General features: G+C 38.3%; 4 protein-coding genes across 7 annotated transcripts; 3 read left to right on the top strand and 1 right to left on the bottom strand.

Annotated features, from left to right (window-relative positions):
* Window positions 1-59,113: 59,113 nt before the first annotated feature.
* Window positions 59,114-86,764, top strand: TXNRD3 (thioredoxin reductase 3). 2 transcript variants are annotated; one of them, XM_026678163.2, is made up of 16 exons: window positions 59,114-59,350; window positions 68,290-68,350; window positions 71,966-72,075; window positions 72,758-72,877; window positions 75,461-75,533; window positions 76,562-76,681; window positions 77,590-77,732; window positions 80,772-80,887; window positions 80,980-81,205; window positions 81,366-81,458; window positions 81,753-81,829; window positions 82,320-82,476; window positions 83,347-83,454; window positions 83,672-83,767; window positions 84,389-84,523; window positions 85,539-86,764. In XM_026678163.2, the coding sequence occupies exons 1-16, from the start codon at window positions 59,228-59,230 to the stop codon at window positions 85,605-85,607; spliced, it is 1,827 nt and encodes a 608-aa protein (XP_026533948.2). In that variant the 5' UTR covers window positions 59,114-59,227; the 3' UTR covers window positions 85,608-86,764. The 2 variants fall into 2 exon arrangements, with proteins under 2 accessions (XP_026533948.2, XP_087810803.1); XM_087954677.1 differs by lacking the exon at window positions 59,114-59,350 and adding an exon at window positions 59,381-59,474.
* Window positions 86,765-94,386: 7,622 nt separating this feature from the next.
* Window positions 94,387-171,199, top strand: LOC113417914 (uncharacterized). The gene is made up of 34 exons (XM_087954168.1): window positions 94,387-94,526; window positions 95,001-95,063; window positions 95,444-95,529; window positions 96,622-96,708; window positions 97,433-97,542; window positions 98,873-98,995; window positions 100,647-100,723; window positions 101,472-101,689; window positions 102,681-102,846; window positions 104,676-104,882; window positions 105,413-105,574; window positions 109,153-109,233; window positions 112,154-112,316; window positions 114,663-114,737; window positions 115,791-115,943; window positions 116,744-116,834; window positions 130,766-130,862; window positions 134,601-134,806; window positions 137,068-137,150; window positions 137,721-137,795; window positions 138,654-138,786; window positions 139,769-139,987; window positions 141,428-141,565; window positions 144,291-144,358; window positions 146,027-146,095; window positions 147,133-147,240; window positions 150,698-150,767; window positions 157,053-157,084; window positions 158,255-158,277; window positions 162,724-162,792; window positions 163,593-163,717; window positions 166,737-166,872; window positions 168,322-168,462; window positions 170,053-171,199. The coding sequence occupies exons 1-34, from the start codon at window positions 94,453-94,455 to the stop codon at window positions 170,177-170,179; spliced, it is 3,855 nt and encodes a 1,284-aa protein (XP_087810294.1). The 5' UTR covers window positions 94,387-94,452; the 3' UTR covers window positions 170,180-171,199.
* A 6,891-nt stretch (window positions 171,200-178,090) lies between these two features.
* On the top strand, window positions 178,091-235,717 carry CHST13 (carbohydrate sulfotransferase 13). The gene is made up of 3 exons (XM_026678177.2): window positions 178,091-178,362; window positions 224,816-224,898; window positions 228,895-235,717. Exons 1-3 carry the CDS (start codon window positions 178,269-178,271, stop codon window positions 229,738-229,740), a joined length of 1,023 nt encoding a protein of 340 aa, XP_026533962.2. The 5' UTR covers window positions 178,091-178,268; the 3' UTR covers window positions 229,741-235,717.
* A 9,852-nt stretch (window positions 235,718-245,569) lies between these two features.
* Window positions 245,570-283,525, bottom strand: SLC41A3 (solute carrier family 41 member 3). 3 transcript variants are annotated; one of them, XM_026678197.2, is made up of 11 exons: window positions 283,374-283,525; window positions 276,676-276,990; window positions 265,008-265,115; window positions 263,290-263,361; window positions 261,699-261,843; window positions 258,301-258,447; window positions 254,426-254,570; window positions 253,309-253,388; window positions 250,415-250,549; window positions 247,835-247,983; window positions 245,570-247,046 (listed from the first exon to the last, which is right to left on the bottom strand). In XM_026678197.2, the coding sequence occupies exons 2-11, from the start codon at window positions 276,964-276,966 to the stop codon at window positions 246,861-246,863; spliced, it is 1,458 nt and encodes a 485-aa protein (XP_026533982.1). In that variant the 5' UTR covers window positions 276,967-276,990; window positions 283,374-283,525; the 3' UTR covers window positions 245,570-246,860. The 3 variants fall into 3 exon arrangements, with proteins under 3 accessions (XP_026533982.1, XP_026533975.1, XP_026533997.1); XM_026678190.2 differs by lacking the exon at window positions 283,374-283,525 and adding an exon at window positions 279,175-279,822; XM_026678212.2 differs by lacking the exons at window positions 276,676-276,990; window positions 283,374-283,525 and adding an exon at window positions 270,569-271,197.
* Window positions 283,526-288,358: the final 4,833 nt, after the last annotated feature.

The raw sequence follows: 288,358 nt of genomic DNA, 5'->3' as shown, positions 1-288,358 counted from the left end.
TCCACTCCCTTAGCTACAAATTTTCTCTCTCTGATCTTCCACACCAGACAAATTATCCTCCAACACACCCTTACACTGAGATGCTATCAGCATTTTCCTTTTATAATTGGAAACTAGATGTGGTCCAGTGCTCCTCTAGCTACTTAAAGTCCCAGGAGGGAAAACAAAAAGTAGGAAGAACTTGGGATGGCTACTTCAAGGCTTTCTTTCCAAAAAAAGAAAGAAGTGGGGAAACAAGCAGAAAGTCAGGATTTTTTCCCCCAAGCCCTTAAAAGCAGCGAGTTCTGGGTCTTACGATCACAAGGATCTGAAGAATTGAGTAATTAGCATTTCCCATAGTGGTGCACTAGGGAATTGGATTTCCAGCCAAATCCTGCTCATTTTTTAGCTCAATCATTATTTTGCTAGTGTCTTCTACATATCAGATTTGGTTCCATCCTGTTCAGTTTTCAGAGAATTATCCTGCTTAGCAGACAGTGTCCTGAGTTTCTTTGGAAATTTTTCTTTCCAATAATCAGTTGAGCTGAAAAAAAAATCACCAGAAGACATACCCACCATTGACTTTTGTCTTCAGAAAACAGGGGCCTTGACCACAAAGAAACTATTCATACCCTATTCCTTCCCAGATATTCAGGTATATATAAATTTATTCATATGCAATCACAACCTTCCCAGCTTGGTGTCTTCAATATGTGTTAGTTTTCAACTCCCCACATTTCTTGGCAGCATGTCTAACAGATTCAGTAAGCTTGAGGCTTGGGAAATCTGCATGAATTTAATCCTTTGCTGCAAACAGTTTGCCTCAGAGTGAGATTTTACGAGTTACCAGATAAGACTCTTCTTGATACCCCAAAGCATCCTATTCTGTCCCCAAGAAACTCAGCTGTAAGAGTCAGGCAGCTGAGATCAAAAGCTTGTAAGTTAGTCCCACAGTCATGAGCTCCAGATAATTATTCAGGTCTAATGAGCAAGTATAAAGCCCATAAACCCAATCCCGTGTCTAGAGAGAACTGAACTAAAAACTGATCAAAGGACAGGTAAGGTTCAAGGAACTCAGGTAAGAGGTTAACAGCTATAGTATCAGGTTCTAACAACCCACTTTGCTTATTGAATTCCATGTAGCAATCAGCCCCTCCCAAACTCAACTGCTTTCATAAATATATTTCATATTTACATGTTCTACTTCATATAAAGCATGGTTTGAGTCCAATGTCCAAGATACATCAATGGTGGTGCGTGACACTAAAGCCAAGATGGCAGAACTGATTGTAAAATTGAAGTCCCGCCCCTAAAAGGGGGCAGGAATTTGATCAAGCAACTGTTGTCTTGACTTTTTGGGTCCTTCTTATGGTCACCCCTAGTATTATCCATTTTCAGCTTTCACCGGCGAGACATGGGGCACTGAGAGAAGAGTGGTCTGTAGAAACAGCTTCTAAGCCACCAGAGTGTTTGTGAAAGTGGCAACATCTTTTTTTAAGTTCTGCATCAAAAATTGTATAAAACAACGCAAAACCTCTAGGCTAGTATGGGATTATACAGTTGTGAAATAATTTATCCTGCCTTAAACGCTGTCTTCGATTTCTGCCTTGGGCAGTTTTTCAAAACAGGTCTTTGCTCCCACCTGCATAGCACCAAAAGTTGAGCTGATGCATGTGGAGAAGGCAAGCAGAGGCCCCAAATACAATCCAACTCCGAGAATGAGGTGGCTAGGGAATTGGCCAGAAAATGTCCCTCTTTGTCTGATTGTTCTTTCTTAATGCAGTCTGCGGCTGCCACTAGCAAACATTTACTGCTTTGTGACTAGAGAAGAAATCCAATCCAGAGCATTTGCGGTGATGTACCTATCATACTGAAAGCCTTCAGATTCTTTTATTAATTGTCAGAGGAGAGGAGAGTGTTATTCCTTCAATAAAGTGATAAGTCTGGAGAAAAAAGTGAATACTATCACTATAACATGGATTCATGTAGCATTTCCCAAACAGCTCAATTTTCCCCATTAACCCTGATGAAATGGAGATGATAGAATATATAGATAGATAGATAGATAGATAGATAGATAGATAGATAGATAGATAGATAGATAGATAGATAGATGTACGTACGTACGTACGTATGTATGTATGTATGTATGTGTATATGTGTATATGTGTATATATGTGTGTGTATATGTGTATATGTGTATGTGTATATATGTGTGTGTATATGTGTATATGTATATGTGTATATATATATATTCATATATATCCAAATGTTATTGATTACAATATTTAAAAACATTGAACATGATGGACTTCTTTGTCCTTACATCTTATACAAAATCTTATATACATTTATATACATTAGGTCTTTATAGAGTTCAAACCCTTTCAGTTTCTTATCAGTTGAATCATTTATTTTGGGTTAGGGTTAGGGCTAGTTCAGTTCCTTTCAATAATAAAATTTATTCCATATCATATAATAATCAGATTCATCCTTGTCTTTCATTTCCAAGGTCAACCTATCCATTTCGGTGCAGTGAATCTAAATACTGTATATTTGGAGGATGCCAGGTTAAGGAAGTGAGCTGTAACATGGTCTTCTCCATCTCCAGTGACTGTTACGATAAGGATCAAGGCTCACACCCATGTATGAATTCTCCGGTATCTGGTGTGTGTCATCCCTCTTTATGTGATAAGACACCTTTGCTGTAATAGATATAGCTCTAAATTATAACCTAACCAACCTTTCTTAATTTGTATTTTCTCCGGCTCTCTGAAGGCTGGACTCAACACCCAGAATTCTCAGCATTAAGCAAGCTGCATGGTTTGTCTATTACATCTAAAGTAGTATGGGTCACTGCTAGAAAACAGCTGCTAGTATAAAGTTGTTGAAAACTCTTTGCTGCCACTAAGAGGTTGTGCAAACTTTTGCAGCCCAGTTTTGGCAGCCCTGCTGAATGGGAAATTTGGAGGATTAAAATCTCTATATTGGGAGGGCAACAAATACATTGGGCATTCAGACTTATTTCCACAACATATTATAGAATAAATTTAATTATAATGCTACTATTTTATCTGTTGTGTTTTGTTTTTTTTTGAAACAAATTTTATTGATTTTAAAGACAAACAAACCATCGTTAACCTTTAAATACATAAAACCTCCATTATTAACTTTACAAGTCAAATAAAATATTATTTTATACAACATCATTCTGTTTTTCACCATTTCAATATCATCTTCATTCCTCTCTGTCTTGTTTAACATTATTCTCATCCAACATTCCTCCGAGGTTTTATTAATTCTCAAAGAAAACATAGACACACAAAACACAAAAACATAAAAACTTCTTTTAAGAAAGTAGTTTGGCCCCAGATTACCTCTCTTTGTATGGACTTCAATTAAATTCGTGCTCATCTTATATACCATTACCTATCTTATTTACCATTCTATATCTTCTATATAACTTCTCCCCACTTTTCACTCTTCTTATTTCTATTTTATTTAATTCATTTTAATTTAAATCATTATATTTATATTTTTTGTCCATTCTCCAAATTATCCATTTGTCTCATTCCCTAGAGCAAATAAAAAAAAAAGAATTTCTTCTGAAATCACTGATCAAGGTATGATGCCTTTCTATCCTCCCCCTAAAAATATTTAAAATTCCCAATCTGATTCTGCTTAGTACATTCAACCTACTAACCTCTAAAGAGAGAAAATAATAAATCCATAATAATTAATATAATTAAATAATAAATCTAAATTTTAAATCTTATAACATTCCAATTGTCTATTTCAAGAAACAAGTGCTACAATAATGAGTTTATAATAAGATCAAAACAACAGTAAATTAAACTTTTTAATTAAACTCAATATTTTAAACATTCCTTTTAATCTTTTATTAAATTTTAAAATCTATCATTATTAAACATTTCAATATTTTAATCTTTTATTAATTCTTATAACATTCTAGTTTTCTATTTCTAATATGAATACTACAATACCATCTTATGTACCTTGCAGAATCTTTTTTTTTAAAGAAATTATACATTACCCTTTATCCCTAAACAAAATTCCTTTTTTCCCATCTTGTTTTATACCTTTGTGGCTTTTCCCTCCCTTTTCCCTTCCTTTCTTATCCCACCTAACCTTTTTTCCTCCCCCTTTAGCTTCCCCTCTCTGTTGTATTCCTTTCTCCTTTTGCTCAATAACATTAACATTGAGTTGGTTTTGCATCTTATTTTTTCCTTTCTTAAGTATTTTTTTAAGTCTTAAGTCCTTCATTTTCCTTCCTTTCTTTCTCCTTTCTCTCTTAACTAAATTTTTAGATTCATTGAAGATGGCGTCTTCTTCTTCTTCTTCTCCTTCCATTTCCTTCATCTGTTGTTGTATTTGATAATTAACAAGCGCCATTTCTAAAAAGAGAAAGGCTTCTTTCACAGCGTCCTTTCTTTCTTCATATTCTCTAAGTTCATCAACAGATAAAGCCATTCTTTATTCTTCTTCTTAAAGCAACCAAAATGTTTCAAAAATTAGAGCAATTCCCCAAAGTTCCAGAGAGAGTCAATCAGTCCAAACAATACACAAAGTTCTCACTTTCTCTTCCTGGGGAGGTATCAAAGGGAAAGGAAAAAACCTCCAATCTATACTTTAAAGCCTTATTGCAATTAATTTCTGGTCTCAAAATCTTCAAGGCATCCCCTCCAACAAAATCTTAATTATATATATATACATTTTTGTCCTCTTCCTTCCCACTTAAAACAAGAAGCCAAGTTTTTACCTTTTATAAAAAAACAACAGGTTTCTCAATGGCCATTTGTTGATTCCATAAGGAAGGAGAGTGAACTTTCCCTTTCAGCACTCAATTTTGTCACTTGTAATCCTCCTCTGGAAACGAAGTGTTGTTCAAAAAACCATAGTTCTCAGGATTAAACGCCTCTTAAAATCCTGGGTCAGCCAAAAAAACTTTCTCTTGACAACTTTCTCCTCTCTTTCTTCTGCTCAATCTTGCCCAGCTGCCGGCTTCTTTGAGGCAGCCATTACAGACCGCCGCTCGACCGTCTTGGGAAAAGGGGGTTTTGTCGGCTGGGAAGGGGGTCTGCAACACCCCCAAACCCCTCACCAGCTCCCCCTTATCTTCGGCTGCCTCTTCGTGGCAGCCTTAGCCTCCAGATCCGCGGGTCGGAGGCACCAAAGCGGCTAGCGTGGCAGGGATCGCGCAGGATCGCAAATCCCTGCCGCTAGCGAAGCCGACAAACCGGAAGTTCTTATCTGTTCTGTTTTATCTCTTATGTTTTAAACTGGTGTTAATATATGTTTTTAGCATCCCTTGTAAGTTGCCCAGAGCAGTATACAATTTCATTTGACCTGCGCCGGTGTTAGGCAAAGCATGCCCACCAAGCCATGCCCACTAAACCAGTGGTAAAACTATTTGAATCCCACTACTGGTTATAGGTCAAGTAGGACAACTAAAGGTGGGACACAGATATGCATGTACTGTAGAAAGTTGGTCTGGGAAAAAAAGTTAATGGGACAAAAATAAGGACCCTGAAAATGTTGATTAGAAACCTAAATGCTTAAAACCAAAAAAATGACATTGTAAACCAAAATAAGTAAATATAACATCCCTCAAAAACTAGATCAACTGACTTGAGAGAGTAAGGATCATATCTCCAGATATACAGCCTGTGATGATTCTATTTTCCCATTAACTGAATCAATAGGATCAATTGGAGCAACTAAGTCTAAACATCCAGATTTTGGTGAAGTATTTGATGAGGAGACAATTGACAAGCTGAAAAGACCTAAAGACCTTATCACCAGCAATCAACACTCAGATGAGTAGATTAACTTTAGACCAATAATCAAGAAGTAAACAATACCCCAACCAAGGGCCTGCCAAATAAGCTAATAATACTGTAAACAGCCCAACCAAAGAACCAAAAAGACCAGCCCCAGTAATACTGACAGAGCAAGTCACTGGAATATAAATTGAGAGCAAACCCTGCTCCTTACTAGCGCTAGTGTTACCTAGTTTTCTAATGAAATATCTGCACCAAGCTCAGGGAGCAACAAGGGCCTCACAGTTCAACCCTGAGCTATAAATATTCTCTTCTATTGGTACTTGTCCATCCTTGAATGCATGATTTCTAGCCCTGTATAGTGGCATTAAGGATTCTACACCAATGTGTTAGTATAAATGAGACTTGCATAGGACTTCTGGTGGCAAAGTCTGGTGGAGCGGAGCAGAGGGAACGATGTCTGTACCCCGAAATCTGATTTTTTATGTTTTGGGAGCCTTTCGGGGCATTGTGGACCCTGAAGAGGCACATGAAATAGAGGGGAAACTTTGGAAGCATTGAGAAGGGAAACAGCCTTCTCATGTGACATGAGGAAACCCCTTGAAACCGGAGCATAATAAACCCAGCATTCATGATGGGTCCAAAGCCATGATAATCAGCTGCGATTGGGAAGCAGAAGAGTGAAGATCAACACAAGATATTGGAGAAGAAACAACAGATTTAAATAATTTAAAGAGGTGAGATGAGACAGGAGAGAGTCCTGTAAAAGGTGATTGACAGAGGGAGTCTCCAGGGAAAGTGAATTTGATAGCAAATTGATGGTGAATATGAAGCAGAAAGGAGCGGAAGACATAATTAATGGCGAGCAAACTGACAGTTGAACAGAGGGAGACTCAGAAGAATTTTGAATTTTGAAGGAAGAAAGTGGCAGTGTTAATTGAGAGAAACATTGACAAATCAGACTAATTAGAAGAAAAAAGAAAGAAAGAATAAGAAAAGAAGAAAGGAGTTTGATTAACATTTAAGTACTGAAGGGCTTAAATAATATAGATAAATACTTGTAAGAACAATTAATTTATGTACCTTAATTTCTAGATTTTCATAATCTATCTGGATTAATTATTTAACAAATTGATTTATAAGATATAACACCTCATCTTCTAAACTTTTATAATTTTATTGAGTCAACTATCTAACCAATTTGACAGTTGAACAGAGGGAGATTCAGAAGAATTTTGAATTTTGAAGGAAGACAGTAACTGTGCTAATTAAGAGAGACAGTGACTCAGCAAATAAAGACAGTTGATGAAATAGAGAAGTGTAAAAAGCAACTTGATGCTGAACAGGAGAGAAGAAGAAAAAAGAAAGAAAAAATAAGAAAAGAAGAAAGAAGGAGTTTGATTAACAACTGAAGGATTTAAATAATATAGATAAATACTTGTAAGAATAATGAATTTATGTACCTTAATTTCTAGATTTTCATACTCTGACTGGATTAATTAGTTAACCAATTGATTTATAAGATATATCACCTCATATTCTAGATTTTTATAATTTTATTAAATCAATTAATTAACCAATTAAAATATAAGACATATAATATATAAGAAAATAATCAAATATATTTAAACTGATATATATATATATATATATATGAAAGATATCAGCATGTCTAACAGATTCAATAAGCTTGAGGCTTGGGAAATCTGTATGAATTTAATCCTTTGTGTTCTTGTGTTCTGCGACATACATTGGACAAACCAACAGGAGAATAAATGCACGCATCGCAGAACACAAGAACACAGTCAGAAAAGAAGAAAATACTTCCTCTCTTTTCCAGCACCTTAAAGCCACAGGACATGAAATTAATTTTGGGGGAACCAAATTAATCTCCAGTACTGAACACTTCAACAAGAGAATAATCAGGGAAGCCATCGAAATAGAGAAACACCCCCATAACATGAATAAATGGGACAATACCTCCTGCCTACCAGACATCTGGAAACTAGCCCTTATCAACAAACGAATCCCATCCATGAAAACCAACACCGGACCCAAAACAACGCATGACACCACCACCAATCTCCCTCACCAGACTCAAACCCAAACCCATTCCATAGATGAAAGGCAACCACCGTCAGAAACCAGACCACAGCTGCATCATCAGCTGCCACACTCCCTGACTCACCAACTAAGCAAACTGACACACACCATGAACACATAGCCAGACCTCAAACTCAGAGCCAAACCAAAACCTGGAATGTTACATCACAGCCATCCGCTCAGGATATCACATCACGGAACTCAGGAGGTTACACCACAAAACCTCAGGATGTTGCAACACAGCCAACAACCCAGGAGATTACAGCACAAGACCCAGGATGTCACAACAATAGAACTCAGAAGGTCATCACACATCCCATTATCCAGGGTAAGCAGCCCGCTTACAACAGAGCCAGCACACCACACCACACCACCAGTATTTATAGAGAGACAGCAGCTCCAATCACGCTTTACTCACACAAGCACAAAGCCGAAAGCACCAGCCTGAAGATGGTGAGTGGGATCTTGTTGAAATGTCATCAAGGTACCCTCAATCTTTCACGGGAAAAGACCCAAACATGCCAAAACCTGCATACCTGTACCCGAAAACATACTCCCCCCGGAACCCAAAGACTTTGGTTTCCCAGAAGCTGCATACATATACATATACATATACATATACATATACATATACATATACATATACATATACATAAACATACATACATGTGTGTGTGTGTGTGTGTGCTTTTGTAGATTTTCACATAGACATATATATGCAGGTCTTGGTGTGTTCTGGTTTTTTCCCGTGTAAGATTGAGAGTATCTTGGCAACATTTCGATGAGGTCACACTCGCCATCTTCAGGCTGGTGCTTTCGGCTTCGTGCTTGTGCGAGCAAAGCATGATTTGAGCTGCTGTCTCTCTATAAATACTGGTGGGAAGGTTGACTGTGTTGTCATTTCTTGATTGGTTGATGGAGTTGATGTTTGCAGATTGGCTGGCTTTTTCGTAAGAACATGTGTGGCTGAGGTATTGGCTGTGTGTCTATCAGCCTCCTGTGTTGTAACGACCTGGGTAATGGGCTGTGTGATGACCTTCTGAGTTCTAATTGTTTTGACATCCTGGGTCTTGTGCTGTAATCTCCTGGGTTGTAATGGCCTCTGTAATAACCTTCTGAGTTCTATTGTTGTTATATTAAATTAAATTTATAAATTATAATTTATAAATAATAGTCATAATAATTCTTATTTTGTTGCTATATTGTTGTTATTCTTATATTTTTGTATATATTGTTGCATAAATTATATTAAATTAAATTATAAATTATATTATATTACATTAAATAAATTAAATTGTATTATTGCATAAATATATATATTTATAATTTTCATATATAAAATAGATATAAGTATATTAGATTTTGTAGAAATAAGTTTGAGTGACTAATTTAAGAGAAAAGAGAGAGAGAGAGGCAAAGTTAGGAAAAAATATTGACATTTATCAGAGATGATTTGATAAAATTGATGGTAATATTGAAAGAATTCTTTAAGAAATCAGATAAATTTTGAATTTTTATGATGTCTACCACTACAACTGTCACCAAAATTGGGAAGAAAATAACATCCACGCCAGCATCAACAATAACATTTCCAGCAGGATGTTTGATTGAGGATACGCTGAGTCTTGAGAAGACGAGTCAAACACCAAACATGCAATCAATTCAAGCGACATTAGTAACAACACAAGAAACGATGATGACAACTCAAGAAACAATAACAAGAAATCATGAAGATTTTAAAAATAAATGAGACTTGTATAGTCCTTTACTGAAAGCTAATTGAGCTCAACTTTGCTGTGCTTTTGCAAAGGTTTTTTTAAAGCTACAGGCTGAATGCTTTCCCTGCCATGCATGTGGTTTTCAAGATATACCACTTTGCTTTTGATGTTAGGGGCCAGAGTGTTTCCCATATGCTATTTCACTAGTGCTTATAGATGTTAAGGTTAGAGTTAGTATTATTTGTATTGCAAAAAGGTCTGAGATACTTAAGTCTGAGTTCATATATTACGCTAAACCATGTTTTGATACAGTTTGCTATTTAACAGTTTGCTGATTTCACATAGTCTAATAAGCTATAAGCTAAACTTTTCAAGCCATACTGCCCAAGACTGCATTTGTATTAAGCTGAAACAGATGTAATACATTTCAGCTTATGTGCAAACAGAGTCAGAAAAAGACATTATTCACAGCCCATCTTAAAAGTGCAAGACCAAATTTAAGCCAGAGCTCACAGAATACATGATAGTAGTTTCATTAATACTGTATGCAATAAAGAGAGAGGAGGAGGAGGATGGGTTGGTTTTGATAGTAGTTCAGAAGTAGGATCAATGTTCTCCCAAAATTTGTTGCCTGCACACAATGATACCCATGGCTGTTGTAATTATAGCTCTACATATCTCTGTCAATATTGGTTATTCTATCCTAGAATTTGACTAGAAGAACTAAATAATTTGAGGATCTAAATGTTTTTGCTATGTTTATTTTATTTATTTATTTATTGATTGATTGATTGATTTGATTTGATTTGATTTGTCAATCGCTTATAAGATACAGGTATAAGAATAAACATACTTTTGAATACATGAGATGGATACATATAAGAAAAATAAAAAGAAACAATAGGACAGGGATGGTAGGCACGATTGGTTTGCTTATGCACGCCCCCTATAAGCCTCTTAGGAAGGGGGTGAAGTCAACAGTCTAAGGTTAAAGTTTTTGGAGTTTGGGAAAGAAACCACAGAGTCAGAGAGAGTATTCCAAACATTGACCACCCTGTTGCTAAAGTCATATTTTCTGCAATCAAGATTGGTGCAATTAACCTTGAGTTTGTATCTATTGTGTGCTCTTATAGTGTTATGATTGAAGCTGAAGTATTCATTGACAGGTAGGACATTCAATATATAATTTTATGTACTATATTTAGATCGGACCGAAGGCAGCGTAGTTTTAGGTTTTCTAGGTCTAGAATTTCAACTCTGGTGGCATAAGGGATTCTGCAATGAGTAGAGGAGTGGGGAACTCTTCTTGTGAAATATTTCAGGACTTTCTCAATTGTATTAATATCAGATACATGATATGGGTTCCAGACTGAGCTGTATTCAAGCATAGGTATAGTAAATGTTTTCTATGCTCTAGTTAGTAGTGTGATATTACCAGAGAAGAAGGTACGTACGAGTAGGTTAACAACTCTTAATGCCTTTTTGGCTATGTAGTTACAGAGGGCTCTAGCACTTAGATCATTAGAGATGAGTATTCCAAGGTCCTTGACAGAGTTTGGATCATCAACAAGGTCTTGACTATTCAGCTTGTATTTTATTTTCTGGGTTTTTTTTTGCCAATATGTAAGACAGAGCATTTATTTGTTGAAATTTGAAGTTGCCATTTGATTGACCATTCTGATACATAGTTGAGGTCTTTTTGGAGGGTAACAGTATTGTCTGTGGTGTTGAATAGCTTTACATCATCAGCAAAGAGAACGGAGTTGCTCTTGATATGATCACAGAGGTCATTTATGTAGAATATGAAGAGAGTTGGTTCTAAAACACTGCCTTGGGGGATACCACTGTTGACAAGTACAGAATTAGATAGGATGCTCCCAATTTTGACCATTTGTTATCTGTTTGACAGGAATGCTTCTATCCAGTTATGCAGGTGTCCAGAGATACCATAAGATTTTAGTTTTAGGAGTAGTTTGTCATGTACTACTAAATCAAAAGTTTTACAGAAGTCTATGTAGATTGCGCCAATTGCTTTGCGCTGATGGAGTTGTGTAGTCCATATGTTTTTGCAGTGTAAGAGTTGCAGATTACAGGATAGTTTTTTTTTTTAAACCAAATTGCTTATTAGAGAGTAGGTTGTTTGTCTCTAAGTGGAGGATAATGGATTGGTTAATAATTGATTCCATGACTTTACAGGTGATTCAGCATAAGGAAATTGGTCTGTCATTTTTAACTAGGCTGGGGTCTCCCTTTTTGAAGATGGGGATGACTGTGGCTTGTGACCATAGGTTTGGCAAGGAGCTGGTCCTGAAAGATTTTTTAAAGATTATGCTTAGAGATTCGGCTATGGCAGTGGATAGCTTTTTTAAGAAGTGGGCACATATTCCGTCCGGTCCAATAGATAGATATTCTTTTGGATTGCGCAGTGTTTTTTCAACATTGTCTGCTGTAAAATCAATATGTATTAGATCATGTAGTTGTCTGTGGTTCAACTAGAAAGTACTAGGCTTGATCCATTGCTGTTTACAAATACTGAGCCAAAAAATGTGTTAAAGTGTTTTGCTTTGATGGTGTCGTTGTTGCAGTCTTTGCCATTAGGTCCTTTCAGGGGTGGGATGGCCCTTGAGTCTTTTAGTTTGTTGTTTACAAAATTGTAGAAAGCACGGGTGGAATTCGTGCATAGAAGGTTTTCCTCTTGTTTGATGTGATAATTAGTGCATTCAGTTTTTATCTGGTGGCATAGATTTTTGTATCAGCTTTTGAAGTTGGCAACATGACCAGATTTGTTTTTTCACTAAAGTGATCTCTTTTTGGATTGAAGCTTCCTTGTTGTTATGGGTAATCTGTTTTTCCTGGTTTTGGGAGTTGTTATTGGTACATATAGTTTGATGGCTCTTTTGATTTCTAGTAAGAATATGTTGTAATGGTCTTCAATAGTATTGCATCCTGTGAATAGAAATTGCCAATCAAGGGAAGAGAGATCTCTGATTATAAGGTCATTGTTGCCTTTTTTGAAATTATACTTGGTCTCAGGAAGAGCAAGCTCTTGGGTAACTTAGATGTTTTTTAAATGTAAGGACTTTTTATAGAAGATAGCAATACCACCTCCTCTACGGATTTCATGATCAGATCGGTAAACATGATAGTCTCTTACTGAGGTAATGGAGTCAGGGAGAGATGCATTGAGCCATATTTTACAGACAAATATGATGTTGAATTTAGTAATTTAGTAATGTAGAATTTAGTAAGAGGAGAAATTCAGGTATTTTATTAACAAGGCTTGTTGCATTGAGTAGCTGGCATTTAAGGCCAGTTGTTAGTTTGAATTGAGGTAGTTGGGGGCGTGCGTGCCTCGTCTTGGGTGATGGTGGATTGGTTGAAGTAGGGTTGGATTCTGAGTTGTGGGTTGCGTGACTTTCTTTTGATACAGTCTACATGGTAATCAATGTACAGGTCCTTCTCTCCATTGTCTAGACGATTTTTGAGTTCTGTGCATTGGGAGCAGGCACATGGCTGTAAGGTAAGGTCAGGATGAGATCAGAGGTTTTTATGGTTGGTGTTGTTTTTGGCGAATGAATTTATAGTATGAATGAATTTACATTTGCTTAATTCATTTTTGCAAATGACCCTGTAGAAGCATGGGGCCACAGAGCCGTCTCTGTTTTTGAGCTCTGGGCCAATGTGGGAAATGTCAAGTATTTCATCAGGGGAGATGGTTGATGCTTGATAGTCACTGATGATGTTGCGGACAATTGTGACATCATCATTGTTATTGATGTCCTCTAGACCAAATAAGATGGCGTTAGGACACTTTCGTTCCTGCTTGACAGCTTCTCTGATGAGGATTGGAATATCATTATTTGTTGGATTTATGTTTTTTGTGGATTAGGTGGCACTTGGTTTGTAGCTATTGGATGTTCAGGTTTTTGTGTTGTGTCTTTTTTTTCAAGATTAGTTAATCTTTCATTTAAAATGTCCAGGGATGCTACTATGATGTCAAGGGATGATGTTTGCATTTCTATGGAGTCAACTCTTTCAAACAGGGCTATATGTTTGTCCAGTTTGGGTTTGCATGATGGGCAGAAAAATGGAAATGCATAATTGGATGTTTCTAGAAATTGAGTCATTTGCTTGGGTAATAACAGGCAGTCATGATGAGCGTATTTTTCACATAGAGAACATTTGATGGAATTTTCATTAACCTTTAGAGTTACAAAGCATGTTTGTAGAACCTGGACAGATAGGCTGTCTCTGTGTGACTGGGTAACTAGAAATATTAGATATCTAAAATATCCTCGAAACAAGCCCTATATTATAGATGTATTTATTCAAAGATTGCATTAAAAATCCTTATACCTACCATAGATTTCATCTAAATCCAGTATAAAAGAGAGTCTGCTGAAGATAGTTATTCTCTGTTTTTTTATGGAAGATAACTGTAGGAGAATGGATAAAGAGACTCACCATGTATCTACTTGATCACATAGCTCATTAGGCTGGTTACTCTTCATTCGACCAACCTATTTCATAATGTGTTGATGTAAGGACAAAATTAAAGGAGGCCCCCATGTAAGAGAAAAGGAGAGAGGATGAAGTGAATCAATCAATAAGTCCTTGATTGGATATAATTAAGTAAGAATAGAAGACAGTGCTCTAATTTAGAGCAAAATAGGTAAATAAGAAAGCATTATTACCCCCTTTCTCTTAAAGGAGGGAGTGGAAAATAGATACATGCTTCCCTTCCAGCAATTAGTGACATAAATACTCTACAAATTTCAAGAGGAATATAAAAGGTTCAAGAGAGGGGTAGATTCAAAGAATATTAATTATTCAAAAGACTCTTGGGGGGCAAATTCATTAGCTTCTTGTCTCCAGCTCTAACTATTAACATTTTCTTACTACCATTATTAAAAGTTCAAATAAATTCCCTCCTAAATTGTATAACATTGGACATTGTTCCAGACTGTAATGAGGTTCATCTGTATTGTCTTCTTAGGTCATAACTCTATACCTATTAGCATAGAAATCAAAGCCACTATAGCATAGTTGGGATTACTTGGGTTAGGCATTCTTAAGTTTGCAGTGTTTATTTGGAGAGGAAAAAAAAATAGCATTTAGATTTTCCCTTGCAAAGCTGGGAATGGGAAAGGGATAAGAAAAGAGGGAATGTAACTTTGAAAGCCTAGACTTGCTCACTGTGGAATCTGCACTTTTGCCTATAGATACCTTTAATTAGATTAATAATTTTATGTTAACATAAGCAGCAGGAGCAGAGTGTCAGTCATTACAATGTCAAGAGTCTGAATATCAAACCAGAGAGAACTGGAGAAAGTGAAATCCATTAATTACTTTTCTGTAACTGGCACATACCTTTTCTGCTTTTTTTTTAATGACATTTTCTCTGCCACTTGGATAATGTGAGCATCTTCAGTGCTACCCACCCTCCCCTGCAGCCATCTCTCTCAAGAACAAAATTAAATTTAAGCTGCTAAAGTCAGACTTTCCCAAAGTAAAGAGAATCTTTAGAATGGATTTTTTAAAAGGTCGTTTTGAACTTTATCTGAGCACACAGAAATGGATTGGAAAACCAAACCATTTAGCTAAATAATATCTTCCAACAAGCTCTGTCATCATTACTGGGACAAATCCATCACTTCCTTGAAGTTGTCTTCTCTCTCTCCCTTCAAATATATATTTGCAATCAAAAACAAGAGGCAGATACCAGCGTGGGATTTAAATCAGGCTACAATTTTGTTAAATGACAAGATATTGAACATATTGAGTCTATACTCACAATTTTCCAGAATTGAAAATGACAAGATATTGAACATATTGAGTCTATACTCACAATTTTCCAGAATTGAAAGAAGCCATCTAGACCATTGGTGGAATTCAATTTTTTTTTAATACCGGTTCTGTGGGCGTGGCTTGGTGGGCGTGGCAGGGGAAGGATACTGTAAAATCTCCAGTCAGAGGTGGTATTTGCTGGTTCTCCGAACTACTCAAAATTTCCGCTACCGGTTCTCCAGAACTGGTCAGAATCTGCTGAATACCTCCTCTGGTCTAGAGCACAGGTGTCAAACTCGCGGCATCACATTGCCATCACGTGACATTTCATAATGTTTTTCCCATTCCTGGAATGGGCATAACCTGCGTGTGACGCATCCGGCCCATGGGCCACCAGTTTGATGCCCCTGTTCTAGACAGTTGTTCCAGTCACTCCAAGCTTTTAAAGGATTGGTCCTTTAAAAGCATTTAGCTCTTCAGTATTTTCCCCAAGCATCACCCCCCCACACACACACACACATTTTACTATTGCTGTAAGTGGTGGAAGGATGTGCAGTTCCTAGTTTTCCCAGATCTGGGTAATTACCACATATTCTCTGCACACCTGATTAACTGCATCACTGGCATCTCTTATTCTGAGAATCCCTGTCTTCTTTCATCTCTTTGCTGCAATGATTCTGTGGGGTCCTTCGTGCTCTCTGAGCTTGGTTGTTTCCTTGCAGATGTTTCATTACCCAACTAGGTAACATCATCAGTGCTAGAAGGGAGTAGAATTTGTGATGATTCCATCTAGCTCAGACTAGCGAAGAATTTTTTGGGGATGAAAGAATTAAAAAACATTTCTTTCTGTATCATGTTAAAGTATACTCTCTGCAAATGGGGAAGAGGGTTAAAAAAAAAGGCCACCCCAAATGAGCAACTTGCTGTCAGATGTTGGCAATGGAACTGCTCAATTATTTATTTATTTTTATTTATTTTTATTTTGATTTGTCAATTGCTTACAAGATAATAGGTATAAGTATATACATAGTTATGAATACATGAAATGGATACATATAAGAAAAATAAAAAGAAACAACAGGACAGGAACAGTAGGCACATTGGTGCACTTATACACGCCCCCTACAGACCTCTTAGGAAACGGGTGAGGTCAATAGTAGACAGTCTAAAGTTAAAGTTTTTGGGGTTTGGGGAAGAAACCACAGAGTCAGGTAGAGTATTCCAGACATTGACCACTCTGTTGCTGAGGTCGTATTTCCTGCAATCAAATTTGGTGTGGTTAACCTTGAGTTTGTATCTATTGTGTGCACTTGTGTTGTTATGGTTGAAGCTGAAGTATTCATTGACAGGTGAGTCATTGCAATGTATGATTTTATATACCATACTTGGATCAGACCGAAGATGGTGTAATTCAAGGTTTTCTAGGTCTAGAATTTCAATTCTGGTGGTATAAGGTATTCTACAATGAGTAGAGGAGTGGAGAACTCTTCTTGTGAAATATTTCTGGACTTTCTCAACTGTGCTAATATAAGATACGTAATGTGGGTTCCAGACTGATGAGCTGTATTCGAGTATTGGTCTAGCAAATGTTTTGTATGCTCTAGTTAGTAGTGTAATATTACCAGAGAAAAAGCTACATAAGATTAGGTTAACAACTCTTAATGCCTTTTTGGCTATGTAGTTACAGTGGTTTCTAGCACTTAGATCATTAGAGTTGAGTATTCCAAGGTCCTTTACAGAGCTTGGATCATCAACAAGGTCTTGACTATTCAGCTTGTATTTTATTTTCTGATTATTTTTTTTGCCAATATGTAAGACAGAGCATTTATTTGTTGAGATTTGAAGTTGCCATTTGTTTGACCATTCTGATACATAGTCGAGGTATTTTTGGAGGGTAGCAGTATTGTCTGTGATGTTGAATAGCTTTACATCATCAGTAAAGAGAACACAGTTGCTCTTGATATGATCACAGAGGTCATTTATTTATTTATTTATTTATTTATTTATTTGATTTGCCAATTGTTTACAAGATAATAAGTATAAGTGTATACATAGTTGTGAATACATGAAATGGGTACATATAAGAAAAATAAAAGAATAAGAGAAACAATAGGACAGGGACGGTAGGCACGATGGTGCGCTTATGCACGCCCCCTACAGACCTCTTAGGAAAGGGGTGAGGTCGATAGTAGACAGTCTAAGGTTAAAGTTTTTGGGGTTTGGGGAAGAGACTATAGAGTCGGGTAGAGTATTCCAGACATTGACCACTCTATTGCTGAAGTCGTATTTCCTGCAATCAAGTTTGGTGCGGTTTACTTTGAGTTTGTATCTATTGTGTGCTCTTGTGTTGTTATGGTTGAAGCTGAAGTATTCATTGACAGGTAGGACATTGCAATGTATGATTTTATATACCATGCTTAGGTCAGACCGAAGACGGCGTAATTCAAGGTTTTCTAGTTTTAGAATTTCAAGTCTGGTGGCATAAGGTATTCTACAACGAGTAGAAGAGTGGAGAACTCTTCTTGTGAAATATTTCTGGACTTTCTCAACTGTGCTAATATCAGATACGTAATGAGGGTTCCAGACTGATGAACTGTATTCGAGTATTGGTCTAGCAAATGTTTTGTATGCTCTGGTTAGTAGTGTGATATTACCAGAGAAAAAAACTACGTAGGATTAGGTTAACAACTCTTAATGCCTTTTTGGCTATGTAGTTGCAGTGGGCTCTAGCACTTAGATCATTAGAGGTGAGTATTCCAAGGTCCTTTACAGAGCTTGGGTCATCAACAAGATCTTGACTATTCAGCTTGTATTTTATTTTCTGATTTTTTTTGCCAATATGTAAGACAGAGCATTTATTTGTTGAGATTTGGAGTTGCCATTTGTTTGACCATTCAGATACATAGTCAAGGTCTTTTTGTAAGGTAGCAGTATTGTCTGTGGTATTGAACAGCTTTACATCATCAGCGAAGAGAACGCAATTGCTCTTAATATGATCACAGAGGTCGTTTATGTAGAGTATGAAGAGAGTTGGTCCTAGAACACTGCCCTGGGGGACACCACTATTGACAGGTACTGGATTTGATAGAACGCTCCTGATTTTGACCATTTGTTGTCTGTTTGACAGGAATGCTTCTATCCAGTTATGCAATTGTCTTTTTATTTTTATTGCTTTTTATTTTTTTATTAATTTGCTATTTATGAGGAGTATGAAGAGAGTTGGTTCTAAAACACTGCCTTGGGTGACACCACTGTTGACAAGTACAGAATTTGATAGGATACTCCCAGTTTTGACCATTTGTTGTCTGTTTGACAGGAATGCTTCTATCCAGTTATGCAATTGTCCAGAGATACCACAAGATTTTAGTTTTAGGAGTAATTTGTTGTGTACTACTGAATCAAAGGCTTTACAGAAGTCTATGTAGATTGCATCTATTGTTTTGCCCTGGTCGACTTGTGTAGTCCATATGTTTTTGCAGTGTAAGAGTTTCAGATTACAGGATAGTTTTTTTCTGAAACCAAATTCTTTATTAGAGAGTAGGTTGCTTGTTTCTAAGTGGAGGATGATGGATTGGTTAATAATTGATTCCATGACTTTACAGGTGATGCAGCATAAGGAGATTTGTCTGTCATTTTCAACTACGCTGGGGTCTCCCTTTTTGAAGATGGGGATGACCGTGGCTTGTGACCATAGGTTAGGCAAAGAGCTGGTCCTGAAAGATTTTTCAAAGTTTATGCTTAGAGGTTCAGCTGTGGCAGTGGATAGCATTTTTAAGAAGTATGCACATATTCCATCTGGTCCAATAGATAGAGATTGTTTTAGATTGCGTAGTGCTTTTTCAACATTGTCTACTGCAAAATCAATATGTATTAGATCATTGTAGTTTTCTGTGGTTCGGCTAGGAAATACTGGGCATGATCCATTGCTGTTTACAAATACTGAGCCAAAGAATGTGTTAAAGAGGTTGGCTTTAATGGAGTCATCGTTGCAGTCTTTACCATTAGGTCCTATCAGGGGTGGGATGGACCTTGAGTTTTTTAGTTTTTTGTTTACAAAATTGTAGAAAGCGCGGGTGGAATTGGTGCATAGAAAGTTTTCCTCTTGTTTAATGTGATAATTGGTGCATTCAGTCTTTATCTGATGGCATAAATTTTTGTATCAGCTTTTTCTTTTTTTTTGAAGTTTTGAAATTTAGAACAATGGGGATGGGCCATTGCCTTGAAGACACAGGCAACACATTACCTGCTCTTAATGGAGTTTGGTCAATGCATATATCCCGAAATTGCTACTTCAGAAAACCAGGAAACACGCCCACTCTCATAGAATCATGGGGTTGGAAGGGGCCTTGAATCATCAACCTCCAATGATGGATTACCCAGAACCAGAAGTGGTATTCAGTAGGTTCTGACCAGTTCTGGAGAACTGGTAGCGGAAATTTTGAGTAATTTGATGAACCGGCAAATACCACCTCTGACTGGTCCCACCCTCATCTGTTCTCTGCCTCCCAAGTCCCAGCTGATTGGCTGGGACTTCTTTTGTTGCCCTCCACAGGAGAATGGAGCTGGAAAGCAGGTTAGTGGGGTGGGGAGGGAATGGAGATTTTACAGTATCCTTTCCCTGTCACACCCACCAAGACATGTCCATCAAGCCATGGCCACCAAGCCATGGCCACCAAGCCACGCTACAGCCACCACAGCCCACAGAACCAGTAGTAAAAAAAATTTGAATCCCACCACAGAACACTGGGAAAACAAGCTGTTTCTGAAATCATCCAAGGTCAGCTAAATATTCCTATCTGAACTGGGAAACTCAAACTTGTGAAAATGAAAAAGTCCTGTGAATGAGAATTATTTTAAAGTAGGCATGATCAGGGGTGTCAAACTCATGGTGTCATGGAGGTGTCACGTGACTTATTGCAATTTTTCCTCCCTTTGCTAAAACAGGCGTGGGCAGTGTGTGACGCATTTGGCCCATGGGCCATAAGCTTGACAGCCCTGTGATAGATTATCATCTAAAAATATCAGAATGACTGAAAAACTCAAAGGATAGGACCCACCTGGAAGGAAGGGCTTAGGAGAAATTCAAAAGTTCCCAAAGCATTGATACAAAGCTTGAGAGCCAGACAAAGGCAGGAGCTTCCTACTGATTGACTCACTTTTTTGCAGTCTGTTTCCACACACAAATTCTGTTACTGTGTCTGATAATATAATTAACCCACTGGGGTTGCCCCTACCCCTGCAGTGTTCACACTTCTTCAGTAGCAATTACATCCCAGTTGAAATATAGCTAATGATGGAACTCTCAGCACCAATTATATTTGCTCCTAAGGAAAACAACCTATCTTGCAGTGTAGAAGGCAGTGAGATGATATTTCCTACTTTCAATCTAGAGCAGCTGTCTATGATCAGTGCCCTCTACCTAACAGACTACAAGTCACATTAATTGTGTGGTGAAAATTGCTATGGTGATTGGGCACAACAGACAATCATTGTAACATGTCAACCGGCAGAAGAATTTCAATTGTTAACACAGTGCTATCTGTCTTTTATTTCCAAGCCTATCTCCAGGCAGATCTACTTCTGTTTTTCTTTTTCTTAAGTAGGACTATTTAAAGGCAAATATATACACTCATCCAGATATTTTGGAGTATAGCTCCTACTTCCACCATTGGCTGTGTTGGCTGTGTTGGATGGTTGTAATCCAACACATAGCAATAGCACTTAACTTATATACCACTTCACAGTGCTTTACAGCTCTCTCTAAGCAGTTACAGAGTCAGTTTATTGCCCCCCAACAATCTGGGTCCTCATTTTACCGACCTTGGAAAGATGGAAGGCTGAGTTAACTTTGAGCTTCTCAGAACTGAGCTCCTGGAGTGAGCAGTGAGCACTGTGTAGGGAGGGGTGTAAGAAAAGGAAAAAAAATGTGCTATGGGATTTGATAGCATTTTAGGCACTGAGTGCCATTATGTGGATCATATTGTGCAAAGGTTCTAGCATCCCCTCTTTTTTTAATACATGGGAATACCATGAAATTATAAAATCTCACCTAAAACTTCACATAAAAACATCTAGAATAGAATAGAATGAGCTGGAAGAGACCTCAAACAGGAAAACCGAAACCATTTCAGATAATGACTGTCTAGATTCTTCTTAAAGACATCCAGTGATGGAGCACCCACAATTCCTGGAGACAAGCTGTGAGATCTAAATCTCACAAAATCTTGCCCAGGAAAGCTGAATTCTTTAAAATTTCAAGAATTTAAAATTTTAAATTCTTTAATTTAATTCTGAGAATGCTACTACTTTGGCATTTCAAGCCTACCCCACCCAAAAGATTCCCCATAAAACAACAGTACCATTAAAAGTACTAACTAGTACAGTAATATTTGTATTGAAAACAAGACCACCATGACACACACAATAGCCCACCACACACAGTGAAATACTGTACGCACATTTGAACTTATTTATGAAAAGCCAGAATGTGAGCTGTCTCCAGAGGGAGACAGAGAGGTTGGATCTCTTACTGAAAAACAGAGAAGAGGGGGAAGATACTCTCAGCAGTCCCTCTCATAATGACCAAACCAGGTGGTCAAATTCTACCTAGAACATTACATTACACTACACACAATGTAACCTTTTGCTTCTTTAAAAATAATGACCAGGACAAGTTTTTAGAAGAGGACCATTTTTCTGAAATGGTCTAGGGTCACCTGCCTAAGCATGGGGTTGGACTTGAAAACCTCCAAAGTCCCTTCCAACTCTGTTATTCTGTTCTGTTCTGTTCTTTCACTTTGAATTAGGCTTGGAAGCCTGCTGGCAACCAATGCAGTGACTTCAAATCAGATGTCACTATGCACAAGCAAGATCGACCTGAAAGCACTGTAGCCATACCAGTGGCCGTATCCTGGTTGGTGCCAAAAGCTTCCTCATTTAGAGTACATTACAGTTGTCCTGCAATTAAGGTTACCGTCATCAAGTTAATTAGGTGTGACTAGCATACCTGTCAAAGCTGGGAGAAGCTGCACCCCCTGTTGCCACCATGTCTTTCACCACCTATTTAGGCAGGAACCAGATGTCCAACCCAGGCACATTCAATGTAATTACGGGGATTGGACAGCATCTCTTGATGATCAGCAGTCCCATCTCTTATGGCTGCAACCTAAGCTTGTTTTGCCCCATCCCGATCTTCACGGTCTACAAGCACTAGTTCAGGACTTCAGCAGCATCTCCAGCTCAGCGCAGAGTAGTAGTGATGCACGATTAAGTCTCCTTATCAGATTGGTGATACTTTACTCAAAGTTGATAGATGGGATTTTTGGATCTCGAGAGATTTTGGATATTTTTAAATTTAGATTTTCATTTCATGTGGGAGATCCACAGATGCTGCCTAGAAATATCATTATACTCTTGACTGGATTATTCATGAGAATTAGTTTTTTGAAAGTGTAAACAGAGACACCACTTGAAGCTATGATGTTTGGGCTTCCCAAGGAGATGATACAGTTCTCAAGAATTTTAAGGGTGACTGAAGTCTGGTCTCAACATCTGCCTTTTCGCTCATCTTGCGAAAGATGCCTGCTATCATGTAATTCCAGTTGCTGCCTTGCTTGCTTCCTTGCTCTCATACCCCAGAAAACATTTGTCACTGGGTCTGTTTGCTTAGGAAAGGCTTCAGCTTGAAAACCCCACATTCACTCAATGATAAAATGTTACATTATGACAGGAAGCCAACCTGCATCATTGCCATCTGTACTTCATGATTCCTTCTTTAATGAGGCTGCTGTTAGGAACCATACATAATGGGGAAAAATACTGATGCTAGCAGTTTCCTATTACTATAAAATGAAAGCTGTCAAATCATTACTGCATAAAAAGACTGCTCTAAAAAAAAGAAAATCCTTTGAAACCCTCATGTTTGTTGGAAGTCCTTTAATTTTCTGTCATTTACTTCTTGAGGCACTAACATGGCCCAGCTCCCATCCGTGTGCAAGATCATTCTTTGCATGTTTCACTAAACTTGATGATATGCTGCCCTCTGCTGCATCCTTCTTGTCTCTGAAAAATAACAAGAAAGCACCATTTCTTTTCTTCATACTCATTTTTAAGTGGACACAAGCAGTTAGATTGTTTGCATTTATAAATGGGTCACTAGCCTTCAAGTTTCCGGCAGAAAAAGTTATCGATTACAGGATCTATTCCTGCATGAAAAACAGGAAAGTGTAGCAAGCGAGGATTGTAGGTTGAGGTTCACAGGTTTTGGGCTAAAACAGCCACAGCAATTAAAAGGGAGAAAGACGACATGATTTTCTGTCTTTTTTTTTTTTTTCCTTTTCACACCCTGTTATCAAAGTTCCGAAGGCACACAGCTGATACTAAGTAAAACAGTAGAAACCCTTGGAGCTTTTGCTTTTTCTCCTCTTTTTTTGGGGGAAAAAAAACCCTTCTGTTAAAATGGAAGAATTGGTCTTTTGAACCACAACTCTAAGAACTGGTTTTCAAGATGCACCCAAAAAAACAGTCTATGGAGATTCTCCATCACCCTAAAATAACAGGTTGCGGGTGTTGTGGTCCGCTGGTGGCCTGCAGAGCTGGCAGCAGAGTCGGACAGTGGGGAGGAACATGGGCCAGTCCTGGAGTCTGGGGAGGGCTCGGACAAGGGATCTGTGTCCGACACAGAGATGGGGCCAGGGCCATCTGAAAGTTATGTGCTGACTCCAGAACCTCCAGAATCTGACATCAGGGAGGCAGAGGAACAGGGGGAGCCTGTTCCCAGTGCGCGCTTGCGCAGAGCTGCCAGAAGGCAGGAACAGTTAAGAGAAAAGGGGCAACTCAGGAGTAAGGCTTGGAGATGATTGGCCCTTCCCATAAGTCATAAAAGGGAAGAAAAGGGACATGAGTTTTTGCAGGAAGCAACTTTGTTCGTTTTGGTCAGTTTAAAATCTGAAGCTCTGTGCTGACTTTGTGCTCCATTTGACTTGTACAGCTAATCGGCAATTTAGTTGTTGGCAGCATTTCAGGGGAGATATAGGTGGGTGTTTATCAACCTTATCCCGAAAGACTGTGGCAGACTTCTATTGGATTATTCATAAACTGCTGGGGACTCATTACGGACAATATGTGAATGATATAATTCACAGCCATTGAAATAAAAAGAGGGTTTTTGGGACTAAGTGTGTGATTGTTACTCTCTTAGGAAGCCTTGGTCAGAACACTGGGTTTTACTCAATCCAAGAAACTGAAAATCATTGAAAAATTGCATAAAACTGAAACGATCACATAGGCTGTGGCTGATTGCACAACATGCTTATCCTTAATTTATTCAACACACCAACTTTTTCACACACTGAGAAGCTAACCATATGGACCCGGTTTGCATACTACACTCTTCTGTGTGTGGTTGGGTTGTTTGGGCTTCATTGTGTAGCATGACCCAGCCACATAGTAGTGTGGAGCAGGGGTCGCCAACCTTTTGGACCTCAAGGGACCACCAACCTCATAATTTTAAATCCCGCGAACCAGAGACCCTGGGAAAATCTCCCCAAAAGTCTGCAGGAAAATTCCCCTCCCTGTTTTCCTACCGATCAATAATTCTTTATTTGGGATCGCAGGATACCATCTCCAGCTCTGTTCTCAGGGGGAGAGAGAGAGAGACTTTTGGCTTCATGCAAGGAAAGCAGCAGAAGCAGCAGAAGTCTTTCTTTCTCTCCCCCAAACTCCACCAGAAATGAGTCTTTGTGAGACTTGTCATGCCGGTGCAGCTTCATGGAGCAGGATGCCTTGCAGGGTCCCAAAGACTCATTTCTGGCTGAGTTTGGGGAGAGAAAGAAAGACTTTTGCTGCTTTCCTTGTGTGCAGCCAAAAGCAGAAGAAGAAAAAAGTGGAAAGAAGCAGCCCAGTGGCCAGGCCAGGCGTGTGAAGCGAGCGGGCAAGTTCACCCTTCCCCCCTTCTCCCCCTCCCCTCACTACCTCGTGTTGTTTGCAATGCAAGCAATGCAAGCCTTGTGTTCCCACGCAGCCTGGATTAATTGTTTGGGGGGTGCTTTGGGGGTGACATTTCTCTGTGGACCACCAACATTTTCTCACAGACCACCAGTGGTCCCTGGCCCACTGGTTGGCAACTACTGGTGTGGAGAAAGGCCTTGGGGCAATTAAGAGCTTATTCATGCAATTAATCAACAGAGGCAGCAGTTGACTTCTAGCTATAGAGAAAGAGTTACAGCCTATCATTCATGAACTAGAGCAGGGAGGAGTTCTTATAGTACAGCCTTTGCTACACTGGTATCTCTCATGTATATTGAACTGCAATTCTTGGAGGTTTTAAATAGATTTTGGTAAAAACCGTAAGACTAGAATAAAACTCCTATTAAGAGTCTTATTGCCATAAGATGTCTCAGATGTCATAAGGCCTATTCTGACCACTGACAATGTTTTTATTTCATTTTATTTAAATCAATCCATAATTCTCTTAGCTTTGATTTGGGCAGTTGACCTTTGTCATACAGCACTTATGTTCCTTTCACTAGATTATAATTCAGTGCATTAACATAAAACAGAGATGCTATAAATGCAATATTCTCCACCACCAGAAGCACCACTTCGTTGGATGCAAAGCACAATAGTTGACCTGATTACTGTGCTCAAGAAGACGTTGCAACACTTTTAATTTGTGCTTCTGTTTAAGAATGGTTTTGAATTTTAGCATGTAATTTTTCCCCTTGCCCTTCAGTGTTCTGCAGTGGAGAAAGAAGGTTAAATCACCCTTCCCCAACTACTGTCTTCTAGATATGTTCAAAATGTCCATAGTACTAAAAGAGAACTGACATTTCAATCCTGAAATGGTAAGTTTGTTTTTGAATCAATGCCATTAAATCTCACTGAGTTCAGTTGAGAAGATCTACACATCCATTAAGCAGTAATTCAGGAAGCCAACTTCCAAATATATGTAAATAATAGAAGGCTGAAGTTAATATCTCTGAATGCGGCCTTCAATATTTTTTTTTCTATCATGCAACTGATGACGGCAGCCATGAAGTTATATTTTGAATTTTCACTGAAAATGTGAAGGTCAACTTAAAAAGTAAATTGGGTTGATGAGTTGTCTGCTCATTCCTCTCTGAAAAACAAAATTGTTTCTGAGCCAGTGCACTGAATGGAAGATCATTTACCTACCAAAGAGAAAAAGTCCAGTAAATATAATTTAAGAGACCCACTACGAATACATCTGTGATGAAAGGCAATGTAAAAATCTCTGCTTCTGAATTATTATCTGACCTCCCTGCTGTGCATACTTAAGCTACCAGAGGAGAAAAAATAAATTGGCTGTGCAAAACAAAGAAGCAAGCAGAAAATATCTGACTATTCTTTTGTCCAGATAGCTTAACCTTTTATTGGTGTTGGCCTGGCTATCCAATCCAAGGCCCTGATTTGGGTACGGAAAGTGTTTAGAACTAGAAACAAACCAACCCACCTGGAGATAGGAATTCAGATTTTATTATGACAGGTTATTTGTTGAGTAATCATTACCGTCATCACCCAGTCATGAAGGACTTAAGCAAGCTATTTCAGTAACTCCGAAAGCAAGGGAATGGGCATGTTTTCTTTTGCAAGTCGCTATCAGTCATAGGGTTATTGAGAGCAAATCATCACTTGCCCTTCCTAGTTAATGGAGGACGACGTGACCTGAGCTGACCTTGAAAAAAATCCAAGTTGCTTCTTGGATGGGAAGCCATTAGACAATCACAGGATTCTAACCAAGGCTATAAAACTGGAAGAAAAATATGCCAATAAACCATGATCAGCCATTTCTATATTGTTGCCAGGACTATGCACATGTCCAAATAGCCACCAAGAATGAAGCTTGACTAAAGGAAATCTTTACCCTTATCTATCCCTCCTCCCTTATTTTATTTAAAGCAGGGTTCAAAACTTGAAAATAAAATAAAAATGAACATTGCCAACATTTCACAAAAGTCTACGTTCTCAAGATTCCAACATTTCTGCTTCCTTGCATGCTGTACTGCCAAAACTAAAACATTGCAGGAACTTCTTCATGAACTTCTTCAGAAGAAGATGGGATTATCTGCTAAGTCCGTATTGTACAGGACATAAGATTGAATAGGGAGTCTTTCCCACCTGCAGCTTTCTGGTAGTTTTGAGATATAACCTCAAGAAATCATAGATGAAAGCTAGAATTCCACATATCTGGAGGTGCAAGTTTGTGGAAACTAATGTGAAGATTTGGAAAAATCATATACTTGGCTACAGGTGTCAAACTCGCAGCATCATGTTGCCATCACATGAAATTTCATGATGTTTTTTCTCTTCACAGAGCTGAGGTGGGGATGGCCTACCTGTAACGCATCCAGCCCACGGTCCGCCAGTTTGACACCCCTGTACTAGGTGAAAGGAAGGGGTATAAGGAACTGTTGCTCTAAACAATGTGGCTAGCTATGATTGGAGTCATCTTCTGTGCTCAAGAGAAATGGCATGGTGGGGTTTTTTATGTGCATATATCACTTTATGAGAAGTGAATTTCTCTGATAGAACATAAGGACAATAAAACGAGTAGAACAAAGTAAACAACTTTGAATGTTACAAAGTACAGCACTATATAATGGTTAATACATTAATGACAAAGGAAGGCATAACTGCTGTGGTGCATGGCAATGCTGTTACAGCAGCATTCTGTATGCAGTTAAGATGATCAGACATCTGGAATAAAACCAGACAATACAGATTATATAAAGCTTGCCCTCCTTCCATGTCTACTACCTCAGGCAGATTTGTTTTCGTATATTTTTTAAGTATGGTCTACTTTTTGTCTTTCCTTCAATGAGGTTCCATATCTGGGCTACAAATCCTGATGTTTTTATTTATTTTTATTTATTTATTTTTGTCAATTGTTTACAAGATAATAGATATAAGTAAAAACATAATTATGAATACATGGATACATATAAAAAAATAAAAAAATAAAAGAACAATAGGATAGGGACAGTAGGCAGGTTGGTGCGCATATGCACGCCCCTTACAGACTTCTTAGGAAAGGGGTGAGGTCAATAGTAGACAGTCTAAGGTTAAAGTTTTGGGGGTTTGGGGAAGAAACCACAGAGTCAGGTAGACATTGACCACTCTGTTACTGAAGTCGTATTTCCTGCAATCAAGTCTGGTGCGATTAACCTTGAGTTTGTATCTATTGTTTGCTCTTGTGTTGTTATAGTTGAAGCTGAATGTCTGGTATATGGCTGCAGATATTTTTGTATGCCTTTTAATTATTATTAGAAGTATCACTAGGGGAAGATGCTTATGCTGCATGTTGTTTAAATGACATGTGATGTGAATTTTTCCATGTTTAGTCTTGAAATCAAAGTTCAGATAAAGCCACCTTTATCTTATTTTTTTACAAATTAAACTTTCAATATGATTCAAAAGCTGGCAAGCAGTTCTCCTCAAAACTATGAAGAGACATTGCCTTCATCCTCAAAACTTCCCAGCTATTGAACTAGACCAGGGGTCCCCAAACTTGGCAACTTTAAGACTTGTGAACTTCAACTCCCAGAATTCTCCAGCCAGCATAGCTCCAGCATAGCATAGCTGGCTGGAGAATTCTGGGAGTTAAAGTCCACAAGTCTTAAAGTTGCCAAGTTTGGAGACCTCTGAACTAGACCCTCCTTATGCTTTCCATTGGTGGTCATTGCTGCAAAAGAATGAAGAAATACAAGAAGAAATACAAAAAGGGAAGAGTCCCAAAGGTGCTTTTTCAAGAGGCAACTGGACTTTCTGATTTTTCTTTGAAGACGTTTCGCTTCTCATCCAAAAAGCTCCTTGGATGAGAAGCAAAACAACTTCAAAGAAAAACCAGAAAGTCCAGTTGCCTCTTGAAAAAGCACCTTTGGGACAACTGTGACCTGGATGACTGAGAATCTCCACAGACAGAAAAGGAAGAGATTTCCCCTTTCCTACCATTCTTCTGCAATTTTGACTAATGGGTGTTTAAAAGTGGATGGTTGTATTGGAGATACAGTTCTTCCCAAAATTTGAGGGGTTCAGTTGCAAAGTTTTCCATGTGCTGTCATTTTGTTATCCTAGGTGATGGAAAGAAAAGATGAAGGGTGAAAAAGAAACCTTTTGTCCTTCATCCCTTCCATATTAGTGCCACTTATAAAAAGGATTTTGTGGGTCACAGGAGTGGGTAGACGCAGGGCAATCCTTTTCTAAACCAAAGAGCTTGTCTGAAGAAAGCTTCAAAGTTTCAACTGAAGTCAATTCTTCCCTTTCTGATGACCTAATTCTTGACATTCAAAGCTTAAATATTTCTACTATTATAGTTGTAGCACAAGGTCATTTGACTGCTTTCAGTTGTTTTAATTTTAATTTTTAATTGAATTGTTTGTTTCTTATAAATACCCATGTTCCAACAATCAGAATAAAATCTTCCCAAAGTGGCTTTGGAGAAGGATGCCTTTGTGTTTAATATTGACTCCTGTCAACTGCCTAGACAAGTTCCTGCAGTGTTCTTAGCAAGATTTCAGAAGTGTTTTGCCCTTGATTGCTTCCCAGGGCTGAGAGAGAATGATTAGTCCAAGGTTATGCAGCTGGCCTCATGCCTAAGGCAAGGTTAGAACTCACTGTCTTCTGGTTTCTAGCTTTACTATCTTAATCATTAAACTGGCTCTCTAATGTGGCTTATGATGAAGTATCAGTCAAGTATCAGTAATTGTCAATCATCCCCCTTGACTGCAGCAAAGCATTTGACAAGGTTCTATAGAATATTCTTACAGGCAAGTTATTAAAGCAGTGCTTGGATGGCACTAGAATAAAGTGGTTCCATAACTGGGTAGTTAATTACACTCAAGAGAATTGGCATAAATGGCTTTACACTGTATTGGAGAGCTGAAAACAATCTTGGGACTATAGTATTCAATCCTGGCTGTTAGGATTGATAGAATGATTTATGAAATTGGCAAGTGTGAAAATTGAAGGACAGAATGCTGGTGTGAAAGGAACATGGCCTTTTCAAGAGGCAAGTATTACATTTAAGACCCCATTCCTAAGAAAGGGAGGTTACAGTCCCCTAGAACCATAAATCTGGGGGACTCCACTGCCAACGCAGAAATGGAGTCAAGGAGCTCAGGCAGAAAGGTTGTTATGCAGCAGGGAGGTTGGTACAACAGCAACAATCCCAGCTATTCCCTTAAGCCCAACTTAATGAACAGGGTCTCACAATTGGGGAGCTGTGGGGCAGTGCTCCTAAAAGCCATGAGATTCTGATGACAATTGCCACACCTCACTCTTGACCTGGAGTCTCAGTTGATGCCATACTCGTAACCCAGCTGGGCAAATTTCAGAAAAGGCAATCCTGTTTCAGGACCCAGACAGGTCTTAGTAGTACATGTCAGGTTGACCCTTTCATTCACAATCAAATTGTGGATTAGGGAGACCTTATTACAGTGTGACCTTGCATTCAATAAGAGCGACAAAAGACCAGGACTACTGAAGGTCTACTGAGGAGGCTTGAGGTTGAGATGAAAGAGCTGGACAATGGAAATATGCATAATGTAGCATTCTTATGTCTCATTCACCCTATTATCCTTTCTAATACACGGAGCTTTTCATTGTTTTACATTAGGCATTTAAATTGTCATATGAATAAATGTACCCTGCAGCATAGGAAGCATGATTTATTGTCCTTCAGTCCTGAAAGAGAATTTGGAAACAACTAGGCCAGTTCTTCTCAAGGTCTTATGGTACATTGAATTCACGGCTCCCTAACCTTTCTCCAAATTCCAAACAGCACAGAATCTTTTTCTTTAATCAACCAAGGATGTGGGGGAAAAAACTTGCTATTCCTGTTAGTCCACCTGATCATGTGCATTTCTCTTGGTTCTTTGTTTTTAATTTTTGTTTTCTTAGAGTGATAGAACTGGGTGTTTTTGGAGCAAGCCACATGTCTGCTGCTCACACTGAAATTTTTTTTTCTGTTCTTATTGGAGTGGGCTCAAAGTAAGAACAGCCTAGCTCACTGTAGGGAGAAGAGGAAATGTATGAGGAGATGGAACATAATTGCATCTGCAGGTACTGATCTCAATAATTTATTTTTGGAACACTGTGTCCCCACACCCCAAACCCCCATTCCCTCAGTTTTTACCAGTTCTTTCCCCTTGGAGTCTACAAGTTAAAGAACTTGCCATAGCAGTAGACTTTCAACAGGGACATTGTTTGAGTGACTGAACCAAACATTGCTGTTGCGCTATCACCATTACCAAGAGAAGACAACAGATTCAAATGGAAGTGTGTTGATGATGGATTGGCTTCTTTGAGGATGTTTTTTGCTGGACCAGCATGTAACCATTTTTTTTAATTCCATAAGCACTTTATCCCAGTAGAGTTGGGCTGAAGGAGATAGGGTAGGGAGTATCGTGCAATTGGAGGTCATGGTGGTTTGAATGAGACAAAAAAGAACCCAAATAAGTCAGAGCCATTATTTGTACATTAGGTTCTCTGTTGTCATCAGTGTTATCTCCGTTGTTTCTCTTATGCAGGAAAGAGTAGGTTCATGATTAGGGGGTCATTGAAGACTCGTGGCTCCTGCTAGAAGATTATGTAGAGGCTGTAGCTAGAAGGCCTTTGCCTAGCTACCGTTATGTACCACTTGCAAATTCTATCTGGTGCAGAAGCATCCGAATATTGTAACTCATCTTTTCATCACCTCCTTGATGGTCCACTGAAATGTGTTTTATATTTAAAAACTATGCCTCCAACTCTGCTCCCATCATGAAATTAGAATACAGAAGCATATGGAACAATTTGTATATATATTGTTATGCCTTGGCAATAACTAAATGCAGGATAAAAAAACCCAAATAAATAAATAAAGCAATCCTATGCATGTTTACCAAAGACAGCTACATCTGTGGGTAAAATGGGTTCTTTGGCACCCGGCTCTCTAGGTTGAATGGGAGCATCTAGTAATTATCCAAGACAACTCTTGGATGAACATGGACACTCCTGGGAAAAGGAATCCTGGAGGTTGCAATTCTCAACAGAGGCAGTCAGAATTCTGGTCTCCATCTTTCCTCTCAGCTGTTCATTTTTTAAAGCACGCTTGGCTTTTAACTGCATATTTCAAAGTTTTTTTTCTTTTAATCTGATACTTATTTTAAAAAGCTAATGATTGGTTGAAAGATGATTTACTCTAATTGCCTGCTGTATTTTAATGTTAATTTTATTTTGTTGCTTTATCTGGGTTTTTTTGTTGTTGTTGTTGTTAATTGGGGGTGTTTTGGGGGGGGGTGGCTCTAAATTACTTTTGCTTTCTATATGGAAGCTAAGGGCAGCTGTCTGAGTGGTGAAACTGACCAGACTGGATTCACAACTATACTAGATTTCAGTATAGTTAGTAATCCTACTATAATCCTTCAGTATAGTATAGTAATCCTACTACAGGATTTAACTCCTAAATAGTTCTGGTCTGGATTTTTTCTTTTTTAATTTTGGATGGAACGCTTTCTTTTACACTTCATGCCTTCACCACGAGAAATATCATTTTAATGTTCTCTGTGGCCATTTTGTTACAGTATGGTTATCCTTTTTGTCTTTGAAAGGAATTGTTTTCTTTGGTTGTGCAAGTTCAGACACAAAGGGAGTCTACTTTTATTAAAAATGCAAATAATGTACCAAGTTAAAGATAAAGCCTGATGGGCTATCTTCTCAGCAAAAACCAAAAAACAAAAAACAATACAGTCAAACAAAATGGGAAAAGATGGTATTTGATTCTCTCAAATCAGCAAATGGCAGAGCATAATAGGGATTGAACTCCAACGTGTTTAGAAAATAATAGACTGGAGAAAGGTTGGTGGAGATGTTTTGTGTTACAATTTATCATTAGGAACAGTGGATCTGGAGGAGGCAGTGGAGGGCATCTAAGCTGGGTTAGACTAAGCTAATAGAAAGGTAGTCTGATTCACTGAGGTCACTTTGAGAAGATCCAGCAGCCCAGGAAGGATCAGCGATAGAAGAGACTATGAGAATCAGTAGAAGAAAGATATCCTGATTAGGTTGTATGCAGCTAGAGACACTCTTTTTGTTCTCTAGCTTTTTTTCAATAACTGTAGTTTTAATTTATGTGAAGGAAATAATAATTTCTGGCCCAGAAAATATATTTATGGATAACTATGCATTTTAGGCCTGTACATGTAACGATCTTCATAGCTTCTTGGTCTTGTTGTCTGTGAGCATATATGCGTACCAAGTCTCTCATATCTCAAATGATCCTAATTGCACAATGGCTCTCTTCCCCTCCCACTCCATTTTCATCTTTTATCTAAAGATCAGGGGTCAAATCCTGAGGAAAGTAAGGTGTGTTTATTAAACTGATTGATATCACATTGTGTTTATGCAACCTAATCCAGCGTTGGGTTACAGTTAGTTCTCTATATAATTAAATTTGCCATCTGAATGAAAGATTATAGTATCAGATAAATAATATATCTTTCATATAATTGACAGAAAGATTTTACTTTGCATTTTCTTGACCTTCTTTCTATCTTTTGGGAGCAGTTTTTAAAAATAATATTAATTTCCCCAGGACAGAAATTTAGAAATTATAGTGAAAATGCAATGGCAGAGCCAATCCTCCAGATGGCAGGTTTTTCTAGTTTCTCACTGCATACTTCTACTCCATATACTGTACTACACATCTAAATCACTTTATAAAAGTGCATTTTTAAATTCACAGAGTTCTCTGATCTCTGCAAGTCCTTACTTCCCTTCTTTCAGGGAAGCCATTCTTCCCTTCCCAATCAGAGCCAACACCTGATCTGTACATTTACCTTTTCTCTTCGAACTTCTCTCAGCTACTCAGTTCACTCCAATTATTTTTTTTTCTTTCTTTCTTTCTTTCTTTCTTCTTTCTTCTTTCTTTCTTTCTTTCTTTCTTTCTTTCTTTCTTTCTTTCTTTCTTTCTTTCTTTCTTTCTTCCTTCCTTCCTTCCTTCCTTCCTTCCTTCCTTCCTTCCTTCCTTCCTTCCTTCCTTCCTTCCTTTCTTTCTTTCTTTCTTTCTTTCTTTCTTTCTTCTCTACTTCTTTTCTCTTTCAATTTTGGGTTAAACTGTGGAATCAGAGATTCTAGTAGCATTGAGTCTTGTGGGCTACAGTCCCTTCATCAGATGTAAGCAGTGTGTAAAATGTGGTCCTCATTCACATAACATGCCAAGAACATGAGTAACTTAATGGGGTTTGTTGAATGAATGACAATTGAGGAGGTTTATAGATCAGGCTAAGCTAAAATCTATGCTTTATAAACTACAGAACATGAAACCAAATATGATTACATATATGGATATTGTTATGAACAAATAAAAACTATTTAATAAAGCTTGACCACCTTGCTAGAAAAGCAGGCTCGTAATCCTGCACTTTTGATTGGCCCATGAATAGCGAGCTGTGATTGGTCCTTAACGGAGCAACCTGATTGGCTATTAGCTGAACGTCGCTCATTGGGTGTTAGGTATAACATTGATACCAAATATGGTTTGGGTGAATAAATATATAAAACTTAGATATCATGGTTTAAGTGCTTATCACTTTAAGCACAATGCAGCAGGCAATTAGCCGATTAAGGGTGCGGTTAGAAGTTACAATATAAGGAAGCATTAGAAGCTGGAAAGCTTGCTGTGAACTCTCTGTCTGTAACTGTGAGCTGACTAACTGACTGTAACTGTTACTGTGTGCTGCTGTTACTAACTGTGATTACTGACTGTGAGTGCCTGTGACTGAACTGTTCTTGTTTGCTACTGTTTGCTGAATATCCAGCGTTTGTTTCTCTGGAGAGTGAAACCGGAGGAGGAGAAGATATCTTTATCGGCTGATAAAGATATTGCAAGGACTCTTAACTTGGACTATACTAGTGGGTCTTACTGGATGGAAATACTGTGAATGACTTAATGGACTGAATGACAATGCTTAAACTCTAACTGGATTAAAAACTATTTAAACTACAAACAGTGTTTGTGTTCAGTGTGTGTATACTCTGGGGCCCTTCCTGGTTTGACTACTGCTGCAATACTCTTCTAGGGGTTAATCCCCAAACCCTAACATTGGTTATGGGCCCAGCAGCATAGTCTAACTAACCAGGATATAGCAGAGAGAGTTGGTGTGAGTTGCACATTACTGTAAAAACAAACTGTTTTAATTAGTTTAAAATAGTCAAAATATCTGAAGAGTAATGGCACAAGTAAATTTGTCACAACTGTCCATGATATCCAGGCTGGATGGAACAAACTATGTTTCATGGTCAATGAAATGTAGTTTACATCTACGCAGAGAAGGATTGTGGGACATTATAGCAAACCCACCAGATGTGAGTAGCTGGGATCCTGCTAATGATGATGATAAAGAAAAGTTACAAGACTTTAAACTGAAGAATGAGCAGGCTTTATGCATCATAGGACTGACTCTCTGTGATCAGCAGCTTGTCCATATTCGTGGAGAAGAAAATGCTGCAAACTGCTGGGAGAACCTCAGGAAGATTTATGTTCGGGACAGTGTAGGAGCACATATAAATCTTACACGGAAGCTTTTTCGAACGCATCTTCAGAGGAATGGAGATATGTTAGTTCATTTAAACTGTATGAAGAGCATTTTTCAAGATTTGCAAGAAAAAGAGCTTATATTTAATGAACTGCAACAAGTCTACATAATATTATCTTCATTAGATCAAAGCTATGATGACTATGTGTCTTCGTTAGAGGTATTGCCAAAAGAAAGCCTCTCATTAACCGAGATTACAGGCAGGCTACTAGAAGAAGCCAGAAGAAGGCGTGAGCGTGACGAGCTGAGAGAAGATAAGAAAGAAGAGAAATTATCTTCAAAGCCTGAAAGAAACCAGCAAAGCAAAGTAAAGCACCCGGAAGAAGAGAATTTATCTTCAACAGCATACACAATTAAAAAGTGTTTTAATTGTGGAGGCAGAGGACATTTGGCAAGATTCTGCAAAAAGAGAAAAAGCCAGAATGTAAAAAAGCCAAAGAAAGCATTTGAACTAGCCACGTTTGGCAACTCTGATGTGAAGAATAATTTATGGGTGGTTGACAGTGGCGCATCCCACTGCATCACAAGAGATAAGACAAAATTTATAAAAATGTCTACAAGTTCTCAACATATATCTCTTGCCAATGGCTGGAACCTGAAAGCGAAAGGTCAAGGTTTTGCACGTTGTCCGTACATAAACCAGGATATAAAAATGTTGTATGTACCGCAACTAAAGTTTAATTTGCTTTCAGTAAGGGTATTAGATAAATTAGGTTATGTAATTACTTTTAAGGATAATAATTGCATAATTGAAAAAGATAACAAAAGGGTAACTGCAGCTTTAAATGGAACATTATATGTCTTAGATAATAGTAAGAAAGGGAGGCTCATACTGTATTTAATAATATAAAGCCTCATGATGAATGTATCCATTTATTGCATAGGCGTTTGGGGCATGTAAATTTTAAAATGCTAAAACGTACAGTTGAGTTATCTGAAGGAATAAGGTTAAAACCTTGTGATAAATATTTGCGTTGTAATGTTTGCTGTGAAGATAAGAGCAAGGTATTGCCTGCAAATAGGCTAAATGGTTTCAAAACAAAAGAACCTTTAGAAGTAGTATTTGCAGACATAATAGGTCCAAAGAAACCCAGTATGGGAGGTGCTAGATATATACTGAGCATTATGGACCATTATTCTAGATATGGGTTTTGCTATTTAATGAAAAGCAAAACTGAAACATATCAACATTTTTTCAATTGGCTTAGGTTTGCTGAAAGAAAGTCTAAACGACAACTGATAACCCTGGTGACAGATAATGGCACGGAATTTATTAATAACAAATTCCAGAACAGACTTAAGATAGCTGGAATAGAGCATAAGAAGTCTGCTCCATACAGGCCAGAACATAACGCTTTTATTGAAAGAAGAGGCCAAACACTACAGGCAATGGTTAGAACAATGTTAAATGATTCTGGGTTACCTGATTCTTTGTGGGGGAGGCTACAATGTGTGCTAATAACATATTGAACAACGTTGTTAATACAACAACAGGTGAAATACCATTTACCAGATGGCATGGCAGGAAACCTGATCTAAGTTACCTGCACACATTTGGTGCACCAGCATGGGTGCATATTCCTGCACAACTCAGAAAAAAAGGGCAACATAGAGCTAAAAGATTTTTCTTCGTTGGTTATCAGGCAAACCATAGGGCATATAGATTTTGGGAGAAAGGCACATCTAAAGTGTTATGTAGTGCAAGTGCCCAATTTCTAGAACATGAAGGATGGGAGAAATTAGAACAGGATGCCAATAAAGATGTAATTATTGAATCCTATAGAAATCCCATTAGTTATCCCTGTAACTTTAAAAATAAAGTAAAGAGACAAATACAGGATGAAATAGTGCCCATAAAGGAAGAAACAGATTCAATAGCTGAACAGGATGAGGAAGATGAACAGGTAGTAGTTCAACAAAGTCCTCCTGTAAGCCCTGTAATTCCCAGAAGAACTACACGTGTATCTAGACCGCCTGATAGGTACCAGGCTAACACAGTGTGCCAGATTAATCAAGTTCCTAATTCTGTTGAAGAAATTAAAAAGTATCCTACTAATGAAAAAGAAAGATGGTATGCAGCAATGAATAAGGAACTGAATTCATTAAGAGATATGAAGGTGTATGAAAATGCCAAATTACCTGTAGGAAAGAAATCCATTGGCTGCAAATGGATTTTTAAGGTAAAAATAGATAAAGATGGTAATTTAATCCATAAGGCAAGGTTAGTAGCCCAAGGTTTTAGGCAGAATGCTAATGACTATGATGAGGTGTTTGCACCTAGTCTTAAGGCAGCAACCTTGAGGGCAGCTTTAGTGTGGGCAGCTAGTAAAAACTATATAGTTAACCATCTAGATGTGGAAACTGCTTACTTGCACGCCCATTAAAACATATTATTTATATGAATAAACCTGTTGGTATTAAAAGTGAAAATAAGGATAATAATGATTGTTGGTTGTTAAAGAAAAGCCTCTATGGTCTTAAACAATCAGGCTATGAATGGAACCAGTATATTGTAAAGGAACTAGACAATATAGGATTTAAAGCTGGTTTAGCCGATCCATGTCTGTTTAAGAGGGAGACAAATGGGAAAGTATCATTATTATTACTGTTCACAGATGACATTGCATTGATAACTGAAACTAATGATGAAGCAAATAAAATAATAACATCATTAGGAAAGAGAATAAAGATCAAGCAATTAGGGGAGATAAAGAAGTATCTCGGTTTGAATATAAAGAAAACAAGGAAAGGTTTTAAGATATCACAGGAAGATAAGATAAGCAAATTGCTAAAAGATTACAAGATGGAGCTTTGTAAGCCAGCTAAGACTCCAATGAGTCAGGAGTTTAGCAACACTGATGAACAAAGTCCTGAGTTTGATAAGGTGATTTATCAATCTTTAATTGGTAGTTTGAGTTATATTAGTAATTGGTCTAGACCAGATATATCGTACTGTGTGAATCAGTTGGCTAGATTCAATTCTGCACCATGTGAAAGACACTGGAATGCAGCTAAGAGGATATTAAGATATCTTAAAAAGACAATGAATTATTCATTGTATTTAGAACCAAAGGGTGATTTAATTCTAAGTGCATATGCAGATGCTAGCTTTGCATCAGAAAGAGACACTAGAAAGTCGACTTCAGGAACAGCCATAATGCTGGGTAATACATTAATAGGCTGGAAGTCAATAAGACAACAGCATATAAGTTTGTCTACTATGGAGGCAGAATTCTCCTGTTTATCATTGTTATGTACAGAGTTAATAATGTATAAACAAATGTTAATTGATATAGGTATAACTGTAGATTATCCTATAATTATACATGAAGATAATCAGGCAGCAATTCAAATGGCCACAAATATTGGAGTAAAAACAAGGAGCAAGCATACAGATCTAAGATACCTAAACGTGAGACAATCTGTAAGAAGTAAGATGATTCAGCTAGAGTACTGTATGTCGGAGGACAATTTAGCTGATAATTTTACTAAAGCCCAAGGTGCCAGTAAGCACCAGGAGAGTTGTGAAAAATATGGGATAAGATTGTAAAGGTATTATATATTTATTTCACCCAAAAGGGAGTATGTTAGGTATAACATTGATACCAAATATGGTTTGGGTGAATAAATATATAAAACTTAGATATCATGGTTTAAGTGCTTATCACTTTAAGCACAATGCAGCAGGCAATTAGCCGATTAAGGGTGCGGTTAGAAGTTACAATATAAGGAAGCATTAGAAGCTGGAAAGCTTGCTGTGAACTCTCTGTCTGTAACTGTGAGCTGACTAACTGACTGTAACTGTTACTGTGTGCTGCTGTTACTAACTGTGATTACTGACTGTGAGTGCCTGTGACTGAACTGTTCTTGTTTGCTACTGTTTGCTGAATATCCAGCGTTTGTTTCTCTGGAGAGTGAAACCGGAGGAGGAGAAGATATCTTTATCGGCTGATAAAGATATTGCAAGGACTCTTAACTTGGACTATACTAGTGGGTCTTACTGGATGGAAATACTGTGAATGACTTAATGGACTGAATGACAATGCTTAAACTCTAACTGGATTAAAAACTATTTAAACTACAAACAGTGTTTGTGTTCAGTGTGTGTATACTCTGGGGCCCTTCCTGGTTTGACTACTGCTGCAATACTCTTCTAGGGGTTAATCCCCAAACCCTAACATTGGGTGTAATTCAAACGTCTTACGCAAGTCATTGGTTAACGGGTCAGCAGCCAACTCTATAAAAGAGCTGCTGCTGCCCAGGGTTTTTGCTCTGTTCCTGATCGTTAATAAAGAGTTGAAGTTCACTGTTCACTGCCTCGTCTCAGTTCCTTGCGCCCATGCTCAGAACATAACAGATATGCTAAACCATAGCTGGTCCAGTTAAACAAATCCGGCTCTGGTACCAGTAATAGCCTGCTGGTATCCATTTTTCTTTCTTGCTCAGCTTTGGCTGTTGCTCCAATTATTTCCTTTCCTGGAATGGGAGGCACTGAATTCAGTCAAATTCTCAACTGGATTACTGTCACTCATTCTACATTCTACTGCAGGCATTTTCAACCTGTGACTCACAGGACACACATAGCCCTGGACAGCTAGTAATGTGGCTTTACAAGAATACTGTAAATGAATACTTTAAAATTAAGGAAGTTTGTTATTTATATACATAAACTATATGATATATTTTACATGCAGCTGAAGACAATTCCTGTTCACTCAATGTGGCCCAGGCAAGTTAGAAGGTAGGACAACCATGTTCTACTACCTTTAAAGCCCACATGGAAACTTATGTTGGCAAAGAAGGCAAACAAAGTTACCCATTATACAATATCAGATCCATTATTCTTACATGACACCATTACTGTGGGACTACACAGGCTACCACTATTTATTCAAGTATGTTTGGTGGAAAACAATTGTACTGGCCAGGAAATGTAGGCAGGGTATTCCATTTTTCTCTGTACTGTTCTGTGTATAACACAGCTTCCCTTTAGATGTTTAAAAACGAGCCTCTGCATTTCCCTGCTTCTTCTTCTTCTTCTTTAATGTTTTCTTATGCAGTCTGGCTCAACAATCACAGCCTTTTAACCCAAGGTCAACCACCTATGAAAAAACAGGCTGAGGGATGAGCTGCTACTTTCTCACATAAAATTTTGCTAGTGCTTACTCATACCTCTTATTATGTGCATACATGTTTAAATAATGTGTGCACTTAAGAAGAACAAGTAAGTACAATAGCATGCTCTTTAAGATGGGAAAGCCATACTAGAATGAATTTCAGCAAAGATTTGATACCTACTAATAGCAATAGCCTTTAGACTTACATATCACTTTATAGTATTTTACAGCCCTAAGTAGTTTTACAGAGTCAGCAATATTGCCCCCAACAATCTGGGTCCTCATTTTACCCACCTCAGAAGGATGCAAGGCTGAGTCAACCTTGAGCCTGGTGGGATTTGATCTGCCAAATTGCAGGCAGCCGACAGTCAGCAGAAGTAGTCTGCAGTACTGCACTCTAACCACTGCGCCACTGAAGCTCTAAATGGTGCTATATATTAACCAGAATGATCAGAGGTGTCTTGCCAGGCAAAAGAACATTCTTGAACATTGAACATTGCCATGTCTTATTTTATTATCTTGCCTGTAAATATTTCCAATCTATGTTCTATTCTGAACTTAAAGTTGTTTTGCTTTGCTCAATAAAATTTCCTACAATTCAAGATACAGGTTTTACCCAGTACAGCTTGGAGCCTGAGATCTTTGCACTCACCTGTTTCCAAGCAGAATTGGTCTGCCAAGTGCTACTGTGAATGTCTTCCGAGGTCCCCTTTGTTGGCCCATGGGAGGGAAAAGGTGTGGTAGTGACTCCCCTCTGAGGGAAGAAGTGAGGGTGCCTCCTTCCTCATGATTTTCTGGAAACTTGGCCAAACTTCGTTGTTCTGGAAGAACTTCAGCAAGTAGTACTCTATTGTCATTAAGGAGATGCTATTGCAATTTATTGTTTTATGGGCATTTATACGATGCTGATGTATTATGCACTCTATATTATATGTGTCCTGCTTAGTTTATTGTACTGTAAGTCAGGGGTCCCCAACCACCGGGCCGTGGACCGGTACCAGTCCGTGGATCACTTTGCACCGGGCCGCAAAGAAAATAAAAATAAAATAAAAATGGTGGCTTTCTTCGCCTTCGGTGAATGCTGCTGGGATCAGGGATCAAGGACACAAATGAAAGAAGGGGAGGGAGGAAGCAACCAAAGCCTGTCCTACTCTCCGGCTCAGTGGCTTCGGTTTCCTCCCGCCTCGTTCCTCTCTCAGTCGCTCTCTCGCTCCTCCACCAGCCCAGGAAGAAACTGCTTCAAAGAAGCCGGCAGGGTGGCTTTTCCTATCGGTGCAGCTCCCCCGAAGCGCCCGTTCACCCCCACCCCGCAGCCAATCAATCCAGGTTCAATCCAGTGCTCCGTTCTGCCTGCCTGCCTGCCTTCGTTTGTTTCGGAGCAGCTTCGGCTGAGAATAATAACTATTCGCCTCTTTTACTCAGCCGAAGCTGCTCCGAAACAAACGAAGGCAGGCAGGCAGGCAGAACGGAGCACTGGATTGAACCGCGGGCGGCGGGGTGGGGGTGAACGGGCGCTGGAGGAGCTGCGCTCCGAAACCACCAGAAACGAAGGCAGGCAGGCAGAACGGAGCACTGGATTGAACCGTGGGCGGCGGGGTGGGGGTGAACGGGCGCTTCGGAAGAGCTGCGCCGACAGGAAAAGCCACCCTGCAGGCTTCTTTGAAGCAGTTTCTTCCTGGACTGGTGGAGGAGCGAGAGAGAGACTGAGAGAGGAACGAGGCAGACACCTGAGGGATGAGGCTGAGGGAGGGAGGGAGACACCTGAGGGATGGGGCTGATGAAGGCAGGGCCGAGAGGCGGGGGTTCTCAGCCGTCCTGCAGGGACTATCTGTCGCTCAGGGTTGCAATGAGGAGGCATTGGCGCTCCCTGAACTTGGTGGTTTGCTGGCAGACGTTTTATTACCCGACTAGGTAACAACATCAGATGTTACCTAGTCAGATAATGAAACGTCTGCAAGCAAACCACCAAACTCGGACTCCCGGTCCTTGAAAAAGTGTTTCTGCGTGAAACTGGTCCCTGGCACAAAAAAGGTTGGGGACCACTGCTGTAAGTGATGTAGAAGTTTCATAAATGATGAATACATGAATGATTTACTGTGAAATTGGGAGGTAACTGTGCAATATCTGTGCCATACATATTGAATAAATTAAATCCATTTACATAACAGATTTCTCTGGCTTGGGCATCACTGGTTCACATCTCACCAGTTTCACCATTTACATCTTCTGGAATGTGTCCTCCCCCTCCCCCCAGTCTAGCCAATTTCTCTGGCATACCACGTGACCTTCATCTAGTTCTGCTTATCTTTCAGGATCACCTAAGATTGCTGCTTCCATTTGCTATATCAGCAAAATATAGTTTCATAATTTGCATATGAAACTGCACATAACACTCCTATATTAAAGAAGCATAAATCCAAAGATTTATGCTGCAGAAATTTTGCTGCAGAACTGCAGAAATTTTGACTTTAAAACAAGGGCTTATTTAAAAATTTATAAAAAGAAAATACAAATTAAGAGTCTTGGTAGCCCTTTCATTAATCGTCATTAGGGTCAAATCCAGAGGTGGGTATTCAGCAGGTTCTGACCAGTTCTGAAGAACCGGTAGCAGAAATTTTGAGTAGTTCGGAGAACCTCTGACTGGCCCCACTCCCATCTATTCTCTGCCTCCCGAGTCCCAGTTGATCAGCTGGGTCTTCTTTTGTTGCCCTGCACAGGAAAATGGAGCTGGAAAGCAGGTTAGTGATGTGGGGAGGAAATGGGGATTTTGCAGTAACCTTCCCCCAGGAGTGGGGAGGGAATGGAGATTTTGCAGTATCCTTCCCCTGGAGTGGGGTGGGAATGGAGATTTTATAGTATCCTTCCCCAGCCACACCCACCAAGACATGCCAACTAAGCCACGCCACTCCCACAGAACCGGGAGTAAAAAAAATTGAATCCCAAGACTACTCAAATCACAATAAGATGTAAGAAGAATGGCTTGTATCAGTGATGAGCAAAAACTTAGAGGTGTGAAATGTCTATAGTATTCACGAAAGGAACACTTGATATTACGAAACATTCAATTTTTCTATGTTAATTAAGATCTGCAAGAAAACCCACAGCCCTTATCTTGATTCAATTTAACATAATTACTTCATGGTAAATTCTAACTTTGTGCTCGAATCTCTCTTCAAAATGCTTTTTGTAATTACATGCTTAAGCAGGAACATTATTTCTGACGGCTACCTCATGGGAAAGAAAGAAATGTGTTTTGGAAATTTAAATTTATGTAATATTTTTAAGATGTGCTTTGGATGGAATCTTAACCAGTCACTTTATATATATTTTCCTCTATGAGTATAATCATACAATGAAATACTGTGGACAATATACTGTATGTAGATTAAATTTAGTATTTTAAGGCAAATGACATATTGGCAAGGACTATCCATCACTGGATGATGAGTGTTATAATCTGACAGACCTCCATTAGATACTAACCATTTCCTCTTTCATATAATAATTAGTTCTATATATGGTCATATAAATATTTCATTTCCAGTTTCCAACATACAGTTAGATGTGACACTCTTACTACTGGTAGTGTTGAAGTAGTACTGTCTTGAGAAAAATTATATAGAAAGTATGTTTTTATTAAGAAAATTCATTCACCGAACTCAACACAGAAAATCTAATTATTCTGAAATAAATCTGGCTGAAACTTTTGCCTCTTTGCTATGTATTTAAAGTGAACTTTTGTATTTTCAAATCTGAACTTTGGTTGCTGCTCTTGAATGCCAGGTCAATCTGTAATAGATTTGCTCCATGCACAATGCAAGTCCTCTTTTGAAAATGTGCCCACCTGAGAGCCCGGTGGAGGGACATGAGTGGCTTTTGTAATCTGCAAAACATTAAGGACTTTCAGAGAATCTGCTCTGCAAATAACAAGACAGGAGCTTCTGGAAACAGTCCCCCCACCCCAACCCTTCCATCCAGGTGAAGCACAGCATCATCTCTGCCAGACCTGCTGGATTCAAGCTATGGTAGTGGCCTATGGAGCCCCCAAGAGTGTTAGTCCTCAGGGATTTTCGATTTGCTGCCAAGTAACATTGAGTCCAGAGCAGCACAGGAGTTCGTGGCCTCCATAGCAACCATGGACTTATTCTGAAGAAGGCTCAGTGCATACCAGTCATTGCACTTTGTGTTTTTGTCTTGAAGTAGCTGCAACATGATCTGGCACTGAAGGACATTTCAGTGACATTGAAGGCAGATCGCTCTTCGATTGCCTTTGTCTTGCTGGGGTCATCACACCCCCATGGAGATAAGGTCCCAAAAAGAGCTTGAGTTTTTCCCAAATGTCTGGTAGTGGTAGTCCTACTTGATAGACTTTACTAGGACCATCTGCAGAACATTATAACCGATTTTATTGAGATGAGCTACAATAACTGAATCTTGTATGCCTGATTGTACTCCTCCTTCTGTTACCAGTGAGGCAGGGACGCGTTTGCCTGAGGTGCAGGGGGAAACTGGCCCAAGGAACCTTTGCACAGATTCACCTAATGTGCCAGATGTTTGTTTACTCCTAGATCAGGAAAGCCTTTAGAGAGTCACTCATGTCTTAGTCACCTCACAAATGGATTGCTGTAATGGGGCTGCCCATAGAAACCATTCAGAAACTACAGCTGGTTCAGAGTCTACAATAGCAACCTAGGCGCTGATAAGCATGCTGCATTATGTGCATGTGATTGGTGTGGTGGTTAAAGCACAAGGTTAGAAAGGACACTGTGGGTTCTAGTTCTACCTTGGATAAAAAGCCAGCTGGATGACCATAGGCCAGTCACCCTCGCTCAGCCCTAGCAAGGAGACAATGGCAAGAATGGCAGGTTTTTTAAAAAAGAAACTGCCAAGAAAACTGCAGGGACTTGTCCAGTCTCTGAGAATCATGTGTGATAAAAGAACAAAAAACTAGGGTTGTATATAGCAATAGCACTTAGACTTATGTACCACTTCACAGTGCTTTACAGCTCTAAGTGGTTTATAATTTATATATTTTATATTTCTTCATTTGCTTCATATAATTTTTACTCTAGACATACATGAGCTATTTTTTTTTCCTATCTCATTATTTGTTTCATTTTTTGAAAGTATTGTATAAACCAGGGACCCGCAACACCCTGGCTACAACCCATTACCAGGCCGTGGCCTATTCGGAATCAGGCCATGCAAGCGGTGGGCTGGCAGGAACGTGCATGTGCACGCAGGTCAACTTGCAGTCGAAGTGTGTGTGCATGAGCACCAGTCCATCACTTAAGTGAGTTGAGCTGCATGCGTACCGACCCACCACTTACGTGGCCTGGTTCTTCTCCCTCCGTTGGGCCACCAAGCCACAAATGTTGGAGACCACTGATATAAGCCACCCTGGACTTAGGCTTATCATTATTATCAGGTGATAAATTTGTTCATTCTCCTGAGAGCCGTTCGGATCATCCAGAGAGTGGGGAGGTGCTTCAGTCTGCGTTGTTGTAGGCTGAGCTTAATTACTGAGGATCGCTCCGCCCTTCATCACGTGGCTGCCTTGCGATCCCCAGTTTACGCTCAGCCTTCGTGAGGTTAGGCTGTGTATCTCCCACTCTTTGGCCGATTCAAGCATACTCCTTATTATTTCAGGTTTGCCTTTTATTCCTGGTTCTCCCTTAGCCTCTGCGCAATTGGGGTGGCTGTAACAGGGGAACGCGTTTCTTCGCCCCCAGGGGGTATAGAGAGCAGGCGGCTTTCGCGCTCCGGCGCCAATCCTCCCCCTTTCAATTCGGCTCCTTGCCTGCCGCCTGTTTTCGCGCCGCTCTTATAGCGGCTCTACTCGATCGCGCTGATAAGCGCAGCTGGTGTTCCCCCCACCAAAACGCCGATCGCCCCAGCAAGGGGCGAAAATTACTTGGCTGCCTCGCTCGGCTCCTAGGTGTGCCGGAGAGGCTTATGTAGTGCTCTGAGCGGCCCGAGATTAAAGACTAGGTGGCGGCCGCCATTTTTGGCGCCGCCGCCGCGGCGTCATTCTAATAGGCCTCGCTGGGCTGCGAAGGGCTAGCTCCTGTTGTAGGCCTGCCAGCCTATGAGAGCTACAGCAGATGCAATATAATTGGCTATCTTGTTGGCTTTCCGCAGCATGCTCAGGGCAGAAAATCGCAGCCTATCCCTCCCGGTTTGTGCCTGGGAGCTCCAGCTGCCAGAGGCCTCACTCCAGCCTCAGGCATTTATTTGGCCAATTGGAGATTTTTAACATTATATCTGAGGTCACTCCCTCCTGGGAGCACTGAACAGATCCCTGTTCATTTCTTGTATATGAAAAATAAATAAATAAATAAATAAATAAATAAATAATAATAATAATAATAATAATAATGAAATATTATATAGAGATATACATATATATCTATTGGTACATGGCAATAACGCATTACCAACACTGATTGGATTACATATACAGTGCTTATACGCAGGTATATATATTTATATTAATAATTATAACAATAATAATATTGTAGAACTTACATATCTAAATTCCAAAAGGGGCGGGCCAGCTGAAAGGACACCCGGCCTTTGTTGTAGGCCGAACCCTTGGCGAGCCAACCGCCTTAAATTGGAGCTATAGTCCTTTCTTCTATAATGGCAGATGACAATTCCACTAGAGGCCCTTCGTTGAAGGCCAGATCTAAGTCCTACCACCTGCGCAGACAGGCTAAGGAAGCCTCTAAGGAAACTTCCAAGGCTTCTCAGAGAGACGCCCTAAGGAGCCATAGGGCACTAGAGAAAGAATTTGACAGGTGATCTAGAGAGGCACAACCAGTGCCCCCAGCCCTCCCACCCTCCCTTCCTTCTATCTCCAGACACACACACCCCTCCTCCAGATTCCTCTTCCCTCTCCAGGCTCAGCTTACAGGGACACCAGGTGCCCGAACCAATGACCAGACGAACGCTCGAAGCCACTTTCACGCCCACGGCCGCTGGCCTGCGCCAGGAGGAGGCCGCTCTGTCGAGATTCCTGCGCACATGCAGGCATGGATGGAACAGGCTATCCACCAGGGGATAGCAGAGGGCCTTTAACAGATGTCCAGGTCCGGTCCCCCTCGATGGCGCCCGAACACGACTCGCCATCAGTCAGGTCCTTGCCTAGATTGGACCCTACTCATGGTCAGGTACCTTTATAGGGGACAGCCCCTCCCAGAAAGGGAAATGGAGAAGGCTATAGAGGACCTGGATCGGTTCGAGGAGGAGGAAGATCTTGAATGGGGGTCCATACACCAAGGGGAACCCCTATCGGAGATAGACCCGATGGAAGGGGACATGTCCGAGGACGAGGCCTCACTCCCGATCAACCCACCTTGTGGGTTTGTTCAAGCTACACATGTTTAAATCCCTGATATTTAAGGCCAAGAGCATTTCTGGCCTATCTGTTCAGTCCTCTCGCTCTCCCCTCCGGCAGGGGGACAAGAGGACACCATTTTTAGGCAACCCGTGGTGGAGGCGGAAGTTATTCCGGCCCCACCCATATTTCATGACCTAGTTTCAGACCAGTTGGACTCTATAAGAGCTCCCCCTGCCCCATCCAGCCAGGACAAGAGGTTCTTAACCTCGATTCGAGCTTCTGCAACTTGCTTAACACCCCGAGGTAGACGAACCCATCGTTGGCTTAGTATCCTTGTCCTCCCCAGTGACCCCTTGGAGGCTCTAAAACCCGAGGACAAGAGGTCCGAACTGCCGTTGAGTAGGGCTCATCAGGCTGACACCTGGGCTATCAGATCGGCCACGGCCGCTTCCTTTTCACCAGCCCTCGATCCGGTGGCTCTGCCAACTGAAACAGCATGTTCCCCCTCTAACACTAGGGCACATCAGGACATCGCAGTTAACGGCCGCAGCAGAATTCTCGGCCGACGCCACCTACCATGCGGTTAAGTTCCCGCCCGAGCAATAACCTCTCACGTTACAGCTCGCCGCCTGCTCTGGCTCAAGCACGGGCAGGCGGACATAAAAACAAGGTTAAGTTGGCCACTGCCCCATTAAGGGGACAGACTATTTGGCACCGCCTTGAACCATTGCTATCCAAAACCCGAAGCAAGAAAAAATTCCCCCTTTTTCGGAGGTCAGAGTCAAGAACCCCTCAAGCCTTTGGAGAGGTTCCTCCCGACCCTCCTACCAGTCCCCTTTCCAGCCCAGGTATCTGAGACCCCCTCCTTCCGGCCACTCCAGCCCCAGGATCAAGTCGATCCAGATGACAGGAACAGGAGGGCGGCAGCTACAGACGGCCCTTCAGGGGTCCCGGAGGGAGGCCTTCCGGCGCACCAGATAGACCCTGTTCCTCCTTCCCATCGGCGGACGCCTCAAGCATTTCGCTGACCAATGGGACCCCTCCACTTCTGATACCTGGGTCCGTGACACCATCAGACTTGGTCTCGCGCTTGAATTCCAGCGCCCCAACTTCTTTATGGCATCCCCTTCTTCGAGGGATCCCACCAAACGCAACTTAATGGATTCAGCCATTCAGCATCTCCTCAACGTACAGGCCATTCACCCGTCCCAACATCCCAGCGGGGAAGTGGTTTTACTCCCACCTCTTCGTGATCCCCTAATCCTCAGGGGGATGGAGGGCTATTCTAGACCTGAAACGCCTGAACCGTTACCTGATCTACCACAGGTTCAAGATGCACCCTACAGTCCATGCTATGGGGCATCAGGCAGGGGGACTGGCTAGCCTCTATAGATCTTTCAGGGGCGTATCTTCACATCCCAACCGGCCCTCCCATTCCAAATTCCTCAGATTCTGCTACAACCACCGCCACTTACAATATGTGGCTCTCCCCTTGGTTGGCCTCTGCCTCGAGGACCTTCACTAGGGTCCTCGCGGCTCTGGCGGTCCACCTCAGGAACCTCCCGGTTCGTCTCCATTGTTACCTGGATGACATTCTCATCCTGTTCCACTCCAGACTCAAGCAGAGAAGGATGTCAGAGCTACCCTCTCTGCCCTCCAAGACCATGGGTTCCTGGTAAACTGGCAAAAGAGCCGACTGTTACCATCTACACGGATCACCCACTTGGGGTCCGTCATTGACTCGGTTCGAGGAAAGGTTTCCCTTCCTCGGAAACATTCCTTAACATTCAGGAAACCGTCAAACACATCAGACGTTCAGGGAGGGTGACACTTTTGGAATTGTCTAAGCTACTAGGTAAATGGTCTCATGTATTTCCTTTGTTCCCTGGGCCTGGTTACACACTAGGTCCCTACAGTGGTTCCTGCTCCCGCTCCAACGGTCCGGCAAGAGCAATTCAAAGGCCACGGTCAAGGTGCCTCCAAAGGTCCTCAAGTCTCTCCTCTGGTGGACCAGTCCCGCCATCTACAAGGGACATGGCTTCAAGGAGCCCCAGCGCCTCACCCTCACCACAGACGCCAGCCTGTCCGGAGGGGGCGCTCACATCCACTCGCTCGCAACAGGGCAGATGGTCTCAGGTAGAACGGGCATGCAGTATAAACTGGTTGGAACTCCACGCCATCCACCTGGCCCTGCGCAACTTCCTCCCTCAGGTACGCGGGCGGCATGTCCTCATACTCACGGCCATCATCACCGCCACATGTCAACTGACAAGGGGGCACCCAGTCCATCCGTTTGATGAGAGAGACCGAGCGCCTCTTCCGTTGGGCGGAGCGCAATCTCCTCTCTCTCAAAGTCGAGCACATCTCAGGGGTCTTAAACACCCTAGCTGACTGGTCGAGCAGGACCATGGTGGACCAGGCCAAATGGCGCTCCACCCATCACTGGTCAGGGAAGCGACCAAGCTTTTCGGTCTCCGTCAGTGGACCTCTTCGCATCCCCCCTCAACACACAACTCCCCAGGTTCTTTCTCGAGGTACCCTCCCACGGGGCTGAGAACTACAACGCCTCCATTGCCCCTGGCCCTCAGGGTTTCTATATGCATTCCTCCCTTAGCCCTGGTCCCCAGAGTTATCCAGAAGCTCATCTCCGAGAGAGCAGAACAGATTCTGGTGGCACCCTACTGGCCCAGGCGCCCATGGTTCACGGACCTCCGCAACCCATCGGTGGCCCCTCCCTAGAAAATCTCCCTCCGATCAGGATATCCCTTCTCAGGGTCCCTTCCAGCACCCTACAGTCCATGCTATGGGGCATCAGGCAGGGGACTGGCTAGCCTCTATAGATCTTTCAGGGGCGTATCTTCACATCCCAATCCGGCCCTCCCATTCCAAATTCCTCAGATTCTGCTACAACCACCGCCACTTACAATATGTGGCTCTCCCCTTGGGTTGGCCTCTGCCTCGAGGACCTTCACTAGGGTCCTCGCGGCTCTGGCGGTCCACCTCAGGAACCTCCCGGTTCGTCTCCATTGTTACCTGGATGACATTCTCATCCTGTTCCACTCCAGACTCCAAGCAGAGAAGGATGTCAGAGCTACCCTCTCTGCCCTCCAAGACCATGGGTTCCTGGTAAACTGGCAAAAGAGCCGACTGTTACCATCTACACGGATCACCCACTTGGGGTCCGTCATTGACTCGGTTCGAGGAAAGGTTTCCCTTCCTCGGAAACATTCCTTAACATTCAGGAAACCGTCAAACACATCAGACGTTCAGGGAGGGTGACACTTTTGGAATTGTCTAAGCTACTAGGTAAATGGTCTCATGTATTTCCTTTGTTCCCTGGGCCTGGTTACACACTAGGTCCCTACAGTGGTTCCTGCTCCCGTGCTCCAACGGTCCGGCAAGAGCAATTCAAAGGCCACGGTCAAGGTGCCTCCAAAGGTCCTCAAGTCTCTCCTCTGGTGGACCAGTCCCGCCATCTACAAGGGACATGGCTTCAAGGAGCCCCAGCGCCTCACCCTCACCACAGACGCCAGCCTGTCCGGAGGGGCGCTCACATCCACTCGCTCTCGCAACAGGGCAGATGGTCTCAGGTAGAACGGGCATGCAGTATAAACTGGTTGGAACTCCACGCCATCCACCTGGCCCTGCGCAACTTCCTCCCTCAGGTACGCGGGCGGCATGTCTTCATACTCACGGCCATCATCACCGCCACATGTCAACTGACAAGGGGGCACCCAGTCCATCCGTTTGATGAGAGACCGAGCGCCTCTTCCGTTGGGCGGAGCGCAATCTCCTCTCTCTCAAAGTCGAGCACATCTCAGGGGTCTTAAACACCCTAGCTGACTGGTCGAGCAGGACCATGGTGGACCAGGCCAAATGGCGCTCCACCCATCACTGGTCAGGGAAGCGACCAAGCTTTTCGGTCTCCCGTCAGTGGACCTCTTCGCATCCCCCTCAACACACAACTCCCCAGGTTCTTTCTCGAGGTACCCTCCCACGGGGCTGAGAACTACAACGCCCTCCATTGCCCCTGGCCCTCAGGGTTTCTATATGCATTCCCTCCCTTAGCCCTGGTCCCCAGAGTTATCCAGAAGCTCATCTCCGAGAGAGCAGAACAGATTCTGGTGGCACCCTACTGGCCCAGGCGCCCATGGTTCACGGACCTCCGCAACCTCATCGGTGGCCCTCCCTAGAAAATCCCTCCGATCAGGATATCCCTTCTCAGGGTCCTTCCAGCACCAGATCCTCAGTGGCTCCAGTTAGCCGTTTGGAGGTTGAGCGGGAGCGCTTAAGAAAGGAGCAGTTCTCTGACCAGGTTATCGATACTATTCTAGCCGCCAGGCGCCCTCCACAACCTGGATATACAATGCCACTTGGAATAGTTTCTGCAAGTGGTGCTCGGTTTCCAGGTCAACCCGCTTTCACCCTCCATCACTCAAATGTTGGAATTCCTCCAAGAGGGTCTGAGGAAAGGTCCTTCTCCGAACACCCTGAGGCGCCAGGTCGCAGCCCTTTCAACCGTCATTGTCTTGACAATCTGGGGTCCCTTTCCCTCCACCCTCGCATTAGGGCATTCCTCAGGGGAGCCACTAACTTGTGTCCCCTGATGGTTCACAGATACCCTACCTGGGACCTCAATAAGGTCCTGGTGGCCCTTACTAAACACCCCTTGAGCCTCTCAGGGAATCCACTCTCCAGTTCCTAACATTCAAAGTAGTGTTCCGGGTGGCTATTACCTCGGCTCGCCGAATATCAGTGATAGCGCCTTGTCGGGAGGAAGGACCTTGCATCTTCCATGCCGACCGGGTAGTTCTCCGGCCGGATCCTACCTTCTTGCCCAAGGTCAACTCAGCCTTCCACAGGGCACAGGAACTCACACTTCCGAACTTCTGCCCCAATCCCTCGCGGGAAAGGGAGAAGCTCTGGCACAACCTGGACATAAGACGGGCCCTTCTCATTTACATTAATGTACCCAATCCTTCAGGAGATCCGAATCCCTATTCCTCTCCTTTCAGCCCAAATCATTAGGCCACAAAGTGTCCCCGTCAAGCATCGGCCGCTGGATTAGAGCTACTATTTCCAAAGCGTACTTGTCCCAGGCCCTGCCGGTTCCCAGCGGAATAACGGCACACTCCACTAGAAGTGCTGCTACCTCTGCAGCTTGGGCCTCCCAGGCTCCAATTGCTGAAATTTGTCGGGCGGCCACTTGGGCCTCCCCATCTCCCTTCATCAGACATTATAAGATCAACATATTTGCTTCGGCGGAGGCTTCGCTTGGTAGACTGGTTCTACAGCGAGTCCTCAAGGAGCCGCAGAGATTGCAGGACCAGACGGACTCCCTCCCGTAGGACAGCCAAGCTTTGGTATGTCCCACTCTCTGGATGATCTGAACGGCTCTCAGGAGAATGGGCGTTGGTTCTTACCTGACACGCCATTTCTCTGGAGCCGTGAGGATCATCCAGCCCCACCCTGATTAGTTTCTCCGTCTGGTGGGGTCTTGTTTCGCCAATGAATCCCTTAGCATAGTAAGATGAGAGCAAGGTATTCTCTTCACTCTCGATTCCTGGCGTAAACTGGGGATCGCAAGGCAGCCACGTGATGAAGGGCGGAGCGATCCTCAGTAATTAAGCTCAGCCTACAACGACGCAGACTGAAGCACCTCCCACTCTCTGGATGATCCTCACGGCTCCAGAGAAATGGCGGTCAGGTAAGAACCAACGCCCAATCAATTTGGGGGTCTCTGAAATAAGAATGCCAAAATGAATGTCACTTTATTCTCTGTCAACATCCTTCATAAGTAATGGTTTTCCAGAATTTGGTCCTTGGTCTTTACTCAGAAATGATATTGATGGAACTGATGTGTGATGATACCATCTGGCATTCACAAAATTGACAGATGTTCTCCCGACAGGGAATGTTCATCTTCTTTGGTTGAGCAGAAGGGCAAGAATTTTACCACCTGTACGACAAGCAGATCTCTTAATTCCTTTCATATTTTACTAGAGAAAAACTCTTTCCCTTTTTAAAAACAAAGCTGTGAACCGAGGAATGAGAAGAAGAAGAAACAAGGCATCTTTCATCTCCCTAGAATTAACTGAGTGGAATGCTCGAGATTGTAAAACCAACCGAGGCAGAGAGAAATCTTGCTTCAAGAAAAATGGCTACCTTTGAAAAGACTAGTAAATGTTTAGTTGAAAACATTGCCTAAAGTTAGTTTTCACTGTGGGCACTTAAATCTCATAAATTGGCTGATATTTATGTTCTCTAGATACATCAAGTAACTTGCTTGCTTTTGAGAAATGTGGAACTTCATTACATCATAGCAGTTTCTAAATTAGGAAAAAGACCAGCATTATTCTGTGATCTGTCAGAACCTTATCTTTTCTTGCATATTTTTCCACTGAAGACTCTGTAACGTCAGTATATTTTATCTCCTCTACCACTAAATGTTTTACATATGATTACTGAGTTTAAAAAAACTTTACTCATTATCTTTTCTTGTTTAAAACAAAATTATAAATAGAACTTGAGAGATTGATCTATCTCCCAAAATAGTAGAGCTAGCCTCCTGCCCGTGTTAAAAAAGCCAGGAACTCTGTAATTACATTTTCATTATTATTTTTTTCTGTAAGGTAGGTTGGCTATAATGGCCTAATCTCATCAAGCAATGGCCTCCCCCTAGAAGACAGGTGGAAGTAGGAATAACTACCATTGTTAATCCAAGGCAGGAGACCAAGCTACTCTACAGATCTCTAGGAGTTTTGAGACCTCTAGCCTTCTTCCTTGGACTCAGCCCTAACGATGCAATATATTTAGTAAAACATTCCGTTGAATTATATCATATTTTATATTCTTTTATCAAAGTCTAAAAAAGGTTTTCAGTTAACTGGATTTATCAAATTATCATGCATCTTTATACCAAAAGTTCTTGATTCCTTGCTCTATCCAAGATTTAAATATTCTTCTACTATCTTGTCAATTTTATTAGACAATAATTTCCAGAATATCCAGCCCCATAATGAAAAAGAAATAACATAATTGCTAATAGATGTCTATGGTGATTCTCAATCATCCAGGTCATGGTTGTTCTGAAAGTGGTTTTCGAAAGACAACTGGGCTTTCTTGCTTGTTTGTTTTCCTTTGAAAATGTTTCACTTCTCATCCTAGAACCTTATTCAGTTTTGGAAATGAAGTTCTGAAGCTCTGAAGTTCTGGAACTAATGCTTCTTGGATGAGAGAGAAGCGAAACATTTTCAAGGGGATAAAAACAAGAAAGTCCAGTTGCCTTTTGAAAAGCACCTTTGGGTTGCTAATAGATGTTGTTCAACACTATTTGCTTGTCACAAGGGCTATATTCACATAATACACTGAATTAACAAATAACCAAAAACAAATTAGTCTATCCTGTTTTAATCTGTGTTGTTAGTTTGTCTCAATATGTTCTGCAAATCCAAAAAATTAGGTTAATTCCATAAATCATGGTTAAATTATATGACCAGGTCGTAAGTAGGCACAAAGGCATATAAACAAAATTTCTGTGTCTTATCTGGTTTTTTTTCTGCATAAATCTTGCATTATTGACTTTTGCTATTTGGTAGTACCAGACATTTGTTTATTTACTTGTTTCTTTCTCTCATTGTCTATTTACTTATTTACTTACTTAGCTTTTATGTCATTCCATTGACTCTAAGCAAATTTGGTATATTAAATTAATATAGCAGTAGTACATTTTTTTTATCTGAGTATAAACTTTATATTGGGGCAATATTTTTACTAGACCAATTTTTTACTCAAGCAGGCTTTTCAAGACATCTTTGTCAGGCAAGATGGTAAAAGTAAAAAAAATAGCTTGGGAGGGGAAATACATGCTAATATACTGTACATCTATATACCAGGTTAATTTTAGATATACTAAAATTTAGAATTATAGCATTAGAAATTCCCTTGAAGCTATTTTATCTGACCTCCTGCTCTGTGCAGACATTCTTGTATAATTAGACCCTTGCAAATAATTTTCTTTCACAATTCTACATCAGATATCGTCAAAACTTTCAGAGGGGAACAGCACACTACCAATTATTTGGTGTTGAATGTTTCTCATCGTCAAGTTTTTTTCCACTCATAAATTGTAATCTACTCTGTTCCTATTCAGATTAGATCTAGTACACTGATAGTCCCCCATAGTGTCTTCTTGTCTCCAGTTAGTCCCTTCTTCAGTAACCTATTCGGAGAATGTTTTTCCTGTGCCAACCTTGTTATCATTCTCAGAAACTGCTTCAATTTGTCTTTATTAAAGGTGGACAGCCTTTTGCACATATACTGCCAGGAAGTGGCTCTGACATTGCACAGATACCAGTTTGGTCTAGTGATTAAGGCACCAGGCAAGAAAGCAGAAGACTGTGAGTTTAAGGCATGTCTTAGCCAATGAAAGCCAGCTGGGTATCTTTCGATTAGTCATTCTCTCACAGCCCAACCTACCTCACAGGATTGTGATTGTTATGGGGAAAAGAAGAGAAAGAAGATATGTTGGATATGTTCACTGCCTTGAGTTAACTGTAAAAATAATAAAGGCAGGATACAAGAAAATAAATTAAATAAAAATAATGCTTTCCATATAGAAATCATCATAAATCTTTGAAAAGAACACATTCCTCATGTGGCCACTCCTCCAGCGCACATCAGGCTCTTGATAGGCTGTGAAACTTCCATACGGGATTTGCAGCCATGTTAGGAACTAGGCTTGTGAGAAGGGAATCCCTGATGCGATGGCATCAGAAGCAAAATATAGAGATGGGGATACAGACGAATTGGTGATAACTGGACACCTGCAGTGGGCCACACAGGAGGTCTCTAAATTATATCAAGCCTGTGTTTAGTTTCTGATGCTTTGCAAATCAGATATTCTTGTCATATTTACTAGTGGTCACTATTCAATATCCACTTCCTATTTTAGTAAATTTTAGTAAATTAATTTTATTAAAATTATAATTGTATGAAAAATAGACAATTAATTGAAGGAACACAGTGCTTTAAATTCTTTTACTTCTTTTTACTTGCTTTTCAGTGGGAGAAGCATGAACTAAAATATCTGACCTTCCTTTTTCCAAATAAACATATCATAAACTCACACAGTATTACATTCAATTTATTTAAATAAAACAAATGATTCAATATTTAAATTTGCTTTTTGTTTTGTTTTTACAGAAAAGAGCTATTTAGAAGCATTCAAAGCATTAAACATGACACATTAAATCTGCTATTAAAGGGACCACACTAATGGTAATTAAAATGTCTTCTACATCCCTTCCAACTCTGTCATTCTGTGAAAAGGAATAAAAACAGAAATTCAGTGCCATTTATTTCGTAGCAATTTGCACATCCTATATTGTGTAGAGATCCTTTTTTATCTTGACTTTTAGAGGTATCTTGTACTCCCAGTAGCCTATGAAGACCATTTAAGGTTTTATTTGTAGTGCTACCACTACCACTACCAGTTAGTATTCTTTTCTCAAAGCTGGTCTTACTGCAGCTCAGCTCTCCCATAATAGGAGATAATGTTTCCAGTACATGAGGAGTTTTTTGTGCATGTTGTTTAGTCTGAAATTTCTATTTAGGCTGTCTTTCCCCTCATATTCCAGCCCCTCTCCTGTCCCGTGTTTCAGTTTTAATATTTAGAATATAAATTTAACTTCTGAGTTTTCTACATCTTTAGAATCATTCTGGAATCTTTTTTTAATGGATAAATGATATGCAGAAATTTGTATGTAGCATGAAGCTTGGATTTATAAACTTGCTCAGTAGAACAACCTTCTTTATCCAGACTTTCCTTCAACTCCCTCCACATTTATGACAGCAGTATTTTGTATTGTAGACACTGTTGTTGAAAACTGCTCAGTCATTATTAAAGGTACAATAGCAATTATTGTGGATATAGAATAAGCTGGAAAAATCCTGCAACCAGGCAAGGATCATCTTATCCAACGCAGATACGGAGAGATTAAAAGAAGACGTCTCTAAATACTTCATATTGAAAGCTTGAATTGAGAACACCTTTCTATATTTTAGAGACAGCACCAAAGGCGTTAGATCCCAAAGAGGATCTCTTTTCTCTTTCATAATCAAATAAAAAGTCTCCTATGCTCCTTATACCGCATTGCTTATTATTACTATTTGCAATACAAAACAAAGTTTGTACTATACACGGACATATAGGCGTTCTTCGGTATACTTGTAAATAGGCATATATGTCAAATAAATTTCCATTTCATACCCAAGTATTTTGAGGGGGGGAAAATCCCTCCAAAGTCAAACGGAGTTATTCCGGGGGGAAGCCAGAACCCGATTGTTCTCCCATTATTTATTCTCGACCGTATGCCTCGTTTCATTGAGCTTCCGAGGCGGAAAGGGCAGCGCAAACGACCAACTCCACCGTCACCCGTCTCGCTTTCCATCTGGCTGCCATCGTGCGGCGAGCCGCCCGTCCGGTTTCGCCTTCCGCGAGTTCGCCCTCCCAGCCCGCCTTCTCGAGAACCGCCGAGTAAAACCTCGTCTTTCCACCGCCGCCCCGCCTCCTTTCCGTTTTTCTCATTGGACACGAAGGAGGAAGGGTTAGAGGCGGAGTTAGGGGGCGGGGCTTCCCACCGACCGGGCCGCGCATGCACGAAAGGAAAACGGAGCGCCTAGAGACTGTGGTGACCGCACAGTTGAGATCCTGCCGGCAGCCCGCGCTGCTTCTTCGGCCTCCGTGGTGGTGGTGGTAGTGGGGTGTTAAGCGAGGACCCCCGCCATGCCGCCTCCGGGTCAAGTCCGCCTCCCAGATCTGGATGCGGTGAGGCTCCGCGTCCGCAGCCTGATCAGCACCCACTGGGTCATGATCTTCAGCAAGAGCTACTGCCCCTTCTGCAGGAAGGTGAGCGGGGGGGGGGGGGGACAGAGAGGAAGAGAGAGAGAGGAAGCAGGGGTTGCCGTGGCAACGATCCTGCCGGGCCCGTCTTGCCGCCTGAGGCCGCCGTTTCGGTTTCTGCTGGTGTCAGGTCGGTCGGGGCTTCCTCGCATTGAACCCCCACACACATGCTCGCTTCCGTTGCTGTTTCCCGTTTCTTCCTGCTCTTGAACTATCGTACTTCTCCCCTCCCGGAGGCGTTGTGCTACCTCTTCCGCTATCTCTGGAGGAATGGGGTATATACATGGCGCAGGCTAGGCCCTCCTCGCTGTGGTTTCCAATGCTTTCGCGCCAGCAGGCTTAGGCGGGCCGGCGGGCAGACGGGAGAAGTGACATAAATAGGGCGTCCGAGTTAACCTCTCAGTCAAGGCTCCGAAGTAATAATTTGGCAATGTAAACTTTTGTGTAGGGATTGCAGGCACCAGGCAAGAGAGCAGGAGAACATGAATTCTGGTTCCCTCTTGGGCAATAAGCCAGCTGGGTGACCTTCTGCCAATCACTCTTTTGAGAGCCACACAGCATGGGCTTTGTAATATTTGAAACATCGTGGCCAAGGCTGTCAGCCCTCAGAAAAAAGGCAGTGCCAAACCACTTTTGAAGTTTTGCCAACAGAAAACCCCAAAACTATAGGAACTTGTGCAGGCAGTGCCAGGAGTCAACACTGATGATTTTTGAAGACAAAATAGGAAAAACCCGGATCTCCTTAGCTTTACCAAGTTTTGTCCTAAGAGCTAATTCATCATCCACCTCAATTGGAAATCCCAGGTGGAGTGGTAGTGAGTCTTTTATTAAGGAATGTTGTGCTTCACGTTCTTTGGAAATAAATATTTCATTGAAAGGGCATAAAATGTGTCCTTTGACAATTGGGCAAATGTGTGCTCACACATGAAATTCCACTTGTATTTAGCCTATTTGTACATAGCCTATTTGTCATGCTTATGCCTTATGTTAAGATGTTCAGAAACATTTAAAATATTCAGAGGAGAGAAGGTGCAATACTTGTATCATAGAAATTAAAATAATGGTAATTAAGCATGGATTAAAATATGATACTATCCAATCTGGGTCGGTTACCAGAGGTTTAGTCTTTCAGTCATTCTGGTAAGAGAGAAGCTACCTGAGGATGGGCTCCAGCACAAGTCCGAAAGCTTGGAAAACTAAACCGTTGATCTTGGTGACCGACCCAGATTAGATCCTGGGACACGTATATTTGCCTTTCTTTGTAAAATATATATTTTTAATTTTTTCCCTTTAGTGTATCATTTCTGAACTCTCACATTCAAGTTGTTGGGATAGAGATTTTCTTAATGGAAATAAGATTGATTGTGGCAGTAATTAATGTAAATGTTAATTTAGACAAATAAGTATATGATTAAACAGATTCCAGAGAAACAGATTGGTGGAATGAAATGTTGAATCCCTTCTCCGATATTCTTCTGATCTATTGCTGGAAGTGGAGTTTTAATTACTAACAAGCATACATGATTCCATTAATTTAGTAATTGTTGCAGGTTCTAATTATGGCTAATTTGTAAAATAATACTCTATATAAAAGAAAATCTGGGAGTTATGAAGAAACAGCTTATTATTGAGTAACACTGCTTGTACAACAGTTTGTTCTTGTTACAACTCTTGCTAATATGATGCTGCACTCTGTTGGGTGTAGCTGTGGGCCTAGGAAGACATTAATATAATGAGTCATGATGGAAATTCAACTATGTGGCAATTAAATACCATCATGATATACTTGACAGGACCTAATGTGAATAAGCATTGACTAGAATATACTAATCTTGCATTATCTCTAAAGAAGTAGAAAATGTGAGCTGGATAAAGAGAATGAAATTATACAAGGAAAAATACTATAGATTATAGAAATGTAAACTCAAAAGGCAATATAAGGAAGAAATTATACTGAATAAGAAAAATATTAGGCTTAAGAAAGTATAACTACATCAAAAAGGCACAGAGTTTTTCATGCTTCACTTCTGAATGGCTACATTTAAACTATAGGTGGAACCAGATCAAAATCTAAATATAAATAAGTACAAATTAAAACAACTAAACACAGTTAATCTCATTGTGAAATAATTTTGGGAGGAGCTTTAAAGGCTATACTAAAAGATTTCAGGATATGCAGATGTTTCCCGGGTCAAAATAGTAAGATGCAGACTTTTTGCTAATATTGACAGTATGAATTCCTTCTTAGATAGGATTCCACTGAATCTTATTTGCATGCAGTTAAAAAGATTCTCTGCTAGATCTTTATTTATTTAATAATGACATTTTAAAAAAATCTTATAAGTGAGGTTTCTTTCTGATGGCTTAATTGGATTAAGAATCAATTAAAAATGTTTATTTGGCCTAGTACTAAAAAATATGGGGTTGTTTTATTATCTTACAAATGTCCCTGAAGGTTTAAAATAAAATCAGTTAAATGTCCTGAATAGATAGGTATGTGTTGAATTCAGAAATACTTATTTCCAAATCTACTTAAGAAAGTTTAATTGTTTTTATAGTTCTACTTTTGTTATGTTCATATTTTTCATAATACAGAAGGGTTTTTTTTTAACAAATCTTCAAAAATAGGTATGGTCATGAATGAATATGGTACAATTCTGTATATGCAGCACTGGATAATAATAGAAAAATAGCTGTACTTATGTTGAATTGTTTCTCTCTCCCTCCCCCCCTCTCTCTGTGTCAACAAGTAAGTATTGATGTGAATTATCATCAATATGTAAGTCTCATGGATCTTCCCAATTGTTACATATATAAAAATTCTGACCGAAAATACAGAAATGGAAAGTGCCCTCAAGATATGAATAGAACTCATCAAATCATGTATAGCCAGAGTGATCTCAACAACAGAAGTCTTCAGTCATAGTCTTCAGTTACTTCCATTTCCTTCATCCAGCAATAGTATTTTGACCGGAGGGAAAAATATGCATTTGAACTTTTCCTGTCTGTTTTTTAGTTAACTGCCTTTCTATTTTTGATAGTAGATTTTCAAATGTTCTTGTTTTCCACAATTAAAACATTTCATTTTTTTTCTTGCTATCAATGCTTTTACCCTATCTCCTTTAGCTGTTTATCAACATGCTTGGTTTGCAATTTTCCTTGACTAGTACCATCTCCAATAAAATACTAAGTGTCTTTTAGGTATGGACAGGGATGGGATCCTACTGGTATAACTACCGGTTCTGTCTATTAGCGTCACACGTGCATGCGCGAGTCGCGCAAGTGCAATTTACGACCTGCTGGGCAGCGCTGCGTGCAAGTGCGCAGTGGTTGGAAAAGCCCTTGTTTCCTGCTTTTTGAGCTGCAGCTGTGTCGCACAAAGCAGCTGTAGTTGAAAAAGCAGGAAATAAAGGTCAGATAAGAGCCTGGGTGGGGGAGGGGTAGGCCAAAACAGTAGCAGAACCGGTTCTATGTCTGCTGCTCTTTGGAGCAACCGGTTCTACAGAGGTGGACAGAACTGGTAGAAACTCACCCCTGGGTATGGAGATGAAACCATAGACTCTCCCTCCAAGTTCTCTTCAATTTGCAGTTTTAATGGCTGCATTACTTGTACTACTGTTGTTTGTAATACACAGTGTGCTGGCACAAAATGGTAAAGCTTTTCTAATCCAAGTAGTAAATATCTTCCCATACTTTATTTCTGGAACCTTTTAAATACTGGTTTAGCAAACAGTTTAGATACTAATATTTAGTATTAGGCTAGTTAAAAACCCTACATTTTCACTCTGCTAAGGAATTAAATTATTTTCTTACTTGTGCTTGATATAAATTATAGTAACTGGCTTCTAGCCATATTTTAGTTTATATAACTTAAACCACAAATTGGAAGCAATATTGTTGCTTTGCTGAGTTTCCTCAATTGTTTGTATGCTCTGGTGCATACACAGCCCATTAGCTTTACAGAAATTTTATCTGCATGCAATAAAAAACTGGGATCCAAAGGCTGGGTGGGGAGACCCATTTTCATTTTTTTTAATTATCCACATTATTCTGGCAGGATCCACAATCCTGCAGAGAAAATTTTCAGAATGCAGAGGGAATAACAATCTTTATATTTGATGTATAGTATTTATGAAACTTCCTTTTTCATAGATGGAACATGTAAAATTATAAATATATTTTTGCTTGCCATGTTAAAAAATGAATGTGTGGTTAATAATAAGAAACCCATTGTTTATTTGAAACACTACACATTGGAAAGGAAAAGAAGACATATCTTAAATTTTAAGATTAAATTTTAAATGTGAAAACCATCTGTTGCTCGGACTAAACCGATATGTATATATATTTAAATAAAATAACCCGTCAAGTCAACTTAACGTTTCAAAATCCTAATTTTATCTTCAAAACTTTAGGCATGAGAGCAAACATTTAGATCGCTATAGATTTTAAGGTACTTGAATTGGTTTAGAGAACTTCCAAGGCAGTTTTTGAATTAGCATCCTGCTACTTCTAAGAAAATACTGTTTTGGGTTCCTTAACATATTTTAAGTGAAATAATTTAGGAATTAATTTGTTAATTGATAATAGATCTTTATTGCTATTACTACTGAATGTCAACTTGTTGGCTAGGTTGTACTATAGTTTGGGGGTAAGCTTCATATATTTGCCATCATTTTAAGTCTTCTGAAGAAACAAGAATCAATTGCAATATATAACTGACTTTTAGGGCTATACATATTTCAGAAATGATTCCGAAGAAGTGCTTTGGAATTTGTGCATACTGCTGGTATATGAGCTTAGTCCAGTGATCAAAGCAGTTGAATTTTTTTCCCCAGGCTTTTGTGGAAGTGAAATATAATAGAGATAGTTGCACAATTTATGACCTGTGCCAATTCCCAGTGCTTCCCCATTTTGGGCAAAACCACTTGGAACCACATATTAAATAAAATGTTTAAAAAGTTAAATTATTTTAAATTATTCTTTAAAGTACACGAAAACCAATTGTATTCTACCCCCCCCCCAAAAAAAAACAAAAAACCAGTTAAAACTCCTGGTCATATTAATAGAAGAAACTGCTATTACCCATAGACCTTGAAGATTATCCAGAGAGTACCTGTATAAGACAGAAAAAAGTGATATTGGTAATTAAATCAAAAGAACTGCTGTTATAAGTATGTAAGTTTAAGAACTGTTTTAAATAAGTTAAGTAAACACGTATATAGTAGATGGCACTCTGAAAATGGAGGTGGCAAATAAGGTTCACTACATAAATACCAAGCATCAATTAATTTATTCTCATTCCATACATTCAGAGTACATTATAACACATTTAGTTCTATTTTAAAGACGTATTTTTAATAAGGAGTTATGCTCTCATTTTCTGTATGTTAAATTACTGGATGGTTGTGCTTGTATTCAATATAAGTTAAGTCTCGTAGTTTAAATTGCAGCTTTAATTTTCTGCATCTAACATCTCTATTTCATAATTTATTTATTTATTTATTTATTTGATTTGCCAATTGTTTACAAGATAATAAGTATAAGTGTATACATAGTTGTGAATACATGAAATGGGTATATATAAGAAAAATAAAAGAAGAATAAGAGAAACAATAGGACAGGGACGGTAGGCACGTTGGTGCGCTTATGCACGCCCCCTACAGACCTCTTAGGAAAGGGGTGAGGTCAATAGTAGACAGTCTAAGGTTAAAGTTTTTGGGGTTTGGGGAAGAAACTACAGGGTCAGGTAGAGTATTCCAGACATTGACCATTCTGTTGCTGAAGTCGTATTTCCTGCAATCAAGTTTGGTGCGGTTAACCTTGAGTTTGTATCTATTTTGTGCTCTTGTGTTGTTATGGTTGAAGCTGAAGTATTCATTGACAGGTAGGACATTGCAATGTATGATTTTATATACCATGCTTAAATCAGACCGAAGACGGCGTAATTCAAGGTTTTCTAGTTCTAGAATTTCAAGTCTGGTGGCATAAGGTATTCTACAACAGTAGAGGAGTGGAGAACTCTTCTTGTGAAATATTTCTGGACTTTCTCAATTGTGCTAATATCAGATACGTAATGTGGGTTCCAGACTGATGAACTGTATTTGAGTATTGGTCTAGCAAATGTTTTGTATGCTCTGGTTAGTAGTGTGATATTACCAGAGAAAAAGCTACGTAGGATTAGGTTAACAACTCTTAATGCCTTTTTGGCTATGTAGTTGCAGTGGGCTCTAGCACTTAGATCATTAGAGGTGAGTATTCCAAGGTCCTTTACAGAGCTTGGGTCATCAACAAGATCTTGACTATTCAGCTTGTATTTTTTTTGCCAATATGTAAGACAGAGCATTTATTTGTTGAGATTTGAAGTTGCCATTTGTTTGACCATTCTGATACATAGTCAAGATCTTTTTGTAGGGTAGCAGTATTGTCTGTGGTATTGAACAGCTTTACATCATCAGCGAAAAGAACGCAATTGCTCTTAATATGATCACAGAGGTCATTTATGTAGAGTATGAAGAGAGTTGGTCCTAGAACACTGCCTTGGGGGACACCACTATTGACAGGTACAGAATTTGATAGGACGCTCCCAATTTTGACCATTTGTTGTCTGTTTGCCAGGAATGCTTCTATCCAGTTATTCAGTTGTCCAGAGATACCATAGGATTTTATTTTTAGGAGTAGTTTGTCGTGTACCACTGAATCAAAGGCTAATCAATAAAAAGAGTATCTCTCAAAGCTTTCAGTATTTTTCAAGTGTCAAATTGCTGCCTACAGTTAGCCCTTGATTGGGAGCGGAACTGCATGATGTCACATGACTGCATCACTTAGTGATGGCAGTCCCAGTTGCTATTGTAACCTCAGGACCATACAGGTAGTTAAGTGAGAACCGCATATGACTGTGATGTGGGAAGAGGTGTCTCAGACAAGCAGGCTGGTGAATGAGACTTATGTGCAGGCAGGCACTGTGGAACATGGGCAGTAGGTGGAAAAGTAGTGGGAATAACTTGTGATCTCCTGCCAGCTTCCCCATTGACTTTATTTGTGGAAAGCCAGCAGGGACGGTCACGAATGCTGTTCATGCAACTGAGGGACACCGCAACTGTTGTAATTGTGAACTGGTTTCCAAGTGCCTGAATTGTGATCACATGATTGTGGTGATGCTGCAATGGCCACAGCATTACAGAACAGTCATAAGTCCCTCTTATTCAGTGCCATCGTAACTTTTAAACATTGCTGATTGTATCCCGAAGACTTCCTGTATTGCTTATTTCTAAAGAGGTCACAGATGTAAAAGCAATTCTGTACTTCATTAACATCATAGGTTTTTAAATATAGTTTACAATTAAGGTATTTTTTACAAATTGAAACAATGAAAGCCTTTTTTTTTTTTTACTTAAAACCATTATTTCTTTAAATTAGAAACATTTGCAGAACTTTATTGAACTTTGGATTGATCAGACAAAAAAGGCAACATGCAAAAATATTCTTGTAAACCAGTCAGTTCCTTTATATGAGACATATAATATCATATCCAAGATAAAGTTGATTTCTTTGAGAGCTTGATCGTTCAGATAACAAAACAAGTGACATTCATTTATATCATAAAAGAACTTCAGTTTCACCTCCCTTCTGACTCCAGAGGAGCATGGAATGTAGTAAATTGTTTTATGGCCAAATTGCTCTATCATTCTGAGATTAACTATCATTTTATCTGGAATAGTTTTGTTTTTGATAATATTAGAGTGTGTAAATGTCTTTAATAAACTGTTGCTATGTATAAAGTAATTACTAATTTCATTTTAGAATTAACCAAGAGCTTTAATTAGAACTTAGTGGCAACCTTCCACAGCTGGAACATCCACAACATTCTTTTTCCTTCAAATTCTCTCCTCTAGAACTTGATACACACGCCATTCTCCTTCCTGCATAGGAGTTTCTATCCTTAGTCCTCTTCCCCATTGATTTTGCTTATGGGAAACTAGCATGGAGTGCTGGAAATCACAATCATATGACCACAGCTGTGATGATATATAGAGAGAGTGGCCGCAACTTTGCAAATGCATCTGTTATGAAGATCCTTGTAATTTCAATTATAAGGGAGTAATGGGCTCATGATTTTGTATATAATCTTTAAGTAAGCAGATTTTAAGTACATTCATTTAAAAATGGTTGTGCTATGATGCACAATTTGAACTAATTGAAGATCACAAACAGACGAGAGTTTTAGTAGCATATAGATGACTGGAACATGATGCAGCAGAATATTGTTGGAATGTGACCTTAGATTAAACTGCTATGGGGAACAACAGTATTTTATGGGTACAAAAAGAGACATTGTTTATCTTAGAAAGGTGCTTGTATCAGTAAAAAGGGTGGATTTAGTGTTTCTTAGAAGAACAGAATATATGCCCAGAAGAACTGAGTTATCTCATAGTAAGATCGTCCCATATTGATATCAGATCCCTCATTCCTGTTATAAAGGTTTTGTTATAAGGCTGACATTACTCTGCTTTTGTAAGTCTTATGTATCATTTCTAAAAGGTTTATAACCTGTAACTTAGTGACCCTCAGGCCTCTTTTGCATTCTTCTAGCAAGGATCCCAGTGATCACTGTAGTTGTACCTGCAGATAAAAGATGCTTTATTGCATCTGTTTCTAAATGCTTTGGCTCCTTATTTAAGTGAGCATTTTCCCCACATTTTTTAATGATTATGTGTATTTAAAAAACAAGCTAATGATTTTGTGTAAAAAAAATAAATAGACAATGATCAAAACTGGCATCCCTATGTACAGTATATTTTAAGCAAAACTGTAGGCTGCAATTACTAAGCAATTATTTATTTATTTTAAATGCTTGCTTAATCTAAAGAGCAGCGTTGTTCCAAGAGGAGCATAAATTTAGTTTTATGTCTTCCTATTTCCTTATCAGAATTTATTTTTTACAGGTGAAAGATCTCTTTCGTACTCTGGGAGTAGAATATAGTGCTCTGGAGCTTGACAAGATTGGTAAGGATAATATCAATCTCTATATACAATTCAAACTTCCTTCAACTAGAATGTGTAATAAAATGCTACAACTTTTCAAGACTTTGTTTTGAACAGATAGTTCGTAAAATTCATACTGAAACTTTCTGTGAATTTCTTTCACCTCTGGAATTATACAGTTTCTTCTTCCTAGCATATTTCCGCAAGTGCAGGATCCACTTTTCAGATCATTGAATGCCACTTTGCATGGTCAGCTGCATCTCCAGGGCACAGGCCTGCAGCTTGAATATCTTTGTTGAAGGTGTCTTGCCATCTCTGTTTTGGACGCCCTCGAGGTCACCACCCATTGACTTCTAGTGGTAGGCAGTCTTGGCAACGGAAGGTGCCGCTCTCCAGACATGTCCATACCAACGGAGCCGGCCTTCTCTCATCTTCTCTATAATTGGTGGCACACCAAAATGTTGTTGAATAGTGTCATTTGTGATGTAGTCAAGAAAGGAGATGCCTGAGCATTCGCATTTCCATGGCATGGAGATAGCAGTTGTACAGTCCCTCCCCCACCCCACCCCAAATGTAGTGGTTATTTGATAACTTGTTAAAAATAACTTCAACCAGAGTCCCCCCAAATGGTCCCTGTGCACAGGTTTTTGTGTGCCTATCAGGTCCCCTGCTTGTTCCTTTAAGCAACTGAGACTGGAATACTGCAAATCTGTGCCGACTGTTCAGCCTCATTTTAACTTTCTAAAATGTCTCTGGGGGGAAAAGGGTGTGTTGCAAGTGGTTGTTTTCTTTGAGAATGTGGAAAGATTTATAACAAAGCTAAAGACCAGCAAGGATGATAGGGAGCATTCTGTGGGGGAACAAACATTCTAGTAAGCCAGTCACCATTTGTGCCTATTGTGAATGGACAGGTCTCTTCCTCAAAAGTACCAATGGTTTATAGAAGCATCCATGTTATGTTCTCAAAATTTGAAGTGTATCCATCAAGGTAAAAATTTGGAAAACTGTAACTTTCAAAGAGTTCAATTATTAGCAAGACTATTTAATTGTAGTAAGGAATTAGATTCCATATTAAGTTTGTCAGAATGAGGTGCGCTCCATAGGGACATGTCTTGCATGCAATAACATGCTTTAAATCATATTGATTCTTAATCTATTCAGTTATATTAATTGGGCTTATTCTGATGGGAATTATGATTTTAGCAGATATCTGGCACATTTTGCTGTATTGAATAGGTTAATCAAAATGGTTAGACTTCTTTTAAGAGCTGTCAGAATAAACATTTTCAGATAACATGTAAATTATCTTTATTATTTTATCATATATTCAGACTAAACTGAAGATTTTGCTTTGTTTCTTTTATATGTTATAGAGTACACAATATAACAAATTATTTTTATCACATTTTTCTCCACAAAAGAAAATAATAAATTATCTAAAAATGTTTTTCAAATATACTGTGCTGCAGTTTGACTTACAGTTCTCCCGAAATATATTTTCAGTGTAAAAATAAAATAATGCACTTGCCATAAAAACTTGACTGAAAAATACCAATGCTTTGAGGAAATGCTTTCTTCGTAAGCTAAAATTTCTGTCCTATGTTGAAATATATTTATGGTATTTCTCTTTAGTGCTTCATCTTTTGTTTGGTGTTATCTGTTTAAGTCTCGGGTGTTACTGTATATATTAACTGAGAAACCAGCCAGATGAGACAAGCAAGTTCTTATCTTCTGTATAAATGCCGGATGTGGTAACTAAGTTGGAGGCTTACAGAAACCATTTGAACTGCATCTCCACATTCCTAGATTTTGAATTCCGCAAAACAGATTTTTATCTGTTAGCTTATTTGTGTTTTAGCGGCCCAAAAGTGGTTGATTCTAATTGTATTGACCCAAACTGGTATATTGCAGAACAACTCACTCCTAAACACTACTGTATAAATCCGGTGATGGAATATTAAATAGGAATTATTAATTCCTAATAAATTTGTAGCGCAAGAAAATACTTTTTAAGAAAGTGATTCTGCTCAGAATCTTATATAGAGAGCAGACTAAATGTAATGCTAGATTCAGAAGAAAAGTAGAATGGTCTGAATCTTTCTTTTCCACCTGTCTTCCTTGTTTAGTTGAAGATTTGGTAAAGATTTTGAGGTATTTTGTTTCAATTATATTTTATGTGAATTGTGTTTTGCCTTATCTGAACCTTAATAAATCTGATTAATTATACCTGTTTTCATTTTATCAAATCAGTTTGAAACTGGGGCTTAAAGGTTTTTAATATTTTGGGTTACTAGACATAACTGGGTTTATTGAAAGCAAGTTCAGAAAGTTAGTTATATTTTAAAAGTATACTTCATATAAGTAGTTATAACTCCTTGCTGTTTGTATCTTCTAGGAATTGTTATGAGCCCAGAAACATTCTTAAAAGTAAAAATGAGTGATGATTTTATTCTCGTTTTCCCTTTCCCCACCCCACTCCTTTTTTTTTTTAATTACAAAGATCCAAAACTATGTTTTAAAAAATCTGGAGAGTTTGGCAGTTACAATATCAAGGGTGGAATTCAGAGATGAAATGCTACCGGTTCGGCCCGGTTCACTCGAACTGGTAGGAAAAATTGCTACCCAGTGGGCCAAACAAGTAGTTAAAAAAAAAAGCTCCGATGATCAGCTGAGAGGAGAAAGAAGAGAAAAGCACAGGATCAGCCCTCCCACCTGCCCCTGAGCTTTTCTGTTCTTTATCCTTTCAACTGATTGGTGCAGCAGAGCCTCGGTTGATGTTTGGAAAAGTGCGTGCCTGCATTAGGTGCAAAGTGCGCGATCACTCAACTAGTAGGGAAACTGGTAGGATCCCACCGCTGGTGGAGTTGGTATACTAAGCCTTTAACATTGTTTTGGGAATCAGTGATAATGAAGCTGTCCTGTTTTTACAAGCTATTGTTGAGAATAACTACAATATATGAAGCAAAATTAGTCAAGATGGAATTGTCTGTCCTTTTTATGACTAAACTGTATGAGAACAAGAACAGTGATGCCTTTTTTTTTTCTAGATTTGCAGCATTTAAATGCTACGAGTCTGAAGTCTCAAAGCTGTTTTTTCAAAATGCAACGAGACTTTTTCCCTGAGGAAGACATTTTACATCTTGTCCAAGAAGCTTCATCAGTTCTGTCAGGATGGTGGGGGCGATGAAAGGATTAGTTCTGACAGGACTAGCTTGAATTAATCTTCCAATGCTCCCAACATCCTGCCATAGCCAATGAAGCCTGTTTGATGAGAAGTGAAACATCTAAAAGGGTGGGTGGGGGGAGTCCAGTTGCCTTTTTAAAAGGCACATTTGAGACAGCTGTGACCTGGATGACTGAGCATCTCCACAGAAATTTACAAGTCTGAAAGACTCTTTTATTGGTAGACTTTTAAAACATATTTCAACTTTAGATTAACCAATTTTTAATGTGTTTTCAGTGAGTCAAGAAATATTTTTATTAATTTTTTCAAGTCTTGTTTTGTAATAGACATGGATATTTTAATTTGAGACTACTTGAATGGATCTTAACAGGCTGTGTAGTGCTCTTTATGCTGCATAGCAAATCAATGAACTTTACTATTATAAATAATCTTTTCCCTTTTATTAATTCTAGATGATGGACCTAGTATCCAGGAAGTATTACTAGAATTGACGAGCCAAAGGACTGTCCCCAATGTGTTTATAAATGGAAACCATATTGGTGGATGTGATCAAACTTTTCAAGTAATCTTCAACTTCCTTCTCTTATATATGAATATAACTGTGACTCACATTTTTAAGCAGTTCCTCAGATTACTTTTACAAATTCTGGTTATTACTGAAATGAATTATTGTAAGGAATAGCCTGCTCACTTATATAAGTTGTGTGCATACAACATATTTTTTTCTTTGTAGATTGAGAATGTAGTATTTGCTTTCCCTAATATTATCTTTTTGTGTTTTTATTCTCTAAAGCTATAGATTACATTAGTTGCTTAAAAATGAATTTTCCAGTTGTAGTTTTTATTATACAGTATTTTAAAGCTCAAGAAAGCACTGATATTCAGTATGGTTGCTGGCTTGGTTAATTGCACTCTGTTAGCTAAACAAACCTTGAGGATCAGCATCAAGATTTGTCTAGTGTCCTTCTGCTCATAGAAGTAAAGTTTATATGAATATAAAGGGAATGAAAGCACTTTTCAGGTTTCTTTGTCTACTAAGACAAGCCTTCACTTTTCCAGAGGATCATCTGACTTTTGAAGGGGAAATTGTAAAAGTCCCTTTCATTTCCAGAAATCTGGGATCAACAAGCCAGCTCCAAAAGGAAGAAACCCATTAGATATAATCTTCAACAGTTATGCATTTGAAGTTTAAGAAAACTAATAAAAGATTAGTTCTTTTTCAATAAGCCATGGTTTTATTGCAGATTTACCACAATGGTACCTTGCAGAAGCTCTTAGGGAATGGAAAGTGTGAAGAGATGGAATCATATGATTATGACCTAATTATTATTGGTGGTGGTTCTGGTGGACTTGCTTGTTCCAAGGTATGTACTCAATGATACTTCTATGTTTTAGGATTTTTTTAAAATTCAGATTCATCCTATTGGTAATGATAGACAGACAGACAGACAGATAGATGGATAGATATTCATCAGTATTCCATATTGATGTTGAACTGATAGGCAAATCAATTTGCTTACATCATAGTGTTCAAAAAGCCCTTGGGCAGATCAAGTGAAGCTAGAGTCCTACATAGAGTCCTGTATGTAAATTTCACTAAATAATATGAAACATGTACCTTAGTTACTACACAGCTGCAAGTGGATACAGATATTCATGTATTGGCCTTTTTTGCCTTGGTCATTTCCATATTGAACTATAATTTTCTTCATGAAAATTTTAACAATTTAGAGTTATAGACCTGTATGTTGCAAACTCCCTCCCAACCCCAAGTAGTGTGATGCTACTTCGTTGTGGTGATAGTGAGTATTCTTGGGAAGGATGAGTGAAGAAGAGTGCCAGAAATGTATTCCAAGAACAATCATGTTCAGGTAAAGGAAATTGTGAAGGATATTCCATCTGCTCAGGTAAAGCAAGTAGTCACCTATATTGGGCATCAGGGATATCAAAAGATGCTGGAGGTAGAATAGCACTTTACTGGTCATGGCAAAGGAATCATTTCATACTGCTCAGGAGAGGGCAGTAACAAATCACTCCTATATTTTATTAAGGACACCTTATTTAATATTGATAAGGACTCTTGAGAATTCCATGAATAGCTAAGAAAACAAACAAAGGTAATAGAGCAAATTAAACCCAGTGCTCTCACTCAACACAAAAATGACCAGGTTCAAATTATTATAATGTAAACATCTCTTGAGAAATATGTAACACTGGGAAAGGTTAAATGAGAAGAAGAGAATGAACAGCAGCAAGGTGGATGGACTCAATTACAGCAGTGATGGGTGCACTGTTGGAAGACAGGAAGGCAGATACAGAAAAAAATCTATATCAAGGGTGTCAAACTCAATTTCACTGAGGGCCCCATCACAATTGTATATGACCTCAGGGGGCTGCGGTGGCCCAAGTGCACTTCCAGCGATAATGGCTTCCCGAGCTCCGTTTTCAGCTGTGATGGCCTCCTGCAACTCACTGCCAGTGAAAACAGCTCTGCTTTCGCTGACAGAGGCACCTCAGGCCGGTCCATCACTATTTCCAGGATGGCCCATATCTAAGCACCTTGTAGGCTAGACCAGCCCCCAAGCCTTGAGTTTGACACTCTATATGGTCACTATGAATCAACACAGACTTAATAGCACATAATCTTGCAAAAATTGGCTTATGCTTTCTAAGCTCCAGTATGTATTGTTTATCTTTTTTTTTTCTTTTAAAAAATTGGCCCTTTGTACTTTTCTGTATTTCTTGGAGGCCGTGAGGGAAAATAAAAATGTATACCGGTCAGGATGAAAATGAATAGAAAAAAATGCAAAAAGCATCATAGTTGCCTAGGATACCTTAGAAAATTAGCCTCAGCAGCCATTTGAGAGCGATAGGCCTTTTCCCAATTCCTAGTTATTTTAATCCTTTTGTAACGCTAATTAAGGTTCTCTTTTTTTCTTCTTCATCATCTTAATTTTTCATTTTTGCTTGAAGCAGGGTGAAAAATGTCTACACATTTTCTTACGTATTGTATGTGAGAGAAAGTTTTATATATACACTTGAGGATAAATTAATTTCATAAATGGATTAATTATTTGCAACAGTGGCTTGCAAAGTCATAAAAAGTTAATATAAAACCATTAAAATTAAGAGGGATTAAAGATTAAAAATCTTTAAAATTAAGAGGTATGTGTTCAAAATCTTATTATTCTGAGGATACTGTTCCAGCCATTCTAGAGATGATCCAGCAGTCTTCCAGAAATTAACCCTCAAACCTGAAAGCTGTTTACAATATTCTAGATACCCAAACCACTTTCAGAGGATTAACTCCCCCATAACAAAACCCTCAAGACCACTCCAGAATGTTCGGGAGTTCCCCAGAATGTTCTGTTCCTAACAAGAAAGATATCGGCCTGAAAGTACACTGCAAAAAAGGAGATAATCATGACAAACATTGCTATATTTACCTAATTGAATTAATGATTTTTAAATCTGTATTTAATCCCTCTTAATTTTAATCATTTTATATTAACTTTTTATTACTTTGTAAACCACTTAGAGTCAATTCAGCAGTGAGATGCAAGCATATAAATTTATTAATACATATATATGCTTAACATATACATACCTATACACAAGTGTGTAACTTGCATATGTTTATCAGAGAAGGGAAAATCTCCAGGATTGGTTTTTACTAGATTTAATAATTCAAGGTTAGTAATGTAAGGAAGCTGAGAGTTCACAGAACTTCTTTCTGTATTTATATATTCTACTTCTGTTTTTGTGGAACCATGTTTAATTCTATTTATCACTCTTTTGAATAAATCTGATACATGCTAAATTGACTCGTGAACGCCTACAGTTGGCATTTTATTTTAGTTAGTGACTATTGTTACGTGTTGTAACTCTTAAATTCTATGGTTTAAAGTCATAAACTATTCTGCTTATCTATTTTTTGTTCTTTTCAGGAATCTGCCACCTTAGGGAAAAAGGTCATGGTTTTAGATTTCGTTGTGCCAACACCATTGGGTACTACATGGGGTATGTTTCATGCTTGCATTAATTTTATTAATGCCACATTGCTTAATTTGCTGACATCCCTGATTCTGTTTATGCTAAATGATTCAGTAAAATTACTGTGTCTAATGAGTTCACAGATGTGTACTTCTTTGAGAAAACCATTGGTCAACATATTTCGATTCTCATTCAAGCTTATTTCTATTATTATAATTACAGAAAAAAGCAATTACTCATATAGCTATTTTTTTGTTATTTAAAAACATTTTCTGCAAATATGGAAAGTGGTTTTTTTTCTGATGTATTAAATCTGCTTGGATAGGTGCTTTACATGTGGATATATTTGGTATGCTTTGACTTTCTTCTGCAATGTTGCTTCCTGATTATGCATCATGTCACATATTTTTTTGCTAAATGGGTTTAACATTTTTACAGTATTATTACTCTTGCTGTTATTATATAAGCTTTATGAATGTGCAACCTATACGCCTCTTTCCTAGTGACTACATAGACAAGGCAATGTTTGGGGGGAATGTGTTTTGCTGTTACATTACCAATGAGCTTTGTCCCTAATAAAGCAGTACTAGAATCCAGTCTCTTTGGGTCCAACTCAGTGTTTTTAACTGCTAGAGCAAATAAGTTCTCCATATAAGTGGTATTATAGTTTGATATAAAGTATTGTAAAGAAGTATTGTTTGCTTACAATAGAAAAACATGATCAGAAATGAGTATAGGTGATTTTTTTATTATTATTCTATCATGTTTAAGCCATGTTTTCACTCATACTTAAGTGCTAGAATTAATTATACCATTCTGCTATTACTTGTTTTCATGGTTCCTGGAATAACATTCCCCCAAAAGATTGTAGTGCCTAGGCCCTCCTCGGATCTAAGATAACCACTATTTTTCATTTCCGTATAAGTACATTAAAAGTTGTTTTTAAATATTGAAAGGCAGCTAGGATGGATAAAGATGGCTATGCATCAATGATAACATTACTTAAATACTTATAACATTAAACAAAACAATTAAAATAGCATCTTCCGTTTCAGGGCTTGGTGGTACTTGCGTAAATGTTGGCTGCATTCCTAAAAAGTTGATGCATCAAGCAGCTTTATTAGGTCAGGCACTGCAAGATTCAAGAAGGTTTGGCTGGGAGTATGATCAGCAAGGTTTGTGAATATATTTTTTCTGGCAAGATAAGAACTCATGATGCTAGAATGTAAAATTTTGCAACTAATGTAAAAATTAAGTTTGTCTCTTCATTGAATATTCTCAAACTTGGCAATTTTGTCTGAATAGACTTATTCAGTACTTTGCCTCTTAAAAAACAATGAATATTCTTTTATCATTCATATGTATGTATGTGTATTTTTCCCCATTCAATAGTATCTTTATAAAAGACTGCCTGGACTAGTCCCTGTTTTTCAGAAGGTATACTAGAAGGTATACTACCTGTATGCATGAATACAGGTAATCCTCGATTTATGACCATAATTCAGCCTAGAACTGCAACGTAAGTTACGCTGGTTGTTAAGAGGATCGCCAAATGACTCTGTCCAATTTTACATCCTTCTCAGAAGTGATCATTAAGCCACCATAATGGTCATAAAGTGATCACTGCAGTCATGAAGGAAACACTGCCATTGTTAAGCAAATACCTGCAATGGGACACTTTTTACTAAAAATCAGAAGTAAATGCTGGTTTCTGGCAAAAAATAATAATCATAAATTGTGGTCATATCATGTAGGACGCTGCAAATGGCTGTAAATATAGACCAGTTGCTAGGAGCCCAGAATGCTATCAAATGAGCACAGGAGGTGCTCATTACTTCAAATCTGGATTATAAGGTTCCAATAAGTGACTGGTCATATATAGAGGACTAGTGTGTGAGAGACAGACAGACAGATAAATAGTTGTTTGTATTCAATATGATACGATTGAGTTCTTTCTAAAGCATTTGGATTTTAAATATTTTCCAATTAAATATTGCACTGTACTTGTACAAGCTTGCTATAAATTATATGAATTAATCTGTTTGCATACTGTTTTACCTATGATTCTTGTATCTTTTTTCAGTTAAACACAATTGGGAAACCATGGTTGAAGGAATTCAAAATTACATAGGGTCTTTAAATTGGGGCTATCGGGTGGCTTTACGTGAGAAGACTGTGACATACCTTAATGCGTATGGAGAATTTATTGGACCACATAAAGTCAAGGTACTTGCAGAAATTTACATAAGTTTTAATCTTCCAAAATTGGCTGTATCTAAAGGGTGTATCAGAAGTCAGGCCCCATAAATAATTTATTACATAAATTTCATTAAATATTTGGACTGGTTGCCAATCTGCTTCTAAACATATTCATTTGATGCATGATATTTGAATATTCCTAGGTACAGTAATATTTTCTTTGAAAATCAAAAAATCATGAAACATTGTAATTGGCCTATGGAGTCTGGCTTTTGGTATAACCTTATGTCTAATACTAGAGTAAAAAGTCAGTAAAAAAGTGAATATGGGTTAGAAAAACTTGAAATTTGTTAACCTTGCTTGCAGACTACATTATCTTAAATCTGAAACAACTCAAAAGACATTGAATCTATAAGTAACCAATCTTATATATATAAAAGCGAAATACCACTCACGCATCATCACAAAATCTCCAGAACCGTAAAGCTTACAAACTTGAAATTTGGCATGTATGTTCCTCTTGCTTCTAGGTGCTCACTAAGGAAGGATTTTTTGAAATGACCATCGGAGCATTAGTTTATTATTATTAACATGCTCTGATGCTAAGGAGTTCTACTCCTCCTCCCCACCTGAAAAGAAATTTGCTCCAAATGCAAAACAGAAGCAGAGGAGTTTCAGTTTTAGTTTCACAGCAGCAACCAGCTTTAGTACAGAACAGTTGAGCTAAGCCACGGCCATGCTCCTTGCTCACACAGCAAATACAGTTTCAGTTTCCATGTTTTAGTTTCCAAACAGCTCTCAACTGTCTCACACACTGACAGGATGCTAGCCAGATGAATACCGATGGATGCTGGTAGACAGAGGAACAATTTTTTCCCCCTTATTTTCCTTCCCCAAAACTAAGCCCGATCACATAGTTTCATAGCAAAGCACAGGTATAGAGCTGGTAGATACATTAACATATTATAATCAGTTTTGGAGGAACTTGTAGAGAATAAGTACAAAATTTTAACTGGAGCTTTGCTAAAAGGAAAATAGTTTTAAGATTATTATATCTACCGCTTAAATTAATTTATTTGCAAATTGATATTACATTATACAACTTTCATTGCTGATTTTATTATATGCATTTGAATGAGATGTGTTTCCGACTGCTGTATTAAATTGAAACTGCATTTGGTTATGAATATTATTGAAGCAAAGATCAGTTTTTAAAAATGCAAGTATCTGATTATGTTGCTGTTGCTGTGCTTTGCATGTTAATGTACATTCTGTTTTTATTACTTGAAAGAAGTTAGAGTGGTGAAGCTCCATATACGAATAATGTAAAGTAGTAAGAATTCAAGAGGCTTTCTATACACTTGAAAGTAAGAAAATGAAAAAAGACATTTAAATTTGAAACAAAAGTTGTGAGCTATTCCATTAAAACTGTTATTGGACTAAGTCCATTTTAGGCATTGTTTCAATAAAGAATGAGTACTTACGGTAAGAAATCCAACTAAGTACGGTAGTTCTAAAACTAATTAGAACAAGCTTGAAACCCACTTGTTCCCATTATGATAGCATGCAATTAGATAAACATGTTTTGAATGCATATGAAGAGAGAGATTAATACTACCTTCCTACATTAGTTACACAACTTTGATTTTTTATATGCATGTTTTTAAATTTAGAATAATCAAATTAATAATTTCTGTATTGATTCTTTTATTTGTTTACAATTTTTTATTTCTCTTTGTCCTCTATAAACAGGAGGGCTCTATGCATAATGAAGAAAAAATATTCCAAGTTTAAAATTAAACAGCACCATTCAAAATATTCTATCATAACATAATTCACATTGGAATTAAACTCTAAACTTCTCAAATGTCCCATACTGAAGAAGTTAAAACAAGTATCTTATTTTTTGTTCAAGAGTAACAAAAATAAGTACGGTGCCTGTCTCCTGCTTACAGAAAACTTGGTTAAGAAAGTGACTTTTTATTATAAAATTTAAATATTTTTCAATCCCTGTCAGAAAGAGTTGAAGCAATATTTAATTTTCAATGAAGGATTTATATCCATATATGGACAACATAGCAACATCAACAATATACTTATTTAGTTATTGGCTAGAGGCGTATAGAGAATTTGTGTGTATAGTGTATGTGTCAGATTCACCATCTTTGGTTTGGCGCCATATTTGCATTCTGCTGTCAAAGGACTAGTGGGGAGGAATGGAGGGAACAAATGGGCAATAAACACGTATGCATTTTTGTGTGGGAATTTGGGAGGGGGGATGAAAGCTGAAGAAAAGCAGATCAATGTGGAACCGCTTGGTACCAAGGCATCTTCAAGGCCATTTGCCCTGAGTGTGGAAAGTAACCAGCCCAAATACCTCAGCATTCGCAAAACATCCTGGCATTGGCTGGGTTTGGACTTTTCATGGGCGGAGAGAAGGACTGAAGGAAATGGTTTTGTATTGTGGCATGGGAAACTCTGATTCCACCTGACTTTACTGCAACCAGCATCTCTAGTAAAAGTACCTTTCACTTCCACCAAATGGAGTCAAGGGTTTTTTTCCCTAAGGGATCAGACTGTCAGGTCTGACGCTATCAGTACCTACTTGCAAATCACATCAAAAATAAAGTAGCAACAGTTTTTTTCTATGTCATCAACATAAGATTGATTGATTGATTGTGTGCCATCAAGTCATTGTAGAGTCCTAGCTGATCTTAATCTACTCTTTCAGGTTTTCCAACTGTGCATTCATTGCCACAGGAACTGAGATCCGCCATCTTGCTACTGTTTGTCCCTTCTCTTTCCTTTACCTTTCCCAGCGTTAATGCTTTTTCTGAGAGCTAGGTCTTCGCATTATGATCCAAAGTAGGATAGTTTGTATGTAAGTCAGAACAAAAGAAAATGATCAACTTAAGCACAACATGTAGTAACCTTTGAATGTTTTATGCCCTATATAAAATGTTTTAAGAGCAGGACATAATAAGTATATGCTGCTGGAAATAGATTTTTGAAAATATTTCCTGTTTAAAAGGATAGTAGATGTGATGCTGTGATTCCTTTTACAAGGCAATCAACAGAAAAGGACAAGAAACTTTCTATACAGCAGAGACATTTGTTATTGCTACCGGAGAAAGACCGCGATATTTGGGTATCCCAGGAGATAAAGAATATTGTATCACGAGGTCAGTTGAAATGAAATCATTACTTTTTTTTTTGTTTGTTTGACAGAATGTTTAATTTTTTAATAATTTACACTAATATTTATTCTTTTCAGCGATGACCTCTTTTCCCTCCCCTATTGCCCTGGAAGGACTCTAGTTGTGGGAGCCTCCTATGTAGCTTTAGAATGTGCAGGATTTCTTGCGAGCCTTGGTTTGGATGTCACTGTTATGGTACGCTCAATCCTTCTTCGTGGCTTTGATCAAGAAATGGCAGAGAAAGCAGGTGCCTACATGGAAACACATGGAGTAAAATTCATCCGAAAATTTGTTCCTATTGAGGCAAGTATTCTTCAGTGTAAGGGTTTTTTTTCCTTTCCAGTATTGGGTAAATATAAGCATAAACAATGATTTAATTTGGAATGGCTAATATACAAATCAGAATAAAGACTGTAGCAATACAGTATGCTGTAGGTTTTTTGTTTGTTCTTCTTCCATGCAGATTATAAAGCTGGAGGATGGCATGCCCGGAAAACTCAAAGTAATTGCAAAATCCACTGAAGGATCACAAGTAATTGAAGGAGAATATAACACTGTAAGACACTTTTGCATTTTGGTAAATCTTAGAATAGAGTTTAGCAATAGCTTGCCATTGCAGTTTTTGCAAAAATCATTGTACTTTTGTTGTTATTGGATTGCTCCCTTTAATTGCTAACATCTTACCATTAATAATGTTAAAGAAATGAATTATGAAAGCTTGCCAACACTTTTTGAATTTGTTTTATAGCAAAATCTATTGTGCTTTTAAACAAAACTGCTTCTGAGTATGCAAAAGAGTTCTTATATAGGACTGCCACACTATATTTCAAACATGATTCATTTTATTTAGGTTTTGATAGCTGTTGGCCGCGATGCTTGCACCAGGACTATTGGCTTGGATAAAATCGGTGTGAAAATGAATGAAAAGTAAGTATTTGAACTGTTTTGCTTCCTAAAAACCTACTCATAATATGTTTCAAATTCTATTAAAAAACAAAAAGAATACCTTCCACATGCTTACTTAGTTGTAATTATAAGATTATAAGATTAACTACTGAATCTTAAACATTGTGATCGTAATTAGTTTTAGATTAGTTCAGATTATGACTGAACACTTGCAGTTTTTATTGCCAGTAATGAAAATGCACAACTGTTTTCAATTTTGAAATTTGTCATATTTTTTATTTTGTTGATTTTAGATGAGTATTATGATTGAAGTGAATTAATTTCACTTCCTTGAATTAATTTTCAATTTGTTATAGACAAACTCTGAAATTATTTACATTGGTAACATTTTATTATTTGCTTGAGGAACATATTAAGCGTAAATCTTAGATAAAGTATGTGTGTGTGTGTGGGGTGCAGTTATGTAATAGAGCTGTGATTTTCAGTTGTTATCTTTTCCTTTCATAACAAGTAATGGGAAAATACCTGTGAATGATGAAGAACAAACCAATGTACCTTATGTCTATGCGATTGGGGATATTTTGGAAGGAAAGCTGGAACTTACACCAGTTGCCATACAGGCAGGCAAGCTATTAGCTCGCAGGCTTTTTGGAGGAAGTTCTGTAAAGGTAAATGTATATTCTTAGTCATAATAGAGAAAGACCTTTAAGTTTAGACAAAAGGCTGGCAATCTTATATTCAGGAGCTTGAACTTTCTATTGCACTGGATTTTAGTATAACACCTAATAATTTTGGTGGAAAGTACAACTAATCCGTTTACTGATTCTAAATTTAGTTGAAATGCAGTACATCAGTAGCCACTGTTTTTCAAAATGTAACTAACAAAATTTTATTTATTTATTTGAATAAAATCTAACACAGGACCTACATAGTACTGTATAAATTCTTATGGGAGTAGAACTGAGAGGAAGTCTATGTTTAAAGTTACTTCAATAATAACATTCAGAATTCAAATTAAATTATATTATACTGTCAGGCCACCATGCTTAGAAACAAATAGTCAAAAAGCAAAACATTGAAGTCTCTCAACTTAAGATTTGCAATGATTAAAATACTAGCAATGATTGTAATATTTTGCTTTAGAAATCATATTTTTAAAGTAAAATAGTAAAATCTGACAACATTATATGTAACATTGTATTTATTATTAATTTTTTAAAAAAAATACATAAGGAACTTCTGTCTGATCTACCATCACTGCTAAACAAGATAAAAATAAGCTTGGTCCACAATGTCTCAACTTTTTCTCTTCCATAAAGTTTAAATATGTATGCATATCCTTCCTAATGTCCCTAAAGGAGTTGGGGGGGGGATTTCTACAAAGTTGACCACTATCTGTATGTTTGGTCTTGAAATATTTAGGTATTTAGTATTTAGATATTAAGTACTGATAGCATTTAGTATGTAAAATACAATTGTTGGCTTCTTTCCTATTGTTCTTACATGTTTTGAGTCTTATTTTATGCTTCCACTTTTAGTGTGATTATATTAATGTGCCAACTACAGTGTTTACACCTTTGGAATATGGTTGTTGTGGCTTCCCAGAAGAAAAAGCTATTGAACTATTTGGACAAGAAAATATAGAGGTACACTTGACAATTTTTATTTGAACATAAAACATGTATAACACATTGCCAGTCATGTAATCCATCATACTTTTTAATTAGCTGGTGTAAAACTGTATGATCTGTTGTAATCTATGATGTTGCAATGTAATGTGATATAAGTTATACCATTGATGTCAAACACATAGATTTAAAAAAAAAAAAACCTATATAACTGCTGAAATTGGTTTTTCTTCAGGTATATCACACTTACTTCTGGCCACTTGAATGGACAATACCAAATAGAGACAACAATACCTGTTATGCAAAAATAATCTGCAATAAGCTTAACGACGTATGTATTTTGCTCTAAAATAATGTTTTATGTTCATATCTTCAGAAATGAATGTTACGTGCATTTCTCTATTGTTATTTACAATTACCCTGAAATATTTGCTATAGGTTGGATACAGAATTCTCCCTTAAACAGAAGGGTTCTTTCAAAGGCCTGAGATCTAGTAGAAGTGATTGTTAAATTAATTTTTGCTGCCTCCCATTATGCTGAAGCAGTTTTTCCATTGGGGAAAAGGATCATCAAGTAGAACATGATATTGGTCAATTTCAATGTTTATTTTATTAGTAATATCATATGGAGAATTTCATTCTTTTTCTAATACCTGATCCAAATCTAATTGTTTTGAAATACCATTATATATAAAGCTGTTAATATACATATTTATGTAGACTTTAATATACACATCTATGTAGACTTTTATTTAGAATTGATCTTACGTGTTCCAATTTTTTTAGGAAGCAGATTAAAAGTTAAAAGTTTCTGTTATTTTCAGTAAGATTTAAGGGCTAGTTTATGGAATTTCATCATTCTTTAGTGGGATAGTAGTAGAAAGGAGGGGGGAAATGAAATAACTGATCTCTATTCTTGTCTCTTCCTCTACCTCACACCTCCTAATTATAGAACCGTGTAATTGGATTACATGTACTTGGACCTAATGCTGGGGAAATAACCCAGGGTTTTGGGGCAGCAATGAAATGTGGTATCACAAAAGAATTACTTGATGAAACAATTGGCATACATCCAACTAGTGCAGAGGTAATAATTATAGTGTTTTTAAATACTGCTTAAAAGATGTTGCAATATACGCCCTGTTTTCTAGAACAATAGTAATCATTTCAGGTTGAATTACTTGCTGTTTAGGTGTCAGCAATGCCAGGTAAACCAGATAGAAATCACAATCAGATGAATTAATCCCACTTCATTGTGAAGGTGTATTGACAATATCTTGCGAATCTTGAAAGTTCAACCCTTCTCCCACAGTCTCTTTACAGCTCCTTTACAACTAGAGACTGTCTTTTGCCCTGCCCACTATCCATCTGTGGACTATACTCTCTCTTACCTGACTGTTTCTTTGGCAGCTATCTTTGCCCATTCTTCCAATGTCTTTCCACATGCTATTATATTAGGAGACAAGATACTATAGTGCATTCATCTTAAACAAGAGTGGTTTTTTTTTTAAGGAAAGGAAACTCGGCTTAATACCGGTAATCCTCGACTTACAACCACAACTGAGTCCAAAATTTCTGTTGCTATGTGAGGCATCTGTTAAGTGACTTTTGCCCCATTTTACAACCTTTCTTGCCACAGTTAAGTGAATTGCTGCAGTTGTTCGATTACTGACACAGTTGTTAAGTGAATCTGGCTTCTTCATTGAGTTTGCTTGTCAAAAGCTTGCAAAAGTAGCCAGACGACCCTGGGACACTGCAACCATCATAAATATGAGTCAGTTGCCAAGTGAGTTGTTGTAAGTCAAGGACTACCTGTATTGATAGCAAGAGAATATTCATTCCACGCATAGGCATTCTGCCACATATACTGTAGGTACATATCCACCCATTTTCTGTTACCTATAATTCTTCTCTGTAAAGCCTGGCCTTGAATATTTAATTCAACATTTTTAGAGCTTCTAGTTACATTGAATCAGTGGAGGCATTGAGAAGTAAGATATGGATATCCATGTTGCTGTTCATATATATTTATATATAATTGAAAACTTCTTAAATGCTTTGTTGTTAGGATTTTAATCTAGTTCTATTTCATTCTCTTACAGGTATTCACTACAATGGAAATTACCAAATCTTCAGGAAGAGATATCAGTCAGAGTGGTTGCTGAGGTTAAGCCCTGCTGTTTAAACTATTTTCTGATAGGCCACTTACCTATTGGAAGTTTCATAATGCATATCAAATACACGGGTAAATATGTAATATTTGATTGTAGTATTTTAATACTACAGGTGGATGCATTTCTGAAACTTCTATAAAAGATAGTGGTCTTTGTCAGAAATAGTCAAACAGCAGGGTGAACATTAATCCCGACATGATTAGAATGGCACGCAAGTGTATTTTTGAAGTTATGGCTCTGAACCTCATCTGGAGGCGAGTCATGGCTGATGATTTCTATACCAGTTGGGAAAACCTATTCGTCCAGTCAAACAAGTAGAAAAATTTCTTTCAGAGAAACTTCTGTACTGCACAGGTGAAATTTTTTAGTAGTAGTGGTTTTGTATGAACACTCAGGCACAGTTGAATGTATGGTTGATATAAATTTTGCTAGCATCCCATTAACTTCGTTCAGACATTAGTGCATTTTGTTACTTGTTAATATGAATGCTGAGGTTTGTTTGCATTTTTTAAAATAAATATTCCAGTTCATTTATTAGAAATCTGTTAATGCATTGTATTCCCCTGGGCATTAAAGTTCCAACAACATAAAATGTAGCATGTGTTCTTTTAAAATAAAATTCCTATAGTTCTAGTCATCAGAAAAAGCATTGTTAACACATGAAATTATATTTACTAATTTTGGGGAACAATTACTATTTTGGCATTTCTCTTAAAAAAAAATCTTCCACCCCCACGTTTATCTATTCTAAAATATTCCCAAATAAAATTGAAACCATCCATTTATGATATTTTCTGTGTATGCAGTAAGTAAACAAAGAGAATGTATTTGATTAGGTTGCTACTTTATAAGAACATTGCCTCAACTTTTCCATAGCAGTAACAATTAGGTTTTGTGCTTTGTGAAATCCCTATTACAGTAAATAGTAAATAGTTTTAATCTGCGGAGATCTCCTTGGCAATCCTCTACTTGGGATAGCTTGAGGAGGTTAGGTTTAGATGTCCAAATATGTATGTTCTAAATGCTTCAGTTCAAAAATTGTATTACATAAGTGAGTTTTAAACTATTATGCATCATGGAAAGAAGTCCAATAAATAAGCAATGTTATGTATGTAAATTGTTACATTCATTAAAGAATGCAGCTTTTACTAAAATAAGTATGCATTTGTATTCTTCAAATCAAAAACTTTTGATGCCAGGAGGGATGTAGATGACTTTTTTTTACCATGGGATATAAAATAGTGCTTTGTGTTCTGCCTGAGGGGCACAGGGATCTGGGCGGTGATATTCAGATATAATTAGAATGGATGAGACTGAAATAATTTCATGTTGAGGAAGAGAAGTTTTCAATTATTTGCATTTGAAATTGCAATTATTAATTTTGCAGTGATTTAAGACACCAGTTTTGTCTCTTAAACCCCAGATGGAAAAACAAGCCCAGCATTGAGGGTGGGTCTACATTACTATATTTACAATAAGTGTCTTATATCAATTCAAGGCACCAATGTTGTTACTTAACAATCCCAGTATAGAAAAGACCAAAACCTTCAACCCTTCTCCAGCTTAAAATGGGTGTTAGGCGTTTCTAGTGGCCTTCTCCACTCTCATCCCCATTGAATCATAACTATTGTACATTCTCAAGAAATTCCCAGGAATATGCTAATATTTCAGGTATGCATCCACTTCTTTCTTGAGATAGTCCATTCAGATTTTCTTTATTAATCATTACCATGCTTAATGGGCAGGTATAACATTTTACCTGACTTCCATGTGCCACATTCACTAAGGAATGAAGGCTCTGTGCCTCACCCGAATTCCCCATGCCTTCTTCTGCCTGTTTTTCTCAGATTTGTCTTACTTTCTCATATCTAGTTCAAGCTCTCCAACCACTGGATAAAAACAAACTTTCATCAATAGCTAATTAGAACAACGTCAAATTGTAGAACAAATTGTTGAATGTTCTTCATTTGACTATTTTGAAATTAGTTAACCAAAGAACAAATTGAATACAAACCAGAGTCCTTCCTATCAGGGATTTTTGACAAACAATTATCAAAAAAGACGAAGTATATAACAATTCATATTCTAACTGCGGCCAGGTTAGCGTTCACTCAGTGCTGAAAATTACCTTACACTCCCACAGAACAGATGGTTATTCAGAAAATATTAAGAGTGCGCAGAAATGGATAAATTAACTCTAGCCTTAAAAAACAAAGAGTCCTCAATATATTACAATAACTGGAATTCCTGGTATGACTGGTTAATTCAAAGATAGACCGTTTATAAGAGAAACCTAGTTGAGGGTAATTTAAGTATAGATACCAATAAGATGTGCGTATATGATACAACTTAAGAAGAATAGATCTTACAGACTGTCAAAAAGGATATTGTTTTTTTTTTCATGTTTCTTTTTCATTTCTTTTTCTGTTTTCTTCCCTTTTTCTTTCTTTTTACACCTCTCTCTTTCTTTCTCTTCTTGGCCTTTGTCAAAGCCTTGTTTTTTGTGTATGTGTTGTAGATTTGTTTTTAATTGTAAAATCAATTAAAAAAATTTTTTTTTTTTTAAAAAAGAAATTAGTTTTAGAGCTGGGTATTTTTGAAAGGGGTTACGCCTTTTTCTAACGTAACACTACTTAAAAACTAATTCCCCTACACATTCTACAGATGTATTCTTTTTTTATCCAATTCATACTTTAAAGTGCATCTTGTGAGAAATTGTGAGAAGCTTGGGAAAGTAATGGGAAGAATGTTACTTTACCAGAAGAAGGAAGGAGTTTGTTAGTAGCTGGCATCTTAGCCAGACTGTAAAACCTCCATCAAGATTACTGTAGATACAAAATATCTGAAAATATTCTATGTTAATGAATGCACTAATAATGAAGGCTGGGAAGTCTTTGTGGCAATGTCCAAGAGTTTGTACTTGCATTAAAAAGTGTAAGTTCTGTAATTTTGAGTCTGTTGATCATGTTTAAGATATAAGGTTTGAAGATAGCCTGTTAAGTATTTAAATTAATATATTGGACCTAAAGAATGTCCAGTGATAAGGGTAATTAAAAATGTAAACATTTCTGAGCCATACAAAACTTTAAAATTCTGATACACACGTCATGACAGAGGGAACTGCACATCCAGAAGCAAGGGATTTTAGGTCCTTCAGAACAAGTTCAAACAATTTAAATGATACATTTTAAAATAGGGGAGGCAATTATTTCTTTAATGCTAATTAGTGGATTAGTAATTCATTAAAAGTAGAATGTCATGCTACTTGCTTCGGTTCTACAATCAAAGCTGAGATACACAAGTGCATGTTAATATATACACTGCTCAAAAAAATAAAGGGAACACAAAAATAAGACATCCTAGATCTGAATGAATGAAATATTCTTATTAAATACTTTGTTCATTACATAGTTGAATGTGCTGACAACAAAATCACACAAAAATTATCAATGGAAATCAAATTTAGCAACCCATGGAGGTCTGGATTTGGAGTTACACTCAAAATTAAAGTGGAAAAAAACACTACAGGCTGATCCAACTTTGATGTAATGTCCTTAAAAGAAGTCAAAATGAGGCTCAGTACTGTGTGTGGCCTCCACGTGCCTGTATGACCTCCCTACAACGCCTGAGCATGTTCCTGATGAGGTGGCAGATGGTCTCCTGAGGGATCTCCCACACCTGAACTAAAGCATCCCCCAACTCCTGGACAGTCTGGTGCAATGTGGCATTGGTGGATGGAGCGAGACATGATGTCCCAGATGTGCTCAATTGGATTCAGGTCTGGGGAACGGGCGGGCCAGTCCATAGCATCAATGCCTTCGTCTTGCAGGAACTGCTGACACACTCCAGCCACATGAGGTCTAGCATTGTTGTGCATTAGGAGGAACCCAGGGCCAACCGCACCAGCATATGGTCTCACAAGGGGTCTGAGGATCTCATCTCGGTACCTAATGGCAGTCAGGCTACCTCTGGCGAGCACATGGAGGGCTGTGCGGCCCCCTAAAGAAATGCCATCCCACACCATTACTGACCCACTGCCAAACCAGTCATGCTGAAGGATGTTGCAGACAGCAGAACGTTCTCCATGGCGTCTCCAGACCCTGTCACGTCTGTCACATGTGCTCAGTGTGAACCTGCTTTCATCTGTGAAGAGCACAGGGCGCCAGTGGCGAATTTGCCAATCTTGGTATTCTCTGGCAAATGCCAAACATCCTGCACGGTGTTGGGCTTTAAGCACAACCCCCACCTGTGGATGTCGGGCCCTCAAACCACCCTCATGGAGTTTGTTTCTGACCGTTTGAGCAGCCACAAGCACATTTGTGGCCCGCTGGAGGTCATTTTACAGGGCTCTGGCAGTGCTCCTCCTGTCCCTCCTTGCACAAAGGTGGAGGTAGCGGTCTTGATGCTGGGTTGTTGCCCTCCTACGGCCTCCTCCACGTCTCCTGATGTACTGGCCTGTCTCCTGGTAGCACCTCCATGCTCTGGACACTACACTGACAGACACAGCAAACCTTCTTGCCACAGCTCATACTGATGTGCCATCCTGGATAAGCTGCACTACCTGAGCCACTTGTGTGGGTTGTAGACTCCGTCTCATGCTACCACTAGAATGAAAGCACCGCCAGCATTCAAAAGTGACCAAACCATCAGCCAGAAAGCATAGGAACTGAGAAGTGGTCTGTGGTCACCACCTGCAGAACCACTCCTTTATTGGGGATGTCTTGCTAACTGCCTATGCTTTCCACCTCTTGTCTATTCCATTTGCACAACAGCATGTGAAATTGATTGTCAGTCAGTGTTGCTACCTAAGTGGACAGTTTGATTTCACAGACGTGTGAATGACTTGGAGTTACATTGTGTTGTTTAAGTGTTCCCTTTATTTTTTTGAGCAGTGTACTTAAGCCAAACTGCAAGAACAAGCTTATATAGGACAGATGTTTAGTTAGGGGTATAGTGTGGAAGGACAGAAAGGATAGACTATTCCTCCACTCGCTTCTTGGCTCTCCCCCATCAGAATGACCCAGCTGTCAATCAAATAATAGCATTGGACAAACGATAAGAAGGGGCAGAAATAATGGCTGCCTAGGAGCTCTGCATCCATGGCCCTCAACAAATGGGCTAAATAAACAGAACTAAAGCCTAGGAGTCAAAGCATAAAACTAAACCTTCATGAGAAAAGACAATAGGACAAGGCAACAACAAATGAAACAACTGGAGAGGGGGGTCTTTACTTCCCCTCACAATGGTGTGAGGTAAAAAAAAAAATCAAGCCTTGTAAGGAACAAACAGAAAACAAAAGACCTATTTCTTTGACAGAAATAGAAAATAGAGACTTAAAAGATAGACTGAACTCTCTAGAAAAAGTTGTACAACTATATGTAGTGACAATAGAAACATAAAGGAATTTTTCATTCCGTTATGTACAATTCTCGAAGACCACCTGGACAATTTTCTTGGCAAGGCTTTTCAGAAGTAGTTTTCACTGTCTCCTTTCTAGAACTGGGAGAAAGTCACCGGCCCAAAGCCACCCAAATGACTTTCATGCCTTAGAAAAAACTAGGTTTATAACCTGATGCCTTAATCATAGTGATTAAGAAAACAGAAGTATAAGCTTTCAATAAATATATTGAGATGTAAAATAGATATGGAAATACAGTGACATTGGACTTTAAAAGAGTGTACATCAGTCCCCAACCTTTGTGGCTGGGCAGTCCGGCTGGGAGAAAGGGGAACTGGGCTGCACAAAACAGATCCATGGGTCATCACACCGCTGGTACCATCCAAAACCTTAAATAACCTCACACAGAAGGTTCATCCAGCAAGAGAACATCTGGAACCTGCAGGACTCAGTTCAAATTGGCACAAAATGAGCCTAACAGCTGTACTGGCATACTTTCCCCATGCTATTGTCTGAAACAAAAACAGCTAAGAATTGAGGCGCCATATCTACTCACTGTATTATTATCATAAGAATATTATATAAATTGTAGAATATAAAATGGGATGCAAAGAGGCTGTGTGCAACACATAGGCTTTTCTCCCTCCTCAGCCCTTTAAGGAATAAAAATTTTACTATGGAATCTGTGGAGAGCGGTGGGTAAAATCTAACAAAGAAGAATATATGCGTTTCCCCAGAAAGACGCCAAAACGTGCATCACATTGAAACAATAGTCCTGTAGCGAAGTGCTCAATGCTTGCAAGGGAAGATGTTTTATTCCAGCTGAGGACGATGTAAAATTGTTTTAATTCAGACGATAGGGCGACGATCATGCAATCAAGGGGAAGAGTGACTTGTTACTATGGTGGTGTCTCGAGCAAGTGCAACAGGGACAGGGCTGTAATCCACCAGCACCTGATCTATCCTAACGTCCACACGCAAACCTCAGCAATGAAGGCAAGGGGACCGCTGATGTTAAGGTTAAAAACAGGTTTTACTCTCTTCAGTCCGAACGTCTCGCTCCTTCGCGGATCGGCCACATTTTCACAGCTAGGGCAGCCTGAGGAAGACGGTACTCCGTCCGCTTCAACTCGTCCTTCATTAAGGCTACTTGCTGCAGAAGTATTTAAAGTAACCAGAAGCTTCGGAATGTTGTCTTTCTGATAAAACTTCCATTTCGATGGGGACATTCCCTTAATCAGCAATCGCAGACTTCCATTTTCCAAATAAACCATTCGTCTGTAGCGGCAAAGCCAAGGAGATATCAATCACGGGCGGCTTCTTTGACAGCAATGTCTGTCTGTCTGTCTGTCTGTCTGTCTCTCTCTCCCCCTCCCCCTCATCTATCTTTGTATCTATGTATCTATGTATCTATGTATCTATGTATCTATGTATCTATGTGTCTGTCTATCTGTCTATCTATCTATCTATCTATCTATCTATCTATCTATCTATCTATCTATCTATCTATCTATCTATCTATCTATCTATCTATCTATCTATATCTCGCCCGTCTCCCCTACAAGACGGTTCTGTTTTGGGACTGAAGTTCTGAAGGGGATGTCCCCATCCCGCCACCTCCGCTTCTTGCGTGGAACCGCTCCAGTAAAAGCGTGGCTTAAAGCGGGCAAGCGCAAACTCTCTTCCCGCTGGAACGCCGGATGCTCTTGGCCCCGCCCCTCCACTTGCTAGGAACTTTTTAAATAGAAGGCGGCGCGCTTGCGAATTACGGCCGCGTTCGAACTTGGAAGGGTGGGCGGTGGCTCATTCTCTCGCCACCTCCTGATGCGGTTCTATGGCAGCCTGTCTTAGTCGCCCCTGAAGCGACTTCCTGGACTTGCTGCGTGGATCTCTTCCCCGACCCACAGGGAATACGAGGTTTCTCCCGGCGCCAATTCTAGCACCCTTTTCCTCCTCACCATTGGCCATCTTACCCCGTTGCTTTGAGGATCGTAAACAGAGCTTTCTCATTTCCCATCTTTCTCTTATTTCTTGGAAATCTCGTTGTTTTAAGCTGAACCAAGCACTTCTGGTAACTGGAAGAAAGCGAGTTGATGGGTGGGGGGAAGTGAACCTAAGATCCCGTATTCTTTTTGATGCGGGGTAAATCCTCTTGGTGCAGCTAATGGGAAACTATTCACAGTGCAGTGTACGTGTCAGGACTAAGTTTCTGGATAAAACGAATTATTGATCGTTGTAATTGAATATAGCTATATGTTATAGCAATACAGATATCTGTATAGACGTATCTATAGACTTCTCCATTGGCTCTTGTGAACCAAATATTTCAGTTTGATTGATAGAACCTAATTTTACACCTCAATAATAACCTTGTGTTAGTCTGAAGGAGGGTAAACAACCCTAAGTCACCCAGTGAAATCTGTAGCTGAAGGTGGAATAGAATCTGGATCTCTCTATTAGTAAACTTTAATCACTGTGTTACACTTTTACTTTCTTCCAAGTTTTATTCATTTTGCTTGTATAGAGCGGACACCAGCTTGATAGCACATAATCAATGCAGTACAGTTTCAGTGGTCTGCAATAATAATAATGTTTTATGATTATTATTTCATGGTTACAGTCTATCTCTGTGAATTTGGAACCTCGGAAGGTAAACTTACTACCATACATTCTTCTCTACCTAGTTATGTTGGGTTGGCATTGCCTCTGTCATAATCATATTTCTTCTTTCACTACAGCTGTATTTTCTGTATTAAGAATTAAAATTGATGCATTTGTGCTACTTCCCATGATTGTTTGATGGGGTTTTAATAGTGTAGTATTTTTAATATAATCTGACAAATTATTTTGATTTATTTGGTTTGTACTCAGTGCCCTGTTGATCAATTCCTCTGACTCATCTTGGGTATCTAATAACATCTTTTGGCATTTTCTAAGTTAAATGTTTTAAATATTGTAACATTCTTTTTTTTTCCAATCAGAAAACCGTTTTCAAGATCTAAGTTACCTGTTTTGAGATTAGTTGATGAAAAAAATAGGATACTGAATATTGTGCATTTGATCAGATTCTTATAAGGTTGATTCAGCCTTCCATCCTTCTGAGGTTGGTAAAATGAGGACCCAGATTGTTGAAGGCAATATGCTGACTCTGTAAACTGCTTAGAGATGCTGTAAAGCACTGTGAAGTGGTATATAAGTCTAAGTGCTATTGCTATAATACTCTTTCTCATTAGCTGAACAGTATTATCCTGAGATGAACTCTGTTTAAGAGCTCGTCAAACTCTTATTAAAATAAATATGTGGCACTTCCACTTTACTAGGGAAATTTATGTTTTGTTTTAAATTTCAAATGAATGCTTTACTAATTAATGACTGCATTCTTGCGTACCAGAAATCTGCTTAAGCCAAGACTCCTTCTGTTTTGGCTGATCATCAGGCTTGAGAATGGATGCTAATCAAACAATTACCAGCGCTATTAAAAAGCCGAAAAAAAGGGGTGTCAAAAATAAAAAGAAAAGGTGAATTTGAAGTTATAATTCTTACATGAAAACATGTTTGCATTTTGTTTTTGTTTTTTCCTCTTGGGTTTATCTTCATTTTATGTTTGAATAGTTCATAGATATGAATGCTTAGTTATTGGCTTTTCCTTTTTCTAAAAATTTTCAGTAGATCCTGTTTTTCTTGCAATATCCAATCAGAGGTGAGGCAGCTCTCTGCTGTTTTTGCTTTTAATTTAAAAAAGAAGTGAAAGCTGATTCTCAATATTCATCAAAAATTTATTTTTAGGACACACTCAGAAATACTTCATTTCTCATTATTTTGTATTCCAGAATGTTGTTTTGTTTAGAAAAAAATGCCATTGTGGTACATTTTGTGTGCTATCATAGTATTAGGAGGTGTTGTAATTTCATTTTTAAAATATTCTACTTAGCTGGCTAAAAATGAGGATAATAACAATTCCTTATTTAATTCAAATCTTTATTTTTGTGAAGATTAACTTTTCAAGATGAAGCCCAACCTGAAGAGGAGTTACTTTTAAAAGAGTCAAAACATTTGTAAGTATCTCAACTATGGAATCTACCCAAAATACCATCTAATTTTATTGATGATGATGATGTTATCCATTCAGTCATGTCCAACACTTGGCAATTCTATGGACCAGGTCTCTCCACATCTTCTTGTGCAAGCCATCTTTGTACTCTGTACTTTGGTTTTAGGATAACAAAAGCATGTAGCTTTCCTTTTGAGCTTTAATATTAAGCATATTCTAAGTTGATGAGTTTTCCCCTTTTAAGATTTTTTAAAGATGAGGATAGATACCTTTCAGATATATTTTTCTTCATATAAAATTTTATTTTATGTATATATTTTGATATATTTCTAAAACTGTTTCAGTGTGCTCCAACATTTGATTTGTTTTCCCCCTCTGTTTCAGAGTCGCAGCAAAGACTACTACCTATCTTACCTTTGGCTTTGTTTTTATTAAAAGCTTACCTTATCATAATCTAGATATAGTAGGAGGTAAGAGAATAATGTTACTTATTTAAATAAAAAGTCTGGAGAAATCGTTGAAATTTAAAGGGTTGTATATTTGAGCATTAGCAAAAGCAGGACCTAATGTTAAGCAAGATTTAGTGAAACAAACTTTACACCCATAGACATACATAGATTGATCTCAACCCTTAGTGTACTATATCCTACCACGAGAATACCACGAGAAGTCAAAAACCATGTGCACCATATGTAAGTGCCTAGGAAGAAAGAGAAAAGGAAATGATTTCAGTTAAGTAATCTCCTAGTCAAAAAGCGTCTGAAGTGATCAGCAAAGAGTGGACACAGAGTAAATCCTTAATCCTTTATCTTTATCTCACTGTCCACTTATTGTTTGGAAGACACGAGTATTGAGTCAGTGGCCTTGATTGGAATCTGTAACCGAAACACTGTTGCCTTCACTTAATCTTTTCTTTTGAAAAAATAAAGGAATTCCACAGAAGTTTTGAATTAACGAAGAAGCCATATTAATTTATTTCTATTTGTCCATGCAGATCACTACTCCCAATTTGCTTTTCAGAATAGGAGGATCCATCAAACAGCATCAAGAAGTTACACTAAAGACTGAAACATGTCTGTGGAGATTCATCCAGGTCATGGTTGTCCCAAAGGTGTTTTTTCCAAAAGCAACTGGACTTTCTTTGATTTTCCTTGCTCAGAGAGTTAATGATCGTCCTTCAGAGTGCTAATGACCAGATAACTGCAAGGAATATAAATCCTTCCAGTCCCCACCATTCAATCAGAACTGAAGAAACTTCTTGGATGAGAAGTGAAACGTCTTCAAGGAAAAAAACCAAAGAAAGTCCAGTTGCCTTTTGAAAAAGCATCTTTGGGGCCAAGACTGAAGCAGGAATAGTAGTAATTTGACAACATTTGCTTGTTATCTTTTTTTCTGCAGAGGAGCATCTCTTGAGAAGAGCTTATGCATAAAACTCCATAGAGTTCATATTTATTGTCCTCCCTGTTTTTTGAATCTCACTTTGCTTTTTACTATAAAACAAAGCAAGATTATTTTGTTGATAGTTGTGATCTAAAAACACTCCTTTTCACAATCCTGTGTAGCAACGTATAACAACAGGAGTAAAAAACTGGTGCTGATAGACGGAAGAGGATTTTTCAGTCTGGATTTGTTACCTTCCAATTGTACTGGTGAGGTGAATCAAAAGATGGTCTTCCATTTCATTGTATATAGTCTATTTGTAGAGCTGTACCTACTATAAGAATCTAGAACTTCTGTGTAAGATTTATTCAAGCATTATATTTCACACTTTGATATTAACTCTTTTTTGCTTCATTTCTCTGTTGAGTTCTTGATGTTTACCAATATATTTATAATAGTATGATTGTGTTTTACTGAATATTTGAATCCTTTTAGAAAATAATTTTCTTTCCATTATTCCAGAATTATTGGAAATGCATGAATTTAAATTTTTAAATTTGAATTTTAAATTTTCATTAAAATGTTGAGTCAAAATAAGGTAGCATTTATGCAACACATAAATTATATTTATGCATTAAATGGGCATGTGTGCTTGTATGGATTTGTGTTATACTAGGAAGATTGGACCGTGGGCACTAGGATATATACTACAACACAAGTAAGCAAGTATACATATTGATGGCGTATACATTACTCCTTTTTTTCTCTGCTTGTCTTCTTGGTTAAATGGAGTAATTTATTTAACAGCCTGTTAAAAATATAGTTGCATTTCTATGCTTTCTATCCAATAGTTTTCTCTTTTGCTATAGCCAATTTAGAAACACAATTAGTAGTGTCTTCATAGATAGTTAATTATTTTTAAGAAAAGAGTATTATATATTCATTTAAGAATCAGTTTGGTTATCCAGTTTAATCATTATTTTAACATTTTAGCTAAAAGAGAGATGTATTTTCCAAAGTATCAATTTAATTTGGCAAGAATCATCACTTACTCTGAAAAATACAATGTTTACTTTGTTCTGCAAAAAGACTTTGCAATAAAGGTAAGCTAATATATTTCCTTATAATATATCCCTATCAAAAGCTCAATAATATTTTTAAGGTGGATATTTCTGGAATATTTGAAATATGAATAGAAAAAGCTATGAATAGAAAAAACTATTTTCTAAAGCGCCTGTAGGCCAGACAAGGAATAATGGATGGAAACTGAACAAGGAGAGATTTAACCTGGAAATAAAGAGAGACTTTCTGACAGTGAGAACAATCAACCAATGGAACACTTTGCCCTCAGAAGTTGTGGGAGCGCCATCACTTGAGACTTTCAAGAAGAGATTGGACTGCCATCTGTCAGAAATGGTGTAGGGTCTCCCGTTTGGGGGGGGGGGGTTGGACTAGATGACCTACAAGGTCCCTTCCAACTCTGATTATCTGTTATCTGTTATGAAGAAAGAATTGACACTTCTAACATAGCTACAGCAATGACTTCAGGTCTTTAAATTTATTAAACTGGTATCTACAGATTTGAGATTAGAATTGATTCATTCAAAATGTATTTAGGATGTGATAGTCATCCTAACTCCAACCTCAGATGATAATGTTGTTACTACAATAAACATTAAGATACTATAAAAACGTTATTGAAAACTAGAGAGTTTCTGAGAACAAATAATGGTTGCTATGCATGAATATGCTAAAACAAATTGAGAGATATATTGTTACAATTTACTATGGTAGATTTACAATTTACTATTAGAATTTACCTACTTGTTGCATCAAGAAAGGCTAGAATGGCATTTTAGTGGGAATATTTTATACTTCGCAGATTTGCTTTTTAGCATTCCATAGAATGCATTGAAAATGTGTGAAATATTAAGGATTTCATACTTTGATATCCCATTTTTGGCATTCTATAAATTTTCTAGGTATTCTATAAAATGTGTAATTTCACATATTGACGGTAACATATGTATCTTTGGTAGATGGCATTTTGTTTGCAGTGTTGGCTCTGTTTTAAACAACAAGTTTTCTCTCTTACTTGTTTTCTTGCTTAAATGCTGATTTGGTATTTAAAAAAAATTATATCCATGTCCTTTACAGAATTCTAAAATTCCAGCAAATACATTCGAACATTATTGCTATAAAGTACAAATAAAAAGTAGAAAACAGAAGATAAAACCAATAGTTCTTAAAAAGCAGAAATTGATAAAAATAAATAAACAGCATAAAGTATATGTGCTAAAACCATCCTTAAAAGGAAAGTCTTCAGCTCCTAAAAGTTTATTGGGTATATAATTAAATTCTTGGTTTGTTGCTTGTTTTGTATTCCACTAAATTTTTGATACATACATTTGATATCAGTAATTGTTTCTTAAGGTTTACAACAAGAACTATGCTGAAATTTGCTCTATAGATAATCCAGGTTTAGGACGAATGACATTCATATCATTTAACCCAGTGAAAGAGGAACTTATCAGCGGAGGAATCACTGGAGTGAAGGTGATGGTTTATTTCCTCCTTATTGAAAGGTTGGCTTGTTGCTGAAATGATCAGTAATATGAGAAACTGGATGTTTGGGAAGGGATCTGTATAAAACCAGGAGAAACTATATCTTGCTATTTAAAGCCCTACATATTTATCTGTTATTCCTGATAACTCTGTATGACAGAATAGAATAGAATTCTTTATTGGCCAAGTGTGATTGGACACACAAGAAATTTGTCTTCGGCATATAAGCTCTCAGTGTACATAAAAGATGTAAGTGATGAATCATGATCATAATCATCATAAATACATTCATCATGAATCATAAGATACAACACTTAGTGATAATCATAGGATACTAAATAAGCAATCAAAATCATACCAGGAAACTAAATAAAACAATATAAACCGCAAGATACAAGCAATAAGGTTATAGTCATAAGTGGGAAAAGGAGATAGATAATAGGAAGGATGAGAAGAAGAATTCTGTCTTAGTAAATAGTTTGACAGTGTTGTGTGAATTAGTTGTTTAGCAAAGTGAGCCTGTGGGGAAAAACTGTCCTTGGATCTATGTCAACTAAAAACACTTCTTTGGTCGTTTTAGTTGCAATCAGAAAGGGAGTTTAAATGCTTCAGATAATCACTTTGGCAGCTGAAGCTTCTGGTGCACACAATTATTACTGGAGATCATGTTTGATGACTCTTGGCTATGGTTGTGTCTCATTGGAGAATATACATCCAGAGGGTGGGGGAAGATCAGGGTCAAGGGTGAAATGAATGATGTGTCAGAGTCAGCTGCAACCGGGAAACGCCAACATGTCAACTCCTAATAAATCAATCTTTTTTACTTTGAGAGATGAGGCTAGAGACTTAGGATTTGAATGGGGGTGCATGTTGGAGTCCTGACAGTCTAGTTGTTTTTGTGTGCAATGCTCTATAATGTTATTTTGAGGGTAGAAGTTGAAACAATTAATGTCCAGGATGTGAGGGGTCTGTAGATCAGAAACCTCTTATGATCAGAATGATCTTAGGAAGTTGGGGGCTTCTTTCAGGTACTGTTGAATGCAGGAATTTTATTCAAAAAGGAACAATCTGGTCCATAAAAATATAATTTCTCTGTCTTTCTTCTCGACTTATTGGATTTATTGGCTTCGAGAAAGAAGTAAGGCTCATGTTATCCTCCCATCAAAATGTATGTAATTCTATGAATATATTATCCAAGCACTTATTTTGAGAATAGACTAGTTTAGTGTATCGTGCTCACCAGAGAAAAACAGGTATGGTTGAAATGTAATGAAGGCAGCCATTGCTATGAATTGGATCTTTTCCCACAGATCTCAGGGTTCCTGGGTGCTCTCTAAGTTTGGTTATTTTCTTGCAGATATTTCATTACCCAGACTGGGTAACATCGAGAATGAGAACGGCGAGGACCCTTCATTTCAACCCTGATCTACAATATTCTCTTTCATTGATATTACAGAACTCAATAATCAGTTCTTTTAAAAAACCATAACTTCTCTATAATCCCATTATGTCTCAGCACTGTGTTACACTATTTTTCCTTAAATTTCTGGATATCCACTTCAAATATCAAATCATAGTTGGTTTATTTTATGTATATTTATGTAAGCTTATACATATATTTATATTTCTTTCTGTCTTTTAGACTTGGAAGTTTAAAGAAAAGAAGCTCCCACTTGATTTGAATCCTATTCCAATGTACAATTACAGTCTTTTCCTTAGGTACATTATTCCTCTGAACTTTGAACAACATACTCCGTAGCTATGAGATAAATCTCTGTATATGTTTTGATTTTATTGATTTTGTTCTGAATCAAGTCAGCTCAGTTCTCACCAAATATTAGTGAAAAATATTGATATTTTATTATATTTTGTCACAAATTATGTAACTTAAATATATGGGAATGCAGTATAATGCTAAGAAAACTATGTCTAACCATAAGAATAGGAGACAAAATTAAATTCCTCTGTTCGTGTTATATTTGCTAAGTGCACAAAACATTTTGAACTTAGAACAACCATTTTGAGTATTCTGACTTTCAAAACAAATCCCATATTTTTCTTGCAGTTTGCAGTTGAGTACTATAAAGTCACAATGAATTCCACGCCATTCCTAGGCTTGAAATTAGCTATTTCATGTATTCTGTTCTCTATGCAACATGTATACATTTCAGAAATTTTGTTTCATGCTTAAAATACAAAAAGCACTCAAACCGTTTCAGATTTTGTTCTGCCAGAACACAATCACCTCAGTTTTCACCAAATATTAGTGAGAAATTATTGATATTATTTTCTCATAGCACTGTTATGGGTTTGTAGAAAAAAATACGCTTTTACTTGTTAAAATGCTGGGAATCTCTTTCCTATCTGATTGAAAGAGTTCTCTCTTTTTTTTGTTAAGAAAAACAGATCTAAAAATTTTTTATGGCATTTTAATAATTCAATATTTTGCTATTATTTTGAATTGTAGTACAGAATATCCACACATGGGGAAGAAATGGTGTACAAATATGGATTTTGATATCACTTTGCAAAGATATTACTGCTTTTCTGGAGGCCACTTTTTCTGCTATGATATCAATGGGAAACTGCTACTTGAGATACTCAATGCACATGAAAGATCTATTATCTCTTGTGTCTACTCATCTAATCTTAACATTTTGCTTACTGCTTCAAAAGGCAATGAAAGTAAGTTGGCAACGAAAAACGTGTGTGTGTGTACTGTTTCTTGTTATTGATTCAATTATTTTAATCAACTTCTAATGGTATTAACAAAAAGATGTTCATTAATATTATGAAATTTGCACTGCTGATGTAGAACTGATATTTTAATGTACTGTATTTAGTTACCTGTACATTTTTCAGAAAATTGAACAGGAACAATGGGTGACACCTCAAAAGATACTACCTTTTTATGCAGTGAAGACAGGCAGATATATAAAAATATATGTAAGATAACCTTTAAAAGGATTTATATGCTTGGCATGGATAAGATTAGCTGGAGCTAGTACCCAGATGTTTGAGCTTGCTTTCTACAAAGTGAAATTTGTTTATTTACTATTTATGTATGTATTTTTTTATACTTTTAACTGCCTACTTCCCTCCCAAATTTCTTCTTAATTCTCCTAACTATTCTATTAAACCCACGAAAGAAATTTGCAATTTTAAAAATCTGTTTTATTCTATGAATTCTAATGTGCAATTCATCCTTAAAAGGAATATATGTTACAGTTAACTTCTAAGAAGATGAGATTTCTCCCCATATATATTTTCCTGTAATTTGGAGATGAGGATGGGGCGGGAGAGGGTAATCTTACGTTACTGAAAATAAAGAGCAAATTACATACTTTTACTTGGAAGATTGTGGATATTTTTTTCAATATTAGTTTAAAGATTAACTACTGCTTGGAAGAGTAATATCTAATTATTTCTAATAATTTCTAATTATTATTAACACTTTATTTAATATTTAAATGGGGCTCCTGTTTTTTCTATCCAGTGATCTCTTCCTCTCAACTCAGCCCTAACCAGTTTGTCCAGCCCCCCCACCTGCTCCTTTCTCCCTTCCCTGGAAAGTTTGTTTCTTTGTCCAACGCATATAGCTGCCCATCTTGCATATGTGGATTCCAACTTTATGCATGTAACTGGATCTCTGTTTTTCTTGTCTTTTTTAATCCAGTAAAATCTTGGAATGACCAAGGCTGCTTGCTCCATGTATTTCAAGGTCATTCCAAAACGGTTACAAAGCTTCTACTGCACCCAAACACTACTTCTTTATTTATCTCTGGATCTCTCGATGGATCAGTCAAACTCTGGTCATTTGATAATATGGATTCTTTTTACAGGTAGCTGGTTTTTTTTAAAAAAATCTGCATATCTCCTGGATTGATTCCAAAGACACTGTTACAAAGAAAGTTTCCTGAGCATCAGTCCGCCTGTTTCCCATTATTAAAATATGTATTTCTTTAAAAAAAAAATCAGGGCATTTCGAAATTTAAAAAAACATTCACAGTGCTATAATTGTGAGTATACTTTGCAGCTCTGGAACATGCAGAGAATGTCAGATTGTTTTGTCTTGTTATCTTGGAAGTAACCAGTAATTAAACTTTCCTTGTGAAATTCAAATTTTTTTCCTACCAGCTCTGTGGATGTAGCTGTGGGTGTGGCTTGGTATAATAGTAATAGCAACCAGGAGCAACCAGGGGTGATTTTTTACCAATTCAAATCATCCCTACCACCTCTCCTGAGGTGGGCCAAGGTGGTTGAATTTCACCCCTGCTTTAAATCCACTATAGGTACATCAGATTATGAGTTAATTAAAATTCTTCGTTCCTTTTAAACAATTAAATAGCCTTTAAACTATGTCTTAATTTTTAAAAGAAATATTGGTTAGGTTGCAAAAAAAACATACATAAAACAAAAAAAGCTGAAAAGTAATAGCAAGGGAATTATAAAAATATAAATAAATGCTTTTAAATATGGTGATATAGTGGTAAATTTGCATTGAGAAGCCTTTTGATAGGAAAACAAAGAACAGCTATAAAAATGCATATAAAAATATCAGGGTATAGAAATTCCATTACAAAATATTGAATTTAATGGAGCCATGGGGAGAGGATTGATTGCAGATAGAATTACCTGCTCTGGTTTCAGATGAAACTAAAATGATGAAACTGAAGATAAGAATCAGACTTATGGTTAAAAAAAATCTTCCTGGGAAAAGCAGGCAATTTTCATGAGCTAGGCAAATGTTATGGAAGATTTCAGTGATAGAGTAATGTCAGCAACACTGTACATATTAAAAGGGAAAAGATTTCTAGCAAGAAATACAGAAATAATACGCTATACAAACATCAGGTTAGAAATTAGATAGTTTTGATGTCCTTAAAGCAATTGAGACATTCTATTAACAGTTTTTAAATGTGCAGAAGGACTTACGGTGACAGGATATCTTTGGATCAATTTCGTATCAGTTACATACAATAAGTAGGCTAGTATTAAGCTTTTAGAATATAAAATATAAATAGAATATAAATATTAAATTTGTAGTGCAAAATAGGCTTCAAAGTAAGCTGGAGTTAACATAGATAGGAGTACATATAAAGTTGTTTTGAATTAGTATCCATAAAGAATTTTTTTTATCAAATGTTGGACTGCACGAATCATTATAAATACCTCAATGATGCATAACTATAGTAGCTTTCAGGTGGAGTTAAATAAAAATTGTGCAGAATGTGTTTTGCACTTTTCTGTGTAATCTTCTGTGATTATACAGAAATTATTACATCCGTCATCAGACTTGGCAATCATAGGATCGCCAACATGATTCCCAACGTCCAATGACGGATGTGGCACAAGAAGAAGAAGAGGAATGTAATAATTTAATAAATTATGTAATTTGTTCATTTATTGATGAAAGTACAGCCTTCAAACAAATTACCTCAGGTATTTAGAGTATAATTCTTATTCCCTTCAGCCTCCCTACTGGGAATGATGGGAGTTGTATTCTAAAACATCTATTGAAGTCTCTGGTACAATTGTACAAATTATTATTTTATGCATATTTTGTTCTGTCGCACATTTGAAACTGGTTGCTTCAGCAGTACATAACTGCCAGGTGACTTCCTTTTTTTCTTCTTACATTTGGTCTATACTGCTTTTCTTCTTTATCCAGCTTATCCCTCTTCCAAGAAGGAATACTTTCAATTGGCACGATGGAAGATAAATTTCTTTACTGCTGCTCTGCCCATAATGTTCATATTTATGATCTGAATTCATTTACCAACTTTTGGAGTCATGTCAACAGCCCAATAAACCACTTCCACATCTGTAGTGCTGTTGGGAAATCCAACAGGGTGGCTGCAATGGCTGTTGATAACAGGTATGTAAAATAGTAATAAAAGTGGCAATCTTCCTTTAAACCATTTTAGGATTTTTGCTAGATATTGATGTTTTTAATATGAACTAAATTCTGATAAGAACTGAAATAGTCCCCAAATAAGTACACTTGTGGATAACAATATCTGTTAAAATAGCAATAGTAATAGCACTTAGACTTAATACCACTTTACAGCCCTCTCTAAGCAGTTTACAGAGTCAGCCTATTCCTCATTTTACCCACCTCAGAAGGATGGAAGGCTGAGTCAACCTTGAGCCTGATGAGATTTGAACTGCCAAATTGCAGGCAACCTGCAGTCAACAGAAGTAGTACTGCAGTACTGCACTCAAACCACTGTGCCACCATGGCTTATGTTACCATATACTGTATAACTAAAACTACCCTAATTTATGATGATTGACTATATGGAAGCATGGTATGACAACAAAATATTTAAGTTTTATTTTATGTAATAACTCTGAAATGGTTTTTTTAAATAATGTTTACTAAATTTGCTCTGTTTATTTTCAAAGTTTAAGAATATTTTCTGTTCAAACTGGGAAGAAATTATGCACCGTTTTGCCACCTCCTTATCCTCCTATGCTACAGCCAGTTCTCAGCTTTACCTACAACCGAACTTGTGGAACTGTTTATTTTCTATTGACACCCTATGATATATGGATTTATACAGCAAAGTAAGAGAAAGTATGATACCTCTATTTTAATAACAATTGAAAATAGATATTATTTTAGGAGAGGTTAATGAGTTACATATGAAAAATGAGAAAAGTTGAACATAGAAAAGGACATAGAATAGTAGAGTTGAAAGCGACCTTGGAGATGTTCTAATCCAATCCCCCACTCAAGTAGGAGACTCTATACCATTTCAGATAAATGGTTGTCTAGTTTCTTTTTAAACACCTCTAGTGATGGAGCATTCACAACTTTTGGAGGCAAGCTATTCTATTGGTTTATTGCTCTCACCATTACGAAATTTATCCTTAGTTCTAGGTTGCTTCTCTTCTTGGTTAGTTTCCATCCATTGTTTCTTGTCTTGCCTTTTGGTGCTTTGGAAATTAGTTTGACTCTCATCTTTGTGGCAGCCCCTGAGATATCGGAACACTACTGTCTTGTCTCTCCTAGTACTAAGTTCTGAAAACCTAAGAGAGAAAAATTGCAAATATATTGTCTATATTTAAAATGTAATATATGGATGGAATTGATGGCATTAATTTATAGAAATGGGCCAAGGGTTATAATATCAGCTAATTTCAATGAAAAAGAAATATTCGTTGTTTTGCTGATGGATTTCAGAACTAAAACGAAACACGCATACATTAGTTTTCAGCTTCAGTTATCTTAGGAAATGAAAACATTTTAACAAATGTAAACAAAGCAGTTGAAAAACACTTATTTGTTTTTACATCTTTATTGTATAATTGTGTTGTGCAGGGGTGGGATTCAGTTTTTTTAACAACTGGTTCTGTGGGCGTGGCTTTGTTGGTGGGTGTAGCTTGGTGGTCATGTGACTGGGTGGGCGTGGCCAACTCAACATCACTCATGTCAAGGGGCGCTTCACCTTGCCTGGCCTCTCATGACAGTGGGGATGCTGCAACAGTCATAAGTGTGAAAAATGGTCATGTCACTTTTTTCAGTGCCACTATAACTTTGAATGGTCACTAAATGAACTGTTGTAAGTCAAGGGTTACCTGTACAAAAATACAAAAAGGTTCTTTGCTTGCAAAAAGCTGCCCTAAATATCAATCATTAGATTAAAAATACCTGCAAGCCGGAGTTACAAAATCAGGCAGGGTGCCAGAGCACCTTGAGGAATGAAAATAGTTAAAATGCAGTGATAATTATCAAGCAGCCATCTCTTGCTCATAAAGTGAAACCTTTAACAGAGAGGTCATTTAAGCTCTCCAGAAAAAGCATTACCCAGGAGAAGCAATCCTTAGATCCATTTGCACCACTTAAAGACACTAGCTAGTCTCACTCACCTCACAAGATATCCTAAGGAAATCATCCAGATTTAAGGAAAGGTCACATGCCCCCCAGAAAGGCAGGAAAAAAAATCAGTGCCAAGCTTGCATCCTGCCTCTTGGAAGTATACCCCAAAAGGACAGTGCCAGATAGTACTAAAGCAGTGAAGGAAGACCCCCTCCCCAGATAGAAAAAGAAACCATGATGCAAGAAAAAATTCAAACACAATACAAATAATTAGATCACAACAGTAGCTGTTGCTTGTTGAAGGTGAATAGGGAAAATTATCCCATCAATAAACATAGGATTAAACGTCACCAAGCACAGAATTAACCTTCACCAAAAACCAGTTTTAGACCAAAACTCAGAAAGGGTATATAAACTCATGTTTGAAAGTCAATCTTTCTAGCTAGCCAAGAAGGTTTGGTGAATGTCACTCATTTTGGTTCCCTGTCACTAAAAGCTTTGCTTCATTATTCAAATATTTCTTCAAAGTGCTGATTGTCCAGGGAAGTATTTCCTCCCAACAGCAGTGTAAAAATCTTAAAGCAACCCTTCCCCTTTAAGAAAGCCAAGCCTCATAAGCTCAGGAGACAGGAAGTCTAGGCTGTCTGCCAAGAATGTAATATAGGTGGAAAAAAACAAAAGAAGATTGCTTCTAACTACAGGTTCTCCGAACTGCTTAGAAAGTTAACAAGGGGTTCTATAGTCAGTCAGAACCAGTAGAATCCCACCCCTGGTGTTGTGCCAATTGTGTTGTGTTGTGTTTTTAATTAATAAAAATAATTGAACTGTTAATTTGGTAAAAGAAAATTCATATACAAGAATATGAATTTGCTTCCAACTCCATAGTAATAGGCCATCTTGAAATCTATGATACTTTTATAATTTTTTTCCAAGTGTTCACAGTTCCAACTTTTGATTTTCAATTTACATTTGAATATGGGCAAAAAATAAGAGAAATAGCAAGCTATCGTCTGAATAATAAGGCTGACTAGAAACTAATTATCAGTCTCCAGTATTTTCCGATATCTTTGCTGTCCAATATATGTGCTTGCTTAGCTGAATAGTTAGGGTGACCTTTTTTCTTGGGCAATCCTACCAGGTATATATATTCTTGATGTACAGTCCCTGTATTCTTTAGTGATCCCCTCTAGGAATAACAGTCTTTCATAATGAGATAGAATACCAGGACTTGAAGGAAAATCAACAGTAGCTCTATGCTTTTTGGTTATAAAAGAGTTCTTGGCCAAAATTTCTGGCTAAGATAAGAAAATCATAATATTAATTTAAAATTAATTATAATTTAAATTTCCATTTGGTTTTTAATCAGCCCTTCAGACTGGCCCCACTTCCCTATTCTTTTTAAATCAGAGCCTTTGGTTGTTATATAGAAATTGTTGACAAAAATGCATTGCCTCTGACAATGTGCTTAATGAATATTGGTTTAAATGTCAGTTCTGATTATTTACAGATGCTGTGCATCCTTAATTCCTAAAAAATAGTTTGTATTAATTTTCAAAAGATCTTATCTTTGCCTGTGAGGGGGGAAATTCAAAAATTTTCCCTACCGGCTCTGTGGGCGTGGCTGTGGGCATGGCTTGGTATACTTGCCGTAATAGTAATAGCAACCAGGGGGGATTTTTTTACCTATTCAAATCGTCCCTACCTCCTCTCCCCAGGTGGGCTGAGGTGGTTGAATTTCATCCCTGGGTAAGATAATGACCAACTTTCTGGTTTTTGAAGCACTTGAAAAATAATATTTAAAGGGATTGCTGACACAAAATTTAAAAAAAACAAAACACCTGCAATTTCTTATATTGTGTTGCAATCTGAAAAACAGTTGATTGTATATTCATGTCAACATATGCAGCTACAGTTAGTGAGAACATGGAATATAAAGGACTATTTTTCGCCACATTGTTCATTCTAACGTGAAAAGACAATGAAACCAACATCAAAAGACAGCCTGAAAGATTTTCAAAAATAAGTTTGCCCAAGGGAAAGCTATTTTCCTTAACTGGTAAAATTACCACTTCAGCTGACACAAAAAAAAAGTAAAAAAAACGATTTTTCCTGCTTTCAACAGCCTAGTGTCAAACGCAGCTTCCTATCTTTCATTTTTATTGTTACAATAAAAACTTTAAAAAAATGAAAACAGCGTTTTGTATGCAATGTATGTTTTTGGTGTTAATTACTTCTAATACAATACTTAATTTCAATTTAATCTTAGTTAAACCCATTATTATTGCTACTGGTATTATACACCTGACGTTGGTTTTGTTTTTAGGACTGATCCTGCATGTAGAGCAGCAGTATGGACCACAAGGGAACTACAAGAACATTTACATCGAAAACACCCTTTAGCTTCGCAAGTATCTTTAATTTTTGTTGTAATTAAACCAAATTGTTAGACAGCTTTTTCATATGTTATAGAGAAGTTCATTAAAAAATTGGTTTGTTCAAGGCAAGACATTTTGGTGGTATTAGCGCACTACATTTAAAATATTGGGTTTATATAATTCATTCTTCAAAACACACCATAATTTTGCCTTACAAATTTCTAATGCAGTGATCATTTAGAAAATTATTTATTTATTGCATTTATAATTATCCTTTCTATTCAGAAAATGCAGAAGATAGCTAAGGATAAAAACACCTTTAAAATTAAAAATCATAGATCTAGATAAAGTCTTTAATTTAAACAGTAGTAGCAATTAGTGGTATCTTTCAAGAAACTTCATGCCATAGAACTGGAGCAACAAACAAAAATGAAAGCATTTTTAGGAGGTTTCCCCAGATATCAGTACCCAGTCATGGCCCCTTAGTCAAGTCCTAAGATATTTAGGTCAAAAGCAACATTATATATTGTGGCCAGAATGAAGCTGAAAGCAGTATAGGATTTTCAACATAGAGATAACATGTGCAAACTACCATGATAATTAACAGCACACTGCATCATTAGCGTGTATCAGCATTAGAACATTAAGTTGGTGGTGGGATGTCAAATACTCTATATTGACTTGCAGAATACTCTTTACGTCTGAAGGAAAATGATCTAATGAAGTGGAAGAGAGTTGAATGAATGTAGGGATGTGAAGGTGTAGGTTTGATTACAAATGAAAAGGCAAAAGTTTATCTCACAGTATATGAACTGTGTTTTTAGGTTGTTTAAGGCTGTGCATGAAAACTTAGAACTGTTATTTCTTATGCTGCGGTAATTGGTAATAATGGAAAAACTAGGTAGCTTCTGGATCAGAAGGAAGATGGTCTGATCTTGTGATAGTCCCCCCCAAATGGCTTTCCAGAGAATAGAGACTGGGCTTTTTCAGAAAGCCTTTCATAATCACACAAAAAGATGGGGAAAGTTCCGAAGAATCAGAAAGAATGAAAAAAATGCCTCTGCACAGTGTTGCTGGATAAAATTGTTAAGACTACCTTATTTAGCTCTTTGGAGCAGCCAGAACAATGTTTAAGGTCCCATAATCATTCAACATCTTCTGCACATGGCCTGAAAGTGAAGAATGAAAATTGCTAATGCTTGGTGCAAACCCAGCTGACATCCTACAAAGAGATCAAAGAGAACTAATAGGACTGCGTTTCCCTTTCATAGCACAATGACCAAAGCAATCTCAATCTTACATCCAAGCAGAAGCCTGTTTTGTTTCATTTAAAAAAACCCACAGGAAATAAGAGCTTCCCAATTACCTTTTTGGAGTAGCTGTAAGACTGCTCTCCATCAGACCTGATCAACTGATTGGGTTGTCTGCAGAGGGATAAATACTTACCTAAGAGAGCTATCTGGCTGATTGAGTCAGCCATGTCATGCAAATAAAGTCATTATCTGAGAACTTAAGTAAATTATTGAAACATCTGATCAGAGCAGAAATGGAAATTAGAACTCTAGCTTAAAGTTTGTATCTGTTATCTTTGCAAGCAGTAAAGAAATCAGAATACACAATAAGCTAAAGTAATAGGGATGCAAAGTAATAGGGATGGTTACATTTTTGTGTAGGGGAAAGATTTTCTTTTTGGATTTGTGCAAAGATAAACTAATCAGAACAAAGGATTTTAGAACAGACTTTTAAATTTCATACATGATATTCTTCCGATTAAAATCGGAATTCCGATTTTTCATCGCGCCCCCCTCCCCCCCTTCTTCTCCTCCTTCCTCTCCCCTTGGAGGTCCCCTGAGTCAGGAGCAGGGAAGCAGCTGCCCAGCTCCGGAGCTGATCCACACCACCGGCTGGAAAGGAAGGGTGTTGGTGTGTGTGTGTGCGATTTCTTGGCGTGCGGCGCTGGGTCTCTTTTGGCCGGCCCCGAAAGAGCGCACGCAGGGCGGGCGGTGGAGATGCGGGAGCGAATGCGAGAAGGAAGCGAACCTCGTTGCAAAGTGGGTTTGAAACTTGCACTCCAGAGGCTTGGAATTAGTCCGGGTTTGGGGAGGGGGAGAACGGAGAAAGGCGAGGCTGGGCTGCTCCAGGAGGAGAAGGTGGAAGTTGCCCTGGGGTCTGAGCCGCTCGCAGCGGAAACCACCCTTAGCCCGACGCGGGGAGAACGAGTGGCGGGTGGGCGGGGCGAGCGGCGGGCGGGCAGGCGATTTCTTGGCGCGCGGTGGGGGGTCTCTTTTGGCCGGCCCCGATTTTTTTTTCAGAGGGGAATATCATGCCTGAAGTTTAATTTTGTTGATGTAACCAAAGCAGAGAAACTCCACAATATTTTTTTTTGGGGTGGGTGGGTGGAGATAAACAATAGGGTAAATATGCTTCCAAGGAATAATATCTCAAAAGAAGAAAAGAACCCACAAAAATGAAACAAGATTGACGCAGAGATTTTAACTAAAATATAAAGATGTTTCTCCTTGTCTACAAATGGTTGGAGAAGTTTTTCACTTAAATAGAAATGATCCCTGACCAGGGGCTACTACATTTCCCCATGTAATCTCTTAAAATAATAATAACAAATGATTAAATTTATATGCTGCTAGACTCTTAGCAACTCAGGGAAACAGCTTCTTTGGGAAGGGAAAAAGCTACTGCCTACCATGTTGAAATAGTAATTTGCAGGTGTCTGCTCACTTTTGCTGTTGGGATGGAATAACTTTATTAGGAAAATGATACGTTCACGTTGTATATTATGACTAACAATTGATAATGAATAGTTGTGTCTGATAAATGCGAAACAGCATTGATCAAAATTGCTTTATGAAACTATTCTCTTTTATACAAGTAAATTGACTTACAACTGATAGATACTTATTGATTTAAAGGTATCTCAATATATCTTCCTAGATGTATTGAGAAAAATGGATATTTTCAACATACACAAAAAAGGAACTTTAGAACTTCAGCAAAATGTGAATGCCTCTGCAGCTTGTCCTCCTCATTATGTTACTTGGTGGATGAAGGAATGATATATGCAGATAATCAGGAATTTCTGGTTCTCGGTATGCAGGTAAAAATACAGCTGGATATAGATTTGTGTATATTTGCTATTAGAATTTATTTGCAAATGGTAACAACTTTGGCATGTTTCACAAATATTAAAAATAAAAATATTCCTTCCTAAATTATTGATCATTAAAAAAGTCAATACATAATACACAATCAATTTCTAAGATTCTGTTATTGTAGTCTTAATAAAAGTAATTTTAGTCTTCCTGTTGAAATGATTTTACAGTTAGATTTATCTAGTAGAGCTCATATGTATTGGCATGCTCTAAAGTACCGTCACGCATCGAATTATATTTTTCAGGAAAGTAATATGAGTCACGATATCTAATAAAGGTAAAGTAGTATCAGATTTTTAAAAATCTGCTTGCTTGGATCAGTATGAGAGAAAAAATGCTAGACTAAAAAGCTTGGTTGATATGAAAGGAGAAAAGTTGAGTATGAAAGGAAATGGGCATTGAGATTGAGGAAAGTGAGCAAACTCACCCAAGGAGATAAAAAGAAAAAAGGGGTTAACCACTGCATGGAGATTATAAAATAGTATCAGGTGAGCCCGATAGCATTGACAAAATATGTCCATAGGACTAAAACCAAAATGATAAGGATCTGGAATTCAAAAAGCTATAAGGAATGATTTGAAGTGGCTGTGTTTAGCCTGGCGAAGAATATGTGAAAGCTATCTTCAAACATGTAAAGAATTGTGATATAGAAATGTTCAGGTTTGTTCTAGAAGATAGGAGAAGAAAGCATGTTCAAACTGCAAAGAAGTAGATTTTAGCTTAATATCAGGGGGGAAAATTCCTAATAATAAGAGTTGTTAGGCAATGGAGCAGATTGCCATGAGAAGTGGTGGGCTGTTTAGTGAAGGAAGCATTATTAAAAAGAGGCTGAATGCCATATGCCAGAGAGGCAATATTAAGGGTTGCCTAACTGGACAGGGTATTACCAGATTATTCTAAACCTAACATTCTGTGATTCTAGGGAATACTGAAATTTCATTTTTCTAGGAAATATTTAAAATTCATTCAATCATTTAAATAGAATTCTTTATTGGCCAAGTGTGATTTGGACACACAAGGAATTTGTCTTGGTGCAAATGCTCTCAGTGTACATAAAAGTAAAGATACATTCATCAAGAGTCAAGAATCATAAGGTACAACACTTAATCATAGTCATAGAGTACAATAAGCAATCAAATCATACTAGGAAACAGTCAATATAAATCGTAAAGATACAAGCAACAAAGTTACAGCCATACAGTCACAAGTGGGAAGGGATGGGTGATAAGGAGTGATGAGAAGATTAAATTATATTTTGAGTCAATAAATCAAAGTTTGATTAGGTAAAATTAAAATTAAATAAAATAAAACTTAGATTTGTTGTTTTAGGATGAGTTTAATTATTGGGCATAAACTTTCATTAGTTTTATATTCCTTGTCTTTCGTGTTAGGTGGCAACCATTAATTATATTTGAGGTGTTTAGTGTATTTTCAGCAAGTATAGCAATTAATTAAAGTTAGGTATAAATACATATTTTAGTTTGATTAGATGTTCAGGCATTATGTAAAATGCAGTATTCAGTATACTTGTTCAATACCTTAAAAGAAACTTTTTAACAGTGTAATCAGCACACAAAATAAATTTAGCTACTGTATATCATTTTAGGATTACTGAAAACAAGGATAAGCAATTTTGTATCTCATCCCTTCATTAATGTACATATGAGATGTGAAGTTATATTATTTCAATTTGCCACAGAGTTTTGTATGTCATTAGATGTATCTCTCGGTTATTGTAGAGTAGTTCGCTTATATTTTGATAGTTGTGACCCGAAGATTATTAAAAAAATCTGAGGTTGAATTTAAGATTTAGTCAATAGATTTTTATTTGGTGATTTTTTATTAAAGTGCAAATATCTATAACAAGGTCTTTGAACTTTTTCAGGCAGCAGTACTTGTATGTTTAAAACTTCCCAGAATCCTTGATCAAGGGGCAAAACTCTAGAGATAAAAAGTTGGCTGCATTTGAATGACTTTTTTTTGCCCTTAGTCTTTCTAGAAACCCCATCAAGTTCTTATGAAATGCTAGAGCTCCATGAAACGCCTTTGAAAAACCCTGAGCTATAAAACGTTTATTTTCAAGGATTTAAATATTCTAAGCAGCTTATTCATATAAAATGAATAACATAAAATCATTGCCTCCTGAACACAGTGGTATGATGAGAAAGCATCCCGTAATGCTCCCACAGAAAATTTCAGTTTGTGGATTTCCGTATATATGTGTGTTTTTGAGTGTGTTCATGTGGTACATCTGATTTTCATCATATCGGGTATAATATTTCTTTTAAAAGGATGGAAGAATTCTATTTCTCCATACATCTGTTCAAAACTTGGTATATTATGAGATGGCTACTTATGAAGATCCTGTAAGTACATCTTTCCTAATATTTCTTTTAATTTAGTGCCAAATATATGCACAAGGATATATTCAGTTTCTTGTTTCAAAATTAGTCAGTAATCAGTTTCTTGTTTCAAAATTCAGTATATTGCCACTTAGAATTATAAATTTACAAGGTCATGATTTTCAAGTAAGGTTTGGTTGTGTGAAATGGATATCACCAGGATTTACTACACTGGACAGATCTTCATCCATTTTAGAATGTTAAAAGCTGTCAGGAAAATTTCAGTACAGTTACACAAAAATTACCATTTCAGTTATCAAAAGCTGCTGCAAGAATAATCCTACATGTTTATAGTATCTTGATTTGCTGTGTCCTTGTGTAATAAAGGTTGAGACACAGTTGTTTGATCTATGCACAGAAGGTTGCATATACTGTATATACACAGAGATCTGTATTGCACCCAAAGGATTCCTTCAGTTACTTCAGAGGGGATTTTTTTAAACTGAAAAATTTCAATATCCATTAACACTTGGTTTACCAACTCCTAAAATGTTATGAATTAAACATCAAATTTGGCATGGTTTTTCCCATGACTGGTACTTCTGGAATTCAGGGGGGAAAATGGGTTGAGGTCACTGAAATTCCTAGAAATGGAAGTAAAAGTGTGTCTGATTCACTGAATTTAAATGTCAAGAAAAGCATAAAATCAATAACATACCCCAGACCCTATCTGACATTTATTTGTTTATATAAAAGGAATATTTATTTACAGGGCTTATATAGCCACTATCTCTTACAGTAAAATTTTGTGAATTTGGGAAGTCTACCAAGCAACCATTCTGAGTCAGCCCATGTGGTTTTAATAACAACAATTTATAAAAATTCACAATCACATTTGTGAGTTTTAAACTTGTTTTGTAAGAATTTGATATTATTAAGTTTGTATTACAAAACACATTCCTTAAAGATTAGTGTTTTGCTCCCAAAAACTATATAGAAATATTAACCTTTTTAATCCAATAACTTGCTTTTATTTTTAATTTATATAGTCACTTTGAATTTGTTTTTATTCAATAGGTCATCCATTTGCAACATGATATAATCCATCACCAGCTGGTAATCATGTGCCAGAAACCAAAATACAAATTGATTCACTACAGGAGTCTACCTGCTCTGGAACTGGTCTTTCAAGTTTATTTGCCAAACGATGCGACTGTTTTCACAAGACTTGTGAGTAATAGGAATAGTTATATAATATTGTGAGTGTAGAATTGAATGGCATATCATTGAAAGAACTATACTTACTTATTCATTATAACTGCTTGTTTCTTTATGATTCCTCTAATCACATTGTATGGATTCTATATGTTGTTGTTTGATATATCTGGCTATATCTCTGCAGCTAGTCATATAAAAGAAAAAGACTCCAATTGTGGAGGCATATATGAAGATTTTTTTAAAATATTTGTACTGAATTTATTATTCCAAGACCCTTGAATGACGAGCACTTTTATTACACACAAAGTAAAAAAATTGTGAAAAAATAGTATGAAGTAGATGTAACCAGCTGTCTTTCACTTTCACTATAGATGGAGATTTTTCCTAAAGTAATATAATTCTTGCCAAATTGTCTTTCAGAAATTCCCATATGACATATTTTTTTATCATGATTTTGGACTACTGTTACTGAACTGCCTTTACCTTTAATAAAATAATGCTGTTAATAGTAAAGTGTGGAACAATACCAGTAAATATATGGGAAATTGTCTGAAAAACACTTTTACTAATTTTATATGCTTAATGCTTCAGTTTCATGTACATAGTTGTTTTGATTCCTCGGTGTCAGGAAAAGGAAAACGAGGAATAGAGGCTGTTTATCTGAAAACAGACCTGTTTTTATTAGGTGAAAAAGACATGATTTGAGACCTATGATAATTCTGAAACACCCCCCCCCCCTTTTTTTATACTAAAGTAAAAACAAAGTAGGCAACATTTATATTCAGCAAACTAAAATAATTTGCATATTTCAGGACAGATCACTTTTTATTGGCCTGAAATCTGGCATCGTGGATATTTTAAGTATTCTAGAGGAAAGCAGTGAAGTGGCATTTCCTGAAAAAGGTATGAAATTCATTGTTAATTATTTAATGGACAAATAAATTAGAAGAATTAAAACATAGTCCTCTGTATTAGACATTTTTCTAGCATGCACCAGAAACACAGGTTTCCCACTCCCCTGGATATCTGATTCTATGGCTGGGCTCAAAACAAAGAAAGTAAGAAAAGAAGGGATAGTTTATGACAACAGTTAGAGTTCACATATGTTCAGTTAAGAACAGAGGATACCACATTATGGTTGTCATGCTGTGTAAATCCATCTGATTGCAAATAGGTGGAGCTGATTGCTCTACTTATTTGCAGCAGATGCACATTTTAATTCACTTATGTTGTCATAGTTACAATCTAGTTTCTGTTCCTAGAGTTCTATCTGTAAATCAGATACTTATCATTTAGTTGGGCATCATTTCCAGAAAAGGCTTATTAAATCACAAGGCTCTTCAAATAGATAAAATGACTATTAAGTACGTACATGGATGTAATTTCTATAGTCAAATCCTCTGGGCCTACTAATTATTCTAGTTTTCTTTCATTTTTAGATCTAGTTTTGTCTAGTTGTCATATCATTGTTATAACAGAAATATTCATTTGACCCTTAGTTGATAACTGCTGTTATAAATCATAAGTATGTTAGATGTATTTATAGTTAGAATGCAGTACTGCAGGCTACTTCTACTGCCTGCAAGCTGCCTGCAGTTCAGCAGTTTGAATCTCACTAGGCTCAAGATTGACTCAGCCTTCCATCCTTTTGAGATTGGTAAATGAGGAACCAGGTTGTTGGGGGCAATATGCTGACTCTATAAATTGCTAGAGAGGGTTGTAAAACACTGTGAAGTGGTATGTAAGTCTAAATGCTATTGCTGTTGCTATATGATCCAAAAAATTAGTCTCTTTTTTAAAATATTACTAGGAAGGGATAGGCTAAGCTAATGGTGAGGGTGAGGCCGCTGAGTAATTTGTTCATAACTGACAAGAATTCTTCCCTGAATTCCCTTATTGTGTAATGTTGCCTATTTAATTCCACCCAGAAGTATTCTTGTTAGGAATTCTGTAACACTTTTCAAAAATTTTGCACAGTTTAAGTTTTGCCGTTCAGATGCTTTCAAATCTTCATGACTTGTTCGACATCAATGTTGCCAGACTATCAGTAACAGCAATTACAATTCCATTTAATTAATGTTTATTTTTCTTTTTTATTTATTAAACCATTTTGAATAAACAAAAACAAAGAGGGAGATCCCAGTAGTTTATAAAGACATTATGTATCTCAATTATTTCATTTGTAGCAATACATATTAAATATTTATTTTAAAATATGAAAGAACTTCTCTCCTAAGCAGTGTTTAAGTATGTATTTGGGCCCAAACCAAACATGATAGAGACAAACTTTCCAATGCCTTGGTCTAACAGCTCTTTAAAAAGGAGTCTAGGTTTAAGTAAAATAAACACCCTAAGTGAAGACTTGCAATTTCTGCCTGGAAATTTTCTTCTTTTCTTCAGTATTTCTGTTATATTATTATTCTGCAGCCAATTTCTGAACTCAGAAATGAAGAGAGAGGGAGGGAGAGAGAGAGAGAGAAAACCCACCAGGATGCAATTAGCTAATGTTCTTTAGCTTTTAAAATGGGCACCTAAAATACCTTACAAGCTCTTATTATTGTGAATCAGTTCTCATGAGAAACAGACCACTTAGAAATAATTTTGAAGATCAATATTTAATTGGAACAAAAACTTCTCTTGCTGAGACTGATATATAGACAATTAGGAAAGGGCACTGGAACAGTTCTGAAATATCTGTAATGGAGGAATGGTTGGTCAAGATGAGAGAATAAAACAGAAATGGCAAAATTGATTTGTCTGATTAGGGAAACAACAATAACCTCATTTATTAGTGATTGGAAACCCCTTATGGACTCATGCTGAAGAAAGAAAAAAAGTGAATGTATGGGTTTGACAACTAAGAAAAGCTAGATTATGGAAAGAAGGAAATTATATGTAATCTTCAAGCAACAGTTACCTTGAGATGGGTGGCATACATATTTGATAAATAAATAAGGAGCAAAATGTAAATACATTGTTTTTTTTTTTTTTTTAAAACAAGTTTTATTAAAAGTTTCAACAACAAACAAATCATTACATATTAAATCTTTCCCTGTCTTTCTACAATAATTTCCCCAATATTCTCATAAAACACAAACAAACACAAACAAACATAAAAAAAAATCTTTTAGTAAAGTACCTTGGCCCCAGTTACCTCTCTTTGCATGGGCTAAAATAATAGCACATATCACTCTTCACATTTCTATCTTATTTAATCCATCTTAATTAAATCATTAAATTTGTATCTTTTGCCCATTCATTTATCCCTCTATCTCTTCTTATAATAAAAAAAAATTTCTCCTGAAATCACTAATCAGAGTATGATGCCTTTCTATCCTCCCCCCTAAGTTAGTAAAATTAACATTCAGCATAACAAATACCCAATTTGGTTCTGCTTGGTACATTCTATCCACCAAAAATGTTTAAATACATTGTATCCTCCTTTCCTTCGATATTTTATTACATTTTAAAAATCAATCATTATTAAAAACTTCAACATTTTAATTTCTTATTAAATCTTAAACCATTCTAATTTACTATTTCAAATATAAATGTTACAATACCATCTTCTGTACCTTAGCAGAATCTTTCTTACAGAAAATTATATTTCATCCTTTGTCTCTAAAAAAAATCCCTCTTCTCCCATCCAATTTTAAAGCTTTGAGGCTTTTCTCCGCCTTTCCCCTTTCTTTCTTCCCCCACCAAATCTTCCTAGCCCCCTTCTTCTTCTAACCTCTGCCTTGCTGGGATCCCTTCTCTGTTGTGTTCCCTTTTTCTCTTGTTTGTTATCATTATATTTACTTTGCATCATATTTTTCTCTTTCTCAAATGTTTTTTTAGATCTTAAGTCCTTCATTTTCCTTGTTCTCTTCCTTCCTTCTTCCTTAGATAAGTTTTGGGATTCAATGAAGATGGCGTCTTCGTCTCTTCCTTGTTGTTCTTCTTCCGTTTCCATCTGTTCCATTGTCTGTTGGTAATTGACCAGCGCCATTTCTAGAAATAGAAAAGCTTTTTCCATGCCATCTTTGCAGGCTGCTTTTGTTTGCTCATATTCATCCCTCAGGTCTTCAAAAAGGAAAGCCATTATAAATAAATCTTTTCTTTTCTTTATTCCTCTTTCTTCTTACACCAACCAAATATTCCGAGAGAAAGGCAAAACAATCCCAAAATCCACAATCCTCAATAAATCCAAGCAAGCCAAAATTCCCCCTTCCTCTTCCAGGGGTGGTATCAAACAAATAAAAAAAAGAATCCAAGTCTATATTTTAAAGCCTTATTAAGATTGTATTTCTGTCCTCAAGTCTTCAAGGCATCTCCTCCAACAAGATCCAAATTTATATATTTTCTTTATCCTCTCCCTTCCGGCTTAATTCCGTCGGGAGGAGAGTAAACTTTCCTTCAGCACCTCAAAATAGCCGCTTTTTTTTCTCTTGTGGAAGAAATCATCAGAAAACCATCTTTTCCAGGAATTAAATTAGATAAATCTCAAAGCCCTGGGTCGACCAAGAAGAACTTTCACTTTCAATAACTTTCTCTTCTTCCTCCTGCGCATACTTGCCCGGCTGTCAACTTCTTTGTGGCGGCCATTGCGGACCGCCGCTGCACAATCCTGGTAACAGGGGTTCTGCCGCCAGGGAGTGGGTCTGCAACACCCCCAAACCCTTCCTCCGGATCCCCCTTACCTTCAGCTACCCCTGCAGGGCAGCCTTGCTCCGCACCCGTCCGGGTCGGAGCCCCAAAACGGCTAGCGGCAGGGATCGCGCAGCTTCGCGAATCCCTACCGCTCGCGAAGCCGACAAACCGGAAACCCCCGTAAATACATTGTTAAAAAGGTAGGAAGCTATGTCTTTATTGTCTTTTTTTTCTTATCCATTCATTATTTTTCTTTATTTCTTCTCTAACGTTTATAATGTTTTTACCTTATTAAATTTTTATTTAATAAAAATTATAAAAGAAATGGTAAGACCACCAACAAAGAGATCACTTGCTTTCCTATGTTTCCAGGAAGGCCTTTACTATATAAAAGTTTAACAAACTTATTTCCTAACCTCTGCCATAATACGTTTCACTAATCCTATGGCATATTACAGTATGTGTGTGTGATATATTTCTGAACAGCCCTATGAACAATTCTATTCTGCTTTGTTGCTTGAGCTTAGAACAAAATTGTTAGCTGTTGCTGCCAGTTGCTCTTATGAACTGCAAAACTGGCTTTATTTATTTATTTATTTATTTGTTTGTTTGTTTGATTTGCCAATTGTTTACAAGATAATAAGTATAAGTGTATACATAGTTGTGAATACATGAAATGGGTACATATAAGAAAAATAAAATAAGAGAAACAATAGGACAGGGACGGTAGGCACGATGGTGCGCTTATGCACGCCCCCTACAGACCTCTTAGGAAAGGGGTGAGGTCAATAGTAGACAGTCTAAGGTTAAAGTTTTTGGGGTTTGGGGAAGAGACTATAGAGTCGGGTAGAGTATTCCAGACATTGACCACTCTATTGCTGAAGTCGTATTTCCTGCAATCAAGTTTGGTGCGGTTTACTTTGAGTTTGTATCTATTGTGTGCTCTTGTGTTGTTATGGTTGAAGCTGAAGTATTCATTGACAGGTAGGACATTGCAATGTATGATTTTATATACCATGCTTAGGTCAGACCGAAGACGGCGTAATTCAAGGTTTTCTAGTTTTAGAATTTCAAGTCTGGTGGCATAAGGTATTCTACAACGAGTAGAAGAGTGGAGAACTCTTCTTGTGAAATATTTCTGGACTTTCTCAATTGTGCTAATATCAGATACGTAATGAGGGTTCCAGACTGATGAACTGTATTCGAGTATTGGTCTAGCAAATGTTTTGTATGCTCTGGTTAGTAGTGTGATATTACCAGAGAAAAACTACGTAGGATTAGGTTAACAACTCTTAATGCCTTTTTGGCTATGTAGTTGCAGTGGGCTCTAGCACTTAGATCATTAGAGGTGAGTATTCCAAGGTCCTTTACAGAGCTTGGGTCATCAACAAGATCTTGACTATTCAGCTTGTATTTTATTTTCTGATTTTTTTGCCAATATGTAAGACAGAGCATTTATTTGTTGAGATTTGGAGTTGCCATTTGTTTGACCATTCAGATACATAGTCAAGGTCTTTTTGTAAGGTAGCAGTATTGTCTGTGGTATTGAACAGCTTTACATCATCAGCGAAGAGAACGCAATTGCTCTTAATATGATCACAGAGGTCGTTTATGTAGAGTATGAAGAGAGTTGGTCCTAGAACACTGCCCTGGGGACACCACTATTGACAGGTACTGGATTTGATAGAACGCTCCCGATTTTGACCATTTGTTGTCTGTTTGACAGGAATGCTTCTATCCAGTTATTCAGTTGTCCAGAGATACCATAGGATTTTATTTTTAGGAGTAGTTTGTCGTGTACCACTGAATCAAAGGCTTTACAGAAGTCTATGTAGATTGCGTCAATTGCTTTGCCCTGGTCGAGTTGTGTCGTCCATATGTTTTTGCAGTGTAAGAGTTGCAGATTACAGGATAGTTTTTTCTGAAACCAAATTGTTTATTGGAGAGTAGGTTGTTTGACTCTAAGTGGAGGATGATGGATTGGTTAATAATTGATTCCATGACTTTACAGGTGACGCAGCATAAGGAGATTGGCCTGTAATTTTCAACTAGGCTTGGGTCTCCCTTTTTGAAGATGGGGATGACTGTGGCTTGTGACCATAGGTTAGGCAAGGAGCTGGTCCTGAAAGATTTTTCAAAGATTATGCTTAGAGGTTTGGCTATGGCAGTGGATAGCTTTCTTAAGAAGTAGGCACATATTCCATCCGGTCCAATAGATAGAGATGGCTTTAGATTGCGTAGTGATTTTTCGACATTGTCTTCTGTGAAATCGATATGTATTAGATCATTGTTGTTATCTGTGGTACGGCTAGGAAATACTGGGCATGATCCATTGCTGTTTACAAATACTGAGCCGAAGAATGTGTTAAAGATGTTGGCTTTAATGGTGTCGTCGTTGCAGTCTTTACCATCAGGTCCTATCAAGGGAGGGATGGACCTTGAGTCTTTTAGTTTGTTGTTTACAAAATTGTAAAAAGCTCGGGTGGAATTGGTGCTTAGAAGGTTTTCCTCTTGTTTAATGTGATAATTGGTGCATTCAGTCTTTATCTGGTGGCATAAATTTTTTGTATCGGTTTTTGAAATTGGCAACGTGACCAGATTTGTTTTTCCGCCAGAGTGATCTCTTTTTGGATTGAAGTTTCCTTATTGATATGGGTAATCTGCTTTTTTGTTTTGTTTTGGGAGTTGTTGTTGGAACATAGAGTTTGATGACTCTTTTGACTTCAAGTAAAAATATGTTATAATGGTCTTCAACGGTATTGCATCCAGTGAATAGAGATTGCCAATCAAGGGATGAGAGATCGTTGTCTATAAGATCATAGTTGCCTTTTTTGAAGTTACAATAGGGGATTACATCATTGTGGTGATTTTTGTGTGGATGTATGTTGAGACAAAAGTCGATCATATTGTGGTCACTACTGGAAAAGGGTTCTTTAGTTTGTATTCCGTAAATTAGGTTCAAACTGTTGCAGAAGATGAGATCGAGGCAGTTGTTTAGTCTAGTGTTGTTGATTACTAGTTGTTCCAGTCCCAGATTTGTAATAGCATTGTAGAAGGTTGTGTGTATGATTTCAGTTGTACAATCATTTAGGGTCCAGTTAATATGAGGTAGATTGAAATCACCAAGAAGGATAAAAGGGTATGGGCAGGATGCAGCCCATGTTAGTAATGTATTTAGCTTGTTTACATGTTCGATGTCATAATCAGGTGCTCTGTAACATAGTAAGAATCGAATTGTGATATTTGCATGATCTCTCAGTCTATGCTGAGGGAGGAACTCTGGCTTGCTGTAGGCGTTCAATATCTCAGCTAGGCTGGTGAAGCTGCTGAGCATTGCTGCCCTTTCAGCTTGTCTGCTTTGTTGAAATTCAAGCCTGCTCCTTATTTACTATCAATCATCTGCTAAGTTGGTTTGTGCAAATTCTAATTCTCTGCCATCTAACAAAACATAAATATGAGAGAGAGAGAGAGAAAGAGAGAGAGAGAGAGAGAGAGAGAGAGAGAGAGAGAGAGAGAGAGAGAGAGAGAGAGAGAGAGAGAGAGAAAAGAATGTTTCTTTAATAATTAGAAATCAGGTGTGTTGCCTTAAAGTCAGTAGAGAAAACAAAATGAAGGAAGAGCCCCTGCTGGCCCTTTTATATATATATATAGATTTTGGAATATATTTCTGGTTACTTATTCTGTTAAAGATAAGAGTAATTGCACTGCATATGGAAATGAGGTACAATAAAGGGTTGATGGATAGTTCAGTGTTACTTTCTGTTAATTGACTCATCTCTCTCTATTTAGTCATCCCTATGCACTGTCAATGCTTTCAAGGAAGTCATAGGCAGCTGTAATTTATTGTCTCATTTAACTTTCCAATAAATTGTAATTGAAACAAGTGATATGCTTAAGAAGGCAGTTAAGTCCATTTCCAATTTAATTTAATGCATGATTATCATATGTACTATTTATGAGTAATGTACTACTACTAACGTTATGACTGTTAAATTCATATCTTATTGCATGTTAAAAGGCTTTCCTGACAGGGTGAAATATTAGCCAACTGTACCTGCCAGGTACACCTTTTAAAAGCTACCACCACCAGCAGGTCTATGGCTTTTATTCTATGCAGAACATAATTGGTATATGGACAGTACCTGAAAAGAAAAGGTGTTTGATACCTTGCATGCAATGGATGCTGTGTTAAGATCAGTCTTTGCACAAGAATATGTTGTCTTTGGCCAGCATACTGTGTAGCAAATTAAAAATCTAATGATAACAAATGTTATAATTATTAAATATTGCCATTGGGTTTTATCATTCATATATTCATCTCTTAACGCAAAATATCTTTTTAAAAAAACCAATCTTCCTCAGCTATCACTTGGTCCAAAGTCAATATCTCTGCTGCCATCCAGTATTGCCACATGAGCATTTTCCTCTCATATTTAAAATTGGGCTTCTCCAGAAAATTAATTTGGTATGAGAAAAAAACTTTCTTTATTAGATGGTACATAACTTTCTAACTTACGTAATTGTTTCCAGAGACACTAGAGTTTTAATATACTTAGATCCTCTCCATCCAACCAAAGGCGATCTATATGTACATTTCAAAGTTGCCCCAACTTAGAAAATTAGCACCAATTGTTATTGGTTTTCAGCATTTAATGCTTCACAATCTGTAAGCATGATGATATAGCTCCAGATTTGAAAAACTGGGACCTCCTCATCAATTGGTAATTGCATTTTCTGTAAAGATATTCTCAAAATAGAATAAAGCCACATAAATCATTTTTTGAAAATATTTTCTGGATATTTAAACTGGATTGCCCTTCAGAATATACATTAATTTGGGAATAATATTCATTTTGAGAATGTTCTCTTTTCCTCAAAGGGTTAAGTTTTAATGACAATAGAAATCACTCCATGTATTTTCTTTCTATGTTATTAACTGAACTATATCCTTTAGTATACACTTATAGTACCTAAATATTTCATGGATTTGGAACAAAATTCATATTCCTTAATAGAAGGTAATTGATTTTTCACCTATTGAACCAATTTTGGTTTGCATCGGTTAATACAATATTTAATATTTAAATTGTATAGATTTTATCTTTTTCACCTGTAATAATTGGAATCATTATGCTTTCTTTCTTTTGTTTTAAGTGATTAGCAAAGATCTTGCCAGGTCTTTCTTCATTTTCGCATGATCTCCGTCATAAACATGTTAACATAAATTCTGTCTGTCTGCTGTAATAGCATTTAGACTTATATACCACTTTACAGTGCTTTACAGCCTTCTCTAAGCAGTTTACAGAGAGCCTATTGCCCTCAACAATCTGGGTCCTCATTTTACCCACCTTGGAAGGATGGAAGTCTCAGCCAACCTTGAGCCTGGTGAGATTTGAACTGCCAAATTACGGGCAGCTGGCAGTCAACAGAAGTAGCCTGCAGTACTGCGCCATAGAGGCTCATAGTAGTTAATTCATATATCTTTTTCTATATTTCTCTGCAAGCAATTGTAGATGGGCATCTACCATTTGTGCCCATAATGTTTTGATTCATCTTTCAAATTATTTTTATTTTTAATCTTATTTTTGATGCACAAAGAATAATTCTACCTTGAAAATATGCTTTATATGATTCTTATTTTAAAAAATTGAATTCAAATCAAAAACTTTATTATTCAAGTGGGAAACATTAAAACAATAATTTCTCTTTTTTGTCAAGTTTTTTTTATTGTAATCTTCATATGCACATCAATAGATAAACAGTGTGGCACCAACGCATCATACAGACAAAGATAATAATCATTTCTCTTAATACACATATTTGCATTAAATTATAATCCTTCATTGTTTAATTATTCAATATTTCTTCTAGTGCCAATTACCGTATTATTTAGACATATCTAGTTCATTATTCATTTCTTCTTTTATTTTTTATTTTTTAAATAAAAATTCTCTTTTGGCAAGCAGTGTGGTTCCAGGTTTCACATCTCAACACAAACATGACCATAGTTTCATATCACAATACGTACTAATATTAAATTCATTAGCCTTATTTTATCCAATCTCAGTTCATATCTTAACTTATTTCATTTTTTTAGGATATTCTCATATCTTGTTTTACCATATTATCTAAAATTCTTATCTTATTTCTATATTCATATTGCCCTTATCTGTCACATTTGTAATTTTATCAATCCTTATTCTATTAATTCTAAGAATTGTCCACTTTAGTTGTTTGTTCGAGCTTACCACCTTCATTCTACTATAATAACAATATTTCCCTATCTACTACAGATATATATATACATCTTTTAAATCAGATTCTGCATAGTATTTTCTCAATCACCTTATAAATCATCTCTACATTGAAAAATATTAATCGTCAATTAATTATAGAAAGTGATATTAATCTTTCCATAATGATTCTCATTTTATACATCACTGATCATCAATTGAAATTCTTATTATAAATTCTCATTTCCATATTTATTTCATTAAATTCCATATCTAATATAGCGATAATCCTTTAATAAAAAAGACAAAAGTGAGAAAGAAAAAACAATATCAGTTCCAGTCTTAACTATTTTCAATACTTATTCTTACATATCACAACCTATTACCTTGTGGAATCTCTTTTCCTCTCCTTTTTTACCCATTATCTCTCACTCTCCTAACAATGTAATTTCTTTTCATTCTTGTTTGCTTCCTGTTTCTCTTTATTTTCTGGTCCTGTCTCTTAATTCCCTTTTTTCCCATTATTATATCTCTCCATTTCTCATTCCAGTTATTTATTTTATCCCCCTCTTGCTCTCAATCTTTCTTTTGTATTTCCCTCCTCTGCTTTTTTCCTTTCCTTTGTTTCATTTTCCAAACCATTCCCCCTTTTATTGTCACTTCAAGCCACAAATTTTTAATTTTAATTCTTTTTTCCCCTTGCTTAAATGATTGTTACTCGGCTTGATCTTCAAAGCTGGTTTCCCCTTTATTTAACTCCTCCCCCTCTGGTTCCCTTTGTTCTTCTTCAAGTTGAATCACCATTTCTAATTTCTGTAATATATTGCTACACATTTCCAGACTCATTTTCATCATTTCCTTCATATCTTATAAATCCAATCTTATCTCAATAAGTAATTCCCCCATTGTGTCTGCTCCTTTTTTTCCCTTCTCTTTCTTCCTTAGTAAATATATCCGCTCCAAAACTCCAGTATATTGTTTCAACCAGTATCTTTTATATTTATTTTCAACAATCAATGTTCATAAGTCTTTGTTTCCAGGTCTTCTGTAAGGTCCTTTTCCAACTGTTTCCCAAAATCACCGGGTGGTTCCAAGGTAATATTTTCAAGTATCTTTCCCCTTGTAGTATTCTGGTATCGCTTTTCAGGGTTTTTATTTTATTATGATGAAGTTTCTCTTATTATTTTTTAAATTCCAAAGTCCAATTAATTAGAAAGACCAAACACTTTTCAAAGATTCATTGAAATTTTTCCTGTACTATCAGATGGCACTCTTGAATTTTTTTCCACAATCGACTCTTTAACTTTTTGCTTTCTTTTTTTATTATAAAACTTTTAAGTTCACTAATTTCAATTATTAGCTATTATTTCTTTTCAACACATTCAATTCCAGCATTTACATGCCTATTTAGTGCCAAAAGTCCAATAGTTATCCAATTTAATTTCCAAGCCTTTTGTGTTCAAATATTTTCCTCTGAATTTTCTCCTTTAAGTTACTTCGTTGCAATATTCAAGCCAATTTTATAAGTTCCAATTTCCTTCTCACTCTCTCTGGTGGTCACCTATACACACTTTCCTCCAAAATAGTTCTTTATTTCTTAATCCCAAGGTATCTTAAAGTCTATGTGTTTCACCTGGTTCACACTCCGCTCACTACTTCACCATTCCAGCACAGTCTTAGTTTCCTGGATTGCTTCCCATCTTCATGGTGGCCATTTTAGACCACCGCACAAACTTTTCTTTGGAAGGGGTTTTTCTTGTCAGGGAGGGGAGTTGTGGCTCCCCTCTACCCTCCAAACAGTTCCCCCTTTCTTCACCACCCCTCCAGGGTGGTTCTGATCTCAATCAGGACCCTCCAACAAGTGAGCTCAGAGCAATATTACGCACGATCGCGGATTCCACTCTGATGACAAGCAACCAGATGTCCCCAAAACAATAATTTCTTGATACCTTAGTGGGTTTCTGAAATGCTCATTTCATAGCAATTGTACTATTTGGTGTGATAAGGTCAATGTTATTAAAAAATAAAGGTAAAGGTTCCCCTCGCACATGCGTACTAGTTGTTTCCTGCTCAAACCTAATAAAATTGTGGTGGACACTTAAATAAAATAAAATACAGTTGAATGCCAGGAGTCTATTAAATTCAGTTCTTTCATATACATCTTAATCTTCATATAAATCTTTATAAATCTTACTAATGTTTTTTGGGTAGTAGTATGTTTTCTCAAGTTAGTGTCCAATATTTCGTTGGAATTTAGATTTGGTCCATAAACATTAACTATAACTACTGCAATCTCTGTTATTTTAGTCCATAAAATTAAATAATGTCCATTTATGTCAGTAATAACTTCTGTATCAATAGAGAATCAAGTCCATTAAATATTATCAGAGATAATATGTTTATCTTAATCTTGATCAAATAAACTAATTTTATATTCTTTCCTTTTATTTTTAACATTTTTTAAAATTCCTTCCAATATTGTCCTAAAACTGGATTGCTTTTCAGTTCTTCTTTATCTCATAAAATTCTTCAAAACTTTAACAAGTTTCTTTTGTAAATGCAGTATAGGAAAGTTACCTAGGTCATTTTTTGTTATTTGTAAATCTCTTTTAATTATTAAGACATCAGCAGTGTAGCATCTTTTTCCATATCATTCTTGCAATCTGTCATTTTTAAATGCACTTTCAAATAAGTCTCAGTCTTGTTTGGAAAATGTTTTTCTGCTTCCATAATATACGTGATATCTTTTAAAGACAGTCTATCTATAATGGCAATTACGGTATAATTTTAAAATTAATTTGTGTAATTTATTCACAAATATCCTTCAATATGTCCATTGTTTAATTATTTTGCTGTGTACTGGTAAGTCAAATGTTAGTGTTATTCTTCTTTAATTGTAATTTTAAGTTCCTTCTGATCCCTCTAATGTCCAACTTTGATAATCCCATCCTGTCATTTTTTTAAAGAATTCAAAAGTGCATCAAGGATGGAAGGATTTTTAATTTCAAAAACTTATTTCAAATCCATCTGGACCCTTAGTCCATTTGTAACTTTCCAAAATTCCATGCTGTAATCACCCTTTTGCTATTTATTTCCAAAAATAATTTTTAAAAATCCTTAAACTTGTATTTAAAACTCTTTTTGCTAAGGTTTGAAGAAAACTATTAACTGAAAAATAGTTAAGAAGCAATTTCTGAAAGTGATTAAGATGAGACTGGGCAAATCTTAACCACTGAATTACATTTGGGAATCTTATGATTTCTCCTTTTCCTGGTAGACTTCACTGACTAGAATTCATCATCATGTGGATGCCGATCTTCACTACAATGCCTTCCCTGTTCCTTCAGGGACACCTAATTTGCTATGAATTTTTAGATATTTTTATCTATAATATTTACACCATGTCTTGAAATAAAGTTTATTGGACAATTACACTCAGATAACAAACCACATGCATCTTTAGAGTTTGGGGAACAAATGACAACTGAGTCTAAGACTGTTGGGAGCATATGCTGATTATAATAAGCAGAAACAGGGCTACATCAACAATTTTCCTGACCTAATTTAGGACAAACCCTAATTTTAAAATATTAAATTTTAAAATATTATCTTATATACTGGGAATAATGCTTACACATTGAAATACTCATTGGGAACTATTTTGACACTGAAAGAGGCCTTACTAGGACTTATATATGGCAAATTGAAATGCTTGAAAGAAAAAAACATTTGTCTTACAGTATGTTAAAGAGTAAGTGTGAATTTATTCCCTCTGTAAATTTTAGTCATACTATGGTTTGTGGTATTACTGTCCAAAAGTAGCCATACAGCAATTAACAAATCTATAGAAGCAGAGAAAAAAATCCTGTAGAATAGATAGTAATAAAATAGTTTAAAAATAAAAGGTGTATTCAAACTGTGGAATTATGTAGCATAATTCAGAACTGATGTTTATGTTCTGTCTTCAAGAGAAAATAGAAGAAAAAAATCTTCCAGCAACCTACCACGAGGGTCCTGTGATATCAGTGGATTCCTGCAAGAATCTTTCTGTCTTTCTCAGTTGTGGGTAGGTAAATAAATCACTGTTGCCCTTTTATAAAACAAGGTCAAAAAGTGATGAAATAGTGCAATGATGATTGCAGACAAACCAGTGCCCCTTTAAAAAGAAAAGAAAAGAAAGATTGGTACTCTGAAAAATAATGCTTGGCAGGGTATTTGGCGGCTATTCCTTGATTTTCCATTTGGGTTTTTTATTAGGAGGGCTGCCACAACTATTTCTAAAACATTCTTACTGCTATCCAGCAGGGTGGAATTGTCTCCTCCTTTACAACCTAACACACTCAACTTTATAGGAAGCTTTCATTGCTTTAGGATGCAATACATCCAGTCAAGGAAGTTTCAGGTCATGCAGAATAAAGAGGGATTACCTGATCAGATATAATCAACCTGTCTTCATAATTTCCTGTTGGAGGTTTGAACTAAAAAAAATTGAATAGCTCTGATTTTTTTATTAGTATTTATTAGTATTTTTATTAGTATTTTATATTCTTCACTGAGCAGCTAGTATGCTGATTTTTTCCCCATTTTTCCTTTTTTAAAATTTTTTTGAATATAAATGAAAGAAACCCTGTTTATTATTCTTGGGATTCTCTGCTAACCACATTTCATTCTGAGCTTTTGATAGAAAAGGGTTTTTCTATTAGAAAGATTTCTATTAGCTACATTGATAGAAGGAAGGATGGAAGGCTGAGTCAACCTTGAGGAGGTTAGCATCAAACTCTTGGCAGTGAATAGAGTTGGCCTGCAAAACTGCATTCTAACCACTGTGCTACCACATCTTTTCCAATGAAATAAACTAGAATTATCTCGTGTTACACTGAGGAATTTAGGCAGAGTCTTCGATTCCTCAGTGAAAGACCATCTCCTTTCTCCCTTCCCTCTGTTTCTCCATCTACACTGCTTCTCTGTGGCCTGATCCTCTTTCCAGTTTTTGTTTTACTTTTAGACCTTTTCTAAGTTTTGTGTGTAAAGTAATGCTTTACCTGAAACTTCATTTTTTCCCCTCCTCCTAGGAATTAGATGCAGTTGTATTTTTATTATTCTCTCCTTTAGGAATTCCCATCCAGCTGAGAATCTTTTCTGATGAGTTACTGTTGCTAAGGATTTTACCACTGACATAAGTACTACTGGTTTAAAATATATTGTTTTGAAGTCTGGGATACATATTTGACGAAGTTGTCAATAGACAATTAAGGAATTTCCTAAAAGGACTATGCTTGGATTTTTTTCTCAGCAAGTGTTAAAATAATTAAAGTACCATTTCATTATAATTCTGTTAAAATAAAAAATGCAACTGATGTGTATTTTGAAGAGGAAACATTTTTCTTTATTCATCTAAGGCAGGGGTTCCCAACCTGGGGTGCTTGCAGGGGGTGCGAGAAAAGTCCAGGTAAATAATAGGATATTGGCTATATGTTGGCATTTTTATTTATTATTTATTTCAAGGGGTGCGAGGTTCGAGTGAAATTTCTTTAGGGGTGCGGGGCGAAAAAAAGGTTGGGAACCACTGATCTAAGGTATTGATGAATGAACTATTAGACACAGTTTTGAGTCGAAATTTGATTACAAGCTAAATTGAAACAAAAATGTCTATACCAGGGGTGGGCAAACTTTTTGCCTCGGGGGCCGCATTGACTTTTAAAATTTGACAGACGGGCCGGGTCAGCACAAGATTTTTAGGGAATCACCCCCACCCTTCCCCCCTCTTCTCCTCCTTCCCCTCCCCTCGGAGGCCCCCTGAGTCAGGAGTTGCTACCGCCGGTGCGGCTCCGCGTGGCTCCAGTCCCGCGTTGCCTCGGGAAGGGAAAGGCAAAAGGAAGAGCCGCGGCGGTGCTTTGCAACGGGAGCAGCGGCACCGGAGGCTCAGGCTCAGCAGCTCCTGGTTTTGCCTTTTCCTTCCCAAGGCAACGCGGGACTGGAGCCGCACGAGCTGCGCCCGGCGGTAGCAACTCCTGACAGCCCCAGCTGGACACCTGAGCGGAGCCCGGGTGAAACTGCCTGTTGCTGCTGCCGGAGCACCGCCGGGTCGCCTCCTCCAAGCAGCCTGCCCGCCCACCGGGCTTCCCCTCTGCCGCGCAGCTCAGGGCCAGGCGCGAGCGCCCGCGAGTTAAAAGGAAGCTGAAAGTTGCTGGGAAGTTGCTCGGGTGCTGGGAGCAGGCTTTTAAAGTGCCGCCCAAGCAAAGTTTAAGCAGCCCGCCCACCCGCCGGGCGGAACTCTTCCTGCTCCTCGGCGAGAAGACGCTCCAGCCTGCAAACTTTGCCTTTGCAAAGTTTAAGCCTGAAGCCCCGAAACCAAGCAACTTCCCAGCAACTTTCGGCTTCCTTTTAACTCGCAGGCACTCGTGCCTGGCGGAGGGGAAGCCCGGAGCCTCCTCCAAGCAGTCCGCCCGCCCGCCCGCCAGGCTTCCCTCCACTGCGCAGCTTGGGCCAGGCGCGGCGCCCGCAGAGTTAAAAGGAAGCCGAAAGTTGCTGGGAAGTTGCTCGGGTGCTGGGAGCAGGCTTTTAAAGTGCCGCCCGAGCAAAGTTTAAGCCTGGAAGCCCGAAATCCGAGCAACTTCCCAGCAACTTTCGCTTCGTTTTAACTTGCGGGCTCGCGCCGCCCGAGCCGCACGGCAGCCCGCTCAAGCAGCCCGCCCCTGCCCGGGCGGAACCCTTCCGCTCCTCGGCGGGAAGACGCTCCAGTCTACAAACTTTGCCTTTGCAAAGTTTAAGCCTGAAGCCCGTAAATCCGAGCAACTTCCCAGCAACTTTCGGCTTCGTTTTAACTCGCGGGCGCCGCCCGAGCCGCACAGCAGCCTACTCCAAGCAGCCCGCCCGCCCGCTGAGCGGAACCCTTCCCGCTCTTTGGCGGGAAGACGCTCCAGCCTGCAAACTTTGCCTTTGCAAAGCCCTGGAAGCCCCGGAAAACCAAGCAACTTCCCAGCAACTTCGGCTTCGTTTTAACTCGCGGGCGCTCGCGCCTGGCCCCGAGCCGCACGGCAGAGGGGAAGCCCGGAGCGCCGCCGGGTCGCCTCCTCCAAGCAGCCCGCCTGCCCGCCCGCCCGCCGGGCTTCCCTCTGCCGGGCAGCTCGGGGCCAGGCGCGGCGCCCGCGAGTTAAAACTAAGCCGAAAGTTGCTGGGAAGTTGTTCGGGTGCTGGGAGCAGGCTTTTAAAGTGCCGCTCGAGCAGGACCGCCGAGCCGGAAACGGGCACCAAGGCAGGGCAAGGCTCCACCAGCAGCGCCTAGCTTTAGGTGGCTCCAAGCAGCCCGCCCTGCCCGCCGGGTGGAACCCTTCCGCTCCTCGGCGGGAAGACGCTCCAGCCTGCAAGCTTTGCCTTTGCAAAGTTTAAGCCTGGAAGCCCGGGAAAAAAAAGGGGATCGGCGGGGACTCACCTTGGAGAGGTCGCACTCAAAGGTGATTTCGAACTCCCAGCCGAGGCCTTTGCAAATTTCTTTTCTTTCCTACCCCTAGATCGCTCCACACTGTTTTGCAGCTTTGGGGCCACGCGGCACAGGGCAATACGCCACGCCCAGCGATTTTTTTCAGGGGCGGGCCGGATTGGACAGACCAATGGCAGCGATTTTTTTTCAGGGCGGGCCGCATTGGACAGACCAACGGGCCGGATGTGGCCAGCGCGGGCCGTAGTTTGCCCACCCTGGTCTATACAATTTGCTTCCTATGTATTTTAGTGGTATGTGAATTTTGAACTTAAGCATTTGCCTAAAAGTAAATTCTGTATTATGAGTATTTCTTTTATTTTCTAGTTCAGATGCTGCAATAAAACTATGGAATATTTACAAAGACCTAATAGCTGAGATCAGACTTGATAATACTTTAAGCACAGCCTGCTTCCTCAATAATTCTGGTGATATTTTACTGGCTTTCAAAAATGATATTTATATCTTATATCACAGTAAAATGTTGCACATTTTGAGAACTAGTATTCAAACTGCGAAAGTTATAGAAGCAGGTAATCTTAATTATGATATTAACTGAGTAGTGTGTTTTTTATATGTCTACCCCAAACCTTTTAATTGAGATGCGTACAATGCTACATTTAATGGAAATTAAGACCTTCAATAATGCAGCTGCTTTGTGTCCAGTAAGTTGTTCTATGTGTTAACAGGGAATTCATTGTGTGCATGTGGATTCTTAGATAGCCAAAGCATTTGCACAAAAAAATGGAGGTATCAACAAATTTTGGGAAATTTACAGAAATATGAACTAAAAATAATTACATGGACGAGAAATAAAAAACAGATGAATAATATTTGTGCATACCTACTGAACATAGAAATTATTATATATAGCCTATTTCCAAAGACACCTCCTCACTCCACTGGGACACATAGCCATAAGATTGCAAGCATTGAAACTGTACATACCTTGAGGGGAACTGGAGGAGCTATTTCAGAGGGCAAAACCTCAACAGGGAAGTCACACTTCCTGGGTCTGCAAGATGACATTTAATTGAAGGGACCTGGACATACCTATTCTCCCTGATTGTACTGGATGGGAAGAAACAAGTGAAGATAGGTAACCAGGTCCCAGACCATGAAGGGCTTTACAGGTTTTGACCTGCATCTTGAAGCCAACTGGTAACCAATGCAGTTTGCAAAGCAATGTTGAGACATGGGCATAATGAAAAACACCCATTACTGTCCACACTGGTGCATTTTGAACCAGCTGTTGCTTTGAGATGGTCCTCAAGGATAGCCCCATGTAGAATGGGTTGCAATTGTGAAGGGGCAAGGACATGAATGATCTTTTTGAAGTCTCTTCAAAGTCTCTTCAAGCAGTACCTGCAAGTCTAGAGGACCCTAAATTACTTGCCTGCATTATTAATACCATTTGTTGAATGCATGCTAGTTCGCCAAAGCAAGTTATTTGCTGTGTAAATCCCAGTTGGCAAAATTCGGGATTACCCAAACTCACAAACTAGTTCATTCTTTATAAGAAGGGTTTCCAAGTGCTTCATGCTTAATGCCACTCATCAAAAATATAATTTTGCCATTCCACCTTTTTTGCTTAGGAAGGGATGCAATAACTATTATTATGAGAAATAATAGTTACTTTCATAAGTAAGGTTCATGAGACATTTGCATATCTTTATAATATGAGCTGTGAATAGTGAAATTATTTGAAAAAGTAACTCCTGATCAGGAGCATCTGCAGCAAACCAAGTGTGCATCAAAATAATGGCATGCACATGGTAATGTCATGAGGCAAACCCCATTTTTAGACTGTTGTATCCCTGTATCACTGCAAGTCCTAAGTTGTGGTGTTTGTATCATGACGTCTATTTTGTTACCTGCTGATACCCATGCTTCTGATCAAATGCAACAAAGGAAGGAGAAAGTGGTTCGTATTACTGAATTTGAGAAACTGAACTTATTTAAGGCTGGTCCAAATTTTATTACATGTAACCTATGTCTCCAAGGTCTCAAAATGACATCAGGTTTGGCAGGATAAGGATTCAAGAAAAGCAAATTGTGTTCGCTATCCATTTATATCAGTATAAATAGAATATCCGTAATGAGTAGAAGAAAAACATGATATTCTGAAGGGAGAAAAGTTCCCTGATGATGGGCTTCAGCATGAACCCGAAATGTTGGAAGAATAAACCTTTGGTCCTGGTGACCAAGTCAGATTGGATCCTGCAACATTACCCTGGGACATGTTTATTCACAAGAAAAGCAAATTAGGTTTCCTTATTGTTTAATTCTAAATTAAAACGAATGAATGAATGAATGAATGAATGAATGAATGAATTCTTTATTAACCAAGTGTGATTAGACACACAAGGAATTTGTCTTGGTGCATATACTCTCAGTGTACATAAAAAGAAAAGATACATTCATCAAGAATCATAAGGTACAACACTTAATGATAGTCATAAGGATACAATAAGCAATCAATCATACTAGGAAACAGTCAATATAAATCATAAGGATACAAGCAACAAAGTTACAGTCATAGTCACAAGTGGGAGGAGATGGGTGATAGGAACAATGAGAATATTAATAGTAATAGTAATGCAGACTTAGTAAATAGTTGGATAGTGTTGATGGAATTATTTGTTTAGCAGAGCGATGGCATTCAGGAAAAACTGTTCTTGTGTCTAGTTCTGGTGTGCAGTGCTCTAAAAAATGTTGTTTTTTTAAAATCAAAAGAATTTAACTATCATGTAGTGTTACAATATTAGTATCTCCATTGTGATCTCTTTTCTAGAATCCTATATTTTTGAAAGCCAGCTTTTAGATTATCATTACAAAATGGATGCCCCTAAATCAATTGAGATGGCTTCATATCTGGTATGTACTCTATTGATATTACTTTAATCAGCTGAAGACCTGAAACCACACTGAGTATTAAAGACATAGACCACTAAACTAAACAGCATTTAATATTAGATGCAGAGTCTCCCACCCTCTGTTAGATGTACTCTAGCATAATAACACCAAGGGGAAATTCTAGTTGTGGGGTTTTTTTAGAATGTAAGTTTAGAATATGGTATGAACAAATATATTTTTCTGTATCGTGTATGAGCATGTTATTACATGATATTTTCTGTTTTTTTTTAAATATTAAGAATTCAGTAGATGCTTAGCTTTGATTTCTCATTGGCATCATATTTCGCTTTACATACAGTGCAAACCACTTAATTCACCAAGATGCCAGTTCTTTACTCACCTTAGGATAAGTCTCATTTCATTAAATAAGAGGTAAAATATAAAAGACAGAATTATAAATTTTAAATATAAAACTTTCTAACACAGATATCAAGTGGCTAAAATGTCATGTATTATAATATTAAAAGTTATAGTGCCATAATATAATATAGTGCCAACATTTACTGTTTTTATTTGCCTTTTTTTGGTTAGGTGCCTTATAAGGGATATTCCTTTGCTGAAGATTTTACATCAGAATTGCAGGTTTTGCCAGAGAAGAAAGGAAAGGTAAGAATACAAAAGGCCTGCAATATAAAGAAAATTGTACTTTTTTTCAGTCTCTACCTAGGTCTACAATATAAATAAAAATATACTATCCTATCTCTATAAGATTTGGCTAGTGTGATTTAATGGATAAAACTGTGGATGAATTAATTAATGATGGTGTCAAAGCAATAAAGTTTGATACCAGCAGAATAAACTTCTTAAGAGTATAATGTAGGAAACAAAATTCTTTCCTATTTTACTAGCTAGTTCTTATTTTATTAAAGATAGAACGGAGTTTCAGGGAGGGGGTCTTCTAAGTAATATTTGTTTTCTTATTTGACTTATTGGGTGGCTTTTGTTTAGTCTACTTCAGTGAAGTTGTTCTGAAAATAAATATATCTATAAATGGAGTTCAGAAGGTTTACTTGAAGGAAGGGTGGAATACAAAGTAATATCAGTGCTGTTAAATGTTGAATTGTTAATCAGTGTAGTGCAATTTTAATAAAGTTGAGAATTAAAGGTCATGCTTCTTTGCTTTTGAAGCTGTCATGATTTGGTTGTGATGAATATAGTTAGGAAAAGGAAAAAGAAAATACTTAAGATAGCCTACCTTTCTAATAACAATTGCTAATGTATCATTTAATGCCAGCTGGCTGAAGAATTCTGGAAGTTGAAGTCCACAAGTCTTAAAGTGGGCCTAGTTTGGGGACCCTGATTTAGTGAATGAAATCATAGTTTCTGTAGTATTTAAAGGGTCCTACAAATAGTGTAAGATATATCCAAATTTGTTTGTATATAATTAATAAGCAATTAATAAAAGAAGTTTTATTTTTTATAGCAAGTTACAATCCCAATTACATCTTTTTTCCCATCCCTTAGGCATTCTGGAAGATACCGGTAGCTCCCTCTATGATATACTTGTCTCCTTGTACCTCAGAGGTGTCTTTAAAAATGTTTGATTTCCTTCTCCAAGCTGGAACTCATGACTTAGAAGAACAAGATAAAGCTAAAAGTAATGTTTTTGAGAATTAATACATTTCTGACATGAGTATAGTACCCATTATTTGAAAGCCATACATTTTCTGTCTTATTCTATCGCAGACCAATGAGCATACTTTTTCTAGCTTAACAATATCTTCATTTAGTTTGACTGGTGTGCATTAAAAGCTGAATAATGGAGGAAAACTAGGAATTATTATTATAATCATAATTATATTATGATTAAATGATTGCCCATGTAATGCCCTGATGAAACAAAAAAGGAAAAATCAATTGTACATTTCATCTTGATTATATATGCTTTGTTTTCTTAATCTCATTTATTTGTCCTTTCTATTCCTCCTTTTTCTGCAGTTTGTTTCCACTTTATAATCTCTTCTCAGTACTATATAGGTGGAAAGATGTGCCCAGCAGTTTATCTACTTATCACTGAACTGTGGTTCCCAATTCATCGATTCTGGGTTGTAACAAAGTATTGTGGTAGATCTAACAAAAAATATTATTCCTAATTGTAAGAGGATATCTTGCTCACTTTGGAAATTAAACAGGACTAGCAAAAGCCAAAGATTTCTGAATATTAAGCAGAACCTCCAAATTTTGTCAAATAAATGGTTGAAACTGTAAAATTAGTACACCAAATTAGAAACTGAACAATATTTATATGTGTCATATATTTCATCTAGTGCAGAGGGAAAACAAACATCTAAGCTGGACATTGAAGCAGCTGCCATTTTAAGAAATAGAGGGCAGAAATACTATATATTACCTGCCTTTACATGAAACACTAGACTAGAGGAAGATAATTCAACGCTATTTCAAATAAAGAAAGAGAGAATGGAATCCAACAAATGTTAACAATTTACTTTAGTTAAGGAACACTCAGTTTCAGTTTAAGCTAGTAAAGCTTGCTTTTTTCAGCTACAGATTTCTGATTTAAATGATAGAGAATAAATGTGTAGTCTCAACAGATACGATAATTTGCTTTATTTCCTCAGTGTATGAAAGAATGATTGTGACCAAAGATATGAAATATATGCCTGAGCGCAAACCTGCAACACCAGCAAGGTTGGAAATTCCATTCTTTGGTGTTTCTCCATCTCCATCTTTAATTCAAGAGCCACTTGAGGCAACTAAACAGAAAGAAGAGCAGGTTTTTGTGATATTTTGTATAATTAATGTTAAAGTATTACAGGAACAATTTTTTAAACAAGAAAGTTGCAGCTGAATATTTGTGTACATTCTCTATTCCAGTTGCCATGTATGTTTTTTGTCTCTTTGTTCTAATATCCACTCATGTTAAGTGCAATCAGAATCTCTTCTATTCTTCTGGATGGTTCACATTACCTGTGCGGAAAATACGTTTTTCCCATCAAAAGACAGTGAAGCTTCACACCCATTATTCAAGCAGTGATTTTGCCAGGATCCTAGGACTATTATCACAACTTTTATTAGAAAAAGCAAATAGTATGCCCAAATAGCATATGATAACAATGATATCAGTGCCTTTTCCCTACCATCTTGCTTTGCCCAAACTGGTATCCATTTGCTGCAGCATTATACCCCTCAGCAAAGAAGGGGACAGAATCCTAAGCAAGAAATTCTTTGCAAATTAGTATCACGAATTACAGCTATTTTCAGTTCTGAGTTTTCTTCCAGTGGGATTCTTTTCTTTTCCTTCTCTCACTCTCTCTTCAGTTTTCAGCCTATTTATCTCTTTGCTCCCTGAGTTTTTGTTCCTACATTTTCCTTTTCCATTGTTTCTTCTTTTTATCTTTTTTCCTAGTTCACTGTCCTGCTTTTTCTTCTAGTCCCCTTTCCATTTTCTTTTTACCATTTTCTTGTTCTAATTTTTGAGTTTATTTTATTGATTTGTTTCATTAAATTTTTATGTGTCACATCTCCCATACAAGGTGACTTATTTTCCACCATTTCAAAGCTTTGGAGTTCCATTTCCACTAAGGAGACAAATTGGGTTAATGCCTTTATTAGTCTGGCAATTTTCTGGAGAGCAAAACATCTCCTTCTGGCTTTCCTTTTCTTTCTTATATACAGGTAGTCCTCGACTTACAACCACAATTGAGCCTAAAAGTTCTGTTGTTAAGTGAGACATTTGTTAAGTGAGTTTTGCCCCATTTTATGATTTTTCTTGCCTCAGTTGTTAAAGGGATTGCTGCAGTTGATAAGTTAGTAACCTGGTTGTTAAGTGAATCTGGCTTCCCCATTGACTTTGCTTGTCCGAAGGTCGCATGACCTTGGAACACAGAAATGCTCCTAAGTAGGAACCAGTTGCCAAGTATCTGAATTTTGATGACATGATCATGGGGATGCTGCAAAGGTCGTAAGCGTGAAAAATGGTCATAAGTCACTTTTTTCAATGCCATTGTAACTTTGAATGGTCGTTAAATGAATTGTTGTAAATCAAGGACTACCTGTATTTGGGAAACTAAAAAATGGAATTGTTACATAAGCATCATTAGCTGAATATTATAATATTGAGTTTATTTACAGCCCTGGGATTGCCAGTATTTAGGTTATGAGCAAAAAGGTAGACTTTTGGATCTTTCATTTTCAGTGGATATTGTACTTCATTTGTGACATCTAATACTGCTTTATTGTTTTAAAGACAGTTGATAATGTGATTGCATTATCCATAGAGGAGCCATTAAAAGAAACTTTAAACAATACACAGCAGCAAGCTTATGAAGAAGCATCTCCTGAAGCACCAGAAATCATTCCAAAGCAGTCTTATTGTTTACATAAAAAGACAAAATCAGACTCAGATATTTGTAGATGTGAGTTTCTATTATCTACATGAAATATCTAAACATAGTAAATATTATTCTGAGAGCAAGTGTTGAATTTTACGCCCACATAACTGTGCTAACAGATGCATGTCAATATATCGATTCTTTCATGAAAAAAGATGAGTTAAAAAAAGATGAGTTTTGGATTGGATTCCCAACGTTATTTAATACGTTTCCTTCTGAAATTGGAGCTTTGTATTTGCTTTATAAAGATAAAGAATGCAAGAATGTATTCTCATGCTGTAAGATATTGTTGGAATAAATATCCTCCTTCGTTCAGTTCCAAATGGGGAAGAAAGACACTGGAAACATGGTGACTGCTTGGAAAGATGGTTTAATGGTGGGCAGGACCACATGGCTTGGAGATTGTGGGTGAAAAAAGGGAAGTAATGCTGAAGGTCCCTGGGTTTTATGCCCTCTCTTGGGCTTTGAATTAGAGCTTGTGTTCTGATTGGTTGTCAGACTCCCATGGGGCCATGCAGAGGCAACTCTGTAGACTGTTCTGAGTCCCAGGCTTGATTGAGCCTTGCTGGATGATGATGTAATGAAAGGGCTTTGGGATTCCTATTATGGCTCTGCCTGAAGGAGGTAGACCTTTGTTATGTAGAATAGACTGGCTCAGGCCTTAATGGCCCATTGACAAAGGTGGGAGGCTGAGTTTCTGCCTCTCTGAGTTTCTACTTCTCTTTTAGGGAAAATATTCTGCCTTTTTAGTATATCCTAAAATATTTCATTTTTCTAGGAGAGGGGTGGGTTTTAACTTCCAACAATATAAATCTGATTGAATTCATTAGGATGTCCATCTAAGTAAAACATACCAAAGTAATGCCGTATATCAGGGGTCCTCAACCACCGGGCCGCGGACCGGTACCGGTCCGTGGAGCACTCTGTACCGGGCCGCAAAGAAAATAAAAAAAAATGGCGGCTTTCTTCCCCTTCGGTGAATGCTGCTGGGATCGGGGATCAAGGACACAAATGAAAGAAGGGGAGGGAGGAAGCAACCGAAGCCTGTCCTGCTCTCTGGCTCAGCAGCTTCGGTTTCCTCCCGCCTCGTTCCTCTCTCAGTCGCTCTCTCGCTGCTCCACCAGCCCAGGAAGAAACTGCTTCAAAGAAGCCGGGGTGTGTGTGGCTTTTTCTGTCGCCGCAGCTCCTCCGAAGTGCCCGTTTACCCCCACCCCGCCGCGCGCGCTTCAATCCACAGTGCTCCGTTGCCTGCCTGCCTGCCTTCTTCATTTCGGAGCAGCTTCGGCTGAGAATAATAACTATTCGCCTCTTTTTATCAGCGAAGCTGCTCCGAAACGAAGAAGGCAGGCAGGCAGGCAGAACGAGCACTGTGGATTGAACTGCGCGTGGGCGGTGGGTGGGGGTAAACGGCGCTCGGAGGAGCTGCGGCAACAGGAAGCCACCCACCCCCGGCTTCTTTGAATCAGTTTCTTCCTGGGCTGGTGGAGCAGCGAGAGAGCGACTGAGAGAGGAACGAGGCAGACACCTGAGGGAGGGAGGGAGACACCTGAGGGATGGGGCTGAGGGAGGCAGGGCCGAGGCGCTCCCTGAACTTGGTGGTTTGCTGGCAGAGCGTTTATTACCCAACTAGGTAACAACATCAGATGTTACCTAGTCAGGTAATGAAACGTCTGCAAGCAAACCACCAAACTCGGATTCTCCCCACACACACCCCCGGTCCTTGAAAAAGTGTTTGTGCTTGAAACTGGTCCCTGGTACAAAAAAGGTTGGGGACCACTGCCGTATATCATTATAGTAAGTGTTATATATAACATATGTAACATATATAACAAGTGGAACCTGCAGCAAAATACTGCAGCATTTCCCTCCCACTAAAGCAGTCAGCACTCCAAAAGTAGTCTTGAGAAAAGAAGGGGAAGATTTGAATGCTGCTTAGTCTGAAAAAGAAATTTAAAAATATTCCAACTCACTAGAATTGAAGCCCCTGTGTATGAAGGCACATTGTAGGCTATTCTGCAAGGCTTAAGTAGGGATTCATGCTTCATAATTAAAAGCCCATAGCTAGAGCTTGCATGGACAGAAATAATCTGCACAATTAGTCTGCGTTATCAGAACTGCCAGTTGTAGAAATTTCCAGAATCCCTGGACTGGCTCCTTGTTTTTCTGAACTCCATTTAATCACTGACTTTGATATTGTTGCCTCCACATTAATGATTGTCCGATTCCTGCTCTTGTTCAATTCTGTTACTGGATTTCAGTTTTACTCTCATTAGTTTGAAAAACTAACCATACATAAACAAAAAGCTTCTACTGATACCATTTTAAGACTCAAAATAGGCTTTGCCTTTTTATTATGCATTACATATTTAAACATTTTTTAAACATTTCTCCTTCCAGTATAAAAGATTATTTAGCTTATTGTGGCATTTTCTACATTTGTCCTATTTACTTTTTTCTTTTTGGAAGGTAAACCTTGTAAAGTGTTAACCTTGCTATTAGGAAGCTGAGTCATTGTCACATCCCCTGCCTCAGGCTATGAAGTACAAACAAGAAATTACAATGATCAGTTGGATTTACAGACAAATTTGGCCTATGATAGCATAGTGGGTTGCAGTTTGAAAAGCAACAGAAAAATAACTGACAATAATTTACTCTATGGACATTTTTAAAGATGTAGCTATTTCGATAGACTTGATACCTGCAAATAAAATTATTGCATTAGTTCTCACTTTTTTTTCTTTTTGGTTAGATTCTTACATATATGAAAGAAAGGTAGAAAAGTATTCTGGAAAAGACCAACTGTACAGGAGAGAAACGGTATCATTTTACTTAATACAAAATTACTTTAAAACCTACTTCCTTTAATAGGAGAATAAAACATTTCTTTAACCATCACTGTAAAAATAAGCATGCTTAATTTGAGTTACGTTATTTGTCAGCATTCCAACAAAACTCTCCACCCCAAATTCAGCACTCAAGAGTCAAAGTCCATCCAAGTAAGAATTTATTAGAGAAGTCATATTGGCACATCTGGGGAAAACCTGAATCTGAATTCCCACGTTTTCCCCTGCTATATATTAAACTCACATCCAACCCCCTTAATGATGACCCCCAAGTCACACTCTCCAATCCACCTCCATTCTGAACTCCCGCCAAGTCCAGTCACTCCCCTTCAAACTCCAGCGACTCGATCTTGAGCTCTGGTGAAAGAATGTTGTTGTGGCTACCCTCCCTTCTCCCTACTCATTGGGTTAAAACTCCCAAAGTTAATCATGGCATATATCATGGCCTATTTTAATATAACTGGAGAATTCCTGTGTATCATGTTTTTGTGTTCAGAAGCATTACTGTCATATTTTGTGTAAATCTTAACAGAATGTTTATGTCATCATAAATTAACTCATCTTCAAAGGCCGTGGTTAACATTACCTGGATAACTGAAGAGTCAAGCAAAATAGTTTTTGTTCTGATTGGATTACATTGTATTATTCTATCCTTGCTACACAGGAAAGTCTGCTTATATTTATTGCTTATATATTGCTTTGTGATTTCACAGATAGAGACAAGGGAATTAAATTTAGTTAAAAAGTTATAATTTTGTTAACTGACCATGAAGTGAATTCTTGGAAGATAGATTGAGCTCCTCATGCCCCACTCCCTAAAAGTCTTTGGAGAAAATCTTCTAAACTAGTATCTTGATTTTTTTTAATATAACGTGTGTGTGTGTGTGTGTGTGTGTGTGTTATATTATACACATAATGGATCAAAAGCTTGTTTCTAGGATCCATCATGCATGCAAGACTACTTCGTGCTATACTTATGCTGTATCATATGCATGCTTCTGTAGTACAGGATTTGGAGGCTACTGAATTTCAGAAAGCCCTTATGAGCAGGTTAAATTTACATGATTAGGAAAATTAGTTCAAATTAGGCTGCAGAGTGCGGTTAGTATTCTGTGGCCCTTAGCTAAGGCTTACCAGATGGCATATATTCCATTTCTTTATTAGTATAATCCATGGAATTTAACATTCAGGATTCTTTTTTCTTTTTTTGCTGTATTAAGTCGATTAATCATATTCTTTTAATGACCCCTAATCCCTTGCGGAGTGGAGTCTGGGCAACTAAATGGAGCTGAGTGTTTACTGGCCAGATGCCTTTCCTGTTGCCAATGCGGAGTTTTGTTCAGCAGATATATTCTCACTGTGCCCAGAGAGAGAAATATCTGCCTCTACCTAGGATCGAACTCACAAGAGCTCCATCTCTAGGCCACCACGCTACTTATCATTATAAGTCGATTAATATCACCATGGAATTGGGTACACTTGCGTGTATATATAATAAAATAATTTCTATGTTCAGTTATGTAAATAGATTATTGGCCACAGCACAATACAAATAAGGCATCTATGACTCATTTCATTTTGTAATAATTAGATTTTTGACCCCCAGTTTATTGTTAATTAATTAAATGTATTTGCTTCATAGTATCCTAAGGAGAAGATGTGTTTTGAAGAAAAAGTCTCAGGTTTGACCGAAATACAGAAAGAAGTGAAGGTCTTTGAGCTTTATTTTTTCTAATGCTTACATTTTGACTTTTGGAGGATTTTGCTTTTGGAACATAGCCCAGTTCAAGCCTGCACAAAAGTGATTGCTCCTGCGAATCCAGACCTGATGATTGAGTGCTTGCATCATTCTCTAGCATTAGCATCTCTTTAGAACAGATTGTGCTGCTCAGCGCACTTACATCATGTAACCCAAATCTGGCAGCAGAAATGCAAATTTCTAATATAATAATGGAATGGCTTTTTCTCTTTTTTTCCTTAAAACCACTCTGGTTCTTGTCATTATGTCATGATTGACATCTTTTGGGGCCAACTTTCTGAAAGGAAATTTTACAAAAATGTTGCCCCTGCTTATAGCATTTTAAAGGTTTTGACCCACAAAGGCCGCCCTCTGCTGGTGGCGTGTGTGTTTTCTAACTATAACAATGGTTTTGTTACTTGGCTTATTAGAGCTAGCCTAGACGTTTGCCTTGTCATAAAGCTTCTACCTTGTACTTTTAATATCATTTATTTCTTTTTCTTTTTGTAATTTATATAGCAACCACTTCCCCAGTATAATTGTACATTCAATTTTTTTAGGTTATTTTACTTTAATTTGTCTTGTTAAAATAAAGAACTGCTGATGTGAATATTTAATTTGTTGTGTAATAGTTTGCTTTTCTGGGAATTTCTTTTAACTTCTTTTTATCATGTTTCTTTTTGCAACAAAATTTCATTCAACCTCCATCTAAAGAAACTAATGTTCCTTTTGTGCTCTTTTCTGATGTAACTATGTTAATTGATGTTTTTATAGTCTTCTGTAAATAGTAGCGCTATCTGATGACAAAATTCTGAATCTTATCAAGCTGGAATTAACAGAAAAAATTATATCTCTAATTTTCCTTATCCAAAATAAGTATTATATGCCTACATGGAGCACTGTCTCCTTTCTCTTGGTCATAAATGTACTTGTTTATAAGGGCAGGTGTTTGAAAATTATACCAGTAATTATTCTATTGTTTCTGTAATTATATTATATGAAATGTTTAGAAAAAAGAGCTCAAGAAACATAAGCCAAGGAAGCTAAGCCAAAGAAGAAAAGGTGGTCTTGTGAAGAAGAGGTTGCCGAAACATAGAAAACCTTTTTCTGCACAAATGGTAATTATCTCTCTATCTATCTATATCTATCTATCCATCCATCCATCCATCCATCTATCTATCTATAGATGTGTGTGTATGTGTGTGTGTGTGTGTGTTCCAGCATAACTCTTAGAATGCCTTGAGCAATTTCAACCAAACTTGGTACACAGATGTCTTACCCTCTGGAAACAAATACTGTGGGGGTAACACCCCTCGGAGTGTGTGTGTGCCTTAAAATGGCTTCTACTGTACAGCACAGTAGACTTGCCATGGCAACAGCTTCACCGTACTCCACAAGGGGGCTCCCCCTCAGCCCTCCAAGGAAACGTCAGGCAATTGGGCAAGTGCAATCAAACGCTACAAAAATGAAACACCAACGTAGACAAGAAACTCCTGCAGAGAGGAATAGAACTTAAGATGCTGCGAAAGAGACAGTACAATGGTGTGAGTCCCGACTACAGGATTTTCCTGTCTAATATAGGATTGGGATAAATAAGTATCTGGGCAACGCCGGGTTATTGGCTAGTTCTTCTATAAATAAAAACAGTATCTGGATTTTTATAAGGGAAATGCTTTTTGCTCTTCGAACTGACCAATTACTGATCACTCTTGTTTACTATCTTCTCATCTTCCCTTATTCCCCTTTTCCATCTCCTTCATTGTTTGCCTACAATAAATTCTCTACAAGGTCTTTAAAAAGCTAACCAAGTGATTAATTACATGCTGGAATGTATGCATTGCATTTGGAGGCCTAAAAGAACATTTCAGTAGTGTATGGAATTTTGTTCACAGAAAAAAATACCGAACAAATCAACTTTAAGATATTTTTAAATAGGACTCAGCTGAACTGTGGATGGGATGCATCCCACGCTACTTATTTATTTATAATTCACATTTTTAAATTTGCCAACTTTTTTTTTTTTACAACTCTGAACTTCCCATTCTCAACTTAGATGTCTAGGACAGGGTCTGCTATTACGGTGAAAGCAAAAAACAATATCTCCTCTATTTTAAAATTAAACTACCTGTTCTGCTTCTCAATTCTTCCCACAATCACCATTAGATATTTGCAGGGGTGGCCTGCAAAATTTTTAGCAAGGGGGTTCTCTGCCCGGTTGCTGGGTGGGTGTGGCCATGGTGGGCATGGTCTAGTCAGCCTCCTGCACCATGGGGGGGGATGCGTTTTTGCCTTCCCTGGGCTTCGGAGGCTTTCCTCGAGCCTCTAGAAGGGCAAAAATGCCCTTCCCGGGCTCCGGAGGCTCTTTGAAAGCCAGAAACAAGTCCGTTTCCAGCCCTCCTGAACTTCTGGGAGGCCTGTTTTTTTGCCCTCCCTGGGCCTCCGCGCACACCCTGCACTTACTTGCATCCAAAATGGGCCACATGGGGACTCCTGGGAGAGGCAGGGTGGGCTGGTCCAGCCAGGAGTTGGATTTGGGGGTTCTCCAAACTGTGCAGAATCTTAGCTAGGAGTTCTCTCGAACTCCTGTGAACCCCCAGCAGCCCACCCCTGGATATTCGGGAAAATACATGAGGAAATAAACAGAACTTCAACTTCCCTCCCTCCCTCCTTCCTTCCGTCTTTCCTTCCTTCCTTCCTTTCTTACCACCCACTCAATAAATAACTGAGAAACTTAAAAAGAAGTATGAACATCAAAACAGAAAACTCACACATCAGTAAAAACATGGCACCGTGGTCAAAGAAATGCCAAATAGACACCATATTTTTTATATATGGGAAACCCTCTAATTTAAAAGGGAAGATTGTTCGGCATAATGGACATTACAAAAGAGAATGCTGTCTGGTTGAAGCCCAGATAAATAAATATCAATAGATCACAGCATTGCAAGTAAAGCATTCTTAATAGAACACAATAGCCTGATATGCCTAGATGAGAAGCAGTTTCTGAACTACTTAAAGCTTCATACAGATGGTCCTCAACTTACAACCACAATTGGGACCAAGATTTCCATTGCTAAGTAAAGTGGTTATTAAATGAGTTGTGCCCAATTTTCCAATCTTCTTTGCTGTGGTTGTTAAACAAATAATTGCAGTTGTTAAGCAAATCTGGCTTCTCCCATTAACTTTGTCAGAACAGCAATAGCACTTAGACTTATATAGCACTTCACGGTGCTTTACAGCCTGTAAAATGGTTTACAGAGTCAGCCTATTGCCCTCAACAATCTGGGTCCTCATTTTACTGACCTTGGAAGGATGAAAGGTTGAGTCAACCTAGAGCCGATGAAAATTGAACTGCCAAACTGCTGGCAGTCGAATTAGCCTGCTCTACTGTATTCTAAACACTACGCCACTATGAATCTTGTTTGAAAGTTTGCAAATGGCAATCACATGACCCTGGGATTCTGCCACCATTGTAACTATATGCTGGTTGCCAAATGCCCACATTTTGATCACATGACCATGTAGATGTTTGACAGTTGAAAGTGCAAAGTTTGGTTGTAAGTCATTTTTTTCAATGCCATAGTAGTAACAAACAATGAATGGTTGTAAGTCAAATCTGCAGTAACATCTTAAATGAGGCTGAACCAGTTACACATTTATCCTGGCTTTAAAGGCATCCCCAATAAAACAAAATCCAGCCTTGAAGTTACCAAACAAGGTTACATCTTCCATACCAGGCAGAGCTGATAACAGTTGTTGTTGTTGTTGTTGTTGTTGTTGTTGTTGTTATTATTATTATTATTATTATTATTATTATTATTATTATTATTATTATTACCTCAGTGATGCAGTGGTTAGAGTGCAGTACTGCAAGCTACTCCTACTGCAATTTGGCAGATTGAATCCCACCAGGCTCAATGTTGACTCAGCCTTCCATCCTTCCGAGGTGGATAAAATGAGGACCCAAATTGTTAGGGGCAATATGCTGACTCTGTAAACTGCTTTGAGAGGGCTAGAAAGCACTATAAAGTGATATATAAGTCTAAGTGCTATTGCTATTAACAATAGCTATTAATTATTGCTAACGGGTATCTGCTAGTAGAATTGAATGATAAGAAATTACTTCTGCACAAAATCTATAAAAGTTGCCTATCCCATGATGCCAGCTGAATCTAGATACTGAGTTTTGACCCCAGATAAACCGAGTCCAGATATTTCTGTCTTGGGGTTGGGTTACTACTAGGTATGATCTCACTTCTCCTGTTCCTATGGGAGAGAATGGATGAGGGATTTACAACCAAGCAATAATTTTCAAACTCCAGAGACCCCTTTTTCTAGAAATTACTGCATAATTGTTTCTTTGGGGTTAATTGACACCACATGACCACAACAATAAAGCATTAAACTATTTTGTAAAAACCATTACTAATTCTTCTCTTTCATATTCCTACCCACACAGTGGCTTAATGCAACAGCATTCAGGAGATAATGGGGAAGAAATAACTATTTCATCTGTAGTGTCCATTTTGCTACATTTGTTAAAGAAAAATAAACAGCAATTTCTTTTACTTCCAGGGTTCTGGAAGATCAAGAGACGTGACTTATAGCATACGGCCTCGGTCAGCACACTCTGCAACTTACTTTGGTAAGATCAGGTATTCTGAAATTAAATTGAATTTGCTTCTGTCAGGCCCAAGTCCAAAGATGACACAGTAAGATCCAATCGAGTCAAATCCTTTATTTTCTTACACCAACAGTAATAGATAGAACCTTGCTCAGGACTGTGCAGTCCCTTAATGTAGGCTGTTTTGTGTTGCCAGTACCCCCTCATGCCCTCCAGATATCCCATCACAGTTTTGTACAGAAAAGGGGGGGGGACTTTATATAACAAATATTTTTCAAAATCAGTCATGTTAATTTTAACAGCTACTGAATTAAGAATATATTTGAGGGATATTAATGTTTTCATTCTACACATTTTGAATTACACTATAATTTTTATGCATAATATCACTGTTTCTTGTTGATTTGCTAAATGGTATAGAATTGTTTCCTTCATCCCATTATCTGACAGAGATAAATTTGTACAGTTAAGCACTGGAACCAAAAGAGCACCAAAAATAAGCAATATTTAGTAGCAACAAGCTCAGGTATTTCATGATCCAAGATAAACTTCTTAATCCAATTGGGGAATCACAGTAGCTGGCATTTAATTTAATTTCAGTAAAGAAGTTCAGCTGATGGATCAAGAAGGCTGGCTGCTCATACATTCAATATATGCTTACCCACACTTTACATTATCCCTTGTGGAGCAACCAGAACACTGATTGACTAGGATTTAGGAAATTGATTTCTGGCAGCAGCAAAAATGATTAAACTTAAAAAGCTGTGCTCCTTAAAGATTCCCTGGAACAGCTTTGCCCTGATGCCTATCCCTCATTGAGAGAAAGTTAGTAAAAAATCTGTGAGTGCCACTGTTTGGCATAATACTAAATATCACTTCAAATGTCAAATGATACATACTACTCCAGAAAAGCAAGCAGCAATCTTCTTATGGAAGGTGGCAGAGAGCAACTCAAGCATGTTGCATCAGGATACTGCTCTGAGAAAATAATTGATCTAATGGAAACTTTTTTTCAGTGAAAGATGCTTTAAGTCTGTTAATTCCTCTGTACTGAAATACTATAAAATATTTTTGACAGGAAAGAGGAGTAATAGTGAATTAATATTCAGTGGGATGGGAATAGTTATGGAGGGAATGGAAAGGGTTAAGCCACACAAGGTAGCAATCCCCAGGTAAAAACTGGCCTCTCAGAGAAAAAAAAAACCCTTCCATTGCAGTTACCTTAAATAGCCAGAATGTGGAGCACAAACTACACAAACTGTTTTGGAAATGTGAAGTTAGTTCTTACACATTAGCTACTGTTATGTGAAACGCCCCTTCTCCTCTCAAACAGAAACATGACTGTCTGGAAAATTTAGCTATATTTTCTTGAGCGAGCCTTTAGGTGAAACAATTCTACAAACATCCTCAGAGTGAATGCCATTACTTGAGACCTTCAAGAAGAGATTGGACTGCCATTTGTCAGAAATGGTGTAGGGTCTCCCACTTGGGCAGAAGGTTGGACTAGATGACCTATAAGGTCCCTTCCAACTCTGATTATCTGTTAACTGGTATATTACATCCACCAACCTGAAGAAAATCTCAGCTAGTACTAGAGAAACTTAGAATCTGGACACAACACCTTTAGGGTGTCCATTTTATGAAAGATCTTTTAAACAAAGTTGAAGACTGTCTTTATAGCAAGTGATTCAACAAGTAATTTTTAGCATGCTACTATAATCAGTCAAGAATATGCTTTATTCTTTTTGTAATTTCCTACTGATTAGTTTTGTATTTTTATTTTTAATTATCCTTTTAATTGTAAGGACTTTTTAGAAAAATTACTATTTCTGTTCTTAGCTGCCTTTAACTCCCAGCAGGAAAGGGATGCTTTAAATAAAACAAAATCAGTGTTGCATTGTTCTTTCTTCCTGCTTTTATCAGAATCATACTTCCATGTTTCTCATTTCTTTTAATATATAACCTTTCCATACTTAGGATGTGAATCTCTACAACAGTGATAAAGGAATGCTGACTGTGGAATCTCAATGGGCAAATGTGACAGAAAAATCCTATGGCTAATTTTGGTTTAGTAGCCAATTATGAGGTTGATTAGGCAATTGTGTTATATAAACTGCTTGGTGATGGTGATTTTAAAGCAACTACCACTTAGTACTACAACTGGTAATAATCTAATTTTAGATGTGGCCTACATCATGAGAATTAGGACTTCCAAAGAAGAATTGCTTCCAAAGAAGAATCTATTATACTAGATCATAGAGACCTTAATGGTTTAGAATCAGGCCTGTCAAACTGGCAGCCTTTGGGCTGGATGTGTCACACACACGCCACCCCCACCCGAGCTCCACAAAGGAAAAAAAAAGTCACGTTACATCACAATACATTATGTGACGCAATCAAGTTTGACATGGGTGGTTTAAATGGTATATTGCCATAAGAAAGGCAAATTAGAAAACTCCCACAACTTCTGAGGGCAAGCTGTTCCATTGGTTGATTGTTCTCATTGTCAGAAAGTTTTTCCTTATTTCCAGGTTAAATCTCTACCAAAAACTTCAGCATTCACTCTTAACAAGTAGGCACCCAGTAGGCAATTATGATTAACTATCACACTGATACACATTCATTGTTTGTCAATGTCAATGTTCAGTGACATTGTACTATTATGATGTAATATAATGTGTCTCATATTTATGAAATATTAAAATCTTTTAAACCTCTAGTTTGTCAGAAACATCCACAGAAGTGCACTAAAATTGAAGTAAGGAATTTTTTTTTAAAAAAAATGAGGCTACATTTTTATTAATTACAATTTTCTGAAGGTTGGTGATTCATTTAGCATTTTGTATACCTGCTCTTTCAGAACATTCTAGATATTTTAGAATATTTAATGTTCTAATTCATTGGAGCTGACCACACCTCTCTGAAACTGATGGCATTCTCTGTGATTAATATAAAGTAGAATAGTTTAAACTGTGCTGTGGGCAGCCCATTTACTTGCCATCCTAATAATTATGGTAAATATAACAGTCAATATGGTTGTATTGGTTGTAAAAATGGTTATATTTGGTTGTAAATATATACAACCAAATCAAAATTAGTTATACTATTGGCTTGTGTCCTCTATACTGTAAGTAAAAGGCCTCATATCTCATATTGCTATCCTTTATTCTAAATAATTCTAAATAGTAAAGTTACTTTAATAAGGTAAACTTTTATTACAAAAGTTGTAAAGATATATAGTGAACTCAGTGGGAAATACAGGATTTCATTCTACTATGGGGCCTCTTTATTATCTTCTAAAAAACACTGTACCAAATAAATATTGCTTAAGTTACCTCATTGTTTTGTTATCAACTCAAACTAGTCAGAAAATACAGCCTGATATGTTAAAGCCTCTGACTATGTGCATATTGTGCACACTACAAATTCAGTTCTTCAAGAGATGTGCTAATATGTCTGAATAATATAGAAATGTCAACAACAATGTTCAACTAGCTTTTAAAAGCCTTTATTATGTGTTATATTTATTTTGCCAACAGGACTGGACTAGCCTTCCTGTACTTTATAAAGATGTCAAATTGAACTTCTTTTTGAGATATTTTTATTATTATTTTGCTTCGGGTTGTTGTAGAAATATAACTTTGCAGATGCCTACATTCCATTATATATTCTGCTCTACAAATATTTCTATAATACAAGAGCTCCAAATGTGAAGATAAATTAGTAGAAGAGGAATGTGAGTCTATACCAGTATTTCTCATTTTTGTAACAAGTATTGTCCTGCTAAAAAAATAGAAGAAGGCTTATGACAACAGAAAGAAGGATGTAGTGGTATTGATTTGTAATCATGCTTCTGTTATAGTTTAAAAGTATTGACTTGCCTAGGATTAACCTTAATTATTAGTGTCAAGACCAAACTACAGCCATAGTTTTTTATTTTAGCCAATTTTAGACTTGAGGTAAGGCAGATTCCCTAAAATTAGTGGCTTCAGCTAGACTCTGAATGCAGATGGCAAATGCCTTGCTCTTTTGATCTATTTTGATCAGAAGACCAGTGTGATGACCCAGGGTGGGATACAAAAGCAACAGTCACAAAAACAGGTGAAGTCCCTTTAATTCCTTCAACTTGGCTTTAAAGGTCCAATTATCATTGACTGGAGAAAAATCTCCCCCACAAACAATTGCAAAAAGGAAGAACATCTGTTCATACTCAAAATACATATAAATTATAAATAGAAAAAAACAATAGCACAAACCACACTGAAGAATTAATGAGACAAGGCAGGATAAGGGCTTGAAGACGTCCACAGATATCGAAATACACACACTGGGAAGGATGCCAGAACTCAGATAAGAACTGACAGACTAGAAATATTTTCACGCTTTGCTTCCAGTACTAGCCCATGCAGTTTGTTCTTTTAAACAATCCTCACAACTGCAGCCCATGAAAGGGATCAAGGCCCTTTCCTCCCCCGTAGACCACGCCATTCACATTTCTCCCTTATCCGCTCCTCCCTGCCTGCCCTAGGATGAAGAAGGGATGGGCCTGGGTCTTCCTCTGAATGCCCAGCCGGTCTGTGCCCTTCCCCAGTTTCCTCCACAACCTCTGGAGCCACACTCCCATTCCCTGCCGGCTGTTCCTCCTCTTCCTCGGAGTCAGAGTCTAACAGGGGCATGACAACCAGGCTTCTACTACTTTGAAGACTACTCATTGATTCAGAAGGTTCCCCTGCCGTTAATTTCAGGAATGGTGTTAAGCCTCCTATTTTGACTTGCATCTAAAGAAAACTCTAGAGCATAGTCAAGAAGCACGCATAGTTCATATTAGCTCACTGGGCTGACTGGAGCTATAATCTGAATTTTCTGGTTCAAGTCTTGCACATCACAAGAGAGTATTCTTTTCATGTTGAGTGTCTAGTTTTTCAATATTCATGGAATGGAATATTATATAGTATCTTCTAGGTTTATTATGAAAGCACAGAAAATGAAGAATTTTACCATGCTGGAAGCATTTGGATTCTCACTAGATGTACCTACCCATCTCTATACAATAAAAAGACAGAGAGTGGTTGAGCAAGAGAAGAGAGTACTCTAACTTAATCTCCACAGGTTTCTGAACACATTGCTGCATAACTAAAGACAAGTCTGATAAGAGTATTTAGGTATAGTGATGTGACTAAAGCTACCAAGATCAGAATGGTGCAAATAATGGTATTCCAAGTGACAAAGTATGGGAACAAAATTGAAATTCAAAAAAGCAGCATCAGAAGACTACTGGCACATGAACTTTGGTGTTGGAGAAGTTGCCTGACAATACCATGAACAGGCAAGAATAGCAAACAAATGAATAATCAAACAAAACAACCTAAATTGATCCCTAAAAGTTGACATAACTTGGCATATAATCAAGGATAGATCAATTTCAGAACTGTTTATCTAAGACCCAGTGAAATAAATATACTTTAAGCATGAGGACTGGTTGTAAGTCACTTTTTTCAGTGCCATTGCAGTGCCATTGTAATTTTCAATGGTCACTAAATGAATGGTTGTAAATTGAGGACTACCTGTACAAGAATATTTAGAAAGTTCAGAGTACATATAACCGCCTCCCCAAAAATACTATACTACTATATATAGAGAAATATACAGTATTTTTTGGAGTGTAAGACGCACCGGACTATAAGACGCACCTTGGTTTAGAAGGAGGAAAATAAGAAAAAAAATATTTTGCTACCATGCATCCCAGTTTTGCCCTCCCTGGTGTCCAGAGGCACTCTGCAGGCCTTCGTGCTTCCCATTTTTGCCCCCACACAAACACACACCAGTATTTCTTTCTTTTGGGGGAAATTCCAACAAATATATACTTCCCCTTTAAATATATTCAACATTAACAACTTCTTATTGTCTCTTAAACTAAAAAGAGTACTTCTTCATTCCATATCTCACCTCATTTTCTATACACCCATCTCTAAATCTGTGCCACGCAAAGCAGCTGTGCTTCAAAAACAGAGGATAAAGGTGAGTATGGGAGCCTGGGTGGATGGGTGAGCCCAACAGCAGAGCAGCAGAGTGAACTGGTTTGATCTCCACTGCTCATTGCTGCTACCGGCTCAGCAGAACCGGGCCGAACTGGTAGAATACCACCACTGCACTGCAGGTATACTCCGAGTTTGCATTCAACCTAAGGAAACTTCAGGTGCATAATAAATAAATTCCTAAGCAGAACGTTCAGATAGCATGAAATTTCAATTTAGGACTAACAAAATTACATAATATTACATTCTACTTGTTTGTTTTTTGTATTAGGACAAAAAATATTCCCTGCCCTTGGACCTCAGGTATGACATATTTAGCATGAATGTAACATTTAAAAGAAATTGATGTCATATTCAAAAGTATATTTGTGTTTTGGATGTTATACGTTGAAACATTGAGCCATTTGGGAGAAGGTTAACAGTGTTTGGATACTGGGGTCCTTTGAGCAAATTTTCTTCTTACAATTATTAGGGTAAAATTGTCAATACTTCAACAGAAGAGAAATTGGCTTTTATGTTTGACAGTTTGTCCTGCTTGCCCTGATCAAAAGTATAGTTTGTATAGTCTGCTTCTCTTTGCCCTACCAGCTTGGTCCATTGTTTTGTTTCATCTCAGATTGTTCCCCATTAAGCATTAATGTTCCACTGGTAGTAAATTATTCCAGTAGTGATTGCTAAAATAGAGAAAACATTCTTTAAAATTGTTGGAAATGTAATAATCAGGTCAGCTCATTTTTCCTTAATGAATGGCAATATTTTAAAGCCCAATGGTTTAAAAAATTTTTTTATAAAAGAACGAAACACATTTTAAATGTTGAATGCTACATATTTTATAAAGCATACCAAGCTGGCTTTGTATAAGTTGACAGCTGCTAAGGTACTTCATGCTTTTCACTAGTAATTAAATATAACCAGTTCTGTAAAATATGGTAAATTACATGGTGGGAATGCTCAATGTCAAAAATAACCTTGTGTTTTAAAAATAAATTGGATAAAGAATTCATTGTGACTTGGAAAGTAGTTCTGAATTATAATTCCACATGTGGATTTGTATTGCATCCCAAATTCTGTCTTATTTTTTCCTATGCTTTTAACAGTATATTTCTTTCTGATTTGTGAAGTATAGATTTTTGATTAGGAAAAAATGATTACAATCTTTCATTTTGCTTATAGTTTAGACAATATGATTATTGCATATTATTTTGATTACTCAAGTTTTAAATCGACATTATATATATTTCAGTATATAGAATAAAACCAGTGTTGCTTGGACATTTTATTTAATCTTTCTAGATCTCTTTCTTAAATATTTTTTTTGCTTTTCCTGTTTTTCTGTTCTTGATTATGTTTTAAAATATTTAATAAAATTTTAAAAAGAAATAATAAAATCTCTTCAGAAACTAGCTGACGTATCTATATTTTTATATTCTAAACCTTAACTCAGTTTTCATTTAGTATTTTTCTCTGCTTTAGGCATTATCACCTACTGAAAAAAGGTTTGTATAATGGAAAGAAAATATTGGGGTATTGCAAATAATGTAAATAGATGAAATAGTAGGTGATCAAATATCTACTTCCTCAAACTTCCCTGTTTCTGGAAAAGACTTGGGGAGATATTCACTGGAAGCCTTATATTTATGTTTACTCCTATTGAAAAATGAATTAAAAGAATTGGCATGACAAGAATTGGGGAAAGCACTATTCATTCATTCATTCATTCATTCATTCAACATGTATTTATTTAGCTATTTTTATGGCCACTCATCTTAACCAATATAATTCAGAGTTGCAAGCAAAGACATAAACACATAATGAAAAATCAGAAGTCAGATTTAAAAGTTAGTTGAGGTATCCTAAAAAAAATATGTAGCACATAAAAGCACATACATACCAGCTCCACTACCATTCTATTTCCACAAATGGGAGGAGCTAGATTTTCATGGCCTTCCAGAAGATCAGCAGGTTAGGGCCATCTTATTTTCAAGGGGGGAATTTGTTTCACAAGGCAAGTGCCATAACAGAGAAGGGGTCCTGGATCCTGCCAGATAACATTGCTTCACAGAAAGGAATCTGAGCATTCTGACCCTGTCAGATCCTAGTATAAAAGACAAATATACAGACACAGGCAGTCTTGCAAGTAACCTGGTTCCATGCCACGTAGGGCTTTAAGTGACAACCAGCATCAGAATTGCACCCAGAAGCCTACTGAGAATCAATGCAGATCTCATAGGGGTGATATTACCTGGGTACACTATGGTATGCCAAAACTTCCTGTTCTGTCACATTGCGGATTAGCTGAAGCTTCTGAAAGCTCTTCCGTGGTAGCCCCAGGTAGTTGACATTGCAGTAGTCTTGCACGTACAGGACTAATGCATGAGTAACTGAGCAGTCCATTCTAGTCTAGGAACAGACACAAGTAATGCACATTGATTTATACAAAAAAAAAAACACGTCCTGGCCATGGCTGTTCCCTACTGTCCAAGAGCCATGGGTCTCAGAAGACCTTCAGATTACTACAGCCACAGTTAATGATGGAAGGTCTCCAGATATCAGATGAGTGGCGGGGTGGGGGAAATTAAAATTCATAACCTCTCAGGCTTGTTAGGTTTCAGTCAAGCCTATAAAGGATCACACAATCTTAAGGCATGGGGAAAGGCCTTCCAAGGTATCACTTGGATTGTCCAGGTGCAGATGTTTATTTATTTATTTATTTGATTTGCCAATTGTTTACAAGATAATAAGTATAAGTGTATACATAGTTGTGAATACATGAAATGGGTACATATAAGAAAAATAAAAGAATAAGAGAAACAATAGGACAGGGACGGTAGGCACGTTGGTGCGCTTATGCACCCCCTACAGACCTCTTAGGAAAGGGGTGAGGTCAATAGTAGACAGTCTAAGGTTAAAGTTTTTGGGGTTTGGGGAAGAGACTACAGAGTCGGGTAGAGTATTCCAGACATTGACCACTCTATTGCTGAAGTCGTATTTCCTGCAATCAAGTTTGGTGCGGTTTACTTTGAGTTTGTATCTATTGTGTGCTCTTGTGTTGTTATGGTTGAAGCTGAAGTATTCATTGACAGGTAGGACATTGCAATGTATGATTTTATATACCATGCTTAAGTCAGACCGAAGACGGCGTAATTCAAGGTTTTCTAGTTCTAGAATTTCAAGTCTGGTGGCATAAGGTATTCTACAACGAGTAGAAGAGTGGAGAACTCTTCTTGTGAAATATTTCTGGACTTTCTCAATTGTGTTAATATCAGATACGTAATGAGGGTTCCAGACTGATGAACTGTATTCGAGTATTGGTCTAGCAAATGTTTTGTATGCTCTGGTTAGTAGTGTGATATTACCAGAGAAAAAGCTACGTAGGATTAGGTTAACAACTCTTAATGCCTTTTTGGCTATGTAGTTGCAGTGGGCTCTAGCACTTAGATCATTAGAGGTGAGTATTCCAAGGTCCTTTACAGAGCTTGGGTCATCAACAAGATCTTGGCTATTCAGCTTGTATTTTATTTTCTGATTTTTTTGCCAATATGTAGGACAGAGCATTTATTTGTTGAGATTTGAAGTTGCCATTTGTTTGACCATTCAGATACATAGTCAAGATCTTTTTGTAGGGTAGCAGTATTGTCTGTGGTATTGAACAGCTTTACATCATCAGCGAAGAGAACGCAATTGCTCTTAATATGATCACAGAGGTCGTTTATGTAGAATATGAAGAGAGTTGGTCCTAGAACACTGCCCTGGGGGACACCACTATTGACAGGTACTGGATTTGATAGGACGCTCCCGATTTTGACCATTTGTTGTCTGTTTGACAGGAATGCTTCTATCCAGTTATTCAGTTGTCCAGAGATACCATAGGATTTTATTTTTAGGAGTAGTTTGTCGTGTACCACTGAATCAAAGGCTTTACAGAAGTCTATGTAGATTTGCGTCTATTGCTTTGCCCTGGTCGAGTTGTGTCGTCCATATGTTTTTGCAGTGTAAGAGTTGCAGATTACAGGATAGTTTTTTTCTGAAACCAAATTGTTTTTTGGAGAGTAGGTTGTTTGTCTCTAAGTGGAGGATGATGGATTGGTTAATAATTGATTCCATGACTTTACAGGTGACGCAGCATAAGGAGATTGGCCTGTAATTTTCAACTAGGCTTGGGTCTCCCTTTTTGAAGATGGGGATGACTGTGGCTTGTGACCATAGGTTAGGCAAGGAGCTGGTCCTGAAAGATTTTTCAAAGATTACGCTTAGAGGTTTGGCTATGGCAGTGGATAGCTTTCTTAAGAAGTAGGCACATATTCCATCCGGTCCAATAGATAGAGATGGTTTTAGATTGCATAGTGATTTTTTAACATTGTCTTCTGTGAAATCGATATGTATTAGATCATTGTTGTTATCTGTGGTACGGCTAGGAAATACTGGGCATGATCCATTGCTGTTTACAAATACTGAGCCGAAGAATGTGTTAAAGATGTTGGCTTTAATGGTGTCGTCGTTGCAGTCTTTACCATCAGGTCCTATCAAGGGAGGGATGGACCTTGAGTCTTTTAGTTTGTTGTTTACAAAATTGTAAAAAGCACGGGTGGAATTGGTGCTTAGAAGGTTTGTAACTTGCTATAATCAACCTATTGATGATGCTTAGCCTGGTGCTTCCAGATTACATTTACCAGTGATTGCTTTAAAGTAGAGAGTAGAGAGAAGGTTGAATCCTGCCACATCACACAGAGAAAAAGGCAAGGGCTAGGCCTGCCTCTCCCCACACACACAGACCAAGTTGTATATCATCAATCTTATTGGATTTCCAGTGATTATCATGTCAAGTTAATAAAGTTATTACAGGTTTGATTTTAGTGTCTCAGTGTGGTGGTTCGGGGTCTGCTCCCTCCCCCCAGTGGTTTCTGTTTGAAATGATTTTGTCACTTATGTTGCATTTTGAGTATAGTTATTCTACTATAAATGCAATTTTCTTGGTATTTTATACCATATTAAAGTTATTGGCCTGGAAATGTATTAATGGCAGTCATTTCTTGGCATTTTTGACATACTCTTTGTGAAGCTTTGAAAACTTTGAAGCTTTGATGTTAAATAAAACACATATTTTATGGTAGATATTATCAATATTATGATAATCCAGAATTACTTGCAGACTGATGAAATCACACTGTTGAGTACAGGTAATCCCTGAATTATGAACGTTCCCTCAGCAAACATTTGAAGTTACATGATCAACACCCCCTAGTGTTTCCGAACAAGGCCCGAAATTATGAATCTTGCAGCACCATGACAGTTGTTCGCCCTAACAAACAACTGCAGATGCTCTGTAACGTTCGTCCTGCACATTGCTGGCTGAAATGAAGCTTCTGAGGGGCTGGATCCTTCTCTCAGAAGCCCCATTTGGCCATCAAGGGGCCTTGCTTGGCAACTTGCCAGGCAAAATGGAGCTTCTATGGGGAAGATCCACCCCCTCAGAAGCCCCATTCGGCCTGCAATGGGCCAGGTGAGACCTCTGGACAGTTGAATGAGGCTTCTAAGGGGAGGCTCCAGACCCCAGAAGCTCCATTTCAGCCTGCAACAGGCCAGGGGAGGCCTGTGGTGGGGCTGAGCGGAACCTCAGAGGGCTGAATCCAGCCCCTGGAGGCTCCATTTTGGCCTGCAATGGGCCAGGCAAGACATCTGGATGACTGAACAGGGCTTCTGAGTGGAGGATCCAGCCCCCAGAGGCTCCATTTTGGCCTGCAATGGGCTGGGGGAGGCTCGTAGAGGGCCGAACAGAGGCTGCTTTCTAGATCTTCACAAGGTAAGTGACCTGGTGTGGCTGGTTGGGTGGGGGGAGCAATTTGGGCCAGCATGAGGTATTTCAGTGGGTTGGGAAGGCCTTGGGTGATCTTAGGCAGGTGGCTTATTTCATCCAACTGTTCAAAATTATTTTTTCTTTGTAGGCCATTTTCAAGAAAGAAAACAGAACAATGCAGTGAAGGCTATAAATCCACTAATGAAAAAGATATAAGGTAACTTTGTTATAAAACATATAAAGTACCAATAATAACAATCACTGTTATTAATAATTGAATTTTCTTTTCTAGGGTATGTTCAGTATGATTTACACTAAATCATATAATATATTAAAGAATGAACTCACAACCTAATAGAAACTAATCAAGCTAATAATAACTATAATAACTGTAAATATAAGCTGCCAATGTCATATCCAATATTTCCTCTAATTTTTGACATGCTGCGTGTGGTCAAATAATTGTACAAGTATAAAAGGAAACTATCCCAAGAGCACCTATTAAACTAGAGCTTAAGTTAAGCCAAAGCTTTCCAAAATAGCAAGCTTGTCCAGGATTTGTTGTGAGCCTGGAGTTTTATAACAGGAAAAACTGTTGTTTTGGGAGAACTTTACTGTGTATCCTCAATTTTTTACTGAGTTTTTGTGGGTTAGATGAGGAATATGTGTATGCACACTTTCAGGACCTCATATGTCCTTTACCGCAGTGTAGCAATAATGAGTTGTGTACAATTTTCTGGGAAGAAAAAAGCTATTGATAGTCATGACCTCCAAAATGTATACTCATTACAGGACATTTATTATTGAAGGTATAGTTTAAGACCTTTTTGTAAAATGACAGTGAAAGTAAATTTTTAAAAAAGGTCTAATTCCTAGTATTGATTACTAAAAGGTTTGCTTTTAGTAGCAAAGCTCATAATAAATCTTGATAGCCCATTTGCAGGATCAGAAATCTTGAATGATAGCCTAGAAACACAGATAAAATTCTGAGCTATTTATATCATGCCTTTTGTTTAGAGTGGTGTTCTTGAGGAAAGAAAATGAAGCAATTCAGCAAAAGGAAGAACAAAGTTTGACACCAGAATTTGAAAAAAGATCATTTTCTCACAGATATTGTTTCACACCCAACAACTCTCAGCAATGTAAGGTTGATTATTTAATTAGCATAACAGGGTTAAAGGGTTAGTCTGGGAATCCAAAAAACATTCTGGAAAAAGATGAGAAGGCAGGTCTTTTCCACTTCATTGCCAAGTGAATTGCATGATGTGTTTAGGTCATCAGCATTGAGTTCAAGTAAAAAGATATTTTACGTTTAAATGTAAAATTGCACTAAAAGGAATGACTCCTCCCTTTTTCCTAATGTTGACTTAGTAGCATTATTTTCTTAGTAAAACTATTTATAATGATTAGTATGAGTTTAAGGTATAATCAACAGAAATTGGAAAGTGAAATTATGAATTAAGTTGAGATTATGCTAAATGATGAACACCACCAACAAAATTTTAATTGAATGGACTGATATATTGTTTTCTTAATTTGTCGTGTTGCTCAGTGCTAGGCCACACAAAAACAATCAAAATTAGAAGTTATGACTCATTAAGTGTCAGCATGCCCTTAACCTTAATTTATTTGCAGATGGCTTCTGCTCTAAATGACAAGTTTGACCAGATGGTTTACATGAGGCATGCAATTCAAAGCATTTCTTCCATTCTACGTAATTACTGGCCACTTAAAGCCCAGTATACACCCTTTCCATACCAGCACAACAGATGACATCAATAGAATATATTTTCCAACTAAAATAAACACTTCTTCCCTGGTATAATTTTAGTTATGCCACAATATACCACAAAAGAGCTGTCCATGTTATTTCATTGATATCATTTAGATTTTTAAATATATGTATGACTTAAACCTCTGAAGTAGATTCCTTATGTTAACTGAGTAACAAATTTATAAGTTTAGGCTATAAATTAATATATCCCATTTTCAGCCTCCGCATGCCCCATTTTCAGCCCGTTCCAGGCGGCAGGGTTCAAAAGGGGCCAAAAATGGAAGGCATGGAGGCTGAAAATGGTGCACATGCAGGCCGAAAACAGGATCCAGAGGGCGAAAATGGGGCGTGTGGAGGCGGCAATAGGTGATGGTGATCCCTGCAACCTGAAATAGCTGATTGTCAGGAGGCTGATCCAACTGACAGTCAGCTGCTTGTGCTAATCAGGCTGTGCTGAAGCTGACCAGGCTCTTTGCTGTTTGCTACAAGCAGGCAAATTTCTGGAAGGCAGAGGCCGAAGGGTGGGGGCAGGTGGGTGGGTGGGGCTTCAGCAACATACTCTGTATAAGATGCACAGACATTTCCACCCACTTTGGCGGGCGGGGGGGGGGAGTGTGTCTTATATACTGAAAAATATGGTAGTTTGTACTTGTTAGAAATCATTTATAAAATTAGTTATGTGCTTTTTATTTTAAAAAAAAATGTTTCTAGAAATTGGAAAACATAATGAAACAAAAACCATGGAACTATATAAAATTCCTTAAATAAATATTTTTAAAATATCACAAAGGGCTTTGCATGCATTTCCTGAGGCATTTGCTGGCATTTACTTGGAAGAACATCACTTTTCTATAAAGATAGATATCCATGACATAGATATTAAGACTTATAACCCTCTGGATAACTTTCACTTGGGATATGGAATCAATCCCACAGTGATCATAATTGACTTCTAGCAAGACCAAGACAAGGGAAGTGCAACCCTCTTGGTCTTGTCTGATCTTTCACAGCCTTCCATAACATTAATCATAGTTATGTTCTAGATTCACTGCAAGTATTGAGAGTGGAAGGCGTTTTTCAGTGCTTTCCCACCTTCTTGAATGTGTCATTCCAGTCAGTAGTGATGGGGGGAAAGAAGTTCAAGGATCATGGTCCTTTATTCTGGGGTTCTACAATGTTGGACAGTCTCTCTCTTCCTATTTAACATGAACATGAAGCCATAGAATGAAGTCATCAATTGCTACACAATCAGATATATCATAAGTATACAGTGTATGAGTGTAAACAGTTCTGTGTCTCAATTGCTGGCCAAACAGGAGATGTGGTTTGGATGCTTTCTTGATATCTGGGACAGCTGGGTCTAGATAGGGATGACTAGGTTCAGTGCTATTGAGATAAAATGACTCTGAGTGCAAAAGGAGTTTGGTCTAGTGGTTATGGCAGTTGGCATGAAGAGCCAGCTGAATGACTTTTGGTCATTCACTCTCTCTCAGCCCAGTTTACTTTACAACATTGTTGTTGAGAGGAAAATAGGAGGAGAAAGGAGTATTGAGTATGTTTGCCACATTGAGATATTTATAAAAAATAATAAAGATGGGATAAAAATATCTCTTTAAAAAGCCTTATGATCCCACAGAAATTCCATCTTTAATTCTGGATGGATCAAACTACTATATTTTATAGGAGCAGCCTATCAGATCATTAAATAATTATACAATTTTAAAAATTCCTGCCTCAAAGCTGTATGACACATTCTAAATATGCTATGCTAGGGTGACTTTCCAGTCTTGAATACAACAGAGAATAAATAATAAATGCATTTATTCATTTTCATCCACATATTGCACAAATCAATGAAACTTTTTTCCAATATCAAATGTACAAAAATCAGCAATTTAATACATCAATTATTCAATAATAATAGTTAATAAAAGCAGTATACTATTAAGAATCACTTATGCAAAGAAAAAATGCTGAATATGTTTGAGCCTGATAGCAAAAAGACAGTTCTTCTCACAAGACAATATGCCATAACAAAGTTGTTATGATCAAAGTAACTAAATATAAGCACTGTCTTAACTTAAATTGCAATCTTATTCTTCCTTATCTTTCAGTGGGAACAATTCCCATTGAATTCAGGCTTAGTTGTGAGTAGGTAAGCATAAGACTGCTCTGTTATATCAATGTATTTAGCTTGATCTCAGAAATTATGCTTTAGAATGTCTGTGAATACATAGTAAAACAACCTTATAACTGAGGGAAACCATCACTGAGAAAGTTTATTGACCATAAGGTCAATTTAAAAACAAGAATGTAAATTTAACAAATTATATATTACAACATTCCTAAACATTTATACCACTTTCTCTTTATTCCTGGTTGCCTAGATCAAACTTTAGAATATCCCAACATTGTATCTGAATCATTTTTTGCTATGATGAAGCCTTTCAAACAATATCAAAGACACCCATATACTGTGATGGAAGAAACTACCATTAATCTTCCTAGGGACTTCCCTTACAGGTAAATCAATAAATTATTTTTAAAATGTCAATTTGTTTATTAAATGAATTCCTTTTAGTATAGTTTAAAATATCTTGCTTTTATTCATATTAAGATTTAATCCATCTGAAAGTAAGTGCAGCTATTCCATGCCTAGTCCAGCACTCAATTTTTAAATGTTATTCTGCCTTTTCATCCTTTCCTTTTTGGGGGTAAATTTGTCTTTGAGTAAATTTCCAGTGTTGAGGGGATTTCTATCCTACTTTAACATCTGTAGGGTATACTGTATCATTTCCTGTCCAGCTAGATAACATAGAAATCCTCTAGAATTCCCCAAGAAAAATACTTAAAGAGAAAAGGGGTTCTGTTTGAAAAGGAATTATTTTAATAAACTTCTCTTACAGTGAAACTCAAGGGGTTTTTGGGGAGGGGGTGTGATCTTTATAAATAATTTTGCTCTGTATTATTTTATTAATATCTTTTTATATCCTTGGCTCTGATAAATATGAGCACACGTCAATCATATTTTTATTATCAATTCCTATTTATGCTATTTTCTGTAGCACTACACTGTTGAAATGCTTATTTAATTTTTTAAATGTTTTTCTTTGGGAAGCTAGAAAAGAATCTAAGAACCATGCTCACTGTGTGAAGTTTTAAAATCCTTAAACAGTTCTGAAGCCTGTCAAATTGGTAATTCTATGTTTGTATATATACTTACCCAGCTTTAAAGAAACTGATGGCAACAGAGATACTTCCCACCACAAACAAGCACGTTCTCTCTGGTAATATGAGTGTTCCTGAGAGCAGGAAATCTCTCCTGAGACTTAGCAAAGTAGGCTTTACAATTCTAGCTCAAAAAACATTTTTAACAAGGAAAAACATTATAAAGATAGACAAAGCCCAGCACTTATTTAATTGCATCTTAGCATGTAGAGAATCCCAAGGTACATGCTGTGTGTGTGTGTGTGTGTGTGTGCCTGAGAAGGAAAATAAAAGGAAATGATCTGAAATTAGCAAAAAGCAAGCAGAGAAACAAAGGACACAGAATAAATCTCTATTGATATCCCTCTTTGTACCCAGTAACTTACAAGATGCCAAAGGATCAATGCCATGGTATTCACACTTCCAACACTTTCATTTTAACCAAGTTTTGGGTTTTTTGAAAAATGTGGAAAAAGTTTGTAAATACATGATAATTGTAAAGGGAAGGTGATGGTATCTGGTTCTCTAATAAATTAGAAACAAAGTATGGCAACTAGTAAGCCTTCTTTGGAATGTCTGAGAATATCCTACAGAAGACAAAATGCATGTTGGAAGCCTCAACCTAATGTCTCTTTGAAAGAATGTCCCTATGGAAGAGGACACAGGAATGCAAAATATTCAGACACTAGGACTGTATTAAATTGATATGCATTTTTGTCCTTAAATAATATATGTTTAATTCAATGTAATCTGTTATATGTATAGGCTGGCCTGGGGGACACCAACTTCTCAAGATCTGAAGATAAAACTTTATCATCCTAAACTGAAATTGAGAAAAGAACAAGGAACAAGCAAAGTGGTTCAAGAAAAAACACTGCAACCAACCAGATCAATTCCAGACAAAGGGTATATTTGACAGATAACAGTCACTATGATGCCAACACTCCTTTGTTAGCAACAGTGTTAACTGTCTCAGCATTACATTTTCATGTAAAGACAAAGAGAGCAAAATTTTCAGTGTGGTTTTTCAATGTACTTTCAAGGTTTCATAGATTTTTAAGTAAAAGGGGAAATATTTATGAAACTGCCCAGTTTTAGAATGCTGTTTTAAGACTGCTACTAAAATCTGAACATTTTAAAGCAAAACTGAGCAGATATCTGTCCGTGTTTATTACATTTTTCCCACACTAATCAGTTTTTTGTTTTGTTTTGATACAGCCAAAAGGGCAGAGTTGGCTCTTTATAATGGTAGACTTATTGCCTTGATAAAAATGCCAGACCTGGTGCTAGTTTCACAGAGCCAGCAAATAACAGGATGTAGAGATCTCTGGGCAATCTTTTGATTTCACAGATGTATCAATGGCTCCAGAGTAAAAAAAAAGAATCATAATAAATTTTATCCTTACTTCTGTATAATATGCAAGCTTTACCACTAGTATAATGTGGCATATTTCCATGGATGTGCAGTATTTTCATAGCTGCTATCACTAATGTAATAAAAAGATAAACATTTTTTTAAAAAAATCTCCATATTCACTAGTTTAGCAAATTTACTGTTTCTTCTATTGGAAAATTGAACATGGCAACAATAAAAATATGAAAACGAACAGAAGGAAAAACAAACATTGAAATGGAATTGAATTGGCAAGTGTATCCTTGTACAATAAATATATCATAAATCCCAAACTTCTATCCTTTTAAAAAGTTATTTCTGAGAGGATGCCAAAATAGTGATTCTTAAACGAAAATAAAGACCATGCTTTATGGTCCATGGGCAGTCTGAAATCAAAATGCAAAGACCTGTTGTAGGTTTTGTTCCTGAAGAACAGACTGTCAGCAGTAAAACAAAGAGGCATTTCATTGCTGCCTGGTTTTTACTTCTACTTCTTCTGTAATGCTAAGTGAGCATAAATCAACATGAAATTACACGAGAATGAAAAGCAACATTTTTCTCAGGAGCGAAAGAAGCACAAGTTTTGTTGTCTTACATTTTAAAAAAGACCCAGCTCAAAACTTCCAATTGGTGAAGAAGTAACCCAACAATTTTGATATATATATTTTTACATCCAGCTACTGTAATCATTCCATTTCATTGAATGTAGCAAAAAATTGTTAAACTGTCTATAAATGTGAAACACTTGATCATCCTTTTGATGTTTGTAATTTTACTTGAAAGAGAAATTGTTTACTTTGTTTATGGAGATCCAGGTCTTGGTTGCCCCAAAGGTGCCTTTTTTCAAGAGGCAATTGGACTTTCTGGTTTTTATTTGAAGACATTTCACTTCTCATCCAAGAAACTTCTTTAGCTCTGTTTACTTCGTTAACTTTTGAAGTTCTAGTCAGTTTACTATCGTTAAGAACTATTTTTTCCTTAATTAAGGCCACATTTGGCCACAAATCCATGGTGGGGACTTTATTGTAAAAAAATATTGAATGTTTAATTCATATTTCAATATAGTTAATGTGGCTAATAATGTTCTTTCTTCCATTCTTCAGGAGATACATCTTAGTGAATGATCCAAATTCAGCACCTTCAGTTCCCCCTATGAGTTTACTGGAAAGCAGATTGCTCAGTGCCCGTTTTCCTGTACAGAAAGAAAAGATTCTTCGTTCTCTCTTCTGAGATGCGGGAAGCCAAGTAGTCTTATCCATTTCTTTCACCAGCTTTGTTGTAGAGAATAAGCCATTTTCAACATCTTTACTACTTGCATACCTTCACTAGATAGTAATAGATAGGTAAAAGCACATTCTTCCTCTCTTTCCTCCCCAAACCAATGTAATAGCTCATTCTCCCTTTATAGTATTTGAACAAATTAACCTGGTTTGATTAGCCATGCAATAACACCAACATCTGAGCCTCCACATTTCATTGTGTAGTATGAATTATTTTTATGATGTACTTTTTGCAACTTTTAATCTATTCTTACATGAATATTGTCAATGAAGTAGTTTTTGAGAGAGTAACAGCAGAGCAAAATATTCAGAGGTGGTTTTTTTGTTCTTTTTCCAATATGGTATGTATTTCACTTCCTTGTACCTGCAAAGACAGGGCTAACTCTCTATGCTGTTTCTGTAGCCACATCAACCTGGTTTTGGTAAACTGGTGATCTGTTCATTCATGGTCCAATCCATCTTGAGGATTAATTAGTAGCTAAATTAATTAGTTCTAGTTACTACTAAATGAGATGTAGGGTTAGGATTAGGTTTAGTCAATCCTGAAAGGGGAGTCACTTTGAAATGAAGACAGCTCACAAACTGCTGAAGCTTGCACATACAGATTTCTTGCCCTATTATCAATGCATTGGAACCCATGTCCTTAAAATGTCTAATTGTACTAGTTTAATTCAAGAGATGTGAGCTGGTAGCAAACCTTAAGATCTTTAATTAAAATATTTGGTATAAAGGCAAAGATAATGTAATTTTGCTAAACCAATAAATGATTAATTTAAAACTGCTCTGGCCAACATTTCCCTTTTCCTTGTGTAAGATTTTGTCTTTTAGTTGCTTTCTAAACTCCAATTTGAGAATGAGATCACTACCATAAAGGTGGTTGGCTTCCTTTGCCTAAAAAGATTCAACTTTCATACCTGCTGTGAAAGTTTTGATTGGGATCCTTGCAATAAGCAAAAGATTGAACTGAGTTGTCCAACCATGCCTCTCAACTCCACAATTCTACATTTTAAGAGTTCTTTGGGAATGATTTGAAACTCATTCTCCCCCCCCCAAAAAAAATATTTGATGGTATACCCAGGTAATCCTCAACTTGCAACCTTTTGTTTAGTGACTGTTCAAAGTTACAACTTTGAATCTTGACCATTTTTCACACTTACAACCATTGCAGCACCTCCATGATCACATGATCAAAACTCACACACTTGGCAACTGGCATGTATTTATGACGTTTGCAGTGTCCCAGGATCACATGACCATCTTTTGCCACCTTCTGATAAGCAAAATCAATGGGGAAACCGGATTCACTTCACAACCATTATTACTAACTTAACAATGACAGTGATTCACTTAAGAACTTGTGAGAAAGACTGTAAAATGGGGCAAAACAGACTTAAAAACTGTCTCGCTTAGCAAAGGAAATTTGGGGCTCAATTGTGATTGTAAGTCGAGGTCTACCTGTAGTAATTACTTTTCCCAGTTTATATTATTAATACTGTTTTGCATTTTTTTAAATACACAAATAATTTGACAAATGGATGTTTCTGTTTAAAATGAGGATTAATTCCCTCAAATCGTTTAACCAGAGTCACATATAAAGGGAAATGGTTAGTGCAATCAAATATATTTATACTCAGAAGCAATGAAGAATGATCAGATAGATACAAGGGTGTCAAACTGGCAGCCCACGGGTCAGATGCATCACGCACAGGCCACATCCACCCCAGCTCCATGAAGGGAAAAAATGATACAACACATGACAATATGACATGGCAAGTTTGATACCCCTGAGATAGAACAAGCACTAATATTAAAAACCTTATATTTATGGTATATTAATACATCATTTATCTTACAATTTATTTTGCACAAAACGTCAGAGACAGGGAGAAGCATGCCTGACTTTGAGAAAATAATTTAAGCTTCTCTTTCCATCTGTTGAATGGACATGGTATATTAAGCACCCAGAGAGAGTAAAAGAGGAGAAAGAGGAAATTGCATTTACCACACATGGAAGACAATGGCAGAAGGAAACAAGGTGATTAAGCTGCTTGTAAAAACGGTGAAAGTTAGAGAGGAAATCAACAAAATCAGGTTAGAATTCAGAGAAAGGAGAAGTCACTTCTTTGTTCACTGATAATTGAATCAATGTGTTGCATCAAGTCTTCTACAGCAGGGATTGGCAAATTCCCAGCAATGTGATTAATAGAAGCAGCATGTGTATCTCCTTTAACGCAGTAAGCAATGGAATAAGAAGAAACAGCATTTACAGAGCCTTTGAACCCAGCTCATCATCTCCTTTTCCTAGCTATTTTTCTGTTATTTCTTTCAGTTGTTTTTTTTTTTGGTTTTTATTACTGCCGGATTGCATTTATTAAAATATTTGCTTTTTTGTTTTGCTTCTTTATTTTGTTTTAATCTTTGATTTAATGGGTATATATTTTTAGTTATCCTTGTAACCAACAATGAAATGGGTATTAGGTCCAAGATTTAAATACACCAAAATACACAAATATTATGGGTTTTCAAGGGCTTTGAGGTTTCAACAATAACCGTTCGCATCTTTGAATGAAAATAAAGAGAGAATTTGCTTGATAGCACAGGAAGAAGAATGTAAATGGGATTACCATGAGTGCATTTACTTCAGAGAGATGCTTTGAGAGCTGAATGTCATGAAAAGAAAATAATGCTAAAGTAAAGCCATTGAAATAAAAGGGTCAAGGTCTTTTTTCTTTTCTTTTCAAATATCTTAAATAAAGGTTTTGAAGGCTACTGAAGCCATAGCTTTTCATTCAAACCAGGGAATTTTGTTTCTCAGGTTTATGTAGTCTGCTTTTGTAGTCGGATTTTCTCAACTGAGGAGTCAAAACTAAAAATATACTGCATATGTCTGTGCATGCACAAAAACATCTTAGAATGTTATTCATGGTCTACAACATGCATCTGTAAAACCTCACCATTTCACACAGAAATAAACTTTCATTGGTATTCCAGTCCTTTTGCAAAATTAAAAGTTTAGTGTAGAAGTCTAGGATGGGCAACTGTAGACTTCAACTCCCAACACTCAACTTCATGCTGGGTGGGGAATTCTGGGAGTCTACAAGTCTTAAAGTGACCAAGGTTGAAACCTCCCCCCACCCTGGTTTAGCATATTGTTTCAACTCCTTCCTAGCAGTAACAGTAGCCTTCTCAGTACTGTGGTCCCATCAGATGGAAAAGTATCCTAGAGACTTTCAACTCTGTTCATATCCACTCTGTTTCCAATTTAAACTGAGATGTGATTGGGGAAATGGAGAGAATTATAAAAACAAGTTTAAGCAGATACTTTACCTGAAGTTTATTGCAAATTCAGTCTCCAACAATGAATATAAAGCAAGATACCTAAAGCTTGGAGAGAAAATATAGCAATATTTTTTTGTATGCAGCAGAGATTTACATTGTTCAAATAGGAATAGCACTTAGACATATACCATTCCACAGTGCTTTACATCAGGGATCCCCAACCTTTTTGACGCCGCGGCCCGGTACCGGCATCAGCTGGGCGCCGCGGCCCGGTACGCATCAGCTGGCGCGCGCCGGACCGGCATCAACTGGGCGCCGCCATCTTTTTTGACGAAAAGATGGTGACCTCACCGAAGCACTTTTTCGAAAAGATGGCCCGTGAGCTTTTTCGGGTAGAAATGGCTTTCTACCCGGAAAAGCTCACCAGACTAGCGCCGCCATCTTTTTGATGAAAAAGTGCTTCCGGTGAGCTTTCTACCCAGAAAAGCTCACCGGAAGCACTTTTTCATCAAAAAAAGATGGCGGCGCCCAGCAACCAGCGGCCCAGTAAGAGTTGTTCCGCGGACCGGTATCGGTCCACGGACCGGCGGTTGGGGACCCCTGCTTTACATCACTCATCGCAGTTTACAGAGTTAGCATATTTCCCCCAACAATCTGGGTCCTCATTTTACCCACCTTGGAAGGATGGAAGGCTGAGCCAACTTTGAGCTAGTCAACTTTATAAGAAAGTTCTTAGCAAATTCAAATAGTCTTTTTGACACAATTAGCTTCCTATTTCTCTTTTCCCCTACCAATAAAAGTAACTATCATGATGAATGGCTTGTTAGCAAACTCTTAGCACCTACTAGTGATTACTACACTGCAGGTGCCTCTGAGTTAGCAGGACACACAGAGAAGCATGTTGGCTTGAAATTAGTTTCTACAGTAAAGATCCTAGGATTTGTCTTGGGATAAAATGGCATTTGTGGTATTGTCCTTACCTTCAGTAGGTTTGTTCCTTTTGTTCCTCATGAATGTATGTTGGCCACTTATTTGGGTATCTTGGATGAATTCTACATGATATATCTGTGCAATATTCATTTAACAGAGTTGTTAATAAAGAACCTGCCTCTGCAAATATGGTATATCCAGGGGTGGGATTCAAGCAGATTGAGTTGCTCACAGAATCACAGATTCACTTAGAAATCTATCTATCTGCAATCGGCTACCTAAGTCTGCATGAAAAGCTTCAGTCCTAAGGAAGGTTCAGCTCTGCTTTTAGATTAGCTAGAAAGCAAGAAATCCAAGGATTTCCTGCTTTCTAGCTAATCTAAATCTGGCAGAGCAGAACAGCTGATGGTCTGGGGCGAAAAAAGGAAAAGTGGCAACTTACCAAACCAGGCAAGTTGGATGACTCGCATGCCAGGTAAGGAGTGAGTGGGCGGGGAGGGGAGGGGCCAGCCAGTGGAGTGATTTGCCAGTTCTCTGAACTGGGGACAATCATGTGTGCAGCGTTTGCAAGAAATCATCAGTTGTGGTGCCTGGACAGGTGACAAGTGCTGAGCTCAGGTGTGCAACGTTTGAAAATCCTCGTTTCCTGCTTTTTCAACCTCAGCTGTGCTGCGCAAAGCAGGTGAGGAGGGAAAAGCAGGGAATAAAGAGCAGCCTAGAGCCCGGGCAGACGGGTGGGCCAAACACCGAACCAGTTCGATGTCAGCTGCTCTTTGTAGCTACAGGTTCTATAGAACTGGGCCGAACTGGTTGCATCCCACTCCTGGGTATATCTGCTGTCAGGCAAAAACCTTTTGGACTGGGATTTTATCACTAGTGACAGATAAAAAGCTGCAGGAACTGTCGTGAGTAGGGTGGAAATTAAACCTGTATTTCAGAGTATGTTTCTGCCTGCTTTATTAACAGGAAGTAAGAGGTGTATGTTTGAAGAATTATAAAAGCAAGGTGACTGCACTGAGAATGGGTTACATATATTTAAAAATTAAGGATAATTCTTAAACTGAAGTTGATTCTTAATCTGCAATCGACATTCCTCAGAGAACTTTATAGTCAAAGTGTAACAAAGGCCCAACCAAATTTTGCTTCCAAACCCAGCTAAGGTCGGCCAATCTGAGCTGTTCTCTTATTAACTACACAAACACATCCATCTTGGGTTTTTTCTTCTTCTTCTTCTTTACAATACTTCAAGTTGCTCTGTCTCTGCCTGTCCCAGAATTTTTATTGGCCCCAGTTTTTCCTCTAGCCCTAGGATTTCCCAGTGGTTTCCCACCCAAATACTACAGTAACTTTTTTCCAAGATTAGCCAAGGCTTGACCCCGCTCAAATAGTTCTAAGCCTTAGAATTATTTAAAAGGGAAAGAAAAAAAAAATTAAAACACCTTCCAGGAAGGGTCTACACCAGGGGTCTCCAATGGCAACTTTAAGACTTGTGGACTTCAACTCCCAGAATTCCTCAGCCAGCAAAGCTGACTGAGGAATTCTGAGAGTTGAAGTCCACAAGTTTTAAAGTTGCTAAGGTTGGAGACCCCTGATCTACACAATTTATGGCATTTAAATCATCTCGCATTCAACCCTAAGGATTTTTACATAGGATTTGGGAAGACTGATATTTTCTAAAAATCTGGGAAGCAACACCCAACCAGATTTAGAATAAGGAGTCTCAAGGTCCATCAGGCTTAACTCCACAGGTAGCACAGCCTTACACCGTGTTACTTTGTAACAGAAAAGGCACTTCGGGGACAGACAGGGCAGTCCATGGACTGAGTTGCCAAGGGCTAAGAGAAATGGCATCTCTCAAATGCTGGGCCAGGAAACTCCAAGCATTGTGAAGCCAGAGGCAATTCTTTCCAATAGAGATAATAAGATTATTTCTCCAAACTAATTACCAGATGCAACTCATAGAATAACAGAGTTGGAAGGTACCTAGGAAGTTTCAGAAAAAAACTATCCTGCAATCTGCAACTCTTACACTGCAAAAACATATGGACTACACAACTCGATCAGGGCAAAGCAATGGACGCAATCTACATAGACTTCTGTAAAGCCTTTGATTCAGTGGTACACGATAAACTACTACTAAAACTAAAATCTTATGGTATCTCTGGACACCTGCATAACTGTATAGAAGCATTCCTGTCAAATAGACAACAAATGGTCAAAATTGGGAGCGTCCTATCAAATTCTGCATCTATCAACAGTGGTGTCCCCCAAGGCAGTGTTCTAGGACCAACTCTCTTCATACTCTACATAAATGATCTCTGTGATCATATTAAGAGCAACTGTGTTCTCTTCCCTGATGATGTAAAGTTATTCAACACCACAGACAATACTGGTATCCTTCAAAATGACCTCGACTACGTATCAGAATGGTCAAACAAATGGCAACTTCAAATCTCAACCAACAAATGCTCTGTCTTATATATTGGCAAAAAAAATCAGAAAATAAAATACAAGCTGAATAGTCAAGACCTTGTTGATGATCCAAATTCTGTCAAGGACCTTGGAGTACTCATTTCTAATGATCTAAGTGCTAGAGCCCACTGTAACCACATAGCCAAAAAGGCGTTAAGAGTTGTAAACCTAATCCTGCATAGCTTTTTCTCCAGTAATATCACTCTAGTAACTAGAGCATACAAAACATTTGCTAGACCAATACTTGAATACAGCTCATCAGTCTGCAACCCGCATTACATATCTGATATCAATACAATTGAGAAAGTCCAGAAATTTTTCACAAGAAGAGTTCTCCACTCCTCTACTCGTAGCAGAATACTTTATGCCACCAGACTTGAAATTTTAGATCTAGACAACCTAGAACTACGCCGCCTTCGGTTCAATCTAAGTATAGTACATAAAATTATATATTGCAATGTCCTACCTGTCAGTGAATACTTCAGCTTCAACCACAACAACACAAGAGCAAACAATAGATACAAACTCAAGGTTAATCACAACAAACTTGATTGCAGGAAATACGACTTCAGCAACAGAGTGGTCAATGTCTGGAATATTCTACCTGACTCTGTGTTTTCTTCCCCAAACCCCAAAAACTTTAACCTTAGACTTTCTACTATTGACTTTCTACTCACCCCTTTCCTAAGAGGTCTGTAGGGGGCGTGCATAAGCGCACCAACGTGCCTACCGTCCCTGTCCTATTGTTTTGTTTTTTTTTCTTATATGTATCCATTTCATGCATTCATAACTATGTTTATAGTTTTACCTGTTATCTTATAATCGCTTGACAAAATAAAATAAATAAATAAAACCTGAAAAGGAAACGGTGTATATACAAGCCCACTGTGACTTCGCCTGCGAATTGTGATTCCCCTCTTCAGTCGGACTGATCCACGGGACAGGAAGACAGAGGGGGGCACCTTTCCGCTTTCCCCGCCGGTCGCGTGTCCTAAACTTTTTCTTCGCTTCCCCCCTCAAAGATATCGGGCAAACCAAAAAATAAAATAAAATACACCGAAGGTGCAACCGAAAGGAAGAGCCTTACTAAGGAAAGCATCTTCTTCTCTCTTCCTGTTCTTCGATTCTCACACCCCGCTTTACTTAGTACGGTCCTATCCGGTGAAGAGGTTTCCCCACTTGGCCAGAGGAGCTTTTGGGCTTGCGAGCCAAGAGGAGGTGGAAGCAGCTCAGCTCGGCTGCCAGCCGCTCGGAGCGGAGCCGGACAAGCCTGGCCATGAGGAGCTGGCGTCGCTCCTCGCGATTTCCCCCAACTCCTTCCAAGCTCTGATCCCGGGGGATGCGGCGCAGGGACGAAGATGAGAAAAAGCAGGGTGTACCGCATGGTCTTGGCCACTTGCTTGGGCTCTTTGCTCCTGGTCATCTTCTACTTCCAGAGCAGCCTGAACTCGGGTGAGTTAAACATTTACCCCGCAGTCCTGTCACCTTTTTTCGCCTCGGCGCCGTAAGCAAGGAATGTTCTTTCAGGATGGTGGTCGCTCTCTTTTTTCAGCCCCTCAATTGAAACAACGAAGAGACTCGGGGCACTTCAAGCCTCTTCTCGCGTTTTACTTCTGGCGTAAGTTCTCCACCAGAGACCAACACCTAGGTTTAAGGAGACCCGCTTCGTGGCTTTCAGACCATGCCTCCCCCCCGCCCCGGCGAAGCTGTCCCGGACCGGAATGGGACAACTGGCCACGGTCAACTTTCGCCACAGGACAAACTCGCCACAGCCAACTTGCTGCTTGGACAACTCGCCAGCAGGACAAATATGTAACAATTCAATTTAGTTATTTAAAATAAACAAAAAAAAGTTTTGATTTTTTTTGTCATTCACATTTCATTTTGTCCCTCCTTTTGCATCCTTTCTTTAATGGTTCTATTCCATCATTTCTTTGATATTGGTGTAAACTCTTGTTCCCACAGCAAGTTGGCTGTGGCGACTTGGCCATGGTGAGTTGGCTGTGGCACATTGTCACAGATGTGTCCCAGAGGGGTTTCTCTTACCTCCTTCTGGTTAACGGAGACAAGCAGGCTTCCCATTCGTAAGGCAGCAGCAAACACTCCGTACTGTGGTTAATTAAGACTTTATTTGGGACTTTACTTTGAAAATATCATTGACAAATAGAAAAAAAATAACATAATATTGATACAGGCTACCATCCCTAGCTTTTACAGGTAATCATTGACTTACAACAGTTCATTTAGTGCCCTTTCAAAGTTACAACAGCACTGTAAAAAGTGACTTATGTTTTTCACACTTGGCGACCGTTGCGGCATTCCTATGGTCACATCATCAAAATTTGGATGCTTAGCAACTGGTTCATATTTATGACTGTGTCCCAAGGTCATGTGACCACCTTTTGTGACCTTCTGACCAGCAAAAGCAATGGGGAAGCCAGATTCACTTAACAACTGTAGCAAGAAAAGTCATAAAATGAGGCAAAAGTCACTTAATAAATGTCACATTTAGCACCATAAATTTTGAGCTCCTTTGTGGTTGTAAGTCGAGGACTACCTGTACTTGAATGTTAAATGGGTGCGATTTCTGAGAATAGCTAGGAAGGAGTGGGCTTCAGGGCAGAGGGAAAAAAGATATTGAGAGATGTCAATTGGTGAAATACTTTTCAGTCTGCTGGCTTCCGTGAAAAGATTTTAGTGGTTTTATTTTCATGCCGAGACATGAACCAGCAGGATTAATTGATTTTCATCAGGTAACTGAGTCAACATCTGGAGAAGAACTTCTGATACAAAATTGTCTTACGAAGTTTCCAGGTGTCCGGGGTACAAGAAGTCAACAATATAGATAATATATAGCGTATTATCTTAAAAATCCCAATTAACTTTGTGACTTATTTTGAAGTGGTTTCAAGTTTAGGTTTCTTCATTGTATAGCCATAAAGGACATTGAAAACAATTTGCATAAAATACATTGGATGCTGATGAGCTTGAAAGGTGTACAGATGAGTCAAGGCTTCAGTTTAACTGACTTCAGCTAAAGGGATAAGTGGTGAAATCAGCTGGCTTTCCCTTTAGATTCGTATGCTAACTTTTCTGAATTGAAATCAGTTTGTCTTAATATTGTGCAAATCATTTGTGAGCAACATCGATAAGCAAGTACAAATTTACTATGATTGGTAAGTAAGTAGAGTCGTAGAAGTGACTCCAGGAGAACTCCTAAAATTGCAAATTTTAGCTAAGTTTACTCCACTGGTGGTTGCACATTTTGACACTGGAGTGTGACATATAGAATGCGCTTGCTGCAAACTGAGATGTGTTTAGTGTTCAAAAAACTTACTTTGGCATAAATAGCACCCATAATATCTGTAATGGAGATAGAATTGGAATAGAAATCCAGCTATTCCTATATAGGCCTTAATTTCTTGGATTCTAACAATTTTTAATACCTGTCCTGAGAGTATGGTACTGATCTAACTGAGGAGGTGGTCCCGTCTGAAGAAAATCAGGAAAATTGAACTTAGGAACGCTAAGACAAAAAGTAAAAGTGGAAGCTTCCGAATGTGTGGAGATACCGTGTAATTACAGTCACTACTCAGCATTTCTTACCTCCCCATTTCCGGTGCATTTGGAGTGTAAGCTCTTAAACTTAGAGACAGAAAGCTAAAAACTTACTTTAAAATTCCTTTGTCCCCTTCTTTACTCCCTTTTTTCTGTATACATTTGCTCATTTTTTCTTTATTCCCCCACCATCCGGTGCTATGATGAACTATCTCTCTTTATAATGATTATAAATATGTATACTGGGGAAAGGAAAATTGATTGTTGTAATTGATTGTTAAATAATTGAGTTAACTGATTTAATAGATTTATTAATAATAGTGATAGTTATACTTTGATTAGATATATAGGGAAAATAGTAAGAACATTAAGTATTATTTAATTAATAACTATAGGATTTTATATATTAATATTATAATTCATTGTGCGATCACAATTAATCCACTTGGGGACGAATATAATACTGTTTGTGTTTAAAAGTAATACTTTTTATGGGATACGAATAAAATAAAATCTTGGAGGCAAAGCAGTACAGATGGGAAGGAACTGAAATGCATATAAGTGTCGCACTCCGTATATACCCTTCTTGATCATATATGCCATGCTGTATTCAGCTGCTCTGGACTCATAGGTAATAATACCCATGGTTTGCTGAGGCAGTAGGAATACTAAAGAGAAGATTCCCTGGAAAGAAAGCCCAGTGAGAAGCTCTCAAATAGTAAAGCAGTTCCAGTTCTCTTCCTCTCTTCCCTTGATTCCTTTAGCTCTTCCCCAAAACTCATCGACATTCCGTGGGTCACCTAAGTGAGACTGGCTGTGCACAAACTCAACTGAAAAAGTTTTCCAGATTCAAGAATGTGCAGTTACCTAATGGAGCTCAGAATATGCTGACAGAAGCTTCTTTCACAGATGCTTGGCTTTAACTGGATGGGGCTTGTGACACAAATAGAAGAAGTTGGAACTCACTCATATATTTATTTTCTGGACTCTATCCCTCCCTTCCTACCTTATATAGCGAGAGAGACCCACTGCATAGAGAAATGCATTTTTCAATAGGACTTAATCATACTTACCGTATTTGCCGGCGTATAAGACGACTTTTTTGCCCTAAAAAACATGCCTCCAAGTGGGGGGTCATTTATACGCCGGTAAATACATTGTCACTCGGTGCAAGAGCGACGGGGCGGAGCTCCGCAACTTGCGAAGCCCCTTCAAGCCCAGCCGAGTCTCTCTTCCTCCTCCTCCCACCCACCCACCCACCCTCCGCCTGGCTCGGGCGCTGCGGAGGCCAATCTGGAGGTGGGGTGGGGGTGGAGCGGGAGGGTCTCTGGCGGGGCCGCTCGCCCAGCCAGCCCGAGCCGCGTAATGGCCCAGGGAGTGGGGGGAGAAGGTGGTGGGGTGGACTGTGGCGCCCCTCCTTCTGGGCAGCGGGGCGGGGCGGCAATTTGCTCCTCCGCTTCTCCCTCCCTCTTTGAAAGACCGGGAGGGCTGTGCTTGGGGCGGGGGGATGTCCTCAGGAAGTTCCTGATGGGACCCCGCTGGGCAGGGCCACCCAGCTCCCGAGCTGCTTTCCAGGGTCCCCTTGGGAAGAAAAGGGTCCGGTGGGCGGTGGAAGAAGGCGCGCCCTCCTCCCGCCCCCTGTCCTGTCCCGTCCCTCCTCTTGTCCCCTCCTCCCCTCCCCGCTTAAGAGAGAAAGATCTGCCTCCCCTGCACCGAGCTTCCACCCGGCGCCGCGTCTCCCGGCCAGCGCGCGCTGACGACTGGGAACCGGCCAAGCGACTTTAAAACCGGCGGAGGCCAGAGATAGCCGGAATTACCCTCCACACCACACACACACACACACACACAGAGAGAGAGAGAGAGAGTGAGTGAGTGAGTTGGCAGCTGTCCATCCCCCACCCTTGGAGTCCCGATGGCACGCACGCGGGGCTGTCACAAAGAAAGGGAGAGGAATTGAGTGCCAGCCTGAGAAAGGCGAAGCTGCCTCTCTAAAGCATTTTGGTGGCTTTGTAAGTTTGGGGAAAGGGGTTGGGGGTGTCAATCAAGAATTATATCCAGAATACCCCAAGTGTTACAACTTACCGTATTTGCCGGCGTATGAGACGACTTTTTGCCTTGAAAAGCATGCCTCCAAGTGGGGGGTCGTCTTATACGGCGAGTATATAACAAAAACTATATTTTGAGTGGAAATGTTGGGGGCTCGTCTTATACGCCCAGTCGTCTTATACGCCGGCAAATACGGTAACTTTGTATTTGTTCCATTAATTTAACTGGAACTTAAGCACAGGTGTCACATTCCCTATACATGCCTATTTGGAAGTTCCATTCAATTTGATGGGGATTATTTTTTTATTGTGTTTAGGATAATAGGAAGCATGAATTTCCTCTGAAGACTAAAGCCCGTGTAACTAAAAGGAAGAGATTCAATGAATGAGAGAGCAACTCTTCTTTATATAGCAATTCAAAAGAAAGTCAGTGTAGTTTATTTGCAGCTTAAAAATGCATGAAACTATATAGCTTTGGTATCAATGTTCGTGATTCCTATGGTATTTTTCACCATTATTTTACTGCATCTAAGACTTTGAGTTGACAATTTTATTTGCCTTCGGAAAGGTTGTGTATTTAAGGAATACTCATGACAAATCCTTTGGATGAAGACATTAATGTATTTCAATTGATTTAATTGATTATTTTCTAAGGCAGAAATAACTTGGATTTCATATAATGGCTGGTTCAGGAGTTCCAAGTATTGGCAAGAGGTTATGAATTGAAAAAATATTTCTGTACAGCTGTAACAAATTGATCTACATATCGGTTCAATTCATCATTTGGCTACTTATTCAAGAGGTGCCAGGCCTAGAGAAGCCATCCTTCCCTCTGACCCCGCCTTCCTTTTGGTTCTTGGAAGTATATTGTTTCTTCATTTTAGAAATGTCCATGTGACTCTTGTGAATCAAGAAAATGCCAGTATTTCTCAAGAATATCTTACCAGTTACCAGGATTAAACTGATGTTAAGTGTTGACCTTCTTTAGCACTGTAAATTGGAAGTAACATGTTTAGTATAGTGTGTTAATGAGAAGAATATAATTATTTGGTTGGATATTATACAATATGAGCAATGTGTTGTGGGATTGGTATATGTTTAAAATATATTATTGGTCATTCTTCAGAAGTTCTGCAATTTGGAGAGGATTGTATTTTGGAATAATAAAATAATAGATTTGGAAGGAATTGTAAGGTTCATGTAGTGTAACTTCAGCTTGTTGTCTTTTTTAATGTGTCCTTTGCTTTGACACTTCTGAGAACTGAATCCCTTTAAAAAAATACCTGACTCAGTCTCAGATATAGAGCCTTGCTATGTTAGTGCCATCTTGCTTGTTCAAGGTTGAGACTATCATTGATAAATATATGAAAAACTTCTGAGAGGTGTCTGGTTAGAAATAATCATTTTCTCAGGTAGGAATACAATCTTGTTTTATCCCAGTTTTATTTTATACCCCAGATTTCTAGGTTTGGTCTTGCCTAGTTTTTCTTACAAGTTCCTGTAAAGTCATCCCATGATGCTGGGAAGCTTATTTGATCTCTGGAATGTTCCTCATTGTTAGTGATAGAAAGACAAAACTTTATTTTGGTCATTGACCAATAAAAATACAATGAATAAAACAACAAAAAATTATCCCCTAACCACAGGGACTATTAGTAGAGATATGTGGGTGAATCTTACATATAATGTAGCAAAATTTTGCTACTTTTAGAGAAATAGATATGTTATTTAACAGACAGTGCAGGTAAAAGCTGTCAGAGTGGCCCAAAAATGTAAATAAAAGAGGTATAATCAACTCATGGCAAATGTCCCTATAGAACTGGCAATACAGAAGAACATGGATTGTGGTTTCTATGGCATCCATATCACAAGAACAGTACAGATAGTCCTCAACTTACAATTGTTCATTTAGTGACCTTTTGAAGTTAGAACAGCACTGAAAAAGGTGACATGGTCATTTTTCACACTTATGGCCACTACAGCATCCCCGTGGTCATGTGATCAAAATTCAGATACTTGGCAACTGGCATGTATTTATGACAGTTGCAATGTCCCGGGGTCATGTGACAAGCATGCATTGGACCATGTGATCACCTTTTGCAACCTTCTGATAAGCAAAGTCAATGGGGAAGCCACTTAACTAGTTTACTAACAAAAACTGCAGTGATTCACTTCACAACTATGGCAAGAAAGGTTGTAAGATGGGACAAAAGTTAATTAACAACTTTTTTGCTTACCAAACAGAAATTTTGGGCTCAATTGTGGTTGTAAGTCGAGGACTACTTGGTCTTGTTTCTGTCTGTGCTTTTCCAAAGCCTGCTAGATTTTCACACTTAACCTGAAACAATCTTTTTGAAAAGCCAGCTTTGGAGTCTCAAAGTAAACTTTTATGGCATATCTGCTCTATTGTCCCACATCTGAATGGTAACAGTAAAAATGAATCGCCCAGGATAAGCCAATAGGCTATAAAATGTTAATGGAAAAACTACAAACTGATTCCTTGTGGTTAATTCTATCAATTATTTATAGCCATCATGATCTCTTGTAGTCTTTTCTATGAATACATCCAACTGTTCCTAGTGCCTTCCAAATTGAGGCCATCTTGGAGTTCTGAGTTCTAATTGTGCTTTACAGTGTTCTTTTATAGCAACTCTCAGTTTCCGTTGAAAGAATCCTTGACAATCCTAATCCTATCTGAAGTATCCAGGGAAAACGTCTCAATTTTAAATCCCTTTCAAATGAACTTTGAATGAATGAAATGACATGGTTCAAGAAAAACACTCTTGAAAGAGTTCTCATTGGATGAATCTGATTTTAAGAATGCTTATATGTCATATTCTTGTATTTGACAGGTGATCCATCCCCAGTGCACATTTAAGATGTTACCCACATTAGTTTCACTAGCAAATCTGATGGATCTCAATGCTTAAAACAATAATATAGTGATTATTAGGGATTGACAAAGGTTTGGAACAGGCTAAACTGGTATAAAAGATGAAGCTTCATTTGCACAAGAATATAATTGCATTTATTTAATAAGGCTTTATTTACATGGATTTACTCAATTAATCCTATCTTGTTTGCAGGAGTTTATACTCCCCCCTCAAAGTAATAAGTGACTGCAAGTTTCTGTGCCCTTAGGCCAGTTGAACATTTGTGTACCTAATCCTATTCCAACTGGAGAGCTCTAGTCTTTCTCGTTGCAAGTAGTGTTAAGATGTGTAGATTTCAAGTCTCAGAATTGTCAGAAATGATACTTCCAAGTGAAGAATTCTATAAGTGAAGATTCGCCCTCCCAAAGGCAAACTTGGCCATAGTCCCACCCATAAAAGCTTTCTAGAAGAAATACAATGTTGGTGGAGGTGTCTTTTGCTGTACCTAGAGGGCAAGGGAGAAGGAAAAAGCCAAAAACACACAATAGAAGATAAGAGTGAAGAGTTAAAGTCTTCCTTCCTCTCCAGGCCCCTTTCTCCTGAGTCAGAGAGGTGGTGTAAAACTAAGGCAGAGGCATTATTTTAAATCTTATCCAAGTCCCCAGCTTTTAAGAGTTGACTGTGCTGTGGTTTTATAGATGTGGCTTCTGTTTAGCTAACCCACAGCATATGAAGCAAAAAATTGAATTATGGCTCTACTTTGATGGTTGATAGGTTTAGGGCTCAAAAAAAATTGAGTTCTGTCCCTTTAAATGTAAGCTAAGAATCAAGCTCTTTTTTTATCAGTTATGTCCTTACTAGTTTTTCACAGCACTTATGTTGTTTTTTATTCTAATGGTTTTTAGCAAGGACATTGTTTTCCCCACAATATTATTTCAGAGTCGGATAGCGTGATCAAGGCAAAACGAAGTTATCTGAGATGATTTATGCTGTGCAACTTTAATTTGTTTGCAAACTTGGTACATAATCTCCCCCAATCAGACTGAAAAAAATCTAAATATGGCAAATGGACAGAAAGATATCCTATCCATATTATACACTTGCTGTAGTGACAATATGCCTAGAAATATTACAATATTACAAAACTGTAATTTGCCTACAGTTCCAGGTGTGTCTAATAGATAATGCACAATTTTCTCAATATTATATTATTGAGGATCAAAAGCTATTGTTTTCATCTGTTCTTTCACAAAATAAAGTTACACTGTTGGTTGTTGATTTACTGCTGATTTTGTAGCAGTGCAACAACTTATTCTAATCTAGTTTTTCATTCATCTTTTGATGATTCAAAATTACCCAAGGACATTTATGTTGGTGTGTTTCAACAGTCAAAGAGAAGAAGGGATGATTCCATATTAACCACTTTGGATGCCCAGAGGAAAGGGAAGCACAAATGGGAATATCTAATTTTGCAGCACTTCTGTTTTTTATAACTAAAGTGTTACTAACCCTTTGATTGCAAATATCTCACATATCTCTTTAGATGGAGGAATTTGGGAGAAAATCAGCAGGAGTCTAAAATTGTTTGCTTTGAAACTAAATGTGGCAATTCAGTCAGCAGTTGGCTGGCTTTGCAAAATTTAGTGTTTACACATTTTGCATGCTTCAGAATATTAGATACTTCTATTTCCTGTGAGAGTTATTTTTAAAAATATCACCTTCTCCAAAACCCTTCCTCTCTTTCTGTCATGAAGAAGTTCCTCACTTCTGGGAGAATATAACAACTATTGTCTCTTGCCTTTTTGCAACTTTCTGCATCTGTATTGTGTAAGTTACACATTTATTTATTTTAATTTCAGCTCTGGGACTAGAAACGCTAGCTTCAGATTTTTAAAAAATGCATCAACAGGGAAGGCTGATGCCACTTTTACAACACAGTTTGATGTTTTTCAGAAGATGAAATGAGAATAGAGTCTTTTCAGAAATGGTTGGTGTTCTGTTACTAATTTCATCTTTTATGAATACTGTAATCACTCCGAGGCCTTTGGAATAAAATTGTCCTAAAGCGAAGGAAAATGGTGAGAGGAACACCCATGCTGTTCACATGGCGGAATGTTAGGTTTGAACAAAGAGAATTTCGGAATGTAGATGATCCAGGAGATGGGAATGTTCATTTGCCCACGAGTTATACAGTCCTTGACCTATGACCACAACTGGGACCTGGAAAAGTCATAATTAAGTGGTCATTAATCAAGATATAATGTGATTGCATTCACAACCTTTTTTGCTTTGGTCATTAAGTGATTGACACATATACAAATTCAAGTTAGAATTAGGAACAGAATTTGTTCTTAACCAAGAACCCTCTATAACAAAAGCAGTTTGATTCCTTCCTCATGGACTGTCTCCTTTTGCAGTCCTCAACTTACAATCACAATGAAGCCCCAAATTTCTATTGCTAAGCAAGGCAGTTATTAATAGCAATAACACTTGGGCTTATATACCGCTTCACAGTGCTTTACAGCCCTCTCTAAGCAGTTTACAAAGTCAGCATCTTGTCCTCAACAAATCATTATTTTACTGACCTCAGAAGGATGGAAGGTTGAGTCAACCTTGAGCCAGTCAGGATCGAACTGCTGGCAGTGGACAGAGTTTGCCTGCAATACCACATTTAACTACTGTGCCACCACGGCTCTTAAGTGAGTTACATCCGATAATATAACTTTTGTTTGCCACAGTTGTTAAGCAAATCATTGCAGTTAAGTGAATCATGTGGTCATTAAGCAAATCTGTGTTCTCCCATTGATTTTACTTGTTGGAAGACAGATGAGAAGGTTACAAATGATAATCACCTAACCCCAAGACAATGTAACCGTGATAAATATGTGCCAGTTGCCAAGCTCCCAAATTTTGCTTGCATGTCCGTGGGGATGCTGTAACAGTGGTTAAGTATGAAAACCAGTCATAAGGCACTCTTTTTAGTGCAGTTGTAACTTCCAATGGTCACTAAATGAATGACTATAAATTGAGGACTGCCAGCATTTGAATTTGTCTTAACTGCTGTAAGAAAAAGGAGAGAAAGATCACTTGCTTACAATGAGAAGAAAAGTCTTAAATAATGTTTAGTATCCTCAGTTACAGAGGGAACTGAGGAAAGCTACAGATTTGTAGCTAGTGATCAAGTGGTGGGAGAGGAAATTTTTTATTTGGTAGGATTCGGGGGATGACTGGGAAAAAATGCTGGACATAAACTTTAGTTTTCTCTGAGAGTTCTGATTTAGCTTTCTCTGAGAGTTCTGCTTTAGCAATAGTAAGGATAGGAAAGAGATCCATTTTTATTTGTGCATTTTTCTCTCTGTACATTTTGCTTGCAGCAGCTGTTTGTAGCGTGCTGTTTAGTTGCTGTGTTTGAACTGGATTAAATCTTCTCCCAAGGTGAAATTCCTCCCTTCTGCAATATTTTTTTAACACTTCCCCAGGCTTGGAAACGGTTTGGTTGGCTCCAAATAGAAATCTATTTTGTGTGTCTCTTGGGACCTTCCTTTGATTTTTATGACTGTTGGTCAGGTACTCATCCAGTTCAACCTCACTTTATATCCTTCAAGCTAATGTTAAAAAAAACCTAAAGAATGTAGAAAGGCAGTTTGATTTAGCACACGGGTGTCAAACTCGCTGCGTGATGTTGTCGTCACGTGATGTATCATGACGTTTTCCCCTTCATGGAGCTGAGGTGGGCGTGACCTGTGCATGATGCATCCAGCTGCCAGTTTGACACCCCTGATCTAGTGGTTAAGGCACCAGGCTAGAAACTGGGAGACTGTGACTTCAAGTCCCATCTTAGGCATGAGAGTCCACCTGGAAACTTTGGGCCAATCGCAATTTTGATCACGTGGTCATGGGGATGCTGGAAATGTTATAATTGTGAAAAACAGTCATAAGTCACATTTTTCCGTGCAGTTGTAATTTTGCATGGTCACTAAACAGTTGTATGTCAAGGACTACCTGTATTAGGTATGTTCACCATCTTGAATTATAAAAATAATAGAAATAGCATTACTGTGGCAAAAAAAAGTAAAGGCAGTACCAATAGTAATGGACGCCTTGGGTGCGATCCCAAAACAATAGGAACACCACCTGAACACCATCGGCACTGACAAATTCACCATCAGTCCATTGCAAAAGGACAGCTTATCTCCTTTGACGATTCCTGTAACACCCTCAAACGTCCACACCTGCCTTTTTCAGGCCCTTAGGAAGGACAATAGGGGGACAAAAATGCCGAATCCAGTCTGAACACCTGGCTGACTGTTCAACAAATCATAATAAGGGCAAGATTTAAAAAATTCTAAATTAAAAAAAAAGGATACAAAAAAGTAAGATAATAAAAGCAAAGTAGGAAAAAAAAGACATAAAACATTGTAAGTAGGAATGGTTGATAGCAGTTTTCCTCCTTTTCCATTGTTCCCAACCACTAACTGCTACTAAAACATTTGCACTTTTATTTGAACATTGAATATTATTGGATATAAGGTTGACTCAGCCTTCCAACCTTCCGAGGTGGGTAAAATGAGGACCAAATTGTTGGAGGCAATAGGTTGACTCTGTAAACCACTTAGAGAGGACTGAAAAAGCACCGTGAAGCGGTATATAAATCTAGTGCTATTGCTATTATTGCTTGCGTCTATTTAAACTATTCGCTAATTGTTTTTGATGCAATTACAATTGAATCTTAATATTTTCCCCTTAGAAATTGCATTCCAAGTGTTGCTACTTGCCTTGCTCTATAAAATCTTGCTTGCAGGGAGACCATGCCTGCCTGAATTAAGTTCAGCTTCTGTTATGAAGATACAGAGTCAGTTTTACTACCACTGCATATTCTTTAGTTATTCAACAGGGTTATTCATCTTTGCCAGACTTGGGCCAAATTAGTTCTTTCTACTATCAGTATGTATCTTAGCAGATTGTGATACTGTTTTTTATCCACTCTGGAATTATTCCTAACAAAAATGTTTGTGGTTTCAATTATTTTTAAGATATCTTGGTGTATTTCCTTCCAATGCTTCTGGATTTTTTTTTACATGGCTACCACATGTAATCATATGCATTTTTTAAAATCTGCTCTGCTTCCATTTCTATTTCAATAGCAACATATGCAGTAAATGTGTCCCAATATGATGATCTTGATTCTGTAGATGATCTTGATTCTCTCATTTTACTGACCTCGGAAGGATGGATGGCTGAGTCAGCCTTAAGACCCATCAGGATCAAACTCCAGGCTGTGGGCAGAGTTGATCAAATATAATGTGATAATGGTAGTTGATCAAATATATTGCAGAAATGGGCATGGAATACAATTTTTTTTAAAAGGACCATGTTAAACTTTTGTAGATTTGCCAAGGAATCCTGGCAGAATGCTGAGTACAATGCTTAAATCTTTAGTTCCCTCAAAAGCTGTCGTTTTGGACTATGTGTTATATTACTTTATTTTTATAAGCCTTTCCATTTCTTCAACAATGATGAAATCCTAGCTTAAATAGAAGGGAGTAAGATAAGTTGGAAAGATTTAAAAAATTGTGCTGTATTCTCTATTCTTCGGGAACTGTACCATGAACTGGAATTCATCAGTTCCAGATGTGGAATTGGCAGACAAACTAGAAACAAACCGTGCAGGCACGTGTTGCCCTCTGAGAATGTCAAGTTTGAGCAATACATCATAAGGAAAATCTATTTCTCTCATTTGTTGATGTGTATGACGTTCCTGGAGCTAATTTACAATGCACGAAAGCAGTCATGTGAAATATTAGCACAGAATGGACAAATGTGGTCATATTTACTCCAGAAAAAGCTCAGGATTCATTAGGTCAGTTTGAACATGATTTACATGTTGTCTTGTGAAGCAGTAGGTGAAATAACCCTGTATAGCGTGGCTTCGTGAAACAAAGCATACATTGTGCCATTACTTCCCACATTTTACAGTGGATAGTATCCTCCATTTATAATTCAATCATATTTTTCCATTGCTATTTCTCTTTTTTTCTGTCTCTTGCATTGCACAAAGTCTGATTATTTTGAGAAGGGCAGAAGAAGGATGTATTGTCCATAAATGTAGAGCTTCTTTGTGTTACTATTCTGTCATTCTGCTTGTTTGGTTTAACTATGCGGTCCTTGATGCTCGCTGAGCTTGGTTGTTTCATTACCCAACTTGCTAACATCATCAGTACTAAAAGGGAGTGGGCTTTGCTCTCTCTTTAAATACAAGTGACTTGCCCTACCAGTGTTGGTGGGAGTGTTCTTGGTGGTTCCTTGGTTAGATTGTTACTGTTTGTTCATTTGTCTGATTTGGTAGGTTTTTAATTGGAGTATTGTTTACTGCTTGATAATTGATCTGGCATTAATCCTGTTTGTTTTAAATAAGCATGGTTTTTATGCAGGAATATGCAGGTGAATTTATCTGAGCTCATTACCCTTTTTTGATGGGTTTGTATTAAGATTTGTTGCACATCTTATATAATATGAAAGATTTAATATGAGATTCTTTTTCTTTCTTGCTCCTTCCTTTGGAAAGGAAGCAGTTTAAAGCACTTTTGTATTCTGAGTCAATTTGTTTAAGAGGCTTTTGTAAAACAATCTTCCAGTTCTTTCTCAGGGATCCTAAGGGATTAAAAGCAAAATAAAAACAAAAATCCTCTCTATATGTAACTGTTGGTTAATCACCTATGTGCTCTCAAAACAATGCTGGACTTTGTCAAGCTTTAGTTAATACGAGGGCTATCCACAAAATAGATTATGTTTTCGTCTGTAGCAAGAAGGGGCGGAGCTAGCGTGGCCATCTTTGGTCTGTGCGTCTGCCGCTCAGTTTGCATCTAGTTGTGCTAGTGGGAGGTTCGTATCGTTGCCCGTTATTTCACAGCAAACGTTTGAAATGTGTGCTGCAATCGAAAATCCCTCGAGTTGTGAGGTGCGATCAGTGATAAGGTTTTTTTTTGCAAAAAAACATAAACCGATTGAAATTTTTCGGCAGCTGTGTGAAGTGTTCGGGACAACATCATCACTGAAGGTGGAGTGCGCCAATGGTGCATTAAGTTTAAAAAGAACTACGGCACTCGAGAAGTCCTGAATGCTTTCAAGTGGGAGATTTTCCTCATCCGCCTACAGCCCGATCTTGCACCAGCGACTACCACTTGTTTCCGAGGATGAAGACCTGGCTTGGAACACAGCACTTTGACGACGACGTGGAACTGCGGGCGGGCGTGACGACTGGCTCAAGTCTCAGGCATCAAGTGCTGTGTTCCAAGCCAGGTCTTCATCCTCGGAAACAAGTGGTAGTTGCTTGGTGCAAGATCGGGGCTGTAGGGCAGATGAGGAAAAATCTCCCACTTGAAAGCATTCAGGACTTCTCGAGTGCCGTAGTTCGGCCATTTTTAAACCCAATGCAACATTGGCGCACTCCACCTTCAGTGATGATGTTGTCCCTGTACACTTCACACAGTTGCCGAAAAATTTCAATCAGTTTATGGTTTTTTGCCAACAAAAACCTTATCACTGATCGCACCTCACAACTCGAGGGATTTTCAATTGCAGCACACATTTCAAACGTTTGCTGTGAAATAACAGGCAACGATACGAACCTCCCACTAGCACGACTAGATGCAGACTAAGCGGTGGACGCACAGACCAAAGATGGCCACGCTAGCTCCACCCCTTCTTGCTACAGACAAAAACGTAATCTATTTTGTGGATAGCCCTCGTAGAATTAAGTTCAGTCTAGTCTTACATATTCTGTATTGGAACTTGGCAGGCTCTTAGTATGCGTGTCTGGATTTTTCACTGCATGCATTATAAACTCTTGCTCTGCTCCGCATTTTGTCTTTTTTAGACATTTGGCCATCGTGAGTATAAATGAAAATACCATTAAACATGGACTTATCTTTGCTTGGGTTTTTTAGTGGATTGGTGAGGGAAGTCATGCCAACCTCCAAATACCTGGTGCTGATGATTTGCAGAAAAGTTAATAAGGTAGGCAGCTTGTCTTTCAGAATATACTAATTCAGTATGTGGGTGGTGGATGAGAGGGCTTGTACGAATGACAACTTTTTCAGGCAAAAGAATGACAATTGCACACAGAAAATTAGAGATAATGGTACAGCATCCGAGACATCTGCACTCTAAAGGAGGAATGTCCATTTGAGCATCTCAGGACTTGGTTACTTCGTTGCTTGTCTTGTTGTGGTTGAATATTACTATTTGCTGTAAATGGTTTGTTTGACAGCACTGTAGGAAAACAGCAATTGTTAAATAGGCATAGACATTTCATTAACTGAAATTAGTTATTTCAAATGCTCTGGCTTGATTGACAGTTATAGAAGAGTGAATCAATTAAAATATGCATCTGAAGGTTGTTTGTTTCCCTTATTTTGTTTGCTTCTATTTTTCACAGTCAAACTGACTTCTTACTCCTAGGTTTTTTAGGAGGAAACTACTTCCATGCTGTGTGTGCACTGTGGTAAATACAGTACAACCTGTTACAACAAGCTATGATTATCCCTTCCCCAAAAGAACAGAAACAATAAAAATGCAGCTTGGAATCCTTTGCCTTCTCCACCCTTCTTATTCATTACTAATTATGCTAATTAGTCTATTGTTGTGGAATTTCCAGGCCATTTAAGAATATATTTTCAATATATTCAATTGAGGCTTCTAATCCCAGATAATCTTCATATAGCTTGATTATATTTTAATTCCTTCACAATTCCTTTTAAATAGAACAAAATAAGAAATTAATTAGAATTTCATAAGAGGCCAAGTTCAGAACAAACAAATGAAGCCCAGGTAGCCTCAGGTCAATCCTGGGGTAATCCTGGATAATGTCAATACTTAATCATAGGATTCTGAGCCTTGTGAGATTGATAGAATAATTGTTAAGGAGAAAACTGGCATGGCTATTGGACAGTTTCTGAATAGAGTGAGACATTAATAAAGAACTTTTCTTTTGTTTGTAGCAAGTTGGCTTTAAAATTAATGGAAAGTCAAAAAGTTTTTATTCTGAGAGTCTTGCAAAACCAGCAAGGGGATTAAGGATAATCTGAAAAGTGGGGAGCGGGGGGAATCTATGGCTTCTCTAATTGTTAAGCTCTCTTGCTTGCAAATATTTAAAAAACTAAAAGTAGTGAGAAAAACGTGTAGAAAAAGATCATTTAAAATATGCTCTATTTATCCTTTGACAAAAGGCAAATCCAGTCAGCTACTAAAATTCTGTTCTCTCTCATCTAATATGAAGAAAGAACAGAAATAGCCCTGAGCCACAATAATAACACTTATCTGAAGAATTAAAATCAGTCTAAATAAAATCAGAATGGGATTACGCTTGCATCCTCCTTACATAGCTGCGGGAGCAGCATTACTGTTTAAGTCACTGTGAAGCATGCTAGAATTTTTCAGATGTTCACTAATACTAGTACAGCATTAATAGGAAATCAATCTTTCTTCTCCATGATAAAGCCAAGGAAGCTGAAAAGTATGAAAAGGCTAGCACATATTAGTGCTTATATGTCTAAAAACAAACACAGAGCTCTCATTGTATATCATTATTATAATGTATTGAGCTGGTTCACAGATTTTACATCTTTATTGCTTTGTATTTGTGCTTTGAGAATTTGAAGACAGCTGTCAAGTTCACAGTCAAGATGAATTTGCTTAAGTAAGTTAGTTCCAGGAACGGAGTATTCTCCACTTGGAAGAAACACAAATAGTTATTTTGGAAAGCGTGGTCATCGGACTTCCAGGGAAGCAATTATAGATTGGACACAGTTCCGAAAAGTAGAGCTGATGGCCACAGTGGAATGCAAAGCTGGTAATTAGACTGGTGATTCCTCTTCAGGCAAAGAGATTTGAGATTGCCCACAAGTGCTCCAGACAACTGTTCCTTATGAGGCAGTAGTCTCTGGTGAGTTTAGAGATCTGGAGACAAGGGAATAACCATCTTGTTCACTCTGGGGTCCAGGGGTGGGATTCAAATATCCCAGCAACTGGTTCACTGCCTGGTTGCTGGGTGGGCATGGCCTATCAGAACTTCCTGTTTCCAGCTTCCGGTGGGCCTCCAGAGCCCTGGGGAGGCTGTTTTTGCCCTCCCAAGGGTCCAGAGGCCTCCCTCGGACCTCAGGAAGGGCAAAAATGGCCTCCCCTGGGCTTTGGCGGCCCTCCAGAAGCCAGAAACCAGGCCCATTTCTGGACTTCCAGAAGGCCCATTTCCCCCCCTCCCAGAGCCTCTGCACGGACCCTGCACTTACTTGCATCATGTGGAGACTCCTTTGAGGGGAGGGGAAGGGTGGGCGGGGCCAGCTGGTCAGTTGAAATACCGGTTCGGTGAACCAGATGTAACTTTAACATTGGGTTTGCCTGAACCGGTCCGAACCGGTAGAAACCCACCCCAGCTGTGGTCAGTGCCATGATCCCGATTCAGGACTGAGATTCCAAATCTGAAGAAGCTGCTCCAGCTGAAACTGTGGAATGTTAGCCTCAGGAGACACCAAGTCAAGAGTCCACAGGCACCCTCTGTACAGATGAGACAATCAGATGAGGATGACATGAGCCTCCTGGTCTCTGCACCCAGCAAGTAGCAATAGCAATAGCACTTAGACTTTTAAACCACTTCACAGTGCTTTCCAGCCCACTCTAAGTAGAGAGGAGTGCAGAGCAAAGATGTTCCATGAGGTCATTTGCTAAGCAACAGAATAAATTTCTTGATGAATCAAAGCTGGCTGCAGCTGATTTAAGTGGCAACCCCAACCCATGTTCTCTTTGCTGGCAATAAATCTGATCTCCAATTCTTGCACAACATTCCTATGAATCTTGTTCATCTAAGAAACCTTTAAACTTCTGACCTCTGGACTAGCTGGCAACCTGACTTGGCTCTTAGGACCCTGTATTGGATTTGGATTATTCTTCTGTATGCTCCCATTAAAAGCAAACTGTATGTATGTGTGTATGTATGGATTATGTATATATAGTATCAACGGTTGGGGGAGGTTACTCTTTTTTTATTGGAAGTTTGCCCATCCCAATGCCACCAAATGTGCTGAACTGCAGATCCCTTCCTTTCAACTAACACAGCTATTCTTGGATGGCAAACCTGTAAGAATAGTAGAACATATGGCCTCCACGTATCAGAGGGCCAGTTTGGTATGTGCTTAAGGAGATGGCCTAAAAATCAGGAGACACTGAGTTCTAGTTTCATCTTAGGCAGGAATACTGGCTACCACTCTCTCTCAGCCCAACCTCCTCATAGGGTGGGTGATGTGGGAAAAATAGGAGTAAGAAAAATTATTAGGTATGTTAGCTTTGAGTTATGTACGAAGAAATAAAGTTGGGGAAAAAAAATCTAATAAATAACATCTGGATGGCATCCATTTGAGGGAAATTGACCTAACCTATTCTTCATCTGGAAACACTTCTTTCCAGATCGCTAACCGCCTTGACTTCTAAGTCCCCGTTGCCCATCCTTACCTGTGGACTTAACAGTTTGCCCTTACAGTAATACTTCTATCCAGTTGCATCCAAAACCACATTTCTGTACCACATCCACTACTATATTTGATTTCAAAAAGAAAAACTCTTTAGAGGCCACCCAATAGCAAAATAGCCCTCCAATGCATCTTCAGATAATTGACATAAATTGTAATTGATAGTACACTTCAAACTACTTGGTTGTTGCTAAAACCCAATTAAAATCAGTAAGATCCAGCAAATATATTCTGCTGAAAATATCAGTTGGCCAATAACAATTACTTCAACAATCCAAAAGTATTTATAGCAATGTTATAGAAAACATCTGCTAAGGCCTCTGTTGTAATGCTACAGATCAGGGGTGTCAAACTCGATTTCATTGAGGGACACATCAGGGTTTTTGACCTCAGGGGGGGGTTTGAGGAATGGGTGTGGCCAGGGTGGGCGTGGACAGCTCAACATCCATTTTCACCTACGATGGCCTCCCTAGCCCTCTGCCAGCAAAAACAGAGCTCAGGGGACGTAAGTGTCCCCCCGAGCTCTGTTTTTGCTGGCAGAGACACCATGGGCTGATTCTTTGCTGTTTCCAGGGTGGCCATGTGGGCCAGATCTAAGCACCCTGTGGGCCGGATTTTGCCCGCTGGCCTTGAGTTTGACACCCCTGCTAGGATTTGCCACTTGTTTTTTTCCATTAAAATCATTTAAAAATAATACTTAATAAATTCTTAATAATAAGTAAATTATGAACAAATACTCTTTCCCACAAATGGATTTTCACTTCCCTTTCCTGGGTAGTAGAATATAAACCAATGAGTCATCAAATCTATAGAAGTGTGCTTGATCAGAATCATGATTTCCTAGTCAACCAGGAAGTAATTCTGCCAAATTTCTTTCCATCTGCAGAATCTCCAGGAATTCAGAAGAAGCCAAACTCTTTCTAGACAGGGGAGAGTTGGCAAAGGGAAGGATGAGCTTCGAGGAGTTGCTTTAATAGAGTGTACGTAACTGTTTGCCTTTAATAAAATTAACAAGGAAATAGTTTGTGAGGGAAGGAACATTTTGTGGTCCATAAGCTTCTAATTCCAAAAGCTGTCTTATTATTCATATATGCATGTGCTGGAAAGAGAGCAAAGCAAAAACTGGACTAATTGATAGATTTATGAGAAATGGGGTGTGTGTGTGTGTGTGTGTGTACACACTGCTGCTTAGTGCAGGTCAAAGTTTAATTTATTTCAGGGGTGTCCAACCTTTCACCTTCCCTGGGCCACATTAGAAGATGAAAATTTGGTTTGGGCTGCACATAATTAAATTAAATAATTAAATTAAATTAAATTAAATTAAATTAAATTAAATTAAATTAAATTAAATTAAATTAAATTATTAAATTAAATTAAATTAAATTAAATTAAATTAAATTAAATTAATTAAATTAAATTAAATTAAATTAAATTAAATTAAATTAAATTAAATTAATTAAATTAAATTAATTAAATTAAATTATTAAATTAAATTAAATTAAATTATTAAATTAAATTAAATTAAATTAAATTAATTAAATTAAATTAAATTAAATTAAATTAATAAAATAATAAAATAAAATAAAATTATTATTTATTATTTATTATTAATTATTTATTAAAAATTATTTATTTTTTATTTTATAATTTTCCGCCAAATTTTGCGGGGGAGGGGAGGGAAGAAAGCTCGCCCGCTCGCGCCTACCTCTCCTCCTGCAAATGCGGCAGCGGTGGCGGGGGCAGAAGCAGCAGCGGCGGCAGGGGCAGAAGCAGCAGCGGCGGCGGTGGCGGGGCAGAAGCAGCAGCGGCGGCAGGGGCAGAGGCAGCGGCGGGGGCAGAAGCGGCGGCGGGCGGGGGCAGAAGCAGCGGTGGCGGGGGGCAGCGGAGCGGCGGCGGCGGGGGGGCAGAAGCAGCAGCGGCGGGGCAGAAGCAGCAGCGGCGGCGGGGGCAGAAGCAGCAGCGGCGGCGGGGGCAGAAGTAGCAGTGGCGGTGGCAGGGGCAGAAGCAGCAGCGGTGGCGGGGGCAGAAGCAGCAGCGGCGGTGGGGGCGGCGGGGCAGAAGTAGCAGGGGCAGAAGCAGCAGCGGTGGCGGGGGCGGCGGGGGCAGAAGCAGCAGCGGTGGTGGCGGCGGCAACAGCAGGAGGTGGCGGGGCGGGACTTTTGGGCTGCGGCTGCCCGCCTTTTCTGTTGCTCACCTCGCCCCGCCTCGCGCCTGCCTCTCCTCCTCCTCGCTGGATCTTTCATGAAGGTTGGGGTGGGTGTTGGGCCGCATTACGAGGCGACCTGGGCCGCATGCAGCCCATGGGCCGCGGGTTGGACAAGCCTGATTTATTTGATTCAAACTTGCACAATTGCCTACGCCCTCAGTGACTTGTGAATTGGAAGTGAATTTGTGTTTATTCAATACTGGTTTATTTCATGCCAGAACAGCTGTCTCTAAATTCAGAGGCTTCATTATTTATTGCCTTTGTATAATCCATCTAATATTGAAATTGCTTGCATTCTCTTTTGTCTTGCAAATAAGTCAATTTTTTCCCCTTACTGAACTGAATCTTTTTAATTGCTAAAATTTATAGGTGATAAACACTGTGGACAGTTTGAGATTCGTTTGTGATTATTTTATGCACCACACACATGAATCTCTTAAATTGTAAAATGTTGGTTCATGTAATGTATGTTATGTATTTATTCACAAGCGTAGGATTACGTTTATTGATCTTTAGTAAAGTAGAAAACTGCAACACAGCCAATTTAGTGTTTCTTGGGAAAATGAAGAGGAAAGTGTTCATTATTCAGCCATATGGAACTATATGAATAATCACCGTGTTCATCTAAGTGACAGAGCTTGTGTCAAATCAGCTTGTGTTAAACTCAAGTATACAAGAAGTACAATATAATCCATATGGTTGATATAATAATATCCTATTACAATTTTGATGTGAAATGCAACTTTGGAAATAATTTAGTATGTCTTCTTTGTTTATTTGGCTCTGCCCATGGCTGATAGTTGGACTCATCAGAAAGAAAGAATAACAGAATAAGAATAACAGAATAACAGGAGTTGGAAGGTACCTTGGAAGTCCACTGATTCAACCACCTGCTCAGGCAGGAAATCCTGTATCATTTCAGACAATTTTTTCTCCAATCTCTTCTTAAAAACCTTCAGTTTTGGAGCACCCACAACTTCTGGAGACAACTCATTCCACTGATCAATTGTTCTAACTGTCAGGAAATTTCACCTTAATTCTAGGATGGATTGTTCCTTGAATTAGTTTCCATTAAGAAAGAGAAGGTTGTGAAATGCCATCTCCACTATATGAGAGTGGCATCTTATCTGCTGGATTAAATCTATACAATTTTCTTTATTGGACTAAGTAGAAGTTGAAAAATGACATTTTACCAACCTGAGCCGCTAAGGCATGTGTTTCCAGCATATGAGAATTCCCAGATATTTTCATTAAAGCCAATAAAGAACTCACTGGCTATGGAGGGCTCAGACTAAGAAAGAAGATGCTTTTTGGTCTAAACTGATCACATAGGACAGTAGTTTTTTGTTCCAAATGGCCTTTGTCTCAAACTCCACAGTTGACTGCTGTTTCTGAAAGGGCAGGTGTGCAAATGTAGAAAGAGCTTCCTGAGATGAAATGTACTAAACTAATTTTGAAGCAGGTTTCTCTCCCCAATGAATGGATCAAGACAGTAAGGCTTCTGGCATGAACTCAGCAGCAAGATTCCTTTGGTATATTGGGATGTAGAGAGTAAGGAACATGATTTTATCAATTAATTAATTTTATATGCTGCTAATCTCTTACAATACAGTAAAAACAACAACATACACCATTAAAATATTAAAATCATAAGTGTTAACATTAAAACTAATGAAGATGGCAAGGAAGGGGTAACTTAAGAGAGCTATGTAAGAATCATTACCTAAGCAATAGAGTCTGAAATTTTTAAGATTAGAATAGTAAGATAAAAAATGGCTGAGGCAGATGCCTCTCTAATTCAGTGGAATATAAGAAGGAGGAGGACTTACAACACAGTCCCAAATAATTCTTCAGTCAACAGTATCAAAGTAAACAGATGTTTGATCTATAATTCTAATATAGATGTTGCAATATCTATATCAGAATTATAGATGTTATGATAAATACATATGTGTATATGGGTATCTGTCTCTGTTCAAGGAAATAGAAAAATATTAAATTAATGAAAAGAAAGACTAGGGGTGGCATGATAGCAGTGTTCTAAAATCTCAGAGGTTGGCAAAGAAGAGGGAGTTAAGCTATTCTCTAGAGCATCTGAGGGCAGGACAAGAAGCAATGGATGGAAACTAAACAAGGAGAGAAGCAACTTAGAACTAAGGAGAAATTTCCTGACAGTTTGAACAATTAATCAGTGGAACAACTTGCCTCCAGAAGTCTATAGAATTCTTACTCATCCAGGTCATGGATGTTCCAAAGGTGCTTTCTCAAGAGACAACTGGGCTTTCTGGTTTTTCTTTGAAGACATTTTGCTTCTCATCCAAGAAGCTTCTTGGATCAGAAACAAATCATCTTCAAAGAAAAACCAGAAAGTCTAATTGCCTCTTGAAAAAGCACCTTTACCTCCAGAAGTTGTGAATGCTCCAACACTGGACGTTTTGAAGATGATGTTGGACAACTATTTTTCTGATGGTATAGGGTTTCCTGCCTGAGCAGCGGGTTGGACTAGAAGACCTCCAAGGTTCCTTCCAACTCTGTTATTCTATTCCTATTCTATTCTATTCTATTCTATTCTATTCTATTCTATTCTATTCTATTCTATTCTATTCTATTCTATTCTATTCCATTCCACTCCATTCCACTCCACTCCACTCCACTCCACTCCACTCCACTCTACTCTACTCCACTCCATCCCCATCCCCATCCCATTCCCCATTCCATTCTATTCTTTGACTTAACCAAGTCAACTGAAGCTTTCAGGTTTTTTTTTTTAATCCAGCAAACAGCAGTGTCCACGGAGAGCAGTAAAAAAATCAAGTTGGAGACCATGAACATTCCATCAAAGATCTCCCTCTTTTCACATTTACAAGAGTATAAGTTTTACCTTTTTCTGTGGAGTTATGTTCTCCGTCCGGTCTGCCAGCGTGGTTCTGATTGGAGAGCTTTCATTACAGAAAACTTGAGGCTCTGAACTGGGCAGTGTCAGTTAAATGCCTTATTAGATGAAAGAATGTTGAGGCCAGGGGTGTTCAACTTTGGCAACTTTAAAACCTGCGGCCTTCTATTTCCAGAATTCCCCAGCCAGTCTTGCTAGTTGGGAAATTCTGAGAGTTGAAGTCCGCAAGTCTTAAAATTGGCAAGGTTGGACACCCCTGATTTAGGCATTTATATGATGATGTGTTCACTTGTGAGAGCAGACAGAACTGAATTTCACACTGACATATATGACTTGATTTCTCTAGGCTGGGCCCAAGAATAGCAAGTGTAAAATGCCTGCAAGGTTGTGAGGCTGATGTTCATAGCACGTTGTGGTTTTTTTTTGGAAAAAAAATCAAACAGTTTCTCTGATATTAGACAAGAATAAAATTAGACAAGAATAAAAGAGAACAGAGCCATCATATAATAGTTTCCCAAAGAGAAAAAAAAGCAAAAGATCTTAAGGGGGAAAATCTTTACTCTTAAGAAGCAGCTGGCTTACCCACAGTTTCTAGTTAACCACATTTTCCACTAATGTTTCTAAAATAAGAGTACCATTTGCAACTCTTAAGTCCAGTCAGTTAAAGCCAGTTAAATCTAGAAGTTTAAGTCCCATCTTAACTATGAAAGCCAGCTGGATGGCTTTGGGCCAGTCACTCTCTCTCAACCTAACCCACCTTACAAGGTTATTGTTGTGGTGAAAATAGGAGGAGGAAGAGCAAAAAGTGTGTGTTGGGCCAGTATTGGTGTTCTGACCAAAGCTTCCTGAGACAGTAACAATCACACGCTGTTCCTAAAAACCTTTTTTATTTCAACGGCTGTGAATTATATGCATTCACAGCCTATAATGAGTCCCCAACAGTTTATGAATAGTCCAACAGAAGTCTGCCGCAGTTTTTCAGGATAAGGCTGATAAGCACCCACCTTTATCTCCCTTGAAATGCTGCCAATGACTAAATTGCCAATTAGCTGTACAAGGCCAAACGGAGCACAAAGTCAACACGGAGCTTCAGATTTTAAACTGACCAGAACGAACAAAGTTGCTTCCTGCAAAGGCTTATGTCCCTTTGCTCCTCTTTTATGTCTTATGGGAAGGGCCAATCATCTCCAAGCCTTACTCCTGAGTTGCCCCTTTTGTCTTAACTGTTCTTGCCTTCTGGCAGCTCTGCGCAAGCGCGCACTGGGAACAGGCTCCCCCTGTTCCTCTGCCTCCCTGATGTCAGATTCTGGAGAATCTGGAGTCAGCACATAACTCTCAGATGGCCCTGGCCCCATCTCAGTGTTGGACGCAGATCCCTTGTCTGAGCCCTCTCCAGACTCCAGGACTGGCCCATGTTCCTCCCCACTGTCCGACTCTGCTGCCAGCTCTGCAGCCGGCGGCGGACCACAACAATTGATTTTGCAAGCATCCCATTACAGCTAGGATGTTTGCTAGATAAATTGTTCCAGCCCTTTCAGACTTCAGCTAGCTGTCAGGCCCTAGTCATGCCAGTCTTTCTTGGAAAAAGGAAAACATCTGCAATCTGGAGACAGATGAACTTGTAGGAAGAGAAGACCAATAGTTAAAAATAAAGATTCTCTTCAAGGGCAATGTAGGTTGGTGACTGACTGCCAAAATGTAGCAGAATTTCTTCCATTCAGAACTATGTAGTATGATCCTTGCATGTTTTCAGGTAGCAGCACTGAGAGACAGCAATGGTAAGATGGTAAGAAAGCCAGCTGGCACCTCTCCCTTGGATTTCCATTTTTTTTTTAATCCATCAAAATGTTTTAATTACCTGCCATGGTCATAAAGCCCTTTTCCTACTTTCAACTAATTCATTGGCTTCATGGCTAATTGGCTAATTCAAACTACTCCATGCAGAAGATTGCATTGTTTCAGTGTGCAAAATTCTGAGGGACCACATCATATTTCAGTCCCATAACAACTCCCTATGAATTGCCCATTTGGGAACTGAAGATGAAGTTGTCTTGTCATACACAGCCTGTACAGGGGAAGAGGAGGAGGTACCAGCCAGCTGTTTCTTTCTTGTTTCTATGGATTGTGCAGAAGGACCTCCTAAGGATGCCTCTGAACTTGAGCAATGGTGCAATTAGGGCTGGTCTAGATCCAAAAATGACGAGAGAGAGAGAGAGAGAGAGAGAGAATCATAGTCCAAGAATGTTGTGCTGTTCCAGTTCCTTATTTTTAGTTTTAAGCTTTTACTTTGTTCTATCATAGAATGCTGCTTATCCCCCACATAAATGTGCTAGGCCTATAGAAATTGGTTTGTTTTACTCCTATGGGCATATGGTGTTATGATTTCAGTGACATAAAACATGAAAATTCACATAATCAATACATAATCAGGATTGCTCTTTCCTGTGTTTTTATAATACAGGGATTATAAATCACGGAGTAGGATAAGAAAATGATAACGCTTGTGTGCAGCATAGTTACACATGGCCATCTACAGTTCTCTGCTAAGTTATTTAAGTATCTAAACTTACTGCATACTTTTATTTGAATAATCCTTTCTGTATTTCTCCCTGAAATGCAACTATTAAAATCCTACATTGGCTGCACGATCTATTGAATTAATTTTCTGCCTATATATTGACAATGTACAGAATTGTCCCCTTCAACTGGGGAGAAAAATAATCCTGAGAAGTTAATCAAGTAGTAAATTGAACTTTTCTCTACTATGCTATTTTGGTTGAGAATATTTTGATTCCTCAACTAGTGTTAATTAAGAACTTTGCCTGTGGGATTCTTCATAGAATAATGGTACAAAGAAGTGTGTCTGTGAAAGAGAATTTAGAAAGCTACAAACCTGTTCATTGTGCCCCCTTCTCAGCTGCAGCTCTCTAGGCCAATATTACTCTATTGTAATATCAGTAAATTTAAGCTGTGTGAATTCTAAGAGTTGAAGTCCATGCACTTCATCCCTGCATTGTGAGGTTGGGAAATGAACCTGGAATTATCTGCATACAAAACAGACATCTTACCTTTACATTTAATGATAGGCTGGTTTAAAATATAATGGCTGTACCTTCCTCGAAGGCTCAGGCAAAATGCAACAACTTATTAAAGATTTTTTTAATGTCTTAATTCCAACAGAGAAGGCACTTTTCTCTCTTTTGTTGATTGTTGCATTCTAAAAGGCCAACTCGAGCTAAGGCATAAAAGTAAATGTCCAATAAATGCTATATTCCTCTTCAAAGTAGCACTCTTTCTCAAAACAACAAAAGAATAAGAAAGGGAAAAATATTTCAATCTTTTCAAGATCTCCATTTCTGAGTAATTATTTACCAGAGCTATAATTTCTGCTTTTAAAGCAACGGTATAATTTTCAACATCTTTTTATATGTTGTGTAGATGCAATCAAAAGGGGAGATGTCTGAATCCAGGAGTGGAGAGATTAACATTTCGTACATGCTACAGATGGAACACTTTCATTCTATACCTCCTTTGGACTTCCCTGAGATTATGATGGTCCTGACAAAGTCAATGGTTTTAAATAACATAGCGGATTTTGATGGCAGAATGAGGCAGTTGAAATTAAAATTTAGAGCTTCAGTTTGTTAATGTGCCCCACATGCTTAAATGTTTTCACAGACCGTGGCATATCTCATTCCCTGAAGTTCCCTGTGCATGAAGTGAAGATGAATCTAATCAGCTGTTAATTCCATGGGGAAAAAAAGATTCTGACATGATTGACCCATATTGTGCAATTCCCTTGGCCTACTTCCATGCCTTTCTCATGCTTAGTTAGAAAGGAGAGAGAGGAAGTTGGAAACCTGGGTTAATAGGGAGAAAGCTGGAGTACAGCTCTGACTGATTCTCAAATCAGAAGCAAGGGAGGGAACTATATTAAAACTTGGATATTGATCTCTTGATTGGATATTACCCATGCCATATAATCTTGGGATCTTGTAGACAAGTTAAGGGGTGACTAGCTCTGCATAGGTGTATTCAGAGTGCTGTGTCAGAAAATGATAATAAGGGGAAAGATTAGAGAGGGATTAATTCCAGGTTTGGAAGGTGCTAAAGCTATCCCAAAATATCTGGTTTCAGATAATTAGTAGCAGCAAAGCTCTTTTCTAAATTCAGGTTCTCAAAGGCTATCAGAGAACATTCAATTTCATTCATTTTACAAAATTTGTTATAGAGGTTAATGAACAATGTGTTTTAAATGTACAAATATAATGAATGAATGTAGCATACAGGTGCAAAATTCCTATGGGTCAGTGCAGTGGTGGGATTCAAATTGTTTTACCACCAGTTTGGTCGGTGTGGCTTGGTGGGCGTGCTTTGCCTAACACTGGTGTGCAGCTTTCCCCACACCAGCTGAGACGTGCAGCGCCAATCAGGTGAGAGGATAAAGAAGAGAAAAGTGCAGGGGCGGGTGGGAAGGCCAATCCTGCACTTTTCTTTTCTTTTTCCTCTCAGCTGATTGTCCATTTTTTTTCCTCCTCTCAGATGATCGTTGGTTTATTTTACTACCGGTTCGGCTAAACCGGTCCGAACTGGTAGCATACCACCACTGGGTCAATGTCTATTTTAGCTTAAATGGAAAACTCTAATTGTTTTGGTTCTCCAAAATATTTAAAGGAAATGTGTTACATAGAACAAGTTGTTTAGGCAGAGGATAAAAAGAAATCGGGGGACCCAGGTTTTTAGTAAAACAATAGAAGTATGTTTTATTATTTAGTTATTATATGTTTTAAATCCCATATTATTTTATTCAAGGCAGTGAACATACCTAACATCCTTCCTCCTCTTGTTTTTCCCCACAACAATGACAACTCTGTGAGATGGGTTAGGATGAGAGAGAGTGACTGGTCCAAGGCCACCCAGCTGACTTTCCTAACTATAGTGGGACTAGAATTCACAGTCTCCTAGTTTCTAGGCCGGCATCTTCACTACATGCAGAATATCTGACTTAAAAATATTTAGTTCTCCCTTCATCCCCTTCAACATTTGCTAAATCATGCCAAGTGAAAAGGTCTAGAAATGTTAAAAGTATTTGACATTTTAACAACATTTTGGTTAGGTTTGTTATATAGACATACGGATTTTTATTGTTGTGCTTTTAGCCACAGTGAGCCTGTTTGCTTTTTAAGCATTGTTGATTGCTTTCATTTCTCTTCTTGTATATATGTAAAATGGATCTGAGCTATGAAGGCATCTCTGTGATTTGTGTCATCATTTTGGTTTATGCCTGCAAAGATGGTAAAACTCATTTGAAGAGCCCTAGTTAGTGTGGCCAATGGTGAATAATTTTAGGAATTCTGGATCAGTAACAGTTGGAGGATCACAAGTTCTTATCCATAGGTTAGGGAGAGAGAATCTGTCAGTGGAACAGCATGTTCCTGGATACAAAACATCATGATTCTCAGGGCAGTAGTTTTCAAAGTTGACAACTTTTGAGTTGTGTGGACTTCAACTCCCAGATTTCTGTCTGGGGAATTCTGGGAGCTGAGGTCCACATATTTTAAAGTTGCTGAGTTTGAAAACCACTGCTCTAGATGTAGGCCTGTTAAAATGATTGAAAGACAATGCCTGTCTCTGTTGGTGATTGATCCAGATCAAACATCCTTCTATATTTTGTACTGAACAAATATTGATTATACATGGCATGTATACATGGAGTATGAGAAAAGAGGAATGTGAAATGGGTACAAGTGTTTGTTCTGGTTAGATCTCAATACTGAAATGTGCTTTTTTGCCTCCAATCTGTGGTCAGTGATGGGTGTGGTGCTTCAATCAGTCTGAAGGGCACCAGATGGCTGGAAATGATAGGTATTATGGTTGGAAATAAATGCTTTCATCCCGTCATGGGCTGGAGAAAGAGGACTTGCCTGGAAAGCTAGAATTTCAATGGAAAACACACAAGTTGTTCTGTTAAACTCGTTTCATTGCAAAATTGGGTTTGATGTTTGAAATGAGATGGTATGAGCAAAACAGAGGTAAGGATTCTCCTAGGAGCAGTCCTGCTTCTTCAATAGCATTCTTTCTCTTGGAACTTAGCAGCTGTGACTTTGCTAAACCCCTTCAACTATGGCTGATAACACTCATAAAGTTGGATAGTTTTCAGCCAGGATATTTAAATCTTGGGAAACTTGTAGTGATAGAGAATCCTGCTGTACTGATATTGTAGCCTCGATGTTTATGGCCAGAATATCTATATTTCTGCATATGGGAAGAAGAAAATGTGCACTGCATGTTGTCTCCAAAAACGTTTTAGTGTCCTCCTCCACAATGCCCTTTTCCAATATGATATGAAATGTTGTAAGGTTTAGAGCAGCAGTCCCCAACCTTTTTAGCAACTTTTTCCATGGAGGGAGGGGGAGAAGCAGCTAGGCCCTCGCACTTGCAGTTTATGGTAGAGTTTGTGCTCCTATGAGAATCTATTTCCTGGTGTTCTGAGGTGGAGCTGAGGCGGTGATGCTAGCGCTGGAGTGCGGCTGCAAATACAGATGAAGCTTCGCTCGCTTGCCTGCCACTCACCTCCACTGTGCTGCCCCATACCTAAAAGGTCATGGACCAGGCCTGAGAGTTGGGGAACCCTGGTTTAGAGGGCAGTCTAACTCCCATATTGAGTTTAAGTCATATCAAGACTTATCAAAATTCAGTACTTGCTTTTGCTAACGTTGCTAACATTTAGAATATACTGAGGAATAAAAACTGTATGCAAAAATGATGTTGTTTTCCCCTACTAAGCATACTGATTGAGACTTTGGCTGCCACACATAATTCCTGATTCTTGTTCAGTGTGCTTTTTGAGACTACAAGTAGTCCTCATTTAACAACTGCCTTGCATAAAGACCATTTGCAGTTACAACGGTGATGAAGTAACTTTACAGCCAATCCTCACATTTATGACCTTTGCAAGAAGGTGTTCTCTGTAAAGCAAAGGACAGTTTTGTAAGATGATGGGCCTGGAGGTTAAGTCCTTTGAACAATGGCTAAAGGAATTTGATATGTTTTGCTTAGAAGAGAAGTCTGAGGGAAGACAGAAGAGCAGTCGTCCAGTCCTTGAAGATTGCTCCAGGAAAGAGAGTGTTGATTTATTCTCCATAAAGAGTAGGCAAGAAGCAATGGTTGAGAGCTCATGCAGAGGGACATGCAACCTGGAAATAAGTAGGCATTTCCTGTTGATGAGAACTATTAAGCAGTGGAACAGCTTGCCTCTCAGGCTTGTGTGTGCTCCATTGCTGGATGTTTTCAAGAAAATATTGGATGACCGTTTGTCCATGATGACTCTTGCCTTGGATAGAAATTGGACCAAAAGACCCCCAAGGCTCCTTCCAGCTCTATGATTTTAAGATCATAAGCACAGTTGCAATTTCATTTAGCAATCACTTTCCTTAATGATCAAGCCGCTGTTGGTCTCTAAATAAGAACTATCTATATTCTGCAAATATTTTCATAGGTACAATTTTCAAGATGGGCTGCTGCCATCCTGAACCTATTAAACTGATTTCTTGTTTAAGTGAAGAATCTTGCATATGTCTGTTAAATTTTGTTGTGTTAGTTTCAACTCATTTTTCTAAAGAATGATGGTTATTTTTGCTGCACAAGCTCTATATTTCAGCTTACAAATTGGATAGGTATTCTTCACCTCTTCATCTGTCATTAAAAATTGATGCAATGGCTATACCAGTCATGATGTTGATAATGGCTAGAAAAGGCAGAGCTTTGCGGAGAGCTAGTGAGATAAAGATCAAGTTCTTCATCTGCAACCAGAAATTCCCCAGTCTTAATTCCTTAAATCCTACTCTGAAATGATTAAATTCCCTAGGTGAAAACTGAGAAATAAAATACATCCATTTTTTTAAAAAAAGAAATATCCATGGTCATCTATGTCCATTAGAACTTTACCAAAATTGCTTTTACTTGCATCTTGGTAACAGTAACTTTGTGGGCAAGAATAGCAGTTGCTTGCAATACCCCACTTCCCTCTTCACTATGGTAGAGCTAGATAGGGAAGAGGCTTGTTCATACCACTTAAACCCTAGCTCTCAAAATTGATTTCCTGTCAGTTCATTGCATCAGCTCCCCTTTCCTCTTCCTTTAGCAGTAGCGTGCCTTGTGAGCAGATTCGTTGCTTGCCCCAATTAACAGTTCCTGTTGAAGGAGCTTGCTTCATCAGCTCTTCGGTGACACACGAGGAGGAGATTAAGCTAACTTTTTTGGATTATGTGGTTGAGCTAAGTTCCTTTTCTGCTGATCTCTGAGGCTGATGGAAGCCCTTGTGACCAATCTTTGTTTCCTCTTTCCTTAACAGCTATACAGTAGTAAGAAAGTTGCAGTTTCCAGGTGTTCATCAACAGTCTCTATGGATAGGGTTTCCCAAATCTTGAGGTCTACTTTCCTTGAGTATAATATTTCCACAAAAAATGGTGCTAACAGAGGCAGTTATGAAGAGATATGTCAAAGCCAGGTCTATTCTAATATTATTATTAGGGCCATCATCCCTGAGTTGCAAAAAATGGATGAGTAGCAAATTAGATCTTTGCTTTCATTTAATGGTCATCTAGATCTTTTGCAGCCTAGATCTAGTTGGTTCTATTATTATCATGGTACTCCTGAGGAAAGGGAGCACAGAACTGGATAAATGCCACAGATTGTATAATGGATAACAGGTATCAATACGTTTGGGGTAAAAGACTAAAACCGGCACATTACATTTTTGGTGAAAAACCCTATCCTCATAGTATTTATAGGAGCAATTCTTAAAATCTTTTTGGCGGAGCTGCCTTAACAGATGTCTCTTTTCCAATGCAAGTCATTGACACAGCAGGTCCAAAGCTTCAAAGTGGGACACAAAGGAGTCAGATGGTTTCTTGTGGTTTGAACAGACTCTTAGCAAGACATTGCACAACAACATCACTTTGTTGGAAGAACAAATGCAATGGGTTGGGCAATTATTCCTGGAAGCTGCCTCTTATTGAATTGTAACCATGAAAAGTTTCAGCATACAGGAGATATCCCTGCCTTAAAAGAGAATAGCAAGAGTAAAGAAAAGAGAGCAGAGGAACCTTCTGAATTGTTCAGCATGGATCCTACAGAGAAGTTGTGCCGAATTAATTCAGAAAGTGTTATACTTCAGTTGAAAAAGAAATAACAATGTTAAGAAAAAGGTTTCAAAAAAGAAACTCTTAGTAAATAGCACCATCCTCTGATCTGCTTGGCTTTTGAGGCTGTTAGGGATAACATTGTTTTACCCTAACTGTTTTGGGTAAAGATAATAAAATGATGAATCATGGTTTGTCAGATAAAGTGTATGTGACTTTAAGCTAAAGGAATGTAATTAAGGGTGCAGCTGTAAAAGTACTATATAAGCAGCAAGGCACTCTCTGGCTCTTACTGGCTGGCTTATTTTTTTTTTTTTTTTTTTTTTTTAAACAAGTTTTATTAATTTTTAAAACACACAAATTATCATTATTCATTACATGTTTAAACCTTTTTCCCTTGTAAATTTAACAAGTCAGATAAATTATGATTCTGTTTTAAACCATTTCCATATAATATACCAAAACCTCTTATTCAATTTCTCTTTACTTCTCTTTACTCTTATTCAATATCATTATTATTATTTCATCTGTTTCTTTCTGACTTAGTTACCATTATTCTCATTCTATATTTCTACAAGTTTTTACCAATTCTCTCCCCAAAAAAGACATATACACACAACACACAAAACATAAAAATATCTTTTTGGAAAGTAACTTGGACCCAGGTATCTCTCTCTTCATGGACTTCAATTATATTCATGCTCATCTTACATATCATTACTTATTTTATTTACCATTCTAAGCCTTCTATATTAACTTCTCCACATATTTCACACTTCTTAATTCTACCTTAATTAATCATCTTAGTTTAAATCATTATATTTGTATCTTTTGTCCATTTTTTATCATCCCTTTGTCTCATCCCTTATGAAAAAAAAAGAAAATCAGTTTCTCCTGAAATCATTAATCAGAGTATGATGCCTTTCTATCTCCCCCTAAGTTAATCAAATTAATCTTTAAAATAATATCTAATACCCAATCAGATTTTGCTTGGTACATTCTATCTAACTAATACATCCAACACAATTAAGTGCATAATTAGAGAATAAATCCAAATATTAAAAAGAAATACTATAATAAAAATTTTATAATAACATCAATACCATAATTTTATTAAACTCTTTAATTAAAACAATATTCTAAACCTCTCCTATTATTAAGTTTTAAAACCAATCATTTTTAAACATTTTAACATTTTAATCTCTTATCAACTCTTAAACCATTGCAATACTACCATCTCATCTTATGTACCTTGCAAAATCTTTTTTTTAAAAAAAAAAAATTATACTTTATCCATTATCCATAAAAATTCCTTTTTTCCATTTAATTTCAAAACGTTGTAGCTTTTCTCCACCTTTTCCCTTTCTTTCTTTTCCCAACAAACCTTTCTACCCCCCTTCTTCTAGCCTCTGCCTTACCGGCTTCCCTTCTCTGTCGTATTTCTTTTCCCCTTTGTTTACAATCATCATATTGGTTTTGCACTTTATTTTCCCTTTCTTAAATGTTTTTTTAGATCTTAAGTCCTTAAATCCTTTAGTTTTCTTCTTTTCTCTTCTTTTCTTTTCTTTCTCTCTTCCTTTTTTCTGGATCAAATTCTGAGATTCATTAAAGATGGCTCCTTCCTTTCTTTCTTGTTCCTCTGCTGTCTTCATCTGTTGTAATTTTTGTTGATAATTAGTAAGCGCCATTTCTAAGAAAAGGAAAGCTTCTTCCACACCATTTCTTAGTTCCTCAACAGAAAGAGCCATTATAAATCTTCTTTTCTTTTCTCCTTCTTTCTTCTTACAACAACCAGAATATTCAAAAGAAAATAAAAAAAGATAGAACAGTCCCATTGCTCAGGAGAAAGGAAAAGTTATCAATCAGTCCAAACCAAGGCAGAGTTCTCACTTTCTCCTTCTGGGGTGATATCAATCAAAGAGAAAGAAAGTCCATAATCTGTTTAAAGTCTTGTTGGAGGGGGATTGAAGAAGGTGAGGGATGGGGCAAAGCCTGGAGCCTGCCTGTCCGCTCGCACGAGCGGAGTGGGTGGGTGGGTGGGTGGGGGAGGAGGAGGAAGAGAGACTCGGCTGGGCTTGAAGGGGCTTCGCAAGTTGCGGAGCTCCGCCCCCGTCGCTCTTGCACTGGTGACAACAACGTATTTGCCGGCGTATAAGGCGATCTTTGTTATATACTCGCCGTATAAGACACCCCCACTTGGAGGCATGTTTTTCAGGGCAAAAAAAGTCGTCTTATACACCGGCAAATACGGTAAATGGAAAACTCTAATTGTTTTGGTTCTCCAAAATATTTATAAGGAAATGTGTTACATAGAACAAGTTGTTTAGGCAGAGGATAAAAAAGAAATCGGGGGACCCAGGTTTTTAGTAAAACAATAGAAGTATGTTTTATTATTTAGTTATTATATGTTTTAAATCCCATATTATTTTATTCAAGGCAGTGAACATACCTAACATCCTTCCTCCTCTTGTTTTTCCCCACAACAATGACAACTCTGTGAGATGGGTTAGGATGAGAGAGAGTGACTGGTCCAAGGCCACCCAGCTGACTTTCCTAACTATAGTGGGACTAGAATTCACAGTCTCCTAGTTTCTAGGCCGGCATCTTCACTACATGCAGAATATCTGACTTAAAAATATTTAGTTCTCCCTTCATCCCCTTCAACATTTGCTAAATCATGCCAAGTGAAAAGGTCTAGAAATGTTAAAAGTATTTGACATTTTAACAACATTTTGGTTAGGTTTGCTATATAGACATACGGATTTTTATTGTTGTGCTTTTAGCCACAGTGAGCCTGTTTGCTTTTTAAGCATTGTTGATTGCTTTCATTTCTCTTCTTGTATATATGTAAAATGGATCTGAGCTATGAAGGCATCTCTGTGATTTGTGTCATCATTTTGGTTTATGCCTGCAAAGATGGTAAAACTCATTTGAAGAGCCCTAGTTAGTGTGGCCAATGGTGAATAATTTTAGGAATTCTGGATCAGTAACAGTTGGAGGATCACAAGTTCTTATCCATAGGTTAGGGAGAGAGAATCTGTCAGTGAAACAGCATGTTCCTGGGTACAAAACATCCTGATTCTCAGGGCAGTAGTTTTCAAAGTTGACAACTTTTGAGATGTGTGGACTTCAACTCCCAAAATTCTGTCTGGGGAATTCTGGGAGCTGAGGTGCACATATTTTAAAGTTGCTGAGTTTGAAAACCACTGCTCTAGATGTAGGCCTGTTAAAATGATTGAAAGACAATGCCTGTCTCTGTTGGTGATTGATCCAGATCAAACATCCTTCTATATTTTGTACTGAACAAATATTGATTATACATGGCATGTATACATGGAGTATGAGAAAAGTGGAATGTGAAATGGGTACAAGTGTTTGTTCTGGTTAGATCTCAATACTGAAATGTGCTTTTTTGCCTCCAATCTGTGGTCAGTGATGGGTGTGGTGCTTCAATCAGTCTGAAGGGCACCAGATGGCTGGAAATGATAGGTATTATGGTTGGAAATAAATGCTTTCATCCCGTCATGGGCTGGAGAAAGAGGACTTGCCTGGAAAGCTAGAATTTCAATGGAAAACACACAAGTTGTTCTGTTAAACTCGTTTCATTGCAAAATTGGGTTTGATGTTTGAAATGAGATGGTATGAGCAAAACAGAGGTAAGGATTCTCCTAGGAGCAGTCCTGCTTCTTCAATAGCATTCTTTCTCTTGGAACTTAGCAGCTGTGACTTTGCTAAACCCCTTCAACTATGGCTGATAACACTCATAAAGTTGGATAGTTTTCAGCCAGGATATTTAAATCTTGGGAAACTTGTAGTGATAGAGAATCCTGCTGTACTGATATTGTAGCCTCGATGTTTATGGCCAGAATATCTATATTTCTGCATATGGGAAGAAGAAAATGTGCACTGCATGTTGTCTCCAAAAACGTTTTAGTGTCCTCCTCCACAATGCCCTTTTCCAATATGATATGAAATGTTGTAAGGTTTAGAGCAGCAGTCCCCAACCTTTTTAGCAACTTTTTCCATGGAGGGAGGGGGAGAAGCAGCTAGGCCCCTCGCACTTGCAGTTTATGGTAGAGTTTGTGCTCCTAATGAGAATCTATTTCCTGGTGTTCTGAGGTGGAGCTGAGGCGGTGATGCTAGCGCTGGAGTGCGGCTGCAAATACAGATGAAGCTTCGCTCGCTTGCCTGCCACTCACCTCCACTGTGCTGCCCCATACCTAAAAGGTCATGGACCAGGCCTGAGAGTTGGGGAACCCTGGTTTAGAGGGCAGTCTAACTCCCATATTGAGTTTAAGTCATATCAAGACTTATCAAAATTCAGTACTTGCTTTTGCTAACGTTGCTAACATTTAGAATATACTGAGGAATAAAAACTGTATGCAAAAATGATGTTGTTTTCCCCTACTAAGCATACTGATTGAGACTTTAGAGTTGCAAATCCAATCAATCTGGAGAATACCTCCTTGGGTGGAACCCATTTAAAATAGATATTGTACTAAATTAGGATTATTTCAAAGGAAAGTTGGTTAATTCATTCTTCCCATGTTATAAATTGCTCAGGGCTGCTTTCAAAATGTCTGTTTAAAATCATAGGGTTGTGAAGGGCCATCCTTTGTGCAAGAATTTCATTTTTTTTATAGATGACTATAAAATGTGCTGGAAAACATCCAGTGAAAGAGTGCCCGCCATCTCTTTTGGTAACTGGCTTCACTGCCAAACAATTCTCACTGTTATTTTTCTTCTTCTAATATTTAGGTAGAATCATAACATAAATTAATGACTTTGTGCCCTTGCACCCTAAAATGAATAATAACAGGTCATGACCTTATTCTATATGACATTCTCTTGGGTATTTGAAAAGGATGATCATGTTCCTCCCATATCTCTTATCTTCTCAAGGCTAAATATGCCCAGTCTTTTTTTATAGAACGGTTTCTGGATTTTGGTGATTCTTGTATCCTTTCTATTAAACTATAGCTCAACCCACCAAAAACATAACTATAAAAGACAGACCAGAAATAAAAGTTAAAATAAGCAAAAAAAAATAGTAAGAGAACACCTGTCTGATCTTGATGAAAACAAATCACCAGGGCCTGATGGATTACATCCCAGAGTTTTAAAGGAGCTGGCAGACGTCATCTCAGAACCACTGCACCACATCTTTCAAAAATCCTGGAGCACCAGGGAACTACCAGAGGACTGGAAAAGAGCTGATGTGGTTCCCATCTTCAAAAAAGGGGAAAAAAACAGACCCAGGAAACTATAGACCAATCAGCTTAACATCAATACCCGGTAAGATACTGGAAAAGATAATAAAAAAACAGATCTGCCAACATCTAGAAACAAGTAAAGTAATAACTAGCAGTCAGCACGGGTTTGTTAAAAACAGATCATGCCAAACCAATCTTATTTCATTCTTCAACACAGTGACTAAATTAGTAGACCAGCAAAACACTGTGGACATAATATATTTAGATTTTAGCAAGGCATTCGATAAAGTAGACCACAACCTACTTCTTAGTAAGCTAGAAAAAGGTGGAATAGATAGCACCACCACTAGATGGACTCGCAACTGGCTGGCAAACCCTACTCAACGAGTAGTCCTTAATGGGTCTAAGTCTACATGGAGGGAAGTAAGCAGTGCCACAAGGTTCAGTCTTAGGCCCAGTACTCTTCAATATCTTCATTAACGACTTAGATGAGGGAATAGAAGGGAAACTTACCAAATTTGCAGATGATACTAAGCTGGCAGGAATAGCTAACACCCAAGAAGATAGGCTCAAGATCCAGATGGATCTTGACAGACTAGAACACTGGGCCATATCTAATAAAATGAAATTCATTGTAGAGAAAAGTAAAGTCCTACACTTAGGCAAGAAAAACCAAAAGTACGCATATAGACTGGGTGAAACCAGGCTCAATAGCAGTAACTGTGAGAGGGATCTTGGAGTCTTAGTGGACAACCAGCTAAATATGAGCCAGCAGTGTGCAGCCACCGCCAAAAAAGCTAATGCAATCCTAAATTGTACTAACAGAGGGATACAGTCAAGATCAAGGGAAGTACTAATACCAGTCTATAAAGCCTTAGTAAGACCACACCTACAGTACTGCATCCAGTTTTGGTCACCACATTATAAAAAAGATGTTGAGGCTCTAGAAATAGTACAGAGAAGAGCAACCAGGATGATTAGGGGACTGGAGGCTAAAACATACAACGAATGGTTGCAGGAACTGGGCTTGGCTAGTCTAGTAAAGAGAAGGACCGGGGAGACATGATAGCGGTCTTCCGATATTTGAGGGGCTGCCACAGGGAGGAAGGGGTCAAGCTATTGTCTAAAGCACCTGTAGGCCAGACAAGGAATAATGGATGGAAACTGAACCAGGAGAGATTTAACCTGGAAACAAGGAGAAACTTTCTGACAGTGAGAACAATCAACCAATGGAACAGCTTGCCCTCGGAAGTTGTGGGAGCGCCATCACTTGAGACTTTCAAGAAGAGGTTGGACTGCCATTTGTCAGAAATGGTGTAGGGTCTCCCGCTTGGGTGGGGGGTTGGACTAGATGACCTACAAGGTCCCTTCCAACTCTGATTATCTGTATCTGTATCTAAATTGTTCTAATTTGTCTAAATCTTTCTTTAAATGGGATACACATTTCAAGAGGAATCTGATCAACTATTGATCAGCTTAAAAATTCAAATAGTATCTTTGGCTGCCACACATAATTCCTGATTCTTGTTCAGTGTGCTTTTTGAGACTACAAGTAGTCCTCATTTAACAACTGCCTTGCATAAAGACCATTTGCAGTTACAACGGTGATGAAGTAACTTTACAGCCAATCCTCACATTTATGACCTTTGCAAGAAGGTGTTCTCTGTAAAGCAAAGGACAGTTTTGTAAGATGACGGGCCTGGAGGTTAAGTCCTTTGAACAATGGCTAAAGGAATTTGATATGTTTTGCTTAGAAGAGAAGTCTGAGGGAAGACAGAAGAGCAGTCGTCCAGTCCTTGAAGATTGCTCCAGGAAAGAGAGTGTTGATTTATTCTCCATAAAGAGTAGGCAAGAAGCAATGGTTGAGAGCTCATGCAGAGGGACATGCAACCTGGAAATAAGTAGGCATTTCCTGTTGATGAGAACTATTAAGCAGTGGAACAGCTTGCCTCTCAGGCTTGTGTGTGCTCCATTGCTGGATGTTTTCAAGAAAATATTGGATGACCGTTTGTCCATGATGATATGAAGACTCTTGCCTTGGATAGAAATTGGACCAAAAGACCCCCAAGGTCCCTTCCAGCTCTATGATTTTAAGATCTATGATTTTAAGCACAGTTGCAATTTCATTTAGCAATCACTTTCCTTAATGATCAAGCCGCTGTTGGTCTCTAAATAAGAACTATCTATATTCTGCAAATATTTTCATAGGTACAATTTTCAAGATGGGCTGCTGCCATCCTGAACCTATTAAACTGATTTCTTGTTTAAGTGAAGAATCTTGCATATATCTGTTAAATTTTGTTGTGTTAGTTTCATTTTTCTAAAGAATGATGGTTATTTTTGCTGCACAAGCTCTATATTTCAGCTTACAAATTGGATAGGTATTCTTCACCTCTTCATCTGTCATTAAATATTGATGCAATGGCTATACCAGTCATGATGTTGATAATGGCTAGAAAAGGCAGAGCTTTGGGGAGAGCTAGTGAGATAAAGATCAAGTTCTTCATCTGCAACCAGAAATTCCCCAGTCTTAATTCCTTAAATCCTACTCTGAAATGATTAAATTCTCTAGGTGAAAACTGAGAAATAAAATACATCCATTTTTTTAAAAAAAGAAATATCCATGGTCATCTATGTCCATTAGAACTTTACCAAAATTGCTTTTACTTGCATCTTGGTAACAGTAACTTTGTGGGCAAGAATAGCAGTTGCTTGCAATACCCCACTTCCCTCTTCACTATGGTAGAGCTAGATAGGGAAGAGGCTTGTTCATACCACTTAAACCCTAGCTCTCAAAATTGATTTCCTGTCAGTTCATTGCATCAGCTCCCCTTTCCTCTTCCTTTAGCAGTAGCCTGCCTTGTGCGCAGATTCGTTGCTTGCCCCAATTAACAGTTCCTGTTGAAGGAGCTTGCTTCATCAGCTCTTCGGTGACACACGAGGAGGAGATTAAGCTAACTTTTTTGGATTATGTGGTTGAGCTAAGTTCCTTTTCTGCTGATCTCTGAGGCTGATGGAAGCCCTTGTGACCAATCTTTGTTTCCTCTTTCCTTAACAGCTATACAGTAGTAAGAAAGTTGCAGTTTCCAGGTGTTCATCAACAGTCTCTATGGATAGGGTTTCCCAAATCTTGAGGTCTACTTTCCTTGAGTATAATATTTCCACAAAAATGGTGCTAACAGAGGCAGTTATGAAGAGATATGTCAAAGCCAGGTCTATTCTAATATTATTATTAGGGCCATCATCCCTGAGTTGCAAAAAATGGATGAGTAGCAAATTAGATCTTTGCTTTCATTTAATGGTCATCTAGATCTTTTGCAGCCTAGATCTAGTTGGTTCTATTATTATCATGGTACTCCTGAGGAAAGGGAGCACAGAACTGGATAAATGCCACAGATTGTATAATGGATAACAGGTATCAATACGTTTGGGGTAAAAGACTAAAACCGACACATTACATTTTTGGTGAAAAACCCTATCCTCATAGTATTTATAGGAGCAATTCTTAAAATCTTTTTGGCGGAGCTGCCTTAACAGATGTCTCTTTTCCAATGCAAGCCATTGACACAGCAGGTCCAAAGCTTCAAAGTGGGACACAAAGGAGTCAGATGGTTTCTTGTGGTTTGAACAGACTCTTAGCAAGACATTGCACAACAACATCACTTTGTTGGAAGAACAAATGCAATGGGTTGGGCAATTATTCCTGGAAGCTGCCTCTTATTGAATTGTAACCATGAAAAGTTTCAGCATACAGGAGATATCCCTGCCTTAAAAGAGAATAGCAAGAGTAAAGAAAAGAGAGCAGAGGAACCTTCTGAATTGTTCAGCATGGATCCTACAGAGAAGTTGTGCCGAATTAATTCAGAAAGTGTTATACTTCAGTTGAAAAAGAAATAACAATGTTAAGAAAACGGTTTCAAAAAAGAAACTCTTAGTAAATAGCACCATCCTCTGATCTGCTTGGCTTTTGAGGCTGTTAGGGATAACATTGTTTTACCCTAACTGTTTTGGGTAAAGATAATAAAATGATGAATCATGGTTTGTCAGATAAAGTGTATGTGACTTTAAGCTAAAGGAATGTAATTAAGGGTGCAGCTGTAAAAGTACTATATAAGCAGCAAGGCACTCTCTGGCTCTTACTGGCTGGCTTATTGAAGACTGCGTTCTTGCTGGATCGGGGAGGAGAAGAAGTGTTGGATTACTTTGAAGATATTTCTCAACGGAGAGAAGATAAGTTTTGGACAGATTTATTATATGTGTACTGACACTGGCTATTCGACATGGACTTTGCAATTAGAGTATCCTCGACAAGACTTGACTGAATTTGGTATATGACTAATGGACTGTTTATAATGACTATGCTATAATTCTTAAATGGAATAAATTATAATTTTGATAGCACAAGCGTATCTGTATTTTTACTGCGTGTTAACGAGAAGGCTTATCTCACACATTTACCTGTCTTCCTATCTGACTTCGCTGCACATTCTGTTTAGTTTGTTTTCCTTAACACCCGTTGGGGAATCCAGGCTTAACAGAGGCTATTGGTTTGACTTATTTATCAAAGGAATGTGTGAAGATGTTGTATGTTGCTTGTACAACAGTTCCAAACACTTTTCATTTTTCAATCATTTTGCACATACTATGCTGTGAGATAGTCCTTGACTTACAACAGTTAATTTAGTGACTGTTAGTGTTACAACAGCACTGAAAAAAGTAACGTATGACTATTTTTCACACTTATGACCTTTGTAGCAACCCCATGATCATATGATCAAAATTCAGTTGCTTGGCAACTGGTTCATACTTATGACTGTTGCTGCGTCCCAAGGTTGTGTGATCACCTTTTCCAACCTTTTAACAAGCAAAATAAGTGGGGAAGCTGTGTTCTAACGTATCAACTGCAGTGATTCACTGTGGCAAGAAAGGTCATAAAATAGGGCAAAACTCACTTAACAAATGTCTTACTTAACAACAGAAATTTTGTGCTCAATTGTCATACGTTGAGGACTAACTGTACATTGTATTAAACTGTATAACAATTACATTTTCTTAGGCACTTTCAGAACAAGACAGAGGGAGATAAATAGCAGAAAGAAAACAAGATGTTGAGTTTTTAACAGTGTTTTTAGATGCAGAAAAACTGGATGCAGAGACTAAAGGAACCTCAGCTGGAAGTTAGACATATGGAGTGAGAGTTAAGGAAAGTAAAGTCATAATTTGGGGGAAAGAATCACACAATAGAAAATATCAGACAAGAAAGACCAGACCATTTTTAAGTGGTGTTTTCAAGTAGAGCAGAATAAATCTTGAGTGTATTGCTATCTCTTAATCTAAGCAAACTACCTGGATAAATTCTAATAGAGGAATGAGGCACAAACAGTGTTCCTAAATATTCTGAGTTTCCAGAACTCATTGATCAGCAGCTCATGTCAAATTAAAGAGCCCATTACACCATAGAACTCTTCTCTCCCAGTTTTGTCTTTCTTCTCTTTTAATTGTAATCTTTAGTTCTCTCTGGTTCCCTCTATTCATTCACCAGTTTCATTGTTTCTAAAACCAATTATTATGGTTTTTTTAAAAATGTAAAACAAAACCATTTTCCCAAGGGAAAGGTTGTTTACAATTCATTCCAAAATCTTATTTCAAATTTACTTGTAACTTTCTAAAATCAAAGGCTTTAGTCACACTTTTGCTGTTTATTTATTTTTTTTCAAAATTCTTAAATTTATAGTTAAAACTTTTGTTTTTGCTAAGGATTGAAGGAAATCAACTGGTGCTGTCAGACTTAGGGTTAGGGTCTAAAATCTAAATGTTTTCAATAGTTGAAAAGCAGTTGAGAAGCAATTTCTGGATGTGATTAGAAAAGGAAGTATACAAACTCAATGTCCTTTCAAAGGCACCAACTACATTTTGAGCAAGATGGCCATTTCCTGATTTCCCAGGATTCTATGCAGTCCTCTCCTTGTCCAGAGAAAAATAATTGAAGAACCAGTCTACTCACTGCCTCTTCATTCCGCCATGATCATTGGCTCTGCTTTTCACAGAACTGTCTTCAGTCCACCCCTTCTTTCTCCTCTCAGAGTCATTTGGGGCTCATGCAGCCCTTCGGTAAATAGAATAGAATAGAATAGAATAGAATAGAATAGAATAGAATTGAATTGAATTGAATTGAATTGAATTGAATTGAATTGAATTGAATTGAAGTCTTTATTGGCCAAGTGTGATTGGACACCCAAGGAATTTGTCTTTGGTGCATATGCTCTCAATGTACATAAAAGAAAAGATACAGTTGTCAAGAATCATAAGGTACAATAGTAGTCATTAATACTAATTAATAATAATAGTCATAGGGTACAATAAGCAATCAAATCATACTAGGAAACAGTTAATAAAAATTGTTAGGATACAAGCAACAAGGTTATAGTCATACAGTCGTAAGTGGGGAGATATGGGTGAAAGGAAGGGAGGATTAATAGTAATAGTAATGCAGACTTACTAAACAGTTTGACAGTGTTGAGGGAATTATTTGTTTAGCAGAGTGATGGGGTTTGGGCAAAAACTGTCCTTGTGTCTTGTTCTGGTGTGCAGTGCTCTATAGCAGTGGTGGCTAACCTTTTTGGGCTCCTTTGCCAAAAATTGTGCACACGCTTGCATGCTCGTGCTCGCGTGGCAGCACTCAGAAGGCAATGTGCACCCTCCATGCCCCCTATGCATGTGCGCACAATCCCCACCCACCCCCACTGCCCCCTTACCTGCACTGCACCTCACAGCTGATTTTTGGCTGGTTTGAGGCCTTCTTTGGCCTCCCAAAGGCTTGAGGAAGGCTTCTACGGACTTTGCAGGCTGAAAACTAGCCCCGTTTCATCACTTCCGGTATTTTCGAAAAAAACAGGAAGTGACAAAACAGGGCTAGTTTTCGGCCTGCAGAAGGCTTCCTCAAGCCTTTGGGAGGCTGAAAAAGGCCTCAAACCGGCCGAAAATCAGCTGTGAGATATGCGCATGTGCAGTGAGGTAAGTTTGCCTGCAGCTCGTGTGCTGGCACAAATGGCACGCCATCACGGCTTTATAGCATCATTTTGAGGGTAGGAGTTGAAACCGTTTATGTCCAGGATGTGAGGGGTCGTTAAATATTTAGAGATATTTATTAGAGATAAATATACATATATTTATATAAATATAAATATTTATTAGAGAGAAATGCTCTGTAAAGTAAATAAAAGTTGAACAAAAATAAGCAAATTTAGAAAAAAACGTAACTATTCTTGGATTTCAGGGAAGCAGTGGTGAACTGACCACTTTACTTTTAGCAGAGTAGATGACAGTAGTGGAAATAGAGCTGGTGAATGAATTAGCTGCCAGACTCCTGTCCAGATGAAGAAGAGGACTTAGGATCACTCAAAGTACTCCTCACAGATCCTCTCTGTGGTGAGATCAGCTGTCTCTAGCAAATTTTAGATTTTATAGCACTGACAGCAAGGACAGTTATAATTTCTTTAAATTTCATTACACTGGGTGATTTTTCTTCAACCTGCAGCTAAAGAAGCTTTATGTAAGTTTAAAACTTAAAGAAAAACTTTTTATTTGGAATTAAGCGACAAACAGTAATTAGAGTAATTAGAATGTTGATTTTGGAAAGCTCTTAAATAGCATAAGATTGACTGGAAGTAAGATTTTGAAAAACATAAGAATACTTCCTGTAGTCCGTTTAAAATCTTACTAAAATATGGAATAAATTTCCCTGGGAAAATGTGCTGAATGAAAGAAAAACATGATAACAGGAGACCTTGAAGGCTGGTTACCAGAGGCAACCAGAAAGATTATAATTAAAGGAGAAGGCTACTAATGTAGAAAGGAAAAATGATTTTAACTATGGAAAAATTCAAAGATATTTGGCAACAATGTACCCAGAACTTTCTCTTTAGGGAATCATATAATACTTTTTACTGAAAACTGAACTTGCAAAGATAAAATTATAATTGAAAAAGCAAAACCTAACTATTCTTTATAATTAGTTTTTGGAGAGAAACAAGGCAGAGAATAAGTGAGATAATCCTATCATTAGATCAACTAAAACTGCACATATAACCATACTGTTTAACAAGTGCTCTTTGAGAATTTTCCCACTTTGGTGCTTCCTGTGGATTTTCCTAATCTCAGCAATCTAAAGATACCATGCAGCTGTTCTGTCTTTTTCCCTCTTTTTCCCTAATGCTTCTTTGAGGATGAAGACAGGACAGTCACAAAAGGCAGATGATGTCATTTAGATATTTGGTAAAGTTCTATCACGAGGACAGGGTGATTGTGCAACAATAGCCTAATTTAAATGAATGTTCTTCCCATCCTTAATTTTTGTATTCCTTCTCTAAGTATGACTAACCCTGTACTTTCCATGAAACAGAATCTTTGCCAAGTCTTTTAAAAAACTCTCCCCCTCCCCATTTTTCCTTTCCAGCTGCAGAAGACAGGATATTGAAGAGTAGCTGGCATGGGAAATCTGGTCGAAATCCACTTCAGGCTCTTTATAAGGGTGATCAGGTAAATGGGCTTCAAAAAAGAAAATTGGTTGTCTATAGTATGAAAGAAGAGAACACTTTATTTGTTTGTTTGTTTGTTTATTAATTAATTAATTAAATGTACATACCACCCATTTTGGCAATGAAACTGACTCCGGGCAGCTTTCAGTGCAATATAATAGAAATAAATAGGATGAGCTTATTCATTCAGTCGTATCCGACTTCTGGCGATACCATGGACCCAGTCTCTCCACATCTTCCAAACTTCTTTGAGTTGTTCTATGCTCTGGCAGATGTCAGCTTTGAGAGTGAATTATAAATAGAGAGAGACAGAAACAATTAATAGCTAAATAATACTCTTTGCATGCAGAAAATGTGACCTTCCTCCCCCATCCCCGCAGTTGCTATAAAGTTGTATAGCTCCTTTTGTGAATTGGAGATTTGGACCCTGCCTGCAGCCTTTCATACACAGGTATTTTATTTGTGAAGTCTTTTGAGAGCCAAATAGGTTAGTTTTTCCTCCACTTAATTTGGAAATACAGGATAATTCCTGTGAGTGAAGGTAAGCCTTCTTTCACTGAATTCCTCATTTTCTTTTCCTTACTCTTTTGGTTGTGCAGATATAAGAAAATAATTGGAACACACGCACACACACACACACACACAAGCTTGGAGGCCATGTTGCTAATCAGTACCTTTTGAGAACTGGCATATTGTAAGAAGGGATGTCAGCATCTTTTTCTTTTTAATACCTGCCAAACCATCTATTATATTGCTGAGTGATGCTGATAACCTTCTAGTCCTAGAATGTGTTGAGTTATCTGGAAGGCCTATTTTTTGTTTTAGAAATTTAATCATTCCAGATCCATTCTGCTTGTCACTTTTTTTTACCAAAATTTTTTAACCAAAATTGGGGCATACTAACTCTCTTTGGGTCAGAAATAAGGGCTGTTTATAATTGAGAACTGAGAAAATAACTCAATGAACACATGTAGAGGAACAATACATTCAGAATAACAAACTTGCCTACATATATAAAGAATATCGCAAATACAAATGCTTATCTATTTTGCCAATTTAAGAGTTGTACTTTAGAACTGTAAACTCAACTCTAAAATAATTTGTCCTGCTAGGCATCTTAAAAATCTACTGGAAACTGCAGCTTCCTACAAACAGAAAAGCATACTGTGCCTCCTGATGTTCTCCAGAGGTTTCTACTAGGAAGTGTTTGGGGTCTCAGAGCTCTTATTAGTAGTTTGACATGAATTCTGCCTAATAGGATTTCCATCATGAAAGTTGGGAATCCTGGCCCGATGTAAAACAAAATATGGCATCACTGAATAACAGTCTGCAACACCTTGTACAGTGAATACAAATAGAACTTCAAATAAACTTCTTGTGCAATGGCATAACAGGTGGGTAGCACTTGGATAGGAGACTGCTGGGTACTCCCAGGGCATTAAGTTATACTGGGAAGCAGAAAAAAACATCTGGAAGAAAGAGAGAGCAAACCACTTTCACACACTGCCAAGAAAACTATACGGGCCTCTCCATGAAGCAACTTGAAAAGCAGAAATATCTTATATTCAGTATCTAAAAAGCAGTAAAATATGGGAAATGAAGGAACAATAAAAACAATTAAGATCCTATGACACTTCCAAGAATGAAATACATAATCCTGAGATAATGTAGGGAAAGAATTAGACAAAATAATCCCTGTGACACCTCTTTGAATACCTGCCCATCTTCCTGCCTTGCCTGCCTGCCCTTTTTAAGACTCTTTTAATGAGAAGTAAGGATTTAAATAGGCAGGTTGCAAAGCAATGAACCAAACTTTAGCATAATCTTTACTTCCAGCAATGCTGTTGAGAAGTCTTCAAGTTCCATGAAAAAATAAAATGGCGGATAATCATACCTCAGTTCTTTGGTTATAAGTGAGCCCGTCTGCTTTTGGGGTGGGGGAGGAGGGGGAAGGAGTATTCTAGACAGTTGGGTGGGTTGGCAGGTAAATCTTACCTGTTTGCCTTCCAGTGAAATTGTCTGCAGCCATTGTCTTATAAAAGCCACCAAAAGTCATTAAATGAGAGAGTGCATGTCATGTGTGCTCAGTGTTTTAAATGTGCCCACCCACCCCTGACTTAGCTTGCGTGCATCCAAAGAAGGGTATTTATGAAGTTTATGGCATACTAAATGTGCTCATCTGTCTCTCTTTATGAATATAACACAGACGGTGTAAACAGCTTGCTGAAAGGAAAGCTTTTATATATTTAGTCAAATTGCAAATAAGCACTTTGTTTTAACTATAATTAGGAGGAAGGGGGAAAAAAAAACATTTTACTCCTATAATCAGATGCTTGCTTTATGTTTTTATAAGGAAAGTTCAAAAGATACCCAAAGTCCACAAATGAATAGTATCTTTCCTAGAACCAAAATGTTGCAAAAGACCCTAGAAGTTTCAGGGATTTCCTGGACTTTTCATTAGGTGACGTGCTACAAATGTCAGAGAGACAGGGAAGATTTTTTTTTTTTTTACTTAAATCAACCATTAGCCAGAAGTTATAGGAAATGAAGAATAAATTCCAAGAAAGTAAAGTATTTCCTGAATTTGTTGTGAGTCATATCTTCAAGAGCCAAGCTGCAATCCCTGGTGACCTGAAGCACCCTTTTCTCCTAGGGAAGGTCCCCAATTATGGGATGAAATGAAACTTTGAATAGCCAAGGTCTAATCGTGGAGATAGACCTACATTTACAGCATTTTGATTCAAGAGTATTTTGCTCTGCTAAGACCACTCACCTGGACATTTGATGCAGGCCTTTGATGCTCCAGCATACCAAACTAATGCATTGTTAACACTATTCATTTCTATCCGTCTATATATGATTAAAACAAAAAGAGTTGATCAAGGAAAGGAAAGAAGCAACTGAGTCCATTCAGACAACATACCGATATTATTGGGAAACCTTGAAAGAGCTGATGACAAGTGGTATAGGGGTATTTCCATTCTGAATATATATTTTGATTAATGCATTTGGGATTTATACCCCTCTCCTCAATGTAGGCAGATACATTCAATTGAAATAGCATAGAAGCAATTAAGTTCAGCATAAAATGGAACGTGTTTAGATCCTTACCTTCAGGGGTGGGCTGCTGGGGGTTTGCAGGGGTCTGGGAGAGCCCCTAGCTGAGATTCTGTGCAGTTCGGAGAACCCCCAAATCCCACTCTTGGCTGGCCCAGCCCACCCCTCCAGGGGTCCCCATGAGGCCCGTTTTGGATGCAGGTAAGTGCAGGGTGCACACGGAGGCTCAGGGAGGGCAAAAACAGGTCTCCTGGAAGTTTGGGAAGGCCGGAAATGGGTCCGTTTCTGGCTTCCAGAGAGCCTCTGGAGCCCGGGGAGACCGTTTTCGCCCTCCCAGAGGCTCAAAGAAAGCCTCAGAAGCCCAGCAAGGGCAAAAATGCCCCCCCCCCCGCCATGGTACAGGAGGCTGACTAGGCCACACCCACCCAGCAACCGGGCAGAGAACCCTTTGCTAAAATTTGTGACGCCCACCCCTGCTTACCTTTCCTTCTCACTGCCACTGCTCCTGAACAGCATTTCTAAGACTGAAAATGAGACCGGGAATAAGAAAATTGGTTAAATAATCTGCTCTCTAAACTGGTCCTTACCAGTCTGATAACCTAGAGTCTGTGGGCTCTAAATCTCAGATTTTGACTTTCTCGTTTGGAAATTCCGGAGTTATAGTCATGTTCCAACTGAAAGGCTCCCAAGTTTAGCCAGTTTTACTTTCTGTTAACCTTTAAATCCCCACTATTAAAGGGTAAGTGCAGCCCTTTAAGGAGCAATTATAACCAATGTTAAGACTACTCATGAATCTTAAAGGTGTCCAAAGGTATCGGCTCCTGTGTATAGGTACTGGTGGCATGTAGGGCAGAGTATTATTGGGATCTAACAAAAGGAACTTGGCACACAGCATGAAGTGACTCCTGTTCCCCCTTATGTCCTCCTTATGTCTCCTCAGCTTGAGCAGTCCTCCCTGCAGGCAACTCATCAACACAGGAGGGAGCTGCTAAGCAGTATGTGCCACCGTTACACCCGCAAACGACGCCTCCTAACTCCAGATGACTTGCGGCACCTGGTGGTGGATGATGTCCATGAGCTGCTCTACTGCTATGTCCCCAAGGTGGCTTGCACTAATTGGAAGAGGGTTCTGATGATCTTGACAGGGCACGGCAAGTACCAGGATCCCCTGGAAATCCCCGCACATGAAGCTCATGTACCAGCCAACCTCCGCACTCTCTCCGAGTACAGCACTCCTGAGATCAACTACCGCTTGCGCAACTACCTCAAGTTCATCTTTGTACGGGAGCCTCTGGAACGGCTGGTCTCAGCCTACAGGAACAAATTCACCCGTAGCTACAACACAGCATTCCATAAGCGCTACGGGACCAAAATAATCCGGCGGCACCGTCAGGACCCTAGCAGTGAAGCCCTGGAAAGTGGCCACGATGTGCGTTTTGAGGAGTTTGTGTACTATCTTTTGGATCCAAAGACCCAACGTGAGGAACCTTTTAATGAGCATTGGGAGCGAGTGCACTCCCTTTGCCATCCATGCATTGTCCACTATGATATCATTGGCAAGTATGAGACCTTGGCTGACGATGCCAACTATATCTTACAATTGGTTGGGGCTGATGCAGGCATCAAGTTCCCCTCCTCTTCCAAGACCACCAGAACCAACAATAACCTGACTGCAAAGTTCTTCAAGAACATCAGCCCCTTCTACCAAAGAAGATTATTTAATTTATACAAGATGGATTACTTGCTCTTCAATTACACCATCCCTTCTTATTTACATCTACGATGAGGCTGGTGACATGACCTTTCCTCATAGTTTCTGCTGTCAACCAACAGAGATGGATATGAGATGTTTGCAGTTCTACCTTTTTGTTTTTGTTTTATCAGCACACAGAGTCCTTTTTGTCTTTTGTTCCTATTTCAGTAGACAGAATCTACTGTGTTTGTCTGTCCTTTCTCCTGTTCTTAACCAAACAGCATTTGTTTCTAGGAAGCACTGGAACTATATCTTTTTGTCAGGAGGTGAGAGAATCTGTGTGGAAGTAGGAGACATAATAAAATGTGCATGCATTTAATGTGTTCAATTATAATTCCCCACAAACATGTCCTCTCCAAACTGAGGGAGGAAAGGGGAGTATGAGTCAGAAGTGTCTAACTGTGAACAGTTACTTGGTGTGAGGTACAATTGTCTATGAGATAAGAGTCTTCTGTGTTTCCCCTCTTTTACCATCCTTGCAGCTGGTGTTTCAGAGAAGCGTATTTTCTCAGAAAAAAAAACCTCTGCATTTCCCCATCAAGTTCTGCTCCCATGCAGATTCCATCAGTTTGCACTGGAGTGATGCTTAGTGGATTGCTCACTTGTCTCTACAGATTTGTCTATGTGAGAAAATTTTGACCAAAAGAAATATTTAATTATTTGCCTTGGCTTTTTTTCCCATGTGACTATGTATTGGGTATGTGCAAAAATTGTTGTGGTGTCCTGCTTTATGTAGGCCTAATCAAAGTGCTCCAGCACCAAGCTCTTCAGTTTAATTGGTGGGCCCTCATCCGGGTGAGAGAAATGGATTCCCATAGAACTGTATTTTTGTAGGTGATACCAAAGACTGGAAGGACAGTGGGCTTGGGCAGTATCCACTCGACTGGAATACTTATATATGAAACTGGATTGGTCTTGGATACTGTTTTAAGAAGAGAACAGGATTTTTCTTCCAGAACAGGCACCCCCCTCCCTCCCCCAACATGTTTGGCCTGTCTTCTCTTTCCAATATGACAGCACTTATGGGTGATAATGGGAATCTGGCACATCGAAGGGCATTGGATTGTGAAAGCCAAAACATCATTGATCAGAGATCCTGCTTTGCCTTTAAAGAGTATCCCCCAGAAGACATATCTTGAGTTAATCATGAATGGTGCCTTTTCTGTAGAGCATTGCTATTTTGTCTCAGTCAAGTCATGTTTTCTGTCTTAAAATAGCTGTCTCCTTTTTCTAAGCAGAAGGATCTATTTTATTGTAGAAATCAGGGAGTGGCTTGGGAGACAGAGATCGCAGGTGAAATTGGGCAGTAGAGAGAGAAACAGAAATTTAACTGGTAAAATTGAAGGCTTGTACTTGAAATGGCAATCCTAGAAGACTACATTTAACTCAATCCACATGAACAGCTTTAAGTTGGCATTTTTGTCTCTACATGATTTCATTTCTATGTATACCAAAAGATATCCCTTCATTTATATAAATCGGTTGTAAATTGTATAATAGCATCCCCGAACCGGGTGCCTTCTGGATGCGTTGGCTCTTAACACCCATAAGCCCCACTAAACATGTTCAGACTGTCTGGGAATCAGGGGAATTCAAGTCTAATACAGATTCTGTTTGGATAATTTGATTTATGCAATACATTACTGAATGTACTTGTGTTGAATGAAGTACATATAGGGGATGCGTATGAAAGACACCACAATTTGGTTCTGCTGATTCCTGCTGTATGAAGGTGGCAGTTTTTTCCACCCCATATCTGCTTGCTTTCTATCAGGCTAGAATGAATTCTCAAAAGAAGATCGAGTAGTTCAAGGTTTGAATGAGTCATTTCACATGTACAGCAGCCCAGTACCAACCCAAGCTTTCATTTTAGGTAGCTTAGACTCTGACCATAGCCTTTTCTTATGATGAGCCATTTGACTCATCATGGAGTGCTCTTGTGGGTGGAATGACGTGACAGGAGGGCAGTTGTTCAAAGTTACCCACGGTACTTTGTGATTCATTCAGAATTTGAATTCAAATTCAAATCTGTCTTCAATTGTTAGCCTTGCAAAGTAGACCAGACAAGAAGCACCCTCAGATGAACTAGATCTAACTTACCTGTAAGGTTACATTAACAGAATCTTGCAAGTTTGAAAATACCTCTTTCCCCCCCTTCATCTTTACAATACAAGAAACTAAGGAGAGTCCCTTCTGAGATGTTTGGCTCCCACCCAGTCCTTCTGCAGATTCAGCTGTCTCTTATCTAACTATTGCCTAGTCTGCTGCTCTTTCTCTTGTCTCCCAAAGTCATTCATGCATACCATTGCATCCAGTTTGTAATCTCTGGGATATGTAGTTAGCATATTGTTGGCTGGGAATTCTGCAAGTTTGATCCCAGCATATAGGAGAGGCACCAGCTTGGGAAGGGTATTTACTTTGCAAGTATGTAATTGCTATACACTAACATGTAACCAGTGGTGCTATCTGTTCTTTAGTTTGCAACTTTCCCATTCCTTGCTGTGACAACCAATCAATTAGATTTAAAATACCAATGAATTAAAAATCAGTATTATTTAAAAATTGAACTAGGTAGTTGTAGTAATCTTCTCAAAAGATTGCCCAAAAGCATCAGGAACAAAACTAAATGTGTGCCAATATACGAAATTCAGTGAAGTATGAGAAGAAAACATTGTTACCTAGTGATTAAACTTACTTTAAAAAATAAACATAGCTAGGACTATTATGTTATTTAGATAAAAATTCCATTGGCATATTTACTTCTAGTAAATTGTTATTTATTCTTGTTCTGGACACATGTTTCTGATAAAGTGAACAGATCCACCCAAAATTATTTCCATTGGTGAAATAGACTGCATTCTTCTCTCTTCCTCCCTGGTAAATCATACTGAAGTGAATAGACAACTATAAAGATTTTGCTGCTGGGCATAGAAAAAAAAATAGCAGGACCCATATATGCTCCGGGTCATTGCAGATTTATTTTGCTTTTTTTATGACTAGCTTGTGATTTGGTTTGTTTTTTTAAATCCAACATTTTTCTTTTTATTTCAGTGGTAACTTATCAGTTATTCCAACTTGTGAAGATAAAAAAAAAAATGGAGTGGGGGATAGAGAATCATATCCATCATTTTAAAATCCTAGCAGAAAAACAGACTACAAATGCAATAAGACATAACAATAGTATAATCAGGGAAAATAGTTAACATGCAGAATATAAATATAAATTGCATCAGGAACATCAAATAATTTTAACAGCACAAATGTGTTAAGCAAGTGACTCTCTAAAAATACTCAAACCACCAAGAACCATCATGGATTGAAAGCCACCATGGAAGATGAGGCCTAGTTGCTTCACCACCAAACGTTTGACATTAATGGAGGGACAGTGAAACTTCAGATACTGGTCTCAGAGGTTCAGGCAGGTTATGTCCTGATGTATATACTTTAGCTGAAGCTAATAGGTAGTAATTGAACCAATATTATCAGAAAAATGACATGGAATTGTAAGAAACGGTTAGTTTCTTCTGGCCTATGTATTTTTGTCCCATAAGCAACAGGCTGTTTTTATCATATGCATTGAATTTCACTGAATTAGAAAATTGAATTAGTGATAAGGGTTTGTTTAATATCTTTGAGCCAGTATTGATTCTTGCCAAGTGGCTTGTCAAGTCCCTGCAGTTTTCTTGGCATGATTTTTCCCCCCCAGAAGGCCGAGAATGTGTGACAGGCCCAATGTCACCTCAGTTGTCTTAATGCCTAACACACAGATTCTCAATCTTCAGGTTTCTAGCCTGGTCCCTTTAACCACAATCTCACAAACTGATTTAGATGGGAGATGCATCTATGAAGTTTAAAATACCCATTTCAAGTGGGATGTTTGGGGTGGCTGTTTCAATCATTTTGGAAGTGGTTCAACCCTGAAATATTTCTAGACTGAAGAAAACGGCCTATTTCTTCATGTGAATCCATTATTTGTTCTGCAAGTAAAATGTTTCAAACAACAAACCATTCAAATTTAAAATCTGCAGTTCTACTGCAAATACATCTGCACGTTGCTGCATAATGAAAAATAGAGGTAATGAAAATGCAAAAAAAAAAAGTGCCACATTTTGTGGTGATAGCACTCACATGTTTATTCTGAAAGAAATCGTAAAAGCTCAGAGAAATTTATTGGTTATATTTATGGGATGAATATTGTGAACTCCTGAACTGAAAACTAATTTAGCAAGTTGTGCCAACCTTGCATGAGATTTTAGAGTTCCATTTCTAATTAGGTTGAATAAATCATGGCTAACTTTGGGCAAACATGTCCTGTGAAGGCAACCAAATCTTGAATGTGCACAGGGGATGGCATTATTTATTTTGTTGCGAAGATTTCTGTACTCTTCATTCCAACTGCCTCTAAGAAGTGTGTAGGATAAGCAAAGTTTAGAAATGAATGATGGCATCAGCCATAGTAGAGCCACGGTGGTGCAGTGGTTAGAGTGCAGTACTGCAGGCTACTTCTGCTGACTGCCGGCTGCCTGCAATTTTGCAGTTCAAATCTCACCAGGCTCCAGGTTGACTCAGCCTTCCATCCTTCCAAGGTGGGTAAAATGAGGACCCAGATTGTTGGGAGCAATATGCTGACTCTGTAAACCGCTTAGAGGGGGCTGTAAAGCATTGTGAAGCAGTATATAAATCTAAGGGCTATTGCTATCCACCAGTGACAGACCAAACCTAATCCCCACCCCCACCCCAAATGTGCTGTCCCACAAGGTTTTCACAAGCTTATGGAAACTCATCAGGGAAATGTAGGGCTGTGTCCAGGAGGACAAGATATTCTCCATTGAGAAGGCTCAAGTACAGGGTCTGTGCTGCTGGTAATATTCTACATCAAGACATATACACAACACACATACACTAGGGAGGCCAATCTATCAAATGTCACTTGTCGTTTTTGGCATCCAGCAGTAGATTGATGCTTAGAAAGGAAGGGGTCAAAAAAGCAATTTATCCCATCTTTGCAGCTGGCCGATGGATGGAGCCCCAAAGTCCAGACTTCTTCCCTTAGTTGCACTAAGACCTAACATATCCATTTGTGTTAGAAGTGAAAAGAAACTATACATTTCAGGGTTTCTTGCAAGCCTTGGCCTTTCTTTTCTGAGCATTGCATCAGCTTTCTTATTTATTAAAATTATGTGTTAGATTATATCCACCTTTTCCTGCAGGAGTTCAAGGTAGGGTACATTAGGCACTCCATAGCCATGTCAAAATTGTATGTCTCTTTGCTACCATCCAGTGGTCTTATAAAGTACTGCAACTCAGATTTGGTATGGCCAGCATACTTTCCTTTCCCCTTCCCTCCCTTCAACTCTATAGGTAGATTGGGCTGAAAGAGGATGAGGGGCCTAAATCTTACATGATTGATGGTAGACTTGAACCTAGATCTTCCTTACCCCAGAGTAACATCTTGATTCTTTCGTTGGTCTTTAAAGTCTTCCCAAAGCTCTTCTGATGTTTCCAGGCAAGGCTGTTACCACACAGCAACCTTCCCTCCGTGGTGGAACTTTATAGGCCATCCAGATGTCATCATTTTCCACTTGTAATTTAATTTTACCATTTCTTTTAGCTGTTCTCTTACACACACACACACACACAAATTTGTTAAGGAAGAATGGAGTAATTATACGGTGCCTTTTGACTTGTCCATCTGGAAACATGCTTTTGCTGCAATAGTTTTTACAGGTGATTTCTGTTCAATATTCCTACAGTTAAATATAAATTTCTGGTACTTATAATACATAGAAGCCATATAAGAGCTATAAGGACATCTTAAGGTCAAAGTGGTAAACTACAGCCATTTAAAGAGGAATGTAATAATTCTTTATGCAATAAGATGCCAATTTTTCTTCTTAAATGTTTTGCTTTTTGCACATCACCTGATGAAGAGTTCTGGAGTACGTGAAAGCTTGCAAAAATATTTGTGTTAATTTTATTTAATCTTAATAAATATCTTACCTATAATGGATTTGGGTTCTTTTTTCTTTCTTAAGGTGACCAGCACTGCTTTTTTTATCTGTGTGTTTATTTTTTTTAATGTGATTTACTATTTTGTAATTACAGGTTTGTTCTCTGCTAGATTTCCAGTATTGAAACTGACTGGGAAGTCTAACCATTTCCACTTAACAAGCCATCAAACATTTCTATGTGTAATTATTGGATGACAGCATATCATAACACATTTCAACAAGACATTTGTGTGGGTTGCTTACTATTTGGATTGTGTGTTATTCTCAATTCCATTCAGGAGGAATGCTTTGAAAAGTGTGGAGCTATGGGATCCTGGAAACTGAAGCATCTGATTTCATGCATTACAAAGAGATGCTGCATTGATGCACCCGTACATTCAAACCACCTTTCCTAAACTTAATCCAAAGAACTACACAACACTACTTGCTTTGAACAGAATCACGTTAGAAAAAAAAAAACCAGGGAAAAAAACAGGCACCATCTTGTCCAGTATTATCAACCTTGCTGAATGTGTACTTCGAACAATGAAAGGGGAAATCATTCATGTTGCTGTTTGTTTGCTTAAACCAGTCTCTTCCAGCAAGATATCTTCTAGATATGATGAGACTATACCTCACTGAATTTTCAGATAAGCCTGCTTGTGCTAGCTGGCAGTATTAAGAACTACTGTAATTTCGTCACATCTAGGGAGCATCAAATTAGGGAGGACTATCTTAGATCAGGGGTATCAAACTCAATTTCATTTGCATCAGGATTGTGTTTGACCTCGGGGGGCTGGGGAGCTGGGGGGGGCATGGCCAGCTCGACATAGCCTCTGATGGCTCAAGTGCTCTGCCAGAGAAAATGAAGCGACCCTCCCAAGCTCTGTTTTTGCTGGCAGAGGCACCGCGGGCTGGTCCTTTGCTGTTTCAAGGGCAGCCCTGCAGGCCCGATCTAAGTACCCTGACGGCCAGGTCAGGCCCGCGGGCCTCGAGTTTGACACCCCTGTCTTAGTTGTTTCATTTAGCACTAAGATGCAACAAAACTGTGCAGCACTTTGAATTCAGAGCATTGTTTTGTATATGCTCTGCAAACCCACCCAGAGGTTGGGTTGGCAGAGCATTTACAAGGGTTGAGTGGTCTAGAAATATGGTAATACATTTAATTCATAATCAGCCCCTAACTCTGGAATTCCTTCCAATTGTTTCAATGTGGAAGCAGTACAATTGATGAACATCAATGGTGCAGTTCTCACCATGCTGAAGTTAAAAACAAAAAAGTTTAAATCGTTAAAGACACAATAACAATCTCCCAACAGAAAAGAAAAAAAACATAATAGCACCCTTATTTATTACAATGAGCACTGGCCATGATGTACGAATGCAATATACCCATGATGGTCCTTCCATCACTCCACTACCTTCCAGATACATTGAAAATATCCCAAGAGCACCAGAAAGATTGTTCATGCTTTATTTGTGACAAAAGTGTCACAGCTTTTTGATCATGGAACAAAATGCATTTAAAGCAATTTAGCACAACTAGTGATATGTAAATATAAGCAGACTTCTGAAAGTTCTGAAACATTCTGTTTCTGACTTGTTTTAACACTTGTTTAAACAAAGGATCAGCAAAATGAGCCTTTAAACATAGAAAAGAATTGCAATTCCTACAAAACTGGCATTCCAAACCAATATGTGAGTTAGTGCTCTAAGGCAAGGGTTTGGTTTCTGTGGACCAGTGGTGGGGTGGGGTGGGGGTGAATGGCTTCACACACACATACCTAAATCTAATGCATGTGCAAATGAAGCTTTGTGCACTCACCTGCCACTTTGGCAGCCCGGTTCCTAATGGGCTGTAATCTGGTATTGGGCTGCAACTAAGGGGTGAGGGCCCATACTCGCATACCAATCACACCTAATAATGGATTGTGAATTCTGGAAATATAGTTTAAAAAAACGTTAGCAAAAACCTATTCTAATATATAATTTGGTGTTGGAGAAGTCAAATACTCTATGTTAATAGCAGAATGACTGGAATAGATTAGATTAATATACATTTTATTTAACCACTCCCCCAAAATCCCTCTATAGATGTCGTTGTTATTTTGTGTGCATGGTTGCATATTCTGTTATTCTGCTCTTTAAGTATAGCAGTATAGCAGCCCTAATGTTATTTAGTACAAAACTGAAGCATTAAAACATAATTTATTATGTTTATTTATTTATTAAAAGCATCTGCTGTTTATCTCTCCATCAAGAGACTTTTGTGTGCCTGTTGATGAAATTGGGAGCATCATGACCTGACTTGCATAAATTCTGATTTTTTAGATATCAGTTCAACAATAGTTCAAAATGGAACTTCAAATAGAATTTGGACCATCTGCTGGGAATAGGCTAACTTAGATTACAAAACCCTTGGCCATCAGAGGGTGTTAAACTACAATTCCCAGCCTAAATGATCAATGCTAAGAAATGTTGAGAGTCCTCATTGAGCAACATCTAGAAATAAAGAGTTACTTACTCCTCATGTTAGTCTAGATTTCATGGATATAAATGATGGACCACTGTAGATTATTCGGTTCTTTTCAACTCAGTGACCTGATGACTTACAAAGTGCTGCATCAAGATTTAATATGAAATCATTTCTCCGTTTTCCATAAATCCAGCCACTCTACCAAGCACACACATCTTCATAGTACTCACAATTTTGGGATTACGGTTGTTTTGGAAAGTATCCCTCTTGGGCCAGGAACTAGTGTAGAAGTTACTCTAATCAGGTTACCCAGAGGTGGGATTCAAAATTTGTAACAACTGGTTCAGGGGTATGGCTATGTGGGCATGGCCATGTGACTGTGTGTTTTCTTGCAGGCTCGCCCCAAATTTTGGGGCCTTCTGGGCCTCAGGGGAGCCTCTTGGATGAAGCAGTAAGTCAGCAAGGGGAATCCTGGAACAGCTGACCATAGGAACAGCTGATTGTCAGGAGGGGGGAAAAAAGACATACCCTAAGGAGTGACTGAGCGGGAAAGAATGCAGTCAGCGATGTTGGGCATGTGCGCAATGTTGTGCATGCGTGATAAGGAGTGACTGGGAGGGGAGGGCAGGCGGAGAGTGGCAAGGCCAGCCAGGGGCACGATTTGTTGGTTCTCTGAACTGTGCAGAATCATAACAACCGGTTCTATAGAACCGGTCTGAACCAGTAGAATCCCACCCCTGAGGTTACCCTGTGTTTAACAGCAGGTGTGACAGGCAGCAGTCCAATAAATGCAGCAGCTTTCACCCAACATGGAGATGAAATGATACAGACCAAACAGATGACTGGTCTCTAGCTGTAGTTCCAGAGACGTATCTGTAGGGCTGTTGGAGAGGGAATTTAGTTTAGATTGTATTCAGCTAGACAAGCCAAGCCAGCTGGCGCTCTCATGTCTCTTGCAAGCTACTAAAAGAACTTGTATTTGGGAACAGTTGAACAGCTGTGACCTGAATCCTGCAGTCAATCTCTGGAATTAATTAAGACCCATTTTTAACCATATCCTCTTCTGAAATTTGCTTGCCTTCCTTTCTTAGTCTTGTAAAGTGCAGAATCCTTGTTTCTCTCCCCCCCCCCCCCAATAATAGAACAGTGACTGTCTTTTGTTGTGTGATCAACATGGTGAAATTATATATCATCTTTTTGTTAAAAAGTCTGAAGAATTTCATCTGGCTTCCACCTTTGGTCATTTAAATAGAGCTTACTGTGTACAGTGGAATTTGTCTTCCCTCAGACTATTAATAATCTGTCATCAAATAATCACAGTTCCTTCTTTCACTAAAAACTCAAGCCTCTTCTCCAATGGCTTTCTAAACAGACTATAATTGCTTCAGCCTAACACCAAAAGATTTGACTTAGTAATAAATCTTTGTTTTTCTCACAAAGTTTTTTTTTTTAAAGAAAAATAAAGGTTTTTAATTGCTATAAGATGAAAAATACTCAGCAAGAAATAAAAACCCTGAAGCAATAACCCAACTTATCTAAAGCAGTATGTGTTTCTACTTGTATTCTTGTTTCTGAGTACACACTGAAGCAATTTCTAGAACTCTTACCTGGGGCTGGTTTCCTTGGGATTTGGTTGTGGCAGTTTGGCATTTGCAAAGCCTGTGCTTGTTTACAAATATCCTGGCTGCCAGGAGGTGCTGGCATTCAGCTGAAAATCCTGAAAGAAAGCGAAGTCTGCTGATCCTGCATTTTTTAATAAGATATTCATTAAGATTCAACGGTTCTGGAAGATAGACAAATTCACATTTCTCTGTCTTTTTCAACCAAACAGCAGTCTGTTATTTTCACAAGTGAAATGCCTAAGATGGTCTCATCTGAACCAAAGGTAGATGTGTATATGCCCTTCATGAAAAGGCTCCATGATGGCTTTTGCTGTCTTAGTTGAAGGACCACCCATTCTTACCGAGATGGCACAGATAAAAAGGGGCAGGTTTGGATCTGTTGTGACTACCATCTTTACTTTTTTAAAACCTCTGAAGATACCTGGGACATGTATGTATTTATGTATTTGTGTGTGTGTGTCTTGGAGGGAAAGCTTAATCCATTTTCCAAACTACCATAGTTACTCTTTCCTAGGCATTGGCTGATTCTTAAGCTTCTAGACTTCAGTCTAACTCAACCAGCAGCCAATCACAGAACAAACACAATTAGGGGAGATGGAAAGGAGAAATAGATCCAAGTGTCCTTTGCATAAAAATGGTATCCAGCCCCATTGTCCATTGGTCCTAGTGTTTCATGCAGATAGACCTTGTTTACCAACAGTATTTGGGACCAGGATCTTCATCACTAATGAACAGAGTCATAAAGCATGATATCATGTGACAGCATTGACTTACAATGGCAGTTCCAGCGGCTGCTGTTAGGGAAATCCCATATGATTATAGCATCCCATGGTCACATGATCACCATTTGCAATCTCCTGCTAACTTCCCCATTGACTTTGCTTGTTGGAAACCATCAGTGAAATTTCCCACTTTGGAAGACTGTAGTGGATGGGCCAGTGCCACCCTAACAGGTGAGATGCTTTCAGGATTGGACTATAGCAATTCAAGGATGCAATTTGCTAAAATGGAACAGAAGCAAAAGAAAAGGAGTTGCCAGCAATCTAAGGAAATGAGCTTGATGATACTCTATAGAGAGTGCCAGACTTAAAATGCACAGTGAAACAGCAGTATGTTGTTGGTGTCTAATATTGCCTCCTCAGGACACAATGTGGCCGATACTTTCTGAAAACAAATAGCAAAGCAGCAGGTTTTTATAAACTCAGAAACATTGTGTATAGGATTCCATGATGGGAAGCTGATGGTAAAAGGATCTTAAGGAAGGTTGCCATTCCTAAAAGAGAAGATAGATTACAACATAACAGTAGAAGGCAATTCCTGAGCAATTTAACAGTTAAACCAGTCACCTATAGATATGGAGCATTTCCTTTCACTGAGTGAGTCTAACTAGAAGTGGATTATTATGTTCAGCAGAAAGTGGGATCCAGTCTAAATGCTCCCAGCTTTTTGCAACTTTTTAAAACAAAACCAAATTTGGCAAGCTAAAAATTAGAACACTTACTGGAAGACAGAATGCTTGGAAATATATTTGCTTACCCAGAGTCAATTAAATGTTCATCGGTGGAAAAAAAATTACCACTTTTTCAATTTGTGTTTTATTCATCCTTATTATGGTAGTTATCTGATCATGTTGAGAAAATTAGATTTTGAGACAGACAACTGGATGTAATGCCAACCAATACAGAATGGAAAGATTTAAGGATCCTTAGTGAGTAAGAACTTTCAAAGCAATGCCCATTCATGATTTAGACAGAACATTTACTGATTTTTGTGGAAAAATGTTCTCCAACTAATTATTTACACCACTTGTTTTTCCTGCCTGATATAAATGAGTTGGAATTACCTAAGAGCAAAGATAAAACATGACCAGATGTTCTCTAGGGAGTCCATCCAAAATAGAAATAAACACAGTACTTTTCAATGAAAAGATCTTGGGTTTTTTTCAGGGAAAGGGGGAAGAGTTTGGATTCAGGAAAGGACTGGGCAATGTATAAATCCTTATAATAGTGACTTTAAAAGTAATAGAAAAAATCAGAACTTTAAAAAGGTAACCTTCATTTTAATGTTCACTTTCTTTACATAGATAGATTCTACTTAAAATCCAAGTAGAATTAATGATCTTGAATGGCAGTGATGAACAAAATGTGTTGGGCACTATTGAGTGGCTACTTTGCTCCCTGCAGTAACTTTCTACTCATGTAGTCATTGTGAAGGAAATAGGAACGTTTATTACAATGGTGTGTTTGAAATATTTTTACCACCGATTCAGTGGGCGTAGCTTGGTGGGCGCACTTTGCACGCGTGTGTGAACATGCACTTTGCACAGGCATTTTGAGTCACCTCCTGCAATCCTGCACTCTCCCTGACACTTCAGCAGCTGCTGCGCAGCCATTGCTGTGCCACGCAAAGCAGCTGCGCTTCAAAAGCAGGACATAAAGGTGAGCATGGGATCCTGGGCGGGTGGGTAGGCCCAATAGCAGAGTGTTGGAGAGAACCGGTTCAGTCTCCACTGCTCATCGCCGCTACCGGCTCACCAGAACCGGGCCGAACCGGAAGAATACCACCCACTGGTTTATTATCTAGAAACACAATGATTCCTTGGACATTGCCAAACTGCCTTCTTTGAGTTAGGAAAGCACCTCTCTCCAATTGCAAAGCAACTAAATCACGTAAATTGTAGCTGTGATCTTCTGGATAGACCACAGCAGTTGCAGTTTATTTACCTTTATGGTTAAATGCAAATTGTAACCAAATCATTCTGGTTTTACAATAAAAAAAACCGGCAGACTTCCCCCCCCACCTTCCATTTCCCCCTCCTCTCCCTCAATCCCACCCCACAAAAAAAGAAAAATATAACTTTCATTCTATCTCCCAAGTTATTTGGGTTTGTTTCATTCATTCATTCATTCATTCATGATTTGTTGTGGAGGCAATTTGGAGAAGTTTAATTCAATGTTGACAAAAGAAATTATGGTAGACACAAATGATGTATCAATTAAGGATTCTGGAGTTTTGTGGGTTTCTTTTCCCCATCTGCCAACATAAATTCAGAACCAAGTGCTACCAAGGTCTATGTTCAGGATTCTGGAAACTATAATCCCGAAGTGTCCAGAAAGCTCCAGGTAGGAAAGGCTCTGAAGTATGAGCAGTGCAAGTTAGATGTCTTCCTATTGTTTTGCTGCTCCTGTGTTTTCCAGCTACAGCCCTATTTTAAATATATTCCCTATTTTCTGGCACTTTCTTTTTTTATTTTACAGGGAGCTTATGAAGCCACATCTTGGCTTAGATTACAGCAACCTGGAGTCTTATTTGGGAAGAAAAATGATGTTACTTAAACAAAAAATAAAGTCAATGTACACTTGGAATATTATTACGTCAGCGTTCCAGCAAAACTCCATTCCAATCAGTAACTCTGAGACAAGCATAATCTCAAAAGTACCTTTATTAGAGTAGCACCTGGAACATCTGTGGAATCTCGAAACTAAGTTTCCCGGACTTCCCACAATGTCCCAAACTACAATCTTTCCCCTTTTCTCCCATCATCACATGGACCAATCACGATCTGTCCCAGTGTAAGATCCTTTTTCTCTGCTGCGCCACACTTAACAACCTTGAACTAAGAAAAGAATTTTATTTTTTCTACTTAGAACTACTCAATTGAAATCACCCCCTCCCACTTTCTCACGCTATGCAGCAGCTTGAAATACAGCTTCCAAAGCTGACATGCAGATTCTTTCACTATTGTATTTTCTCTCTTGATAATGTATGTCCATTCCAGAGCCTATCAGTTATTTATGGTGATGTTACATTAGCCAGGATACTACAGTGTGAGTAGAAAACAGTTTGTTTGGCTGTCAGAGTGCTAGTCCTTTCAGTTCAGTGTGGTGGTTGTGGTGGATTGTAGCTCTACATTCAGAAAGATTAAAGAGCATTCTGCAGCAACATCCAGGACTTTCCTCTCCACCAAAGTCCTCTCACTCTCATGCATCACATTGGAGGAGGTTTGGCACAAGCTGGATTCACTCTACTGAACAAATCTTGCTTTTAGGAGGGAAAGCACTAAAAGGAAAAGGATCCCCATATGAAAAGAATTTGATGTCAGGATATCTGTTTGATGAAATCTAAATTATGTCAGTTTCAACCGACAAGAGCAGACAATCACATGCCAGTGGAAAACCAGTGTAAGACATGACCACAGGCCCATCTCCCACTCTCTGGTTTCTCAGCAATTGTCAGTGGGAAATGCTATCTAATTATTATTATTTATTGCTATAGGCTCAAATGAAAACATCCAGGACTTTCCTCTCCACCAAAGTCCTCTCACTCTCATGCATCACATTGGAGGAGGTTTGGCACAAGCTGGATTCACTCTACTGAACAAATGTGTTACTTTTCTCACTGAATGGGTACCTATTTACCTGCTCACATGTAACATGCTTTCACACTGCTAAGTTGGCAAAAGCTGAGTCATATGAACAGGAGCTCACCGTTACACGATGCTAGGGCTCAAACTGTTGGGAATAGAGACCTTCTCCAGTGTCATTAAGCCACTGAGCCACTGTGCCTCTATTCAGATCCTATAACAACTATTTTAGAAATGTTTCAGTGACTGCAAACTGATGGTATCTCATGTTTTGGAGAGAGGCAGTAGAATCATAAAACAAGAAAGCATCTGTGAGGCTTTCCAATATATATTTTAGAGTTCCACTCGTATGTTTTCTTGTTCTACCAGCCCTACTTTCCCTTGTGAAGAGTAAAATGATGTAGTGGCAGGCAGGCTGAGGTTCAGGATTTTCCTCAGCCATAAAAGACAGCTTTGTGACGCCGGGATGCTTCCCGTCTCACCTCCCCAACACACAATCTATTTCTCAGGGTAGTTGTGACAAAAGTGGGAGGCAGTAGTAGTATGGATGTTATATTGAGTTCCCTGAGGATGTATGCCTTAAAAAAAGAAAAAGAATCGCTCTCTCAGCTGTGTTCAATGCAGTTTTCTACACCAGACTGATTCTTATAATTTTTATAACTGTATATATAAAAGCCAAGTGCCACTCGCTCATCACAAAATCTCCAGAACTGTAAAGCCTACCAACTGGAAATTTGGCACGGATGTTCCTCTTGGCTTCTAGGTGCTCGCTAAGGAAGGATTTTTCAAAATGACCATCAGATCATTACTATTTCTTAATACAGTAATTAACAGGCTCTGATGCTGAGTTCTAATCTTCCTCCCTACCTGAAAAGAACTCTGTTCCAACTGCCAGTTGCCTCACAAGGTTGATAGGTGGAATAGCAGTAGCGAATTCTTCGCTATCACACTCCATTATCCTGTAGCTGTAAAAGTCAGCAGCAGACACGGTCTTCTTGAGAGGACCCTTGGTATTTGCGTCGCACTGAGGTATATTGATGTAATAGCCATGTTCTTCACGGCAGAACACCAGAGGGTACTGGAGAGCTCAGGAGTGGTCTGGAGCTCCTTACAGTACTAAACATCGGTACCTCACCAAAATGTCTATGCCTTCCACCTATGGAACTGCTTCCAGACTCAAGGCGGCGGGAGCGATATTTCCTTATGTGTTTCAATCACCAATCACCACCGAGCAAAAAAATTGTGAACTGGATTTCTCCTGCATAGCCCAATCACATAGTGTTGTCACAAAGTACAGGTGCTGGGTAACTAGTAACTGATAAAGCTGACATATTGTCCCATGTGTTACCTGCTGGATCTTAGAAACTGTTAGCTTAACAACGCCCTGGGCCACATAATGAAACCATCCAAGTTCTAACCATTATTTATATTTTATTTTGTATGTGTACATTTCTGTGACCCCGTAAAAACAATAATCTGAGTTGAACTTGTAAAACAAAACAAAAAAAGAGGACAGGGAAAAAAAAGATGGAAATTTGATTAAGCCTGACACTTGTGCTGGAGGCATAGGGAAATTCAACCCCCGTTTTTCTATTATAAAAATTCCTCTGAGTAAAAACTCAGCTGTCACTGGGCTCTGGGCCAGAAATAAATGAGTTCATTTCCCTGCCTTTGCAACAGCTAAGAGGTCACAAAAAGATTTGTCCCTGACCCAGAACTCATGAAGGCCTGTTCTTCCCAGCACAAAGCTATCACGGACACCAAATTTCTATCAAACTTCCTCCTCTGACTACCTCTAGGGGAGCATTCAGAATTTGGCTTTTAAATTTAAGCTTATTTTCAGATTTCCCTGCACTAGCAGGTATGCTCAGCAAGAAACTTTGTCTAGGAAAGTAGTATAGTGAGATGGGAAAGATCAGATGCTGATTGTCCTTCCATCACTGACCGTTGCTTTCTTCTAAAAATTTTCTGTCCAAAACACATTTTTTAAATTTTCATTTGTATATACAATCAGTTTCAATATTTAGGGTTTTTCCCTCCCCAATTATGTTCCCCTAAGTGCAAGAAAACACACACACACACGTATACACAGAGAGACATATCCCATTCCCCAAGTTGAACATTAGTGGATAGACTAAAAAAATTAATGCAAAGTAATTTTCGCTGAGCAGGTTGCCATAATGCATGAGGTGTCATGAAGCAGATTTTGAACTATTGTACCATAATGCTTTGTTTCTCCTTTTTAAGTTAAGGAATTCAGTGAAAACAGTCCTGGACATAATTTTCTCTTTCTCTGTGGGAACATATAGCAGACAGAAAGCAAAATGCCTTCATTGAAGGATGGTGGAGACAATGTGGCATCTCGCCAAGGACACCAAGCTCAACCCCACTGAGAACAGGGGGTTAGATATCTGGTAGCATCAACAGACTGTTCAAACCAAGCTATTGTAGTAAGATTCCTTGACTGGTTGAACAACTGATCAGAGTGCTTCACAATCCTTTCCTTGCTGACACTTCAAAAGCTGTGATACATGATTATGCTACATCATTTTTAGTTCTTTTCAGCTATGCAGCGTTGAGATCCAAAGGGAGGAGACACAGGCAACCTGTTCCAGTTTAGGAACCTGAATGCCCTCTTTTCATTACCCTGTTGAAGACTGTGAGAGATCTTCAGGTGGGTTGACACTACAGTTGAAACAACTTTAGTTCCCTAGTTTTGGCTCCAACCCTCTGAGCAACCAAAGCAGGTGGAAGCAAACCGCCAAGAAGCCAGTGCCCAGGAGATCTCCCAGGGCAGTGAGGTAGGGGATGGAATAATTGTCAGGATCCAGACCCTTTCTCCACATTAGTCGGACAATGAGGTCAGCCATGTAGAGCAGAATTCCCACCTGCAAGTGAGAAACAAAATAAGCACAGTGGTCACCAGCATGCAACATGTCATGCTGTAGTAACACTGCCATCTATTCTATCAGCTGCGATAGCTGAAAGTGCACAGATTCCACAGCTGAGACAAAATCTCCTCCTTCTCATTTCTTTCCCCCATTTACAAGGAATACAGTATGTAACTTGGTCAGTTGGGATACTGTAATGCAGGGGTCCTCAACTCCCAAGCTACGGCCCATTAACGGACCTTTATCCCTTTGGAACTGGGCTGTGGAACTGGTAGGTGAGCATGTGTGCCTACTGCTCGCACAAATGGAGCTGTGTGTGTGTGTGCTTGCCCACCACTAGCACGAAACATTGGCTCTCCCCCCTCTGCCTCTCCCCCCCCCCGATCTGCAAAGCTGGAAAGGTTCTGCTATAATAGTATGTGGAAAGCTGTTGGGAAACAGGGCCAAGAGATGCTTCTTAGGGAATGGTCAGGTAAGAGACAACATAGTCTGCAGCTGGATGGTGGGTACAAGAGGCTCACAAGGGACGGTCCCTAGTTTCTTGGTCTCTAAAAAGAATAAGAGAATTCCTCTTTAGGCTTGCAAAATCATGTTAACATAGCTTAACAATAAAGCAGAAGTAACTTGTCTGGTTATGTTTCCTGTCTAATCTATTTGGTAAGGCTGGGGGTGAAATGTAGACAGAGTGTTCCACATGGAAAAGGGGGACTTTGGGGTGATGTGAATGGACAAAAATAAATTATCCAAACCCAGATCCCAAATTCTAAAGGTTAGTTTCTGGTTACCTGCAGAAGAGCAGCTGTCAGATAAAATGCCACAAAAGTGAAAGTGATTGCTGTGTGGCCCCCCTCAAAGAGATGTATAGTATAGAGGAACACCAGGTGTCCTGGGATCACTAGCAAGATCAGGACTCGAGCTGATTTAGAGTTGATACCTGCAGGAAAGAATAAAGATTGTAATTATGATCACACAGGAAAGAAGAGCTGAGTTCTTTGAAAAACATAGTAGGTACCACTACCCAATATATTTGCAGACAAAGAACTCTCTGAATGACTTTTTTCAATTAATATTTGCTAATATGCTTTTTGTACAACCTTTTTCAACATTAGGCATTGCATATACTTTCTCCTCTTCTTTCCATATTATATACATATGTAAATACATATCTATAGAAACATACTCATACACACATTCTCATTTTTGATTGCAGCACTGCAAGGTAAACCCTAGAGAGGTCCAAGAGAAGATTAGTGCAAAAATTAAATTTGATAATATATCTTCTAGATGCCACAGCTTATTTAGAAAGTGACCATTACATAATACTGAACAAATTTAGAAATGATAGCTGGATTTTATACATTTTAAAACCTCTTAAATCTGACTAGCACTATTTAAAGAAATGATTAAGTTTTCTTCCTTTTTTTCTAAAAACAATATTTTCCCTAAGTGGCAACATATTACCTATTATCCCATAGATTTCTGTCACTTTTCCGCTAGTTTTACTGCTATTCTTATTCCTCATCTAAACCATGTTGTGGGGAAGCCAATCTGCAAATTCCATTCCAATGACAAGGGGACTGATACAGGTAAGAACTAGATTGGATTGGATTGGTTTGGATAGATGTGTTTCTCAAACTGAAGGGAGGCTTCTGCATAGTGGAATAGACCTGAATTGGCATCCCATCGAAACCTTGTGAAGGTTTATGAAAGACGTCCCAAAGGTGCTTTTGCAAAAGGCAACCGGACTTTCTTGGTTTTTTTTTTTCCTTTGAAAATGTTTAATTTCTCATTCAAGAAGCGTCTTCAATTCTAACTGAATGGTGGGAATTCCCCATCGATCAATTAGAAGTGAAGAAGATTCTTGGTTGAGAAACAAAGTGTTTTCAGAGAGAGAGGAAAAAAACAAGTAAGTCCAATTGCCCTTTGGAAAAAAACACCTTTGAGACAACAATGATCTATCTGAGCGATTAGATGATTATGCAAGTCACAGGAATATAGGCAAAGCAATTCATTGTGGCTTATATGGAGAACAACCTTTCTCATTGGCTTCTGACTGGGAAAGAAGAGTACCGTATTTGCCGGCGTATAAGACGACTGGGCGTATAAGACGAGCCCCCAACATTTCCACTCAAAATATAGAGTTTGTTATATACTCGCCGTATAAGACGACCCCCCCCACTTGGAGGCATGTTTTTCAGGGCAAAAAGTCATCTCATACGCCGGCAAATACGGTAAGTTGTAACACTTGGGGTATTCTGGATATAATTCTTGATTGACACCCCCGCCCCTTTACCCCAAACTTACAAAGCCACCAAAATGCTTTAGAGAGGCAGCTTCGCCTTTCTCAGGCTGGCACTCAATTCCTCTCCCTTTCTTTGTGACAGCCCCCGCGTGCGTGCCATCAGGACTCCAAGGGTGGGGGATGGACAGCTGCCAACTCTCTCTCTCTCTCTCTGTGTGTGTGTGTGGTGTGGAGGGTAATTCCGGCTATCTCTGGCCTCCGCTCGGTTTTAAAGTCACTTGGCCGGTTCCCAAGTCGCAAGCGCGCGCTGGCCGGGAGATGCGGCGCTGGGTGGCAGCTCGGTGCCGGGGAGGCGGATCTTTCTCTCTTAAGTGGGGCGGGGAGGAGGGGACAAGAGGAGGGACGGGACGGGACAAGGGGCGGGAGGAGGTCCCTCGCCTTCTTCCACCGCCCACCGGACCCTTTTCTTCCCAAGGGGACCCTGGAAAGCAGCTCGGGAGCTGGGTGGCCCTGCCCAGCGGGGTCCCATCAGGAACTTCCCGAGGACACCCCCCCCGCCCCAAGCACAGCCCTCCCGGTCTTTCAAAGAGGGAGGGAGAAGCGGGAGGAGCAAATTGCCGCCCCCCGCCCCGCTGCCCAGAAGGAGGGGCGCCACAGTCCACCCCCACCATCTTCTCCCCCACTCCCCGGGCCATTATGCGGCTCGGGGCTGGCTGGGCGAGCGGCCCCGCCAGAGACCCTCCGCTCCACCCCCACCCCACCTCCAGATTGGCCTCCAGCGCCCCGAGCCGGGCGGAGGGTGGGTGGGTGGGTGGGTGGGGAGGAGGAGGAAGAGAGACTCCGGCTGAGCTTGAAGGGGCTTCGTAAGTTGCGGAGCTCCGCCCCCGTCGCTCTTGCACCGAGTGACAACAACATATTTACCGGCATATAAGACGACCCCCCCACTTGGAGGCATGTTTTTCAGGGCAAAAAAGTCATCTTATACGCCGGCAAGTACGGTAATTTTCTGTAACACTGAATGGAGACCCAAGTTAATGGTTAATGAGTACATCTTCCTAGTACAGTATTTTCTGAAATTCTAGAGTCCAGGTGTGCATATAGCAAGGGACCAATGACCTCCTACCTGAGGCAAAGAAGGTGGTACATGGATTAGGCCAATGCTGCCTCATTTTGTGTGGCAGGACTCCAGGCATGCTCCAGAAATGGAGAAATGTGGAAATGCGACTGGCCTGGATAGCCACCAAATTGCCACCAACACCTGCAGAGGCCAAAGGACAGAACACAAGTATTAACCCTCTGTAAGCAAAACCTAGAAGCCTTGCTCAAAGCCATGGAAACACGGGTACAAGTCATGTGGGAAGTTCTACTACAAAGGTGGGCAACATTTGGATCTCTATAGCCCACAATTAACATTCTGTAGTCAAGGACTGGCTTTGTGGGGATTTGCTGAGGATACAAATCTGACAAATAGAATTATCAATAAAATTACCAATAGAAGAAATACAATTTTTCCCCACCCCGGGTTTTTGTAGGATTCATGGGCTGTTCTTGTTTTAGAAGCTTACACTGTATTTTTTGGGTGATTCCTACCACACTATGGCAGGAAATGGAGCTACTAACTAACATTTCATAACTAAAGGTAGAAATAGCTCTGATGTCAACTCATAAAATATTTCTATGGTCTTTTTAGAGTTGCCAACAGAAAGAGAGGAGGGAGCAGTGGGCAGCTTGCATTCCATAAATGTTTTCAAAGATAGTTTCTAGGTGACTGGATTTTCTGCCATGCAAAATTCTAACTGGAGAGTATGATTGATGACTTTTGGTTATGGATGTGTCCCATTGGAGAATATGAATTATGATACACCTGGGGATGGGGGAAAACCAGGGTCAAGGGTGACAATGAATGATGTGTCTCAGAGTCGGCCAGGCAGTGCCGGCATGTTTACTCCTAATAAATCTTCTTTAAGTTCTGGAAGTTGGCTAGAGAGTCATGATTTAAATGGGGGTATCTGCCGGAGCCCTGACATCTGAGACCACTCAGTTCACTCATTCCTGTTCTGGAAGGAAGCTCCTACTGAAATGATTTAAATACCATCATACCGTTTATACTGTCCTTTTCTCCTAATGATTTTATGATAAGAATTCACACAAGGACATATAAAGAAAGTAAAAACGAGGTCATCTGAGCCCCACTTTAAATTCCATAAATAAGGTAGAGGGAGTATACAATAAAAGCCTCACCTGGAAGTAACCTCAATGCAACTTAGTTGATATGGAAAAGGAGATGCATTGATCTAGTATTGGTGATAGTCGATATTTGACCCTAATCAATATATTTTCAATGTAAGATGAAATTGGGAATTCAGCAGACTCAGAGGTTTTTTTTTTCTCCTTTACAAACGGGCAGGGCTTTTAATTTTTTTTTTATTTATTATCAATTTTTTTGGCTCCTCATCTTACTACAAGGTAACTCCTGCTTCTTGCCAAGAAATTAAAACAACTTTGCAAGGAATTTGGGGAGGAGATGCCACTTTTTTTTTTTTTATAACTTCTGTTGACAAATGTAGGTGAAGTAAATTTGGGGTCTGTACCACTCAAAATACTAACACCAAGGGCCCGTCCTCTACCTTTCATTGTTTCCCAGAGAGAAACATCTCATCCCCATCCCAAATGCCGTATAGATTTCTGCTCTTCCTTCATTCAGAGTCATTAATTTCCCGGCCTTCACAAACACTTAAACTTTGAAGCATATATTGGCCCAGCGCTAATATTTTTACATCAGTATTCTGCAGCAATTAAGCTTGTAAAAAGTTTTCAAGCACAAGAACTCCCGAGCATGACCCACAGCATTTTAGGGGATCCCAGGGTTTCCTTCCCATGGTGATGTGAGGAATTGTCATATAACTTTGGCAATAGTAGTCCTCTTCTCTAGACTTATCTGGCACAGCCTGTTTGCTGCAGCTCTGACACCAGCTTTTCATTCCTTTTCTCAGAAATGAACACAGCCGAAAGGCTTTTGCATGTTTAATCCACTTCAGAAAATAAACTTAGGACGCCATAATAATTATGTTCCTCTGAAGGTCCTGAGAAAATGGACTCCACCCACACCAGGCAAATTTAGAAGACAAATCTGTTACCATATTTCCAAAGGAATTCAGGTTGGCAAATTGGAGACGTTATGTGCTTCATTCAATTGATGCCATGGAACCTTACATTTATACATGTGGGCTCTCCCAATCAGTTTTACGACTCAAAATGATTGTGAAGTATCCACTAGGTATTGGTGGAGCTTTCTTGACATAGATCCTGCTCTGAGTTTATACTGCTCAAGCTCCTGTTTCATTCTTTTATTTTCTTCAAATTGCTAAACATATCTGTATGGGGATTGCAATGCAGTTTAAATTGGTGTCTATAGCTCAGCATGCAATGTGGCCCAACTTATCCTTTACAAACTCCATGCCCCACTATGTGAATAAGTTGATTCCCTGGACCCCCAGTTGATTTCCTGGATCCCCTGTAATCATCAGTGTTATGAATATATGTAGCATTTGATGAAATTAACATTCCAGTAAAAATCAATGTATTTGTGGCCTATTAGTTTGTTTATAGAGCAGTGTTTCTTCATCTTGGAAAGTCTAAAATGCATGGATATCCATCTCTAGAATTCCCCAGCCAGCATGCATGGTTTACGTTTAGACCAATGCAATTCTCCTGTCTAGCAATGTTTTATCATCTGAGTTTTGAATTAGAATTATTTGAATAAAATGGAGATGTTCTTCTGGAGAATTGCAACCCTCTCCTTTTAAGCAGATACACTGAATTACTCAACTGAGAAAAATTTAATTACTGAGTGTCCTAATACATCCCCAGAATGAAAAAGGCTAAATAATATAATATACTTTTGTGAGAGAATCAGAGTTTATTTATCTTTCCTATCAAACCTTGGAACACCAGTCTTAAAACAATAAAGCAGAAATTGTATTTAATTACATTTGCAATTTGTTTTAATCATCTTACCATTGATCACTGGAACGAAAACAGCAATGCCTTCAAAGTTTGGTTTTGCTACAGTTTTGTCCAAAATTACTCCACCAAAGCTGTTTCAAAACATACACATCCATCCATTAGTCTAATTTACCAGTAGTCTAAATGCAAACTACTACCAACTAATCAAGCATATATACTACTATATATTATTAGCATAAACTAGCACCATATTCTCAAATAAGAATTCAAACCTTACTATAGTTAGGAAGTTAAGAAATTTGTACTAATAGAACAAGAATTTTAATCTTGTTTTTAGGAGGGAAAGTACTAAAAGGAAAAGGATCCCCATATGAAAAGAATTTGATGTCAGGATATCTGTTTGATGAAATCTAAATTCTGTCAGTTTCAACCGACAAGAGCAGTCAATCAAATGCCAGTGGAAAGCCAGTGTAAGACATGACCACAGGCCCATCTCCCACTCTCAGGTTTTTCAGCAATTGTCAGTGGGAAATGCTATCTAATTATTATTATTTATTGCTATAGGCTCAAATGAAAACATTGCAGGATGAAAACTTCTTTATTGAAGAAGATGGATTATAATCTACCATGCTGGCCCAATATGGATTAATAGACAGGCTTTTATATTTTATTTTATATTTTAATTTTATTTCCCAGTCTTGGTTTAAGAGTGAATGACCAGCCCAAAGTTACCCAGCTGACTATTCATATGTTTTAACTTTTACTTATTTGGGGGGGAAACATCGCCACTCAAAGCTTCAACATTATTTTCTAGAAGCTAAACCCACGTTATGAAGTTCATGCTTTTAAATAATATGTTAGATAATTAGACAAACTAAGGGAAATTAAAAGCTTGAACATTTTTACTACAAGCTAGAAAGAACTGCAACCCTCTAAGTGATTCTCCTTTTATTTATTTCAAATAACATAAAAAACCCACCTATTTTAGCTTCTTAAAGATCCAGGAGCTTATTAATAAAGATTTCACTAACATATTCCAGATATGCAGAAAGAGACAATCAATCCCCAACAAAAATCCAGAATTTAACAAAACTGATTATTATTATACTGATTTTTCCATGGCAAGCACATAGTGATGGAGTGAAGCTCTATCTCCAGTGACAGTTACCTGCTGATGATCATTGCAATTAAAATTGGTTGCCATCCAGTCTTCAAGACTTCGGCAATGGGAGGACTCTGCCGAGCAACAGCAATCCACAAAGGAATCAAAACAATGAAAATAGTACAGACTATAGGGGACAGGTAGGTTGCATCTGCCGGAAGAAAAAAAGAAGATGATCTCAGATTTACACCTGAATTTTCAATTCTGAGGGATTAAATCACATTTTCATTTTGGTAAAATAATTCAACGGTTTTCAACTAAAAGCACAGTTGCAATGACAAACACCCAAGTCTGATCGCTCTCAGAACTGTGTTTGATGGGTATCTTTTTTCAATTACCTGCTATAATAAACCAACAGAACTAACTAATGTGAGAGATAACTAGAAAATACATTGGACATAAGGAAAAAGGTTAAACATCAGTAATAAGAATGACCATCCACCAGGAGAGAAGTGCCTGAAATATATAAGAAGCTTACAGATTTTCAGATGTGGTTTTCAGATTTTTTTTTTAATTCTCCAGAAAATATTATGCTCTGCTCTTAGGAATGATTGTGACAGGATGGCCACACTTGAAAAGTAAATTTTCTCCCCAATTCTATTTTCAAGGATATATATGTGTCACTGTTGACTTGTGGGACATCAACATTTTGTAGTCTTTTCCAATGAGGATGGGAACTGGTGGATGTTTTTTTAAACATAGATCTTTGAAAATTTCTATTCAGCTGAGAATTATGTGCTGCTGAGAACATCACTGTTAAAATCATCCATGATTCTTTAATTAAGTACTCATAAAACTGATCTTGCCAGTTACACTTTAATTGAACTGACTGAACTAGAACATTTTTTTTTCACACAGGCACACTACATGTTGAAAGATTGTGTTTATCAAACAAGTAAAACCTGCATCAAACATTGGTGTTATTTATTCATTTAGACTTTCTTTATATGTTAATAACATTACATCAATTCTAATAATACTCAGTGGGAAAGATACATAAAAATTCAGAAAGCCTGAAAGACAGCAGATACTTGTTTGCACATCAAATACTGTGCTATTCCTATTTGTTATGCCTTAGTTAATTATACCATGGATTAATTAATTAAGCCAGGGATTAATTTATCATACATTTGAACTGGAGTCAAAAGTGGGACAAGTCCAAAGAGAAGACCTGAAAATCAGCCAACCATTTAAAATATTATATTCAATATAATATTTATGATTTTTTACAAACAGATCTGTATATGTACAAACTTTTAAACAAAACAAGTTTTATGGAAGTAATATTACTAGTTTTATGGCATCCTAACATTTTGCTGGCAGCTGCTCTTCAAAGGCAGAGTGAGCTTCTTTGTAACTTACTTCTCAGCAATTTACGGTCAAAAGACCTCCAAGAATTGGCTGGGCTTTTGTATTCATCACTGACAAAGTCTGGATAGTTCATGTCACAAGAGTCCAAGAAAGCTGGTTTCTGAGTGGTTCCTTATCTAACCTTCACTTCCAGTGAAATGTCAGAACGTTAGAGCACAACCATTCAATATCTCAAGTTCATTATGGCTTAATTGATGCTCACCATGTAAGTTTACACCAGTATAATATTGAGATAATTATCAGAAGGAGGGGAAAATTGTAAAAAAAAAGAAGATTTTTTCTTAGTAGGTTATTCCACTCAAATTGTAATAGAAGCCAGAGAAGTCAACTTCTATTTTAATCTCATGATGGATTTATAGATACTGTCATGGAATTAGACCTTCATGTTATGGTGCCTTCAGATGTTTTGGATTTCAACTGCCATAAGGATTATGAGAGCTGAAATACAAGTGCTTTGTAGAAGAAAGCTCATGTGACACATCATTATGGCAGCTGAAATCCATTTCTTTTTTTAAAAAAATTCTGGTTACAGACGAATTGTACCAGTTGAGATTTAAATGGACCATGATCCTTTTTCTTTGAAGCGAGTTCATTCCATCTAGCCCAACTTCATGCTTTCTCCTATAAAAATGACAGAGTAGTATTGAAATTACCTGACTATTCTACCTAGAATGAAATGTATTTCAGTCTCTGTTTAAGACAATCTCTATTCTCACACAAGGACTTCCCTAAATTACTTTGAGCAAAGAAGCCCTCCATCATTTGCAATGGAACATTCCACAGTTGAACACTCATCTGCATCCCCCCCACCCCAAATTTTCTTCCATTGCTTAAACTGCTCTAGTCTGCCTTCTCCTCTAGAGATAGTCAGTGAATCTGAGCTATAAATAGAATAATTATTACTATCTCAACCTGCTTCCCCATAAATGGGCTGCAAGAAAGTATTTTATCAGTTACTATCCCTTTAATCATTTTCTCCTTCTGAAATAACATAGCATTGCAATGATCTTTAAAAGGGCAGGAGACTTTGTAAAGGAGACAGAGAAGAATGCTGGGCCAGTAGAAAACAAACATGAGACAGAAGCAGAAAGAAGCTTCAGAAACACCTTGAAACAAACAGGAGAATGCTAAACTTCTGATAGCCTAATAATATTTCTTGTAAGATTCTCCATCTGCTCTTTGTAATTGGCCCAAAGCTGGGCTAGTAGCAACTCAATCTCCAGGCAATGTGGTAGAAGAATTCTTGAAATGTGCTTTTCATTTTCCTGCAAAAGATATTGTGAAAGCCTCAAGCCAGTAGGATGAAATCATAAAACCACATTAATCGCAAAGCAAGCAATTTCAAAGAAAAGAAATTCAGCCTCGTCTGGTGGGGAAAGCAAAGGATAATTCCAGAAGATGCAATATTACGTGACAGAAGCTTGCTGCTTAGGAAACAGGTGGAAGTGCTGTATCTCTACCTGGTTTATGAGGAAATGCTTGAGAAACCTAAACAAACTCTCTGTTTTTGGTAGCAAGATTATTTACATATTTTTCAAATCTGTCTTCTATTATAAGAGATACAGACCACCATAACTCTTTGTGCCTTCCAGCATTTTAATATTTTTCAGAATAGGTATTCCAGGAGTTGCTTGAAGTAGAGAACAAGATAGTGTCCAAAATTAAATTTTAGAACAACTCATGAGCTAGGCCTGCCCCGTGTTATCCAGTGAATTTTATAGACTTGTTTATGGATGTCACATCTCATTATACATCAGATGAGTTCTGAAGTGCATGAATGTGGCACCAAAGTGCAATACAATGTATGGCATGTTTGCTGCCTTTGAAAAAACAGGATCCATCCACTGTAGCCATAAATAGCCATGTGACCTGCTCTCATTTTTAAAATTATAATCTCCCCTATTGTTATATTCTTCCAAGAGAAAAAAAGATTGAAAAAAAAAGTACAAAGCCTACAATTCAGCCAGCCTTCAAAATACTTTCTAGGTCATTCAAACACATCTAACTGTGCCTGTACTGCTTCATTATATGAAACATTCATGCTTCAAATAAACAAGAATGGGCTGCTTTATATATAAAATGTCCTGCCACAAAGACTGAAGGGAAGATAGAATTTGGACATGCTTGAAGTTTTTTCTCTGCCAGTTTAAATCTGCCAAAATATTATTTTTATATAGCTTATATTAGCCCAGAAATCTATTATTACTAAGGCAGGATTAGATAATTTCCAGGATATTTGGCATCCAAGAATGTTGATGCTTGTTATTTGTTACTTCTACCAGTCAAAGGACCTTAATTTTTCTGCATTGGTTATTTGCCTTTTAATGCCTATTAATAAATGCATGAAAACTCACTAAGGTGAGTTTTCCGTAGACAGAAACTGTCCATTACTGCATTCCATACTCAACCTTCCAAGCCATCTCCCATCGATACAAAAAACTTTTCCAAAATATTTTTTTATAATTTATTGAACTTGCTGATGAGTTCCTAAGATTTTTTCATTAACATACCTATATATCTGAAGAGAATACTGCTAATTCCAGCCAGCAGACTAAGAGTAATCAAATCTCCAAGGCTTGCAGCTATCGGAGTAGCAACATTATCCGGATTTATCCCAATCTTTCTTGCTCCAATGATCACACCAATCATCAACAATCCTAGGAAAAAGTGAGACCACAGATTTAGAAAGTTTTTAATAAATCTGCAGAATAAAAAAAGTTCAGAACATCCCCAGGACTTTTTCTCTTCCAGAGCCCACAGAACTAGAAGCAGCAGGCTGATTTGCCAGGGCCTTACGAGTGACACTAGAATGGAGAGATGAGAGAATAATATCAGATCTATTAGCATCTGGGATGCAGTAAAGAGAATCAAAAGGTACTGGAAAAAACCAGACCAAATACAGCACCAAAAAAACATTATTACAATTTGAAAGTATCAGCAGGGACTATAAATAATTCTGTAAGTTTTTTAAATATTCACTCCCATTTTTCACATTGTAAAGCTTAAAAGTCAAACAAAATGTGTATATTAACTATGGAGTTGGGGTGCAGAGAAGAGAGTTTGTACAACTGCATAGCTATGTCAAGGAAAGAAGATCTTTTGCTGAATTATTCGGTTTAATCTTATTCACACTTTACTTCCTTTATTGGTGCTCTTACTGCATTCAACAATCATCTTTCAACTTCATGCTTGCTCAAAAATTCCATAATTGAAGCCTATTCACTTTATCATAAGCATTCTCTAAATCAACAATGCACAATAAACTTTATCTCATTCAAAATGTCTCAATGACCTCCTGAAGAGCAACAATCTTATCTGCACATGTCCCATCTGGCATGGAACTATATTGCACTTTCCAAAATTTGTTCTCTGTCATCTCTTTGAAAGAAGTGCAGTGCATACTTTATATAATAAAGCATGCACTGCATATATTTTATATGCAGCATATATATAAATATATATATACTGCAAATAAAATATATGCAGTGCATATGTTTTACATTTATACAACATTTCTCATGTGAAACATAGCTGCTTGTTCCTTCCTTTTCTTAAAAAGTCATATGCTGCTCTCTTGTGGAAGAACTGCACACTTCTTGGAGCAAAACACTTTTATTATTAAGCCATATTTCAGGAACAAGGCCTCATGATCCTGACAGGATAGGAAAAGAGTCTTAAAGGTGAAAAAACAACAACCATCTGTGACAAGAATTGCCTAAGAAGAGGGCAGAGTTTTGTCTAAACAGAAGAAGTGATCTCAGGAGAAACAACAGATGGTGGTAAATAAAATTTATATATAGAGTAAATAAACCGAAAGTGAGGCTGTTTTCCTAAAAATCCCTGCATAAAGTCATTTAGCTGAAGCTGCTTGTAAGGGATGCTTGCAAGAGATACTATGAGAAAATGATTAATTTGGAATGATACTAATATTTTTAAGAAATATAGAAGAATGGAAAATAGTAGCTCCTACCTCTATGGAACTGATTCAGAATTTATACCTGTGATAGCTGGTGTTGCTACCATTTCTGCACAAACAAAAACACATCTCAAAAGTGAGTGTCCTCTCAGTTGAAAGTTACTTTGCTTAAACAACATCATTTTTTTTGGATCCAGGAGTTGTCCATTCTCTGTAGCAGCACTTTCCTATGTAGCAACATCCCTCTAGGGAATTATTTAGGCCCTGTGATTAGCAGGCTCTGCTGCTTAATGCTTCTTAATTGTATTTCTGAGTGACATAGGGTAGATTGAAAATTAAGTCATACAATCAGGAAAGGCTGCAGATCATGCTTCATACACAGGACTCCAGATTCAGTCACTGGCAATCGAGCTCAAAGAGACTATTCTCTGAAACCCTGAAGAACTATAGCCTAAGAAAGCAGACCAGCAGTGTGCAGATTTTCTGTGTCATAGATGACACTTGGCCTTTCAGTGGCTTATGGAGCCCACCCTGTTTAATACTGTAGAGAAGGATAAGACAAAACTAACATTCATTTACAATTAATTAAGTTAACAGATTAACAGAGTCAGAAGGGAGCTTGTGGATCATCTAGTCCCCAAGCATCATTTCTGACAGATGGCAGTCTAGTCTCTTCTTGAAAAGTGATGAAGCTCCCACAGCTTCCAAAGGCAAGCTGTTCCACTGGTTGATTGTTCTCACTGTCAGAAAATTTCTCATTTCTATTGCTTGGGGGAAGCATTTTGGATATTGGATTGATTTAGAGAAATGGCAAAAACTGTGGTCTCAAAATTATAAAATGACAATGTCAATAGCATATAAAGAAAATTTGTATAAGATGTTTTACAGGTGGCATTTTCCCCCAACAAGAATATCAAGAATGTTCAAGAACAAGTCTGAAAAATGTTGGAAATGTCATCAGATACCTGGCTCATATTACCATATGTGGTGGACGTGCGCGGATGCCAAAAAATATTGGACTAAAATCCACATATGGTTGGAAAAAAATGACAAAAAAGCATATAGACTTGAAACCAGAGATATTTTTATTGGGAATTTTACCTGAAATATATAGTAAAGAATTGAAATATTTGATTGTAAATGTATTAACAGAGGCTAGGATCGTATTTGCTAAAAACTGGAAAAATGAGAAAATACCAACACAGGAGGAAGTTATTAAGAAAATAATGGAATGTGCTGAAATGAATAGATTGACGTTTGAAATCAGAGAACAAGAAGATAAACAATTTTATAAAATTTGGGATCTATTCTATCAATGGTTAGACAATAAAAATGGTAATGAAATATGTAGATTTTTAGAACATAATGAATATATAAAGATGTATTTTTTATTATATCTACAAAATGATTATAGGATAGATTTGAGATGGAAATATGAACTGTCATAAAAAAAATTAAGTAAAATAGGGATTATTTTGTAAAACATGAATGAATAATAGTATAGTCAAATGATTGATTAACAATGATACTAATGTATTTAGGAATATTTGATTGACAATATGAGAACATATACAATGTAATTCTAATTGAAGACTACGAAGGGGAAGCACAAAACAATTTGTAAACCAACCAACACACTGTATGTACATATTTGGAAGATGGTTTGATGTTTTTATGTTGTGTTTGTTCATGTTTGTCTTTAAAAAACAATAAAACTTTTTTTTTAAAAAAAGAAAATTTCTCCTTATTTCATTAGAAGGAACAGGTTATTGTTTAATGTATATGGTAATGTATTTTCCATACTCCTATTTATTACTGATACAATCCATGTGATTTCCCAAGGAAAAAATCCAAATTGTCTGCAAATAGTTATGAAGTAATGACCAGGAACTAAGTGCAAAATATTTGTTTGGGGAGCAGAATTAAAATTTCAAAAGCAGGGCCAACTGGTATTCCAGGAATCAGGCGAGCTTAAACAACAACACAACTCACCAAGGAAAAAGGCAGCTACAAACGCTGTTGTCACGCTGCTGGCACACAACACAGCAGCATGGTTCAGCTCCAAATACCCATTAGAGAGTGCGCCTAGAAGGATTGCCGCTACAGCTGCCAGAAGGCCTATCACAGTGGCCTGCACCTGTCAAACAGAAACAATGAAGAACAGAACATCTCAAGAGCCTGTAGTGTGAGATCAGTTCAGAAGTATTTCTGCAGGTCTCTTTTCTAGATGGCAGGCATGAAGGTCAGGTGACTTCTTAATGTGTCGAGTCTCCCCAACAGCATCATCCAAGGATGATTAAGCTTTTCAAGCAGAGAAAAGCACTGTGTTTTTGTCCTTCACTTTATCTTTGCCAGTTATTCTTTTCATAGCACAAAGCTACTTTTTAGGCAGATTTATGAAAGTAAGTTCATGTGTGAAATAGCCAATCTGTAACACATGAAATGAATTTCACCCTTCACAGGCTTCTCTTAAATAGATACACTAGGCAATTATTTTTAGTCAGCTGACAAATGTTTTCTTAAGCAACAAAAAGATTGAAACTTCATCCAAGAAGATGGTGCGGAACTAAACCTCTGGAATGCAATAAGGAGTATTTGTGAATAATTTGATTGGAACTCTTAACATGATAGTTCAGGTGATGCTGAACTGTAAATTATAATTCACTTTCGGGATGCTGAGAGCTGTATTTCCACAATACTTGGTGGGACAGTACATATTTCCCTTTCCATCATCTAATCAATTAAATCCTGTCTTTAATAAGGTAATTAGATACTCATAGTCATAAATCAATAAATGTTTTAGCCATTGTCAGTATTTTATACTTCATGACACTTGGTGTGCAAATGTTGGTTAAACTGATTTGAGAGAAATGAAACCTGAAAATCTAACTCTGGGTAATCAAAACGTTACTGAATTGTTAGATGAATGTAAGTTTAAACTATTAAACTTAATTGTAGTTCTGAGTGACAGGAAGTAAGTTGAAAACTGATAGGAATTATCATTATCTTGACTAGTGAAGGGACCCTTCCGTGTAGGTCTTTCCAATGTCTTATAATACCTAACAAACTTGTGGCTCTAGGAATTGGGTGCTTCTAGACCACAGGTGTCAAATTTCACCGCATCACATGACGTATTGTGAAATATTGCAATTTTTTTTTGCCTATGTAAAGGCATGGCCTGTGCGTGACACATCCAGCCTATGGGCCACCAGTTTGACAGGCCTGTAATCTAGACTGACAGCTCCTGCTGCCACAAATCAAAAAGTAATATGTAGTTTCTCCGACTTTCCCTCTCATCCTAATTTCTGTGCAAAAAAAAGCAGAAAAAATGTAGTTGGAAACAGAAATGTTATAAAAGCTGTGTTGCCTGGACCTTTCCCCTAAATATGTGAATAAATAATCCCCTCATTAGAATAACAAACAAACATCAAAACTTTGTACAAGAAAAAAACAGAACTTCCATTTAGTGACATAATTAATAAACAGCTGTAATATCAGCTGTTGAGTATCAGCTCAATTATCCAGGGGCTCTAATTGACTAGTATTATCCAAAGGTCTCTATAAAAAATTTAGACTTGCTTACCTGAATCAAGGCCATATTGCAAATAGCCATTTTCCATTTTTCCTGTGAATTATCCATCCGGCCGATATTAGCCTGCAAAGCACAGGAGACAACAATTATTTCTTATGTAGGGAAGGAATGGAGAGCATCTGTTGCAATAAGTGTGTCTCTATGCTTTGGCAGGTTTGTGACAGGACATCACTATCAGTCTTTTTCATTTTCATCTTTATGAAAAACCACTAGAGATACGCCTGCAGGGAATGGATTTCTTTTTCCTTCCAAATTGGCGATGTGACCAGTTTAAAAATAGATTTTACAAGGGCTGTGGCCCAGTTTGGAGTACATTTGGATGCACAAAATCAGGAGGTACAACTGCAAAGTGTCTGAACTTCATACTCATCTCCAAGGCCCTTTGGATTTTATCCTACCAGCTCATAGAAGGAGTAACCTGACACTCATACTAAGCTACAACAACATTCTACCTGAATCTAAAAATGTTTCAAATCTCTGAAGAAAAAAAAAGAGAAGAACTTTTGCAAGGTTTGGGAATTCTGAACACAATAAAGCCATTTGTTTAGGTGAATAAGTCAGGATAGCACAATAGGCTGGCTCCGATCTTGCTGGCTTTCCAGAAGAGCTCAAATACCTGGCTTTGACATCTGGCCTAAGGATCAGAGAGAAGTATGGAGACCTTAAAATGGCTGGACTGTCCTTGAATTGCTGTGCTCTCTTGGGGAAAGTTCTCTATGCTTTTAATGGTTTAATTGTTTTTAATGTTTGTATGGTTGTTTTATTTTTTTTTATTTTTGGGGGACTGTTTATGTTTTCATTGTAAACCACACAGGCTCAAGAATAAGAGTTGTGCAACTATGTAAATTGAATGAATACATAAATAAATGAGGGAATTCTAGTCAGACAAAATACACAAGCCCCCTAAATGCTTCTAGCGACTGATCTACTAGCAAGAGGAATATTTTTAACTGTTCGGGTCAACCTAAATGATTGGTTAATAAGTGCGTCATCAATTCAAGATGCCAGGCTTAATTCAGAGGCATGCACATGCAATACTAGCTCAACTGTCCTAAGCCAACACAGTACAGGTTATCTTGGGATAGGTTATCTTGGGATATTGTGCTCTTGGATTGGTAGCTTTTCACCCGAGTCAAGTTAATTTTAATGTCTTTATAGTTATGATTTTACTGTACTGTAAACCATCCAGAGTGAGGGTAGGGGGTAATGAGATGGGTGCCATATACATTTATCAAATAAACAAACAAACAAACAAATCACTTCACTTTCATAATCATGGATGGCAAATAGTACATCTAGCATGTTGTTACATTACATAGGGCAGATAAAGAGTTTATTGCCAAGATCACATTAATATTAGTGAGGAACTTCACTCATGTCTTTCTGTAGATCTAGGTGGAGGGCTTATGGCTTCATCTCTAAAATGGCTCCCTCTGACCTTTGCTTAAATATATTACTGGATACCTAAAATATAATTCTTTCCAAATATGTGGTACAGTAGGGAAATCAGAAAAACAATTGCAACAGAAATGTTGTTCATGACCACCATGGAAAGCAAAATATACAGGTCCAACCTACATAGGTACTATAAGAACTATTGAGCCATCTATGCATTTTTCACTACTGTCTCACATGTCAGTATTTTTCTTGCCAAACAAGAACTCTAAATCCTTCTCTATATTAAAAGACAACATAAAGAGGACACTTACAGCTGTAGAAAGTCTAGATGCCAAGGTCATTTCCAGGTTGCCTTTCAAACCAATCAGGGCTGGAATCAGAATAAACATTTCTCTGATTTTTATGAATACTTTCCAGTGCTGAAAGGAGAGAAGAAAGTATTAATCCATTGTGATATTAATTGTAACATGCACATTTATACATACTATTGTACTACGTAAGATTTCCCAGAAGCTTTGAATTGTAAGCTGTTTTTCAGTGTGGATAGATCCTCCATCAATACAACTTTCAAACTGGCTGTTAAATATCTAAGCAACAATTAATAAAGAAAATCGAAATAAATTAGCACTCTTGTGACAGTCGTACAAAAATGTATAACAAAACTAAAGGCAAACTATTTTTATTGAACCAAACCAAAATGGAAACCAACCATCATGGAAATTACCCATTTATATTATTCAACCTTTCTTTGTGCTTCCATATTATTTGAAATAATTTCAAAATCATAAAAATGGCAATTAATTGCTATATTTTCACTTTATGGATCTTAAAAACAACCACAACCATAGGGGAAAAAAAGCCAAACCCCTTTCTCTCTCTCTCTTTTTTTTTTGACTATGCACTTCAGCTGCTTTCTCCAAAAATAAATAAATAACTTTCTTCTAAACTCTCCAACTAAGGTCCTGATAATCAACTTCTGATGGTCAATACCTCCCCTTTTTCACCCTCTCTTGGCCAGGACAAGACTTGGGGAGAATTATGGCCATTTGATAGGTAATGGGCATAGCAGTTGGGATTCCTTAAGGAGGAGGTTCAGGGCTGGGATTGTGTGAGGTCTCCTCCTAGAGTGACAGCCTCAGAGCAGCTAGTGTGGGGGTATTGTCTGTACAACCCACTTTGAGTGGAAGCTAGGTGGAGGGGTTTGGGGTGATTGGTCCACATCCGAGTAGCCAGTGAGAGAGACCAGTTGGGACAGAGGACAGTGTGTCTGTTGCAGAGGGTTGGATGTGGGGAGTCCTTGGTTCTGAGAGCTTTTTCTATAGTGCCATAGAGGTTCCCTCCCTCACTGTCCCCCTCCCCCAGGATGTACCAGTATGAATGATTGCAGGGAGAAGCAGAGCCCTTGGCTCTTCCAGGAAGGGGGTTGGGCAGAAGAAGGAATGTTTGTCCTGGGGATGTAGAGCAGGATCATGTATCACAGTCGTGATGGGTAGCAGGTGCTACGGGAGCCAAAAGGCAGGCTGTTACAAGGGAAGGTGCCTCTGATGCTTAATATTAGTGGGTCCCAGAGGGAACTGGGTGATACCCAGAAGTGTTGCTGCTCTAGTGGTGGCCTGGAATCTAAGGGCAGTCATGGCTTTGGACAGGATCGCACCCATGCACCTTCTCTTGACTCATCGTCCCCAGCCCTCCCCATGGTTCACTGAGGAGCTACAAGTTCTGAAAAGGGCCAAGAGATGCCTGGAGTACTACTGGAGGAAGACAAGGGATGACTTTGATTAGGCATGACTTGATCCACCAGTAAGGCCTTCCTCTTGGCAGTAAGAACAGTGAAACAGCAGTATTTCTCTGCTCTTCTTATATCCTTAGAGTACCATCTGGCGGCTCTGTTTTGGGTCACCCATTCCCTCCTGGATCAGGGGGGCTTCGGGTGATCTTCTGCAAGGCCGAGCCCTCTGCAACCTTTTGCAGAGGAGTTTGTTCAGCACCTGATGGACAAAATTGCCAAGGTCCGTTGCCAGTTGGATCCCATACATGGAGATGATCCATGTGTGATGCCCAGGGAAAGATCTTCCCCTGTTATCTGGGAACAGTTTGATCCTGTTGACCCTGATAAAGAGGACAGGGCCCTTGATGCAGTCAGTGCCACCACCTGTCAGTTAGACCCTTGTCCCTCCTGGATGATGAAAGCCTCCAGGATGGTGACTAGCTGGTGGGTCCAGGCAGTGTTTAATATGTCACTAGAGGAAGGGACATTTCTGGATGCTTTTAAAGAAGCTACATATGGTGACCCTATACAGTGGGCCCATTCTGCTGTGGCACCTGCGCTGTGGAATCTTCTTCACCCAGAGATGAGATCCGCTTCTTCACTCCTGAGTTTCAGAGGTCCCTAGGGCCCCCAGAGGAATGGGGGTGAACTCATGAGGTGGTTCTGTTATAATTAATATCTCTATGTCTATTATTTTCTTTTTATGTTTTGGTTTAGCCATTATACTTTCTAATACTTTTTAAAATAATTATCATATAATTATTATGTATTAAATTTGTTTGCCACCCATCCCACTTCAAAGTGACTCTGGGAGGCTTATGATATTAAAAGCAATCAAACCATAAAAGAGGAATATTTCTAAAAACAATAAAAATAGAACTACGATCCAAGAGACACTGCTTAACAGATGGAGGGGAGGGAGTAGGATGCATGCGGGGAGGGAAGTGAGATTTTTGTCATAATCCAACAACCACCATAATGGTTTTAGGTAACGAGTTTTTATATGTTTATCTACAATTTTATTGGATTATTGTGCACCCTGAGTCACTTTCCATGAGATGGGCATCCATATAAATGTGATAAAAATGAATTAATCTGATTGAAATTGAGAAAAGTAGCTTTCTAAATCTGCTTGCTAATCTTTTAAACAGGATTGTAATGATGTTTTAGGGTAACAGCAACTTTGCTAACAGCAAAAGGAGTTTAAATATAAATATAATACTTTTTTAAACAGCTCCCAAACTTTTTAAGACAATGACATCTAGAGGTAGGGTGTCCAACCTTGACAACTTTAAGATTTATGAACTTCAACACCCAGAAGCATGGCTGACTGGGGAATTCTGGGAGTAGAAGTCTACAACTTAAAGGTGTCTAGGTTGGACACCCCTGATCTAGATCAGGGGTCTCCAAACTTGGCAACTTTGAGACTTGTGGACTTCAACTCTCAGAGTTCCTCAGCCAGCTGGCTGAGGATCTTTGGGAGTTGAAGTCCACAAACCTTATAGTTGCCAAGGTTGGAGACTCCTGATCTAGAGTATGTAGGCAGTAAGAGAAAAATCAGTTAATCCCAATATGTTAATTTTGAGAATGTAAATACCTTAATCTTGTTGACATATAGCTGTTATTTTAATGCAGGGGTCTTCAAACTTGAAAGCTTTAAGACTTGTGGACTTCAACTCCCAGAATTCCTCCTCCAGTCATGTTAGCTCAGGCATTCTGGGAATTGAAGTCCACAAGTCTTAAACTTGCCAAGTTTGAAGACCCTTGTTTTAATGGATTAGGGTGGCAAATAAAGGAAAATATTCCGAATAAACAATACCCATAGCTATTTGATGAACAGAGAGGCATCTGCAATTATTTAAAACTGAAGTCAGCATATTTTTCTCTTATCTCCATCTTTTGGTTTCACTTGATGCTCTTTAGTTTATAAAGTGTGCCATATATAGGTTGCTCTTTTTAAGTAGATATGTACAAACAACACAGCAAGAATTTTATTTCTGATCTGTCCTGTTTTATGCTTATTTTTAATAAGGCTGGTTGTTTTTTTCATATGCTTGCAACAATAAGCCAGTTCTTTAATTTTATGATCTACTTGGACAATCCTGCACAACAAAGTTATTTTAGATTGAAGAACATAAAGTTCAAGAGCATATGATTATAAATGACTTGAAAGTGAAGAGGAAAATATAGCAGAAAGTGTAGTTTGTGATGATAAAAGATCTTTGTAAGCCTTTTTATCATTCCTTATATGTAATGCATTAATGGACTGTTTCCTTTTCTGTTTTATGCCTTTAAACCGGAGATACCCTTCAAGTGGCAGATAATTTCTACAGAAAATACAATTATTACAGGATTTCAAAAAAACTAACACAATAAACATATTATTGACTACCATGCCTATGCATTTTAAATTACAAATAAACCTTAAGTTACAGGACTGCCACATCACTTTTCAACCTGTTTTGCTTATTATTAATGAAGCAGGGAAATAAATGTTTCTAATAATAATATAATGGGCACAGTCCAATCCACTGATATCAGTGAGACTTCTCCCTAACTATTTAGGCATAGAGTGACTGCATAATCATTCCTTGACTGAGTTCACACAATATGCTAAAACCAAGTACAGTTTTAACAAAACGAGCACAGCTTAGCAAAACACAAGATCCTTATGTCGGGACAAATAAATCATACTATGCTTTAACATGTTGACTTGATTCACACAAGATGCTAAGACAGAAACCATCCAATTGTGATTTAACCGAATCTAATGTTTTGCACACAAATCCTGCACTCTTGTATATGCACACCTGGAGGATTGTTATAAGGCTCAAAGGCCTTATGAAACAAAGCGATCATAGACAAGAATTCTATTTATTTAGAGGACTTGATATATGAAGAAAATTATTTGGGCCAATGAGAGCCCTTCCGCTCTAGACTAGGAAGTTCAAAAGCATAGAACCACTAACCCATTAGCATACAGATAGTTCTTGACTTACAGCCATTTGTTAATTCGTGACCATTCAAAGTTACAATGACATTGAAAACAAGTGACTTAGGACCATTGTTCCCTCTTGCAACCATTGCAGCATGGTCAATATTTGGATGCCTGACAACTGATTCGTATTTATGAAGGTCGCAGTGTCCCAAAGTCATTTCATCACCTTTTGTGAGCTTCTTGACAAGCAATGTCAATAGAGAAGCAAGGTTCACTTAAAAACTGTGTTACTAACTTAACAAGTGCACTGAATCCCTTAACAACTGTGGCAGGAAAGGTTCTAAAATGGGGCAAAGCTCACTTAACAAATGTTTCACTTAGCAACATAAATTTAGGCCTCAATTGTGGTTGTAAATTGAGGACTACCTGTGGTATATTATGTTCCATAAACTAAACTTCAGTGAGGAGGCTTTCAACCTTCAGAGGATTGATTCAGGCTGATAATACGTGCGCATCACACACACACACACACACACACACACCTTTCAAATGACCCCCAAGAGGTCAAGAAAATATATATTCTTATGAATGACAGAAAGCTCTAGTTTGCAGGTCAGTTGAAAAGGAAACAAAACAAAACAAAATTTTAAAGGAAATGAGTAGACAGAATTGGCCTAAGAGCTTAAGAGTACCCTACAAGGAAGGATTTAATGAGGACCAGGAGTTGCAGTGACCCAAGTTTTCCACAATAATTTCTGCCTGGATTTTCCACCCATAGTCTAGGCAACGTGAGCAGCTTCCTTGTCACAAAAATCCACCCAATGTCGGGAACACAATATTCATGGCACTGCATGTGATATTTCCCAGGCATTTACATTTTTTCCTAACGTATTCTGGCTTGTGGCTGATGAGAACATTCTTGGATCAGTTCAATCCTAGTATATCTTCTCCAGGACACTTAGAAAGAACAACAAGAGCCTTTCATTCAACTCAGTCTGTCCACAAGATTCCCTGAAGAGCCTTGACAGTCTCAGAAGACATTGCCCCCCTCCCCAAAAGGCAGGTAGAACAAATACTGCACCTAGCTCTCACTTAGCCATATTAAAAATAGATGCTCATGGTCAGCCTACCCCTCATTAGCAAGGAAGTTGAAAGAACATACATACTTGAAGAATATCCATCACCAAACCAGCAGCTACCAGGCCTAAACCTGCCAGTATATATGGCCCGAAGATCTGTGATGCAATGGAGAAGCATGTTTCTGGAAGGAATCCATTGGGTGATCTGAAAAACTTACAGGTAAAACCTCTGAGTTTCTTCCCCCGGAAGCACAGCTTCAATTTCAGCTCGGTGACCACCATTACTGAATGCCATTAACCCATACTAAAGAAGCAGAGGACAAAAGGAAGTCCAGAAATTGGAGTAGTCTTCAATCTTCAATCAGAGTTTCAAGGCACCTTTAGATTAGTTGCGCCACCACGTGTTTTGAAATCTGATGTCCTTTTCTTCTTCCGCAGGAGAACAAGGTTAGTTTCCAAAATGCATTCAGATTAGCTGAGCTCGGTTTTCACTATGCTTTGAGTCAGTTTCCATCTATCACAACCTGGCTGAAAACCAGAAAGACTGGCTGAAGCTGGGACACTGAAGAGTTACCAGCATAAACAGTGGTAGGCTGTGCTGGAATTGCTTAAAATACTTCAGTCACTTATGTCCTTTCTCCTCCACTTATAACGGTAGTAATTGAAAAGATAAGCTTGCATAGCCGAAATAGTCACAGCACTATCAAGCTCACTCTGTGTGACGCTGAATCTTTCTTACTGTTCTAAGGCAAAGAAGAAAGTTTACTTCAGTTTTCTTTTCCTTTTTTTTGCTTTCTGAAAGTGATGAAAGGTCATTACGAACAGGAGCTTAATCCTAACTACAAATACAGCTCATTACAAGAACAGCTCAGAGGGAAAAATAAGAGAGAAAAGCTATGGGGCTGTACTAGCTAAAAGGCACTTTCATCCGTTCTTTTCTTCTGATTTCCTAGCTTGGCTTTGGGTACACAAGTTTAGAAAATAGGTAGTCTCCCTCTCTCAATGACTGACTTTCAGAACACCAATGAGGTTCAAAAGCCAGTATCCTTATCTGTTGTCATCACTTCAAATTCAGATACAAAAGCCCTGCGATAACAGTCTCTGCAGAACTTATTTAAGGTCATTCTATTCTCTTCCAGTACTTTTCCTGTTGCATTTTATTTTCTGTCCTAAAAATCTGCTATGGACTATTCAGCACTTTATTTTTAAAAAGAAAATAATACAACCCATAGTAGACTAATTCAGCACACAAGCATTTAAAAAAAAAAACTAGTGCAACTCCTTTCAGTTTGTCTCTTCACAAAACTTGTAATTTACTCAGTTATGTAAAAATTTACATTTGGGATTTTCCTGCTTTGATCCATTTTCTTAAAAGAAGCGGGCTTCATAGAGTATACAATAATTATTTGGATGTTCTTTGCTTGCCTGAGGCCAGTAAGTAAATTTCCTTTGCAGCCCTACATTTTCATGAAAAGGATACAGCAATAAATGACAAAATCCAAATGCTTGGTTAATTGAAATAAGCCAGGAATTTCCAGGATTAGAGAATAATTTTTTTCCTTTAAATGATGTTTTACATCTGGTGGCACTACCCTCGAATCCGGATTAGCAGAAGTTTCCAAGGATAAAACTTACTCTCAGCCTCTTTGTCTATCTTTTCCCATGTGAACTTTCTCCAAATGCCTTAAAATGACATACATCCTGTAACTTGGTGAGGCAATTTAAACTGGAAGTCCATGATAAATGGAGAGTCATTCTGGGTGCTGTAGAACCGAAAAGATTTAAACCCAGTCTTTGGAGTCAGTCTTTAACCCCACCCCAACATTGTCTGCACCACACCAATCAATCAATTCGATAGTAGTCTGGTTACTACAAATAAAACCAGCAATCTTCCTGAGGCATGCTGGTAGGTCTAAAAAAAGCTTTCTCTGATAACATATTGAGGTTAATCCAAGAACTCTGTTTGCTTAGCTGCTTTCTTTCCCATACTAAGGAGGTACAGAGGAGGTTGAAGAAAGCTGGGCTTAAATTTATAAGTCCTGTAACCAGCATTAATTGAGGAAGAAGCTTGGAAAGTCACCTTCAGACATTAGCTTTCTACACAGGTTCAGAAAACAAAACAGTTACAGTCTTTTGTTCCTTTAGATAGCCACCCCCCAAAACCCAGTATTTCTTGCCCTCATTTCCTTTTATCCATTGAAAATTTTCCTTCAGGATGCACAAATCTACCCACAAGAGAAAATCCAGCAGATGAATGGGGACACAGTGGAAGGTCAACTCGGGAGGACAACTGGCAGTTGGAGCTCAGGATTCTTTGGGGGGGGGGGGGGGAGGCAATCCTTCATCCTTTAGGAGCCAGAGAGTAGAAGGAGGAAGAAGGGCCTTGAAGGACATGAGGAAATACTCCTACCAAGCTAATGGTCAGATAAGAGGGATTTGAGTCCAGGCCAAGAAATTAATTTGAGAAAATGTTTCAGACAAGCCCTTCTCAAATTCATATGAAGATAAAGTGTGTGTGTGAGGGAGCACATCAAGACTTGCAATATTCTGTTATATTCTGCTCTCATAATTAAAAGGGCTCCTGTTGGGAAACTCCCAGGCAAGCAGGGAGGAGGGGTTAAGAAGGGAATTAACCATGAGTCCTTGCGCAGCCACAAGAAGTCTGACCCAGATACCCTCTTCAGTTCCATGAAATCTTATCTGGTGATTTATTGTGAACACAAGAAAGCTGCTGGCTTTGAGTTTTCATAAGTATATCTGGTTGTTGCACCTGAGACATCCTGAGCTATATGCCATTGGTTTCTTAGTCTGGTCCACACTGTGTGGCTGACACAATGGATAGAAGCTGGCTACATTGCTTCCCATATGCTGTGTTGCTTTTCTTGAAAGGGAGGTTAGAACAACCCTTTTGAAGAGGAGAAAGAGCTGCAGTCAAGGCAATGGTCAGATAAGAGAGCCCAAAGCAGGAATGTAATTTGAGAAAGCATGTTAGACTTGACCCTCTCTAGTTCTCTATCCTAAACATAGAGGGGGAGGCATATTCAGAGTTGCAAGGTTTTGTTACTGCAATTTTAGTATTCATGACTTTGGTGTTCGAGTCTGGTTTACCTTGAAGAGCTGACACAATGGATGGGGCAGGGATGCTCTTCCCAGGCTGCATCACGTTCGGCATTCAGATAGCAGCAGTTGATGACAATTCATTTTATGTCATCACCATCATGACTACCATCCCAAGAGAGCCATCCATCTGAAATGCTTTTAGAAGGGTTTGGATTAAATGATCTCTGAGTTTTTTCCAACTGTCTGACCATCACTATCATGAAATAAGGTGTCCTGAGTAAAAAACTGTTACCGAAGAAATAGTGACATTATTTATTAAAACACTAAAATAGGAGCTTTATTTTCACTATAAGAACAGTGCCCAATACCCATAGAAAAAAAGAGAGGGGGAACTAGCAATTTGGTGTAGTAGTTAAGGTGCTGGCTTAGAAAAAGGAGACTGTGAGATCTAATCCAGCCATAGGCATGAAAGCCAGCTAGGTGACTTTGGGCCAGTCACTCTCAGCCTAGCCCACTTCACAGAGTTGTTGTTGTGGAGAGAATAGAAAAAGGGAGTATTATGTATGTTCACCACCTTGAATTACTTATAGAATAATAAAATAAAAGTGGGATAAAAATCAAACACACACATACATAAATATACATGTGTCTATCACAATATTCTCCTTTAAGCAATTTTTCACATCCCTCCTGGCATGTGAGGTGACATGTGCAATGGTGTATTAACCATTAAGCAGACTAAGCACGTGCTTAGGGCACCAGGCCCAAAGGGGGCACCACAAAGTTGAGAATATGGTACAGTATGTATAAAGGAGGGGGGCACCAAGATTTATCAGTGCTTAGGGCACCAGTGAGACTTAATACGCCACTTGGACATGTGGGTGGGTTCTAGTGCTGATTAATGCCCTATGGGAGAGATTGTTGCTGCAGGCTTTTAAATAATTTGTTGTCTGCCCTCTTCTTGAGCAGCCATCTCTAGACTCTACCCTATTGGATAATTTTCATCTTTTTTTTTTCTTGTAACTTAATCCCTTAATTCAGGGTATAGTCGGGACCACTGGGTGTTTACTGGCTGGATGCCCTGCCTGACACCTTCGTGGAGTTCACAGCAGATATTTTCTCTTTGTGCTCTGGGAGAGAAACATCCACCACTACCTAGGACTGAAATTGAAATATATACCATAGAAAATTGCTACTTCAGACATTTATCCATTCAAGACAAATGAATATTTTCCAATTTAAAACTGTTGGGTAACCCACATATTCCTGTCTTAAACCTTTGTTTGGAAACCGACCAGAGGCCTATTCATTATTTAATGAAGCATTTTCAGTGTTTTTCTTTTTTTCTCATTAATAGCTCAGCATCTTAAGAACAGTCTTTCCTCTACTGTCACTTTTAGGCCAACTCATGAGGTAACTTTTTATATGGTACCTTTATGACATTATTTGCTGTATCTTCTCCAGCCCTCAAGCAAAACGAGAAGGGTGAATCTAGACCCATAAGGGTTGTTCATCTCTGCTCTAAGTGAAATCTGATTACTTATTTATATGCCTATGCTCTTTAGGCAGAATATTCTTTAAGATTAAGTCTTCTCTTCCTGTACTCTACAAAATGTCATGCACCATGATGGTACTATGTAAATAAATAGCAACATCACCAACTTGATAAAGTGGAAAAATCAATTGGGCAATAAACTGGGTTTGACAACAAAATCAATACACTTCTGGAACATGAAGCATAACCTTCCTCTGACTAATTGGCTAAATCATTTTAATTTGGGATACTACTAAAATCTATTGCAGGAGAGAACCTCAAACTGTGAAGAGAACAAAATGCACACAGAATCGTACACAAGTCTCCACATATTCAGGAGGAAACTAAACTCACATTAGCTCAGCTGTATATAAAATATTCTGAAACAGGTAAAATCTTATGAAACCCAATTGATTTTCTTCATGCTAAACAGTAACATGAAATAATGCAAGGAAGAAATATGAACTCTGGACCAGAGAAAACAGGCAAAAAGCATTTTAAAGTCATCCTATCAGAAAGACAAGGGGCAACATGACCTCTTACCTCACTAGTTAAATAAATTGGATAGCGCAAGAAAGAATTTCAGTGCTGAAAAAGTAACCTATTAGAACGAACTTAATCAAATTGCTTGTTTGAATTTAAAAACAAGATCCTGCTTTTATTTATTTTATACAGTTTATCTACATTTTACTCTATTGAGGTTCCATGTGGTATACAACGGTAAAAAATAAGAATAAAAGCGTATGGTTAATAAAATAACAATATTTAAATAATGTTTACTTGTCTCTCAATTCATGCCGAGTTCCTTCAATTAAATATTTAAAGCAGCATTTGTTGCAGTAAGATTAGCCTCTCTGATCATTTGTTTAAAATTATGCTTGCTTCAGGAGCTTGCTATTTCATCTTAAAGTAGAGTTTGCAATATAAGGTTTAAAAATACATATAAAACCAAAGAAATCAATCGGGAATTAGCAAAGAAAAATATGGGAAAACATAGAATCATCATTTTTAAAAACCCTAAGAAATGATAGAAGTTTGATTTGGATCACATGTAATTGAACATGACATTAGACTGAATGTTATAAATCTTCTTAGCTGGAAGTTGTTCCAGAAAAGCTCCCACTCCCCCCATACACCTGGAGCCTTTCAAATGTGTTGCACTGTTACTTTCATAATGCCCACTGATGTGCTGGCTGAACTATTATGGAAAATTTAGTGCAACCCATCTGGATGATATAAAAGAAGGCCACTGGAAAAGTTTTTGCACCATCCAAATGCATGCACAGGTACTGTGTCTATCAACTTTATATTCAAATGCACATAGAACATACTCTTAAAAACTGAGCACTTGTATAATCACTTAGATTTAAATATGCATTAACTATGGAGGCTTACTCCCCTGTGCACACACGCAGCATCCAACAAAATGCAACTCTGAGCAAGGAGACCTCAAAATCAGATAAGATGCTATTGTTTACATGTCATTGGGCTGTATGAAAAAAAAACAAAAAACCCCAAACCCAACCCCGCACATGGTCAAACTTCTTCCTAGGCAACCAAATGCAGCAAAGCAGATGCCCAGAATTCCTGTTCATCTTACCTGAATATAATCCAAGACCATTCCCGCCAGGACCATGCCCATGCCTGCCAGCAGGTAAGGCAAGAGCACCTGGAGGCCAATTGCCACGCTTGATTCCTCCTGTAGTTTTGCCATGGCCACTTTTGCCTCTGGAGGCTGCTTCTGAGGCAGGAGCAAAGGGCCATCCTCTGCGCCCTGGCTGATAAGTTTGCTCTCTTTGTGTTTACTTTTGCTCTTTGCTTTCTGCCTGGATCGCTCTCCGTTCCTGATTCGGCCTTCCTTTCTACGCTGCCGAGTTTCTTCACCTTTCATGTTGATTTTTCCCAATTCAGGAGTCTTTTGAGGAAAGGATATGATAAAGCTCAGATCAATCAACAACAACAAGAAGAAAATGACAAGACAGAACATCGTATCATAATATTTAAAAATCCTGGTATTCTTTTTCTTTTGAAAACCACCACTTCTTTTCCAAACTATGCCAGTTCCTGCAATTCTTCCCATGGTTACACGTTTCACCAAAGACCTACACAATCTGCCCACTTATTGATGCAATGGCAACTGAATGCTCCTTTCCAACAGCCTTTGAGCTTCTCAAAGAAACTTTGGCCTATTCCTCTGCTAATTAATAAAAGCAATGCACATATTACCTAAAATATGCAGCCTACCCAAATTCAGAAATCTGAATTTCTAAAACTATTTATGTGGGGCAGATGGATTTCAGTGAAAGGAATGCATCTGTGAAAATCAAAGCTATTTCTTGGCTGCCAAAGTCATATCATAATATATCTAATTTATTTATTCAGTCTGTCAGGTTAATGCCCTTTAGCTTGTTGGATCAGAATTCCCATACCGTCTGGAGATAGAGTTGTATTCAGAATACAGAACAACAGAGCCGGAAGGGACCTTGGAGGTCTTCTAGTCTAACTTCCTGCTCAAGCAGGGGATCCTATAGCATTCCACAAAATGGTGTCCAATCTCTTCTTGAAAACCTCCAGTGAAGGAACACCCACACACTCTAGAGGTAAGCCATTCCACTGAATTGTTCTCATTGTTAGGAAATTTCTCTTTATGTTAAATAAAGAGGGAATATGTTAAATAAAGGGCAATTACTGGGAAATCTGCATTTACTCACCTCTAAGAGCCTGTTTCTGTTGAGGTAATTCCCCGTTAGGAAAATGAGCGCATACAGGGAGATGTATTTGAGAGAAGTGTTTGAATAATACACACACAGTACACAGATACACTGTACAGTAAATGTAGGTTTTTACTTCCAGAAAGTTTAAGCAAAGTTCAAGATAAGCAGTCCAAAAGTCATTCACAGGTAAATCAGTCAGTTTTTCAATCCAGGGATAATCCAATAACAAAGTCCAGTGTCAAAAACAGTTCAGTATCAGACTTACATTAAATCCAGAAATATCAATTAGGAAAAATGGAGGAACAGCAATACTTTCCAACAGAAGGAAACAGAGACTGAGACACACCCTCTTCTGAGATTAAGACTAAAACAAACCAGGTTTCTGGCTCCATTTTATGGCCATTTTAGAAACCACACCTAATTACAGTTTTGCATTTTCTTAAAGATACAGTTTTAAAATGTTTATCCTGGTTTATATATTTCTAACCCAAATAGCTGTTAGGTGACTCATATTCCTAACATTTTCCTCCCCCTCCCCCCATAAAATGCAGCTTCAGTAACTGGATGCCTACATAGGTCCTATTGTACCATTTCATAGGTTTCTCATTCCGATTGCTGATAGCCAATAGCATCCCATTGTTCCATTTTTCACTGCAGTTTTCTGAATTAATATATTTGTAAGTGCAAAATAACATTCAAACACAGTTGGGACCTTCTAAATGAGGGAAATACATTCTTTTCTGAGTCACTTTAAAGTTGTGGAAAACCAGCAAGTTTGCTGGTGTGAACTGATACTAACTTAATGTGATATATCCCCAAGCAGTGAAAGAAAGAATTTTGCTTTAAATCTTCCAGATTGCAGATTAAATCAGAAAGCATATCAAACTAAGTAACATTGGTAATCAAATTGAATAGCTTAACAGGATTACTTCAATACGGGAGGCTAGACTTCTGATTTAGTATAAAACCATCAGATTTGTAAGACTGATTAAGCTCTTGGTGTCAGAAAAGATGAGATTGTTTCTCCAACTCCAGATCGTCCGTTACAGTGAACGAGAGCAACCAGTGCAAGGAATTAAACAGGAAGATGTCAAGGTGATATGACTAACTGTTCCCTTTCAGTTGCCTCCTAATTTCAGGTTCCTCCTGATACTTAAAAAAACTTTAAAAAAAAGCACCATAGGAATAATGACAGCAAGAAAAGAGTTCATTCTCATCTTGCAATTTCGTCTTATTAGAAAAAACACAACGGGTCAGAAATGGCTGCAAAGACCAGGAGGGCTCCAAACGTAGCCATCAAGTTCAGGGAAGCATCCACCCTCAAGTGACCTTACCACAAAGCTCGGGAAAAAGAGAAGCACCTCTCGCAATCCCTGGCCACTTACCCGGCGCATTGGTCTTTTTTCGCCAGAGTCTACCACCCCCTGCGGCCCAAAGGAGGCACGGCAGACATCTGAAGCCCAACCAACCGACGACAGACGGTGCACAAATGGCAAGGGGTGGCTTTGTCCACATCTGGAACGGCATGTTCTCCGGTGCCCCTGGATCTCCCGCTGTCAACCCCCGCGGCTGAGGCGAGTGAAAAAGGAAGCGCCGCGCCCGAAGGGGAAGGTGGGGAGGACGCAAGAGATGGTGGGGAAAGCTCGTGGAGCGGGAGCCGCTTCGCCGCCGATACAGTACGGCGACCCTCACAGCCAGCAGCCGGTCCGAGGCCTGCTAAGGGAAACGGTCCAGCTTTGCATAGCCGCCGTGGCCTCCTTCCTCCTTACGCTGCCATCACTGCTCCGCTTGCAACGCAATCCGTTTGATTTGCCGCCATATCCAGGAAGTGGGGATAATCGGTGGTTACAAGGGGGAGGAGAAGACTCCGCCCATGCTGATAAGTTCATATTATTAGCCGCTTCCCCAACCTGGTGCCTTCCAGATGCATTTGACTAGGGTGCCACATCTGGGGTGGATATTCTTTGCTGTCTTCCATTGGCCACTCGAAGGTTTGCTACCCACCCCGGCTTTTGACTTAAAACTCTCAGGATGTGGTGGAGTTGGAAGGTTGCTCTCAAGTCCACCCCGCCCCCCAAATGGAAGCTATATATGTCATTTGCGCATATATATATAGAAACATTATTGGTATTTTACAGGAAATCCCACTGAGAATTGATGCGACAATCACTGGTCTTTAAAGTGCTATAAGAGACTTTACTTGGAGGCAGGATTTCTGAGGATGAAGTCTTTCCAGTACAAATATTAATTACATTTTTTAAAAAACTTTTTTTTAAAAATAACCTTGCTCTGAGAATTTTCTGTCTCCAAAGCAGGAAACAGATACTGTAGTAGATAAAAGAAAGTTTCCTGCTGAAAATCATGGTGTATGAAAGAACGATTCAAAATGTCATTGCGTTTTTCTTTTCAAGTGAGATGAGATGGAGATGCAAGTAGTCCTCAACTTACAACAGTTCATTTAGTGACATTTAGTTACAAAGGCACTGAAAAAAGTGATGTATGACCATTTTCTCACACTTGTGGCCATTGCAAAATCCCCATGGTCATGTGATGTACATTGAGATGCTTGACAATTGACTCATATTTATGATGGTTGCATGTGATCCCCTTTTGCGACTGTCTCACAAGCAAAATCAATGGGTAAGCCAGATTCACTTAACAGCTGTGTGACTAATTTAAGAACTGCAGGATTCACTTAACAACTGTGGCAAGAAAGGTTGTAAAATGAGGCAAAACTCACTTAACAAATATCTCACTTAGCAACATAAATTTTGGGCTCAATTGTCATAAGTTGAGGACTACCTGTAGTATGCTAACAGAATGGGAAACTTCTTTATGATTTATCAGTCATGAAACTGACAGTGCTAAAAACTGTAGCCAGGTTCCTTCTTCGCCCTTATGTGTATCTATAATAGATAACAGATAATCAGAGTTGGAAGGGACCTTGTAGGTCATCTAGTCCAACCCCCTGCCCAAGCAGGAGACCCTACACCATTTCTGACAAATGGCAGTCCAATCTCTTCTTGAAGGTCTCAAGTGATGGCGCTCCTACAACTTCTGAGGGCAAGCTGTTCCATTGGTTGATTGTTCTCACTGTCAGAAAGTTTCTCCTTATTTCCAGGTTAAATCTCTCCTGGTTCAGTTTCCATCCATTATTCCTTGTCTGGCCTTTGGGTGCTTCTGTGGCAGCCCCTCAAATATTGGAAGACTGCTATCATGTCTCCCTTGGTCCTTCTCTTCACTTGACTAGCCATGCCCAGTTCCTGTAACCATTCTTCATATGTTTTAGTCTTCGGTCCCCTAATCATCCTGGTTGCTTTTCTCTGTACTTTTTCTAGAGTCTCAACATCTTTTTAATAGTGTGGTGACCAAAACTGGATGCAGTATTCTAGGTGTGGTCTTACTAAGGCTTTATAGAGCGGTATTAGTACCTCACTTGATCTCAGTTTTATCTCTCTGTTAATGCAATTTAGGATTGCATTCGCTTTTTTGGCTGCTGCTGCACACGGCAGGCTCATATTTAGCTGGTTGTCTATTGGAGACCATTCTCACAAATAGAATTTCATTCTTTCAGTTGTACATTATTCTGTAGGAAAAGTGTGCAGTTCATGCCAAAGAAGGAAGCTTTAATGAATGAAAGCTAAAATAACATCATTGCTGAGTTTCTGGTTTTTTGTTTTTTTTAGTATCAAGTATCAAGCAACCACTGTTAGTAGTAATCGGAAATTGTTTCTAGAAAAATAAAATGATTTTATAGATGGCTGTGTAATGATTTTATCTCTACTGTACAGTTACCCCAAGGGTTAGGATTCCTTTGAGCGCAGCTTGGAGATTCCCTCAGAGGCGTGGCATACTTGCCCGTGGGAAAGAGAATGAGTACATGGAAGGGGCTTCACTGAGAATAAGAGCACCCGTTGCAATAGTCCTCGACTTACATCCACAATTGGGACCAAAATTTCCATTGCTAAACAAGGTGGTTGTCACACCTGATTTTACAACCAGTTTTGTTTTTTTTAACCACAATTGTGAAACGAATCACTGCAGCTGCTAAGTAATCATGTAAATAATTATATATTAACAGGGCATGCTTGTTCTATTATTACCTATTGGTCTTGGGTTGGGTGTGTCAGTGTTTCCCCCACTGATTTTGCTCGTTGGAAGTTGGCTGGGAAGGTCAGTACGTGCCAGTTGCCAAGAACCCAAATTTTGATCACGGGGATGCTGCAGTAGCCATAAGGGCAAGGACTAGTTGAAAGTCACTTTTTTCAGTGCCATTGTAACTTCGAACAGTTGCTAAATGGATGGTTGTAAGTTGAGAACTGGCTTAATGTGTGAATGAAAAGTGTGTGTGTGTATGAGAGAGAGAGCACTAGAAGGAAAATGGTGCAGGATGATTTTTTTGGAGTGGGGTCAAGGGAATAGGCAGTTCATGTGCAGTCCCTGAAATGTTTGTCCAGAGCTAGTGCTGAGCAGAGACTGAGAAGGGTCTCACCATGTTGCCTGCATCCTATTTAGGAAATTCATGTCTATTGTTTTAGGCCAGGCCGTATGTATCCAGTGAACAACACAGAATCAACTATTTGCCCAAGACGGGACTATAACTCAAGTGTCTCCTGGTTTCTAGTCTGTTGCCTTAACCGCTATACCTCACTGACTGTCTAATTCAGAATCTATCTTGACTAAATAACCATAATCTGCCAGCATTACAAATTACCTCGTCTAAACTATCCACAAAGATTGCAATAATGTAAGTTGGTTTGAAATCCTCAAACAGAAATGGTAACTTCTTTGGCTGATCTTAAACCCAAGCCCCCACTTTTTTTTAAAGAGAGAGGGGTGGGGGAAGGAGGGCGAGGAAGAAAGAAAGGAAAGAAAGAAAGAAAAGAGGAAAGAAAGAAAGGAGGAAAGAGACAGAAAAAAGGGAAGGAAGGAATTTTTTTTTTGATGGGTATGAATTTGAAATTCTGATGAATTATATTACTTCACACAACAGCTGCCACTAAGCCAATATCTCACAATATAGCTTTGTTTGTTGCTATAAATATGCTCCAATCAAACAAACAATGCTTGTAACCACAAAGGGAGTCATTTAGCAGAACTGGTCCATCTGGGAAAAAACCCTTCTGGTGAAGATATATTGCTTAATACCTGTACTAATAGTTTTCATTCCCTTCCAGGGCACACTATGTTTGAAGGATGTTGGGATATTGCATCTTGTATTAAAATTATATTGAAAGAGAATGAATGGATAAAATCTCAACATTCAAAATTCTGCCACAATTTACAGAGAAAAAAAACTTCACCAATGAGTGAATGGGAGTATAATGCATATAAGTAAAGAGGAACATAATTTCTACCACAAAATGACAACCTAAACTAGTTACACCACCTTTATATATTAACAGGACATGCTTGTTTTGGGTTGGGTGTATCAATATCTGTTTGTACAAGCCAGCGCAAACATATTTGTGTGTTTGTATGTAATATAATTGCAATGCTAAAGCACAAGATACACTAGATCAGCCATACACATGCAACATGAATAGTAACCATGGTATCACATTTCAGACTGAAGAAATATTACCTCCAATCCTCAGCTACAATGACAGCCTGTGCTAAAAGACAGCCAGTGCAGAAAATGAAGTGAATAGATGAAAAGATTTTTTAAAAGGTGTTTCATCAGATCCCCTGTCAGATTATCGCTTGAAAGCCAATTTCTCCCACCCACCCATTCCCTAAGACACAGCATTTTGGAGGTGATGGTAACTGAAAACGGCAGCTGCTGTGTTCTAGCTCTGGACTTCTTTTCATGATGTCACTTGTAAATCAGGCAGGCTTCAGTTTCAATCCACTTGGTGTACTTCTGCATCTTTTCAAGGGGAAGTGTCTCTTTGTATGATCTGGGGCTGGACAGGTCTCTCTCTCCCCATAAGAAGAAAGGAAGGCACCCAAAGTTGCACACTCGCTCATACGAGCTGTCAGGAAAGCAAGCTTGGATGAGTTAGGATTGAGATGGTGTGGGGAGCTACCCTTGTTAAAAATAGGGTTGCCTCATCAAGGCAGCTTTTAGAGCTCTTCTGCTATCAGTTTTCATCTAGCTGAGCTCCAAGAAATCAAATGGGAAATACCATGAGCAAGAAGAGGCAAGCAGTGAGAAAGCAGCTTTGCTCTGTGCACAAATACTTTGGCACTTATAATACTTTCATATCAATCATTTTGAAGAACACAAAGTTATACAGAGAATCACCACCAGATGGATTTGTATTCAATAGTCCTTAATGAAACTGCATCTAGATGGAGGGAGGTATGCACTGGGGTACCCCAAGGCTCTGTTTTAGACTCAGCACTCTTTAATATCTTCATCAATGATTTAGATGAGGAGACAGAAGGGGAACTCATCAAATTAGCAGACGCCAGGCTGGTAGGAATAGCCAATATTCTAGAAGATAGCTCAGAAGGATCTTGACAGATTTGAGCACTGGGCCCTATCTAACCAAATGAAATTCAGTGGTGAAAAAAGTAAGGTTCTACATTTAGGCAAGAAAAAATAAACGCATAGGTACAATATTGGTAGTATCTAGCTCACTGAGTGGAATCTTGAAGTCCTAGTGATAATCTCTTAAATATGAGCCAGCAGTGTGTTGTAGCTGCAAAAAAACACAACAACAACCCCCCCCCAATACTGTCCTAGACTGCGTTAACAGAGGGATAGAATCAAGATCATGTAGGTGTTAGCCAGAGGTGGGATTCTACCAGTTCGTACCTATTCGCCAGAACCGGTTGTTAACATTCTAAGCAGTTCGGAGAACCGGTTGTTAGAAGAAATTACTGGCCTAATCCTGTAAAGAAGGCAGGAAGGAAACATTCTGGTGTTGCTTACAGAAACTGCCTCTCCGTTAACCCTTATTACATTCTTGGCAGGACTAGAATTCCTATCTCTGGAACTTCTCTGGAGTTTTTTTTCGTTCCTTTGCTGGTACTTTGCTTGTGTGGAGTGACTATTCATAGTTACAATGGCACTGAAAAAAGTGACTTATGACCATTTTTCACACTTACGATTGCTGCAGCATCCCCACAGTCATGATAGGCCAGGCGAGGAGATGCGTGCCTCGATGTGAGTGATATTGAGTTGGCCACGTCCAGCCAATAACATGATCACCAAGCCATGTCCATCCAGTCACATGACCACCAAGCTACACCCACCACCTAAGCCATGCCCACAGAACCAGTTGTTAAAAAATTTGAATCCTACCTCTGGTGTTAGCACCACTTTATAATACTTTGACACTTTGATTTTTGATCTTTCACACTTAGAATATTGCATCCAATTTTGGTCCACATTAAAAAAATGTTGAGACTTTAGAAAAAGTGCAGAGAAGAGCAATAAAGATGATCAGGAGACCGAAGGCTAAAAACATGAAGAAAGGTTGCAAGAATTGGGTATGTCTAGTCTAGTGAAAAGAAGGACCAGGGATGACATGATAGCAGTGTTCCAATATCTAAGGAGCTGCCACAAAGAAGAAGAGGTAAACCTATTCCCCAAAGCACCCGAAGGCAGGACAAGAAGCAATGGATGGAAACTAATCAAGGAGAGAAGCAACCTAGAACTAAGGAGAAATTTCCTAACAACAACTGTGTTATTCTGTTAAAACACTGAGCCAATTTGGTCTAGTGGTTAAGGCTAGAAATTGGGAAATCATGAGTTCTAGTCCCGCTTTACATATGGAAGTCAGTTGAATCACTCACTCTCATCCCAACTCATACTACAGTGGGAAAATAGGAGGAGGAAGATGTGTTGAATAGGTTCACCACTTTTGAGTTATTTGTAAAAATAAAAATGTGGGATACAAATAAAATAATAAATGAATACATTAAAAAACAGCAGGACATAATAAAATCCTTGCAGGCAACTCCAATCTGTTCTAAATAATCTGTCCTCTTTGAAATGGCCATAATCATTTTGAAAATTGTTTAGCTTTTTAAACCACCTAAGCTTAAGCTGCAGGTCCCTTGGAGGTATTTTCTGCATCAAATAACTAGGCTTAATTTTCTTTCTACCTAGCAAATCAATCAAAATGACTTTCCAGCTTTGCTGTTGTGAAGATTGTAATGCTTTTTTATTTCTGCTTTCTGCCAAACTAAAAGTTTTCCATGAACAAGAGAAGTTAAAGAGACAAATGGCTTACTCTTTGATGGTGGAAGGAAGAACTGTTTTTATTTCCCCCCAATTCTGAGGTTAATGATGTTTGTCACTAAGCAATACAAACAGTCTACAGTTTCTATGCTGTGATGAACTTTCAGCAGCTTAAAGCATCCATCACTCTGTTCCTTTCAGAGTAAAGTAATGTTATGCAAAGGCACACAAAAGAAGAGTGAATTGTAATCTTCCATTGTTACTGTTGTGGTCTTTTCTTGAATTTTTAGTCAAGTGAACTGAAAGACCTCACCCACCTCCTCTGATTTTCTAAGCAATGTATGATATACTCCCACAACAATATGGGAGTATATTATATTTATATATTGATTCTCTGTTTGTATAAAGGAAAAATTGATCATTATTGTGTTGTGTGGTCAAAGTTTAATATGTTTAAAAATTGGGCTGAGTAATTTCCTCTTTATACATTCTCTTTATATATTCTGTATATTCTGTTGTTTCTCATTTTTGCTGATTTGGAGAATTTCATTCCTTTGGTTGTTTTTAAAACATAATTGAAGTTCCAACATTTTTTCACAAGTATTAGTGCTAAGTTGGATATTTGCATTAGACTTTTGCTTCCTAGAGGAAGAAATTTGCAGTTGTCTGATAAAGTTCATTTTGTCATTTTCAGCTCATTTCTTAGATTTATCAAAACTTCTTTGAATTTCAATTCTGTCTTCTACATCTTGAGATATTTTTTATCTTTATGTCCCTTGGCATGTATGATGTCTCCCTTGGACAACTTCCCTTATTCTTCCTTGGAGGCTGGCTCAAGGGAGGATAAGCTCATTCCTGGTAGGTCAGGAAATGGGTTAATTAATGACTCTGAACTGCCGAATGAAAGTGATTTATGGGGGGCTTCAGCTGGGGACAGTTTGTACATCAATGAAGAGGAGGAGGAGGAGCTGCCTTCCCTGTTGGATCCGAGAGCTAACATGGCAGAGAAAAGGCAAGAGCAAAGGAGATCTGCCAGATTACTTGGGAGAAGGCCCTGCCCATCTTGATGGGCTGCACCGGAAAACTACTTATTACGACAGGCAGAGGGAGGCATTGCTGGGCACAACGTGTTTTGTTTTAATGGCTGTGTGTTTGTTCGTGCTTCCTGCTTGACTTGGTACCTTGGAGACTCCGAACTTCTCTTGCTAAGTGAGTTCTTGTGGATGTACTTTCGGTTTTGCCTGGTAGATTTAAATTTGTTTGGTGGACTTACTTTTTGGAGCAACTTTCTATTGTTTTATGGACATTGCCTTGTGGACTAATCTTGGCCTGCTTGTGGCTGACTTTATTTTGGACAGTTCTGAGGCTGGGTGAAGGGAACTGCTGGGGAACATTAATAAACTCTCTGAAACACACTTACTTATATGTATGTGAGTGAGTGGGGCAGCACAGACTCAGTTGAAATTTGTATAGTAAACCTTCCTCCCAGACTGTATTGTAAGGCCATGGTCAGGTCCACAAAAACTACTGTGATTTTCAGGCTTCATTGGAATCCTGCTTCAGTGTGACTTGTTAGGCTCAGCACTTGGTCTCTGCAGTTTTGATTTTATCAAAATAGCAATAGCACTTAGACTTATATACCACTTCACAGTGCTTTACAGCCCCTCTCTAAACTGCTTTACAGAGTCATCTTCTTGCCCCCAACAATCTGGGTCCTCATTTTATCCACCTTGGAAGGATGGAAGGCTGAGTCAACCTTGAGCCTGATGAGATTTGAACTGACAAATTACAGGCAGCTGGCAGTCAGGAAGTAGCTTGCAGTACTGCACTCTAACCACTGCACCACTGTGGCTCATAATCCTGTTTCTTCCACAGGGAGGTGTATTTCAGATAATATTTTCCCATCAGTTGTTTTGAGCCAGAGATGGCCATTATACCTGGACCAAGTGTAGAACAATACTTATATAATGTGATTTCCAACCTTCTCACAAAGTAAATTATCAAGGATTTAATAAAAAAGAACTATAAAAGCAAACTTTGTAAATAGGTTATGTTCAATAGAATTATATTTTCTTGGCTACAGCAATCAAATCAGATTCCATTTGTTGTTTTTGCTCTTATGTTCAAATATGTAGCCCTTACAATACAAGAAAGTTGCCACATATGGAAACGATTTGAGATCACACAGACTTAATTCTTGGAAAAAAGTATAAATAAAACACTTCCACAAAATTAGTAGCAGGAAATTCAGATTGTTTTGTTTGGAGTGCTCATCTCTTCAATTGTCATCTGTAACAACTTAAATAAGACCTCCAGGATTGGGGTATTTCAAAGATTGTGAGATCTTGAAAGGAAACGGGATCTTAAAAAGTGTATATGTTTCTAGCAATGAGTGAAAAGCTGGCATTGTGTAGAATGCTTAGGAAAACTATAGA

Source organism: Notechis scutatus, chromosome 2 (assembly GCF_049901735.1).
Source record: "Notechis scutatus isolate UNSWTSFEM ecotype Mainland chromosome 2, rNotScu1.2, whole genome shotgun sequence".
NCBI classification, from domain to species: domain Eukaryota; kingdom Metazoa; phylum Chordata; class Lepidosauria; order Squamata; family Elapidae; genus Notechis; species Notechis scutatus.
This window is presented reverse-complemented; position numbering and strand designations above follow the sequence as displayed.

Bases quoted from the DNA above. Each gene is read 5' to 3' on its own strand.
- LOC113417914 (XM_087954168.1), top strand. From the start codon at position 94,453: ATGGATGCTAATCAAACAATTACCAGCGCTATTAAAAAGCCGAAAAAA. The intron at 130,863-134,600 runs GTAGGTAAATAA...TTTATTTTCTAG, and splicing joins TCTGTCTTTCTCAGTTGTGG to TTCAGATGCTGCAATAAAAC. The intron at 150,768-157,052 runs GTAAGATCAGGT...TTTTTGTATTAG, and splicing joins ACACTCTGCAACTTACTTTG to GACAAAAAATATTCCCTGCC.
- SLC41A3 (XM_026678190.2), bottom strand. The intron at 265,116-276,675 runs GTAAGATGAACA...CTCTCCTTTCAG, and splicing joins TGGTCTTGGATTATATTCAG to CACTGGAAAGTATTCATAAA. The intron at 254,571-258,300 runs GTATGTTAATGA...TTCTTCCGGCAG, and splicing joins TATTCTCTTCAGATATATAG to ATGCAACCTACCTGTCCCCT.
- CHST13 (XM_026678177.2), top strand. From the start codon at position 178,269: ATGAGAAAAAGCAGGGTGTACCGCATGGTCTTGGCCACTTGCTTGGGC. The intron at 178,363-224,815 runs GTGAGTTAAACA...TTTCCTTTCCAG, and splicing joins CCAGAGCAGCCTGAACTCGG to CTGCAGAAGACAGGATATTG. The intron at 224,899-228,894 runs GTAAATGGGCTT...ATGTCTCCTCAG, and splicing joins CTCTTTATAAGGGTGATCAG to CTTGAGCAGTCCTCCCTGCA.